General features: G+C 43.5%; 1 protein-coding gene across 1 annotated transcript; it reads right to left on the bottom strand.

Annotated features, from left to right (window-relative positions):
* Positions 1-53,305: 53,305 nt before the first annotated feature.
* Positions 53,306-264,858, bottom strand: LOC146822087 (fucolectin-like). Its single transcript, XM_085609961.1, has 4 exons — positions 264,798-264,858; positions 263,942-264,142; positions 138,927-139,230; positions 53,306-53,468 (listed from the first exon to the last, which is right to left on the bottom strand). Exons 1-4 carry the CDS (start codon positions 264,856-264,858, stop codon positions 53,306-53,308), a joined length of 729 nt encoding a protein of 242 aa, XP_085466087.1.
* Positions 264,859-288,358: the final 23,500 nt, after the last annotated feature.

Below are 288,358 nucleotides of genomic sequence, written 5' to 3'. Positions count from 1 at the left end.
GATTCACTAGAGAAGAACATTTCCAAAACTGCTGGATTAGAAAAAAAATCTATATGTTTGCATGAACTGTAGAGTATTTTTAAGGAGAAATTTGGATGTTGAAAAATGTTTAGTAAATGGAGCTATGGGAAGAGTTGTGGGTTTTATTAATTATCAGAAAAAAGATGGAATTGAATGTTTAAAAATAAAATTTGATCAGATAGAAGAAGTTATAGACATTTGTCGTTGTACAGTTCGTTTCATGCTTGTGAAAGACTTATATGTACGTAGGAAACAGTTTCCGTTTTCTCTAGCATATGCTGTAACTATTCACAAGTCTCAAGGATTGACTGTAGATTGTGCATTTGTAAACATTGGTTCAACTGTGTTCAAAGAAGGTATGGCTTATGTAGCTTTGTCACGAGTGAAAACATTATCTGGTTTATTCATGATAGACTTTGATGATTCAAAAGTTAGTGCTGATACAAACTGTGTAAAGGAGTATAATAGATTAAGAAGAACCTATGCTCCTCATTTAGGTCAGTATCCTGTGTTGGAGAAACGTGTAGTTTCTCGAAAAAGGAGAATTGAGAATATCTGTATTGAGGATGTAGAGAGGAGGAAAAAAAGAGGAGTGATGTAATTGCAAGCAAAAAGAAAAAGGAAAATGTTGAAGAGGTTGTAGGTTGTCATTTTGAAAATAGCTCTGGTGTCAACTGCTACGCTAATGTAGCGCTGAATGTTGCATTTTATCTGGAAAGTTTGCAAGAGCAGATAATAGTAAATCAGAGAAAAAGATTCTGTTCTGAGTTGAGTCTCCTTTTTCAAAAGCTGAGTAATGATACAACTCAAATAGAAAGTGCTACTGAAATTAGAAAACTTTTAGATGTATGTTCAGGACGAACACAGTTTTCTCAAAATGTACAGCAAGACGCACAGGAATTCTTGATGTATTTTCTTCAGGTACTGGAAGAAGAAGGGGTACAAATTGAAAATATGTTTGGTGTCTCTTATAAATGGGAACATAGTTGTGAAAACTGTTTCAATACATGTGGCTCTAATGTTGATTCTGAAAGGTTTATTTATTTAACATTGCCAGACAGTAAAACAGTCACTTTTGCTAAATTAGTTAAAGATGCTAATCATAGCATGGAATGCGGTGAGTGTAAATCTGACATGTTTTCAACGTTAATTTTAAAGGAATACGGACAGTATGTAATTTTAATGATGCAACGATGTAGAGCTGATGGTTCAAAATTGGATACTTTAATAAAGAAGTTTATAGGACAGCAATTATCAATTTCAGGAAAAACTTTTGTAACAGTTGCAATAATTTTCCATGAAGGACCTACTGTAACTTCTGGACATTACACAGTTTTTCTTAAATGTGAAAATGGCTGGACACTGTGTAATAATTCCCAATTGATTTTCAAGCAACGTTTGCCTTTTGATTTAGCAAATTCCTATCTAATCTTCCTGAAACCTAAATTTTAGAGAGACTTGGCAAGATCTGTACAAAACAATTTTACCATTTTATTGGATTACCATTGGAATTTTCAAATATAAAGATTTTTCAAATTACCATTTGGCCTAAAGGAAAGGTAACCAATTGTATTGTGGACTTATTTAATTCCTAATAAATCTTTCAGAAACCAAAAATTTGGAGAGAATCGGTAACATCTGTACAATTTAAATTTTGGAATTTTATTGGATTACCATTGGAAATTTATTCAAAAAAGATTTTTAAAATTACCATTTGGCCATAAGGAAAGGTAACCAATTGTATTGTGGACTTATTTAATTATTAATTAATCTTTCGGAAACCAAAATTTTAGAGAGAATCGGCAACATCTGTACAATTTAAATTTTGGAATTTTATTAGATTACCATTGGAAATGTAATCAAAAAACAATTTTAAAATTACCATTTGGCCTAAAGGAAATGTAACCAGATGTATTGTGGAGTTATTTGAGATATATTATTTATGTGATTATGCTTCTGTTACAAAATTGTCAGACGGTATTTTAAAGAAATAGTTATTGTTATTAGATGATATTTTTTTAGAATATTTTGCATTTCTATAATGTTATGTGTAAGTAAAAAGAGATTCTGGGCTTTTTTAAAACAATCTTTGAGATTGTTATTTTTTTTTTGCCCGCTGTTAAGTGATGAATGCAATTGCTTTCACGATTTATAGTGAGATGCAATATATTCTGAAAACAGCAAAAAAATGGCAAAAAATTGTTTTTGGAAAATATGTAAATACGTGTACTGTATTATATAATGATTTATTAAATATTAATACTTTTCTCTTTTTTTTCAGATTGTGAAAGAAAATTTTCGAAAAAAACAACCATTTTTACAAGTAATTTCAATTAAATTTTAATTGAAAATTAAATTGTTGGGTGGGTCAGGTAAGTCAGAAATTAGATGGTCCCTTTCTTCCACTTCTCCTCAAACATATTTTCAGTATTTAGTTATTAATCCCTCAAGGACCTTGTAATGTGGTAATTGTTTGTTAGTGTTTTAAAAAAAAAAAAAAAAATACGCTTACGCGTACGGTAAAAAAAAAAAAAAAAGTTTTTAAGAAAATTTTTTAAAAAGTTGAGAGGTAAGGTTGGCTCTTAAAAGAGCCGTTGTGTTCATGCAGGGACAGAGGAAAGGAAGAATGGGAACATTAGCTGGTAGGACAAATGTGCTGGTCTATTTTGTTGTTAATGAGGGGAAGACTGGTCTCCCTATGAACAATTAGACCATGGCAAAATGAACACCGCATTGTAACCCTCGCAAACCGATGGTTTGTTTCCACAGGACCAGAAAAAGGTGAATCTGCCCCCACAGATGAAGGGCTCAGCTGAGCTTCCGAAGATGGACTCGGCTGAGCTGCTGTGGATGTGCTTGCTCGACTTACTGAAGGGTTTCCTCTAGTATGTCGTGCATGTGTCCTAGGGTGTACATCCTCAAGGTGTCGTAACATAGTGTGATTCCCGAAGGAATACTTCTTGTTAGGATTACCTCTTGAAAGTACACGCTGGCACAGCTTACAAGTCGGCTGATAGCCAGAAACCGGTCCTAGGATGCTTGATTCCGGTCCAGGGAAGACATGGCTTGGCAGTTCGGGCTGGACTGTTCCCATGAGGCACAGGGTCAAGACTGATTTGCATATGGCCATGTCTAAACTGGGGTGGCGTAGTGGGCAAAAGAACGATGGATTTATCCCAGATCTCTTGACTGGGGGAGAATGTCTGCATTGTCAGCATTCCGTCCATCATTTGTTTGTTGTAACGCCTTTCGCCCTAAGTGGGATGGGTATTCCCAGACGTGGGACCCGTGCTCACTACGCCACTGGAGTCAAGCTATCCTGGCTGATGACGGCTGATAGCCAGAAACCGGTCCTAGGATGCTTGATTCCGGTCCAGGGAAGACATGGCTTGGCAGTTCGGGCTGGACTGTTCCCATGAGGCACAGGGTCAAGACTGATTTGCATATGGCCATGTCTAAACTGGGGTGGCGTAGTGGGCAAAAGAACGATGGATTTAACCCAGATCTCTTGACTGGGGGAGAATGTCTGCATTGTCAGCATTCCGTCCATCATTTGTTTGTTGTAACGCTTTTCGCCCTAAGTGGGATGGGTATTCCCAGACGTGGGACCCGTGCTCACTACGCCACTGGAGTCAAGCTATCCTGGCTGATGACGGCTGATAGCCAGAAACCGGTCCTAGGATGCTTGATTCCGGTCCAGGGAAGACATGGCTTGGCAGTTCGGGCTGGACTGTTCCCATGAGGCGAAACGGTCAAGACTGATTTGCATATGGCCATGTCTAAACTGGGGTGGCGTAGTGGGCAAAAGAACGATGGATTTAACCCAGATCTCTTGACTGGGGGAGAATGTCTGCATTGTCAGCATTCCGTCCATCATTTGTTTGTTGTAACGCTTTTCGCCCTAAGTGGGATGGGTATTCCCAGACGTGGGACCCGTGCTCACTACGCCACTGGAGTCAAGCTATCCTGGCTGATGACGGCTGAAAGCCAGAAACCGGTCCTAGGATGCTTGATTCCGGTCCAGGGAAGACATGGCTTGGCAGTTCGGGCTGGACTGTTCCCATGAGGCACAGGGTCAAGACTGATTTGCATATGGCCATGTCTAAACTGGGGTGGCGTAGTGGGCAAAAGAACGATGGATTTAACCCAGATCTCTTGACTGGGGGAGAATGTCTGCATTGTCAGCATTCCGTCCATCATTTGTTTGTTGTAACGCTTTTCGCCCTAAGTGGGATGGGTATTCCCAGACGTGGGACCCGTGCTCACTACGCCACTGGAGTCAAGCTATCCTGGCTGATGACGGCTGATAGCCAGAAACCGGTCCTAGGATGCTTGATTCCGGTCCAGGGAAGACATGGCTTGGCAGTTCGGGCTGGACTGTTCCCATGAGGCACAGGGTCAAGACTGATTTGCATATGGCCATGTCTAAACTGGGGTGGCGTAGTGGGCAAAAGAACGATGGATTTAACCCAGATCTCTTGACTGGGGGAGAATGTCTGCATTGTCAGCATTCCGTCCATCATTTGTTTGTTGTAACGCTTTTCGCCCTAAGTGGGATGGGTATTCCCAGACGTGGGACCCGTGCTCACTACGCCACTGGAGTCAAGCTATCCTGGCTGATGACGGCTGATAGCCAGAAACCGGTCCTAGGATGCTTGATTCCGGTCCAGGGAAGACATGGCTTGGCAGTTCGAGCTGGACTGTTCCCATGAGGCACAGGGTCAAGACTGATTTGCATATGGCCATGTCTAAACTGGGGTGGCGTAGTGGGCAAAAGAACGATGGATTTAACCCAGATCTCATGACTGGGCAAGAATGTCTGCATTGTCAGCATTCCGTCCATCATTTGTTTGTTGTAACGCTTTTCGCCCTAAGTGGGATGGGTATTCCCAGACATGGGACCCGTGCTCACTACGCCACTGGAGTCAAGCTATCCTGGCTGATGACGGCTGATAGCCAGAAACCGGTCCTAGGATGCTTGATTCCGGTCCAGGGAAGACATGGCTTGGCAGTTCGGGCTGGACTGTTCCCATGAGGCACAGGGTCAAGACTGATTTGCATATGGCCATGTCTAAACTGGGGTGGAGTAGTGGGCAAAAGAACGATGGATTTAACCCAGGTCTCTTGACTGGGGGAGAATGTCTGAATTGTCAGCATTCCGTCCATCATTTGTTTGTTGTAACGCTTTTCGCCCTAAGTGGGATGGGTATTCCCAGACGTGGGACCCGTGCTCACTACGCCACTGGAGTCAAGCTATCCTGGCTGATAACGGCTGATAGCCAGAAACCGGTCCTAGGATGCTTGATTCCGGTCCAGGGAAGACATGGCTTGGCAGTTCGGGCTGGACTGTTCCCATGAGGCACAGGGTCAAGACTGATTTGCATATGGCCATGTCTAAACTGGGGTGGCGTAGTGGGCAAAAGAACGATGGATTTAACCCAGATCTCTTGACTGGGGGAGAATGTCTGCATTGTCAGCATTCCGTCCATCATTTGTTTGTTGTAGCGCTTTTCGCCCTAAGTGGGATGGGTATTCCCAGACGTGGGACCCGTGCTCACTACGCCACTGGAGTCAAGCTATCCTGGCTGATGACGGCTGATAGCCAGAAACCGGTCCTAGGATGCTTGATTCCGGTCCAGGGAAGACATGGCTTGGCAGTTCGGGCTGGACTGTTCCCATGAGGCACAGGGTCAAGACTGATTTGCATATGGCCATGTCTAAACTGGGGTGGCGTAGTGGGCAAAAGAACGATGGATTTAACCCAGATCTCTTGACTGGGGGAGAATGTCTGCATTGTCAGCATTCCGTCCATCATTTGTTTGTTGTAACACTTTTCGCCCTAAGTGGGATGGGTATTCCCAGACGTGGGACCCGTGCTCACTACGCCACTGGAGTCAAGCTATCCTGGCTGATGACGGCTGATAGCCAGAAGCCGGTCCTAGGATGCTTGATTCCGGTCCAGGGAAGACATGGCTTGGCAGTTCGGGCTGGACTGTTCCCATGAGGCACAGGGTCAAGACTGATTTGCATATGGCCATGTCTAAACTGGGGTGGCGTAGTGGGCAAAAGAACGATGGATTTAACCCAGATCTCTTGACTGGGGGAGAATGTCTGCATTGTCAGCATTCCGTCCATCATTTGTTTGTTGTAACGCTTTTCGCCCTAAGTGGGATGGGTATTCCCAGACGTGGGACCCATGCTCACTACGCCACTGGAGTCAAGCTATCCTGGCTGATGACGGCTGATAGCCAGAAACCGGTCCTAGGATGCTTGATTCCGGTTCAGGGAAGACATGGCTTGGCAGTTCGGGCTGGACTGTTCCCATGAGGCACAGGGTCAAGACTGATTTGCATTTGGCCATGTCTAAACTGGGGTGGCGTAGTGGGCAAAAGAACGATGGATTTAACCCAGATCTCTTGACTGGGGGAGAATGTCTGCATTGTCAGCATTCCGTCCATCATTTGTTTGTTGTAACACTTTTCGCCCTAAGTGGGATGGGTATTCCCATACGTGGGACCCGTGCTCACTACGCCACTGGAATCAAGCTATCCTGGCTGATGACGGCTGATAGCCAGAAACCGGTCCTAGGATGCTTGATTCCGGTCCAGGGAAGACATGGCTTGGCAGTTCGGGCTGGACTGTTCCCATGAGGCACAGGGTCAAGACTGATTTGCATATGGCCATGTCTAAACTGGGGTGGCGTAGTGGGCAAAAGAACGATGGATTTAACCCAGATCTCTTGACTGGGGGAGAATGTCTGCATTGTCAGCATTCCGTCCATCATTTGTTTGTTGTAACGCTTTTCGCCCTAAGTGGGATGGGTATTCCCAGACGTGGGACCCGTGCTCACTACGCCACTGGAGTCAAGCTATCCTGGCTGTTGACGGCTGATAGCCAGAAACCGGTCCTAGGATGCTTGATTCCGGTCCAGGGAAGACATGGCTTGGCAGTTCGGGCTGGACTGTTCCCATGAGGCACAGGGTCAAGACTGATTTGCATATGGCCATGTCTAAACTGCGGTGGCGTAGTGGGAAAAAGAACGATGGATTTAACCCAGATCTCTTGACTGGGGGAGAATGTCTGCATTGTCAGCATTCCGTCCATCATTTGTTTGTTGTAACGCTTTTCGCCCTAAGTGGGATGGGTATTCCCAGACATGGGACCCGTGCTCACTACGCCACTGGAGTCAAGCTATCCTGGCTGATGACGGCTGATAGCCAGAAACCGGTCCTAGGATGCTTGATTCCGGTCCAGGGAAGACATGGCTTGGCAGTTTGGGCTGGACTGTTCCCATGAGGCACAGGGTCAAGACTGATTTGCATATGGCCATGTTTAAACTGGGGTGGCGTAGTGGGCAAAAGAACGATGGATTTAACCCAGATCTCTTGACTGGGGGAGAATGTCTGCATTGTCAGCATTCCGTCCATCATTTGTTTGTTGTAACAGCTTGCAAGTCACCAAAGCAGCATTGACTATTTTCTCGCCCTCAGGAAAAGTAAAATACTCCCATATAAAAGAGCTCTTCTGTTTCCTCTTTCTCTGCCTGATGGTGGTGCTGCTAGCCTCACTCTCAGCAGAAGAGTGCTGGTCTGCCATCGTATCCCAAAGACAACTCAGCTCCTTCTCCTAAGGGATCACAAGCAGAAATGAGGGGAATGGGTGTGGTGTAGGAGAGTTCTAGAACTGAAACTACTTTGAACCAATCACAAGTTTTGTTTCATGATCACATGACCCACCGTGCGTGTACGTTACGCTTACGGAGCGCTTACGGAGCGCTTACGGAGCGCTTACGGTAAAAGTACGCATGCACGTAAAAAAGACACGCGCTCGCGCGCATGCGCATAACAGGCACGCCCCAACACTTCCGCGTAACGTGCGCGTGTAGCGTACACGCTTACGCGCCCCATACGCAGTACGCACGGCTACGTAAATTGCATAACCATACGCAAAAAGAGTAGAAATATTACGAACATTATGCAAACCGTACGCTTACCGTAAGCTTACCATACGCGCACTTTAAAAAATAAATAAATTAATTAAAAAAAAGGAAAAAAAGAATCTCTATGTTATACTAATATATCTTACCTGTTTGTTAAAAAAAAAATGAGAAAAAATAATATATTGCAGAATTTTTTTAAATTAAGCATAGTGTTTTAAGAGAATATAAAGTAAAAAAAAAAAAAAAGCTTGCAAATAAAAAAACAAAAAACAGGTTTAATATAAGAATTTGTATTAAAAAAATCATACAAAATCAATGAAAAAACCATGGGAATCACACATGTTATAGGTAAGAATTAGCATTTAAAAAACCATACAAATTCACTGAAAAAACGATGGGTTTCACACACGTTATAGTTAGGAATTAGCATTTAAAAAACCTTGCAAATTCACTGAAAAAACCATAGGTTTCACACACGTTATAGTTAGGAATTAGCATTTAAAAAACCTTGCAAATTCAGTGAAAAAACCATAGGTTTCACACACGTTATAGTTAGCGGACATTTCACTCATAAATAACCAATGAAATTCCCCCGTTATAGTTAGTTAAGCTAACTATAACTCGCGCACCCGCAATCCACTGCTGATGACGTAACATATTGCATCACTCATGAAATGGTCAGTGACATCACTCATGACATCACTGATGACATCTCAAATGACATCACTGATGACATCATCCTTGTGACAGAGTGGTAGACCTCCTCTCACCCTAATATAACCTTTGATACAAACATTCAAAAATAGAGACTGAAATTTTCAAAACAATGGACATACCAATACCAGTTACAACAACCTCTTCAGTAATTCTAAGATCCACATACACATCCACTCATTCACCAACAGTCCTATACAGTCACTCATACATGTACTCACTCATCATATGTACTCATACACCTATACATCCTGTTACACATTGCACTCATCCATAGAGTTACTCACACACATAGTCACTCATGCTAATAAAGAATCAAACATCCATTTACTTGCATATTCACGTATACACACACCTCCACACGTACTTCTACAGAAACTTACACATACTTACTCTTTTAAATAATCACTAATAAAAACACATACTTATTCATACAGGAACTGTTTCAATCTCTCACTCTCACACATACTCACTTATATACACCAATAGTCAAATATACTTCTTTAAAACATATTTAGTAACTCATATAGACACTATTGAGACAGACATTCACTCACTAACACACCCATACACACACTCATCCAACCATACAGTCATGCACACATGCTGTCTTCAACACATACAACCAGAAAGTCAATCATTCATGCACCTATGCACTACGTAATACCCCCACCGAACCATGCAGACACTCAGACTGATACTCAAAAAACAACCTAAAATCCAATATAAACACCCATGTAGCTACTCACCAACCCATGCAGACACTTATACAAAAAGTGAGAGACTGATACAGATAATTACATATTTAAACATTACTCACTAAGCCATGTACTCACTAAGATACACTTAATCAGTCAGTTACACAATCAATTTTTCAAAAACAAATCATCCTTTTAGACACTTATATACCCATTTATTCTTCCATCGACCTTGAGATATACATATATAAAACATATTTAATTTTCAGAAAAACACACATTCACTGGATGATGTCATCAGTGATGTCATTTGAGATGCCATCAGTGATGTCATGAGTGATGTCACTGACCATGTCATGAGTGATGTAATATGTTACGTCATCAGCAGTGGATTGCGGGTGCGCGAGTTATAGTTAGCTTAACTAACTATAACGGGGGAATTTCATTGGTTTTTTATGAGTGAAATGTCCGCTAACTATAACGTGTGTGAAACCTATGGTTTTTTCACTGAATTTGCAAGGTTTTTTAAATGCTAATTCCTAACTATAACGTGTGTGAAACCTATGGTTTTTTCAGTGAATATATATATATATATATATATATATATATATATATATATATATATATATTGAAGACGTCCATTAAAACGCAGGCATTACATCGTAATGCCTTTACAACACAAGTCGTTACAACGACGCATTGTTACATTGCATGCCATTACAACGCCAATCGCAAACTTGCTGTAGGTGGCAGAAGATGTTGGATTTGTTGGATTTTCAATCAACCACCTTCTCTACAGTTCTACACACTGGAGTTGGAATAGTAAATTATACTATTCCAAACTCCAGCGCCCGCCCCAATTAACCATCAGTTGAGGCACATTATAGGTATTGGTCCAACATGAATTTCATACATCAAAAAAGTTAAAGTGAATTTTAAAGTCCACAAACAGATCAAAGAATTTCATTAATTCTCATTTGTTTATTTTTCTTTTCTTGTATTGTCTAAATTTCATTACAACACATAACAGCCGACACGTGTTTCGTCCATCCGGACTTTTTCAAGGCTGTAACAAATGGATACAAATATACAATATTACAAATCACATAGAAATATTAACTATAAAAAATGTAATGTTTAAAAACACTGTATTGGTTTAAAAAGTCCTCTTCCACAAAGACAAATTTACAAACATTTGTGTTGTATCAATTCCTTTTATATTGACACTCATGAGGGGCTAGTGTCAATAGATAAGTAAGAAAAAACCATATATATGCAGCCGGTGAAGAAAGTTTTCGCATTAGAGTATAGAGCGCCACCACCAGAAGAACCATCCCGATCCTATTGGAGTATGGGACACATTGTAGAATAGAAGTAAATTAGTATGCGCTCATAGAGTCATAGCGAGAAACTAACCTCATTGGAAAACAGAGTCTCTCCCCATATATATTGAATCAAAAAAATAGGACCACTTCTTGTTCTCATAGGTCAGTCCTAGCGTTAAAGAGGTCAGTGTTCCATGTGTTTCTTTTCTTTATATGGATTGCGAGACTTCTTTAAACGGAACATGTGTTCTTTGGTATACAGGTGTATCAGTACCTTAGCGCTACGACGTTTTCCTGGCCGTGGTAAATTGACCACGAGCGTGGGGACTTTTCGAGTCACAAGAAAGAAAAGAAACACATGGAACACTGACCTCTTTAACACTAGGACTGACCTATGAGAACAAGAAGTGCCCACTTTACGCAGTTAGTGGCGTGCACGCACGGTGGGCACGCGGTGCCCACGTTACGCTTGATGGGCCATGTACGCACGATGCGCTTCGCGCACCGTGCGCACATGGAGGACATATTATGCGCTTCGTGGTGAAAGGTGAGCTTTGACATATTATTTTATATATTAATGTTATTTGCCATGCACTAGTGGTGCCCTTCGGGCCCCATTTGAACACGGGGTAAGGGAGATTGAGGATAATTTTTTTTCCAAAATAATTTTTACCGTACGCGTACGGTAAGCGTAATCGGCGAGTTTTCGCAAAAAATTAAAAATGAATTTTTGGCCTTGGGGGTTCTTGGGGGACACATTCACCATGGCTAGGTGGTTAGGACTTGTCTAACCGCTCTCTTTACATGTTTTTTCCCTTTGTTTTTACTCCTCCCCCTCAGAGTGCGAGATAGAAAATGGCGGCCGCCGCTTCCTGGTTTCGAACGATTCGAATGTTTACTAAGATCTAACAGCCAATCAGAATCGCGCTCGCGCACGGCACCGTACGCGTACGGTAAGCTTACCGTAAGCGCACGGTAAGCGCACCGTAAGCTGGCTCAGATATATATATTGATTTAAAGGCTATTTTCTCAGGAACTACTGAACAGATTTACAGAAGACCTACAAAAGGCACTTCCTTGACCTGAGGACTACCTCTCTGCCAAATTTCAAGTAACTCTGTTCAGCCGTTCGGGCTGTAGCTGTGTCTAAAGGTCCTATGGAAAAATGCATGGGAAAAACGCGTTTTGGGACCCCCCTTTTTTCTCAGCCCCCGCTTGATAAATCCCCCCGAGACTTTCAGGTTAGGAGCGGAGAGTAGCGCCCCACCTATTTTGAAAATTTCGCGAGGATTCGGCGACCGGCGCCAAAGTTATTTAAAATAGAATGTTGCGGATTTCCTATGGAAACGTGGTCCTAACTATAACTATCTACTGACGACCGCCAGTATATAATATGCAGAGGGCATTGCTTTGACATATATATATATATATATATATATATATATATATATATATATATATATATATATATATATATATATATATATATATATATATATATATATTACCTACTGGCGGTCGTCAGTAGGTAGTTATAGTTAGGTCCACGTTTCCATAGGAAATCCGCAACATTCTATTTTGAATAACTTTGGCGCCGGTCGACGAATCCTTGCGAATTTTTCAAAATAGGTGGGGCGCTACGCTCCGCTCCTTCCCTGAAAGTCTCAGGGGGATTCGTCAAGCGGGGGCTGAGATAAAAGGGGGGTCCCAAAACGCGTTTTTCCCATGCATTTTTCCATAGGACCTTTAGACAGGGCTACAGCCCGAACGGCTGAACAGAATTACTTGAAATTTGGCAGAGAGGTAGTCCTCAGGTCAAGGAAGTGCCTTTTGTAGGTTTGTTGTAAATCTGTTCAGTAGATTCAGAGAAAATAGCCTTTAAATCAATATATATATCTGAGCCAGCTTACGGTACGCTTACCGTACGCGTACGGTGGCGTGCGCGAGCGCAATTCTGATTGGCTCTTAGATCTTAGTAAACATTCGAATCGGCCGAAACCAGGAAGCGGCGGCCGCCATTTCGTGTGTTTCACTCAGAAAAAAAAGAGTGATAACAAGAAAAGGGGGCAAGGAGGAGAGTTACAGACCCCCTAACATTTGTGAGGGGGTCAAAGAAGGACAGAAAAGTACAAAGAAAACATTTATTGATTTTAAAAAAAATCACGGGGTACGCGTACGGTAAGCGTACGGTAAAAAAAAATAAAAGAAATGAAATGCAGATTTAAGGGTTTAGATATTAGGGGGCTCTAAAAAGAGCCGTTGTGTTTATGAAGTTATTTTTTAGTGGTACCTACAAGTAAGTACCGATGAAGAGTCTAAGGTTCAAGAGGAGGACTCTGTTCCCTTCATCATTGAAGTGCACACCATCTCCTCTATAAATGTCTTGCATGTCGTAACGCAAGTTGTTGTGGTAAATGGATCCCATACCATAGTCACGGAGGAAAGCAGAAACAGATTTGTTGACGTGCTTTCTTGCTTTGTCAATCTGTGGACAGAAAAGATTGGACCAGTTCCATTTTTGCCTTTGGCATATGTTAGAAAACACAAAGGCAGTTTTAGGGAAAAGTGAAAACAGTTGTGCAAAGGTGTCCTTCATAAGCATTTCCAGACCTACCCCAGTCAAAGTGCCTAGGTCATTGCCACCGCAATGCACTATTATGAGGTCAGGGTGTTGGTTTTGCATGAAGGATTTCACCAATGGCATCAATTGGTGCCACTTTAACCCTCTCTGACCAATCCATTTAATGTCTACATTTGGCAAAGCAAGGTCTCTCACCATACCTGTTTTCTCTGCGTACTTTTCACTCCAGAAGACATAGCTGTGCCCTACAATCCACACTGTGAACATCTTTCAAGGAGATCGGGGTGCACTCAGGAGGTGTATTTCAGTAGAATGGTAAAAAGAAATGAAAGACAGTTTGGAAATGGAGGCATACATATTTTTTTTCATAAAAAAAAGAACTGATTGGCTGTTTCATACCATTCTAGAATAAAAACTAGGCTGTAAGTGTAAATTTATAGAAGCATGTTTTGTATTGGTACAGAAAAATGTGTTACCAAAGAACAGTACTATGGATTTGCTGTTAGGTTTGAAAAGTCAAGCACTCTTGCTCTGTGGAATTGAAACATTGTTTGGCGAACTTCTGACCTAACTCCACACAGCAGTGTTCCATGAGCTGTTGCTATGGTAGCAGGCAGAAGTCAAGTTGGGGGAAGGGTACTAGGCAGAAGTCAAGTTGGGGGAAGGGTACTTTTGGAAAAGGGTTGGTTTTCAACCAATAGAAATGTGTGATTACATTTGAAAAAAAGGGGGAAGCACTGAGATTTGAAATTAACATGTATAAGTGTGGAAAAGAGAGGGAAAGTTTGCCATTATCTGGTTCTGCTGAGAGGAGAGAGGTGTAAAGAACAGAGATCCTGGCTCTGATAATCTGCTGTTTGAGTGCCACATTTCTTTCACAACTAACTAATTTTAAAGGTGAGTTAAGAGTTTGAGAGGGGATGTATATGGTAAATTAAGAAATGAATAATAGAAATGGATTTCCTTTTGTTGAAGTTGTGTTTATTATTTTCTGTTTTGGGAGAAATTTAAATGTGAGGAACATGTAAAAAATTATGGACTATGTTTTCACGATAAATTAAGGTGTACTGGTATAAAAAAAGAATAGTTTAAGGGTTTGAGGTTGGACTCAGTAATGCAAATACATTCAGCATCACTAAGGCTGGTTGCCCTTGCTGGAGTGTAGGCAGTCACCCAGGTTACAAATGGTACTGGTGTGAAAAAGCAGTTTGGACATGTGCTTTTTTAAAAATCTGAAAAGTGGATTCATAATGTGTCAGTCTGTAAAAGTGATTATCACTTGCCAAAAAAAAGAGTAGTAAGTGTGCTTTCAAATTGGCAAAGAAATTACGTTTTGTGACTAATGTGAAAACATGACTCTGTGTGCAAAGAGAAATTACAGGCAGAGATTTATTGCGTATTGCTATAGTGATTTCACAGTTGCATTAGATGGAAAGGGGGAGCAATTTTTTGGTGCAGAAGCAGACTCTTAGCACACACCCAGCTGGTTACCATGTGGAATCATGCACAGTATTCACAAGCGAGTGGGGTTTGAGGTTTTAGTCAGTAATGCAAATACATTCAGCATCACTAAGGCTGGTTGCCCTTGCTGGAGTGTAGGCAGTCACCCAGGTTACAAATGGTACTGGTGTGAAAAAGCAGTTTGGACATGTGCTTTTTTAAAAATCTGAAAAGTGGATTCATAATGTGTCAGTCTGTAAAAGTGATTATCACTTGCCAAAAAAAAGAGTAGTAAGTGTGCTTTCAAATTGGCAAAGAAATTACGTTTTGTGACTAATGTGAAAACATGACTCTGTGTGCAAAGAGAAATTACAGGCAGAGATTTATTGCGTATTGCTATAGTGATTTCACAGTTGCATTAGATGGAAAGGGGGAGCAATTTTTTGGTGCAGAAGCAGACTCTTAGCACACACCCAGCTGGTTACCATGTGGAATCATGCACAGTATTCACAAGCGAGTGGGGTTTGAGGTTTTAGTCAGTAATGCAAATACATTCAGCATCACTAAGGCTGGTTGCCCTTGCTGGAGTGTAGGCAGTCACCCAGGTTACAAATGGTACTGGTGTGAAAAAGCAGTTTGGACATGTGCTTTTTTAAAAATCTGAAAAGTGGATTCATAATGTGTCAGTCTGTAAAAGTGATTATCACTTGCCAAAAAAAAGAGTAGTAAGTGTGCTTTCAAATTGGCAAAGAAATTACGTTTTGTGACTAATGTGAAAACATGAGTCTGTGTGCAAAGAGAAATTACAGGCAGAGATTTATTGCGTATTGCTATGGTGATTTCACAGTTGCATTAGATGGAAAGGGGGAGCAATTTTTTGGTGCAGAAGCAGACTCTTAGCACACACCCAGCTGCTTAGAATGTGGAATCATGCACAGTATTCACAAGCGAGTGGGGTTTGAGGTTTCAGTCAGTAATGCAAATACATTCAGCATCACTAAGGCTGGTTGCCCTTGCTGGAGTGTAGGCAGTCACCCAGGTTACAAATGGTACTGGTGTGAAAAAGCAGTTTGGACATGTGCTTTTTTAAGAATCTGAAAAGTGGATTCATAATGTGTCAGTCTGTAAAAGTGATTATCACTTGCCAAAAAAAAGAGTAGTAAGTGTGCTTTCAAATTGGCAAAGAAATTTCGTTTTGTGACTAATGTGAAAACATGACTCTGTGTGCAAAGAGAAATTACAGGCAGAGATTTATTGCGTATAGCTCTGGTGATTTCACAGTTGCATTAGAAGGAAAGGGGGAGCCATTTTTTGGTGCAGAAGCAGACTCTTAGCACACACCCAGCTGGTTACCATGTGGAATCATGCACAGTATTCACAAGCGAGTGGGGTTTGAGGTTTCAGTCAGTAATGCAAATACATTCAGCATCACTAAGGCTGGTTGCCCCTGCTGGAGTGTAGGCAGTCACCCAGGTTACAAATGGTACTGGTGTGAAAAAGCAGTTTGGACATGTGCTTTTTTAAGAATCTGAAAAGTGGATTCATAATGTGTCAGTCTGTAAAAGTGATTATCACTTGCCAAAAAAAAGAGTAGTCAGTGTGCTTTCAAATTGGCAAAGAAATTTCGTTTTGTGACTAATGTGAAAACATGACTCTGTGTGCAAAGAGAAATTACAGGCAGAGATGTATTGCGTATTGCTCTGGTGATTTCACAGTTGCATTAGAAGGAAAGGGGGAGCCATTTTTTGGTGCAGAAGCAGACTCTTAGCACACACCCAGCTGGTTACCATGTGGAATCATGCACAGTATTCACAAGCGAGTGGGGTTTGAGGTTTCAGTCAGTAATGCAAATACATTCAGCATCACTAAGGCTGGTTGCCCCTGCTGGAGTGTAGGCAGTCACCCAGGTTACAAATGGTACTGGTGTGAAAAAGCAGTTTGGACATGTGCTTTTTTAAGAATCTGAAAAGTGGATTCATTATGTGTCAGACTGTAAAAGTGATTATCACTTGCCAAAAAAAAGAGTAGTAAGTGTGCTTTCAAATTGGCAAAGAAATTTCGTTTTGTGACTAATGTGAAAACATGACTCTGTGTGCAAAGAGAAATTACAGGCAGAGATTTATTGCGTATTGCTCTGGTGATTTCACAGTTGCATTAGAAGGAAAGGGGGAGCCATTTTTTGGTGCAGAAGCAGACTCTTAGCACACACCCAGCTGGTTACCATGTGGAATCATGCACAGTATTCACAAGCGAGTGGGGTTTGAGGTTTCAGTCAGTAATGCAAATACATTCAGCATCACTAAGGCTGGTTGCCCCTGCTGGAGTGTAGGCAGTCACCCAGGTTACAAATGGTACTGGTGTGAAAAAGCAGTTTGGACATGTGCTTTTTTAAGAATCTGAAAAGTGGATTCATAATGTGTCAGTCTGTAAAAGTGATTATCACTTGCCAAAAAAAAGAGTAGTAAGTGTGCTCTCAAATTGGCAAAGAAATTTCGTTTTGTGACTAATGTGAAAACATGACTCTGTGTGCAAAGAGAAATTACAGGCAGAGATTTATTGCGTATTGCTCTGGTGATTTCACAGTTGCATTAGAAGGAAAGGGGGAGCCATTTTTTGGTGCAGAAGCAGACTCTTAGCACACACCCAGCTGGTTACCATGTGGAATCATGCACAGTATTCACAAGCGAGTGGGGTTTGAGCTTTCAGTCAGTAATGCAAATACATTCAGCATCACTAAGGCTGGTTGCCCTTGCTGGAGTGTAGGCAGTCACCCAGGTTACAAATGGTACTGGTGTGAAAAAGCAGTTTGGACATGTGCTTTTTTAAAAATCTGAAAAGTGGATTCATAATGTGTCAGTCTGTAAAAGTGATTATCACTTGCCAAAAAAAAGAGTAGTAAGTGTGCTTTCAAATTGGCAAAGAAATTTCGTTTTGTGACTAATGTGAAAACATGACTCTGTGTGCAAAGAGAAATTACAGGCAGAGATTTATTGCGTATTGCTCTGGTGATTTCACAGTTGCATTAGAAGGAAAGGGGGAGCCATTTTTTGGTGCAGAAGCAGACTCTTAGCACACACCCAGCTGGTTACCATGTGGAATCATGCACAGTATTCACAAGCGAGTGGGGTTTGAGGTTTTAGTCAGTAATGCAAATACATTCAGTATCACTAAGGCTGGTTGCCCTTGCTGGAGTGTAGGCAGTCACCCAGGTTACAAATGGTGCTGGTCTGAAAAAGCAGTTTGGACATGTGCTTTTTAAAAAATCTGAAAAGTGGATTTATAATGTGTCAGTCTGTAAAAGTGATTATCACTTGCCAAAAAAAAGAGTAGTAAGTGTGCTTTCAAATTGGCAAAGAAATTTCGTTTTGTGACTAATGTGAAAACAAATGTAGTAATATATTTAAATAAAAAAAAGGAATTTTTTTTTAGTTTTTTTCAGGTATTGCTGAAGAGCAGTGAACAAAATTTAAGATGCCTACAAAATCCAGACTAAAGAAAGACCACAAAAAAAAACTATATTTGAAGACAACTGGAGGACCTAAGTTAGTTGAAGATGCTCATGTTGGGAAAAAGAGAAAATCTTCTGGTAAGCAGACAAAAAATTTTCTAAAAAACATATTCAAAAAAAGGAAAAATGTACAAAATGTCTGTACTGGAAAGAATGTTTTCAATAGAAAAGGGCAGGAAAAAATTGAGAATTTAGTTAATGCAAATATACCTTCTGCAACTGAAAAGATTAACTTAAACAGAAAAACAGCGTTTAAAGAGATACGTAGAAAAATGTTTCAGAGAAGAGTTATGTCCAATTTGATAAAGGATGTGAAGAAATATAAGCAAAAGGCTAAGTTTTATAAGAGAAAAAAAGAAATTGAAGCCATTGCAGCAAAGGCATTAGAATTAAAAAGGAATCTATTCATTTTAATTTTGAATAGGATGCGTACATTAGACAAAATGGTTAATGTATTGAAATCACATAGCAAAAGGAAAAGAGTAGTGAACGGAACATACTTTTCTAAAGTGTTTTTAGGAAAATGGATGCATAGTTCAAGTAGTGAACCTTTTTTTAATGAAGAGAGTTATTTTCAAAGTAATAGTTTGCTGCATGCAGTTGACACCAGAGGTCGTGCTTACGAAGTGAAAAATGGTTGCATAATGGAGAAGGAGATAATGGTTCCAAGAGATGAGGTACAAGTGATGGCGGATGAGGCTATGGGGAGACGTCCTAAAGTCCCAGTGTACACTTGGAATTGTAGTAGTATTTGCACTGTGCGTCAGGAATCTATTGATACATTTCGTGAGTTTCTAAGAGAATATAGTAAAAAAAGTGTAAAACAGAAGATTAAGGTGCTTCAAAGTCTGGATCCATGCAGAGTGAGAGAGAATACTGGTTTGCAGGGTCATTCTCTGGCTTGTCTATCTAGAAAAGTGTGTAATAGTGTTTTCCATCATTTTAGAATGCTGGCTGTTCATCATACTGAAATGAGAAAGTTTGTGAGACGGTTGTATTTTGCTAAAAGTCCAGCAACAAAGTTAGATGAATTGAATAGGGCTCTGTTCCGTGGAACGGTATCAGATGTAGAGAAGGTTGTTGATGAAATTCAGTTTTGTTACTTTGGTCCTGAACAAAACAGTGCAGAGAAGGACACAGTAAATGAGGAAGAAGTGGAAGAGAATGTAGAACCCTCTGTAAGTAAGGCATTTAATGATCACATAACAAAATTTGCAATAATCTCTAATGAAAGAGCAAATATTACTTGTATTTGTTGCCGCAGAACTCATTATAGAAAACAAACTAGGAATGTTGATCTCTACAGAAAGAGTGAAAATGAAGATAATTATAAGTAGAAGGATTTTGCCACATATATATTTCTTGAAAATTGTTTTGAATTGGGTGAAGATCAGCGTATTTGTAAATACTGTTACAATAAGTTAGAGGAAAATAGAATGCCGACCAGAGCTGTACATAATAATTTAGAATTGGATGCTATTCCTGCAGAACTTTCTGAATTAAATACATATGAGTCTATACTCATTCAATGTGTTCATCCGTTCCAGACCATAGTACGTATGGAGCCCAAAACTGGAAAATTACCTCCTTCAGATTTACTGAGAGGTTTAAAAGGTAGAGTGGTGTATTTGCCCTTGGATTTGGAAAAAAATATGGAAACTATTGATGCGGATACTTTGGAAACTGAACCATTAATTATTCTGGTTAATGGTGTACCTACAAAGAATAAGAAGATTTGGCAGGAGCTGGTAGATGTATGGAAAGTACAAAGAGCAAATTTGTATTTGAAAAGGAATAACAAATGGTATGAATCAATTTATATAGAAGAAGAAGAAGAAGAAGATTTACAAGAAGACACAGAAACACCAACTGGACAAATTGAAAAAGTGGACAAGTCAAAGGAAGAAGAAATTTATGAACATTTTAGCATACATCCTCTTCATTCAAAAGAAGTTATGGGAGACAATATTGATCTATTTCAGATAAAGAAAGCAAAAGGAACTCCCGTGAGTGTATGGGAGGAGAGCTTGGAAGCTCGATGTTTTCCCCAGCTGTTTCCTAAAGGAAAAGGAGGACGATACGATGAACGTCCAGAACAGATTCCAGCTTCTGAGTATCGGACTACAAGACTATATGCTGAAGATCCCAGATTTCGACAAAGTATTCCTTATTTGTTCCATCTTTTATTTGAAAGCGACTTGTCTGCACTATCTTATGCAGTAAATCACATTTTAAAAAGTGGAGTACATTTACAAAATGTGTCTGCTAAGGATTTTATGGAGAAAGTGCAGCACCGAGATGATCATTTGGAAACACAACTGATCAATCTGATGGCTTGTCAGCGTGGGACAAATGAATATTGGTACCGACGCCATGGTGAATTAAAATGCATGTTACGGAATTTAGGAACACCAACATGGTTCGTTACCCTAAGCTGTGCCGAGTACGCTTGGGATGATTTACTGGATTTTCTACGAGAGGCAAATTCAAACATTAAAAACATCGAATACAAGACAGCAGGAGAACTGTGCTCATTGGATCCGGTTAATGTTTGCAGATATTTCAATCATAGATTTGAGGCTATGATGTCCTTCATCTGCAATAAAAAAAATCCACCCCTTGGAGAAGTGGTGGATTTCTTTTGGAGAAAAGAGTACCAGGCAAGAGGTGCTCCTCATATTCATATGCTGTTGTGGATCAAGGATGCCCCAAAGTTTGGAACAGATGCTGATGAAGCAGTGTTATCTTACATTGAAGAATATGCAACATGTGCTATACCAAAAAGCACAGAAGAGAAAAAGTTAAAGGAGCAAGTTTTACGTTTCCAAAGTCATCGGTGTGGAAAATACTGTCGACGGAAATACAAGAGCAAAGATAAATACTACACTAAATGTCGATTTGGATTTCCTAGACCTGTTCTTTCAATTGGAAGAGTAAACAGTTTTATGTCATCTGTGAGACATACTATCACAAGAAAATCACCTAAGAATACCTACAACCTTAAAAGAAAAGAAGAATCAAAAAATATAAATGATTACAACCCAGTCATTTTATCCATGTGGAACGCTAACATGGATATACAGTATGTAGCTGACAATTCCATTGCTGTTGCTCGGTATGTCACATCTTACATTACTAAATCAGAAAAAACAGAATTGAAGGAAATGTGGGAAGAGATTTCTCACGAGAAAACTGTCAGTAAGAAGCTCTACAGTTTCAGTTTGAAGATGTTATCGCATCGAGAAATTGGATCCTACGAATGTTCAGATAGGTTATCTTCTGCAAGTCTCTACTCGAAATCAAGAAGAATAATTTGGGCAAGTTTAGGCCTTGCAGCAATGAGAAATCGGGTACTAAAATCTGTTGGAGAAATTGAATATTTGGCCGAGAATGACCCAGAAAGTACAGATATTTTGAAATCAAACATGTTGGACACATATTATCCCAAGAGAAGTCATCATCTGGAGAACATGTGTCTCTATGAAGTGCTGCAGAACTACATTTATTCACGGAAAGCCGCAGAAGACATCAACAATGGAAAATATAAAGTCATTGGTGAGGAAGGATGTTTGGTGAAGCAAACAAAAGGAAGTTTGATAAATCACAGGAAGCTGAGTTGCGACACTACTGACAAAAAGGAATTTTACTACTTGGCTCTTTTACAGCTATTTAAACCATGGCGTACAGAGGACGAACTACTGGGAGAATTCCAGAGTTATGAAGATTCCTTCAATGCTAGCAAAGACAGCATACAATGCAGTACATTCTCAACTTATCTGCAAATGTTAAATGAAGAAATTGAACAGGAAACTACAATTGCAGCAGAAATAGCTAGAGACAGTTCTCAGGACAGCCAAAGTTCAGGAACACTCAGTCAAGATCCCCTAGGACAACCAATCGTTGAAAATGAAGCATCAATAGCCATGAATGAAGTGGAAACGGCTATGAATCAAGCTCAAGAAGAATTTATAGACTTACAAAATTTGGAAAGACAACTGAACGAAGAGCAGCAACAAATTTATGAAGAGATCAGAAACAAAATTGATCACGGATTTCTACATGGAAAAAAAGAGTGCTCATGCACATCATTTCATCCAATCAGGATGTATGTAAGCGGACAAGCTGGAACTGGAAAAAGTTTCCTAATAAAAGTCATCAGAAGCTACCTACAGCAAAAAACAGATTCTACTTTGTCTTGTGTGGTTACTGCTCCAACTGGGTTAGCAGCATATAACATAAAAGGAATCACTTTACATCGTTTGCTAATGTTACCAGTGGAGCATGAGAACAAAATACAATACAACAAGCTAACTGGAGAAGCATCCTTGGAAGTTTCAAGAGTATTGAAGAAGATGCAAGTTCTCATTATTGATGAGGTGAGCATGGTATCAAACTTAATGCTTGCCTTTGTGCATTTAAGAATGCAGCAAATTCTGAAGACAGACTATGACGTGTTATTTGGAGGAAAACACGTCATAGTTTTTGGAGATCTTTTGCAACTTACTCCAGTTAAAGGACAACCAGTGTTTAATACTGTGACACATGAAGACACGAAGAAGTCATTGGGAAGCATCGGTAATACAAATATTTGGTCCTTCTTTGAGTACAAGGAACTTACTACTAATATGAGGCAAGCAAACGATGAAGAATATGGAAGTATTCTGAAAGATATCAGGATTGGACTACTGACTGAAGCTGGCAAAAAAGCATTACAGAGTCGGCTGCTACATAATTTATTTCCAAAGGAAGAAATAGTTGCAGAGAAGATATACAAGAACATTGCAGAAAACAAAAGTGTCATCTGCTTAATGCCAACTCTACGTGAATGCTCAATATTCAATGAGGAGCTTTTGAAATTGGAAAAGGAAGATATCAGGAAATTGGAAGCAGTGGACAAAATTGAGGATGGAAGAATTACTATCACATTAACAGGCACACTGAAAAATAAATTGGATTCACTAGAGAAGAACATTTCCAAAACAGCTGGATTAGAAAAAAATCTATATGTTTGCATGAACTGTAGAGTATTTTTAAGGAGAAATTTGGATGTTGAAAAAGGTTTAGTTAATGGAGCTATGGGAAGAGTTGTGGGTTTTATTAATTATCAGAAAATAGATGGAATTGAATGTTTAAAAATAAAATTTGATCAGATAGAAGAAGTTAAAGACATTTGTCGTTGTTCAGTTCGTTTCATGCTTGTGAAAGACTTGTATGTACGTAGGAAGCAGTTTCCGTTTTCGCTAGCATATGCTGTAACTATTCACAAGTCTCAAGGATTGACTGTAGATTGTGCATTTGTGAACATTGGTTCAACTGTGTTCAAAGAAGGTATGGAATATGTTGCTTTGTCACGAGTGAAAACATTATCAGGTTTATTCATGATAGACTTTGATGATTCAAAAGTTAGTGCTGATACAAATTGTGTAAAGGAGTATAATAGATTAAGAAGAAGCTATGCTCCTCATTTAGGTCAGTATCCTGTGTTGGAGAAACGTGTAGTTTCTCGTAAAAGGAGAAATGAGAATATCTGTAATGAAGATGTAGAGAGGAGGAAAAAAAAGAGGAGTGATGTAATTGCAAGCAAAAAGAATAAGGAAAATGAAGAACAGGTTGTAGGATGTCATTTTGAAAATAGCTCTGGTGTCAACTGCTACGCTAATGTAGTGCTGAATGTTGCATTTTATCTGGAAAGTTTGCAAGAGCAGATAATAGTAAATCAGGGAAAAAGATTGTGTTCTGTGCTGAGTCTCCTTTTTCAAAAGCTGAGTAATGATAAAACTCAAATAGAAAGTGCTACTGAAATTAGAAAACTTTTAGATGTATGTTCAGGACGAACACAGTTTTCTCAAAATGTACAGCAAGACACACAGGAATTCTTGATGTATTTTCTTCAGGTACTGGAAGAAGAAGGAGTTCCCATTGAAAATGTTTTTGGTCTCTCTTATAAATGGGAACATAGTTGTGAAAACTGTTATAATATATGTGGCTCTAATGTTGATAATGAAAGGTTTATTTATTTAACATTGCCAGAGAGTAAAACAGTCACTTTTGCTAAATTAGTTAAAGATGCTAATCATAGCATGCAATGCGGTGAGTGTAAATCTGACATGTTTTCAACGTTAATTTTAAAGGAATACGGACAGTATGTAATTTTAATGATGCAACGATGTAGAGCTGATGGTTCAAAATTGGATACTTTAATAAAGAAGTTTACAGGACAGCAATTATCAATTTCAGGAAAAACTTTTGTAACAGTTGCAATAATTTTCCATGATGGACCTACTGTAGCTTCTGGTCATTACACAGTTTATCTTAAATGTGAAAAAGGCTGGACACTGTGTAATGATTCCCAATTGATTTTTAAGCAACGTTTGCCTTTTGATTCAGCAAATTCCTATCTAATCTTCCTGAAACCTAAATTTTAGAGAGACTTGGCAACATCTGGACAAAACAATTTTACCATTTTATTGGATTACCATTTGGAATTTACAAATAAAAAGATTTAACAAATTATCATTTGGCCTAATGGAAAGGTAACCAATTGTAATGTGGAATTTTTCCATTTTTTAAGGAAACTTTGGAAAACCAAAAATTTAGAAAAAAACGGTAACATCTGCGCAATTTAAATTTTGGAATGTTATTGGATTGCCTTTGGAAATTTTTTCAAAAAAGATTTTTAAAATTACTATTTGGCCATGAGGAAAAGTAAACAATTCTATTGTGGACTTATTTAATTATTAATTAATCTTTCGGAAACCAAAATGTTACAGAGAATCGGTGAGATCTGTACAATTTAAACTTTAGAATTTTATTGGATTACCATTGGAAATTTAATCAAAAAAGAATTTTAAAATTACTATTTGGCCTAAAGGAAATGGAACCAGATGTATTGTGGAGTTATTTGAGATATATTATTGTGATTATACTTCTGAAACAAAAATATCAGACGGTATTTTAAAGAAATAAGTATTGATATTAGATGATATTTTTGTAGAATATTATGCATTTCTATAATGTTAAGTTTAAGTAAAAAGAGATTCTGGGCTTTTTTAATACAATCTTTGAGATTGTTATTTTTTTTTTGCCCGCTGTTAAATGATGAATGCAATTGCTTTCACAATTTATAGTGAAATGCAATATATTCTGAAAACAGCAAAAATAAGGCAAAAATATTTTTTGATAAATATGTAAATATGTGTACTGTATTATAAAATGTTTTAAAAAATATTAATACTTTTTTCTTTTTTTTCAGATTGATATAGAAAATTTTCGAAAACTAGAACCATTTTTAAAGCAATTTTTAAAAAAAATAAATGAATAAATATTTTTTTGAGTGGGTATGGTAAGTCAATAATATCATGGTTCCTTTTTTTCTACTTCTCTACAATCACATTTTCAGTTTTTAATTGTATTCTCTCAAGGACCTTGTAATGTGATAATTGATTTTTAGTGTTTTTAAAAAAAAAAAAAAAAATTACGCGTACCGTACGCGTACGGTAAAAAAAAAAATAAAAAGAGTTTTAAAAAACATATATAAAAAAAAGATGAAAGATAAGGTTGGCTCTTAAAAGAGCCGTTGTGTTCATGCAGGGACAGAGGAAAGAAAGATTGGGAATATTAGACGGTACGACAAGTGTGCTGATCTATTTTATTGTTCACTAGGGAAATACTGGTCTCCATATAAGTAATTAGATCATGACAACAGGCGCACCGTACTTCAACCCTCGCAAACGGAGGGTTAATTTCCAGAGGACCAGAAAAAGGAGATGCTCCCCCCACAGATGAAGGGCTCACCTGACCTGCAGAAGAAGGACTCGGCCCTGCAGATGATGGTCCAGGCTGAGCTGCTGTGGATGTGCGTGGTTGATTTACTGAAGGGTTACCTCCAGTAAGTCGAGCATGTGTCCTTCTGTGTACATCCTTAAGGTGTCTCATCATGGTATGATTCCCAAAGGAATACTTCCTGTCAGGATTCCTTCTTGAAAGTACACGCTTACACAGCTTACAAGTCACTAAGGGTGCATTTACCTTTTGCTGGCCTTCTGGAAAAGTAAAATACTCCCATACATAAGAGGTCTTTTGTTTCCTCGCTCTCTGCCTCAAGGTAGTGCTGCTAGCCTCACTCTCAGAAGAGCTCTGCTGTTCTGCCATCGTATCACAAAGACAACCCAGCTCCTTCTCCTAAGGGATCACAAGCAGAAATGAGGGGAATGGGTGTGGTGTAGGAGAGTTCTAGAACTGAAAGTAGTTTCAACCAATCAAAAGTTGTGTTTCATGATCACATGACCTACCGTACGCTTACGGTACGCTTACGGTACGCTTACGGCAAAAGTACGCATGCTCGTAAAAAAGACACGCTCACGCGCCCATGCGCACAACAGGCACGCCCCTCCACTTCCGCGTAACGTGCGCGTGCAGCGTACGCGTTACGCGCTATGCGCGCGTGACGTACATCTACGCAAATTGCGTAAATGAACGCAAACAGCGTAGAAAACTAGCGTAATTACGGCGCGACGTGCGCTTACGGTACGCACACGGTAAAAAAAAAAAAAAAAATGTATTGCTAATACATTTTACCTGTTTATTTAAAAAAAATTGTAAAATAAAAACATATTGTAGAATTTTTAAAATTTAACCATAGTCTTTAAAAAAGGATAGACAATTAAAATAAAAATATGTAAAAAAAAAAAGAAGAAAAAAAAAAAAAAACCATTTAAAAAACCTTGCAAATTCACTGAAAAAACCATGGGTTTCACTCATGTTATAGTTAGGAATTAGCATTTAAAAAACCTTGCAAATTCACTGAAAAAACCATGGGTTTCACACACGTTATAGTTAGGAATTAGCATTTAAAAAACCTTAGAAATTCAATGAAAAAACCAAAGGTTTCACACATGTTATAGTTAGCTGGACATTTCACTCGTAAAAAACCAATGAAATTCCCCCATTATAGTTAGTTCAGCTAACTATAACTCGCGCGCCCGCAATGCACTACTGATGACGTCACATATTACATCACTCATGACATGGTCACTGACATCACTCATGACATCACTGATGACATCTCAAATGACATCACTGATGACATTTGAGATGTCATCAGTGATGTCATGAGTGATGTCAGTGACCATGTCATGAGTGATGTAATATGTGATGTCATCAGTAGTGCATTGCGGGCGCACGAGTTATAGTTAGCTGAACTAACTATAATGGGGGAATTTCATTGGTTTTTTACGAGTGAAATGTCCAGCTAACTATAACATGTGTGAAACCTTTGGTTTTTTCATTGAATTTCTAAGGTTTTTTAAATGCTAATTCCTAACTATAACGTGTGTGAAACCCATGGTTTTTTCAGTGAATATATATATATATATATATATATATATATATATATATTCACTGAAAAAACCATAGGTTTCAGGGGTGTTATAGTTAGCTGGACTTTTCACTTGTACAAAACCATTGAAATTCCCCCGTTATAGTTCGTTCAGCTAACTATAACTCGCGCGCCCGCAATGCACTGCTGATGACATCACATATTACATCACTCATGACATGGTCAGTGACATCACTCATGACATCACTGATGACATCTCAAATGACATCACTGATGACATCACTGATGACATCATCCAGTGAATGTGTGTTTTTCTGAAAATTAAATATGTTTTATATATGTATATCTCAAGGTCGATGGAAGAATAAATGGGTATATAAGTGTCTAAATGGATGATTTGTTTTTGAAAAATTGATTGTGTAACTGACTGATTAAGTGTATCATAGTGAATACATGGCTTAGTGAGTAATGTTTAAATATGTAAATATCTGTATCAGTCTCTCACTTTGTGTATAAGTGGCTGCATGGGTTGGTGAGTAGCTACATGGGTGTCTATATAGGTTATTAGTTGGTTTTTTGAGTATCAGTCTGAGTGTCTGCATGGTTCGGTGGGGGGTATTACGTAGTGCATAGGTGCATGAATGAGTGACTCACTGTTTGTATGTGTTGAACACAGCATGTGTGCAGGACTGTATGGGTGGATGAGTGTGTGTATGGGTGTGTTAGTGAGTGAATGACTGTCTCAATAGTGTCTTTATGAGTAACTACATATGTTTTAAACTAGTATATGTGACTATTGGTGTATATATGTGAGTATATGTGAGAGTGAGAGATTGAAAGAGTTCCTGTATGAATAAGTATGTGTTTCTATAAGTGATTGTTTAAAAGACTAAGTATGTGTAAGTTTCCGTAGAAGTAAGTATGGTGATGTGTGTATAACTGTATATGCAAGTAAATGTATGTTTGATTCTTCATTAGCATGAGTGACTATGTGTGTGAGTAACTCTATGGATGAGTGGCATTGTGTAACAGGATGTATAGGTGTATGAGTACATATGATGAGTGAGTACATGTATGAGTGACTGTATAGGACTGTTGGTGAATGAGTGGATGTGTATGTGGATCTTAGAATTACTGAAGAGGTTGTTGTAACTGGTATTGGTATGTCCATTGTTTTGAAAATTTTAGTCTCTATTTTTGAATGTGTGTATCAAAGGTTATATTAGGGTGAGAGGAGGTCTGCCACTCTATCACAAGGATGATGTCATCAGTGATGTCATCAGAGATGTCATCAGTGATGTCATGAGTGATGTCACTGACCATGTCATGAGTGATGTAATAAGTGACGTCATCAGCAGTGCATTGCGGGGGCGCGAGTTATAGTTAGCTGAACGAACTATAACGGGGGAATTTCAATGGTTTTGTACAAGTGAAAAGTCCAGCTAACTATAACACCCCTGAAACCTATGGTTTTTTCAGTGAATTTCTGAGGTTTTTTAAATGCTAATTCCTAACTATAACGTGCCTGAAACCTATGGTTTTTTCTGTGAATTTCAAAGGTTTTTTAAATGCTAATTTCTAACTATGCCTACAGAGATAGGACATGTGAAGAAAGAAGAAAAAATGCACAGAAAGAAACAAAAGAAGTGCAGAAAGAAGCAACAGAAGTCCTCAAATACGAAGATAAGTGCAGGAAGAAGGATAACGTGCAGAAAGAACAAAAAGAAGAGCAGAAAGAAGCCTTGTTGCAAAATCATCCTGTACCCTCAACTTTTTCAGACGGATACTGGTGGTAACTGAGTCTGACTAACCAGTCCTAGAGCCAGTGCTATGTTAAAAGACACTTAGAATACAGTGAAAACACCTACATACACTAGGGAACATTATGCGTTGGGGTCCCCCTGTGATTAGCATGACCTCCTCTGTAAGCCCCTAGTGTATAATAGGGCATGGGGATTAAAACTACCTCTTAAAACAGGCCACAGGGCGTTTTTGCACACGTTAACTCAGGCCCCGTCCCCTCCCTTCACCACTGTGTAAACACGCCCTGTGTCCATTTTTAGTTGGGAGATTAAGTTCATTTGAATCCTGAGGGTCCCTAGGGTCCAACTAGCCCACTAGGTACCTCCAGTAAGTGCCACAGAGCTGCGTTGCAGAGAGGTGTAAAAAGTGGCACGGCCTGGACCACCTCTCTGCAATGCAGCTCAGTGGCGCTTACTGGAAGCACTTGGTGGGCTAGTTAGCCCCCAGGGGCCCTCAGTATTGAAGGGAAATTATATCCCCAATTTAAAACGTGCCATAGTGCGTGTTTGCACACGTCACCTCAGGCCCCGTCCCCTCCCTTCACCACTGTGTAAACGCGCCCTGTGGCTGTTCTAAGTTGAGAGATTAAGTCCCCCTGAATCCTAAGGGTCCCTAGGGTCAAACTAGACCACTAGGTACCTCCAGTAAGCGCCACAGAGCTGCGTTGCAGAGAGGTGTAAAAAGGGGCTTGGCCTCAGAACACCTGGCTGCAGCGCAGCTCCCTGGCGCATACTGGAGATGCCTGTTGGGGGCGCGTTTGCAGAGTGCTGCACGGAGGGGGCATGGCCTCCGGCACGATGCCAGTCTTTTATTTATTTTAGTTTTTTAAGAAGGGGGGCTGTTTGGTTCCCCTTCTTATTCTAATTTATTGGCCCTGATGACCCCATCCCCCAGGGCCAGTCTCCTAATTATATTATTTTGACCCCAATCCCCAGGGCCGGCCACTGTTTTTTATTATTTTTAAAAAATATATATTTATAGACACACCTAGGACATGCTGGACAAACCGTACGTACCTATCACCATGACGATTTGCGTGATATTCATTAAAAGGCGACTATGCATGCAATGAATCCACGTGGAATGTATTTACACCACTAGTGAAGCTCTGACATGTCTGATGCCCTACCGTGCCTAATCCTGGTAGACACCCTTGTCGTTTATTTATACAAACATGGGTAGCTATTGACGGGCACATTTAATACACATGCACACCAAGCCATTCAAAGGGGATTCGACAAAAATTCGACCAAAACTATGCAAGAAACCCCCCTCACGGTTAATAAAACACACATCCACTGCCGGATGCGTAATACTTTTTATTTTACTCTCTGGAAAGGGGACGAACATCACTTGAGAGTCACAGCATGCTCCTGACAGAGCCCAATGCTGTGTTACACCCACCATTGCCTGCCGAGTGCCACACACCTCTGTGTTGTATTCCACTAGCTAGTGCATATGCTATGACACTCTCTAGCCCATGTGCACTGTAACACCACCCCGTGAATATGTCATGCCACACTTGTCTTCGCACGGGTTATATTGCCCCATCTAACGTGCCTTTCTCGATGCCTATGTTATAACGCACAGTGCTATGCCATACATATTACAATCTGGGATCCATATCTTTGTCACAGTGCATATGCAACGTTACACTCCCCAGCACATATTTTATATTACAACTTTAGAGACTAGTTAGGTTACACAACACTGCCCTGTGCATATTACACTCCAAGGCGCATATTGCATAGCACGCGCTAGTGCCTGTGCTATCTCGCGCTCTCCAATGAATCTGTCATTGCGCACAATGTATTGCATATTATATTTCACGCCCGGTTCATCTTATATCACACTTTTTGGTGCATAGTTTATACCATACACTATATCTAGTTTTCATTTTCAATCGTGCTCTCAGGACTATGTTCTATATAACACTGTGTTCACCTACCCTTTTCACGGGCATTACATTTTGCGATAGGGGGTGGAGGGTCAGGGGGTGTTTCTGCCAAGTGAGCCCGGAGTCACAGTCACAAACGTCCTCTTCTTCCTGAATAAAAGTGAGATTATGCTGCATACTTGTTCATATTTTAAGTAGTTCGCACAGACACAATGTTTTAAAAACAATAAAGTTCCTAATACCCGCCTTCTCTGAACAGTTAGCTTGCTGCCCCATCCCCTTCCTCCCTATCCTCTGTTGTGTGAATCCATGGACTAGCCTCCTCCCTCCTGCCATGCATGGTCTGATGTGCTGCCACTGCCCTCAATTTAGTATGATGTACCAGTCCACTCCTCCTGCCCTCCATTGCCCAATTCTATGCCCCATCATTGACCTCCTGCTTAAACTCTGTGCTTAGCTTGCTGCCCCTATTCTCCTTCCCCCTGCCCTCCGATGTCTTTGTGCATGCCCCTGCTCCATCCTTTTTGCCCACCATGTCCCATGGACCTGCCACTCCTATCTACTCTGAGTGTTCTGTTGAGCTGCCACTCCCCTCCCACCTGCCTAGCATTGTCAGATGACTGTAACCTGTCCCTGCCACCTCCACCCTGCCTGTCCACATGCCATGCCCCTATCCTCTTCCTCCTGTCCTACATGGTCCATTGTACTGCCACACCCTTCTGCCCTCCCTGGTCTGTTGTGCTGCAACTGCTCCTCCTGCCTGCCCCGTGTGGTCTGTTGTGAGGTCCCTTCCCCTGAACTTTCTTGTCTGTGCACAGGTCCTGACCCTCCCTTCTATCCTCCATCGTCCTTTGTGCATGCCCCTCCACCCTCCTTCTTGCCCATCATAGCCATTGTGCTGCCACTAACCCTCCCACTTGCCATGCATGGTCTTCTGTGCTGCCATGGCCCCTCCCACCTTCCCTGTGTGGTCAGTTAGCTGCCCCTGACCCCCTCCCACCTTCCCTCCATGGTCTGTGTGTATGCCATCACAGTCTCACTGTTGCTCTTCATGGTGTGTCTTGCTTCTAGTGCCCATCCTGCCTGACCTCCATGGCTATCTTGCTGCTCCTGCCCTGCCCCCTTGCCCCCAGCCCTACTCCCTCCCTCCTGGCTTGTCTGTTCCATTGTAATGCCCCTGATCCGTCCCTCCTGCCTTTTATGGTCTGTTATGCTGCAGCTTTCTCTCCTGTCTGTCCATTATGGTCAGATAGCTACCATTGCCTCTTGCCCCTCTGTTCTCTGTTGTCCATGTGCATGGTCCTGTCCCCTCCCTCTTGCTTTCTATGGATTGTTGTGCTGCACTCCCGTCCTGCATGCCCTGTGTGGTGTATTGTGCTGCTGCAAACCCTGATGCCTGCCCTGCAGGGTCAGTTTGGTGCACCTCTCCATGTCCCTCCTGTCCTCTGTTATCCAAGTCCATGTCCCTATCCCATTTCCTTCCATGATCCAATGTACCATACTTGCGAACATTTTGAACTTGGTAAGAGGGAGATTTTGAAAAAAAACTGGGGTATTGATTTTCCCCTTTGAGTTACATTGAAAAAGAGGATATTGTAGACAGGAGACAGATCAAATAAAGCCCATTTGAGCTTAAAAACATTGGACGTTTCCTGGCTGAATCGGGTCTGTTGGCATGTATGGTTGTACTACCATTGCCTCTTCCTTCTGCCCACAATGGTCTATTACATTGCCACAGCCTTGAAGGAGGGTAGATTTTGTATCACAGGGGGCCCCTGGCCCGTTCTGTCCACACCTGAAGTATGAGACCCTTGGCCTTGCCCTGCCAGCTGCATTTGTAGGCCGTATTAAATTGACCAGCGGGTCCTGTGTTGCTATATAATTATCCTGAGACATCCTTACCACTCAGCCAGCATAAAACCCCTGTGTAGGCCCTTCTGTTCAATATGTAGGCCTCTTTGTTAAATTGACCATAGCTCTGCAATTTTAGTGTATAGCAGTCTGAAGGCAGGTCTGCGAGGCCTTCTGATCCAAACTAGTAGCCCCCACCCTACCCGAGTGCTCCGTGCTCGGTATCAAAGTTCAACATCCCCCTGAAGCTGTCGACATACAGTAGGCTGCATCCTGGACTGGTACTTGCTTCCTGGGCAGGTTTCCCGCTTTTAAGGAAGTGGCAACCGCAGAGCGTCAAGTTAGGAGAACTGAGGAGATTTTATACATGAATATATTGAATTCCCGTACAATACCCATTATTTTCTGCTTGCTCTATGGAACTTACAATAAGCGATTGGCCTGAGAGACTGACCTTTTCACCCAGTCCATTGTCAGCATTAAGTGGGTAAATGACGAAATGTCTGGTAAAATCTGCAGACGAAGCTTTTGGGTAGCATACGTAGGTAGATGTAGCGTGCAAAGGAGCCCACAAAATGATATTAAAAGGGAGCACCCACAGATATCGACGGACTACCTCGCCGTCTGTATGTAGGTTAACAGGCAGTGCAGGTTTTCCCCAAGAGCTGGGAGCTCTTGTCTTCCTTTGCTTAAAATGTCTTGCTCTGCTTTGCTTGAAGTATCTTATTCTATTTTACCTATATGAAATGTCATGTTATGTTTAACCATTGTTCTCTTTAGTTTTGCATTTAAAAGATTTTGTATTGTAATTGCAGGAATGCTTGCTCTAAGAGTAAACGTGAGTGTTCCTAGGTAACATTTTCCTTGGTGTAACTTGTTTCTCATGATGCATTTATAGATGTGTTTTCTCTCTCTCTCTGTCAGTACATTAATTGAGATACAGAGAATATTATGACAGCTGTATGATTATCTGGATTCTGTATTTTGTACTTTATGTCTCTATTCTGCGGTTTCTTTGAAGTTGCATCTTCTCATTAAACTGCCATTGTATTCTGCCTCCAATTCCATGTCTCATATGTCTGTTTTCTTCATTTTTGGAGCAAGCGTTCCTAGGCACCCCGGCTCAAATTAAGGTGCCCCTTTTGTCCCTGATTCACTCTCCTGCTCAGTTCTGTGGTGGCTCCCGGGGATCTGGGGACCGCCCCTAGCTTCCTTGACCCGTAATAGATCTTCCCTCCAACAGCCTCTCTTGCAAGTCCTGTATTGTTGGTTTGTTGCCCCTGCCCCCCTTTCCACTGCCCTCCATAGTCTGTTGTGCTTCCTCGGCCCTTCCTGCCTGCTCAGTGTGGTTAAATTGTTGCCTTTGCACCCTCCTACCTGCCTTCAATTTTCAGAGTCCGTGCCCCTGGCCTCTGCCTCTCAACAGTATCCTAATGAACAACTAGATTGCTAACATTCTATATTTATTACAAAAGTGTGGAACGCCTGACATCATCTTGATGTAATCAAAACTGTAATACCTAGAGCATTTCCTTTAGAAATTACATATATGAGAGGGTCTTATTGGCATCAAAATTATGGTTAGTGCTCTAAAAGACTAAAATAAGGACATATTTTCTGAGTTTTCAAATAGCGACAAAGCACTTTTAAATTATTTGTTATCTTTATGTTTTTTTATCCAGTTGACCACTTGATTAAATGTTGCACTTAGGGGAGAGGATGTGGTGTTACTTCCAGAACTGCAGACTTTGCAACTGGGGAACCAGGTTGAAGTTTTTGCTTCAGCTCGACATTCTGTGATTCTGGTCAAATCACTTAGTCTCCCCATGTCTACAACCAAAATGAATTTGTTCTTGTGTGATGTAACCAATGCTCATGTAAAGCACTCCAATACCTGACAAGTCTGCACTATATAACACTGCAAAAACACAAAATAATAAGTGTTTTGCACACTTCTGTCATTGGGCTATATTTGGGCTACATCTGGGTGATTTTGGGCTACATTTGGGCTCTTTTGTCTCCGGTGGCCATCTTGGGAGATTTATTTGTTATGAAGTTTCCTAATTTCCTCATGTACTGCAGTCTCCTCAGTAGGAAATGCTTTCAGTTTTTTACTTTGATTCCATCATGAAGGTATTCAGATATGTCACACATTTGCCATAAATTCTGAATGTTAGCACTCTAGTTGCTCATTAGATCACTGTAGTAAAACTACTGCACCATGGAAGTCTGCTCCTGGTATTAAAAGTGCATGTTTCAGTCTGCATGTCAGAATTTTTTAATGAAATAGAAGAGGATTTGAGAAGTCACTCAAAATGCGCCCTCATTTTCTTTCTTCAGCATTAATCATAATTTCTAAGGCAAAATGAACCTCCTCATTGTGTTCCTTTTTAAATTAAATGTTTTAAGTGTTACCAGTTTATTCCAATCAAGATGGCTTCAGGTGTGCCATACTTTTGTCATAATGAAGACAGTAAGCGCTCTAGTTGTTTTTAAGAACATTCTGGGACATTCTGTCATTGGGCTATACTTGGGCTACATCTGGGTGATATTTGGGCTACATTTGGGCTCTTTTGTCTCTGGTGGCCATCTTGGGAGACTTATTTGTTATGAAGTTTCCTAATTTCCTCATTTACTGCAGTCTCCTCAGTAGGAAATACTTTCAGTTTTTTACTTTGATTCCATCAAGAAGGCATTCAGATGTGTCACACATTTGCCATAAATTCAGAATGTTAGCACTCTTTTTGCTCATTAGATCACTGTAGTAAAGCTACTGCTCACCAGGGAAAACTGCTGCTGGTATTGAAAGTGCATGTCAGAATTTTTTAATGAAATAGAAGAGGATTTGAGAAGTCACTCAAAATGTGCCCTAATTTTTCTTTCTGCAGCACTAATCATACTTTTTATGGAAAAATGAACCCCCTCATTTTGTTCCTTTTTAAATTAAATGTTTTAAGAGTTACCACTTTAATCCAAGCAAGATGGCTTCAGGTGTGCCATACGTTTATCATAAGTAGGACTGTTAGCGCTCTAGTAGTTCTTTGGAACACTCTGGGAAGCTGCAGTAGAACACAAAGGAATCAACTGACAGTCTCTGCCCTTGTTGGATGTACATGTTTTACTGAGAATGTCAGACTTCATTCTCACATGACTGAGAAAGATAATGTGAATTTACAGAAAATAAGCTCTCAGTTTAGCCTAGAGATCGCCTTCCAAACCTCTGTGGTAAAAGCATGAGAAAATATTTTTTTCTCAATCATGATATCCCAGCAGAAGGCTTTTTCACATGGTGAAATCACCTTAGAACATACCACAATTCCTAAAATGAGTATGGTACCATCAACAAATGATTTATAATGTAACTAAAGTCTTAAAACCTTCTATTAACTGCAATGCTTTTTAATGAGGTGCTATCATGTATATTGGTCCCAAGATGGCTGCCAACACTTCTTGGATGAAGTGCTGACAGCCAATCAGATCTCAGGATGAGATGTGTGGTTAGGCTCCGCCCACATATATATATGCTTTTAAATGCTATTTTCTCAGGAAATACTGAACAGATTTACACCAGACCTGCAAAAGGCACTTCCTTGACCTTATGGCTACCTCTCTGCCAAATTTCAAGTAATTCTGTTCAGCCGTTCGGGCTGTAGCTGTGTCTAAAGGTCCTATGGAAAAATGCATGGGGAAAACGCGTTTTGGGACCCCCCTTTTTTCTCGGCCCCTGCTTGACGAATCCCCCCGAGACTTTCAGGGTAGGAGCGGAGCGTAGCGCCCCACCTATTTTGAAAATTTCGCGAGGATTCGTCGACCGGCGCCAAAGTTATTCCAAATAGAATGTTGCGGATTTCCTATGGAAACAGGGTCCTAACTATAACTACCTACTGGCGACCGCCAGTAGGTAATGTATATATATATATATATATATATATATATATATATATATATATTTATATTAAACAAAGTTTGCCCCAAAAGAGGATGACCCTCGGAGAACTTGCCTCTTTAAAAGTGAAGACTGCAGCATTCTAATTGGTTGTGAACACTCTAAACCAGGAACTGTTGGCAGCCATCTTGTACCTCGGTAGAAGCGAGGCACAAGGTGGCAGTAAAATGAAGGCGGAAAACAAGAAGAGGGGGCAGTGTTGAAACACCCCGACGCTGTAGGTCTGCATAGGGGGTCGTACAAGGAATTTCCAGGGCTAAAAAAAGATTTTTTGTTTTAAAATGCCGTGATGCGCACAGGGTGCGCGGATCCAGTCGCGAAAATGAAAAAAATGAAGCACGGGCGCCCGCGCTTCATTTAAATAAAGCCCCCGGGTGGTCCAGGTTCCGGGGGCAGAAAGGCAAAAAGTGGGGGGGCACAATCCCCCCACACTGCCCCGGGGATCGACACCCCCCAGGCATTGATTTTTAAGTTGGGGGGCATCCAAGCCCCCCCTCAAACCCCGGAGACTGCCAACCCCTGGGGCTTTTATTTAAATATTTTCGGGGGCACACGGCTCTCCTGCTGCTCTGGGGACCGCCACCCCCCTGGGCATTTATTTTTAAGATAGGGGGGCATCCATGCCCCCCCTCAAGTCCCGGGGACCACCACCCCTGGGGCTTTTATTTAAATATTTTCAGGGGGCCTCACGGCCCCCCCGCTGCCCCGGGGACCGCCACCCCCCAGGGCTTTGTAATTGTTGGGAAGGGGACCGCGCGGCCCTCCTCCTGGAGCCCTCGATGGCCCTGGGGACCACCACCCCCTAGGGCCGGCTCCTGCAGTGCCCCGGGGGGCCAACCCCCGGGACACTGCTGTTTGCCATGGGAGGGTGGGAGCCTCGCGGCTCCCGCTCTCCCATAGCAAACTCTGCTTTGGTATTTGGAAGAGAGAGCAAGAAACCTGCTCTCTCTTCCAAATACCAAAGCTGAATTGCTTTTCCACACGGGGATCTGCATGTCAGCAGCTTCCCATGTGGAAAAGCAATGTCGGCTCCCGAAGGACGCGGGGAGCGATGGGACCGTGGGGGCTTTGGGGCTCCCCCCACGGTCCCCATGATTGTTTATAGGCCCCGGGGGATGGGGTCCCCAGGGAGAATAGAAATTAGTGGTACGGGGCAATTTGTTTTTATGGAAAAATTTGGAGTCGCGACTCCAGCGTGGTGCTCATCGGGGCCCCCTGGTGTGAACGCGCTGGGTGCGCGACTCCCAGCGCGGGCCCCTGGTGTGAACGCGCTGGGTGGGCGACTCCCAGCACGGCCTCCTGGTGTAAACGCGCTGGGTGCGCGACTCCAAAAAACCATAAACACACTCACTCACCCAAACAACTGTTTCCACATGCACTCTTTTTTTTTGCAAAAACAATTTTTATTGCATAATTCAAGTACAATAGCCATCTGCAATGACCAGCATATCATTGGTCTTCTCCTAGTAATATACTCCAGTGCATAGTACAGTGCAGACCACTTCCAACTATCAACGCTTTGCCCCCCAACACTCCCCAAACACAAATATTCCCTCCCCCCACCCGCATGTCAGTGTGCCATAGTTGTAGGTACCGTGAGAAGTCCATCTCGTGATTGGCCGTGGGAGCCGCCGCGAGCCACTCTCCACCCCCATGATCAGGCGCCAAGCAGCAAGGAGAAGAGGAGCCCTCCCGCCCCCACGTGTGACCCGTCAGTAGCCTTTCCACCGCTACTCTGCTGCATGCTGCTCCTGTGCGTCAATGCCCTCCTCTACTTCTGCGCCCCACCCTCGGAGGTCCACCACTAATGCTTCCCATGCATGTGCCATGGCTAATGCTTTTTCATCATTTCCCCGCAGCGCTAGCTGCAGCCTGAGTGTACTCTCGCTACCCGCCCATTTTGTGAAGGTAGTTCTCCACCTCTCAAAGCTGGGGCCAGTTCTCGATTTCCAGTGCAGGGTAATTTCTCTTTTAGCCATCACCAGCCCTAGGTCGCAAAACTTGCTCGTGACTTTCGTACGCGGAGTGTGGGGGAACCACAGCAGCAGACAAACTCCCATTTCCACCCCCAATTCCCGCCCCGTTACGTGGGTCAAGCAATCAATGACCTCCCCCCAATAACCGCAGAGAACGCCACAGGACCAACACATGTGCTTAAAGTCGGCCCCCTCCTCCCCACAGCGAGGGCACTGCGGAGCGGGACCCCCAAAATATTGAAATAATTTAGCTGGCGTCAAATAAGCCCTATGCAAGATAAAGTACTGCACCAATTGAAACCTGGCATTACGTGTGCTCTTCCAGGCCCGTCTCTGTAACCTGGGCCACGTCAAGTCCGGAATGGGCTTCCCGATGTCCAATTCCCATTTATCCTTCAGCGCACTCAAAGGGGCTAGGTGTTCCATCGCCATTCTCTGATAGAGGCATGTAACGGCCTTGACCGTGCCCGCCGCCATGACCACATACTGACAGCCGGCAGCCGTCCACGGTTCAGAGAGTCCCGTGTTCCAGTGCTTTTGTAGGGCTGCCACCAGGGCTGCGTGGAGTAGATAGTCTCCCCTCGGGATCCTGAAGGAATCCTGCAGTCCCTGGAATGGCTGGAGCGCTCCATTGAGGTACAGGTCCCCCACCATCTGTATCCCTAGGTCTTCCCACTGAGCCAGCCCCGACCAGTCCCCTCCGTGGGGGAGGGCCGTGCACATGCCCAATGGGATCTCCGGGGCGTAGGGGTGAACAGTGCCGACCCTCCGCAAGCTGCGGTTCCAACACAACCGGAGCGTTCGCTCCTCAAGCGTCAGTTGCGACAACTCTAGTCGCTGCTGGAAGACAATAAAAGAAAGGACATGCCGCGGGATCACCCTGCCCTGCGGGTCTTCGGGACCTCTAAACTCCCTTGCCACCGCCTGCGTTAGCCATTGCAGCTGGCCCACCAAATAATACCACTCGAAGTCGGGCACAGCAAGCCCTCCCTCTGCTCTGGGCCGTCGTAGCGTGGCCAGCGCCACCCGCCGCCTGCCAGATCCCCAGATAAAACCCGTGATCATGGCTGTGAGCCTGCGGAAGAACGACACCGGCACCCAAATAGGGAGCGTACGGAAAAAATACAACAATCGCGGGAGCGCCACCATCTTTAGTAGCGCTACCCTCCCAGCTACCGAAAGAGGCAGGGTGCTCCAGAATCTAATACTGCCCGCTAGACCTCTAATCGCCCTCCCAACATTCCCCTCCAACAGATCTTGCTGGGTGCGGTAGATATGCACTCCCAGGTACGGCAGACAGCGAGCTTCACAGCGGATAGCCCCGAGGGCGGGGGGGTCTCCTCCCACTGTGTAACAGGGTATACACAAGTCTTGCCCCAGTTGACCTTCAAGCCCGACAAGTGACCGAAGTCCCTCAGTAACGCCTTGGCACCCTGTAAGGCCCCCTCCGCGTCAGCCAGGAAAAGCAGTAGATAGTCTGCATAGAGGGAAATATAATGGGTTTCCCCCCGCAGTAACAGCCCAGCATATGCGCGTCCCAGTCGGGCATGGGCCGCCAGGGGCTCAACCGCCAGGGCGAACAGCAAAGGTGATAACGAGCATCCCTGCCTCGTACCCCTTCTCACCGGGTAGGAGGCCGATATCGTAGTCCCCGTTCACACCCTGGCCACCGAGTTAGCGCACCTCGTCCAGCGCACGAACCCATCCCCCAAGCCGAACTCCTGCAAGACCCTAAACAGGTAAGGCCACTCCACGCTATCGAAGGCTTTCTCCATGTCAACTGACAACGTCAGAGCGGCCGGGTAATCTAGACAATCTACTTCCATAACCCGCAATAGTCTCCGGATACACGTCGACGTGTTCCGTCGGGGGATGAACCCAGCCTGATCAGGGTGTATCAAGGAGGGCATATGTGCCAACAAGCACGTGGCCAGGATTTTGCTCAGGATCTTATAGTCCACGGTGAGCATGGAGAGTGGGCGATACGCTGTCCTGGCATTCGGGTCCCCTCCCTTCTTCAGGAGCGGTATAATCAGGGCCTAGTTTCCACATGCACTCTTAAACTCATGCACCAAGTCAATCAACCACTCACACATCTTTGCACAAAGTCACACACCCCCACCCAACCACACACACATTCAGTCTCCCATACAAAATACTCAGCCAACTAATCAATAACTAATATAGACACTCATGTAGCTAGTGACCAAATGATGCAGCAGGTTACACAACAACAGACAGAGTGATACAGACATTCACACAGTTTAGTCACTAACCCATGTATTTAGTGAGACACTTTTAATTACTCACTTAAACAGTCAATCACACAGCTACTAAATCCTCCATCCAGACACTTAAATATCCACTCATTCTTCAATGCAGATTGCTATATATATAATACATATTTAAATATCAAACAAAACAACATTCACCGGATGATGTCATCAGTGATGTCATCAGTGATGTCATTTGAGATGTCATCAGTGATGTCATCAGTGATGTCCCTGACCATGTCATGAATGACGTAATATGTGACATCATCAGCAGTGCATTGTGGGCGCGCGAGTAATAGTTAGCAGAACTAACTATAACGGAGGAATTTCCATGGTTTTGTACGAGTGAAATGTCCAGCTGACTATAACACCCCTGAAACCTATGGTTTTTTCAGTGAATATATATATAGATATAGGTATATATCAGTAGATATATATATATATATAGATATAGACATTTGCTCTTAATATATATATATATATATATATATATATATATATATATATATATATATATATATATATATATATATATATAGAGAGAGAGAGAGAGACAGAGGGGAGGGAGTGAGCTAGAGAGTGCTGCCCTTCCATACCTAAACTATGCAACACAAATTAAAATTGGAGTCCATTTAGTGCAAGCCAAGCTTGACTGGGACGTTAGTTTCACTTGTTTTTGGAACTCACTTAGTTACTGCCACTTTATAAAAAGGCCCTTCATCATCTGTTTCTTTATACAATCTACAGCCTCAGACACATTTTTTTCACGTTTGACTTGATTGCAAACTGGAAAACATGCACATTTTAGGATTCATTATTTTAATTGTTTTCTTAAAGGATCAACCCATAACATCCCCAAATACCATCTGGCCAGCGAGGAAAGAGTTAACAGGTCCCCTAAATGCAACCCTTTCTTTCATATGCCCCACTCACTCTAGAGCAGACAAGGAACAGGCATGCGGGTATTCACAGCCATGATATTTGAAGAACAAGTGCCTCTTTCCTTGGGTGCACCATCAGATCACAGGACTGCAGTTGCTGAGAGCTGAACGTTTTCACGAGTCATTTATGTAATATCGTAAGAAATCAGTGGCACAATATTTTCTTCAGATCACCTCCTAAGAGGTTTAGGAAGAGTGCACCAGCCGTGTCCTATAAATTAAGCTTAGAGAGGATCCCAGAGGCAAAATGTACAGTCTCCCTAGTCTGTGTTAGTCAGTTTTCCAGAAAAGGCTAAAAGAATCTAAATTGCTGTCAGGATGCCCAGGGACATGTGTTTGCTCAGCTCTCATTTTGGAAAAAAGTATGAGGGATATGTCTCCATCATGTAGGATGTGGACCTGAAATATACCACTGACAGCCTGTTAAACTCCATTACAATATCTACCTAATTTAAGGCAATGCCACTGGATGTGGTCCAGAATGTTGCTGCAATAATATAATTCCAAGAATGTAGGGGCATATTATCAAGCACGGCGTTAAAATTATCGCCGCTTTAGCGGCAGAAAACTGCCACTAAAGCGGCGATAATGGGCTTGATAATATGCCACTGAGAATTCCCATAGAAGCCCATGTTGACACCAGAACATGGGCTTCTATGGGAATTCTCAAGGGCATATTATCAAGCCCATTATCGCCGCTTTAGCGGCAGTTTTCTGCCGCTAAAGCGGCCATAATTTTAACACAGTTTCTTGATAATATGCCCCGTAGATTTTCCTTGGTATGATACCAATATAATAGCATTTTTCTCCCTATCCTTAATATTGTAACTAACTGTTCTAGCTTTCCCACAGACTCTTTCACAATCCTCTTCTGTAATTTCCCTGTTGAGCACTTTCTCCCAAAAAATCTGTCCAGGAGTTTTTTCTAAAGAAGCTGCTGTAAGACTTATTATGCAGAGCGGGGATATGATCTTTTTATCCTCCCTCAGCTTATGAACCAAATATTGTCACATTTGCAAATAGCAATCCCGTTGAGTTTTAGGGAGACTACATTTCTGCTTAACATCGTCAAATGATTTCATTTTCCCACCAGAAACAAAGGAGCCCACCATGAGGAATTGGGATACCCTCCATACCATTAACACCTGATGTCAACTCTGAGTTGTCAAACATTGGGTGAATGAGGAGTAGAATGAAATAATTCCTTTCTTGGGTATAGTTTTTCTCAAAGATCCAGTGTTACCCTTGTAACTAGGAGGAGTATCACTCTTAGTGCATCCTACTTAGCCACCATTACAGTGTTAAGGGGGATGTTCCCATAATTAGTAATTAGTAATAAATACATTTAGTGATTAATAAAACACCATTAGTACATTTTCTCAATATTTCCAAATTCAATTCAGTTGAGTCATCTTGAAATAGCATCTTATGTTTGGTAAAGCAAAGCTTTCCCATCCTTTGTTCACCAGAAGATCAAAGTGGCTGCTAGTAACACTGAGATTCTTGCTAACCCAGAAAAAGTGGGTAGTTGCAAATTTGAGTTGTTTCAGCAGCTTTGGAGAATTGGGCACTTAAAGCACTCTGATGAGCATGCCATCTTCACTACAATGACCCTGCCCATCCATGAAATCTGCTTCATGTGACACGCCTGCATATCTTTCTTTAGCTCCTCCAAATGTCTGATCATTTAGATACAATTGTTTGAGCAGTGGAGGGTGCTATACATATACCTTAGTAGGCGATGGCTTTATGAGCTCAGAAAGTTGAGAAAAGTGTCTGTAAGTAATACCTCTGCTACAGAGATAAATTGAGGATCATCAGCTCAGGTTTAGAGATATTGATCTTGAAACCAGACACTGCTTGTTAGTGTTGTAACTCCTCCAGCAAGCCTGGCAGGGAGATGAGTGGGTTGAATAGTGTTACCAAGGTATCATCTGCAGACATTTTGTAACTGAGATATGACAATCTCAATTTGAACACCATTAATCTGGTACAAAAACAATTAGATAAAGATTTAAGTGTGAGAGGAAGAAGAGGTGGAGAGGTTGCAGTACTGTCTCAAACCTCTTTGGCTAGGAGACATTGAGCTTGTTAACTCTTTGAAAATGATGTGTGTATCAGTGGTTTGGTATCTAGCATGGAACCATTTGTTACATCGTGACAAACAAAAAAGTGATGGAAGAAGTACTTGAATTAGTCTAACAAGGCTGTATTCCAGCCAATTATTTTTCACCCACTTCACTCTCTAAACAGAGACCTCCAAATTCAAATTAGCGCTGGTCCTGTGGGAGGAGGAACAGTCCAACCCAAGCTGCTGGATAGGGTCACCTTCAGATAGAAACACAAGCAAACCAAGACTGGTGATATAATGAGGGCTGTATCCCAGGGCGCAACCAGCGAGGATATATGCCCTGTTTACCCTGTTGGACACCTTTTCAGCATCCAGTGACAGTAACAAGATCGTTTTGTGCATTCTCTAGACATTCTTTGCAATGGTGTAGGAAATCCCTCACCTAAGCACCCAAAGCGAGGGCTAACACCAGGCCCAATGGGCTTATGAACTGGTTCTCATGTCAGTTAATTAGTTGTTTGTGAGACTTCTATAGCTGCAGTCCTGCAGACAAAGTGATCATAAATAATAATGTTAGACAATTCCATGATAGAGGGGTGTGGGAGTTAGATTGAAATGCACATCAAAGGAGAAAGAGAAATTATGAAATGATTAAAACATAGAGAAATGGTCAAATAGAACAAATTAGCATTATAAAGGTAAGAAGGACAGAGTAAGGATGGGAAACAAAAGATAGGTGGATAGAAGGAGAAGGAAGAATGATAGGAGAAAAGAAGGGTGAAAGGAAGAAAGGCATGAGAAAGGAAATAAGGAAGAAATCGTGAAAGGTGGGATGGGGTGAAAGAATGAGTGGGAGAAAGGATGGATGGATAGATGGAAGGTTGAAAGGGTGTATCAAAGAGTGAAAGGTACAATAGGTTAAAGAGTGAATAGATAGAATGAAGATGGGCAGATGGGGCACAGTGAAAGTAGGGTTGGGTGAAAGAATAGCTGGATGGATACATGGATATAGTCATGGTTACATGTGTGAATAGATACATGTATATATAAAAGGATGGATGGAAATGGGAAGGGATTGACAGAGGAATGGATGAGTAAATAGAAGAGTGAATGGATGGTTGGATGGATGGAAGGAAGTAGGATGAAAGGGCAAAGAACTCTGTTAAGGTGGGTTGAGTTTGCTCACTTCACATGCTTGTTGTGATTAGAAGTTTTTGAGTGTAGGATATTTTAATGTTCTGCCTACTCTTTTGGTTCTTTATCATGGATAATATATTTCTTGATGTTGTCCCCTCAGTGATGCCTGAGTATAAATCCCAAAAAGTCAATATACAATATATCTGGCTCCTACAGTCTTTGTCGAAGACTCACTATTCCTGTGAATAATTTGGCATCTAGGTTCAATAAGGAAAAAGGACTGTAGGATCCACAAACAGTTGGGTCCTTATCTGGCTTTGATATTACAATTACTGTCACATTCAGTATGGAGCCGACAGAGACTTGGAATTATCCAAAGTAGTTTAACAGCCTAGCCAGTCAAGGGGCTAGTGGCCTGCAGAATATTTTGTAGGATGCCACCTTATTGCCATCAGGACAAAGTGCTTGTTAGACATGGTAACTTTTAGAGTGTTATTCCTGTCTTTTTGCTTTTTGAGCTCCAGTTTTTGATGGTATGCTGAACTTCATTTTTGCTAGTTTAGAATCTCTGCACACTTTCTCACTGCTATTCACTGCTAAGGTGCAAGTGCTCCTATTGTAAATTGTGTTACTATTGGTTTTCCATGATTGGCATATTTGATTTACTGGTAAATCCCAAGTAAAGTGCACTGCTTGTGCCCAGGGCCTGCTACTAGTGGCCCTTCAACACTGCTTGTGCCACCCACACAAGTGGCCTTTCAATGGTGTCTCAGACCCGTCACTTCAGTGTATCTTGCGTGCAGTTCTGACTGCCATGCCAACTTGGCAAGTGCACCCACTTGCGAGGCCTAACCCTTCCCTTGTCTTAAATGTAAGTCACCCCTAAGGTAGGCCCTGTGGGCAGGGTTCAGTGAATGTGAAAGTTTGGACACATGCAGGTGTGCTTTACATGTCCTGATAGTGAAATACAGCCAATTTTATTTCACTATTGAAAGGCTGTTTTTCCTATAGGCGATCATTGGAGCTGCCTTGTAACTTTCATTTGGGAAAAGATAGAGAAATTGAGTTTAGGTTCCCTGAGCTCAGTATTTTATAACACATCTTTTAGTGTAGTTGATTTTTAAATTGTATGTTTGAAAATGCCACTTTTAGAAAGTAGTCATTTTCTTGCTTAACGATCCTGTGTGCCTCTGCCTGCTTGTGGATTCACCGTCTGGGTTTAGACTGACAGGGGCTGTTTGTGCATCCCCTTCAGACACTCAAACAAAGGGAATTGAAGTGTGCCCTGCATATGCTGATGAGCCATTCTGAGCTAGAGTGGTGGGAGGAGTTGTCACTGACACCTAAATAAATAGGCTGTGGATGCTCTGCACAATTGTGTCTCTACCCCCTGTAGTGTGGCTGGACCAAGGAGAACAGAACTGGTTGTGCTGAGCCAGGAGTCTTTCTGAACAAAGACTTCAAGGGGAAAAAGGGTTATAAGTATTAGACATGAAACCCCAGAACGTTAGAACTATTTTGGACCAAGGGACCTGCCAAGAAGAAGACCTAGAATATCTGCCAGTAGGACTACTGCCCTTTTGCTGTGTGTTGCTTTGTTGGGTTGGTCGGCATGCTGCTGCTTCTGTCTTGGGCAGTGAAAGGACTGGACTAAACATTCTGCAACTTATTGAATGAGTTTCTCCAAGGGCTTCAAGTGGAGCTTGCCTCCTGTTGGAAGTCTCAGGAATATCAAAGACTGCAAGTTCATCTTCCAACAGCACTGGGAACTGTGCGTATTGTGCTGCAACACAAGAAAAACCACTATGACACCAGCTCCGTGACCTGAAGGCACCACAGAGAGCCTCGCCCCTCTACCCTGGTCTCCCCGCCTGATGATGTCATGGAACTGCTGCTTACAGCTTGACCAGTGCGCATCCCACTCTGCATCGCCTCGCTTCACATCATCCCCTGGCCTCACCACCACCGCTCCACGCAGACATCGACGCTGCTGCCTGCACCATGGCCTGTGGAACCGCTCCTGGGGTACACAAAGCATCGCCCCATCCAACACTGCAGCCTTGGTCCCCTGACATTGGCGCCATCGACTCCAGCATGGTCAACCATCGCCACTGCTTTCACTGCGACCTGTGGGCACTGCACGAAGCATGGCAACCTCGGATCTACCAATAACAGCTCTTCAGCAACAACAACAACACTGCCTTCACCTTGACCTGTCTAAGCCCAGGCAGGTAACTACGCTCTTCCAGGATAGTTTTTGTAGCTTTGCCTACTCTGTGTTCCGTTGTGAACGTGGAGTTTAGGCAAAACTACGACTCCGTGGCAGAGCGTAGTTAGCCGGCTCCTCCACCCCCCCAAAGTAAATATAAAGAAATGAAAAAGGCACTTACCTGCCGTGGCTGCCTCCTCCTCACCATGGCCGCTCTTCTTGAACCTCCACGCCGTCTTTAGTGTAATCCCCTTACCCTGACTAGAAGGAAGGGTCCCTATTTGGACAGGGTACAAACCTGCCAACGAGAAACCCCCATTTCAAACAGAGCTTTATCTAGCTTTAATCACTGTATGGACCCCGTCACCTCCTCCATTGAATTTAAAGCTTCTAATGCCTTGGCCTTACCAATTTTGAGTTTGAAACCCAGATTGAACCCCAAAAATCCATCTCTTATGTCAGCAGCCACTGGCCCGTCTTCCTAAAGTTTTGATAGAATATTTGGAAGAATTCAACAAAGTTTTTGTCCTCCCTTGCACTGCACTGCTAGAAGCCTAGCCACTCCATAGCCAGATCTCGCATATGTTTTTTCTCCAGAGCATGGTGCACTTTGCCTTTCACTTAGGCCCTAAGTACCACAAACCTTTGCCATATTTTTTTCAACAGTGTCCGTGTGTGCTTTACTTCACCATTGCCAATTGCTCTTCTAGTTGGGATCTAATATCTAGCAGCTTTTTAGTATGCCACCACATACTTAAATGAACCTCTCAATGAATACCCAAATTGTAGCATGACGAAAGCACTCCTATGCTTCATTAGGGCCATACATGGATGGTAATGTATGTACAGTAGAGTTAACAGTAATCTCTAGGCTCAGATATCGGCTTGCTGTTTTGAACATTATCTTTTTTATGACTCGTTGCAAATTTCCAGAGAATAATGAGGCAACTTTTGCCTTCTTTGAATGCCTGAGGAGAAGTGCTTTTGTGGAAGCTATTTTGATTTTAGTTTAGGCTATTCGCCTATGATTAGGTGTGTCTCATGTAAACAGCAGATGTCCTCTTCCATTTCCTTTAAAAGATTAATCACAACAAAGTCTTTTAGCTAAAGCATTCAGACTTAAGCTCTTAAGCATCATATGAGTAGGCATCTAGAGTCACCCCTAAAAGTTGGCCAGTGTTGTAGGTTTGGATGTCTCACAGCAACTATACTGGGTAATTCTTCTTTCCACAGACAGCGCATGATGTGTGACCCCTCCAGGTAATGCATCCTTCACCTCCCTAATTCTAATATTAAAAGTAAAACTGAACCAAGAAAACCTGGAAAAGAACTCTAACTTCTTTCCGTTTTTTTGCAAACCTAACAGCATTGATGACATACATGTTCAATTTCACACAAACTAAACTGCCTGCCAGGTTGTGATCGATGGTAAGGAATGAGGTTGTTCTGAGGAGAGAAGCAAGCGATCCAGAAGTAATAGAAAACTAAAGTGTGAGTTGGGATTTTCCTTGTCGACACGAGCATTCAGATTATCAGACACTTTCAGACACTTTTTAGACAATCTGTCTAATTGTTACTTTCCTCTTTTAGGCCTGCACCATTCGTTGCAGCTCTATGTCTAAGACATCAACTGAGCTCTCTCAAAGAAACTTCATTTAGACATCAGTATTACCTTAAATTCAAGTTAATTGAAAAAATGAGTGTAGCAGGTGCCTTGACACTGGGACAGGACCCAAGGTTGTTTGTCTCCCAGTGCACCCCAGTTATGGTTATCTATTTCTACCCAACGATAATGGCCCATTTTCATTGCTCACATTAGGTTCCATGGCACCTTTGATACACAACTGATTTCAATCATGGGACATTCACTGATATTTTTCAATTCATCCCAATTCATCCTATACTGTGAACACTGTGTTTACACAGAATGTTGTTTCTGCTCGGTCTAAAGAGAAGGACATTCTCTAACAGCTATTTCCAGTGGGCTGCCTAACTTTCTGTCGCAAATACAGTAAACCACAGTATATTTTAAACAGCTTAAATGTTGGTGCTCTAAAGTATATGTTTTCAAACTGATGCGATTAAACCTTCCGTTCAACTCAGCACAAGCCTAGGAGAGAAGAGCGCGGCCTGAACAACACAAAGGGTTCCTTCTAGGCTACTTTAATAAGCAATCACGCAGGTGTGAACACATGCAAATTCGTGGTCACTTCCCAGTCCGCAGGTCAAGGACTAAACACAGAGGCCTGCACTGCGTGATTAAAGGGACATCTCACCCATCCCCCAGCGCCTTGAAACTCATTCTGCTGTAGTTAAATAACCTCTTTAAACGAATCCGGGAAAGTTGCGAGCAAGAGTCAGTTGACTCTTTCCAAAGGCTGTCAAATCGCAGCCGTACTTTTAAACGATCAATGGGCTAACTGAAAACCTGCCTCAAAAGCGCTTTTAAGGAAAATGATGCCTACACAAATTATTTTTACAAATTTCGGTTTTCGTAGAAATCTATAAATCAATGGATAAATATAATTTGCATATGCATTGTTAGTGGAAAGCTTAACAAAGGTCACAAGTAAAAAAGCAAAGTTTTTCTGTAGATTGCGAGATAATTTAACCCACATAGCATTGTCATTTTCAATCTATTCAAACCCAAAGAACTGCAAAATGAGCACAACATATTTCTCTGTAACTTGCTGCTGGTACTGGAATCCTAAGCTAGAGTTATGTTGATTATCAGAGTTTCATTTATCCAATAACAGGCGCTGCCCTAGCCTTGTTTGCTTCCCGAGGCAGTCCTGTATTTCCAATCGCAAAAGCTACACTACAAATTCGAGAATGTAAACAATAAAGCTAGGATTTCATATGCTACTTTTTAACAGCCCAGCATTTATACACCATGGGCCTCATTTATGAAAAGTGACGCATCACTGCGTGAAAACAGTGATGCGTCACTTTTCACTGCGCCTTCCCTGCGACTCCAATGATGCATCATATTTACAGTATGACGCATCATGTCGCAAGTAGTCACAGATACGTCAGTATTTCTGACGTATCTGTAGGCGCAAAAGTGACGTATTGCTGGAGTGTGTCACAAAAGTGACGCAACTCCAGCAATGTGTTCTTTCACATGGGGAAAGCCCCATGTGAAAGGGCCTGCGTCAGTCTTACACCTGCTGTGAGGCAGGCGTAAGATATTGACGCATTTGCACCCTAGAAGTGGCGCAGTGAAATCTCGTAGATTTCACTGCGTCACTTCTACGATGCTTACTTGCGTGGGAACGCCCACCCTGCATACATTATACCTGATGCAGGTATAATGTAGCGCAGGGGTTTACAAAGTGACGCATCTAGGTAGATGCGTCACTTTGTAAATATGGCGCATCATGGCGCATGTTTTACGTCACTGGTGCGTCACAAAAAGTGACGCACCGGTGGCGCAAAAGTGACGCAGGGGCTCATAAATGAGCCCCATATACTCCTTATTTAAGAAATGTAAGCAGGAGAGCCTTGCTATATACAACTCAGTTCCACACACAGGCCAATAATTAAAAATATTTAAAGTCAAACACTTAACAGAGAAAATTCAAATCACCGAAAAAGTGCAGGCACATCCAGCACAGTTCAAATTAGAGACTGTGGGGCAGATTTATGTTCCCTGGTGCATCCCTGCAAATCAGCATGGATGCGCCAGGGAAGATGCGTCATGCAAGTTTGCCCTTGCGCACTGCAGATGCGCCGCATTTACAATGCGGTGCATCGTGGCGCAAGGACAAGCAGATACGTGACGCATCTGCCGGCGTAAGGTTGGCGCAGTGCTGAATTTGCGTCGCAAGCGCGACGCAACTCCAGCACTGTTCCAACCTACCCTATCCCTAACATGGTGAGTCAAGCCTTACGCCTGCTTCAAGCAGGCGCAGGGTTTTGACGCATCAGCGTTAGGAAAGTGACCACTGAGTCACTTTTCAGGGGCGTTCCTGCGACGGAACGCCCCCCCCTGTGTCGAAACGCTCACTTGAAACCTAACGCAGGTTTCACGTGGCGCAGGGCTTTACACCGTGACGCATCTCCATAGATGCGTCACGATGTAAATGGGGCGCAACGTGGCGCAGGGTTTACGCCGCCGCTGCGTCACAAAAGTGACGCAACGGCGGCGTAAAAGGGGCGCAAGTCCCTCATAAATCTGCCCCTGTTTTTTTTTTATATTTACAGATTTGAGATGAGTCTTTGTAGTTTTCTAGGGATGCACTCAATTGTTCCCACAAATGGCTTGCAGTCGATTTTTTTAAATAATTCCAAGTCGCAGGTGAATGTGTTGAAATGCCGCTTCTCACAGGACGAAAATAGAAGATACTTTCTCCATTGCTGGAAAGGGGAGAACATTTCACTTGCTAAGGGAAGAGCTTCCTATGAAACATCCTCTTCCCCCATCCTGTTGATGTGCGAGGTGAGGGCTCCTATTGTCAGGCCAGTGGCTGAGGAAGAGGTGCGAATGGGTGCTCTCCCAGGCACCTCTGAATCACAAAGGGCCCAGACCGAAGCTGACACTCCCACCAGTCGCTTTCATTCCCTTTTACGAGTTAGTACAAAAAACGAACAAATCAGTTTATGGTGTATCACAGTGTAGTGCACCATCATTATTTAATTGCAGGAGAGGATCAAACAGCAATAGCAAAGTATTCTAGGACTCAAAGCAGACCCAAATTGCTTAAAGCAATGTTTATAAAACCACTAACAATGTTCAGATACAAAAAGTTTAAATTCAATAGATCCATGTAAATAAAGTTTCATTTTAATGAGTAGAGAAAAGGTTAATTTGCATTAAAAACATTTGCACAAACCCACAGTATGCATCTTTTCCTTTGAAATGCCTGTCCTTTCTGCTGCTAGTGTGTGTTTCTGGTGAGCAAAGTGTGTTTAAAATGCAAAGTGTGTTTAAGGCTGCAGTACCGTGTCCTGTCTTCAGGGGCAGAGCTGAGCAAAAATATAAACACACTTGATGAAATCCAAGTCCCCACAAGGCAGTTTTTTAAAAAGTTGTAAAATTTGACACAGATGTCCCTGAAGTAATTTTTTTTCATTTACAAGACATTGCCTTGTGGGGACCTGGGTTCAGGTCCCCACAGTGCAATCAAGTCCCCACAGCGTGAGTCTGTTATCACACTCAAGTCCCCACAAGGATAGTAACACAAACCCACACACGCACACGCACACACACACACACACACACACTACAGAACAAATAACTTTAATGTCTCAACTTACTATTGATACCATCCTACAAGTCACTGAAATAGGATGTGTTATGTTGTGTCAGTTTTATAACAATTGCCTTTACAGTTTGTGGTCACATTACAGAATAAGTCTAACAGTATGAAAAACCATTTACAGTGACATGTTTATTGAACTAAACTGAAAGAAACATTTGAAAATATTTTTAACGAAATCAACAAAGATAAATCCAGAAATTCGAAGTGAAGAGGAAGCATTTAGTTGTGGTAATTTGAATTAGCAGTTCAGCTACAACAATTACAGAAGCAATGATGTGTATTCAATACATTGATTCAGTAGCGGTCCAATACTCAATTAGATTTGTAAATATATTGCATACAGATAATAATAGGGTCTTGATTAAATGTTCCTATTAGGCAGGATTTAGTGATTGTTGTCTTCCAAAGACCTGCACTTCACAAAGCGTGAGGTACTCCTTTCTGCCTCGTATAATGACGCTCACATAGCGACCGACCATTCCTCGGCAGTTGAATCTCTGGGTAGTGCCGGCTGCGATACTGGAAATGGTGGCGCACCTGGGGAAGCAATAAACAGACAAAGATGGAAGAACTCATTAAAGTTTGGAGCAATCTGCACTAATGCGCTCTATTTATGTGTCAATTATTCAAGGACATTCCAAGTAAGTATTGACAAAAACAAGACGTTTGGCTCTTGAATTGGTCATGCACAGCAGGGCCGGACACGGGAACCCAAAGCAGCCCTGGCAAATTTTGTCAGACCAACCCCCGTACGGTGCACAGTGAGTGCAGCGAGCGAGCCTGACCAATACAACAATGGTTTGGGGGGATTCGCCCCTCAAGAAATCCGGGCTAAAATGGCAGTCTACAACATCTACAACACAAGTGTTCATTATATATTCCATTGTATTTGCCTTTAAAGCATAGTAAATGATGACCTTACAGTGCACCAGGATACAACAATCTTTACTGGAGCATTTCAATGACTTCTTCAGCATCACCCTCCAACAGAGCCTCTCATGTCAATGAATAATACTCGTGTAAATCAGTGTATGGAAAATATTTCAAAGACAAAGTGTAAAGATGAGGTCCAGTAGCCATGATGTATTTCAAGTAGATTTATTTAGTCTTAGTTACAGGTTATTAAGAACATGTGGAGGAGCCCCACCAGGAGCAGCCTGCCTGCTGCTCCGCCCATACTCCAACTGTCATACTTCACCTCACAGGCACCCAAACATTCCATTCAGTATCACCACACCAACATTCCACGCAGCACATTCACACTTACTGAGCAGCTATGGAGAAAGTAATAGGATAATTACATATACAGGATACTACATATCCTCCTCTCTTATATAACACAAAAATGAAACTGCAAACCTGAATAAGGTTTGAACAAGAAGAACCATAAAAAGAGAAATTATGCTAAAGTACAGAAATGCAAGAAGAAATAAAGCCCAAGCGTGAAAAAGCCAAGATATATATACAATGAAAAAACACAGCAAGCATTGAAAAAAAATGTAAAGAAGATACACAGGGAAAATATACAAGAGAAAATGAAGTAGATGCACTGGATATAAGTACAAGAAAAGATGAAGAAGATGCATAGAAACACATACAGGAAACACATTAAGAAAATATTGACACTGAGAAGATGACTAGATAGATATACAAGTCAGTATATCACACATCCTCCCCCTCTATAAATTCCATAAAATATAGCATATAATATGGCAGAAAAAACAACATGTTAGCTGAATGACAAAATCACACCTATAAATATCACCAACCACACCCACTGGCCAGACAGGCATGAAAGGAGGCGCGACACAGCACGACATGAACTAGCCTTATGAAATGCTTGGTGGACACATGGATAACATAAATGTAATAGGTGACTAAAACCCATACAGCTGCTCCTCACCAAAGGGCAGCAAAACGAACGTGTAGTACAAGGTGACTTATACACTGTCAAACACAACGTGCAACACAGGATGACTTACACACTGTCAAAGAAAATGTATAGCACATGGTGGCTTACACACTGTCAAACAAAACGTGTAGCACATGGTGACTTACACACCGTCAAAGAAAACGTGTAGCACACATGACTCACACACCGTTAAAGATAATGTGGAGCACAGGGTGACTTACACACTGTCCAATCATCCCTCATGTAAGAGTATGAAAGCTAATATGTAGACATGGGACTAGTATCAATCTAGACACCCCTAACAGTTCAGTGACTAAATATCGAGGGACAAAATATCGATTACACAAAAAATCGACACCAAAATATAGAAGGACAGAATATCGACTCCCTATCTACAAACAGGTAAGTAATAAAATATCGATTCCAAAATATAGACTGTCAAAATATAGTTAGCTAAAATATCGAATTTTTTAAATGTATTAAAAATAATATAAAATTAATTAAATATTAAAAACAATTAAATGAAATATACATAATATAATATAAAAAAGCTTAAAATGTAAACATAATATAAGTAATTTAAAAAAGTCGAGATTTTGTTGGATACTGAGAGCGTAAAAATTACTATTCCCACTCCAGTGAGTGCAACAGTAGGGAAAGCGTTGGATAGCGTAGGGGTAAAAATTACTATTCCCACTCCAGTGAGTGCAACAGTAGGGAAAACGTTGGATAGCGTAGGGGGAAAAATTCCTATTCCAACTCCAAACAGTGCAACAGTAGGGAAAGTGTTGGATAGCGTAGAGGTAAAAATTACTAGTCCCACTCCAGAGAGTGCAACAGTAGGGAAAGCGTTGGATAGCGGGAGGGTAACAATTACTATTCCCACTCCAGAGAGTGCAACACTAGGGAAAGTATTGGATAGCGGGAGGGTAACAATTACTATTCCCACTGCAGAGAGTGCAACAGCAGGGAAAGGGTTGGATAGCGTAGGGGTAAAAATGACTATTCCCACTCCAGAGAGTGCAACAGTAGGGAAAGTGTTGGATAGCGGGAGGGTAACAATTACTATTCCCACTCCAGAGAGTGCAACAGTAGGGAAAGCATTGGATAGCGTAGGGGTAATAAATACTATTCCCACTCCAGTGAGTGCAACAGTAGGGAAAGCGTTGGATAGCGTAGGGGTACAAATTACTATTCCCACTCCAAAGAGTGCAACAGTATGGAAAGCGTTGGATAGCGGGAGGATAAAATTAACTATTCCCACTCCAGAGAGTGCAACAGTAGGGAAAGCGTTGGATAGCGCAAATGGAAAAATTACTATTCCCACTCCAGTGAGTGCAACAGTAGGGAGAGCGTTGGATAGCGTAGGGGTAAAAATTACTATTCCCACTCAAGTGAGTGCAACAGTAGGGAAAACGTTGGATAGCGTAGGAGTAAAAATTTCTATTCCCACTCCAAAGAGTGCAACAGTAGGGAAAGCATTGGATAGCAGGAGGGTAAAAATTACTATTCCCACTCCAGTGAGTGCAACAGTAGGGAAAACGTTGGATAGCGTAGGGGTAAAAATTCCTATTCCAACTCCAAACAGTGCAACAGTAGGGAAAGCGTTGGATAGCGTAGAGGTAAAAATTACTAGTCCCACTCCAGAGAGTGCAAAAGTAGGGAAAGTAATGATTTAAATTTAAAATAAGATTACATTAATTATCAATACCAATAAAAAGTTAATTAAAAATAATTACCAATTAATAACAATTAATTACCATTTAAAAATATTAATTATCAATTGATAAAAATGTATTACCAATTAATAATAATTAATGACCAATTACAAATTAATTATCAATTATCAATACACATAAATAAATAAAAAAATATTTACTTTATTACAATTAATTTACTTCCCACCCAATTCCCCTATAAACCCAAAACCCACTCCCAATAATAAAAAATACAATTAACATTATTATCAATTAATCAATTAATAAAAATAATTTTGCAAATAATACAAATTATTTAGCAATTCATACAAATTATTTACCCATTAATACAAATTATTTACCAATTATCAATTAATTATCAATACACATAAATAAAAAATAATTATTTACTTTATTACAATTAATTTACTTCCCACCCAATTCCCCTACAAACCCACAACCCGCTCCTAATAATAACAAATACAATTAACATAATTATCAATTAATCAATTAATATAAATTAATTACCAATTAATAATTAATTATCAATTAATTAATTATCAAAACATATAAATATAAGTAACATTTAATTAACCATAATTAAATTACTTCCCACCCTATTCCCCTATAAACCCACAACCCGCAACGGAATTAAATTACGCAATAATTAAATTACATAACATTCATTTGTTGAAATAAATTAAACATACATTACAAAAATAATACATCATTTTAACACATATACTACCATACATAACACAAAAAAAAATTCGATATTATGGTAATCTATATTTTAAAAATCGATATTATGGTATTCTAGATTTTTAAAGTCTATATTTTGGTAATCGATATTTTGTACTCCAATTTCGATATTCTGACCTATCTATATTTTGATAATTCGAGATTTTGTCCACTCTATATTTTAACTTCGATATTCTGGGCAGTCGAAATTTTGGAATCGATATTTTGAGTGTTTACCTCCCCTGACGTAAGGGTCCGTAATGTAAAATGTAATAATGTAAACGTCAGCGACTTACACCCACTTAGCAATCCCTCACGTTCAGGCATGAAAGGAAAAGTAAAAAACATGGGCGAGAACACACCCATAGAGCAATAAACTTGGACACAGCAGAAAACAAAGCATAGAGAATTGTTCTGTGTGTGAAAACATTGTGCAATGTCCTGAACAGCCAAGCATAAAGAAAAAAAAACATTTAAAATTTGTCTGAAAGACGTCTCCACCACACCACATGCATATCAATAAATCAAACACACAAACAATCAACATACTGAACAAGCAGGATGGGAGAAAAGTACTTGTCCAAAGGTGTAGGAAAGACGAGTAACTTCAACCAGAATGATCCGGAAAGCTTCTCATCGGTAGATGGAGACAAATACCTCCCTATGCTTTTAATCTGCTGTAGAAGCAGATTCCCAGTGACACTTGGATTAGGTGAAGACTGAGAAGAAAGTGAAAAACCATAAAACGCTTTCTCATAGCTGGAAGCAGGATCTACGGATGTAGATCCATTGTCCATAAGTACTGAGATAGAAACAATTTCTTTGCTGGTCCACAGTACTCTGGAGGATTGGAACAGCAAAAGTCAGTATATGTAACTGGCGCACCAAACCTATGCAACATTTTGGCTTGGCGAACATGCTGGACAGAACACAAAGCGCAAATGGATAACGCACAACCTCGAACTAGGCAGCTAGCAGCAAATCTAAGATGGATGAACATAAAAGAAAATGAGACAATCGCGGGTTACCAGCAGTGGCCTTGAGTCTTTTTATGAAGAATTTCTTCATAAAAGCTGGTCGCAACGTCCCTACAACACCGAATGAACCATCCTTGTTCCCTTCGATATGGTACTGGCAGGCAAATTGGTGATAAGTGTAGCCCCGGGTCTTGTGTGCTGGCTGCACAGCGAAGATGGCCGGAGGGTGCCAAATGGCTGGATGCATGTGTGTGCGCCAAACGGCTCTCTGCAGCACATGCTGAAGGGGCGAGAGGGAGACACGGCTACTCGTTACGCAACGCCATGGCTCGTGCTCATGGCGACAGCGAAAAGTTGTGTAGACAAAAAAGACCCCTCCTCACCACGGAAAAGTTGAAGCCTCGTGCACAAAGGTAACAGTTTCTTTTTTAAATCTTTTTTCTTAAAGTTCGCTTCAGGCCAGGCAATAACACATTACACCAAAGACAATAAAAACACATGTGGCCACATCTGCTTACTGGCTCCGTCACAAACCCAAGGCACAAGCAATGACCATGCAGCCTGTAAGACATGGGTCTGTCTCTAGATCGTTGCCCAAAATGGAACGATGAAGTCCAATAGCCAAGATGTATTTCAAGTAGATGTATTCAGTCTTAGTTACAGGTTATTAGGAACAAGTAGAGGAGCCCCACCAGGAGCAACCTGCCTGCTGCTCAGCCCACACTGCAACTGTCACACTTCACCTCACAGGCACCCAAACATTCCATTCAGCATCACCACACCAACATTCCACGCAGCACATTCACACTGACTGAGCAGCTAGGGAGAAAGTAACAGGATAATTACATATACAGGACACTACACAAAGGCAAAAGCAAAGTGTAGGATTCACATGTCCTCCATACTGGTGGGCATTCTTTAAAAGTGGGTCACTGCCAGCATATTACTTCCTCAGACCACTACGCCACTGGCACTGGATCACAGATCCCTGGCCGTTGCAGCGGTCCTGTGGCAGTCCAACCACACAAATCATAAGAAAGCGGGTGGACTGCCAGTCTGGCGGTCTAGTTCAACCTAAGGATGATGTATGGGTCAAACATCTACAATATAGTGATACTTATATTCTCCTTCAGCCATGAAAATCACACAAAGCAGAAACATTATCCAACAGCTCACTAATAGAATGGACAAACTCTCCATCCCACTTGCAATGTAATTTTAATGTCTTTAGGACCCCGAGCAAGACATATTTTGGGGGGACCTGTATGGAACAAATTTGAATTTGATTGCCATTTCTTGAAAATTCATGTCCTCCATGCTAAATTGCCCACTTTGACAATGCTTCAAAACATCTCTGCTCCCTACACCTGTAACAAGACACCCTTGTCTGCTGTATCCAGCTCAGTACCAGCTTTTCACCATGTCACTGGAGAGAAATAATCCACTATCCAGAACCAAAAATATGTAATATACATGTGGGTGGGGGCGAACATAACTCCGTCACGCAGAGCCTAGTTAATTTCTTTTGCCACTGTTTGAAAATACTTGGAGCTGCAATATTTCGAAAGGGGCGTTAAGGGGTATCAGCAGCCAACATGATGTCCGTTCGGAGGCAGGTCTTTGATCACGAACCTTGGAAGCTGTACGGCGGAGCTTTTTGGCGGTGATTGCGGGGTCCTGACAGTTTGGGAGCATTTGTGAACGGAGCCGGGACTGCGAGTACCAGCGGCCCCTCTGCTGACACACATTGGCCGCAGCTGTTGACTCTTCCCGGCCCCTCCCTCCATCGCCTCAGCCCTACATAGCGCCTCACGGCCCCCGCTTCGCAGGTGCCGTTCGGAGGCAGGTCTTTGATCACGAACCTTGGAAGCTGCACGGCGGAGCCTTTTGGCGGTGATTGCGGGGTCCTGACAGTTTGGGAGCATTTGTGAATGGAGCCGGGACTGCGAGTACCAGCGGCCCCTCTGCTGACACACATTGGCCGCAGCTGTTGACTCTTCCCGGCCCCTCCCTCCATCGCCTCAGCCCTACATAGCGCCTCACGGCCCCCGCTTCGCAGGTGCCGTTCGGAGGCAGGTCTTTGATCACGAACCTTGGAAGCTGCACGGCGGAGCCTTTTGGCGGTGATTGCGGGGTCCTGACAGTTTGGGAGCTTTTGTGAACGGAGCCGGGACTGCGAGTACCAGCGGCCTCTCTGCTGACACACATTGGCCGCAGCTGTTGACTCTTCCCGGCCCCTCCCCCCTTTTCTCCACTATAACTGATTTCACAGTCACGCGTACGCGGGACGCGTCCGGGGCGTGTCCCGGGCGAAGCCCGGGCCAAGGGCGGGCCCGTTTAATCCCGTTCAAGCACGGTCAAGACCGGACCGGGCCACCCCTCTGTCATCCCAAATACCCCTTGCCGTACTGGTATCGAGGAGGATTGTAAGTATTGTTATTTTTGTTGCTTGACTAACGTAGTATGGCTGCATCATCAACCAGAAGCAGGACTGCACTAACAGGAACACTGGACAATTTCATTACAAGAGCAAGCTCCGTAATTGATCAGGGGATAATACTAATGGAAAGGAGAGTCTCCCAAGATCTAGCTTTGGCAAAAAGATCCTCCTTGGGTCATATTGCCAATGCTTGCACTCCGGATGCTCTTAGGAGAGAAATGTCAGACAATCGCCCCTCATGCATGGATAATGTACCTTGTAGCATAGATCCACCGCAGCCTCTCTCATCTGAGCAAGCTCTAGACTCTACTCTAGCTTCAACAATGCTAAGCTCACCTGAGAGATTAAGTCTCCCCCAGCTGCGAGGAAGACGTGAGGGAGCGATGCCAAAAAGAAAAATGATTACGGCCCCGAGGGCGGGGGGCAAAAAAGCGAAATTTGCTAAAGGTGATACGGGTAGCCAGATGACAACTAATTCAACCACAACAGCTCCACCCGTAGCTGCTTTAGTTCATGCCCCACCTATACCCTCAGAAACTGGGGTAGTAACTTCTATCAGCAGTGAAACTCCACTAGAGATACATGACACCCCAGTGGAGATAAATACCACTGTAACTGCTCTTTTTAATGCTATTATCAATCCCCTGGAATTGAGATTGTCTCGTATCGAGCAACAGCTTTTGCGGATGGAACAGGTGGCGCTGGATATACAGAGCAAGCTAAAGGTAGACACATCTAATCCATGTCCTGCTCCAGCCGAAAATGGGCGTTCTCAGTCTGACCTAGCTTTAACTTATAACACCACGCCTGTTCCTCCAATAATACCAATAGCAACAAGTCCAACTACTATGCTAACTACACCATTGCGGAGGGGGGATGCCAATGTAGATGAAGGGAAGGGTGGTCAGATGGAGAGCAAGGGTCATCCCCCCAAGGAACGTACCATAGATTTGCCACCTGAATGTAGCCCTTATGTGGCAATTTTGGTTGGAGTCCCTGAGCTTCCAAATTCAACCATAGAACCATACCCTTCTCTCAAAAACAAAGTAATAGATTGGCTTAATAAAAATCGACCACTTCCCCTCCGTATTACTAGTGAAATCCTCATGGTACGTAGAGTATCGTGGGTGGGACATGGCCCTAAAACTAGCAGGGGTGATTGTATCTTAGTAAATTTTAAAGATCCCCGAACTGCTGAATATATCTGCAATTGGAGGTACCAGGAACAGGGAGCATTGATCCAAACTTACCCGTTGTCTCACTTTTACCCACCGACTCGTTGGAATGCTATGGAGAATGGCTGGACATTAGTACAACACAGAGGAGGAGTTAGGTCATTAAGGTCTCCATATGACCATCCGCCAGCACCCCCCAAAATATCAATTCAAAACAGATATAGCTGTTTGGACCAAGTGGATTGACTTGGTCGGGTAATGGGTGATGCCCAAATTCAGAACAATAGCAAAAGTTGGGCTGTCGGTGAGGCTGAGTGCCCGTCAAGAATAGATGGGACATTAACTACTGTTACAGAGAACCACACCCTCACCGCCGAACTCCCCCTTGAACTTCAAGAGGTTATATCTGATGCCAGGCGCCCAGAAGCGCAAGAGGTCATAGAGCCGCACCTATGCGAAAGCACCGCTACAAACAGGAGTGACTGCAACTCCAGGGCAACCACGAACATTGAATCCCTGGTAATCGCGTCCTGGAATGTTGCGGGCCTACATAGCAAAATAGCGAGTGGTGACTGGGGCACGTTTATTGATGGAATGGACATATGTCTATTCCAGGAGACATGGGCGAGAACAGAGGAAAGGAGAATGGGATTTGCGGGTTTTCATATACCTGCACGATGGGGGGGCAAGGGACGACCATCTGGGGGCCTTACCATATGGGTGGCAACTCATCTGGGTTGCACAGCCGAGTCTGTTAGTACTCACTCGGACAATATACAGTGTGTAATCCTGAAATGGCCTAATAGTTTTAAGCTGGCTTCTGTGAATGTCTACTCGAGACCTGTCAGTCTGGCTAGTGAGTCTACTACGGTCGACGAACTATCAAATTTTCTGTATTCCATCCCTACGGATGTGTTCCTACTAGTAGCAGGAGACTTTAACTGTCACTATGAACCCTTACCGGGGATGGATCATGGTGCACTCGCAACTGAGGATGATTACTGGTCCATTCCGCAAATTCAATCTCCACACACTAGGTCTTGGTCCCCTCTAGCGGTCCAAATAACGGCCCTTACACTAAGTCACTCAATTAGGGCTTGTAACGGACGCACCTATTCAGATACACCTTCTAGGTGCACATACAATAAAAAGGGCCACGAATCACGTTTAGACTACATCATGGTTCGGACACAGTTGTGGTCAAAGGTTATCGACCTCGAGGTCATTGTAAGGGATGACAGTGATCATAATCTGTGGAGGCTGGAGCTGGCTTCTCCGGTCACACAACCGAAGGATTTAGGACCCGGAGATGCTCGAGCAGATAGGTTAGTCTTAACGAATGACCGACGCAGGGTCAAGTGGGATAAGGTGGCGGCATCTTCTGAGGACCTGGCAAGATTGTATAATTCAATCTTGCCGTGTTTCATTGAACTAGATGTTTTAATATCCCAACAACCTCCTCCTGATTTCAATATCAACTTGCAGGCCCTGCATACGAACCTTGTTAGTACCTTGTCTGATGTGTTTAATCCAGTAGTAACCAAGAGAAAGAATAGGATTCCTCTCTCATCCTGGTTTAATGATGCTTGTCGCCTGGCAAAAAAAGAGTTGATTCGGGCTGTAAAACATGGCAATGACAAGATCCTTATTGCCGCCAAGAGAACACACTATAAAGCTATGTTGAAGCTGGCCAAACAGGATTGGGACTATGCAAAATGGACCGATCTGTCTTACGCTTTAGAACAGAAAGATGCCCGCAAATTTTGGTCTATAATCAACACAGGAAGCGGGGATCCCAAACCGGCAACTGAACCTAATATAGAGGCTAGCATTTGGGAAGACCACTTTAGAGCCCTGTACGCTATTGAAGTTGATATGGATTCCTATCCGGTCATACCAGCATCGAATGATCCCTATGATTTTATAGAGTTTTCACTTGAGGAAGTTGTTAATGCCATCTCGAAAATTCCATCCAGTAAGGCCCCAGGGCTAGACAAACTGCCGGGAGACCTCTTTAAACATCAAATGGAGATCTGGGGACCATATCTATGCATTTTATTTAATGCAATCTTGAGAGGAATGAATGTGCCCTGCACCTGGTTGGGTGCAGAAATCGTTCCCATTTTCAAGAAGGGTTCCCCTCTGCTACCGGCAAATTATAGGCCCATTAGCCTCATAAATGTCCCGCAAAAATTTTTTGCGCGGCTCATCCTTGAACGACTTGAGGACTGGATGGAGGAGCACGCTATACTGAGCCAATACCAAGCGGGGTTTAGGAGGAACACCTCTACCATGGATCAAATCTTTCGCCTGTTATTACTATTCTGGAAAACAGCAAAGATTGAGGGTGGCAGCCTCTACATGGTATTCGTGGACCTCCGCTCCGCTTTTGATCTAGTACCCCGAGGGAAACTTTGGGGTGTGTTGGCCAGTCTGGGGGTGCCACTACTAATCCTGGCAATACTGATCAAGTTGCATGAGGGCAATTTTGCCCAGGTGCGTCATGGGAAGAATGGGGCTTTAACTTCTAAGTTCCCCATTGGCAGAGGGGTGAGACAGGGGTGCGTTCTAGCACCTACCCTGTTCTGCCTATATGTTAATGGTGTGATTTCCCATCTTAATAGTGCCCTTAATAATGACGCCCCAATTTTGGCAGGTAGCAGGGTGCCAGCAATTATGTTTGCGGATGACACTCTGCTACTTTCCAAATCACCAATGGGAATCCAGCGTGTGCTCGACAGTTTCGAGGACTTTTGTAGAGGCCGTGGCCTGGAAATCAATGTGAATAAAACAAAGTATATGGTTTTTAATCCCTCACCTTCCACACGGCCGAACCCAAAATTAGATTCATCAAATTTGGAAAGGGTAAAAACCTTTGATTATCTAGGAGTAACTGAGCGAAAATCTTTCATGGGCTCCACAAATAGCCAAAGCGCAGCTGAAATTAGCTCAGTATGCTGGGGGCATCCTTAGGTTTTCTAATATGTCCACTTATAAACCTATTAAACCCCCGCTTGAAGTATACAAGAGCCAGGCCAGGGCAGCAATCTTATATGGAGCGGAACTTTGGGGGAATTTACCAGGGTCGGAACTCCTTAAAATTGAAAACAAGTTCATCAGACAGCTACTATCACTTCCACAGAGTACCCCGTTGCATCCTTTAAGGATGGATCTGGATCTGAGGTCGATGGATGATGAACTAGCTCTGAAGCCCCTTAGGTACTGGCACAGGTTGTGGACTACGCCGGAACTATTGCATTATAGACTAGAGCTGAAGGAAATTCTGGCTAGCAACTGTGTACTAAAAATCCCTTGGTTTGTGTTTATAAAATCCCAGTGTATCAAACTTGGGCTAGGTGATATGTGGTATGAACCAGAAACAAGCTGCAAGGTGATCTCACGGAAGATGCTCACTAAGATCTACGTGGCTGAGCAACTAAACAGAGTGCAGACTGCCCCTAATAATGGAGTTTTAACTAAATCTTTTTTAAGTGTCAAGGATTTTTATCAATTTGAGAATTTTATGGATATTATCTATCCTATACCATCAAGAAAACTATATTTGCAATGGAGATACGGCACATTACCCCTGAGAGCTTTCACCAGCAGTTGGGCACCAACCTCTATTGAGGCCTGCCCTGGCTGTAGCTGTGATAAAGAGGATGAGCTCCATGTATTATTTTTTTGCCCTGCATACTCAAAAGCTAGGAAGCATTCGATAGTGCCTATCTGCAAAAACATGGGTTTTCGGCAATGTAGCCATGCTTTTAGAATTTTTAAAACAGACACATCTGAATGTATAGTTTTTGCAGTCTCTAAATTTCTTTTAGCAATGTGGAATAGAAGAAGGGGACTGTCCATCAATTAATGTATTGTTATGACTTATTTTATTCTGTGTCAGATCTGTCTGTGTATATATTTATTTTTTGTACTTTTTAAGGCAAACCGCCGAAATAAAGATATCTTGATGATGATGATGACATGTGTTAGATTCATTCGAAAAATCTCAGAGCTTATACCTGAGAACTTCTCCTCTTGCAGGATGTCTTCTTCCTCCCCTCCAACAAGCAAAAAAGCAAATGGGTACCCATGCACATTCAAGACATTCAAGGTACAAAGAAAATTGATCTGTCAGTGACTAACCTTCTGATGCACTGACCTGTTGTCCTTATTATATTCAGAAATATACTCTCAAACTTGGAATGCCAGGTGTACATGAATTTGCCCATGTTTCCTCCTGATCTTTCTTGGCGCCATGTTCAAATCATTGCCTTCAGTGACACTTGCCCGAAAAAGGCACTTTGCTTTGGATGCTGCTTGACATAAAGAGGGGCCTCAAGATAACCAAGCGCTGGCAACATCAATCAGTTGGTCTTGAATAGTCAGTTATAAGCCATTGACTTTGCCAATGTTTGGAATAGCAGAGACAATTGGACACAACTATACACAATGGGATATATATGCTAGCGCTCACAATTATTTGTAGAGTGCAAACCTATCTCAAGTGCAATGATAAACACGGAACAAGGGGCTTGCCCCTGGGAAGTTGAAAAGCTGAGAGAAAGTAGAGTACAGATTATCAGGTGAGAGATAGTGCTCCTTGAATATGTGGGCCTTCTGTTTGTTTCCTAAGTGTTGGTGCTGATCAGATGTCAGTAGGAATTCTGTTCTAGATCCTGGGAACGTGAAAGTCTTCTGGCTTTTGCCTTCTTGCAATGTTTGGCTCCTCGTCTAGTTTTGACTCCCTAAAATGGCTAATATTTATTCCAGATAGGCTGGGGTTTTGTTGTTGGGGGCCTTATGAGTGATACAGCTGGCCTTGAAGATTATTCAGGCTGTATGGGTTATCCATATTTTAATGTAGGGGTGATGTGGTCAAATCATTTCAAGCCTTTGATGAGCCATTTTTGTCAAGTGTAGGTCTTCTGATAATGACTTGTGGAACCTTTCAGTTCAGATATAGACTTTTGCTTCTGGTGGCAAGTTCTGGCTCTAGAATTAAACTGAGCTCCGGGCTTTACCACAAAGGCAAGATTCCAGTGAAGGGAAAAAAGACTTAAACCACAAGAAATATTTTCTAAGATCAGGCAAATTGCCGTGGATGAGTGACCACTGAAGTAATGGATCAGGATGAGACACATGCAAGCAGCAACATGAAATACCCACAGAAACCACTCAGCAAAATGTTGCCACACATTGGTGTTCCATCCAGGCTTCTTTATATATTAAAAAGACAGGAAAGAATGGAAATTCCTTCTGCAATGATACCTAGGGCTAAGAAAAGGAAGGAAAACAAAACTAGGCCTTTAGCACAACATGGACAATCAGGGCTGGAATGGAGACACTGGAATATGAATAAGAATCACGTGAGTCCACTGTGCTACAAAGATATAGTGTGCCGCATGACTCAAGGAACCCAACACAAAACATAACATAGAGGTCACTCATAGAGGAGCAGCACCAATTCAAAACTGTCAGCGATGTGTGGCACAGAACCCACCACAACACCAGCAAAGGTAGGACATTTTCACGACAATGTGATTGCATGTAGGATACATTTCAGTGGTGTTAAGGTGGATTGAGGAGACCACAGAGCAGGGTGTTGCCTCCATCTGGAGAGGAGAGAACTAATGCTTTTTCAGTTGTTCTGAAGTCATCATCTGGGAGAAAGATCTTCATTTTCTCTCAAAGGGAGAGTTGGAAACAAGCTGTTCAGTAATGATTGGTCAAAGTCTCTTTGTCAATGTCCCTGTGATAACACCTGCGATTAGAGTACCATGCATACAGTGTTATTTTGTAAATTTTACCAGGCCATGAGAAAGAGATTGTTATTACCTTGCTTACGTAAGCATAAGTTGGCACAATTTCACCCAGCTTATCTGTTTTTACAGTCATTGTCTACCCCGCTGCTTTGCTGTATTATGTCTTTAAAAGCACATTAAAATTCCATGATCATAAAGTTCATAATTGTTAGGCACAAATGCCACTCTCAGGACTGTTAGAATGAAAGTGACACATACATGCCAATAGACCCGATTCAGGCAGGAGACCCCCGATTCTTTAAGCCAAAAATGGCTTAATTTTGGCAGTCTCCCACCTGAAATTGCCTCTTCTTCAATGAAAGTAAATGGGGGAACTGCATTTTCCTGATTATTTTTTTTAATCTCCCACTTTCCCCTTCTTATATGTTGGCATGTGTGTTGTATGGTGACAATACATTGTTTCATTCCTATTGCAAACCATCACAAATGTCATTGCTTCAACATTTCACCCAAAAAATATTCAACATTTTATGTGCAGTACATGGTCTTCCACCAGCACTAGTTATATAATAGGGTTAAAATCGGGGGCAACATCACACCATATGAGCAAAGTCAGCCTCTAAGTGTACACATCTAGGGCAGGGGTGGGGGTCACCCCCATAAACCACTTGAATTCTGTGTGGTATCATGTATGTCATATGTACATAATTGAACTGGAGGTATTTCAACCTTGTGGTCCTGGAGATTTTTTGGGGGAGGCAAATATCCTCTGCCACTCGGGGTCTGTTAGCTCTCAATGTAAGATTCACTTCCATCTATTCTGCAAAGTTGTTAAGGGGCCACGGACCATACCCGAGAAAGATCAGTAAAACCAAGTTGCCAGATATCTAGTTGTGCCCATCGAGAGCAATAACTGCAGGACAGCATGCATTATAGGTTCCTCCCGGTCTCCGTACCACACGTTCCGAAACGCCCGAGTCTATGCCTCATATGTAAGGAACTGGCCCGATGGCAAATTATAGCATTCCATCAAGTCATCAGGTGGAAGCACAGCTCCCTGTTAATAGCAGTCCCCAATTGTAACCAACCCAGCTTCTGTCCAGGCTGATAATTGCCCAGCAGTAAAATAGGGAAGTCGATCACCATGAGGGAGCCCTACAAAAGGCAGGGCCGGCACATATATTGGTGTTCCCGTGGTTTTTAGGACCCATTTTCGCCAGCATTTCAGCACCGTCGACAACAGTACACATGCGTTTTGGACAGCTGTTGATGGGAAAAGCAGTTTAGCCAGTAGAGTTTCCATGTGTGACGACTGCCCAGTTATGCCCAGCTCCCCTTTGTTAGCCCTTTCCAACCACAGAGTAATCCACTGAAGCTGGGACTCCGGGAAATAAAGTTCGAAGTCCAGTCCACATTAGCCCTCTTCTTCGGGAGGCCACCGAAGGATAACCAGTGATAGACACGCTATGCCAGCTCCCATCCCATATCTTGTCTCGTAACAAGGTGTCCAGTTGTTTGAACCATGAGGTCGGCTCTCCTACCGGCAAGTTTGCAAAGAAATATAGTAGTCTGGGGAGAATAACCATTTTAGAGACTGATACCCGGGTCATGAGGGGAAGCTTAAGCAAGCACCAGAAGGGAACACAAGATCTCAGTGAATGGAGACCCCTCCTCCAAATACCATCTCGGAAGTCCTCCAATGTGTGAAATATTTGTATCCCCAGATATCTAAAACGGGTGGGTGACCACATCAGATCTGGAGGAAGACTCGGTGGTCTGCTCGTCCTGGGTGAAACAGGAAATATGTGAGTCTTGGCTTTATTGACCCAGAGGCCGAACACCACTTTAAAATCCTGCAGGAGCTCTAAGGCTCTGGTAACACCAGATGTTCCTTCCCTCAGGTAAAGGAGTATGTCTGGATGGGTACCAAGGGCAGTGTCTAGGGTATGTAATCTGTCCTCCAGAATCCAGAGTTCCTTATGCAATACAGTGGCCCCGTATCACGACCTTAATGACCTCCCATTCTATTATACTCAAGGATGCGGAACACTGGTTATTAAGGAAGTAGTCTGAGATTGCCTCCGCCAAGGAATTATCATAACATGCATCCTCCAGAAAGGCCAGGTTGAGCCGCAATGTAGGGGCAGTTGTACGATTGTCCATCAGTGGAAACCCCAATAAAACAGGGCTGTGGTTGGATAAAGTGTGTCCTAGATATTCAGATTGGACAATGTTTTGGGTAAGTCTTTAAGAGCACACAAAACGATCTGGCCGAGTGTGTAGGCTATGGACATGTGAGAAATATGAGAAGTCACGTTCTTTCTCTAGTTGTGTCCTCCAGATATCCACCAACCCCAGTGTCTTACCCAGTCTCACAGTCCCCTCACCAGCTTACCCGTAATTCTCCCCATTAGCGGAGGACTCAAGCAATCAAGTTGTTAATCTAGTACACAATTAAGTCACCCACCAGCAGTAAACTATCAGGTGGAAGGCCAGCTATGTGGGTGGATAAGGAGTGAAAGATGGTAATCTGGTCTTGTTCGAGGCATAGATGCTCCCCAATGTAATTTCTTTTCCAAACAGTCTGCCCTCCAGTAGAACATATCTGCCTTCCCTGTCTACAAGTGAGTGGGTTAGCTCAAACGGTGTCCCAGCCCTTATCCATATCAAAGTCCATCTAGCGTATGCCGAATAGGAAGTGGCATAAAGCTGGCCCCACCCTCTACGTTTCAATTGATCTTTCTCATCCCAAATAAGTGCTTCTCCTGGAGCGTGGGCACCTTTACTCCCCTCCGTCTGAGATACCTATGGATGTCATGTCTCTTGGAGGCTGATCCCATCTCCCTGATATTCCATGACATAAATGTCACTGCCTGTCGGGGTTAGCCATGTGAAATCACTGAGTACAATACCCTCAGTCTTCCCCTAAGTCCCTCCCTCCCATACCCTCAATCTTCTCCTGGGTCCCACCCTCCCCAACCCCCTAGCCCCATAACAGGTTGTGCGGTCATTGTGTTCACAAAAAGAATAAGGAAAAAAGGAAAGACATGAACAATCCCCAAAAGTAACTCCCCAATCCAACGGCAGCTCAGCAACGGCTGACTGTCCAAAGTGGTTAATATGAAAATACTCTTAGTGAATATCTCCCCCAGTCAGTCTATAAGGGCCTCTCCGTGAGGGGCAGGTCAAGAGGGGCGTACCAAGAACGTGTCATACTGGCCCAACCCATTTTTGGCAAACCAAAGTTCTCCCGCCTAACAATCTGTACCACACACAATGTGGTGTATACAAGGACCAGGAGAGGGTTTATGTCTTAGACCAAAACCCTCTCCCTCTCCTCCCCTCCCTCTCACCCAATCACCTCCCATCTTTGCATCAGCAGAGCTACTCATAGTAAAGCATATCAAATTAGGTCATCTGCTGTCTCGGGCATTACCACTGGAAGTCCAGTCTCATCTCCATGTGAGGACATTGAATCAAACCTCACTGATTTATGTTCAGAGGAGTAATCCACTCCTGAGTTCATCTTATGCATTGACCTTATCTCCGCCACTGCCTACAGCACTGCCGCTAATTCCATTTAAGTCTGTGAGTGAGATGAGCCGTTCCTGGAGACACCCTATACAGCCCTGCGTGGGCACCTGCACACCCTTTGTCTGGGCACCAATGATCTCCAGCGTGGCCTCAGGAGGGCAGTTTCTACGTTGCATGCCTCAAGCAATGTCCAGGCTGACTCCGGGTCCTCACAAATATATGTAGAGCCATCATCACCTATCCAGAGCCTGGAAGGGAACATCAGGGAATACTGTATATCATTGTCCCGGAGAGCCTTCTTAACCTCCAAGAAAGGCCCCTCTGGCCTGCACCACTGTCTTGTAATCCAGGAATACGGAAACCCCACCACTGTCCAGAGCAAAGAGCCCCCCGAATGAGCCCTCTGCAGTATGATATCTCAGTTACGATAATACAACCACCTGCCCACTACAGGTCTGGGGGGCCTGCCTGGGGCTAGCGGTTGAGACGGGACCCAGTGGGCCCGCTCTAGTGCGAAAAAGGAAATCAGCAGGTCAAGGGTTACTTCTGTTCATAGCAAGTCCTCCAGATAAGCCACTATTTCGCCCTTTTCGACTCCCTACTGGAGCCCAAACACTCTAATGTTGTTGCACCTGTTGCGTCCTTCTTCATCTTTGGCAAGTTGTTGTTCAATAAGCTGAACCCTGTCTCTCAATTTGGACATTTGGCTTATTAGTTTGTGCATTCAGGTTTGAGTTCTCTAATCGTGGTCTCAACACCTTTGAGTCGATTTGCCAATTTATAGTGTTCTGTCCGCAATAGGCCAAGGCCCACGGACACTGTACCTATGTCCTGTTGTAGGGTTTCTGTCCTGTTGTAGGGAGGACTGGTTATGGCTGATAGGATCTTGTCCAGTTGGAGTCATATGGGATCTGTTAGAATGGGGAACCTCTGGTTGGCACAGGTAGGTACTTGTGACAAGCAGTGGTCCCTTCTTCTATTCAGGGCGAGAGAGTTACCCCTTCAGAACAACCCCTGCTCACCCTATAGGTAGTGTGGCGCGAGCAGTCAGGGCTAAACTTCAGGGCGCTAGTCAGTTAAGCATTTATAATCACACACAGTAAACCACGATGATCCCCCACAAACGGACACCAGGCGTAAGTTGTATCAAAAATACGGATGCTTTATATAAAAGATTCTTTGTTACGCAGGTATGTACAAGACCATCAATAACGGTTGCGAAATGGAAGCCACAAGATGATAATTAGGCACTGTTCTTGTCTTTGGTAACTTATTCGATCACGAGCGCTTCACAGGGCTCGGTTGAGTCGGTCCAGTCACGATGATGCGCAGGGCACCCGGGATACCGTGATACGGGGAAATCAGAACGTTGCGGACCCCGAGTCCGATAGAGAGTTCACTGTACCTGGGAACGTGCGATGTGCTTGGACGAGTCTTCAGGGGAGTTGCAGGTTCTGCACCTCGTGGGTCTTCCGGATCAAGAATTCAGCGGGCGGCTCTCGGTAGACAGGTGCGGCCCAGGGCCTCCGACACGGACTGTGCGGGAGGTCACTGCGGAGGGCGGCACGGTCAGACTCAGGCTGGGAGGTGAAGCGGGGCGGCCGGATACGTTACGACGTACGGGCGGCCGTCCGAGGCTGGATTTCACTTCCCACTTAGAAATCCGGCGGGAGGGCGAGAGGGCACCAGGCACGCTCCAGTGGCAGGCAGGTGACAGGGAAGCGGGGCGGCCAGCCTCGATGGGTCCAGAGCGACTCAGGTAGAGCGGGGCTCTCGGCGAGGGGAGGCGGCCAGGCTTCTGGGTGTCACGGCCCTAGGAGGGGTGGCAAGGTGCGCAGAGCACTCCGGCGGGAGAAAGCACACGGCTCGAGTTCTCAGACGAGCGGAGACACGGTGAACCCACTGGTCCTGGGGTTCAGTTCAGGGGGCAAGCTCTTCTTCTAAGCCCTTGGAGATAGTTTGAAGAACAAAGTGCAAAAGTCTCTTTCAGTCTTTTTCCTCTCCTTCCTCAGCAAGGCACCTACTGCAGGCCAATCCCTCAGGTCAGGGAAAGTTACTCCTCCTTCAGCTTCTTCCAGGTCCTTCTAGTCGGGCAGAGTTCCTTCGTGGTTCAATCTGGATCTGATTTCTTAGGAGCCAGGCTCCTACTTTTATACAGTGATTCTTTTGTTCTTTAGCGCCAGGGGGCCTGGGCCTGGCTCAGTCCAGTTTTGGAGCACTCTGTTGTGGTGACTCGGCTTGTTCCTTTCAGCAGCAGGGCAGAGACATCAGCCGCTCCACAGGGGGCGGCGCCGGCTTTGTGGTGGTAGAGCACAGGTCTATTCAAGAGTCAGGGTGCACTCCTCCCACCCATCCTGGTGTAATCTCTCTACCCACCACCTGGCAGCCAACCTGTCTCCTGGAATCCCCCAGCCCTGCTCCTGTACTGTTACTAGGCAGAACACACACACACAGCAGAGGCGGACTGAGATGGTCAGGCACGCAAAGGCTAACTTTCTAAAAGTAGCATTTGCAAACCCAGGATATTAAAATAACCTTTACTAAAAGATGTATTTTATTATCCCGAGTTCAGGCATACTAAATATGACGTTCTACCATGCTCTCTGAGTCTACTGGGGTCACAGCGTGTAGCGATCCCAGCAGCCCATTCTGGCCTATGGAGAGCAGGTAGCCTTCAATAGTGAAAAACGAAAATGGCTGTAATTCACTATTAAGACATGCCACACACATCAGGGCATGTCCTACCTTATGCCTACAATGCACCCTGCGCTTAGGCCTACCAGAGGGGTGACTAACATGTAGTTAAGGGAAGGTTTAGGGACTGGCAAGTGGGGACACTTGCTCAGTCAGCGCGACGGTACCAGACCGCGCGCAGGTTCTGCAGTGGCAGACCCTAGACACATTTTTACCCCGCTGCTTTGGTGGGTGGCCCAACCAGTGCTGCAAGCCCACTAGCAGCATTTGGATATACAAGCCCTTGGCACCCCTGGTGCACTCTACTAGGGACTGATAGTAAACCAAATAAACCAAACGTGGAAGTCAATTCACATAATACATTTTACCATAGGGAGCACTTGCACTGTGGCACTGGATGGCAGTGGCACAGTGCCCTGAGCAGCTAACACCAACACAAAAACACCTTGAGGCACAGACAAAAATGGAAGGGTGACCCACGCCAATGGTGCCAGGTCTAACACGTGTCCCCTCCAGCTGAAAGGTGGGGAGAACTACCCTACCCCAGGGAGTTCTGCATCACTAAGGCGGAAAAACCTGGACAGACCGTCAGCATTGGCGTGATCTGTGCCAGGGCGATGCTCCACCGTAAAGTCCATACCCTGTAGGGAGATGGACCACCTCAACAGTTTTGGGTTCTCACCCCTCATTTGCATCAACCATCTGAGGGGCCTGTGGTCGGTCTGAACCCGGAAGTGAGACCCAAACAAGTAGGGTCTTAGCTTCTTCAGCGCCCAGACCACAGCAAATGCTTCTCGCTCTATCGCACTCCACCTTTGTTCCCGGGGAAGTAGCCTCCTGCTAATAAAGGCTACGGGTTGGTCAAAGCCCTCCTCAGTGATCTGTGAGAGAACAGCCCCTACACCATGCTCTGATGCATCCGTCTGCACCAGGAACTCTTTGGAGAAGTCAGGAGCCAAGAGCACGGGCGCCGTGCACATGGCAGTTTTCAGGGTGTCGAAGGCTTTCTGACAGGTGTCAGTCCATATCACTTTCCTGGGCTGCTTCTTCGAAGTCAGCTCTGTCAAGGGGGCAACGATGCTGCCATACCCCTTGACAAACCTCCTGTAGTACCCTGTGAGTCCTAAAAAGGCCCTCACCTCCGTCTGGGTCTTTGGGGGCTCCCAAGCCAGGATGGTTTCAACCTTGGGTTGGAGGGGCGCCACCTGGCCGCTCCCCACTTGGTGTCCCAAGTACACCACTGAACCCTGCCCGATCTGACACTTGCTTGCCTTGATCGTGAGGCCTGCCTTGCGCAGCGCCATCAACACTTCCCAGAGATGTTGCAGGTGTTCTTCCCATGTGCCGCTGAACACTGCGATGTCATCCAGGTAGGCGGCGCTGAACTCGGTCAGCCCAGCCAACACCTGGTTGACCAACCTCTGGAAGGTGGCAGGGGCATTCTTCATCCCAAAGGGCATCACCCGGAACTGGTAATGCCCATCTGGTGTAGAGAATGCGGACCTCTCTTTGGCCCCATCAGTTAAGGCGATCTGCCAGTACCCAGACGTTAAGTCAAACGTGCTGAGGTACCGGGCAGCCCCCAACCGATCGATGAGCTCATCAGCTCTGGGGATGGGGTGCGCGTCAGTCTTCGTGACTGAGTTGAGTCCTCGGTAGTCCACACAGAACCGGAGTTCGGGCGTGGCACCCGGCGCTGCAGCCTTTGGGACCAAGACCACTGGGCTGGCCCAAGGACTGCTGGAGGACTCAACCACCCCTAGGGCAAGCATCTTCGAGACCTCCTCTTTGATGCAGGCTCTGACCCTGTCAGTTACCCGGTAGGCCTTGTGCTTCACAGGTAAGCTGTCTCCTGTATCTACATCATGGACGCACCAATTTGTGATACCAGGAACCAGGGAGAACAGGTCAGGGAACTGCCCCAGCAGCTGGCGACAGTCACCCTGTTGCTCAGGGGTCAGGGTGGGTGAGAGGTTAACTCCATCCACTGACCCGTCCCGCTCTGAGGCTACCAAGAGGTCAGGAAGAGGCTCGGACTCCTCTTCCATCCCATCATCGGTGGCCAAGAGCATGCCCACTTCGGACCTCTCCAAGTGGGGCTTCAGTCGATTGACATGTAGGACCCTTAAGGGGTTCCTAGGAGACCGCAAGTTCACCAAGTAGGTGACAGAACTCTTGCGCTCCACAATCTCAAAGGGTCCCGTCCACTTGTCCTGGAGTGCACAAGGCTCCACAGGGGCCAGGACCCACACTTTTTGGCCAGGTTGAAGCTCAACCAGAGTGGCATTCTGGTCGTACCACCGCTTCATTTCCTCCTGGCTGGCTTCCAGGTTTGCCTCAGCAAGTTGCCTGAAACGCCTAGTCTGGTTCCGGAAAGCCAGCATGTAACTGTATACATTCGGGGGAGGTTTCCTGGGAGATTGCTCTCAGCCTTCCTTGACCAGACTAAGAGGTCCTCGTACTGGGTGGCCATACAAAAGCTCAAAGGGACTGAACCCTAGAGACTTTTGTGGCACCTCGCGGTACGCAAAGAGAAGGCATGGTAAGAGGACGTCCCACTTACGCCTCATGGGTTCTTCGAGACCCATAATCATGCCCTTCAGGGTTCGGTTGAAGCGCTCAACCAACCCGTTTCCTTGGGGATGGTAAGGTGTGGTGAACTTGTAGGTTACACCACACTCTTGCCAAAGGGACTTCATATATTTCGATATGAAGTTGGTCCCCCTGTCAGACACCACCTCTAGAGGGAATCCTACTCGTGAGAAAATTCCCATCAGTGCCCGTCCCACCACGGGGGCCGTCACTGTCCTCAGAGGGATGGCTTCAGGGTACCGGGTGGCATGGTCCACCAAGACCAGGATAAACCTGTTGCCCATGGCTGTCTTGGGGTCCAGTGGCCCCACAATGTCAATCCCCACCCGCTGGAATGGGGTACTGACCACAGGGAAAGGTTGGAGTGGAGCTCTCAGCTTCCTTCCACTCTTGCCACTTGCCTGGCAAGTCTGGCATGTCCTGCAGTGAGTGTCAGAACTCCTGCGCATTTGGGGCCAATAAAAGTGGGTGACAAGCCTTTCAAAGGTCTTGTCCTGCCCCAAATGTCCTGCTAACGGTACGTCGTGAGCCAGCCCCAGTAGGAAGGCTCTGAACTACTGGGGTACCACCAGCGCACGGGCTGACCCAGGTTCAGCAACCTTAGGCTCTGAGTATAGGAGGTCGTTCTCCCAGTAGATCAAGTGAGTTCCGGACTGATCACCATTGGCCTGGGCTGCAGCCTGCTGCCGCATACCCTCTAGAGAGGGGCACTCTTTCTGCTCCCGGCAGAATTCCTCCCTGGTGGGGCCTCCTTCTTGCTGCCAATGGGTCAGCTCAGGCAGGTCCCCCAGTTCGGCTATCTGTTCCCCGGTAGGCTCCAGGGCATCCCCCTCAAGGTCTGCTTCCTCCTGGGCCGTGGGAACTTCAGGAGCCGGATTCCCGTGCCTCCCTTGCCCTCTCTCTAAGGCCGGTTCCTGGGCCTCTCCCTCAGGCTCCAGGGTTCCTTCAACACCCCTACCGGCTGCCATCGACCGGGTGGTCACGCACGCCCAATCAGGCAAGCCCACCATCCGTAGGTGAGTTGTCTTCTCCACCTTTTCCCAAGGGGAGCTCTCCAAATCGTTACCTAGGAGACAATCAACAGGCATGGCCTCTCTCACAGCCACTTGCAGAGTACCAGAGACCCCCCCCACTCAAAGGGAACCTGAGCCATTGGACACTGACTCTCTGTGTTGTCGGCGTTGACAACACGGCAGAATGCGTGCGGGACAACCTGCTCTTGAGACACCAGGTGTTGCTTGACAGCAGTCACACTGGCTCCTGTATCTCTAAGAGCCCCCACCCTCTTGCCATTTATGGTCACCCACTGCCCATACTTTTGAGTATTGGGGGGCAGTTGGGCCTCAGCGACCATCTCACTGTCTCCTAATGAGACTAGGGTCATCTGTACGGGATCCCCCGCCCCTTGGACATCTATCTCCCTCCCCAAGGCTACACTATTCACCGGCTTGGGGGGTGGAGCACCAGAGGGTGCTGGTTTACCATACAGGGGGCACTTGGGATCCACGGAAATGTGCCCCAGGTTGTTACACTTGTAACATCTGAGGGGCCCTCTTTGAACAGGGTTACCTGTCGGGGCCCCGGTCTGCTTCGGGGGTGGGGGTGGCTGAGAACCTTTCCCTTGGTTCCCTTGGGAATTACTTTGGGGCCCTCGGTAGAACTCCCTCTGTTTACCCTTGTCCCCCCCACTCTTCTGCTGGGGACCCTGAACACCCTTGGCGGGGCCTCCCATGGGACCCTTGTGGACCCTGGTGCTGATCCAGCGGTCTGCCTCCTCAGCAAGCTTCCTCGGGTTGGACAGCTTGCTATCGATCAGGTGCTGGCGTAGCTCAGGAAAACAATTATCCGACAAGTGCTCCCATGCAATTAAATCAAACAGCCCTTGGTAATCATTCACTTTGCTACCCTTCACCCAACCATCCAGCGCTCTGCAAAAAAAGGTCACATATTCTACATAAGTGGTACCAGGTTTCTTGGTGCAATCCCTAAACCTCTGCCTGTACAATTCAGGAGTTAACCCATACCTGGTCATAAGAGCCTCCTTCATGTGTGGATAGGATGTGTGGACATCAGAGGGGAGGTCTAGCAGTGTGTCCCGCCCCTCACTCAGGAACCTTCCCCACAACCCCGCTCCCCAATCCTTCTCAGGGACCCGGTGGGAGGACATGGCTACTTCATAGGCCCTGAACCACTGCCCAATATCATCCTGCTTATAATATTCTTTGACTACATCTTTAGGAATGTGCACCCTTGACTCTGTTGAATTGCTGCCACCAGAGGGTGAGTTGTCTAAACTCCTGGCCTTGAGATCCAACTCCCTCATTTTTACCTCATGCTCCATGGCCAGTTTTTGCCTTTCCATCTCCATTCGCAGTTTTGCCATCTCCACCTCGTGTGCTCGGGCAGCACTCCTGTCGGCCATCTCCTCGGGCGACAGGCCTCTGCTAGGCTCAAAAACACCTTCTGGGGGTATCCCCTCCGGTGCATTCTCTGGGAACTTCGATTCGTACCAGGCTCTCAGCGCTTTTACGTACTGATCCTTGTTGCCAAGTCCACTCTGCTTGATTCTGTACTTGGAGAGATATCCTTTCAGGACATCATTGGTGCACTTCATCAGTGCCTCGGGCTCCCAATCGATGTCATCCACTCCAGAGAATACAGAGGGCGCTCCGCCTCCGTTGACTGAGCTAGGCATGGTTTCTTAAGGTGGAGATTCTTCTTTAGCAACAACTGTCAATCAATCTGTGGCTGCGTTATAGGTCTGCTCTACGTGGTGATCAATAATTCACTGTATGTAAATCATAAATGCAGATCCGAGATCCCACCGCTGCCACCAATGTTAGAATGGGGAACCTCTGGTTGGCACAGGTAGGTACTTGTGACAAGCAGTGGTCCCTTCTTCTATTCAGGGCGAGAGAGTTACCCCTTCAGAACAACCCCTGCTCACCCTATAGGTAGTGTGGCGCGAGCAGTCAGGGCTAAACTTCAGGGCGCTAGTCAGTTAAGCATTTATGATCACACACAGTAAACCACGATGATCCCCCACAAACGGACACCAGGCGTAAGTTGTATCAAAAATACGGATGCTTTATATAAAAGATTCTTTGTTACGCAGGTATGTACAAGACCATCAATAACGGTTGCGAAATGGAAGCCACAAGATGATAATTAGGCACTGTTCTTGTCTTTGGTAACTTATTCGATCACGAGCGCTTCACAGGGCTCGGTTGAGTCGGTCCAGTCACGATGATGCGCAGGGCACCCGGGATACCTTGATACGGGGAAATCAGAACGTTGCGGACCCCGAGTCCGATAGAGAGTTCACTGTACCTGGGAACGTGCGATGTGCTTGGACGAGTCTTCAGGGGAGATGCAGGTTCTGCACCTCGTGGGTCTTCCGGATCAAGAATTCAGCGGGCGGCTCTCGGTAGACAGGTGCGGCCCAGGGCCTCCGACACGGACTGTGCGGGAGGTCACTGCGGAGGGCGGCACAGTCAGACTCAGGCTGGGAGGTGAAGCGGGGCGGCCGGATACGTTACGACGTACGGGCGGCCGTCCGAGGCTGGATTTCACTTCCCACTTAGAAATCCGGCGGGAGGGCGAGAGGGCACCAGGCACGCTCCAGTGGCAGGCAGGTGACAGGGAAGCGGGGCGGCCAGCCTCGATGGGTCCAGAGCGACTCAGGTAGAGCGGGGCTCTCGGCGAGGGGAGGCGGCCAGGCTTCTGGGTGTCACGGCCCTAGGAGGGGTGGCAAGGTGCGCAGAGCACTCCGGCGGGAGAAAGCACACGGCTCGAGTTCTCAGACGAGCGGAGACACGGTGAACCCACTGGTCCTGGGGTTCAGTTCAGGGGGCAAGCTCTTCTTCCAAGCCCTTGGAGATAGTTTGAAGAACAAAGTGCAAAAGTCTCTTTCAGTCTTTTTCCTCTCCTTCCTCAGCAAGGCACCTACTGCAGGCCAATCCCTCAGGTCAGGGAAAGTTACTCCTCCTTCAGCTTCTTCCAGGTCCTTCTAGTCGGGCAGAGTTCCTTCGTGGTTCAATCTGGATCTGATTTCTTAGGAGCCAGGCTCCTACTTTTATACAGTGATTTTTTTGTTCTTTAGCGCCAGGGGGCCTGGGCCTGGCTCAGTCCAGTTTTGGAGCACTCTGTTGTGGTGACTCGGCTTGTTCCTTTCAGCAGCAGGGCAGAGACATCAGCCGCTCCACAGGGGGCGGCGCCGGCTTTGTGGTGGTAGAGCACAGGTCTATTCAAGAGTCAGGGTGCACTCCTCCCACCCATCCTGGTGTAATCTCTCTACCCACCACCTGGCAGCCAACCTGTCTCCTGGAATCCCCTAGCCCTGCTCCTGTACTGTTACTAGGCAGAACACACACACACAGCAGAGGCGGACTGAGATGGTCAGGCACGCAAAGGCTAACTTTCTAAAAGTAGCATTTGCAAACCCAGGATATTAAAATAACCTTTACTAAAAGATGTATTTTATTATCCCGAGTTCAGGCATACTAAATATGACGTTCTACCATGCTCTCTGAGTCTACTGGGGTCACAGCGTGTAGCGATCCCAGCAGCCCATTCTGGCCTATGGAGAGCAGGTAGCCTTCAATAGTGAAAAACGAAAATGGCTGTAATTCACTATTAAGACATGCCACACACATCAGGGCATGTCCTACCTTATGCCTACAATGCACCCTGCGCTTAGGCCTACCAGAGGGGTGACTAACATGTAGTTAAGGGAAGGTTTAGGGACTGACAAGTGGGGACACTTGCTCAGTCAGCGCGACGGTACCAGACCGCGCGCAGGTTCTGCAGTGGCAGACCCTAGACACATTTTTACCCCGCTGCTTTGGTGGGTGGCCCAACCAGTGCTGCAAGCCCACTAGCAGCATTTGGATATACAAGCCCTTGGCACCCCTGGTGCACTCTACTAGGGACTGATAGTAAACCAAATAAACCAAACGTGGAAGTCAATTCACATAATACATTTTACCATAGGGAGCACTTGCACTGTGGCACTGGATGGCAGTGGCACAGTGCCCTGAGCAGCTAACACCAACACAAAAACACCTTGAGGCACAGACAAAAATGGAAGGGTGACCCACGCCAATGGTGCCAGGTCTAACAGGATCCACAGGAGGAACAGCATCACCATCCTCAGTTACAGCATCATGAGAGAGGCCCTGGGTCTTGAGTTGGGCCCCCACGTGTTTGGTTCTGGTTTTCCCCATCTGTCGAAGGTTAGATGGCTATCCCGAAAGTTCTGTGCAAGCTAGTGGGGCACGGGAAAGTTTCCACCGCAACACCAGGGGCAGAATGGTGTTCCAGTCTTGCCGGTCTCTTAGGGGGCAACAGAGTGGTTTCACAGGACACACATTTAGCATGGGGTATCACAAAGCAGAGAGGTCCAAAGAGTATACACCAGCTGAGGGTGAAACAACACCCCCCCCCAGCGCAGGTGTGGTGTGGCATGCATGGTTCATTCACTCAAGAAGTGTTCCTGTGATGTAGGTGAGGGCACCAGGAGGGTACACTAGCAAGTGAGCGCGGGTACCTACTCACTGTATGCACCCAAGTCCTCAGCAGAGCTGGAAATATCTCTCGCCAACACCTACTGCGCCCATGCGATGCAGTTGCCCCAGGCTTTATGCTGCAGGTGTCACTCTTTCACTGTTGCTCTGAAAGACCTCCAGGGCTCCCCCCCTTTCAGTGCCACTTCGTAGAGCAGTCAGCTCCCTCCAGGGCCCAAGGCCAAAGTGCTATGTGGAGGTCACAGTGTCTCCTCCCTTCACCATGTTTGCCCTTGCGGAGTCAGAAGGGTGTGTCACGACCCCCCCAAAGCAGGGTCCACATAGTCTTGCGCCTCCCATCCCAGGTTCTCAAGTGGACGCTGTAAGTCTGACCTCCAGGGTGCATCCAAACCTCAGGGGGGCAGAAGGCGTTGCATGTATGCCACTGCTTGAATAAGCCATTCAGCTCTGGGAGCAACTCACGCTCACTGGGGCTGTTCCACCACCATGCACTTCACTGGAGACACCCCTCAACCTGGGGCAACCAGTGTGCCTCTCCCAGTAGGGGCAGGCGGGCCTTGCCCCCCACAAAGGTTCCAGCCCCGCAATCACCAACCCAGGCTCTTTTCAACCACAGTACCCCAGGTCAGATGGCACCACTGCGTCCTGGCCGAGACCCGGCCCTGCTCCATACCGATCTCAGTGTGCCATCTCACAGGGCGTCACCGGCATCCCATCACCCTGCCAGGCCACCTTCCCTGTAAAAATCAATGACTGCTGTGGGCAGGTCCATCTTCACTCCCAGGCCTCTCCCTCGTGTATGCTGCCCAAGCACCAGTCCGGAATCCCGGGCTCAGGAAGATAGCTGATCTGGGCTGTCAGTGGCGCTTCACTGTCTGGCTTTGCCGCAGGCCCTCAGCAGTTTCTGCCCGTGGGGAACGAACGCGCTACGAGTCCCCCAAGGACTCACTTTACCACAAGCCCGTTTAGCGATAGGAGGACAGAGCCCCTCGGCAGTTGGCAAGATTAGGCTCCGCGGGTGCTCATCGAGGTCCAGGCACGCCAGGAGGGCCCACTGACAGGTCAGTGTAGCCGGGATACACGATTTTGGTTTTGCCTGGCACAGAACTTGTTCACAGAGTGTCCAATGTGGACCCCATCTTGGCCACGCCCCAACACCTAGTGTGATATTCTTAGCGTGTACCTTACTAACCCTGACTAGAGTCAGGGTCCCTACTTGGACAGGGTGCAGGCCCCAGGCAACTAGAGACCCTGTCTCTAACAGTGTGTATATTTCAATAGCACAAACTTAGGAGTGGGCGGAATTTGCGTAGTCACGCTACGCAAAGCTCCGCGAAACGGTAAAAAATCTCCGCGAGCAGGCAGAAATTCCATGAACACGCGGGATTGCTTGTTCGCGATGCTTTTTTCCTGTTCGCAAATGCTGTTTGCGTGCTCAGGGGGAAATATCATGCGAACACGCATTTTGAGAACGCAAACAAGCACAAAAGCCTGGGAAGACACGGACGCAAAATTTTGGGCAATTTCACGTTCTCCGCAGAACGCAAAATTACCCAGATTCCGCAAACTGCGCGAGTGGAACGGAATTTACCGCTCAGGCCTAAAAAAGATATCAGGTTATCAAAGGAGCGCTATACACAATAAAGGGATATATTCACAAGAACATGTGATAACTACCGCAAGAGTAGCATAACGTAACTTTCAATATCGCAGCCCATTGCAGGAAAATAACCCAGTGTCAACGTGGAATTCACAACAAGGCGGTAGCATGAGATAGTCACCAGATAACGCGTCAAATGTCAGCATCAAAATCAAGGCCAGAAAGCAAAAATGCGATACGTGAACTCGAAAATTCATGCGATGAAGCCAATCGTGGTACTAAAATCAGCGAAGACCAGCCACAGGCCTGCAAATTCCACGTGTCTGGCGGAACAATGCACTACGAAAACCACAGAAACAACACGCCAAAGCATGTTGCAAGATGGATGCACCCTGGCCCAGGGCAGAGGTCAGCTCGAACCCCACAACACCCACAGACCACCACCAAGGAGCAACGGGTCTGGGGTAGGCCAAGGAGAAACGGGAGAGGAAGATGGGGTGCAGACTGCAGGAAAACAAGACCAGCGTCACGGAGGTGACAGAACACTACCACCAACTGACCCACAAGCAGACCACCGTGAATGCATCCGGAGTGCCGAGGAGGTCAACGTAGGAGGCCAAGAGGCGCCGGCATTACATGACAACCTAAACCAGGTACAAACCCGCAGCCAACAGGAAGGCAGCAACGGCGACATGAGGTGGCAGTTCAGCGCCACCGAAGGAGCTGAACGAAACCCAGGCCACAGTCATCAGTGTGGAGATGGTGCAAGGAGTAGGGAGTACGGACACAGCTCGAGAGGACATGACACAATATCAACAGGGAGTGCAATGAACAGGGACTGGGGGGACGGGGGGAGTGAGCACAATGGCACACATGCACAACGAGGTGTACCACACAGCACACCCACGATCACCCATGTCCATGGCCCAGATCCCCTTGGCCCACTGCAGCACGCACACATAGCACAAACAGCACACCTACATCGACGACAACATGGTACAATGCGCATAGCCGACACTGCAGAAAGGAGGACACAACTGGCTCCGCACATGCACAGAAACAAGCCTACTACATCTGACAGAGCTGGAAACTGTGAAATGGAAATGTGCGCGTACGACCTCAGATCCGTCATGTAGTCCAAATGTACACTGTCCTGCAGAAAAATCTAGCACCTCACAAACAGTCACAACGTACATTGCCAAACAGTCTGCATGTAAACCAGAACAATGGGCCAACATACATGTCAACGCAATGTCAACATGCATCTCCCCTTCACATAATACAGGGGCACACAACACCTCCAGCAGAGCACGCAAGACAACACATCTGTGATGCCGGAGAGGACCACCACACCATCGACACCAACAACCTACAACGGCACATGGATATCCCACGCAACCCCCTTCCCCGGAGCAGGGCTGACAAACTACTCAGAGAACACAGCCCCTGCAACAGTCCACACAGTAGGAAGCACCCACCAGCACACCTGGCTTACAACACTTCATCCACCCACACATGGCACCCCAATGCCATGTGCCATCACGCCAAAAGGAGGTGGCCCAACAGGTGGGGGTTGTTGCCCAACCCATGCAAGGCGAGCTAGAAAACATACGTTTGTGTCTATCACCCTCAGGGCCCACCCACACCCCACACAGGAGACCCACACTGCCATTGAGACACATGTAGATGCGCATTCACAGTACAGATCCACACCCAGGGGTGCGCAAATAGCAGTCACACGTGGCATGGCGTACAATGGCCCTGGCCACTCCCCTTACCAATTGAGTGGGTGACTACAAAGCTACATGTCCAAGCTCCAACCCCTTGCCCGCGGTGACATGTCTGCATCCGATGTACACAGCACACTGTAATGTCCTAGGGCCCAGGGCCCTCATGCATACAACAAGACCACAGGGACACACGTAACGTCATGTTGAACTGGCTACGGGCACGTGGGCCCGTCCCCTTTATTGGCAGGGCCATATGTACAGTGACGCCTGTGCTGGATGTGTGTGGGGTGAGTGTAAGCCAGCATGCACGGAATGTCTGGTGCTGGCAACCACTTGAACATTAGACACCAGTGCAACGGAAACAGAAAACACATGCATAAAAGAGTAAACTGCTGAGCAACATGGAGGGAGCCGGAGAAAGTCCAGAGGACAGCCAACATGCAAACAGAAGTTTCCGTGAGTTGTAGTGCTCTGGGGATGGGACACTAGAGATCAGCACGCCCATGTGAAGAAAAAGTCTCCGATTGTGTCCCTCCGACAGATACCTGATGCAGATGCAGTGGAGTGTGTCATTCCTGCATCATCTTTCCCATCAACGTCTCAGAGCCCCCACACAGTTTGAGGTGACATAGGTGCACAACCTCTCCACAGCTCAAAACTCACTCAGTAACGGACAATGGCTTGCGGTGCACTGAGTCACTGGCACCTGGCACCTGGAGTGCTGAGCAGGGTATCAGGCCGATGATGGCATCCACGGCAGGTCTGAGCAGCTCTGTAAGTCTGTCAGGACCACCTTGTCGACCGTGGCAGATGGCTGTTGGAGGTGGTCCTTGCGGTGGTGGCGTGTGCCTCCTGCACTGATGCCACGTCCGGGCAGGTCAGGAATCGATTTGGTGTGTGAGCCCTGGTGGGACATTGTTGGGCCCAGAGGCTGCGTACAGCGCAGGGCCACAGAGAAATGGTGTTGATGACCCCAAGGCCAATGCTTCAGGGGCCATCCAATATCTCAGGAGAAGGGGTCCGAACCTGACTTGTACAGAGTTAGCTGTCCCAGACGCACAGGCACCCAGCCACAGGACGGTGACTTGCGGTGCAGTCTGATGGCCCATGCAACCTGAGCGGGTCATCATCAATGTCCGAGGTGTATGTTGCGCAGGGTTTTGGTGGACAGTGGAAGGTGTCCCTCAGGACATGACGCCGAAAGGTTGGAATTTATCCGGCAGCAGCAAATGGAGGAGTGAAATGCGACAGCATCGTTACCACCACCAATTAGGTATCAGCTACATGAGGATGAAAACTGCCCTCTAGTCCACAGGCTCAGACGCCACCAAAGTTCTACCAGAGAGTGTCCATGATTGTCGGGGAACAGACTTAGTGGCACCGGGGCTGACAGGGGATGCTGTCTGCGATGATGCCCGTACGCTGATATGAACTCAGCCATTGCAAAATGAAGAGTCTGTGACATACTGGACGGCAGTGTAGGCCGGAGGCAGTGGTCAGCAGTAGCCCACAGCCACTTGTCGTCGGCTAGAGTTAGTGACACACGGGCAGTTGTCGGTTGTGTTCGATCACCTCCGTAATGATGATCTTCTTCCCCACGGAATGAGTCACATCTTCCTCTTACTCCTCTCCGTGCGACCACTGGTGTGGACTCTGCCATTTGTGATTTGTGCCTAGGTGCTGGAGGTGGGACCTACTGGTCTGCAGGGAAGTCCTGGTCCATCATCCACGTGTAGCCTGCTGGCGTTGAACAGGGTTAGTGGCACCACGTGTCGCAGGCTGGTGGTGAACAGGGTTAGCGGCACCACGTGTTGCAGGCTGGCGTTGAACAGGGTTAGTGGCACCACGTGTCGTAGGCTGGCATTGCACAGGGTTAGTGGAACCACGTGTCTCAAGTAGCACATATGGAACTATGACTCACTGATTGAAGGGAGTCTGGTGCTGTTGCCGCTGGCCCAGATTTGGGGTCACTGCCATTCATGACTTAGGACACAGTTTCACATATGGGACAAACTGGGCAGAAGAGTAGGCCTGAGGCGGCAGTAGAATACGTCAATGAAAAAGGAGTAAAGTGGGCCGGTGTCATGGAGGCCGTCAGGGTCAGAGGAGGCTGCCATCGTCGCGGAACACGGGCCTGGAACTTGCGCCGGAACGTGGTGGGCCCTCCTTGACACATGCCGGTGTTGGCAGGTGACCAGTGAGGCCTGGCTGCGCAGGGGCGGGCCTGACGGGTTCGTGGTCTAGCGTGCCGGGGTTCGACAGGCGCACAGCGTCGCAGGCAACTCTGTGTGAGGCGCCGCCCTGGCAGAGACATTGGGCTTTACGGAAGAGGTCCACGCCCAGGGCTATGTGCTTTTTATTCACACCCCTATGCTGGCGTGGCGTACGCCGGGCCATCCCACTCCGGTCACGCTTAGGGGGGGCGTAACAGGCAAGATTTCTACAAGGTCCCCCACTGGTTGTGGTTACATGGTTGCGTCCACTGTCCACTACACTCCATACACCAGAGGTGCATGTCGCCACAGATATGGGTGTGTTCTGCATACTGCGGTCAGTCCAGCACATCTCCGCCACTCTTGGCATTGTGTGCTTTCCCAACATGGTACTACCGCATCCTTTACACATGCCTGGTTGCCACCTCTCCCCACATTTGGCTGTTGAGTGGCTGAGGTGCCATGCCATTGATGACTCATGTTCACGGCTTGGCCAGGTAACCATTGTGAGTCGTGTCTGATGGGTGGGCATGTTGTTGTGCATGTTGGTTGTGATTTTGTGACGTGTGCATTGCCAGAGTTGTGATTTGCATGGTTGTGGAGTTAAGGTGAGTGGTGTAAATGCACAGGAGGTTCAGCACTATGTACTATGGTTAGATCTCCAAGTACTTGGAGATCTAACCATAGTACATAGTGCTGAACCTCCTGTGCATTTATATGTGTTGTAGGACTTTGTCCCACATTATTGAGAGTAAAGAGGGTAGTACTCTCTGGTTTCGTGCACTATTTGAATTGTTTACGTTAACCACTAATATTTGTTTGGTGCGGTCCTAATCAGCCTCCACCCTCTCCCCTTGTATATATAAGGTGAGTGGTGTGTTCATTTGGAACTTGCCAAGGGGCTGTGCATTTTCCTTGTTGCCATCCTGGGTACGCTGGTTGATGATGGACGGTTGGAGGATGAAGGAATCATGCACACTGGCTGTGTATTTGAAGGCGACATTGTTGGAGGTTCCAGGGTGTTCTGTTGTTGCCTGCACAGTGGAGTGGGACGTGTGCTTTCTGTTGCGGTGATTGTGTGCTGTGTCACCAGGTGGCATAGTAGGACATGTGTGCTGTGGGTTGCCCCCAACACGTGCGTGCATTCTGCTAGGGAGTATGGTCCTTGCTTGGTCTCCAGCGTGACATGCGCATTGTGTTGGACGTATGGGGACTGGGGTACCAGGGTGATGGTGATGTCCAGGACAGGTGTGGGGGACTTGGATGTGGCTGGCTGTGAGACTCCTCTGATTCTGGTGGGTGTTGGTTGGGGGGTGCCAGGAACCAACAGGTGCAGCTGAGCCAGCAGTTTGGTGTGGCGTGGGATGTTGGTTGTCTGCTGTGTTGGTGCCATATACCTGTTAGGGGATGATGGTCAGGATGCGCAGGATGGTTGTCCCGTTCAGCCTGTGGTGGATGGTGACATTGTTAGATGTTGGGTCTGTGCGGCTGGTACGCTTCCGAGGGGTCTGCTGTCTTTGTCTGCGCTGTGTCTGTGGTGGTCCGGGGGGGTTCCGGGTGTGGGTTGTGGTCCTGGGTTGGTGTAGGTGGATGTTGTGTCCCTCTTGGGTGTCTGGGCCGTATGATGGGTGGCTCCATGGCATCTGTTGCCCTTCGGATGTGGCCCTGGGCTGGTCTCCCTTTTGTGGTGCTGGCTGCCGTCCGACTTTACACCAGGTCAGAGCAGGTGTAGAATTCCTGGTGCTAAAGCGGCTTATCATATGTTTTGTGTTTTTATCGCCGATCTGTCTGGTCGTTGAGAATGTTGAGGTGTGATGTTGTTGCGGCTTTTGGCACGGGAACGCCCACTCTGCATCTCATTGGCGATAGTTGCGGGGGTCCTCTGTGGCGATGTTTTTTGCGGCTGCTATCGCAGGTAAACTGGTGATATGGGCTGTTAGCACCAGCTTGTGAACGGGGGGGTAAATTTGTCACGACTTTGGCTGCGATAAAGTGCCGATAATTTGGTGATAGCTCCTTGTGAATATGCCCCAAAGAGTGGTTTGAGGTTGTGTAAAAATGTGACATATGGTGGATTGATTCCTGCTGAGGTTTCAATCAATCAGGGTCGGTAAAGCGCAACTACTCACCAGTTAGGGTCTCAAGGTATGGGTGGGGCAGGGGGGCGGCTACGTTGAGTGCTGGGGTCATCTGAAGAGCCAGGTGTTGAGGTCCTTCCTGAACTGGGACAGTGTGGGGGCTTGCCGTAAGTCTAGGGGGAGGTTGCTCCAGACCTTGGCTGCGAGGTAGAAGACGGACCCTCCTCCTGTTCTGGTCCTGTGGATGCATGTGAAGGAAGCCAGAGCAAGGTCGGCTGATCAGATGTGTCTTTTTGGTGTGTGGAAGGAGAGGAGATGTTGAGGTATACTGTTCCAGTGTTGTGAATGCCCTTGTATGCGTGGGTGAGGAGCTTGAAGGTATTCTTCTTTCGACTGGGAATCAGTGGAAATCATGGAGGTGTTGGGTGATGTGACTGCGACAGGGGATGTCGAGGATCAGTCTGGCTGCGCATTCTGGACATTCTGAAGCTTTCGAAGGAGTTTCTTGTTGAATCTGGCTTAGAGGGTGTTACCGTAGTCCAGTCTTCTGCTGCATGCCATTTGTTCTGGATTCAGAAGGGACCCATCCATGTTTCAATATGCTTACCGTTCTTTCAAAATTCATACTCCTAAAATGATGCAAAATAAATTCAATTGAATGTAATCAAATAAAAGTGGGCCATCTTCACTTTAGAAAAACGGCTCTAGGCTCTGACATTGGATCGAAATGCCCGTTTCATGTCATGATATTACAGATTAATGCAGTACGATCATGTAAGAAAGTGGAATTAGGTTACTGACATTCCGTAAGCACTTGAAATGTAAGGTAGCTGTTTGAAGAACATTTCCCTAAGGCTTTTTTTCTGTACAATATTGTATGCTCCCTGATATTTAGCCCAAACATATAGATTTTGCTGCCTGGTTTTACTGGTGATACAGAATCACTCAAATTGTGTCACAATTAAGGCAATAGAATGGCACACATGAGCACAATAACATAACAACTGAAGGGACACATACTACGTATATGAACACCATGTGTCAGCTATGCATTCTGTCATGGTTTTCATTAAAACAAATTCTACATGACTGGAGTTTGGAAAAATGAATTAGGAATTTGAAAGGCAATCATTTTCATTCTGCAGGTACGTTACATTTTTTTGTAATTTCATGCACCTCAAATTATGGATAGGGGCCTCAAAAATGGAAGTGACCTGACCCGTCAGTATTTTCAGGGGGCCTGCATGATAGCTTTGAAGGTATAATGTATTTAGGATGTATGTCTTTTATTTACTTATAACATAGATGATAATAGGTGCATTCCAACAGACTGCAGGCTCCAGTTTAATAATAATAATAATAATACTGCCATTTATTAAGCGCGAACAGCTACCTCCGAAGAGGTGTCCCGGCACTGTAGCAAAAGGTGAACAAAGAGTGAATAAATTAAGCTAGGTTAAAAAGCCAGGTTTTGACTGCCTTCCTGAATTGAGTTTCAGAGGATATCTGTCGTAAGGAGTTGGGGAGGGAATTCCACAATTAAGACACCCCAAACGCAAATGATCTGACACGCAGCCTGGATTTCTTCACTCGAGGGGTGCAGAGTAAATTGTGGGAGCAGGATCTCAGAACACGTGACCGCGTGTAAACACCCAACCTCTGTTTCAGATACGCAGGGCATGATCCGTAAAATGCCCGGAATGCGAGTGTCAGGGCCTTAAATTTGATTCTCTTGGCTACAGGTAGCCAGTGTAGGTCTCTAATATGCGGAGAGATGCGTTGCTGAAAAGGAACATGTTTGAATAATCTCGCTGCCGCATTTCGGACCATCTGGAGTTTCTTTACAAGGTAGGCCGGTAAGCCAGTGTAAAGGCCGTTAGCATAGTCCAGGCGGGCAGTTACTGTAGCTTGGATTACAGTCTTGCGGCAGCTCTCTGGCAGAAAATGAATGTTTTTCTGCAGGTTTCTCAGGCTACGAAAACAGGTAGCTGTGACCTGCTGAATTTGTGCCGAGAATGATAGGTCAACCTGCCATTTTACACCCAGATTTTGTGCCTGGCATGCAGGTGCAGGTGGCGGACCCATTTCCACAGGCCACCAGAGGGCGGCCGGCGGTGGCTGGGATTTGCCAAAAAACATCACTTCGGTTTTGTGGGCATTAAACTTAAGTTTATTGTTATTCATCCAGCCCGCAATGTCCTTTAAGCATCCTTTGAAGCACTTAAAAGAGTCTTCAGTCTGATCCTAAAATGGGAGGACCAGCTGGGTGTCGTTGGCGTAAGAAATCGCCTTCACTCCCCATTTGGCTATCAAAGTAAATAACGGGGCCAAGTATATGTTAAATAGGAGCGGGCTAAGGGCCGACCCTTGTGCCACCCCGCACCACAAAGGCTTGCGAGTGGACTGATGTGGTTGTAAGGCCTTTGAGAATGCTGATCGAGGAAGGACTTCAGCCAGGCCAAAGCGGAGCCAGTAACCCCTCTGGCTAGAAGGCGCTGAGTCAGTATAGCGTGGTCCACAGCATTGAATGCTGCAGAGAGATCCAGGAGCACAAGCATAGCTGAGGCTCCTGAGTCCAATGCCATTCTAACTGAATCAGCTCCAGTAATGCAGTCTCAGTACTGAACCCTGCACGAAAGCCGGATTGGGTATCGTGCAGGATATAGTTATTTTCAATGAAGTTGGTCAATTGCCGCTGCACTGCATTTTCTATCATTATTGCAGGGGCAGGTAACAGAGAAATAGGTCTGTAGTTGTTTAGTTCCCCCAAATCCAAATTTGGTTTCTTTTTTAGGGGAAGTAGAGTGGCATGCTTCCATAAATCAGGGAAAGTGCCGGAGGAAAGAGAGGCATTCCAGATTGTAGACAGCACATGGCGCGATAGTGCCATCCAGTATTACTGAATGATGTCATGATTCCAGAAAAATCAAATGTGTTAAATTATAATTACATTGCATCTTTAAACTGAAAGTTCGAAATATTTCTACTTTTGTTATATTGTTTTGAAAACAGAGACATTTTTAATGGCATTCACAGAAAGTGATTGCTCTTAAGGTTTGACAGAGAATTGAAAGTTTGTCTGTCGCATGGTTGCAAAAACAACCATCATTTTTCACATAGTAAAACAAAATAAGTAAACCAATCATTGCACACTGCAATGTGTGCCTTGAGCTAATAAGGCACCTGCTGCACTGGTGCTGCCTGATACAAGCCTCAGTCCACAGCCTAACTGACTGTACATTGTATTGTAAATGTGATATAGCGCCTACTGCCCCTATGTGGGTAGCAGGCTGCCCCATGAAGGGTGAGTGGTTGGAGGGCGGTTGTTTTTGTTTTGCTCTTGTGTGGTGAGAATTCTGTGTCATGTGTGGGGATCACCACAGTGCAGTGATCGTGATATGGCTTACAGTTCTTAGCAGTGTTATGGATGAAGACCTGGGAGGGATAGGTGCGCAGCTTATGGTTTTCAATAAAGATCTGCTGGGATAATATTATTTAATATCATTCTATATCTGATTGTCTCTGTGAGATGTGAAGAAGCATCATTTAACAACCATATGTAATAGGTCTTGCATTCACGCGAGTTTAAGCTATTGGCATTGTAAATGACAATGCCTTTTGTTAATGTTTTGGGTTTTAAAACATAAATTAAATGCATTGTCATTTACAATACTAATAGCTTAAACTCTCGCAAAAAAAGAGCCTTTATTGCAATAAAGGGCCTTCTTGGCCGCTTGTTGGATTGGAAATATCAGAGGAAGAAACTGGCCTGCGACGTCTTGAAAGTAGTGATAAATAATGCAGTGAAGAAGATGTGTAAGTGTTGTAAATCACACAGACACAAAGTGTGAAGTGAGAGTTACATATGATCCGAGCTCTAAATACTAACAAAGTTCTCCAACACCTTTCGCTCTGAGATTACACTGTCACGGCACAGGAGGAAGAGCGGGGGGCTACTTCCTGCCCTCTCTGTGATTTAAGTGTGCAGTGTGGCATTGCGGAATGTCATTGCTATCTTTGGCCTAATAAAAAACACTCCAGCTGTTGCAGGGCCCAGGCTTCACCTCCTGTTGCAGGGCTGGCTCTGCTTTATGGCAGGCATGGAGGGAGGGAGGGATGGTCTCGGCTTCAGCTCCGGCCTCATACAGTGCCCCTGGTATTACTAGTGAGCAAGAGGTGCTGAAGTGGTGATATTTGGTATTGGTGGTGGTGGTATTGATGATATTGGTGGTGGCATTGGTATTGGTGGTTCTGGTATTGGTGGTGGTGGTGGCATTGGTGGTGGTGGTATTGGTGGAGGTATTGGTGCTGGCAGTATTGGTATTGGAGGTGGTAGTATTGGTATTGGTGGTGGTGGTATTGGTATTGCTGGTGGTGATACTGGTATTGGTGGTGGTACTGGTATTGGTGGTGGTGGTGGTAGTATTGGTAGTGATGGTATTGGTGCTGGTGGTGTTGGTGCTGGTGGTATTAGTGGTGGTATTGGTGGTGGTATTGATAGTGGGGTATTGGTGGTGGTATTGGAGGCATTGGTGGTGGTGGTGGTGGTGGTGATATTGAAGGTGGTATTTATGGAGGTATTTGTAGGAGAGTAGGATCTGCTTCACATGGGTACCCCCACTTTTTGCTGGTGTTTCACTGTTTTTCGACCTTAGTCTGGCTGTGGCCCTGCTAATCAGGACCCCAGCCTAACTGCTTCCTCTCTAAAATGGTTTCCATGTACATTAGGTACAATTCTAATTGGTTATGGTGGTGGTATTGGTGGTGGTGGTGGTAGTGGTATTGGTGGTGGTGTTGATATTGGTTTTGGTGGTGGTATTGGTGGTGGCGGTGTTATTGGTGGTGGTGGTAGTATTGTGGCGGTGGTATTGGCGGTGGTATTCGTGGTATTGGTGCTGGTATTGGTGGTGGTGGTATTGGTGCTGGTGGTATTGGTATTGGTGGTGTTATTGGTATTGGTGGTGGTATTGCTACTAGCGGTGGTGGTATTGGTGGAGGTGGTATTGGTAGTGGTATTGGTGGTGGTGATGGTATTGGTAGTAGTGGTGGTATTGGTGGTGGTGGTGGTATTGGTGGTGGTGGTGATATTAGTGGTGGTAATGGTAGTGGTGGTATTGGTGCTGGTATTGGTGCTGGTGGTGGTTTTGTGATGATGGTATTGGTTATGATGGTGGTATTGGTATTTTTGGTTGTATTAGTATTGTGGTGTATTGGTATTTGTGGTGGTGGTATTGGCAGTATCAGTTGTGTTATTGGTGGTGATATTGGTGGTGGTGATGGTATTGGTAGTGGTGGTGGTATTGGTGGTGGTATTGGTGGTATTGGTGATGGTGTTTTGGTAATGGTGGTGGTGGTAGTGGTGGTGGTGGTATTGGATTTGGTGGTATTGGTGGTGGTGGTATTGATGGTGATGGTGATATTGGCAGTGGTGGTGGTATTGGTGGTGGTATTGGTGGTAGTGATGGTATCGGTAGTGAAGGTGGTATTGGTGGTGGTGGTGGTATTGGTGGTAATATTAGTGGTGGTGGTGGTGCTGGTAGTGGTGGGGGTGGTATTGGAGGGGGTATTGGTGGTATTGGTGCTGGTGGTGGTATTGGTGGTGGGGGTATTAGTTATGGTGGTGGTATTGGTATTTTAGTGGTATTGGTGATGGTATTGGTACTTGTGGTGGTGGTATTGGTGGTAGTAGCGGTATCGGTGGTGTTATTGGTGGTGGTATTGGTGGCGGTGATGGTAGTGATAGTGGTGGTGGTATTAGTGATGGTAGTGTTGGTAATGGTGGTGGTGGTAGTGGTGGTGGTATTGGTAGTGGTGGTATTGGTGGTGTTATTGGTGGTGATGGTGATATTGGTGGTGGTATTGGTGGTGGTGGTATTGGTCGTGGTTTTGGTGGTGATGTGGGTATTGGTGGTGGTGGTGGTATTGGTGGTAGTGGTATTGGTGGTATTGGTGGTTGTATTGGTGGTGGTGGTACTGGTAGTGGTTGTAGTGGTGGTGGTGGTATTGGTATTGGTGGTATTGGTGGTGGTATTGGTACTAGTGGTGGTGGTCTTGATGGAGGTGGTATTGGTGGTGGTATTCGTATTGGTGGTGTTGGTATTGGTGGTGGTATTTGTACTAGTGGTGGTGGAATTGGTGGAGGTGGTATTGGTGGTGGTGATGGTATTGGTAGTGGTGGTGGTATTGTTGGTGGTATTTCAGGTATTGGTGGTGGAATTGGTGGTGGTGGTATTAGTGGTGGTGGTATTGGTGGTGGCATTGGTGGTGATAATGGTATTGGTGGTGGTATTGGTACTAGTGGTGGTATTGGTGGAGGTGGTATCGGTGGTGGTATTAGTGGTGGTGATGGTATTGGTAGTGGAGGTGGTATTGATGGTATTGGTGGTCGTGGTGATATTAGTGGTGGTAGTGGTGGTAGTGGTGGTGGTGGTGGTGGTATTGGTGGTGGTATTGGTGCTGGTGGTGGTATTGGTGGTGGTGGTATTGGTTATGGTGGTTGTATTGGTATTTGTGGTGATATTGGTATTGGTGGTGGTACTGATACTTGTCGTGGTGGTATTGGTGGTGTTGACAGTATCGGCGGTGTTGTTGGTGGGGGTATTGGTGGTGGTTATGGTATTGGTAGTGGTATTGGTGGTATTGATGGCGGTGGTGTTGGTAATGATGATAGTGTTGGTGGTGGTATTGGTAGTGGTGGTATTGGTGGTGGTGGTATTGGTGGTTATGGTGAGATTGGTGGTGGTGGTGGTATTGGTGGTAGTGGTATTGGTGGTGGTATTGGTGATGGTGGTATTGATGGCAGTGGTACTGGTGGTGGTGGTATTGGTAGTTGTGGTTTTGGTGGTGGTGGTATTAGTTGTGTTGGTGGTATTGGTATTGGTGGTAGTGGTGGATGTCATATTTTTGGTGGTGGTAGTATTGGTGGTGTTGGTGGTATTGGTGGTGGTATTGGTGTGGGTCATATTGGTGGTGGAATTAATGGTACTGGTGGTGGTATTGGCAGTGATAGTGGTATTGGTGGTATTGGTGGCGGTGGTATTGGTTGTGGTATTGGTGGTGTTGGTACTGATGGTGTTGTTATTGGTGGTGGTGGTAGTGGTGGTGTTGGTGGTATTGGTGGTGGTGGTGTTGGTGGTATTGGTGGTGGTATTGCTGGTTGTATTGCTGGTGGGAGAGGTGGTGGTATTGATTGTGGTGGTGGTATTGGTGGTGGCGGGGCTGGTGTATTGGTGGTGGTATTGGTGGTGGTGGTATTGGTGGTGGTGGTTGTGGTAGTGTTTATGGTGGTGCTATTAGAGGTGGTGGTATTATTGATGGTAGTGGTGGTGATGGTGGTATTGGTGGTGGTCTCAGTGCTGCTGGTATTGGTGGTGGTGGTATTGTGGTGGTATTGGTGGTGGTATTGGTGGTAATATTGGTGTTGGTGGTGGTATTGGTGGTACTGGTATTGGTGATGGTGGTATTGATGGTGGTGGTGGTTTTGATGTCTGTGGTATTGGTGTTGGTTTTGGTGGTGCTGGTATTGGTGGTGGTGATATTAGTGGTGGTATTGCTGGTGGTATTGGTATTGGTGGTGGAGGTATTGGTGGTGTTGGTATTGGTGGTGGTTTTGGAGGTGGTGGTATTAGTGGCCATGGTGGTATTGTTGGTGGTGGTTTGTATTGGTATTGGAGTTGGTAGTGGTGTTGGTATTGGTGGTAGTGATATTGGTGGTGGTGCTATTGGTGGTGATGGTATTGGTGGTGGTGGTATTGGTGGAGGTAGAGGTAGTTGTATTGATGGTGGTGGTATTGTTGTTGGTGGTAGTATTGGTGGTGGTATTGGAGGTGGTATTTGCATTAGCAGTGGTATTGGTGGTGGTGGTGTTGGTGCTGGTATTGGTGATATTGGTATTGGTATTGGTGGTGGTATTTGTACTGGTGGTGGTGTTATTGGTGGTGGAGTTTTGGTGGTGGTGGTAGCATTGGTGGTGGTATTGGTGGTATTAGTGCTGGTGGTGGTATTGGTGCTGTTGGTATTGGTGGTGGGTGTGGTAGTGGTTATGGTCATGGTATTGGTGGTGGTGGTGGTATTATTGGTGGTAGTGGTGGTATTCAGATTGATGGTGGTGGTTATATTGGTGGGGATGGTGGTATTAGTGGTGGTCTTGGTGCTGGTGGTATTGGTGGTGGTGGTATTTGTGGTGGTATTGGTGGTGGTATTGGTGTTTTTGTGGTGGTAATATTGGTGTTAGTTGTGGTATTGGTGGTGGTGGTATTGGTATTGGTGGTGGTGGTATTGATGGTATTGGTGGTATTGCTGTCCGTGGTATTGGTGTTGGTATTGTTGGTGGTATTGGTGTTGCTGATATTAGTAGTGGTGGTGGTATTGGTATTGGTGGTGGAGGTATTGGTGGTATTGGTGGCGGTATTGGCATTGGTGGAGATATTTGTATTGGTGTTGGTATTGGTGGTGTTGGTATTGGTGGTGGTATTGATGGTGGTGGTATTAGTGGCCATAGTAGTATTGTTGGTGGTGGTTTGTATTGGTTTTGGTGTTGGTGGTGGTATTGGTGTTGGTGGAGGTATTGGTGGTGGTGATATTGATAGTGGGTGTGGTATTGGTGGTGGTGGTAGATGTGGTCCTATTGACGGTGGTGGTATTGGTGGTGGTGGTAGTATTAGTGGTGGTTTTGGTGGTGGTATTGAAAGGCGGTATTGGCGTTATCAGTGGTATTGGTGGTTGTGGTATTAGTGTTGGTATGGGTGGTATTGGTATTGGTGGTGGTATTGGTACTGGTGGTGGTGTTATTGGTGGTGGGGTTTTGGTGGTGGTGGTAGTATTGGTGGCAGTGGTATTGGTGGTGATGGTGGTATTGGTGGTGGTGATGGTATTGGTAGTGATGGTGGTATTTGTGTTGGTATTGGTGATGGTGGTGTTGGTAATGGTGGTGGTGGTAGTGGTGGTGGGAGTATTGGTGGTGGTGGTATTGGTGGTGATTGTGATATTGGAGGTGGTGGTGGTATTGGTGGTGGTGGTATTAGTGGTATTGGTGGTGGTATTGGCAGTGATATTGGTATTGTTGGTGCTGGTATTGGTGGTGATATTGGTGGTGGTGGTATTGGTTGTGGTATTGGTGGTGGTATTGGTGGTGGTATTGGTGGTGTTGGTATTTGTTGTAGTGGTGGTATTGGTGGTATTGGTGGTGTTGGTATTGGTGGTTTTGGTATTGGTGGTGGTGTTGGTGGTATTGGTGGTGGTATTGCAGTTATTGAAGGTTTTATTGCTGGTGGGGGAGGTGGTGGTATTGGTGGTGGTGGTGGTATTGGTGGTGGTGGTTGTGGTAGTGGTTATGGTGGTGGTATTGGTGGTGGTGGTATTATTGGTGGTAGTGGTGGTGGTGGTAGTTGTATTGGTGGTGGTCTTGGTGATATTGGTGGTGATGGTTGTATTGGTGGTGGTCTTGGTGGTATTGGTGGTGGTGGTGGTATTTGTGGTGGTATTGGTGGTGGTAATATTGGTGTTGGTGGTGGTATTGGTGGTATTGGTGGTGGTGGTATTGATGGTGTTGGTGGTATTGGTGGGGGTGGTATTATTGGTGGTAGTGGTGGTGGTGGTAGTTGTATTGGTGGTGGTCTTGGTGATATTGGTGGTGATGGTTGTATTGGTGGTAGTCTTGGTGGTATTGGTGGTGGTGGTGGTATTTGTGGTGGTATTGGTGGTGGTAATATTGGTGTTGGTGGTGGTATTGGTGGTATTGGTGGTGGTGGTATTGATGGTGGTAGTGGTATTGGTGGTGGTGGTGGGGATATTGGTGGTGATGGTGGTATTGGTGTCCATGGTATTGGTGTTGGTATTGGTGGTGATGGTATTGGTGGTGGTATTGGCATTGACGGTGGTATTGGTATTGGTGGTGTTGGTATTGGTATTGGTGGTGGTATTGGTGTTGGTGGTATTAATGGCTGTGGTGGTATTGTTGGTGGTGGTTTGTATTGGTATTGGTGGTGGTCGTGGTATTGGTGTAGGTAGAGTTATTGGTGGTGGTGATATTGCTAGTGGTGCTATTGGTGGCGATGGTATTGTTGGTGGTGGTATTGGTGGTGGTAGTGGTGGTCATATTGATGGTAGTGGTATTGGTGGTGGTGGTAGTATTGGTGGTTGTATTGGTGGTGGTATTGAAGGTGGTATTGGCGTTAGCAGTGGTATTAGTGGTGGTGGTATTGGTGTTGGTATTGGTGGTGATGTGGGTATTGGTGGTTGTGGTGGTATTGGTGGTGGTATTGGTGGTGGTGGTATTGGTCGTGGTATTGGTGGTGATGTGGGTATTGGTGGTGGTATTGGTGGTAGCGGTATTGGTGGGGGTGGTATTGGTGGTGGTGGTACTGGTATTGTGGTATTGGTGGTGGTATTGGTATTGGTAGTAGTATTGGTACTAGTGGTGGTGGTATTGGTGGAGGTGATATTGGTAGCGGTGCTATTGGTGGTGATGGTATTGATGGTGGTGGTATTGGTGGTGGTAGAGGTGGTCATATTGATGGTGGTGGTATTGGTGGTAGTAATGGTGGTGGTATTGGTGATGGTATTGAAGGCGGTATTGGCGTTAGCAGTGCTATTGGTGTTGGTGGTATTGGTATTGGTGGTGATGGTGATATTGGTGGTGGTGGTGGTATTGGTGGTGGTGGTATTGGTGGTGGTATTAGTGGAGGTGATATTGGTAGTGGTGCTATTGGTGGTGATGGTATTGATGGTGGTGGTATTGGTGGTGGTAGAGGTGGTCATATTGATGGTGGTGGTATTGGTGGTAGTAATGGTGGTGGTATTGGTGGTGGTATTGAAGGAGGTATTGGCGTTAGCAGTGCTATTGGTGTTGGTGGTATTGGTATTGGTGGTGATGGTGATATTGGTGGTGGTGGTGGTACTGGTATTGTGGTATTGGTGGTGGTATTGGTATTGGTATTGGTAGTAGTATTGGTACTAGTGGTGGTGGTATTGGTGGAGGTGATATTGGTAGTGGTGCTATTGGTGGTGATGGTATTGATGGTGGTGGTATTGGTGGTGGTAGAGGTGGTCATATTGGTGGTGGTATTGGTGGTAGTAATGGTGGTGGTATTGGTGGTGGTATTGAAGGCGGTATTGGCGTTAGCAGTGCTATTGGTGTTGGTGGTATTGGTATTGGTGGTGATGGTGATATTGGTGGTGGTGGTATTGGTGGTGGTATTGGTGGTGATGGTATTGGTGGTGGTATTGTTGTTGGTATTGGTACATCAAAGACAAAAAAATGAGAAAGTGTCGGAGGGATGAGAACAATTACAAAAATGGACGAGTTTTTACTTTTGCAAAAAAATACGATGAAGTGAGACCACGTCAGGGTGAAAACAATGTGGCAAAAAATCTACCTGCGGTTACAGCATCAACCAGTGAATCAGACCTTTCAAGTATTAGCAGTATCACAACTGAGCCAGAACGCACCGCCTCAGGTACTTCCCCAGACCCGACTACATCCTCTTTTTTAGAGGAGATGAACCGTTTTCGCAAGGGTTCATGAAACAATTTCAATCGGGATTCTACAAAAAGACAGGAAGGGGTGGGAGGCGCAACAGGCGGGAGGGAAGGAACGACCAACACCAGATCGGTGGCCCGCAATGCAAAGATTTGAGTCAAACTTCCCATATAGAGTTAAATATTGGAAGCATTGCGGCTGCTACTTCAAACTATGTGAATGTTGTAGATCTGTCAGATTATGAACTTACTAATCATGATGAAAGGGTACTCACCAAAGGCCTTAGTTTTTGCCCTACTGCTCTACCTGATTTTGTAAAGATACATGTTGATGTATACAAATTTGCAAGAAAGGCAAAACTAAAGAAATTCTATGAAGAAAATCCGACCCGACCCCTGTCTCATGCACCCATTGTGCCATCATGTAATAAGACAATTAGTGACATTTGTAACACCCACACACTGCTATCTTTGAATGCTAGCACTATCTCAATGTTTGATGTAATTGAGGAACTAGGAATAGATTCAAATCTAAACACAGACAGTGGTTTAAGGGACAAATCCACATTCTTTCCCTCTCTCCAATCTGACAATATGATTGATGTATTCCACAGAGCTGTAACAGAGGACCTACATTCCCTAGAGGATAGTTTGAGAAGGAATCATAGTCAATGCAATTACAATCTAACTAGACAGGAGCACTTAACTCTGACGACATTATCCACCAACTTCTATCTGGTTGTGAAAAAGGCAGACAAGGGTGGAAATATAGTCTTAATGAGAGACAATTACTATTTAGGAGAAACCAACAGACAGCTACATGATGTGCAAGCCTACATTAAACTGCCTGGAAACCCTCTTAAAAGAATTTCTACTTTGAAAGAATGCAAGCTCAGGGCCTGGCAGGAAGAGGGTCTCATCCCAGACAGGGAAGCAAGATATTTATATACCACATCACCTAGGGCACCTTGTATCCATGTGCTCCCAAAAATTCATAAATCTGATACATTCCCTCCCGGCCGACCAATAGTGTCGGGCATTGGATCACCTACTGAGCACTTATCGGAATATGTTGACATCTTTTTGCAGCCATTTGTGGTAAACCTTCCCTCCTATCTATCAACAAGCTATGGGTGTAGCAATGGGCTCCAAATTTTCCCCATCCATAGCTAATCTATATATGGGGAAATTTGAACATAAACATCTGTGGACCGATGGCCCCCCGAGCCTAACCACACACATTGTATACTGGGGCCGTTACATCGCTGATGTTTTCATCATCTGGACAGGTAGCAAATCGGAATTCTTGGCTCTGACAGAGTATCTTAACGATAACTCTTTTAACTTGAAATTTACTTCGAACTTCTGCCCGATAGAAATAGCATTCGTGGACACTATCATCTATACCAAAGACAACAAAATCATGTCAAAACTATACAGAAAGAAAACAGCATGTAACGCGGTGTTGCATGCAGATAGTGCGCGTCCCAAAAGTCAAATCAGGGCCATACCCATGGTGGAGATGACTCGCATTCGCCGCAACTGCAGTGAAGAAGAGGTATTTCTCAGTGAAATTAGTAACTTACAGGAACGTTTCAAATGCAAGGGTTATTCTCCAGAGATTTTAGATCAAGCCAAAAAACGTATATTGAAGACACCCAGACATACACTACCGAAGGATGTACACGGTAAAGACACAAACAAAATAGGCCTGATTACGGATTTTCATGTAGAAAGCCATGCTGTTTATAAGATCATTGCTAAACATCGGCATCTATTGACCCTAGATAAATCTTTAAGTCAGCATCTCACCAGTAAACCCAAGATAATACACAGAAGGAGCAAAACCCTAAGGGACATTCTGTGTACTAGCTATTTACCTTTGAGAACTAGTGGCGACACTTGGTTGCCAAAGAAACGAAAAGGTTTTTTTAAATGTGCCCATTGCAATATGTGCTCTCTTGCCCAGAATGGCATTAAGGAATTCAGTTACAATACACCCACGATACATCACATCAGGGAATTCATGAACTGTGACTCCAGATTCATAGTGTACTGCATCCAATGCCCTTGTAATTTAATTTACATTGGGAGCACAATACGAGCATTAAAAGAAAGGATACAAGAGCACATAAGGGCAATCCGGAATAACGACAACAGCTACCCAATGGCAGTACACTTCAACAGGGGACATCCAGACACATGTATAGCGAACATTAGATTTCATGGAATAACACAGGCCCACAATGACCCAAGGGGTGGGGACCGTACAGCTGCCCTCAGAAAACTAGAGGCTCAATGGATTATTTGCCTACGGGCGGTGGAACGAGGCCTGAATTTTGATAAAGAATTATATGTGTTTCTGAAAGACTAGTGGGAATTACATGTGTATCTGAAGGACTAATAGAACTCATAAACAGTAAATAATCTGTAACAATATTGCTATGAATGATGTAAAAGCCCAAATCTCACGATTTGTGAATTCTTTGAAATTTGTTAGAGGACATATTGAGAGAGGGCCAAAAATGATGTGAACTTGCCCGGTTGGGCTACTGTTTAGAGAACTATATATAAATCAATGCATGTAAAAATTACTTTGAAATGCTGAACGTATTTTAAATATGTCCGTGTTTTTAACATAGGACACAATATGAGACTATGGATTAATGTCCAATTTGGAATAGTAATTGATGAATGGGGCAATGCCTAACTTTGTCATGGAATGTGTTAACATTGAGAAGAAGAATTAGCTTGCTGCAAGTAGTAACCACATTCACCTTTGAAGATTGCACAAAATTTATAACACCACATGTCACTCTTTCTAGGTTTTTCTTTTGAAACCACGACAGTCTAGAGTCTAAATGGAGAATCTGCCCCGGTGTGGACATATCTTGAAGTATGTTAGGACCACACTCGAGTCTCTTCCACTAGGTTACAGTTCTTTTGAATAAGGTCAGAATCACCCCGACCAGAATATCATTTTAAACGAACTCCAGCCCAAGATGTCTGCCACGACATCTGAGATATTTCAATAGTCCCTCAAAAAATGGAAGGAGACGCCGGGAACGGCCTCTCGGACACATCTCTTCGGATTGCTCCGGATTTTCGGTTCGCCCGGCAGCATTCAAAGTAAGTGCCAATATGGATCATGGACTCATGCGTTTTCATTAAGTGTTTCTTTTTTGCACGGTAGCTAAACTTCGAGTTACCAAGTAAATTGACCTGAGTATGTTTGCTTCTTTTCTTTTCTTGTTTGGATGTGCTGCGTTCAGGAACATATCAGAGTTCCCCTCGTGTCACTTAAGGACCATTGCATGTGTAAGTACAGTGGAAACAGTGCAGATAAGAAAACTCACGTGGCTACCACTGTTTGGTAACTTACTGTAGCTTTCTGTTATTCTTTTCTTCTTTTAGAGGCATGGACTAGCCTTGATATTGGGTATGTTAAAATGCTCAGGCTATAGTAAGTACTCTCTCCATGCGAGAATGTGACGTTTAGTTCACCTTTAAACCGATATTTTTTAACAAAGTACGCAAGAAATGGGCACATTTTATAAACTGGTCATAAACAAACAAAATTCGTCATTTCATTATACCGCATCCATGCGCTATTTATAAACATGCTCTGTTTTCTTCAACAGAGTTGTTTTCCCACGCTCGATTACCGCGCGCCTAATATAGGATCTATCATATTCCTACCTCCAGAGACACCGAGAAAGCAGCACGCTGCCGCATCCGGAGGTACCAACTTGCACCTTTCTACGAGATTTAATGTATTTAAAAAACGATGTGTTTTGAGAAAATATGTCTAACACAAGAGTAATTTTAACCTACTGGGTAAAGGCAAATAAGACTCTATGTTTATCCCATTGCAATTGTACGGGGTATAAACATGTGCCACTCTTTCCTCAATAGAAAGTCAGGTTACACGTAATCACCGCGTCGAGTACATAGGACCTATCAAAATCCTATTGTTGGAGAGACTCAAAGAGCAGCACGCTGCCGTTTTTGCAGGCACCAAATAAATGACTTTTTCTGTGCCATAAGTATTATATGACTCAGGCCTAATTCTTGGGGATTGATGCTGCCACAGGAATTTAGAATATATAACACCAAATATATATATTTTTTTATTTTTTTTCTTGGACTGGAAATTTATAATAATTAATATGCAATTTTATTTGAGGTGCTCACTTTGATAGCACTGTGAAGTTCGCAGCGTAAAATGTCTGACCTTTAAATATTGTGAGAAATGCGTTTTTTTCTTCCGCTCCAGTATATCTAATAATGCTTTTTTAACTTTTGGGATCTATATTTAGGATCATCTAAAGAATTTATCTTCTTATCGAAATAATTTTGGAGAAATAATATATTATTCAGACAACCAAAATCTCCAAGAAAGGTAATAAAAAACTGCAAGAATAGTCTTTTTTCACTCATAAAATTGATCTTTAACCCCTTGTATGCGTGTTTATTTCTCCCGTTGTGCGGGAGAAATAAACGGCGTTCGTGATTACGACGGCTCCCAGCCGTCGTGCGCACACGCCCACCGTAATGCACGACGGCCGGGAGCCGTCGTGCGTACACAAGGGGTTAAGAAGAATAGTATATCAAACATCTGATTTTGATGTTTTTTACAGAATTGTATTTATCTGGCCTTGGGGGTACGACAGGTTGCTCTCGTCTGATCAGGAAGCAACATGTCTTTTAAAACAAGGTCATTTCACCGTCGTGGGTCATTTGTAAAAGTCAATATTAACGTCATGCTAAAACAATAAAAGCATGCATTGGAACATAATGTATCTCTCTGTAATTTTCTCCGTCTTCCGTATTCATTCTGGAAATCTTTACGACGCGACTAATATGTATGTTAATGACAAGACGAATAAGGTACTCATCAGCTGCCACTCTGTCAAATATTGGGGCGACACCTTTGGGTACTTACTTCACAAATCTCTCAAAATTCTGCAGCTCTACACCATTTTCTGGCCTGAAATCAGGCACTTTGGTTGGTCTACTAATATTAGGTTTGAAAAATGAAATCTAATACTTTTTGCTCTCAGCTTCTGCTGAACTTTATTCACGTTTCATTCACTTTTAAATTTCACCTTTCTAATGCCTGTTCACGTAACATCTTCTTGCACAATTTGTGTCAAAGAGAACATCACTGCTAGGCTCACCTTGTCACATATTATAGTATGCTTCACATACAACTCCCTATTAACAACAGGAAGGATAGAGGATAGAGCTAATGGGTTTCTATTCTTGACGATTCCTTTGAAGCCTTGAGGAAGTTACGTTTAGTAACGAAATACGTGTCGGCTGCCTGCATCAGTTCTTCGGGATCAAAGTGAAGAAGAACAAGCAACAATACTGCTTACACATTGTATTATGTTTTGTTGACAAGAATTGTATTGAGAGGAACTTTATCCAACGAGACATTAAATCATCAAATGAATGCAATATTCTGATGTTCTCTTTCTACATAAAGACCTAAGCAGTTCATTTCACAAATCAGTAGTCAGGACACTTTAAACAGGTCAGGACTGGGAATTTACTCCCTTAATAGCACATGCTGTTATGATACTAAATATTGGAGTGCTGGGGTACAAGTAGTTTTGAAAAATTCTTGACAACGAATTCCATTGGAATCTCCGTTGAGCCAACATCTGTGGCAGTGGGATGTTACTGTTACCTTGAGGGGCACCGACATTACACGAATAAGAAACTGTCCAGAAATAACTAGCATGAACTAAGACTTTTTGTAGGATTGGAGGTGCACCTGTCGAAACCACCACTACCTTTGCTGTAACATTCTATTTGTGTTGGTATTGGTGGTGGTGGTGTTGGTAATGGTGGTGGTGGTAGTGGTGGGGGTGGTATTGGTGGTGGTGGTATTGGTGGTGATTGTGATATTGGTGGTGGTGGTGGTATTGGTTCTGGTGATATTAGTGGTATTGGTGATGGTATTGGCAGTGATATTGGTATTGTTGGTGCTGGTATTGGTGGTGGTATTGGTGGTGGTGGTATTGGTTGTGGTATCGGTGGTGGTATTGGTGGTGGTGGTGGTATTGGTGGTGTTGGTATTTGTGGTAGTGGTGGTATTGGTGGTGTTGGTGGTATTGGTGGTGGTATTGGTGGTTTTGGTATTGTTGGTGGTGGTATTGCAGTTAATGCAGGTTGTATTGCTGGTGGGAGAGATGGTGGTATTGGTGGTGGTGGTGGTATTGGTGGTGGTTGTGGTAGTGGTTATGGTGGTGGTATCAGTGGTGGTGGTATTATTTGTGGTGGTGGTGGTATTGGTGGTGGTGATATTGGTGGTGATGGTGGTATTAGTGGTGGTCTTGGTGCTGGTGGTATTGGTGGTGGTGGTATTTGTGGTGGTATTGGTGGTGGTAATATTGGTGTTGGTGGTGGTAGTTTTGGTGGTAGTGGTATTGATGGTGCTGGTGGTATTGGTGTCCGTGGTATTGGTGTTGGTATTGGTGGTGATGGTATTGGTGGTGGTGATATTAGTGGTGGTACTGATATTGGTGGTGGAGGTATTGGTGGTATTGGTGGTGGTATTGGCATTGGCGGTGGTATTGGTATTGGTGGTGGTATTGGTGGTGTTGGTATTGGTATCGGGGGTGGTAATGGTGTTGGTGGTATTAGTGGCCGTGGTGGTATTGGTGGTGGTGGTTTGTATTGGTATTGGTGTTGGTGGTGGTATTGGTGTAGGCGGAGTTATTGGTGGTGATGGTATTGTTGGTGGTGGTATTGGTGGTGGTAGTGGTGGTCATATTGATGGTGGTGGTATTGGTGGTGGTGGGAGTATTGGTGGTTGTATTGGTGGTGGTATTGAAGGTGGTATTGGCATTAGCATTGGTATTGGTGGTGGTGGTATTGGTGTTGGTATTGGTGGTGATGTGGGTATTGGTGGTTGTGCTGGTATTGGTGGTGGTGGTATTGGTCATGGTATTGGTGGTGATGTGGGTATTGGTGGTGGTGGTATTGGTGGTAGTGGTATTGGTGGGGGTGGTATTGGTGGTGGTGGCACTCTTGGTGGTGGTATTGGTGGTGGTGGTACTGGTATTGGTGGTATTGGTATTGCTAATAGTATTGGTACTAGTGGTGGTGGTATTGGTGGTGGTGATATTGGTAGTGGTGCTATTGGTGGTGATGGTATTGATGGTGGTGGTATTGGTGGTGGTAGAGGTGGTCATATTGACGGTGGTGGTATTGGTGGCAGTAATGGTGGTGGTATTGGTGGTGGTATTGAAGGTGGTATTGGGGGTGATGGTGATATTGGTGGTGGTATTGGTCGTGGTATTGGTCGTGGTATTGGTGGTAATGGTATTGGTGGTGGTATTGGTGGTGGTAATGGTGTTGGTATTGGTATTGGTGTTGGTATTGGTGCTAGTTGTGGTGGTATTGGTGGAGGTGGTATTGGTGGTGGTGCTATTGGTGGTGGTATTGGTATTGGTGGTGGTGGTGGTATTGGTGGTAGTGGTATTGGTTGTATTGGTGGTGGTGGTTTTGGTGGTGGTGCTACTGGTGGTGGTGGTATTGGTGGTGTTGGTATTGGTATTGGTGGTGGTATTGGTATTGGTGGTGGTATTGGTGTTGGTATTGGTACTAGTAGTGGTGGTATTGGTGGAGGTGGTATTGGTGGTGGTGGTATTGGTATTGGTGGTGTTATTGGTGGTGGTATTGGTACTAGTGATGGTGGTATTGCTGGAGGTGGCATTGGTGGTGGTGATGGTATTGGTAGTGGTGGTGGTGGTATTGGTAGTGGTATTTGTGGTATTGGAGCTGGTATTGGTGGTGGTAGTATTAGTGGTGGTGGTATTGGTATTGGTGGTAGTATTGGTGCTGGTATTGGTATTAGTGGTGGTATTGGTACTAGTGGTGGTGGTATTGGTGGAGATGGTATTGGTGGAGGTGGTATTGGTGGTGGTGATGGTATTGGTAGTGGTGGTGGTATTGGTACTAGTGGTGGTGGTATTGGTGGAGATGGTATTGGTGGAGGTGGTATTGGTGGTGGTGGTGATCTTAGTGGTGGTAGTGGTGGTGGTAGTGGTGGTAGTGGTGGTGGTGGTATTGGTGGTGGTATTGGTGGCATTGGTGCTGGTTGTGGTATTGGTGCTGGTGGTATTGGTTATGGTGGTGGTATTGGTATTTGTGGTGGTAGTATTGGTGATGATGATGGTATTGGTGGTGTTATTGGTGGTGGTATTGGTGGAGGTGATGGTATTGGTAGTGGTGGTGGTATTGGTGGTATTGGTGGTATTGGTGGTGGTGGTGTTGGTAATGGTGGTGGTGTTGGTGGTGGTATTGGTAGTGGTGGTATTGGTGGTGGTGGTATTGATGGTGATATTGGTGGTGGTGGTGGTATTGGTGGTAGTGGTATTGGTGATGGTGGTATTGGTGGTAGTGGTACTGGTGGTGGTGGTATTGGTGGTGGTGGTATAGGTGGTGGCAGTATTAGTTAGTGTTGGTGGTGGTTTTGTTGGTGGTGGTTTGTGTTGGTATTAGTGTTGGTGGTGGTATTGGTGGTGGTGATATTGGTGGTGGTGGTATTGGTGGTGGTAGGGGTGGTGGTATTGATGGTGGTGGTATTTGTGGTGGTGGTAGTATTGGTGGTGGTATTGGAGGCGGTATTGGCATTAGCAGTGGTATTGGTGGTGGTGGTGTTGGTGCTGGTATTGGTGATATTGGTGTTGGTAGTATTAGTATTAGTGGTGGTATTGGTACTGGTGGTGGTGTTATTGGTGGTGGGGTTTTGGTGGTGGTGGTAGTATTGTTGGTGGTGGTATTGGTGGTGGTGGTGGTATTGGTGGTATTGGTGCTGGTGGTGGTATTGTTGGTCGTGGTATTGGTTATGGTGGTGGTATTGGTAATTGTGGTGGTGATATTGGTGGTGGTGGCAGTATTGGTGGTGTTATTGGTGGTGGTATTGGTGGCAGTGATGGTATTGGTACTGGTGGAGGTATTGGTGGTGGTATTGGTGGTGTTGGAAATGGTGGTGGTGGTGGTGGTATTGGTAGTGGTGGTATTGGTGGTGGTATTAGTGGTGATGGTGATATTGGTGGTGGTGGTGATATTGGTGGTGGTATTGGTGGTGGTGGTGGTATTGGTTGTGGTATTGGTGGTGATGTGGGTATTGGAGGTGGTATTGGTGGTGGTGGTACTGGTGGTGGTATTGGTGGTGGTGGTAGTTGTGTTGGCGGTATTGGAGGTATTGGTTTTGTGGGTAGTGGTGGTGGTCATATTTTTGGTGTTGGTGGTATTGGTGGTGTTGGTGGTATTGGTGGTGGTGGTATTGGTGTTAGTGGTATTGGTGGTGGTATTGGCAGTGATATTGGTATTGATGGTGCTGGTATTGGTGGTGGTATTGGAGGTGGTGGTATTGGCTGTGGTATTGGTTGTGGCATTGGTAGTGGTGGTAGTGGTGGTGTTGGTAGTGGTGGTAGTGGTGGTGGTGGTATTGGTGGTAGTATTGCTGGTTGTATTGCTGGTGGGGGAGGTGGTGGTATTGATGGTGGTAGTGGTATTGGTGGTGGTGGGGGTTTTATTGGTGGTGGTGTTGGTGGTTGTGGTAGTGGTTATGGTGGTGGTATTGGTGGTGGTGGTATTATTGGTGGTGGTGGTGGTAGTGAGATTGGTGGTGGTGGTTGTGTTGGTGGGAATGATGGTATTGGTGGTGGTCTTGGTACTGGTGGTATTGGTGGTGGTGCTGTTTGTGGAGGTATTGGTGGTGGTAATATTGTTGTTGGTGGTGGTATTGGTGGTTGTGGTATTTATGGCATTGATGGTGTTGCTGTCCGTGGTATTGGTGTTGGTATTGGTGCTGGTGGTATTGGTGGTGGTGATATTAGTAGTGGTGGTGGTATTGGTATTGGTGGTGGAGGCATTGGTGGTATTGGTGGCGGTATTGGGATTGGCGGTGGTATTGGTATTGGTGGTGGTATTGGTGGTGTTGGTATTGGTGGTGGTGGTATTAGTGGCCTTGGTAGTATTGTTGGTCGTGGTTTGTATTCGTTTTGGTGTTGGTGGTGGTATTGGTGTTGGTGGAGGTATTGGTGGGGGTGATATTGGTAGTGGTGGTATTGGTATTGGTATTGGTGGTGGTATTGGTACTGGTAGTGGTGTTATTGGTGGTGGGGTTTTGGTGGTGGTGGTAGTATTGGTGGTGGTGGTATTGGTGGTGGTATTTGTGGTGGTATTGGTGGTATTGGTGCTGGTGGCAGTATTGGTGGTGGTATTGGTTATGGTGGTGGTATTGGTATTTGTGGTGGTATTTGTACTTATGGTGGTGGTGGCAGTATTGTTGGTGTTATTGGTGGTGGTATTGGTGGTGGTGATGGTATTGGTAGTGGTGGTGGTATGTGTGGTGGTATTGGTGGTGGTGGTGTTGGTAATGGTGGTGGTGGTAGTGGTGGTGATTGTGATATTGGTGGTGGTGGTATTGGTGGTGGTGATATTGGTTGTGGTATTGGTGGTGATGTGAGAATTGGTGGTGATGGTATTGGGGGTACTGGTATTGGTGGTATTGGTGTTGGTGGTGGTGGTATTAGTTGTGTTGGTGGTATTGGTATTGGTGGTAGTGGTGGTGGTCATATTTTTGGTGGTGGTTTGGGTGTTATTGGTGGTCTTATTGGCAGTGATATTAGTATTGGTGGTGCTGGTATTGGTGGTGTTGGTATTGGTGGTGGTAAAGGTGGTGGTATTTCTGGTGGTGGAAGTGGTGGTATTGATGGTGGTGGTGGTATTGGTGGTGGTATTGGTGGTGGTGGTATTGGTGGTGGTGGTGGTATTAGTAATGGTGGTGGTGATATTGCTGGTGGTATTGGTGGTGATGGTGATATTGGTGGTGATGTTTTAGGTGGTGGTATTGGTGGTGGTGGTATTGGTCGTGATATTGGTGTTGATGGTGGTATTGGTGGTGGTGGTATTTTTGGTGGTGGTGTTGCTGGTATTGGTGGTGGTATTGACAGTGATATTGGTATTGGTGGTGCTGGCATTGGTGGTGGTATTGGTGGTGGTGGTATTGGTTGTGGTATTGGTGGTAGTATTGGTGGTCGTATTGGGGTGGTGGTATTGGTGGTGTTGGTATGGTGGTGGTGGTATTGGTGGTGTTGGAGGTATTGGTGGTGGTGGTATTGGTGTTGGTGTTGGTGGTGGTGGTATTGGTGGTGGTATTGATGGTTGTATCGCTGGTGGTGGAGGTGGTGGTATTGATGGTTGTGGTGGTATTTGTGGTGATATTGGTGGTGCTATTGGTGCTGGTGGTATTGGGGGTGGTGGTTGTGGTAGTGGTTCTGGTGGTATTATTGGTGGTGGTGGTGGTATTATTGGTGGTAGGGGTGGTGGTAGTGGTATTGGTGGTGGTGGTGATATTGGTCGTGATGGTGGTGGTAATATTGATGTTGGTGGTGGTATTGGTGTTCGTGGTATTAGTGTTGGTATTGGTGGTATTGGTGGTTATGATATTAGTGGTGGTATTGGTGGTGGTATTGGTAATGGAGGTATTGGTGGTATTGGGGTGGTATTGGCATTGGTGGTGGTAATGGTATTGATGGCGTTGGTATTGGTGGTGGTGGTATTAGTGGCGGTTTTGTTGGTGGTGGTTTGTGTTGGTATTGGTGTTGGTGGTGGTATTGGTGTTGGTGGAGGTATTGGTGGTGGTGATATTGGTGGTGGTGCTATTGGTGGTGAAGGTATTAGTGGTGGTGGTATTGGTGGTGATGTAGGTGGTCGTATTGATGGTGGTGGTATTTGTGGTAGTATTGGTGGTGGTATTGGAAGCGGTATTGGCATTAGCAGTGGTATTGGTGGTGGTGGTATTGGTGCTGGTGTTGGTGATATTAGTATTGATGGTATTGGTATTGGTGGAGGTATTGGTACTGGTGGTGGTGTTATTGGTGGTGGGGTGTTGGTGGTGGTGGTAGTATTGGGGCAGTGGTATTGGTGGTGGTGTTGGTGGTGGTATTGGTGGTGGTGGTGGTGGTATTGGTGGTGGTGGTATGGGTGGTGGTATTGGTATTTGTGATGGTATTGGTATTGGTGTTGGTGGTGGTATTGGTACTGGTGGTGGTGTTATTGGTGGTGGGGTGTTGGTGGTGGTGGTAGTATTGGGGCAGTGGTATTGGTGGTGGTGGTGGTGTTGGTGGTGGTATTGGTGTTGGTGGTATTGGTGGTGGTAGTATGGGTGGTGGTATTGGTATTTGTGATGGTATTGATGTTGGTATTAGTACTTGTGGTAGTGGTATTGGTGGTGGTGGCAGTATTGGTGGTGTTATTGGTGGTGGTATTGGTGGTGGTGATGGTATTGGTAGTGGTGATATTGGTGGTGGTAGTGGTATTGGTGGTGGTGGTATAGGTGGTGGTATTGCTGGTGGTGGAGGTGGTGGTATTGATGGTGCTGGTGGTAGTAGTGGTGATGGTGTTGGTAGTGGTGGTGGTGGTGGTATTGATGGTGGTGGTACTGGTAGTGGTGGTGGTGGGTATATTGGTGGTGGTGGTGATTTTGGTGGTGGTGTTTTCGGTGGTGGTATTGGTCATGGTATTGGTGTTGATGGTGGTATTAGTGGTGGTATTGGTGGTGGAGGTGGTGGTGGTATTGGTGGTGGTGGTATTTTTGGTGATGATATTTTTGGTATTGGTGGTGGTATTGGCAGTGATATTGGTATTGGTGGTGCTGGTATTGGTGGTGGTATTGATGGTGGTGATATTGGTGGTGGTATTGGTGGTGGTGGTATTGGTGGTGTTGGAATTGGTGGTGGTGGTATTGGTGGGGGTGGTATTGGTGGTGGTGGCATTGGTGGTAGTATTGCTGGTTGTATTGCTGGTGGTGGAGGTGGTGGTATTGATGGTGGTGGGGGTATTGGTGGTGGTGGTTGTGGAATTGGTGGGAGTGGTGGTGGTAGTGGTATTGGTGGTGGTGGTGATATTGGGGGTAATGGTGGTACTGGTGGTGGTCTCGGTGCTGGTGGTATTGGTGGTGGTGGTGGTATTTGTGATGGTAGTGGTGGTGGTAATATTGGTGGTATTGGTGGTGGTGGTATTGGTGTTCGTGGTATTGGTGTTGGTATTGGTGGTGATGGTATTGGTGGTGGTGATATTGGTGATGGAGGTATTGGTGGTATTGGGGGCTGTATTGGCATTGATGGTGGTATTGGTATGGATGTTGGTGGTATTGGTGGTGGAGGTATTAGTGGCTGTGGTGGTATTGTTGTTGGTGGTTTGTATTGGTATTGGGTGTTGATGGTGGTATTGGTGTTTGTGGAGATATTGGTGGTGGTGATATTGCTGGTGATGCTATTGGTGGTGATGGTATTAGTGGTGGTGGTATTGGTGGTGGTGGAGGTGGTCGTATGGATGGTGGTGCTGGTAGTATTGGTGGCGGTATTGGTGACTGTATCGGAATTAGCAATGGCATTGGTGGTGGTGGTATTGGTGTTGGTATTGGTGGTATTGGTGGTGGTGTTATTGGTAGTGGGGTTTTGGTGATGGTGGTAGTATTGGTGGCTGTGGTATTGGTGGCTGTGGTGGTATTGGTGGTATTGGTGCTGGTGGTATTAGTGGTATTGTTTATGGTGTTGGTATTGGTATTTGTGATGGTATTGGTATTGGTATTGGTGGTGGTATTGGTACTTGATATTGGTGGTGGGGATGGTATTGCTAGTGGTGGTGGTATTGGTGGTAGTATTGGTGGTGATGGTGTTGGTAATGGTGGTAGTGGTATTGGTGGTAGTATTGGTGGTGGTGGTGTTGGTAATGGTGGTGGTGGTAGTGGTGGTATTGGTGGTGGTGGTATTGGTAGTGGTGGTATTGGTTGTGGTGGTATTGGTGGTGATGGTGATACTAGTGGTGGTGGTGGTGGTATTGGTGGTGGTATTGGTGGTGATGTGGGTATTGGTGGTGGTATTGGTGGTAGTGGTTTAGGTGGTATTGGTGGTGGTGATATTGGTGGTGCTGGTGGTGGTGGTATTGCTGGTGGTATTGCTCATGGTGGAGGTGGTGGTATTGAATGTGGTGGTGGTATTGGTGGTGGTGGTATTGGTGGTGGTATGGGTGGTGTTGGTATTGGTAGTGGTATTGGTTATGGTGGTGGTGGTATTATTGGTGGTGGTGGTATTGGTGGTGGTGGTAGTCAATAAATCGATCATGTGTTTGTTAAGCACGGCAACTCACCGGTAAGGGTCTCAAGGTGCTGGGGAGGAGGGGAGGTGCAGGTTCCAGTCCATCAAGGAGGGGGTCTGTCGAAGTGTCAAGTTTTGAGGTTTCTCGTGAAGATGGAGAGTGATGTTGTCTGTTTGAGGTGGAGTGGTAGGGTGTTCCAGGCTCTGGCCGTGAGAAGGAAAAGGATGGGGCCTTCTAATCTGGTCTTTCTGGCACGGGGGACCACGGTGTAGGAGAGCTGAGCTGATCGTAGGGTCCTTTGGGTTGCGTGGAATTAGAGTTGGCTGTTAAGGTATGCTGGTCCGGTGTTGTTGTGGGCTTTGTGTGCATGGGTGAGGATCTTGAAGGTGATTCTAGTTGGTAATGGTGGTGGTGGTAGTGGTGGTAGTGGTATTGGTGGTTGTGGTGATATTGGTGGTGATGGTGGTATTGGTGGTGGTATTGGTAGTGGTGGTATTGTGGTGGTGATATTGGTGGTGGTATTGGTAGTGGTGGTATTGGTGGTGGTAATATTGGTGTTGGTGGTGGTATTGGTGGTGGTATTGATGGTGGTGGTGGTATTGGTGTTCATGGTATTGCTGGTGATGGTGGTATTGGTGGTGGTGGTATTGGTGGTGGTGATATTAGTGGTGGTAGTATTGGCGGTGGTAGTATTGGTGGCGTTATTGGCATTGGCGGTGGTATTGGTATTCGTGCTAGTATTGGTGGTGATGGTTGGTATTGGTATTGCTGGTGGTGATATTAGTGGTGGTGGTATTGGCGGTGGTGGTATTGGTGGCGGTATTGGCATTGGCGGTGGTCTTGGTATTCGTGGTAGTATTGGTGGTGGTGGTTGGTATTGGTATTGGTGGTGGTGGTATTGGTGTTGGTGGTGGTATTGTTGGTGGTGCTATTGGTGGTGGTGGTATTGGTGGTGGTGTACATGGTGGTATTGATGGTGGGGGTATCGGTGGTGGTATTGGTGGTGGTATTGGTGGCGGTATTGGTGGTGGTGGTGGTATGAGTGGTGGTGGTGGGAGTGGTGGTGGGAGTGTTGATGGTTGTGGTGGTATTGGTGGTGTTGGTATTGGTGGTGGTGGTGGTATTGGTGGTGGTGGAAGTGGTGGTATTGATGGTGGTGGTGATGGTGGTGGTGGTAGTATTGGTTGTGGTGGTGGTATTGGTGGTGGTGGTATTGGTGGTGGTGGTTTTGGTGGTGGTGGTATGGGTGGTGGGGATGGTGGTGGTGGTGGTGGTGGTGATGGTGGTGTATTGGCGGTGGTGGTATTGGCAGTGGTGGTGTTATTGGTGGTGATGGTATTGGTGGTGGTGGTATTGGTGGAGGTGGTAGTATTGATGGAGGTAGTGGTATTGGTGGTGGTGGTGGTGTTGTTAATAAAACACGCTTTTGAAAACAACCTGTCAGGTGGCTTTAGTACAGCTGACATGTAACGCAGATTTGCTGTTGTCAGCTTCAGCCCATTAGCACAGGATTATGTGCTACCTGGAATTCACATGACTTAATTTGCTAATCCTTTCTAAATCCATTTTAATTGGGGGTGGGGGGTTGAAACAGACATGAGATAATGCCTGGTTAAAGTGATTGAAAGCAGGCACCCGTGTTATGGGGGTGGGGGGTGCTGCTTAAAAAAACACAAGCGGTTTCAGCTGAAGCAGCGCATGTCCGGCCTGCAGTAAGAGAAACTCAATAAAGTGAATAGTGCTTACAGACTAAGTAATTGGTCCCGTGTAACAACCGAAGTTAAAAGGCCAGTCGCCATGGGAGGGTACAAATGAAGACAAGGCCGTACTAAGGAGGGACTATCAAGCCTATTGACGAATCTGAAGGCAACATTTACGAAAGACAATGACACAAGCCACTGAAAAATATGGGAGGAGAGTGGGCGCGGCTTCTCTCCCATACTCTACTACAGCAGTCTCACAGAGCGAGCAGTGCATGCATGCTGTCACCTTGGCTCAACCTAAAAATAGCTCGTTGGGACATGTAGTGGTGGTGGACTAAATTGAGATCCTCCGTTGGCTAGCGGCATGTGGTAGATCTCATTAGTTTTTCCATGCTAGTTCAGTTATTGATGGGTGGTTTATTTGCTGTGGACTGGAGCAGTGATCGATATCCAAACATGCCCGTAGCAGTTTTGTGTTATGTGAATGCAAGAGTGGCAAGCAGTAAAAGGGAATTATCACGCAGCCTGTGTGAACTACAGTTGACTGCCCAACTACTGAGCGTTATGTTATGATATTACTATTAGTGTGTATCATATATTGTATTTATATTGTAATTGCATTTATATAGCTCTTACTACACCATGGAAGGTGCTGTAGGGCTTTACTCTGGGCAGCATGCTATTCGGGATTTTAGGGTTATCAGGGTTTTTGGTTAGATTTGATTTCTGGGATAGGTCTTGTGCTCTTAAAGGAAGGCATGCCATGCTTTTACTCCAGTTGCTATATGGTATATAGAATTAATAGAAGTTAAATGTATATTCAGTGAGTAGGTGGGGTATGTGAATTGATGAATTGGTTGGCGGTTTTAATAGTTGAGCTACAGAAAATTAGGTACTGTTTGAATGCAGCAGTGTGACTTTTAAAGCAAAGGTTGTGTTCTTTGAAATGAGGCGTGGTTATTCTGCACAGATAAAATCATAGGGGTTTAGGGAAAACATACATGTGGCTTAGAGCATGCCGTGCTCAGAGAAAGGAGGTATGCAGAGGTTGGAAAGCAAATACACTTTTGCTTGAAAGAAAGGTGCATCGACAACCTGATTATGTACACCACTGAAATAGGAATGAAGTGTTTTAAATGTCTGTGCTAGAGATTGTCCTCCCCTTTACCTCTGAAAGTCAGGGCAGGATGAAGGAGAACAGGGTCTGTTTTAGTGAGCTGGTGTTAAGTAATGCTTCACAGGGCATGTAGCACTGAGACAACCTCCAACCTGGAGCGCCCATAACATAGGCATAATGAAGTGCAGAATGTTGCATCTGGCTGTCATTTAGCATTTCTGTAGCAACAATCAGACTCATAAAGCAAAGGACCTGCCCAGAGACTCTCCCTCCAGAACAAAAGAAACTGCACTTCCATCCACCAAAACTGCAGTGCTCAGGAAATTCAAATAGTCAGCAGCCCCTTTCTAATGGTTTGCGCAGCTGAGCTCAATCTGCCCCAGAACATCTCTGAAAAATCTGGGTCTTATTTATGAGAGCCTTACGCCTCTGGAGCATCACTTTTTTTGTTGATCCTGCGGCACAAGCCTCTCAATCATATCTGTGATGCGATGCAAAGCCACTCTGCTTATCTGCTTTGTCTTACTCCATATCGCATAGGTATGGAGTAAGACAAAGCAGTGCAAGTTGTTGCCTTGCCTTACTCTGTTTCAAGGAGGCATTCCATGGGCAATGCGGTGGATTTTCCCACATACCACCCATGGATTTTGACACTGCCCCAGATTTACTTATTCATGTAGATATGGAGCAGAACCCAAACCATATTTCTCCCCAGAGCAGCCGTAACGAGGAAAAATATTTACATTTATCTTAGTTTTTTCCTCTTTCCATGCGTGCTGCATTTTGCAGCACACATAGAAAGAGAAAAACACCTATCTGGATTGTTTTTGTGCAGGAATATGCCCTACAAGCACAAAAACAATCCTGCCTGCAACGAAGGAACCCTTGCACCATGGTGCAAGCGTGCCTACATTGGTGGTAGGCAGCAGATTGTGCACCAGAGCAGGTCAAAAGGACAAGAATGCCCAATATTTCATAAATACTGTGCATTCCTGCCATTTCACATTGGCGTAGAGCAGTGCAGCAAGAAGATTTGCGGCTCTCTCCTAGGACAATTCCTCATAAAAGAGACCCTCTAGCTTTCAAAGTGACCCCCAAATGCTATGCCAAAACCCAAAGGATATACCTAGCCAGGAAGGTAGGGAAGCTGATATTTCCATATGTCCCTCCCAGTGCAAATTCCCAAAATGAAAACAAAACCAGTACATTGCTTTACATGATGTGCATAGATTTGTGTTTAGTAAATACGCAAATTAGTACTATGATGGGGTAAATCTCTTTCACAAGTGGAAAAGCCATGTTTAACATAGAACAGTCTGGGTACCAGAATGAACACTTTGCTCCTTTCCATCTGTATTTTCAAGACTAAGCATTTGTCCAATTTTTGTTTTCATTCGTCGTCACTATGTAGGATTTTCTTTTTAATTAAACCAAAGGTGTTTTTTTGCCAAGAATTATAAAACCAAGTTATTAGATGTTGCAGTAAAATTTTTGGCCACCTAATGATTTGAAAGACTGCACTCTGGCCATTTTGTATTCATGGAATGTGTGCAGGTTGCGCATCTTTCGCATTCGCGAGCTGCATCGACGTCAGACTGACACCACAAACAGCACAAGAGAGGAAACTGTGTCAGGCAGCAGCCAAACTGAGTGGCCCTGCAATACCACCTTAGGGCGAGAACTCTGCAGACTATGGCAGATAAAACTGATCTGAACCCCAACCCTTATACCAAGCTGAGCTGCTCTAGTGACAACTAGGTAAATACCCATCTAATTGACTTAGTTAGAATGTGAGACTTCCACAAGCCGGCACAAAATGTCATACATACCGACTTCACACAAGCCCCAATCATCACAGGAACGTCACTTTTTGTGACGTTCTCGTGAAGATAGGGGCCTTGCCTTATTTACAAGGCAACATTGAGCCACTTAACATGCCTTAACGCTGCCTTGTACACAAGGCACCTTTTCATGCAATGCTGTTGTGTGAAAGGGGTGGGCAGTGGGTAACGCGGTGGACGTTCCATTTCAACACTCATTGATTTTGACGCTGCCCCCTATGTACAAGGGTGGCGTACATAGGAGGCAGCTCAAAAATTAAGACCAAGTAAAACCTGGTCCTAAGTTGGTGAAATGAGGAGAAATGCATTATTTCTGCTCGTTTTTGCTTTTTCCATGTGTGCTGCCTTGTGCAGCACGCATGGTAAAAGCAAAATGCTATGGATTGTTTATGTAGAGGAAGGTCCCCCTTGCAATGGCAGGTCTGAGTTACCTTTTTGGGCTACTGACGTGGGTGGAACAATCAGTGCTGCAGGCCTACTAGTAGCATTTGATTTACAGGCCCTGGCACACGCAGTGCACTTTACTCGGGACTAACAAGTAAATCAAATATCCAACCATGGAAACACCAATCCATAACACAATTTACCACAGGAGCACTTGCACTTTACCACTGATCAGCAGTGAGAAAGGTGCGCAGAAACACTACGCCAGCAAAAACAGAGTCAAAACCAGGAGGGCAGAAAGCAAAAACTCAGGGGAAACACGCCAAAAGATGCCAAGTCTAACAGTACTCCTACGATGCAACCCTAACTAGATGTACCTAAGTGTACCTAGCATGTATGTAGGTGTAAAGCCAAGAGTCCCCCTAGGCTGAAGCCAACCCCATTACTTGAAGTGAGAGACTGTGGGACCCCGTCTTGGTCCAGAGATGAACACCCCGCTAGGGATGTCAGACCACTCTATGCGGGAGTGTCTGCGTGCAGGAACCTCAGAGTCTAGCGTCAGTGTGTCAGCATGGAAGTCTTTTTCCTCTGCATGTCCCGGTATATATATACCCAAAAGGCACCCTCAACGGATTCTACATAGCTCTGTCATGTTGGCCGAGGATGACGGAAGGGATAACCCTTTTACATAGTTATTTTGCAGAAGATGGTAATCCTGCTGTGATTCTGAGAATCCTTATGCAAAATTAATGTGGCTATTTTTATGTGAAAGCCACACAACATTTATGCAGCCCTTAACTAGGGAAAAGGTCAATACCAAAAACCTGTTATGTAGTGTAATGGTACAGTAAATGTAGGTGAAGGGTTAGGCAACTACTTAAGCCTATATTGGGGTGCTCTATGAAACATAACACCCACTCCTCTTCCGACCCGACGACATACTAAAAAGGGAATGTCCTATTTAATCAAGCATTAAACATTGTGAAAGGGTGTTTTAAACATTTCTAAAATTTCCTAAACTCTCTAAAAAATAAACTCTATAAGTCCTTTAAAATGTGTTCATATAAATAGTCTGAGCCCCTGGGTACGCCTGAAAGCCATGGTGCCCAGTAGGAGTAAATAAGAGAGGTAAAGAAAATGTGTTTAAAATTCCACATTTTGGTTGTTTTGAATAAAGGCCACATTTTTCCCAGCACAAGGATAGCCAAATGTTTATGTGTCCTGTGTGGGAGACACAACATCACTGCTGCTTGCCTTCACAGATGACGGTCCCGGTAACACCTCGCAGATCAGGTAAATTGAGCACAGATGATCTTCCACAGTTCCATCAGCTGATTCTGGGGAAGCCAAAGCATGTGTGCCTGTAGCAGAGCCGGTATCCATTCCAACAGGAGCTAAAGCATCCCATGGTGGCTCCAAGAATACCAACATCAACATTGGGATATGCTGGAGTCACTGCAGTACGTGGGCCGTTAATGAGTCCAGCAATGCTTCTACATCAAGTGGCGCAATCAATGGAAGTGTAACACAGAGGTCCAACATGCATTCATAGCTGCAGAACAAGCAGCGGAGGACAGGCAAAACACGGTCAATCCAGACTGGTCAAAATGAAAGGAACCAAGACTGGCTTAGCTCCCGAAGTTGGAGTACCATGCGATCACGGTAACGTTTCTCCAAGAGCACTTTTTCCATTCGCTTGGTGACTGGGACATTCAATGCGTAGCAGAAAAAAAAATTAGGATACCCACTATTAGTAGCAGGATAAGCAGAAGCCCTCTAAAAATGCTTCCGAAGACGGAGTGCATGAATACTGGAGTCACTCAGAAGACTGCCTGAAAGATGCTTAACAGTCTAGAACCTATGGTCTTAAATAGGTGTACCATACCCTTCATATCAGACATGTTAATGATAAGTTGTACCATTTCTCTGAAATGGAAAGGGCAATTTGTTCATACCACTGCCTGTATCACAGCTGAGAAACGTGCAACCAGGAGATCAAAAGTCTCTCGAGCGGAGGTTAAGGGCACATCCTTCTGTAAAGCTATGGCTTTTATTCGGCTCAGAGTATCAAACCGTATAAAGGAAACATTCAATGAAGGCCATAAAGGCACCTCCCTGACTGTTTGAGTCAGTGGAAACAATGCTCGCATACAACATGTAACCCTGGAACTTACAGTGACAAGATATGTGAGGCCTTGAAGCATCCCACAACAAACTTGATCATTCAGCATTAAGTAACTCCCATTTGAGAGCAGCCTGAACACTGAATTAAGCACAGCTGCTGGAGAACCTTTCAAATAAGTTAGCTACTGAACCATTACAGGCCCCGTGAAACATGATATCCTGGCAAATTAGTGATCCACTAAAAGAATTCTCACTGTCTGTACCGCGGAGAAACACTCAGTGTCCCCGTTTCTGCATCTAAATCTATATGGTAATTCCCACAATTCATGGATGAAGTCCTTATCCATTGCTTCATATCTGCCAACCTGGTGGTGTTCCAGGCAATATTAAAACTGGAAAGTTGTTATTGGCAATGGTATATGGCCATGAATTAACCATTCTGTGGAGGGTGACTCTGCCACGTTGAAAGGTAATTGGTCTAGTTATTCAATGTGCAGAATTGTGTATTTCACATCCCTTTGTGCCATTGTTGTCAGCCTTTCCATTAAATGATATGCAGAGAAAAGAGACGTACAGTTGATATATCGCCAGGGCACATAACCAGAGCTCAATGATTGTAGCGTCCAGCTTACTAACATAATAGAACGTAACTGTGATAGTCCGTGTTGTAAGATGGACAGATCTTGTTCCAGTATATCTATAGCAGAAGATACAATGTTGCCTAGTGAATAAATACTGGATGTTAGTGTCGTCATACCATTGTCAACCAAAGCGAAAGCCTTTTCTAAATTAATTCTGTCAATTTCGCGTAATCTCTCTGCAGCTTCCTGTTGAGAGATTTTCCAAATGTAATTATAAACAGTGTACAAGAAGCGTTTCTGATGTGGCTTTTGGGGACCTAATAAAAAATCCCTCAAATCCACATCATCTGAGAGTAAGGACAATAGTTGTTTCAGCTGAAACAGTGTCTAGGTTTTTAGCCAATCTAAGCACAATTAGTCGAGCCTATGGATACTAAATCTGTCGGTGGTACACTTGAATCTTGACCGGCACCAATTTGTGTTGAAAGGTCAACCTAACCATCCCTTTCAATTGGGGTCTGTTGAATTGTAAGAAACGTTATGTATGATGCCGTTTAGTGTACTTGCATCCTTTTCTGTGTAGTTCTGTCACCCCTCCAAGTGTGAAGGTGAGGGAAAACGCAGTGTGTTTAGGTCCTTAATCTTGGCTAACCCAATACAGGAAGTCTCTTGCACAGTGTCGTTCAGGAAAATCATTTGTTGTATTATAAGGCATGCTCTAAATAGTGCCTCAGTTCCCTTAAACTGCCATTCCCTAGGTCCCCAGACTGATTTTATGTCCACAGTGTCCTTCCATAAATTGAAACCCTGTTCAGACAGTTGGGCAATAAGGGATGCAGAGTATATCTGTTTCTTATTTGTGAACATATTTTTATTTGCAGATGTAGGTGCAAGGTTATAATATTATGAGCAGGGACCTGATGTATTGAACCCAGAAAAATAAGCCAAATTTGTGCAAACGTATGTAAACTACCTCTCGTGGTGTTGGGCAATGTTCCCATTGGTGTTATGTGAAAACATGGTGTGATGTTCTATGCAGAAAGTGATAACCATAATGGTGGTAACAGTACATGGTATCAAAATCAGATAAGTTGTCAAACATTTCATTTTTCAAAAATGCTGCAGATGGTTCTGAATCAGACAACATATTATTAACAGTTTCAAAATCCCAATCGTCAGAATATATACTTGAGGTGATGATATCATTTAATGAACTTTTGAACACATGGAATTTTTAAAAGTTTAGTATATATCATATGAAACCATATCCCAAACTATTCCGTCAGGAACTGGAACTGCTGTAATGTTCACACAGGACAGGTCTCTCTGTTCACGATGAGATGATGTGTGAGGTTTCAATACCAAGTTCACTTGTGATACTGCAGAGCGTTCTGGCAGATATTGACCATTCACAAGTAAAGAAAAGACAGTCACTAAATCTAACCTGAATAGTTGGAACAGTATTCCAGTTATTATCCAGAGCTGTAGCCATGGTGTGACTAGGTATGTCTTTTTCAGAAAGATGTAAAAATCACAAAGTCGTTTCTTACAGGAAACTGGAGCTGGCGGTGACTCATGTTCACTTGGATCCAGAGAAAAGGTGTTGAAATCGATGAAGTAGCCAGATGCAGCTCGATCTATCTTTGGTAGCTCAGCAGGTATAGTTAAACTTGCAGATGTCTCTTATAGAGGCATATTTATGTAGATGTCGGTGCTAGGCCGAATTGATATTTGTGTTTCTTTTGAATCTTGTTGTGGTTCAAATTCAATAGGGACTAGTTCCATCGAATTGTTGGTAACCTCATACTGTGTAGAGTAGAATCTTCAAATGTTATCAGTCTTTCAGTCTGAACCTCCAGTATGGTAGCGAGATGAGATAAGCGGCTACCCAAGGGTCCACGTGGCTGGCTATTCAGGATCGGCCACAATCGAGGTCAGCTACCCACATTCTCGTCCCAAATAGGACTTCATAAGTGGTCTTACCTCCTAGGGAACCTCTTGGCTTGTTGTTCAGTACCCTCTGGACCCCATATAGGTGATTGACCCAACTACTACCCGAACCTAATACCCTTGCTGTTAAAGGTTGCTTCAAGTCCTGCTGTTTCCCCTCCACAACTGAATTTTCCTCAGATGGTACAGAGAGGTGTACTGCAATGCAACACGCAAACTTCCCATTGCTTCTTTGTAAGCCCTAGAGCTAAACGCGGGGCTACGGTCAGAATGTAATGTGCCAACTGCGTATATGTCCCTATGAAGACTCGCAAATCTTTTATAACAGTTCGAGCGTCAGCCGAGCGCTCAGGCCAAACCCACAGGAATCTAGAATATGAATGTACTGCAACCAAGATGTACTTGTAAGCCCCAGCAGTTTGTAAGGGGCCGCAGTCGTCCAAATAGACACAAGCAAGAGGTCTGTCTGAAATCAGTAGTGGTGTTTGAGCCGGACATGCTTCAGTGGAACCCTGCATCTCCTAGCAAATGTCGCACTTGAGAACAATGCTTTTGTCTGTTTAGTTAAACCTGGCCACCAATAGCGTTGTTTCAGTAATAAAGCAGTCACAGTAATTCCTGCATGTACAGAACCCAGACCCTCGTGAGCAGCTTGAATTAAGTCTAATTTGCGATCGATGTTTGGTATGACTCTATACCCCACTCCTGGAATTGAGCATACAGAATATTTTTTGCATCTAACTTGTAGGAGTACTTGATTGGATAGCCTTTTGGCAAGGCTTTGCTGTTTTTGGGTCAAGCGATGACAGCTACCATTGTGCTTCAGTCTATTCTTGTGCTAGAACGAGTGATTGCAGCTATGGCAGCAGTTGGTACTGCTAACTTTGCAGCTTCATCAGCCAATAAATTCCCTTTAACGTGAACACCATCACATTGATGATTCGGCATGTATATCACATGAGCTCTTAGCAAGTTTTTCTTCAACTCTGCCACTTGTTCCCAAAGTATCTGTAAGTGCTTTATAGTGCAATCTTTTGAGTCTTTGAACCCATTCTGACCCCAGTAATGAAGATATTCATTATAGGACTGGACATAAGAAAATGAGTCGCACACTATAAGTGTGGGGAATTGCCCATCCGTTTGTATCAGTGCCCGTAATGGGGCTTTTAATTCTGCCAGCTGTGCCGTGCAATCTCCTAGGGACTGTGTCTTCATACTGCTCGGATGAAACTTGCCATTCTGCATACGTCCTTTTACAATCGCACAAGTTGCGCTGTATTGCTGTTTACTTCCTATTGCAGGCTGGGCAGAACATTCAGTGTAAATACTGTATTCATACTGATCTAGAGGCATAATTTCACATTGGAGAGGATATTCTTGTTCGTATTGCAGGGATGCCTGTGTTTTCAGTGTAGAATCAAATTTGTAGTCTACATCTGTTGTAGTGAGAAAATTCGCCAACTTTATCCATCTTGGATGTAAAGCTTCAGCATTCGGAATGCTAGCCCTAGTACCAGCCTCTAAGGCCAGTACCAGAGTCACAACAATTATTCATTTCCCCTGAGCCAGTGCTTTTCCTCTCACTACAGCAGTCTGTACCGCTGTCAGAATTTTCTCTGTAGAAGCAAAACACATTTCAGCGTTCATGTATAAGTGTGCACAGTTTCTCCTTAATTGAAGGTCAGGTAAGTGTATCCTGATTGACCCACAATTACACGGATCACCAAACTTGAAGTGTTTACACGTGTGTGTAAGTGCTTGGAAGCTATCATGTCAGCTTGTAAGGAACGTAGGGTGTCCATGTGTTCCTGTGTCTAATTTCTTATTGAAAAATCAGGTCTGATGAAGTTGTAGAAAGGTTTTGCTTTTTCAGCATAATCAAAAATGTACGTTCGGCCAAAATTTAGGAATCCCAATATGGATTGTAAAGTTTTTGGAGGTTGGAGCAGAGTGCAATTTTCTAAAAAGTTAGCTGCAAGACTTTTTCCTTCACTTGATAACTGGTATCCTAAAAGTAGGACATTGAGGTAGACTATTTTCGTTTTTTAAAGTTGAATGTGTAGTGCTTTGAGGCGAACCCCAAAATTATGTTGCTCACCCTGGTCAAATGATGCTTCAAATCATCCTCTGTCAGATAAATATCATCTGCATAGGACAACACTTTTCCATCAAAATTTTGAAGTAACTCTGTTACCCTCGCTGAAAACAACCCAGGCTATTCTTATACTCTTGAAGAAGTCAACAGAATTGACACTGAGAGCAGAGGGCTGAGAATGCTGTCAAATATCTGCTCTCTGCTATTTTGGCAGAAAAGTCCATTTGAGATGTCTAGTATTGTTTTAAATTTTTTCCGCACAATTTTATTCACTAATGCGGCACTGTGTGCATTCTGTACTGCTAATGTCTTTTTGCAATTGTTCAGATGTCTGTAGTCTAAAACTAGAAGCTATGAATTGTCAGGCTTCCTTACGGGAAACAAAGGATTATTCATTGAAGAGGTGCAAGTTTCTATTACACCTTAGTATTCAAGCTGATCTAATATCTCCCCGACTTGTTTGTTTGCTTCTTGTTTAATAGGGTACTGTCTCTCTGGAGTTGGAGTCGTTTTAATTGGTGAGGTGACTCAGTATCCCACCCTACATGGTTGCGATATAATGCGATATAATGCTGGAGCACATGCTAACGCCCACTCCTGGGCGTATGTATGTTTTAAGTATATTGGAACAAGGTTGGAAAAGGCCGGTAAAATTACTCTTTCTCCCTTCAGGCACGCCATTACAATCTCAGGATGCCAATCATTTTCAGCCAAAAGGATGTCACAGTCATACGTAAGGTTCTCAAAAAGAGTCCTTTAATTTTTCTGGATTTGTCCCCTTCCATTTTGAGTGTTATTTCATATAACGGGTGTGGTACACGTACCCTGGTATCAGTTGTTTCCACCGTGATGTGTTCATTCAACGCCGCTGTCACCAGAAATTCCATCAGATTCGGGTAAGCTATTGTTTCTTCTGCTGTGCTGTCTAGCATCGTCAGAGTCCATTCCCCGTTCAGAAGTTGAGTCCTCAGAATTCTAGGCGTGTCTTACTTTAAGACCTGCTACTTTCTTCTTTTTGAATTGAGGTTTTGATTTTGGTTTATTGTATTTTTTTATATTATAGTCCGAAGCACACTGTGTGTCTCTGGACTTTGTCTGTTCTTCTTGTATGTTTTCTGACCGTCCTTCCCGCTCAGAGTTTTTTGATAAACCCTGAAAGGAACGAGAGGAACGTGTTAAAGTATCCTGATACCTGTCAGGTTTTTTTATGTTATCACGATTCCTAATGTTGTACCTCCTTTCGGAGGGCTCCTGTTGAGGAGACACACCCCTGGATTGTGACTTATTCTCTCCATTTTTTTATTTTTATTTTCCCATTTCTTCTTGGATGAATCAGTTGCTTGCTTGGTGTTGTCATTTTCAGGGCCACACATCAGTTGAGGTTTTGTTGCTCAAGCTCCAAAATTGTCTCAACCTAATTCGGCATATGTGTCTTCGATAATTTTAGGTAACTCACGCTCCTGTTGTAAAGGAGTGAAGTCCTTCAGGCGTTGGCATATTGCCACTGCTGCTGCCTCCCCTTTTATGTTTGCTAATATAATGGTTGATACCTGGGCAAAATTTCCTAACAATTCATCCTTAAGTTCAGAGCAAGTTCTGCTTCATACTCATTCTGTATCTGTCTTAACTTAATACATCTGGTATCACTGCTATTGAAGGGATACCATGAGTTCTGGTATAGATGGCAGCGGACTGTGTACCCCAAGAGGTACAATCCTCTATCTGGGGAGCTATCCCCATTGGCAAGCAGATTGTTAGCATGCTGTGTTTTTCTTGAGGGTTTGTGTGTGGAAACACTGTCCAACTGTGTGATTTTCTGAGCTATCCAGAATGGCATTTGGTCACATTTTTAAATATTTTTTTAAATTTGTAATTAAGTTTTATTGAGAACACAAAATAAGACAGATACCTAGCATTCTTGTAGTTTCAGGCACCAACCACAGTTATCTACATTGCGAGACAGTTCCAGCCGCCCATAATACAGCATGTCCATATAATCACTAAACAATACACAGCAAAAGACTTTACTTTACATTTCAGTGTTGACCCCACCTAGTACCTCAACTGAACCAGCAGTATCAACAGAGGACCTCGAAGTCGGATCCATTCACAATCCCACTCCGAGCCAGATTTCTTGCATTTCGCACAGCAGCATTATGCTACAGGGGAATTGGCACCATGTGAGTTGTTTGTTTTGGTAAGCAAATAAGTTTGGCAAAGCCCTCAGAAGTTTTTTGGTCTATTGCGTGGAGGTAATAACTCGCTAAAGTGTTCAGTTTGCGTGCTACCGTATGTCATATCGTGCATCCATCCCTTCAGGGTGGGATTCGGACCTTGGGACCAGCAGATCGCCACTCTCCGTCTAGCCACAAGGAGCCCCATGTCTACCAGACGCCTAATTTCCTTAGGCAAATGTTTGGAGTACCCCAGTAAAGCAAGCATAGGGTCCGGGTCAAGTGGAGAATCAATTATTTCGCCAAGTATTTTAAAAATCAAGTCCCAGAAGGCCACTATCCTAGGACATAGCCAGGCCAGGTAATAAAAAATCTGCCAGGTATGTTCCACAGCGTTCACATTCCGCCGAGTTACGTAATCCATATCTGCAAAGTCTCTCTGGAGTGTAATGTACCGTATTTAAAAATTTGAAGTGTATTAACCTATGACGCCCATTTAACGAGATACGCTTTGTATTCTCGCAGCAATACTTCCAAGTTTTATCGCCAATTGTTCGATTCAGGTCCGTCTGCCAGGCTAGGTGGGCCTTGGTGAAGTGGTTTGCTCCATAGCCCTGCGCTATTGTATAAATTCTGGAGCCAAAAAGCACAGATGATTTCGCTATGATCAAATATGTAAGTGGCGCAACCTCAGGTGGCTCTACTAATTCAGGACCCAGTAATTCTCTCAGTGAGTGTGTCACCCTGTGAAATTGAAATTGAGTCAGTGTAGTTATCGTTTGTCCCTCTAATCTCACATCTTGACATGATATCGCTTTGCCTTCATCGAACAACTCCCCTATTGTGTGAATATTGATAGCTGTCAGAGCACGAACCACTCCTTTATCCCTGCATGGGGATAACCAGTTACACCAGGCTATCGGTGTTGCGGGGAATAGAGTATAACACCAGCTGGTAGTTTCAAAAGGTGGTGCCAGGCGTGTGTCGTCGCATTAACGGTGTCAAGTATCCCTGTTCTACGATCATGCAGCCTAAACAGAAGCACCGAGAGTTCTGACGGGACAGCCACAACCTTCTCTATCCGGAATTGTGGGGCATCTGTAGGCCATATATCCAGTAATGGGTATGAGCACTCTGCGACATTCTATAGTAAAGGTCTAGATCCACGTGCTCCCAGTCCCCCCAGACTATATGGGAGTGTGAGTATCTCCCACTTGACTCTAGCATGCTTCCCTGCCCAAGCTAAACGCACCATCAGAGAAGTTAGTATCCGAAAAAAAGAACTCAGGAGGACGATAGGAATGTTAGTGAATAAGAATAGGAACCGTTTCACCATTTTCATAATAGAGATTCTGCCCACAAGGGATAGAGGTAGCTGTATCCACCTATCTACATCATCTTCAAGTTTGGATATTGCTGTCATTATGTACTTTGATACCCAAATACCTAAGTGGTTCTGTTGTCCAAATCAAGGCGTAGTCAGGAGTGAATTGGACTGTCTCTGCCGTAAGCGGAAAAATAAGCGATTTATTCCAATTCACCTTGAGGCCTGATCTAGTACCAAACAGGATAACTTTGCGTAGGACCGTCGACAGATTCTGTTTGGGGTTTCTGACATATAATAAAGTATCATCCACATACGTGGATATGATCAGATTGTATGTCGGAAATCGTATGCCCCTGTGACTATGATATTCTCGCATCACACAAGCGAGGGGTTCGGCAAATAGAGCATATAACAATTGTGACAGTGGGCACCCCTGTCTCGTGCCTCTGGTGATATAAATCGGGTCTGTAACCAAATCACCAATTTTAATTCTGGCTGTAGGGAAGTTGTAAAGCACACCCATCATTTGCAGAAAGACACTCCCAAGCCCCATTCTTGTCAAAACATGTTTCATAAATTTCCACTCCACCGAGTCAAATGCCTTCTCCATATCAAGGAAGACCGCCACAGCCTGAGTATTGTGTCGGGTATGCTGTATAGCCCTGAATACGGTTCTAAGGTTATAAGTGAGGTTCCTCCCTGTGACAAAGCCAGCTTGTTCCGGTGATATCAGCAGTGGCACCAGGGGGGACAACCTGGTCACTAAGACCTTAGAGTAAATTTTAGTGTCCACATTGAGGAGCGATAGCGGTCAGTAGGAGCTGCAGGCGGTCGGGGGCTTCTCGGGTTTTAAAATAGCTACTATTAGTGCATCCGGCATAGTAGGAGGCAGTTCGCCTGTTTCAATGATTTCCTCAAATAGAGATTGTAGGTGCGGACCAGTAGGTCTTTTAACTCTTTGTTAAATGAGACAGTAAGGCCATCTATCCGGGAGCGCTATTAGATTTCATTCCAGCAAGGGCTACAGTTATTTCATCTGTTGCTAGTGTGCGCATGAGATATTCCCTGTGCCCATTCAACAGCCAGGGCAATTTAATATGAGTAAGGTAATCCAATATAGCTTTGTCATCACACCCGTCTTCCGAGCTATAGAGGGATGCATAGTATTGTTTGAATCTATTAGCTATGTCAAGTGGATCAGTTAGGGGCTCACCCTCGGCACTATGTAGCGTTGACACATTAGATTTTTCCTGTCTGGTTTTGAGCAGGAAAGCTAGTACTGACCCCGGGCGGTCATCCTCCCCATATATGCGGGCTGTCGCATATTTGCCTAGGTGTCGCAGTCAGTGTCTGCCGTTGTGTTATACTCCTCCAAAGTGCGATGTAATTCCTGAGTGGTACCTTCGTCTGCCCCCTTTAATAATTGTTGCTCTATGTTGGCTAAGTCAGATTCAAGGTCCATGAGGCACTGTCGGATAGTGCGGAGGACACCAAAGTGCTTGGCCATGGCGATGCCCCGAATATACCCCTTGAAGGTCGACTGATCCAACATTGGTTTCAAAGACTGTCTCAATATTTTCAGCCAAGTCCGCCTTAAAGACGGGGTCTAAGAAGGAATACGGGGGGAATCTCCAAGTGAAGGGCGGTATCACTGTCTGTAGAGTGTCCAAGTCAATCTGTATTGGGGAATGGTCCGAGAGTGTGCGAGGAAGGACTGCACAATCACGGATCTGTGTAAACCAATCCTTCGAAATAAGCAAGTAGTCAATCCTAGTGTGAAGAATATGATAGGCTGAGTAGTGGGTGTAGCCCCCCGGGCCCTGTGAGCGCCACACATCACATAGATCTAATTGGGTAATGGCCGACTGTATGTACCGGGCAGAGGATGTAGGGTGTCTGGGCAGGCCTCCTGATCTATCTACAGTGGGGACTAGCACACAATTAAAATCACCTCCCCGGAGTAAAAGACCTGAACCATAATGGCGTATGTTGTCCAATAACTGTGTGAAAAAAGAAGGGTTATCGAAATTAGGGCCATAAGTGTTAATAATAATCAACCCAAACCCTTTCCCGCTCCAGTGCGAAATAGCAAAACGCCCCTCAGGGTCTGTCTCTAGTGCTTCCAAGCGAAGTACAGATCTGGGATTCACCCATGTCAGCACTCCTTGGGCATGCGAAGTAAACCCTGCCGCGTGCGTGGCACTCTGTAACCCCCAGGTTGTAAGAGGGCACTGTGCGGGGGCAGATGAGATTCCTGGAGGAGAGCCATGTCTATGCCGCGTCTAGTGAGGAAGTTTATCACTTTCTGCAGTTTCCTATGGTCATTAAGACCCCTGGCATTCCAGGTTAGGATTTTTAACTTACGAGTTTGTACAGGCATCTAGTCTATTATTGGAACTCGAGAATTAGGGCATAATGTCATCTCCATGTGGACTTGTGTGTCTTCGTGTTGTGCCCTACTGCCACAATGTGTGAAAACAATCCTAACAAGACACTGAAAAACATTCTGTTTTGGTCTCTGTAACACCCCCTCCCCCACCCACGGCATGCATCCCTCAACAGCGCACGCACGGTATATCATCCCCCCACCCAACACAAAATTAAAAACATAACAGCTCTAGACTCCCGTAGCATAGCACTATTTCCCAGAACGTGCTCTATTAGCTCCCCAAGTGTTCATTAAATTAACGAGAATACAAAAATCTTACAAACAGAACAAATCCCCAATAGTGAGCTACACTCGTAGGCCGAGGTTGCCAGCCCAGTAGATTAAAGAATCCAGCTAGATTTAATGAGCTCCCGTAGCCATCTGTTCACTTGCAGTTACGGTGCGTCTTGCAACAATAACACTGCATCAGCCCCATTCCACTCAGAACCCATCTGGGGTAGCTAAAGCACACGTGTTGTGCGCTTGTTCATTCTGCCTGTAATAACTGATTCTAGCGCACAGATCACCATAAACCGCCCACCCCTGCAAATCAAGATAATCGCCAGTACCGTAAACCCAGTCAATGTCATTTGACCCACTCGATCATTCTCACCGTCCCCCATGTTAGCTGTATCATGCGTGGCTCAATTCTTAGTCCTATTCATCAAGACAGCCTCCTGTCGCTCCTTCCAAGGTGCTCCGCCCCCATTCAGGCCGCCTGTCCATGGACCATTCTTTCAGGGCTTTTTGTAGCGTCTTGGGGTCCGTGAAGATTTGCGATTTACCCTAACGATTCACTCGGAGTCTTGTTCGGAGTCTTGCTCGGAGTCTTGCTGGGTATAACATGGCATAGTCCACGTTTTGGTCCCGTAGTTGTTTTTTCAATGGTGCAAATTGTCAGCGTGCCTCTTGCACGCGTGTCGTGAAATCCAGAAACAATGATTTTGCTTCTCTCGAGCCACCTTTAACGTCGATTCTCTGGCTCTGTAATTCAACAGTATGTTGATGTTGGGCCGCGGGGGCGCGCCAGGGACAGGGCACGGTCCCAGCGAGCGGTGTGCTCTCTCCACCACAATCATGGGGGAGAAAGTCTAGCTTCCCAGCAATGTTACCAGGAGTTTTTAGATGAAGACCTCCATGTTTCCGACCTGAGTCATCTCCGGCAGGCCCACGATGCGGAGATTGCTGCGTCGGGACCGAACTTCCAGGTCCTCTGTCTTGTCGTGCAGGGCTTGCAATGCCTTTCCCATTTGTTTCTGTTCCTAGTCGAGGTCTGTCTGAGTTTCCTCGACCTCCGTGACCCTGCGTTCAGCCAAATCAAGCCTCTCCACCTGTTTGTCCATCCTTTCCGTCATTCTGTCAATGCGGTAGGAAAATGATTCCAGTTTGTTTCCCAGGACCGAGAGACTGCTCTGTAAATTATTTTCCATAACTTCCAGTATGCCGCGAATACTAGCATCCGGCGTTGTTTGCGGCGTGTCGTGCGCATTTTCTCCTTTGTCGAGGTCGTCTTCTCGCCCTCTTGACTTTCGCTGGTCAAAGGTAAGCTTAGGCTGCGATTTGTCTACTCTACCCATTATGGTCAAACACTAGTAACCACAATAACTCCGTTTACATGGCCGGGTTAGGCAGGCTTTACCTCACAGTGGGCCGGCGATATGGGCGCTGCTGTACGTTATGGAGCACCAGCCTAGAAGCCTCAGCCTGGGATTACTGAGAGATGGCCCTGCAGCTCTCCATCAGCCCCACAAAGGGCAGCAGTCCCAGTGGCCCAAAAGAGCATACCCAACAATGCACAGATAGGAGAGTAGTAGGTGCTTGGGTGAAGTGTGCGATGCCTGATTTGGACTCAGGGCCTGCCTGGGGCTGTGCAAGGAAACAGGACTTAGGAGAGGGGCCTCACCGCCCGGGTCCCAGCAACTTCAGGTCTCCTCTCGGTGTGAGTCGGCAAGTAGCCCAGGTTCGCCCTCAACCATGGAGCTGCTATACAAGTTGTGCGCCGGGATCCTCGGTGTAGCCAATTGATCGCACTGGCTCCACTGCACACAGGTGCTGAGTGTCTGATGGTCCATAGCAGGGGACACCACTTCTCCCTTCCGGAAATCCTGGGATGCCGAGATGAGGCACTGTGCTGATATTACGCCACAGTGCTGGTGGGGCGCACAAAATGGCAGCATCCAGGGGCCCTGCACTATCTCCTTCACTACCACTGTTGTCCTGGGCTCACCGCCGAGGGCCAGCGCATCAAGCACCCGTAAGTGCAGGTAACAACCTCTGTGGTGGACAGGCCCACCACTGCGCCAGTCGCCAACACACGGCAGCAACAGGCACCGCGTAACGGGTGGCTCTGCCTCGATACCAGCCAGGAAGGGCAGCGTCACCCAAAAGCGTGTATGTCTATGCTGCGCCTCACCGTGCTGTCGTCGGTCGCAGGGGCACTAGGGGACGCCGTGCTTCAGCTACAATCTGCTGTGTGTGTGCAGGGAAGTCAGGCCGGCAGGCTGGTTGGCAGCACACGCATGCGTGTGCCTCCAGGCCTCCGCTTCCTCTTCACTCGAGAACGGGGATTGCGGCCTAGGACAGAAGCACAACCATCTTCCAACGTTGCAAAGCCCAGGAGCGGGCGTATAGATCCCCAAGCGGCACAGCAGGCACACAGTACCTTCCAGGGCTGACGAGTAGGGAAAGCAAGTCGTGGATGTCAGCACCACTGCCTGATTCTTGCAGGATCTTGTGACGGCTCCACAAAGCTATCGGGCTACACAGCCATCTTGGGCCCAGGCAAGCTCCGCCTCCGCATTTGGGTACATTTAGTGGGCATTTTACCCATACCTGCATTTAGCGTTTGTGGAGTTATTTTTGTTGTAGACTCCTGAATTTGTCCTGCTGGTATAGCCCTTGTAGGCTGAAGCGCGAGTGTTCTCATCACAAACTCTGTCAGGTTTCTGTAAAGTTGTATTACTTCTTTGTAAAGTGGACGTAAGTCTGCTATGGGCATTGTGTCAAGTCTGGGTGTGGTGTGTAAGCCTCTAGGACCGGCCAAGTCACTCCGTCTCTACTGAGTGGATCGAGTCTTACTTTATCTTTTGTGTGTGGGAGGGCACCTTCAAACCAGTTTATGTGCTCCTGGTAGGTGAGCGAAACTTTAATCTCCTCATATGAACAGTATTCATCTGATCTTCAACTTCAGTATAGAAGTGAAATGTGAGTGTGATTGCATCTGCTGGTGGCAATTTAACACATGGATAGAATACCACTGTTCTATATGACTCATGTGCGTCAATCACAAAAGTTACTGTCTCACCCCTAGATGTGACTCCGTAGTCTGCTAGTTTTAAGGTGTGGGCAGTTCTGACATTTTCTGAAATGTTTATTCCGCCTTCTTGTTCTCCTTCCTCTACTGGCATATCAAGATCTTTGTCAGCCATTGTTGAAAATGTTTCAAGGAGACTGAAGGTTTTATGCACAATTGGAACTATTTGTCCTTCAAGCTTGAATAAACCTACAGTCAAAAAATAGGATTTGTCTACTCAACTGTGACAGATTTTTCTCTTCCCACTCCAGACGTCTCTGGGTAAATGTGTGTAGGGATCTCTGAAAAAAGCACCACCGAACTACTCAGATTTGACCGTTAAATAAGAACCAAACCAACGTTCGCTGCACCATGTTGTGTAGTTCCTATAAACCTATATAGGAGCTGCGCATTTAGAAAACATAGATTGTGGGATTGGTGCCCAGACTGATTCCAGACTCGCCCACCGGGTATGTTCGCCTGTATACCAGCTAGCTTACAGTGCCACTGTAAACTCCTTTTACCAAGGAGAGAATAGTTTTTGGCAACTATCGAATATGTCCCATCAGGACAGGGTTTATAGACACGACGCATGTATTCACCTTGATTTTGACACTCGGTAATGACATGAGCTTTGTGCATGCTATTTCACTGTCACACCGTCACACCCATTGAGGTACATTACAATCACTAGGGATCGTGAAGTTCACTTTTCAGGAGCTCTAACGTGTGAAAGCAGAGCATGGACACGGTTGCCATGGTACGTTTCATTCTTTTGTTTGTTTTGTTTTGGTTTATTCCACCTGTATTACTAATCCGTAGTGAACCCATAGTTTACAAGTACGGTCTTATTTTTTTGCATGACTTACACCATGGTAACAGGCACAGAACACTTTGGGTCACTAAAACCTATTATTACAGTACTGCCACACTGTGACCTGTGTTTCCATTGCTTCTTCTTTAGATGTTGAATGTTCCCCTAATGAAGGGATTCGCTCAGCCCGAAATGCATTGGGATCAATGATCCATCAATAACTTAGGAGTTGAAGAAAATAATTCTCATCATCATAAGCAGAACTATGTAAATCAAACTTAGGACATCAGTACCATTGTAAAGAAGAATTTATGATGATATAATACATTCTAATCAATGAGAATGGACTAAATTGTTTCAATTGCGAACCAAGTTGGATTACTCCATTTTATTGGAAGCCTCGTGGTGCACTGAGGGTACGCCGCCCCTAGGGTGGTGCTTTAGCAAGCATTTCGACTAACGCTCACAGATCAGAGAGCGATGCGATCTCTGCACGCTTCACCCTGTCAAACTTATATGAACAGCTGAAGTGATTGGATTACTTCTTGGTGTGCATGAACCGCAGCCTGACATCTGGAGAGCTACAACCTGACTGGGATTTAGTGGACCGCACACATGCTTTTGTGTCCATGGAGCACATGTCCCACAATGTGTGTGCTCCCCCTTTACTGCTAGAAGCTGCGACCAGGCCGGAAAGCAACAGAATGGGAGACATTAATTCATCTCTGTGAATGCTTTACCCCTGTGAGCTACCACTTAAGACTCTGAAGTCTCTGCCCAGAAGGTTGCACTCAGCCCAACAATATGGTTTGTGGTAGAGACCAGAAAACCACTCGCAAGCAGTGAGAGCTGCGGTGGGCAATGTGACAGCTCGGGGACATGACGTTGCGCGGAGGCGAATGTGTAGACTCAAAGCCTTCTTACACTTAGCACAAGTAAATCGCACAGTAAGTCATTCTTTTCCAAAAGTATGTTTGGGCAGAAGTCGAACTTTCAAAGTATGAGTAAGTCCCCTAATTTACATAAAGTCTAAGAGCACACCAGTCATAAGTGCTAAATATGTTCAGCATACAACATGAATGGAGCTGCAGGTAGCAGTCCAGGTCATATCTAATGAGAGAGCATTCTTTTCCATGATGCCCACAATGGCCAGCTATTGGTGCCTTTGGCACTATCTGTGCCAGGACAACACAAATAAACTTACCATTGAGAAGCCCAAGGCAAGCGTCCTCTGTGTGCGCAATTGGCGACAAGAGTAAAAAACTTGCAGCAACAATGAGCTGATGAATGTTATGTGGGGAGGTGGGGCTTTATTTAGAAATGAGACTGACACCTGAGTAGAGTACCATAAGGAAGAGGAGGACAAAGTTAGGAGCATGTAGTGGTAAATAATTACGTATTGAAGGTAAGTAAAAATAAGGAATGACCAAAACATTCCTCAGATCACAGGGAAATTAAGAAAATGAGGAACTGGTGGCAGGAAATAACTAAAACAAACTGAAAGTAAAGTGAGGTACTGTCCTTATTTACAATAAGTAACATTTATTGTGACAAAGCAATAATTAAATTTAGCTCCTTAAAAGTAAAGTATAGCTCATAAACTTGTACTCACGCCCTGAAATATGTCTTACATACGTGATCAGAGTGGAAATCATGTCACAGGATTGCAGTTACTCTAATTTAATTTTCATAATATTCATTTAACTCATGTATTTGTGAAATTGAAAAACTTGCACTGTTCATTTCAAGATGGAGGATCCATTACTATGATCACAAGCAGTACTAGAATTTGTAAGCCTTGTAATACAGTAAATACTACAGCTGATCAGCAGAAACAAGCACGTGTCGTATGTAAACAGCAGCTAAAAGTGAACAAAGTTTTCACTGTACCTTGCATTATCATTTCCATATTTTGATAGGGAATCTCCTATGAGAATTTCTGCTCCATTCAGCCTTTTGGAATGATTATCTCTATTGGTGATAGAAATGGCATAGATTTTCTGTGATTTCAGTAAATCCACCCACCACCAGGGATTAGATTCATAATCTGTATGGGAGCAGGATCCGAGAAAAAAATTGGGTTCCGTATTTCCATCTATTGCATTGATTGAATGTGACAAATAACCATATATACTCCATATTCCAGCAAGAATACTTGACTGGGTTGATCGACCAGCCAGGGCCACATTCTCACCTAAAAGTAGACAAAACATGAGGTGAGTTCCAGCTATGGCTGATTCAATATGACAATCTTCATTCCTAAAACATATTTATACCAGTAAATAAATAGTATTTATATCTTAGAACAGTAAACAAGTTTCTGAAAATCAGTGAACCTATGTTAAAGATATATTGCTACCATAAATACAGGAAACAATCAACATTCAGGACATGGAGGAGATTGTAACAAAACATTTTGTTAGAGGACACATTAAAGGTATTTTATAATCATATTAAGTTATAACAATCCTATGTAGTCTAATATCCAGAATGCACCAACGTGAACATACTCAAAAAACATACTTGTTTGCCCCGCTTCAATGGCTTTGCACACCACACGTCACTTTTACCGACACTACCTCTAAGTTGTCTCAAGTAAAACCATGGGGCGTCCCATTCAAATTGGCCATGCTGGGGGATGCTTCATTAGCACAGGTACTCTACATGGACGTCACACCCTCAGCTGGGGCACATTAAGGCCGGATCCTGAGGGTTTCACCTCCACTTCCTCAGGGGTACAGTCCTACTTCCACCATTGAGCCATCCATCCCTTCTTCAGGTGGGACAACACAGCCAGTGTTCATTAAAAGGTAGGGGTGTCACTGCATCTTCCATAACTTTCTATGAGCTTCCTGTGCATCACAATGTATCCAGCTCTCTCAGCATGTTGAAACCCACATTGTAAACCAGGGACCTGTGCATTGTGCTCTTTTACTGCAGATGCCTGCAGGGAGCTTTGCTCAGACAGATGTGTGCTACAGAAATCTGTGAAATCTTTATTAGCCGTAAACCACTCTCGGCCTTCTTGCCAATACCCTTGGTCTATCCTTGTCTGCTATCAGTTGTAGGGGGATTTTACACTCCTGGAGGGTAGGGCCTACAACACCTCTCATTTGTCAAAACTGTTTCACTTCATAGAGTGTATGTTTCCTGTTGAGTATAGAGTAGTGTGTAAGGCAAAAGTTGAAATATAGAAACAATCCAGCAATGAAATCTTTAAGAAAACATTTTATTGTTCATTGCTAATGATCTCAGTTGTCATTCTGTTTTCAGATACACACACTATAATCCCAAATACTTCTTTTGTGATATATCCTGGTTTGATAGACTTATGTTTCCAATATAATTCAGGTATGGTTATTATGCAGTTTATTGTCAGCTTTTAAGGCTGATGCAGCCAGCACATGTTTCACCACTTTCATTTGGCCTGCAAGTCTGGGGTAATATAAGATGCAACCAATGGTAGGTAATTTTAAAGATTTTTAAAACTCAGCCAATGTTGATAAGCTATTCTTAAGTGACTGCACTGCACTCGTGATTAATCGTGAGTACGACTTGTTTTCCAGGTGCTAATTAATTATGTGCTGTTTGGTGATAAATAATACAGAAATTCATGATGTAATCACTTATATTATATCTTCTATTTATTTAAGCCTTAAGTGTGATAATTTTATATGAGTGAGCATGCACTGGCATTGGCTATTGTCAAGAGTTATAAGAATACATTCAACTAATTCTTTGTTTGGTTTCACTTGGTCAACGCTAGACCATCACATAATAATCATAGTCCTTGCTCAGGGTTGCACTAACATGGAGTAATCATTGGCGCATGTAGAACATGTCGCGATCCTCCACTAATCCCCATGTTTGCATCATCAGCCACATTCCATATGCAAACATATCAACAAACATTCCATACTTGCTAATTTTATGATTAAGCCAGTTTCTCACGTATTACTGCTGATGACACGACACACCTCATCATTTCTTCTCCAACAGGGATTTCATTATCTTCTTCCTCTTTATGCTATGCTATGCGGTATAGTGTTATGCCTTATGTCATCGCAGGAGGTCCCTCTAAAGCCACCAGAGTGGTGTAGTGCTTCAGAGTATTCTTAGATTGCCCTATAAAGTCAGTAGAAGAGTGTAGTACTTCAGTTTTTTACTAGAGGTCCCTCTGCAGTAGTTTAATTCAATACTATTGACTCCACTAAAGTCAGCTGAAATTGTGCTAGAGTACAGTTGTTACTGCAGGTCTCATGCAGGTTTCATCATATAGGTGATGATGTAGACAGACTTATTTTCCAGGTGAAAGCTGACAACATCTTTTTCATGAACTCTTCTTTTCACTATGCCTGCTGCAAGCAGCAAAAGATGGTGCAAGGGCATGAAAGTTGGATTCTCCTCTGTGAGGGCACATGTGCAGCTGGTAAATGCTGTGGTAGAACCAAGCATCAGCACATACCATGCAATGAATAACTGGTAAGCGTCCCCCCAGCCAATCACAATCCATTGCACAGTCTTTGAGGCCTAATAACCAATGATCAGTGAGAACTTCCCCAGCATGCTCAAACCAATCGAAATTAATCTTGCATACCTAGAAAATGTTTCCTCCCAATGGATTGGTTTTGAGCAAATTAGTTCTTAGTGGCTTGCTGGCGCATTTTCAGCAATTATGGGACAAAAGTCTGCTATTAATATAAGATCTTTGAATCAAGTTGCAATGAAGACTTTTTGTGGACATTTAGGCAGTTTGGTACCCATGTGAACAACACAAAGTGAAGCATAACAATAAACAGTATATGATCTTGAAGAATCATCTAAATTACTATGTAAACACTCTATAATACATTTTGGATCTTATATTCAATATAAGGTTTTCAGTTTTTTATGGTTATGTACTTTTGGTGCGCGAAATTTTTTTTGTTTTAAAATAAGACCTGATAAAAAATGATATGGCATTTACATGTATGTCAACATCATACTGTAAGTAGTCATTTCCCGACCGTCCTATTACAATGTGAGTGGTCAGACAGCCCCGCTGCAGCTGCCAAGGAACCACTGTTCGCTGGCGGAGTTGCGGCAGTCAGGAGGTTGCAAAATGCTTGACAGGAGTTTTCATTAGCTGAAGCAGCATTAAAACCACTTACCGTTGAATATCTGACGACACCAACTGCATAGAGGGTAATACTGCACCATGTCTTTTACCTCTGTTGCTCCTCTTTAATGTGGACCCTATGGCACTTGGTACATAGGAAATAAAACTAAAATTGATATTGATGTTAAGATTACCAGTGTGTGTAGCACTTTGTATCCTGAAATCCCGTCATGCGGTTCCTTTTTTTTAATAGAACTTGGATAAAGATGGTAAAACTTTCATGAAGACCATCTAGCATTAGGATGTAATTTTCCATCCAAGAAACACCCATTCCAACTGTCAGCATTAGGGTGGTCTTCCCCCATAGTTTTGCCTCTCCATTTTGCTGAAATTGTTTTTGTTGGCCTTAGGACTCTGTACACTTTACCACTGCTAGCCACTGCTAACGTGCTACTGCCCACTCTCCTAAAACATGGTTAAATTGGTTTATACCCAATTGGAATATTCAGATTGCTTGTGAGTCCCTTGAAGAGTGATATACCATATTCCCAGGGTCTATAATTTGAATGCTACCAGTGGGCCTGCAGCCCTTATTGTGCTATTCACTTAAGTAGTGCCTAAAAACGTGTCCCAGACCTGCCACTTTAGCCCAAATGCAGTTTTTAACTGCCATGTCAACTTAGTATTAAAACCCTTTTTCAAAGCCTTAAACTCCCCTTTTATTACATACCTCACCCCTAAGGTAGGCCCTTGGTTGCCCATAACCAGAGTGCTGTATAATTTAAAGGTTGGCCATGTACTTTTAAGTTTTATAGGTCCTGGTACTAAAACACTCCTAAATTCGTTTTTCACTATTGTGAGGCCTACCCCTCCTATAGTATAACATTTAGGATTCCTTATTACATTTATTAAGCCATACTTTCCAATTGGGTGCACATAGCTGCATTATATTTTGTGTTTTTGGAATTGTAATGAGCAACCCTATATAGGTCCTCATTACGATGATTCGGAAAGCCTCCGACTGCAGGTCGGAGGCTTTCTGAGCCTCATGGCAGTTTCAGTTTCGACTGTCGCATTATGAACAGGCGGCAAATAGTGACCCTGGTGGGTCTTTCAGCTGGATTCCGACAGGCGCTAGTCAGAGACCGGCACTTAATCCCAATGGACAGCGATTCCGCCGTAGGGATTTCGATGTCGGTTTCCAACACGCGTTCCATGTCGGGCTTTCCGACATGGAACGCATGTCAGAAAGTGACATTTGGGGCCCCTAGTTGTGGGCCCCCTTTACCCTGTGGTCTCCGGTTGGGGAATGAGGAGGCACATGCGCCCCCCTGTTGATCCCTGCACCATGTGACAGGCACCCTGAGGTGAACAGATTCTCTCATTTGTCTATGGGAGCTTATTCTTTGGCAGGTTTATGGCCGAAGCACTTACCCATTGTCACTACAGCAAAGATGGAGCTCAGGCAGGGGAGCCAGGAAATTCCATGCGCTTCAAAGCCACTGTCTAGATGCTTCTCCCACCTTCTAAAAGGAGGGTACCAGGGTATAAAAAGAGGATCTCAGATACCAACTCATCAGTACACTTTTGGACCTGTAGATACTCTTCCAGAAAGAGGGACTCCTCTGCTGCTGAAGGACTGCCACTCTGCTGGACTGCTGACCTGCTGCTGCCTTGCTAAATTTCTGCTTTCTGACCTGCTGCCCTCTTGCCTGGGAAAGAAGGACTGGACTTGCAACTTGAACCCAGGACTGCCAAAATGACTCAAAAGGGCTAGTTTTCTGACCTCCTAATCAGCGGCGGCCGGCACAGGAAAACGCTGTGGGGCGGGCGGGCGGGGTGGGGCATGGTGGGAAGGGGTGAAGTTGACAGATGACGGAATAAGTATAATTAAGCAAATAAATAATACCTATACGTAGTCTGTCGGCTTCCACCCTGCGGCGCCCTGCACCGCCCCACTGCGCTTACCTGTGCTGGTGGCCGCTGCTCCTAATCTGAGCCTCAGGGACACAAAAGTCTTCCTTCTGTTTGGACCCCCTCCTGTACCCAACATGAGTGAGTCTTGACCTTCCAAGTTGTGCCTCACCAGTCCTGGGCCCTTGGAAGAGGCGCTGAAAGTGACTAGATAGACAAACTATAAAAGTAGATACTTACATTTTTTGGTCTTAAAACTGCTCTTAGTACCATGAGGAGATTAGGTCAAACCTGTTTGCCTATCGACCCAGAGTGCATCGCTGATCGGATTGATTTCATGGTTTCTCCTGCTACGTTCTTCTCTGCAACTGCAATACCTTTTCAGTGGTCCTTCGCCAAAGCGGTATTCTGCCTTGTGGAACTGCGTTCAACTACTGCCCTCTGCTTTGCCCTGCTGGAGATTTTCAGCTGCCATTTCAGAGACTAGGGGCCTTCTTACGAGTACGGCGGTCCTGGGACAGCACTCATGGTGGTGGTCCAACTCCCACCACTCTGGTGGGTCTGCCCACTGCATTATGAGGGTGGCAGTGGGACCATCACAAGACAGCCACCTCTGCCAGGATCAAAGATCTCACTGTGGCACAGTCTCCAAATGGCCTGAATATGCTGGTGGTACCGATGCTGGCACCCCCAAGCATATAACGACCTGCATAACCCACGCCCTTATTATGGCGGGGACCTGTCATGAAAAGGGTAGTGGACATGCTGGTTAGGCGGCCCTAACCAGGCCCCTGGGGTGCGTGCCGGGGAGCATATGTTGTGCCTCCCTGGAATTGCACCCTTGGTCCTGTACGGTATGCACGTCATGGTGAATGCCACACCATGCAGGAAGGTGCTGCAGACTCTCTCACAGGAGAGGTATGCTTTTAAGGCCCTCCTATGAGCCTAACACAGCTGCCACTGTAAGACCGTTGCACCCCCTACACACCCTGAATTAAACTCCTGATCTGGCAGACGGGCTAATCACAGCCTCGGTGGTCTTTCTGGGACCACCACAGTAGCGGTCCCTAGGAAGACCGCCAAAGTTGTAATTAGGCACTGAGTCCGAACGTAGAATTCGTCACCGCGGCTTCAACCCAACGCTATCAGAAGACAACCATTTTCTCAGAAGTATTTCTAAGTCTGAAGGTAAGCACTTACAGGTCCAATCCACCTCCATGCTCCATCGTAGTAAGCCATATTTTTGTACTTTGACCTGTTCTTGTGAACTAGATATCAGCAGTTGGCTCTTTGATCTTCAGGTGCTAGTTTTCCCAAAAAATATTTTTGAAAATCATAACTCCAGTTCTACTGATTGGATTTGTGTTATTTTGGTGTCAAATAATGTATTGAAATTTACTCTATTTGTCTTAATTGATGTGAGAATTTTCTTGTTTTGTGTTTTCACTTTATGATGGTTTGTGTGCTGTTTAAATACTTTACACATTGCCCCTAAGTTAAGCATGACTGCTTTTTCTGCCAGGGTTACTCAGGGTTAAATACAGGTTAAATACAGGTTATTTAGTGATTTTCTCTGGTTCACCCTGCAAGGGATTGTGGCTGTTGCTTAACTAGGGCTTACACCACAGACAATCAACAACCCAATTTCTCATGTCCACTGACCAGTACAGGCGTGGGCTCATTTCCAAATTTGTTGTGTGGAAGGGTATTTGCATATGTTTGCTGTAACAAAGGCCACCTCATCCTTTACCACATTCATTATTCCTCTCATATACTTGTGTCTCCATGCGATTTCTGGGATTCAGGAACCCAATATATAAAAAACATAAAAATGGTAATAAAATATCAAGCGATATCCAGATTTATTCACAGACAGTGGTGGCCGGCACAGAAAAAAGCGGTGAGGCGGGGCAGGGCGCAGTGGGGGAAAGTTAACATACGACAGAATAGGGATTATTTATTTAATTATATCTATTGCGTTGTCTGTCGAAATTCACCCAGCCTGCCCCGCCCCCGCCTCACCTCCTCGCGTTTACTTGTGCCGGCCACCGCTGTTCACAGAAAAATGTTCCGCTGATACAGAATGATCCTTCAAAGGCTGCCATGCTCGCCACAGAGGGGTTAATCTAACTGTACATTGCACAAACACAAAAACCTACAAGACAGCTCTATCATATGTATGTGTTAAGTCAAAGCCATCCATGGGACGTATGCATTTATATCATATTTTTACAGTGTGGCCAAAAGGCTGTGGAGTGCTGAACATGGTCAAGGACAAGCTTCAAAACAACAAGTAATAGGATAGGAAGCTGGATTGTAGGCCATTAATGCACTGTGATGTACTTTAAAGAGGTGAATCTTATGGAATGCTCACTTATATGAATCCTGAACCTCATTTTAGCCAGAATGGCCCTCTAACTCTCTGAGTAATGAGGTACATATTCTTCTGTTTCCTTCTCAAACAGAAACAGGGACACATTCACACTCCCTTGCAGCACACCAGGAGAGCCTTCCTATCTGTGAAACAAAGCAATGTCGTGGTGTTCAAACATGTCAGGCAGTGTGAGGGTCTCACACTTTTATATCACAGTTGGGCTCAAGTAAGTGTCAGGAGTGCTATATTTACTAATATGAAGGAGGATTAGTAGACATCATGGTGGTACCTACACCCTACATATTCCACGTATTGCTGCTTAGGACCCCTCATCTCCAGGCTTAATCCGCCTCTACTTTGACTTCTTGATCTCTCTATCTCTTAGAGAGGTTCTGTTGACCACAGTGTGCCCTGCTGGAAGTACACCTACAATCTCTCTGGCAACAATGCATAGTAACAAAATCTTCCAAAATGTATACACTTCTCAAACTGTCTCTAAAAGGTTCTCACCCCTCACGGCTCTATAAGCACTGTCGCTCAGTACAGAGAGCCCAGGCAACCCTGGTAACATTATCGTGCCACCCTGATTTAAAGAGTTACAATGTCTGCTTTCCTTCCTTCCTTCCCCAATTACTGCTGCGCCTGCAAAAACACTCCACTCACTGAAAACATGACCACACTTGTCCTTTTGCACTCTAGTGAAAGAGATCCCTAAAACATTTTGTATGAATGCAGATATACAAATAAACACTGAATACAGTCTATATTCTGTGGTTCCTTGAAAGTTGCAATCATGCTGTCTCTGGAACACACTTCTATTAACCAGATGATGTAACTTTCTTTTTCAGATATTAGGCTGAATTACACAAAAGGCTTATTTGTGGACAGAATGTGTGTTTCTGGGACTCATATTTATAGGAAAGGTGACTTCAGTTTAGGGGTAAGGAAATCGGAATTATTGGTAGGTCTGATTGACTTGGTGATTGACCAGATATGCTAGTTGAAAAGCTTAGCTATAGAGTTTGATTGAGAAGGTCTCCACCGAATAGGTGGGGCATGTAGTGGAAACTGTGAGCATACTTGTGTTAGGTGCCGTGTTCAGGTATTATCCTGCCATTGTTTGAAACTTAGATTCTCTCTCAAACCTATTTTTAGATTCAGAGTACATACTAACTGTGAGAAAGTGCCCTCTTAATGCATCGTAGCCCCACTTTTTGCTGATGTGCTTTGACTGAGTGTGCCCTGGGCGCTTGCCAATCAGGTACCCAGGGCCTATGTTCTTTCCCTAAAACTGCATTGAAAACAAAACCCAATTGGTATTTCTGACCACAGGTCAGTCCCTGGTAAATGGTACCACATGTACCCAGGGCACTGTGACCAGAGAAGACCCCTAAGGGGTGCCACACTTATTGTGCCACCCTTAGAGCCCCTAGTACCACTACACTCACACACTGCCTTTGCAGGCTGGTGTTTTGGTGCAGAACAAAGTGAAGAGTCGACATTGCACACCTCCCTGTGTGCCATGCCTACAACACACTGCCTGGGCCTAGATCAGTCACCCTTCTAGATGGGTGCACTATACCAGTTGTGAGGGGACAGGTGCATGAGCCCTGTACCCCTATAGTGTCTAAGTCCATTCTTAGACATTGTAAGTGCAATGGTGCCATTATGAGTATATGGTGGTGGGAGTTTGTCATTGGGATGAGGTGCCAAGCCTCCTCCCCCAGGATGAGCAGGGTCCACGAAGGGGAAGCTTCAACGGCGCCTTTGTGAGCTTCCCCAGGCCACTTGCTGCTTTCAGCAACTGGTCCCCACTGGTTTTGACCCCCACTTTGGGCAGTAGGACCTGTGGGAAAAACAAGTGAGAAAGAGAGGTGTGCCCTCCTCTGCCAACTTCACCCCTCAGGTGGGGGAGGCAAGGTGAAGCACAACTCTCAGTCCCCGCCATCTTGCAACCAGGGAAAGGCTTATGCCCCCCCCTCCCACTGCAGGGTGGCATAATAGGGGTGTACCTACCCAAGGGAAGGGATCCATTGGTCCCAACCTTTTACCTACCTGTAATGCCCCTAAATCTAGTATTTAGGGGCACCCCTGAACCTTGCTTCCTCAGACAAGTACTTGCAAGAAGAAAAGAAGAAGTAGGACCGAACAGCCATGCCGAAGCTAACAAGAGGAGGCTGCCCACTGACTTAGCCCTCGTCCTACCGGCCTGTCCCCACCTCAAACCTGCTCCAGCGAAATCCTGGTGTGTCCTGCAGCCAACATCTTTGACAAACCCGTAGGACCTGCCTGCCTTCAACCCCAAAGACTCTGTCTCCCTTGAACACCGGATTTGTTCAAACAGCAGACTCCAGTTCCGCAAGGATCCGCGGGTCTGCACCACTCTGCACCCGACGCCCACGGCCCGAGTTCGAGTGGCCCAACACCAAGAGGAGGTTCCCCCGGCGATCCTGACCCGAGATCCGGCGATCCCTGACCTGCCTCAAGCCTCCATCCGACGCCTGCAGCCTCAAACCGGAAAGTCTCCACAACCGCGACCAGAAGCTGGTAAGAAGATCCGACCCAAAAAGGCACCCCTGCGCCCGATGCCCCACAGCCTTGGATGGCCCTACCGACAGTACCTAACCAACCCCCAAGATCCCAACTTACCTCTCCAAGTGATGGTCGCACCCAGAAGACCTTCGTCCCCGAGCCTGCAGTGCTTTTGCAAACCGGAGACTCCCCATTGAAAGCTACAGGGCTTCTGATGCCAAAACATCACTCTGCACCCGGCCTCCCTAGCACCACTGAGGGTGCATCTTTTGTGCTGGCCTAAGCCCCCATTTACCCTGACTTAAAGTCCAGGAGCTTCGCTCCCACAAACCTCATGCCTGCTCGTCAGCAGCCACCGACCGGAGGCCTCCTATCCCCCTTTGGCTTCAGCGCTCTGCAACCATCCGCCCTAGTGCCGCTGAGGGTGTAACAAGAATGCATCCTTGACACTGGGGGACCCTTGAGTCTAACCCCAGAACACCAACTCCCATAACAAAGTATTAACCTTTAAACATATAACACTATTTTCCTCCATAGGATAACATTACATTGACTGTTTTTCTATGAAAAGTTTGGAGTTGGAAACCCGAAAGAAATTCTTTAACATTGTACAAACTAACAAAAACGCTTTTACTTACCTGTTTACAGGAAATGTCCCAGTGTAGTATCCAGGTATACTACACTGTCTAAGAAAAGTAATCTGAAAGTAATGTACTAAACATTTTACTAAAAAGCTCATCCAAAGTATATGTACTGTATTTACAAAGCATTGCATTTCTCAATAACAATACTGTAAGTCAAAACAAAGTGCATATACAATTACAATCCATAATGTATTGCAACTGTATATTTACTGCAAAGTATTTATCCCTTACCTGTGTCAGGCTTGATTGGTTCTAGGAAATACATTACATAAAGGAATTCAACAAATGCTTAACACTGTCCTCTGATAAAGCCTTACTGCTCGACCACACTACCACAAATTGAGAGTGAGGTGCTAGCTACTTTACCTCTGCCTACCTTTTGGGTTCCACTGGACTCTGTGCACACTATACCTCACTTTGGTATAGTATATACAGAGCCAGTTTCCTACACTCAGTGCTTAAGCAATGTTTGCATCAAACTCATTGTATCAACTTGGCCCAGCCACCCTCCCTACTGTCTTGTTCTGGTTTTGCTTCGGTGACCTGTGAAGTAAAGTCATAGCTGGTTTGTACATCCTAGCACTTTACTGATGTAGCTGTTGGAAAACTACTGGGAAGTAGCAGAGAGGAATGCATCCAATTAGAATTGACTGGCGAAGACGGGTAGGCCTCAGACTCAATAGGGAAGAATCAGTGGAGCTGAGGAGTGAGACTGTTTCATGCCCTGGCCCACGGTGCGCTAGTCCTTGTGAAGCACAAGCAACATCCTGTTAACTTGCTATCTAACAGCAGTAGGAGGGAGGTGAAGGTAGGTGTTAGATCCTAGGTGAAGGACCTTGCACCAAATCAGGTGGTAGTTGGGGACCAATAGTTTGTAGGACTCATCTTTCTCTTTCTGAATGTTTCTCCACCTCCAACAAGGAATAATGATTTGCTAGCATTTTTCTCAAATGTGTACAAGGGGCCCCTGGGAAAGTGAACTTTCACTTTAGCGCACTTCTGTGTATTTCTCTTTTTCAACCTTCAACATATTATTCAATATTGTTAGATACACAGGGTTTGACTTAACAGAAAATGGGCAATACAACTCAAAGTTGAGCCAAACAATGGCCCCCAAAATACTTCTTGCGGGGGTCCCGTAAAATCCATAGGAAGACACTGTCTACCTGGTGTTTCACAAAAATATTGAGTTTTCAATATTGTGATACCTAAACATTATTTCAAAAATATCATTAGGACACAAATATTGTGTTACCTGAATATCGTTCTCAAGAAAATCTTTTTTGTGGTAAATAATATTGTTTTAAATTATATTGTATTATTTAATATTGTTTTTAGAATCTTTTTCTGAATAATTTAATATATATTTGTTAAAATATGAATTATAGGTGTTAGTATTGTTAGTATAATTGTTATTAATGTTTTTAAATACAGTTTGTAAATTAAAATGTTTAATGTATTCATTAAGTTCGTAAGTTATTGATGTAGCTGTGGGCTGTTGGGTTTGTAGGCTAATAAGTTGGGAAATAAATTAAATACAAATTAATGTAATTTATTGTTGTTTTGTATTATAGGATAAATATTGTATTGATTAATAATCATACAGATTATTTTATACTATTTTAATATTATTATTCAACTTTCCAATTAGTTGTTAATAATATTTTTCATATCAGGTTGTTGGGTATCGAGAGGAATTGAGTGAGAAGTTGATTAAATTGAAAATGATTATATAGTGATGGTAATTTTTTATTGTTAATTTATTATTAATTATGTAACTTTTTTAATTGTTTGTTTCTTTTATTTGTTTTTAGGGTGTAACCAAATGTTAATATTTTTGTAAGTAATTTATTTTTTAGTGGCAGCTATTTGATTTTTTCGGTGCATAGGGTCAAAAGTTGTTGAGGTTATAGAAATGTTTAACTGTTAATTGAATGTGATTGATTAATTGATAAATGTTCATGTATATTTATTGGTGGACATATTATGCACGCAATGTGTTTTTAAAATAAATTATTTAATTATTTATTATGTTTCTGATTAAATTTACTTCGGTTAATTAGACAAAACACTTAGTGGCCTTTATTATTTAAGTTTTTTAGAGCGCTTACTGTTTGTTTTTTGTAGGTAGGGAAGTAATTATTATTTAAATTATAATTTGTTTTTAAAATTTTAGTTTATCATGTATTTTCCAAATTTTAAACTATGTAATAGGTCATTTTTATTGATAGTATGATTAATTTTTGCTGATATTTACATGTTTTGTATCAAATTATTAGGAGGTGGAACCCTTTTATGGTCCCTCAAAAGTCCAATATTGCTTGGACTGAAGTGTGAATAGTAAATCTCAAACCTCAAGAGACAAACGCTTTCCCTACTGTTACATGGATTGGAGTGGGAAAAGTAAATCTAACCCCTTCGGATTCCAACATTTTCCTACTATTGCGTAACTGGAGTAGGAATAGTAAATCTAACCACTCCGGTGTCCAGCATTTTCCCAACTGTTCAGTAGACTGGAGTGGGAACTGTAACTCTAACCCCATTGGAGTCCCACACTTTCCCTATGGTTGCTTAGACTGGAGTGATAATAGTAAATCTAATCCCTCCTAAGCCAACCCTACTGTTTATTAGGAAGGATAGGATTAGCAAATTAGGCCCTTGCAAAGTATATACTTTATTTAATGTTTGTTAAACAGTATTTATTGTAATTATTTTTGTATTGGTATGTAATATTGTAAGTTTTTATTGTTCTGATAATTTATGTAAGTTTTTATTGTTCTGATAATTTATGTTTTGTCTTTATGTATATATTCACTGAAAAAAACAAAGGTTACATGGGTGTATAGGCTCACATTTCACTCGCACAAAACCATTGAAATTAGGCAGTTACAGTTACCTGAGCTAACTATGCCTTACATCCCCACAATGCACTGATTATGACATCACATATTACATCACTGACAATAGGGTCAGTGACATCACTCATGACAACTCAAATTACTTCACTCATGACATCATTCATGACATCATCCAGTGAGTGTTTTGTAAATGTTTGAGTGTTAAAAATATATACCAAGTTAATACAAAAGTTCAAATAGTATACTTTGTATACTACTAATGAGTGATACTATTTCTAACATATATTATGTGTGTGACTGTGTGTGAGTGGGTGTCCCGGTACCTCTAAAGGTATGTGGCTGGGTGTGTGACTGCCTGTATGGATGCCTAAGTAGGTGTGTGAGTAGCTGTGTGGGTGAGTGATTAGATGTGTGAATGGCAATATTGGTGAGTGAGTAGGTGTGTCAGTGACTGTATAGGTGAATGAGTGGTTTACTGAATAGCTGTGTGAGTGAGTGACTGGCTCAGTAGGTGGCTGTATGGGTAAGTGGTTGTTTGAGTGGGTGTTTGGTTAAGTAAGTTGGTGTGTGAATGGCTGTATTGTAGAGTAAGTATCTATGAATGGATGTATGGGTGAGTGAGCAGATGTGTGAGTGTTTGTATGGATATATGAACGGGTTTGTAAGTGGTTGTGTGGGTATGTGAGTGGGAGAGTGCTTGTATGGATGAATGAGTGGCTGTGTTGAGAGACTGTACAGGTGAATAAGTAGGTGTGTGAGTAGCTGTATGAGTAAGCGTGTGGCTCTGTAAATGGCTGTATAAGTAAGTGACTGGTTGAATGAGTAGCTATATGGGTGAGTGAGTGTGTGTGTGTGTGGCTCTATGGATGAGTGAGGAGGTGTGTGAGTACTTGTATGGGTCTGTGAACGGGTATGTGAGTGGTGTGTGGGTGTATGAGTTGGTGTTTGAGAGGTTGTAAAGGGGTGAGAGTGGCTGTGTGAGTGCTTCTGTGGATGATATCATCAATGATGTCATTAGTGATATCATTTTAGATGTCATCAGTGATGTCACTGACCATGTCATGACTGATGTAATATGTGAGGTCATTATTATTATTATTATTACATTTGTATGGCGCACAGCTACCCAGATGTCTCCCGGTGCCTGGGGGGAATGCAAGACAAGAGGCATGGGCAAACAGGAGTATTCACAGGTTTTACTGGTTAAAAAGCCATGTTTTCAGATCTTTGCGAAAGTTGAGGTACTGCCTTTCATGACGTAGGTGCATAGGAAGGGAGTTCCAGAGGGAGGGAGCTAAAAAAGGCAAAAGAGCGTCCTCTCATTCTGGCTCGTTTGATTCTGGGCACCTGAAATTTTAACTGAGTCGAGGATCGAATTGAGCGTGAAGGATGATAATGTTGGACCAAGGCACTAAGATAGTGGGGAGCTGAGCCCATGTTTATTCTATGCATATAGCAGAGGGCTTTGAATTTGGCGCGATTGTCAATTCTCAGCTAGTGAAGTTCATGGAGAGCACCAGAGGTGGGGGCCATTCTAGGAAGTTGGCAGAGCAGTCTAACAGTGGAATTCTGGACCACCTGAAGTCTGCGGAGCACTTCCTTGCCGGCACCCAGATAGAGCATGTTACCGTAGTCCAGTCTGGATACCACCAAGTCCTGGACGACAGTTTTTTGAGTGGCAGCGGGAAGCATCCACAGGATTTTCCGAAGCCACTTTAGAATGGCAAAGCAAGTTGAAGCAACTTTAATCACTTGCTGCTTCATTTTCAGTTGATCGTCAATAATGACGCCAAGGTTGCGCGCCGATGGGAGGGGAAGATCACCCATCTGTGGAGGCCAATATTGGGGGCCCCAAAGAGATGTTTTGTTCCCAAAGATGAGGAGTTTGGTTTTTCCTCCATTTAGCTTAAGTTTATTAGCGTGCATTCAGTCGGCTATCTTTAATAACCCTGGTTGAAGAGAGGGTGACTTTAAAGTTTCCTTGGAGGAAAGCGAGAAGATAAGCTGGGTGTTATCAGTGTAGGAGTAAATAGTTAGGCCTGCTTGCTCTGCTATCATAGCCAACGGGCTGACATATATGTTAAAAAGCAATGGGCTGAGAATGGAGCCCTGGGGGACTCCATACGAAGACACCTGAGTCCGGGAATGAGCCGTAGAAGAGAAGACCTGAAAGGTCATGTTTGATAGAAAGCTGGCCAGCCACATGAGTGCCTTACCGCCGATGCCCTTAGTATCGAGAATCTTTAGGAGTGAGGAGTGGGAAACGGTATCACATGCTGCACTTAAATCCAGTAGGATAAGTGCTACCGTCTCTCCTTTGTCGACTGATTTACGAATATTCTCGGTAACACCCAGTAATGTTGATTCTGTGGAAAAGCCGGCTCTAAAGCCCGATTGAGAAGGATGTAAGATATTTTGAGCCTCAACAAACTTGGACAATTGGAGGTTGATGTAATTTCCAAGATCTTGGTGAAGACGGGAAGCAGGGAAATAGGGCAGAAATTAGAAAGAATCTCAGGTTCGGAGTTGGCTTTTTTTAATAGAGGGAGGACCATCGCATGTTTCCAGGCTGCAGGAACCCTAGCTTCCTGGAGTGATGTGTTAAAGAGCTCCACGATAGAGGAGAGTACAGGGAAGTCTAGTTTTTGAAGCACAGTAGGGGGATCGGGTCCTGAGGGGAGCCAGACTTAATGCTCGTAAGAATGTTATGGAAGGAGAGAATGTCCAGGGGAGACCATTCGTTCAGGAAACTGTTGCTACTGACTTGGGCTACTTCCTGAGAGGTACAAGGCGATGTAGAATTAGGTTGAAGTTTTAGAGTGGTAGGGGTGTGTTTGTGAAATTCGGAGTAGATTTTATCAATTTTATCCACAAAAAATGTCGCCAAATCATTGCGTTGTTTAGAGTTAAGACCCGGAGGCTCGGGTTGACATAAGCAGTGCCTTGTGGGGGCATAAGTTATAGTTATATCAGGTAACTACAACTGCTGAACAATTGATTTTTTCAGGGAATTTCTATGTGTTTTTAAAGCAAAGTAATTTTAATTACTATACGTTAATCCAACCACCACCTCGCACGGCCTTTGGCCATGAGTGACGGTGGTTGGCCTCAGTGTCAGGTTGGCTGCAGGTCCTGCGGCCAACCCAATATAGCCACCCAAACTTGTGCCACTTGCAGCCTTCGGCCATGCATGGCAGGGTTTGGCTGCAGGGACTGGCCTGCAGCCAGGTCTTGCAGCCAACCCCGTATAACCACCCAAACCCACACCGTGCATGCCCTTCAGCTGTATTCAGTGCAGGAGTTAGCCACAGTGCTTGCGGCCAGACCCTGCGGTCCACCCTATTTAAGCTCCAAACCCCACTCCACTCATGGCCAAAGGGGTTTGGAGCTTAAAGAGGGCAACATAATATATATATATATATATATATATATATATATATATTCACTGAAAAAAACATAGGTTTCAGGGGTGTTATAGTTAACTGGACATTTCCCTCGTACAAAACCCTAGAAATTCCCCTGTTATAGTTAGTTCAGCTAACTATAACTCGCGCCCCCGCAATGCACTGCTGATGACGTCACATATTACATCACTCATGACATGGTCAGTGACATCACTGACCATGTCATGAGTGACAGCTAACTATAACTTGCGGGGGCGCAAGTTATAGTTAGCTGAATTAACTATAACAGGAGAATTTCTAGGGTTTTGAACGAGGGAAATGTCCAGCTAACTATAACACCCCTGAAACCTATGTTTTTTTCAGTGAATTTCTAAGGTTTTTTAAATGGCAATTCCTAACTATAACGCCCCTGAAACCTTTGGTTTTTCAATGAATTTCAAAGGTTTTTTAAATGCCAATCCATAACTATAACGTGCTTGAAACCTATGGGTTTTTCAGTGAATTTCAAAGGTTTTTTAAATGCTAATTCCTATCTATAACTTATCTCTGAAGATATCATGTTTAATGATTTTGATTGGATTTGTATATTTTTCAAATTCAGTGTGTCAATTTTATTAATTAAATTTTTTTAAAATACTTTTTCATCACCATTTTTTTAACTTATTTTTTCAATAAATTCTTTTAAAAATTAAAAAATATTATTTGAACTTAATGGGTTTTTCAAACATATTTTTTGATATTTTTCAAAATATTTTTTTAACTATATGTGCAAAACTTTATTTTATATATTTTTTTCAATGTTTTTGGATCCGCGCACCCTATGCGCACCGTTCTCGATCCCTACGCGATAGCATCCGCGCATGGTATGTGTCGGGTACGTGTTTAGTACGCGATCGCAATGCGACCGGTACGCGACTCCCAGCCTATACGCGACACGTTCGATGTACGTAACGCGACGTTTACGCGCTTCCACGATGCGTCATCTGCGTGTATGGCGCGATAGGTGTCGCGGATCCCGCGAAGTATTTAACATTTAAAAAAACATATAAATGTATTTCATGTGAATATTAATTGAAGACAAACTCTAAACTAGTCTTAAAAGTAATATATTTTTACATCTAATCCTATATTTCTTTTTAATTCAATTTTGCGGATGCGCGCTGGGTGCGTGGTGCGTAAGCGCAGGGTGCGCGGATCCCATGTGACCTGCAAAAAAAGAGATTTGATTGGTTCATTGCACTTCCTGTTCTAACTATTGAAAGACCCCACCCATTTCAATCATTCTTCTTTGACCTTCTTTAGAGCACCATCTCTTTGGAGAGAAGAAGATTTTTTAGACTAAGTTTACACTTAGCTCTAACTTTTTTCAACCAAAAATGGCTTCAGGGCAACAGGCATCACCTGCATCACCTCATACTTCTGAGGATGAATTTTTGCCGGAGGCACCACCCAAAAAACGTTTTTCTTCAGTGGTGTGGAAATGTTTTACTTTTCCCGAGGGGCAGAATAAGACCAATGCCACCTTGGTCACGTGCAAGATTTGCAAAAGAGTCCTGTCGCGAGGGGATCCTAACAAAAAATACTCTTGCGGCACGGCAAGTATGATGAAGCACATGAGGACCCTTCATCCGAACAATCTTGCACGAGAAGAGTGCCGACGTATGAGAAACACTCCTGCTCCTGCGCCATCCACCTCATCGCAGCCGAGCACATCAAGAGTGCATCCATCAGCCCAAACCTTGGACATCTATCCTCAATTTAAATTTGTAAAAGTGCTCTGCACTAAGTGCAATGCGACTTTGTGCTATGGTGAGCAGTCGATCGATCTGATCTGCCGCCGCCAAGAAAGTCACATTTGCTAGTTTGGTTTCTCCTGTTTTGTTTTTTGCAGAAAAACCCCCAAAATTTAAAAATTGTTCAGAAAACCCAAAAAAAATTCTAAAAGAAGAAAGAAGAAAAAAAAAGTTCTTGTAAGAACTAACTTTCCTGGTTTAAAAAAAGAGCTAAATTTCTTTGTTAGTGTTAGTCTAGATGAATGTATGTGTAGTACGTAATTGACTGAATGAATGCATTAGTAACGTATGGTGAATGTATAAGTGCAGAAGTATGAGGAAGTGCTGCAGCATCACACAGTAACCTCTTTAACTGCAGTGTGCTGTAGTACTTCCGAAGCACAGGGATGCAACATATGTACATAAATATGTTGCAAATCTATGCTTCTGTCTGCACGGCTGCTTAAACTGCAGCCATGTGGTGACACAGGCACCCTTGCACCATAGTGCATGGATATCTGTGTCATATGCTGTTTGTTTTTCTGCAGGAAGACACACCTTCCTGCACAAAAACAATGAGAAAATGCATTTTTCTCCTTCAATGTATGCTGAACATTTCAGCATGCATTGAAGATATAAAAATGTGGAGAAATGAAAACAATTCTCCTTGTTGTGCTTTCCTACACCAATTTTAGAATGGTGCACCATTCACACACATATCGAGATTTATGATTTCTGATAAATCTAGAAATGTGTCTTGTTCTATGAGTATTCAGTGCAACAACACTTATAGAACACCCTTTCAAAACAAAGTGGTCTGCATGATGAGGTTGTATTTACATGGAGTATAAAAAGTGCACAGAGTGCCTTTTCCTCTCTTTGTAAATATGAAAGAGTATCTTACACAATAACTATGTTACAACAAGTGACATATTTCCCTTTTTAAAATTCCTTGCGAATGATTAAAGGTAAGCACAGAGTTTTGTCTGCAAAGATGTTCAAAGAAGAATGATAGAAATAATTGTGGTCCTTCAATAGCTAAAATAGGAAATATTATGAACCCCTCAAATCTCTTTTTTTGCAGGTCACATGATATCTGATTATGGTCAGATTTCAAAACTACATAGGTATAAACAGAGTGTTTTTAGAAACATGTTTCCACTTTGTAGCACTTGCAGATCCTCCTCATTCTGCATTTTGAGACTTACTTAAACTTACCTTCACAGTAATAGGAATTAAAAATGGTACACATTTTTTTCACATTTTCATTCCAATCTAAATTCTTAAAAATTGCTTATTTTAAAATTTGGATCTGTGAAAGAAAAGGAAAAAAAATTATAACATTTTTTACAACACAGCATAATTTCCACAAAGTAATTTTTTTGCCTTTTTTGCTGTTCTCAGAATATATTATATTTGACTAAAAATAGTGATTCAATCGTACTCATCACTTAACAGCGGGCAAAAAAAAAACAATCACAAAGATTGTTAAAAAAACAACAACATGCTATTCTCAACAAAATACCACAAGATACAAATCACAGATATATAAAATGCTTAGAGCTAACAAAATTTTATAAGTTTGAATTTGAATTTGAATTTTGAATGGGGATTTGTAAAGCGCGTAGCTACCCTAGGGCGTCCCAGCGCTGAATTGACCTATAGTTCCAGAGGGGGGCTAAAAGAAGTGGAAGATTATGAGAAGAGCCAAGTTTTTAGTTGCCTACGAAAGGCCAAAAGATTGTATTCTCTCCGAATGGAAAGTGGGAGAGCGTTCCACAGTTTTGGGGCGTTGTAGGAAAACAAGCGTGAGGGGATCCTAACAAAAAAGACTCGAGCGGCACAGCAAGTATGATGAAACACCGAAGGACCCTTCATCCAAACAATCTTGCACGAGAAGAGTGCAAACAGATGAGAAACACTCCTGTTCTGTACCTATAAAAAAGAATCACAAATAAATGTATATTAATAACTTTCAAATTTATACTATTCCATTACTGTACAAACACATTTTATATAAATACTGACTAAGAAACTATAGCCCTGAACCACAAGTGTGACGATGGTTAAAACACTACGTGCATAGTGCATACTACTTTGAAGCAGTTCATGCCCTAAAGCCTACCTCACTAAAACACTACATGCTAACTGACTAAATGATTACAGTACTATAAGGAGACACACTGGGTGAGTGACAGGGTGTTTGCTAGAAGTGTATGAATACTAACTAGGGAATTGAAGGTGTGAAAGACAAGTGTATAGTATGTTAGAAGACTGCATGCATACTGCATAGACATTTGAAACAATCTATGTGATAATGTATGGTTCACAACATGAGGACTTGGAAACTGACTAAATCATCAGACTACTACTAGGTTAGTGCCTGGGTAAAACTTTTACATTTTCAGTTCTGGCACAGTGAATAGAATAGTACATGGTACTGCACTTTAGTGTCAAACCCTGACTCATTTTAACAATGCATAAGCAAAGAATAGCTTCTAAAGCTACTAAAACTTGACAACATGACCGATTTTAAAACAGTTATCTGTCATCAAATACACTATGTTACCAAATGCTTCTCTCACAATCCTTACCCAAATGCACACAGACTCACAGTCTGATTTTAGACAAGCAACACTATCCCTAGCAGTTTACCAAAACTCATTCACTAGTCTAGAAGAGTTAATGGTACTGCACACAATCTACATATTTCAGGACTGCACTTTTGTGTCAAAGCCTAACTCATTTAATCAATGCATAAGCAAAGACTGGCTTCTAATCCTACTAAAACTTGACAACATGACAGGTTTTAAAACAGTTATCTGTCAGCAAATACATGATGTTACCTAATGCTTCTCTCACAGTGATCCCAAATACACACTAACTCACAGTGTGATTCTAGACAAGCACCACTATCCCTAGCAGTTTACCAAAACTCATTCACTACAGTGCAAGTGGTAAGGGAACTACACATATTCTACATATTTCAGGACTGCACTTTTCTGTCAAAGCCTGACTCATTTAATCAAAGCAAAAGCCATAACTGTCTTCTAATGCTACTAAAACTTCACAACATGACAGGTTAAAACAGTTATCTGTCAGCAAATACACGATGTTACCAAATGCTTCTCTCACAGTGGTTCCCAAATGCACACAGACTCACAGTGTGATTCTAGACAACAACCACTATCCCTAGGAGTTTACCAAAACGTATTCACTACTATGGAAGTGGTAAGGGAACTACACACAATCTACATATTCAGGACTGCACTTTTCTGTCAAAGCCTGACTCATTTAATCAAAGCCTAAGCCATAACTGTCTTCTAATGCTACTAAAACTTCACAACATGACAGGTTAAAACAGTTATCTGTCAGCAAATACACGATGTTACCAAATGCTTCTCTCACTGTGATTCCCAAATGCACACAGACTCACAGTGTGATTCTAGACAACAACCACTATCCCTAGGAGTTTACCAAAACGTATTCACTACTATGGAAGTGGTAAGGGAACTGCACACAATCTACATATTTCAGGACTGCACTTTTCTGTCAAAGCCTGACTCATTTAATCAAAGCATAAGCCATAACTGTCTTCTAATGCTACTAAAACTTCACAACATGACAGGTTAAAACAGTTATCTGTCAGCAAATACACGATGTTACCAAATGCTTCTCTCACAGTGGTTCCCAAATACACACAGACTCACAGTGTTATTCTAGACAAGCACCACTATCCCTAGGAGTTTACCAAAACTCATTCACTACAGTGCAAGTGGTAAGGGAACTGCACACAATCTACATATTTCAGTACTGCACTTTAGTGTCAAAGCAAGAATCATTTTATCAATGCATAACCAAAGACTGGCTTCTAATGCTACTAAAACTTGACAACATGACAGGTTTTAAAAGAGTTATCCGCTAAAAAATACACGATGTTACCAAATGTTTCTCTCACAGTGGTTCTAAAATGCACACAGACTCACAGTGTGATTCTAGACAACAACCACTATACCTAGGACTTTACCAAAAATCATTCACTACTGTGGAACTGATAAGGTAACTGCGCACAATCTACATATTTCAGGACTGCACTTTTCTGTCAAAGCCTGACTCATTTAATCAAAGCATAAGCCATAACTGTCTTCTAATGCTACCAAAACTTCACAACATGACAGGTTAAAACAGTTATCTGTCAGCAAATACACGATGTTACCAAATGCTTCTCTCACAGTGGTTCCCAAATACACACAGACTCACAGTGTGATTCTAGACAAGCACCACTATCCCTATGAGTTTACCAAAACTCATTCACTACAGTGCAAGTGGTAAGGGAACTGCACACAATCTACATATTTCCAGTACTGCACTTTAGTGTCATAGCAAGAATCATTTTATCAATGCATAACCAAAGACTGGCTTCTAATGCTACTAAAACTTGACAACATGACAGGTTTTAAAAGAGTTATCCGCTAAAAAATACACGATGTTACCAAATGTTTCTCTCACAGTGGTTCTAAAATGCACACAGACTCACAGTGTGATTCTAGACAACAACCACTATACCTAGGACTTTACCAAAAATCATTCACTACTGTGGAACTGATAAGGGAACTGCACACAATCTACATATTTCAGGACTGCACTTTTCTGTCAAAGCCTGACTCATTTAATAAAAGCATAAGCAAAAACTGGCTTTTAATTCTACTAAAACTTGACAACATGACAGGTTTTAAAAAAGTTATCTGTCAGCAAATACACGATGTTACCAAATGCTTCTCTCACAGTGGTTCCCAAATACACACAGACTCACAGTGTGATTCTAGACAAGCACCACTATCCCTAGGAGTTTACCAAAACTCATTCACTACAGTGCAAGTGGTAAGGGAACTGCACACAATCTACATATTTCAGTACTGCACTTTAGTGTCAAAGCAAGAATCATTTTATTAATGCATAACCAAAGACTGGCTTCTAATGCTACTAAAACTTGACAACATGACAGGTTTTAAAAGAGTTATCCGCTAAAAAATACACGATGTTACCAAATGTTTCTCTCACAGTGGTTCTAAAATGCACACAGACTCACAGTGTGATTCTAGACAACAACCACTATACCTAGGACTTTACCAAAAATCATTCACTACTGTGGAACTGATAAGGGAACTGCACACAATCTACATATTTCAGGACTGCACTTTTCTGTCAAAGCCTGACTCATTTAATAAAAGCATAAGCAAAAACTGGCTTCTAATTCTACTAAAACCTGACAACATGACAGGTTTTAAAAAAGTTATCTGTCAGAAAATACACGATGTTACCAAATGCTTCTCTCACAGTGGTTCCCAAATACACACAGACTCACAGTGTGATTCTAGACAAGCACCACTATCCCTAGGAGTTTACCAAAACTCATTCACTACAGTGCAAGTGGTAAGGGAACTGCACACAATCTACATATTTCAGTACTGCACTTTAGTGTCAATGCAAGAATAATTTTATCAATGCATAACCAAAGACTGGCTTCTAATGCTACTAAAACGTGACAACATGACAGGTTTTAAAAGAGTTATCCGCTACAAAATACACAATGTTACCAAATGTTTCTCTCACAGTGGTTCTAAAATGCACACAGACTCCCAGTGTGATTCTAGACAACAACCACTATACCTAGGACTTTACCAAAAATCATTCACTACTGTGGAACTGATAAGGGAACTGCACACAATCTACATATTTCAGGACTGCATTTTTCTGTCAAAGCCTGACTCATTTAATAAAAGCATAAGCAAAAACTGGCTTTTAATTCTACTAAAACTTGACAACATGACAGGTTTTAAAAAAGTTATCTGTCAGCAAATACACGATGTTACCAAATGCTTCTCTCACAGTGGTTCCCAAATACACACAGACTCACAGTGTGATTCTAGACAAGCACCACTATCCCTAGGAGTTTACCAAAACTCATTCACTACAGTGCAAGTGGTAAGGGAACTGCACACAATCTACATATTTCAGTACTGCACTTTAGTGTCAAAGCAAGAATCATTTTATCAATGCATAACCAAAGACTGGCTTCTAATGCTACTAAAACTTGACAACATGACAGGTTTTAAAAGAGTTATCCGCTAAAAAATACACGATGTTACCAAATGTTTCTCTCACAGTGGTTCTAAAATGCACACAGACTCACAGTGTGATTCTAGACAACAACCACTATACCTAGGACTTTACCAAAAATCATTCACTACTGTGGAACTGATAAGGTAACTGCGCACAATCTACATATTTCAGGACTGCACTTTTCTGTCAAAGCCTGACTCATTTAATCAAAGCATAAGCCACAACTGTCTTCTAATGCTACCAAAACTTCACAACATGACAGGTTGAAACAGTTATCTGTCAGCAAATACACGATGTTACCAAATGCTTCTCTCACAGTGGTTCCCAAATACACACAGACTCACAGTGTGATTCTAGACAAGCACCACTATCCCTATGAGTTTACCAAAACTCATTCACTACAGTGCAAGTGGTAAGGGAACTGCACACAATCTACATATTTCCAGTACTGCACTTTAGTGTCAAAGCAAGAATCATTTTATCAATGCATAACCAAAGACTGGCTTCTAATGCTACTAAAACTTGACAACATGACAGGTTTTAAAAGAGTTATCCGCTAAAAAATACACGATGTTACCAAATGTTTCTCTCACAGTGGTTCTAAAATGCACACAGACTCACAGTGTGATTCTAGACAACAACCACTATACCTAGGACTTTACCAAAAATCATTCACTACTGTGGAACTGATAAGGGAACTGCACACAATCTACATATTTCAGGACTGCACTTTTCTGTCAAAGCCTGACTCATTTAATAAAAGCATAAGCAAAATTGGCTTTTAATTCTACTAAAACTTGACAACATGACAGGTTTTAAAAAAGTTATCTGTCAGCAAATACACGATGTTACCAAATGCTTCTCTCACAGTGGTTCCCAAATACACACAGACTCACAGTGTGATTCTAGACAAGCACCACTATCCCTAGGAGTTTACCAAAACTCATTCACTACAGTGCAAGTGGTAAGGGAACTGCACACAATCTACATATTTCAGTACTGCACTTTAGTGTCAAAGCAAGAATCATTTTATTAATGCATAACCAAAGACTGGCTTCTAATGCTACTAAAACTTGACAACATGACAGGTTTTAAAAGAGTTATCCGCTAAAAAATACACGATGTTACCAAATGTTTCTCTCACAGTGGTTCTAAAATGCACACAGACTCACAGTGTGATTCTAGACAACAACCACTATACCTAGGACTTTACCAAAAATCATTCACTACTGTGGAACTGATAAGGGAACTGCACACAATCTACAAATTTCAGGACTGCACTTTTCTGTCAAAGCCTGACTCATTTAATAAAAGCATAAGCAAAAACTGGCTTCTAATTCTACTAAAACCTGACAACATGACAGGTTTTAAAAAAGTTATCTGTCAGAAAATACACGATGTTACCAAATGCTTCTCTCACAGTGGTTCCCAAATACACACAGACTCACAGTGTGATTCTAGACAAGCACCACTATCCCTAGGAGTTTACCAAAACTCATTCACTACAGTGCAAGTGGTAAGGGAACTGCACACAATCTACATATTTCAGTACTGCACTTTAGTGTCAATGCAAGAATAATTTTATCAATGCATAACCAAAGACTGGCTTCTAATGCTACTAAAACTTGACAACATGACAGGTTTTAAAAGAGTTATCCGCTACAAAATACACAATGTTACCAAATGTTTCTCTCACAGTGGTTCTAAAATGCACACAGACTCCCAGTGTGATTCTAGACAACAACCACTATACCTAGGACTTTACCAAAAATCATTCACTACTGTGGAACTGATAAGGGAACTGCACACAATCTACATATTTCAGGACTGCATTTTTCTGTCAAAGCCTGACTCATTTAATAAAAGCATAAGCAAAAACTGGCTTTTAATTCTACTAAAACTTGACAACATGACAGGTTTTAAAAAAGTTATCTGTCAGCAAATACACGATGTTACCAAATGCTTCTCTCACAGTGGTTCCCAAATACACACAGACTCACAGTGTGATTCTAGACAAGCACCACTATCCCTAGGAGTTTACCAAAACTCATTCACTACAGTGCAAGTGGTAAGGGAATTGCACACAATCTACATATTTCAGTACTGCACTTTAGTGTCAAAGCAAGAATCATTTTATCAATGCATAACCAAAGACTGGCTTCTAATGCTACTAAAACTTGACAACATGACAGGTTTTAAAAGAGTTATCCGCTAAAAAATACACGATGTTACCAAATGTTTCTCTCACAGTGGTTCTAAAATGCACACAGACTCACAGTGTGATTCTAGACAACAACCACTATACCTAGGACTTTACCAAAAATCATTCACTACTGTGGAACTGATAAGGGAACTGCACACAATCTACATATTTCAGGACTGCACTTTTCTGTCAAAGCCTGACTCATTTAATAAAAGCATAAGCAAAAACTGGCTTCTAATTCTACTAAAACCTGACAACATGACAGGTTTTAAAAAAGTTATCTGTCAGAAAATACACGATGTTACCAAATGCTTCTCTCACAGTGGTTCCCAAATACACACAGACTCACAGTGTGATTCTAGACAAGCACCACTATCCCTAGGAGTTTACCAAAACTCATTCACTACAGTGCAAGTGGTAAGGGAACTGCACACAATCTACATATTTCAGTACTGCACTTTAGTGTCAATGCAAGAATCATTTTATCAATGCATAACCAAAGACTGGCTTCTAATGCTACTAAAACTTGACAACATGACAGGTTTTAAAAGAGTTATCCGCTACAAAATACACGATGTTACCAAATGTTTCTCTCACAGTGGTTCTAAAATGCACACAGACTCACAGTGTGATTCTAGACAACAACCACTATACCTAGGACTTTACCAAAAATCATTCACTACTGTGGAACTGATAAGGGAACTGCACACAATCTACATATTTCAGGACTGCACTTTTCTGTCAAAGCCTGACTCATTTAATCAAAGCATAAGCAATAACTGTCTTCTAATGCTACCAAAACTTCACAACATGACAGGTTAAAACAGTTATCTGTCAGCAAATACACGATGTTACCAAATGCTTCTCTCACAGTGGTTCCCAAATACACACAGACTCACAGTGTGATTCTAGACAAGCACCACTATCCCTATGAGTTTACCAAAACTCATTCACTACAGTGCAAGTGGTAAGGGAACTGCACACAATCTACATATTTCAAGTACTGCACTTTAGTGTCAAAGCAAGAATCATTTTATCAATGCATAACCAAAGACTGGCTTCTAATGCTACTAAAACTTGACAACATGACAGGTTTTAAAAGAGTTATCCGCTACAAAATACACGATGTTACCAAATGTTTCTCTCACAGTGGTTCTAAAATGCACACAGACTCACAGTGTGATTCTAGCCAACAACCACTAAACCTAGGACTTTACCAAAAATCATTCACTACTGTGGAACTGATAAGGGAACTGCACACAATCTACATATTTCAGGACTGCACTTTTCTGTCAAAGCCTGACTCATTTAATAAAAGCATAAGCAAAAACTGGCTTTTAACCTCTTCAGCGCTGCGCGGATTCCCGCGCGGTGCTGAAAGTTCTGAGCGCGGGCGGGGCCATGATGGAACGGTTCCGTCATAAGCACAGCCCAACCGACGTGCATGACGGAACCGTTCCGTCATCGGCGTCGAAGAGGTTAATTCTACTAAAACTTGACAACATGACAGGTTTTAAAAAAGTTATCTGTCAGAAAATACACGATGTTACCAAATGCTTCTCTCACAGTGATCCCAAATACACACTAACTCACAGGGTGATTCTAGACAAGCACCACTATCCCTAGGAGTTTACCAAAACTCATTCACTACATTGTAAGTGGTAAGGGAACTGCACACAATCTACATATTTCAGGACTGCACTTTTCTGTCAAAGCCTGACTCATTTAATCAAAGCATAAGCAAAAACTGCCTTCTAATGCTACTAAAACTTGACAACAAGACAGGTTTTAAAACATTTATCTGTCAGCAAATACACAATGTTACCAAATTCTTCTCTCACAGTGGTTCCCAAATGCACACATACTCACTGTGTGATTCTAGACAAACAACACTATCCCTTGCACTATACCAAAACACATTTCTTCATCTAGAAGAACTACTACATTTTAGTATAGAAACATAACATAACTCATTTCACAAATTCATAAACAATGACTGGTTTCTAATTCTACCAAAATATAAAATTTGCACAGTTATCTGTCTGCAAACACATGAAAAACACAAATGCTTATCACAGAATGGTTTCTACATGCACACACACTGTCGATAAGATTGTAGAGAAAAAAAAGTACTCCCTACACTTTAGCAGGAGAAAAACATTAGTCTGATTAAAATCAAAATAGTCTACATACATCCCCTCACAATTAAATAACTCATCTTTCAAGTTGTTTTGTAGATTAAGAAGTATATCAGTCACTCACCATATTTTCTTTTACAGAATCTCTGCACTGCGCACCTCTCAGCAAAAACAAAGAATGGAAAAGTTTCCCTTTCATTTTCCACACATATACATGTAAACATCAAATCACAATCCTTCACACATAAACTCAAAAGCAAACACACATTTCTATTGGTTAAACATTTCAACCTTTTCCAACTGAAATACATTTCAACCCTTCCCCCAATCTGCCTTCTGCCTGTTACCATAGAAAGAGGTCATGGAACACTGCACTGAGCACACAGGTCAGAAGTTCAGCACACAATGTTGCTAAACAAGAGAGGAAGTGTGCTTGACTTTTCAACATATCAGCTTATCATATATAATGCTCCTTACAATCTGTTTTTGTTAACCAATAACAATCATACCTTTAAAAAACAGAAATATACACCCTACCTTTCAGTGTACAAAGTAGTCATACAACCAATGATTTCTTGTCTTTTCCCCCCAAAAAATTCTGTGGATCCGCGCACCCAACGCGATAGGATGCGCGCACCTTGCGCGCATATCGCCGGTTTTTTTTTTCAAAGGGGGCCCCAGGGGGTCCTTCTGGGACCCCCTAAGCACCTCTAGAGGGTCAGAGTATTTCTACTCTACCCCTTTATATGTTTTACACACTTTTTCCCTTGCTTCTTCAGCCTCGCTTCTACCGAGGCAGAAAATGGCCGCCAACAGTTCCTGGTTTCGAATGTAGACAGACACTCGACAGCCAATTAGCATTCAGCGCGCGATCGGGAGGGTGCGTGCTCGGTTCAGGGAGGGTGCGCTTACGGTGCGGGTAGGGTCCGCAGATCCTCCCCGACCATAGATATTTATGTACATTTAACTCTAATTTTCTCAGGAACTACTGAACGGATTCACACCATTTATGCAAAAGGCACGAGTCTGAACTGAGGACTACCTCTTTGCCAAATTTGGTGTCATTCCGTTCAGCGGTTCGGGCTATAGCTGCGACAACAGATCCTATGGGAAATTGCATGGGGAAAATGTGTTTTGGGACCCCCCTTTTTTCTCGGCCCCCGCTTGACGAATCACCACAAAACTTTCAGGGTAGGAGCGAAGCGGAGCTGGCCAAAAGTTTGGAAAATTTCACGAGTATTCGTCAACCGGCGCCACACTTATTGGGAATAGAATGTTGCGGATTTCCTATGGATAATAGGTCCTAACTATAACTACCTACTGGCGACCGCCAGTAGGTAATATATATATATATATATATTACCTACTGGCGGTCGCCAGTAGGTAGTTATAGTTAGGACCTATTTTCCATAGGAAATCCGCAACATTCTATTCCCAATAAGTCTGGCTCCGGTTGACGAAAGTAGGTAATATATATTATCTACTGGCGGTCGCCAGTAGATAGTTATAGTTAGGACCACGTTTCCATAGGAAATCCGCAACATTCTATTTGGAATAACTTTGGCGCCGGTCGACGAATCCTCGCGAAATTTTTAAAATAGGTGGGGCGCTATGCTCCGCTCCTACCCTGAAAGTCTCGGGGGGATTCGTCAAGCGGGGGCTGAGAAAAAAGGGGGGTCCCAAAACGCGTTTTTCCCATGCATTTTTCCATAGGACCTTTAGACACAGCTACAGCCCGAACGGCTGAACAGAGTTCCTTGAAATTTGGCAGAGAGGTAGTCTACAGGTCAAGGAAGTGCCTTTTGTAGGTTTGGTGTAAATCTGTTCAGTAGATTCTGAGAAAATAGCCTTTAAATCAATATATATATCTGAGCCAGCTTACGGTGCGCTTACGGTGCGCTTACCGTATGCGTACGGTGACGTGCGCGAGCGCGATTCTGATTGGCTGTTAGATCTTAGTAAACATTCGAATCGGTCGAAACCAGGAAGCGGCGGCCGCCATTTTCTCTCTCGCACACTTAAGTGGAGAGGAAAAACAAAGGCAAAAAACATGTAAAGGGACTGTTTAGACAGCTCCTTACCACCCAGCCCTGATCAATGGGTCCCCACAGTTCCACCAAGATCAAAAATTTCATTTTTTTATTTTTATGAAAAATCGCCGATTACGCTTACCGTACGCGTACGGTAAAAAAAAAAAAAACTACAAAAAAAAATATCCACACTCTCACCACCCCGTGTGCAAATGGTGCCCGCAGGGCACCATACGTGCATGGCCCAATAAATATGTTGCAAATGTAAAAGCTTACATTTCACAGCGAAGCGCATAATATGTCCTGCATGTGCGTACATGGCACATCCACGGCACTAACTGCGTAAAGTGGGCGCGCGGTGCACGGAACGAACTGCGTTAAGTGTGCGCCACCCCATGTGCAAATGGCGCCCGAACGGCACCATTTGTGCATGGCTTATCATTGTTGTAGAAAATGTAAAAGCTTACCTTTCACAGTGAAGCGCATAATATGTCCTCCATGTGCGCATGGTGCGCGAAGCGCATCGTGAGTACATGGCCCATCCACGGCACTAACTGCGTAAAGTGGGCGCGCGGTGCGCGAAGCGCACCGCGTGCTCACTGTGCGCGCACCGTGCGCGCACGGAACAAACTGCGTTAAGTGGGCGCGCACGCCACGAATGGCGTAAAGTAACTTAGCATTTAAAAAACCGTACAAATTCACTGAAAAAACCATAGGTTTCACACACGTTATAGTTAGGAATTAGCATTTAAAAAACCTTAGAAATTCAATGAAAAAACCAAAGGTTTCACACATGTTATAGTTAGCTGGACATTTCACTCGTAAAAAACCAATGAAATTCCCCCGTTATAGTTAGTGCAGGCAACTATAACTCACGTGACCGCAATCCTCTGCTGATGACATATGTGTCTTTATGAAAAAAAAATATTTGTAATATATGTATAGCTAAAATTTAATGGAAGAAGACATGGGCAAATAAGTGTCTAAATACAGTATTAGCATCAGCAGAGGATTGCGGTCACGTGAGTTATAGTTGCCTGCACTAACTATAACGGGGGAATTTCATTGGTTTTTTACGAGTGAAATGTCCAGCTAACTATAACATGTGTGAAACCTTTGGTTTTTTCATTGAATTTCTAAGGTTTTTTAAATGCTAATTCCTAACTATAACGTGTGTGAAACCTATGTTTTTTTCAGTGAATATATATATATATGTCCAGCTAACTATAACATGTGTGAAACCTATGGTTTTTTCAGTGAATTTGCAAGGTTTTTTAAATGCTAATTCCTAACTATAACGTGTGTGAAACCTATGGTTTTTTCAGTGAATTTGTACAGTTTTTTAAATGCTAAGTTACTTTACGCCATTCGTGGCGTGCGCGCCCACTTAACGCAGTTCGTTCCGTGCGCGCACGGTGCGCTTCGCGCACCGTGCGCACATGGAGGACATATTATGCGCTTCGTTGTGAAAGGAAATCTTTTACATTTTCTTAGTTCATTTCAAATTCATAGGCCATGCCCAAATGGTGCCCTTAGGGCTCCATTTGCACACGGGGTGGAGAGAGTGTGGATAATTTTTTTTTTTAAATAAATTTTACCGGACGCGTACGGTAAGCGTAATCTGCGATTTTTCGAAAAAAATTAAAATTGATTTTTTGGTCTTGGAGGTTCTTTGAGGACACCATCATCAAGGCTAGGTGGTTAGTAGCTGTCTAAACAGCCCCTTTACATGTTTTTTGTCTTTGTTATTCGTCCACCCCTCTGAGTGCGAGAGAGAAAATGGCGGACGCAGCTTCCGGGTTTCGACCGATTCGAATGTTCACTAAGATCTAACAGCCAATCAGAATCGCGCTCGCGCACGGCACCGTACGCGTACGGTAAGCTTACGGTAAGCGCACGGAGCGCTGCCACAGATATATATATTGATTTAAATGCAATTTTCTCAGGATCTACTGAACAGATTTACACCAAACCTACAAAAGGCACTTCCTTGACCTGTAGACTACCTGTCTGCCAAATTTCAAGTAAGTCTGTTCAGCCGTTCGGGCTGTAGCTGTGTCTAAAGGTCCTATGGAAAAATGCATGGGAAAAATGCGTTTTGGGACCCCCCTTTTTTCTCAGCCCCCGCTTGACGAATCCCCCCGAGACTTTCAGGGTAGGAGCGGAGCGTAGCACCCCACCTATTTTGAAAATTTCGCGAGGATTCGTTGACCGGCGCCAAAGTTATTCCAAATAGAATGTTGCGGTTTTCCTATGAAAAGAGGGTCCTAACTATAACTATCTACTGGCGACCGCCAGTAGATAATATATATATATATATATATATATATATATATATATATATATATATATATATATATATATATATATATATATATATATATATATATATTGTAATCAATGTGCCTTGCGCATAGGAGTTTTATACATAAGAGCAATGGTATACAGGAATTAATACACAATTTATTTTTGAAAAGAGCACATTTTAATTACTCTCTCTCTAGTTAATCAATCTAACAGAAATGAATCAAAACATTTTTAGCCATCTACATGAGACGTGACGTCTAATCAGGCGAGAAATAACAAAACATCTATACAAAATTATGTACTAAATTACAAAATGGAAACTTAACAACCAACACCTTGTACACATACGTTAACCCCACAAGTATATTCCACTAGTGTCCTCCCACTTATTCAGGGCGGACTACTCGGAGGTAGTCAAGGCAGTATACTGGAAATCTATCCATCAATGTAGACCCTCTCAGAATACTGTCGCATTGTGTGCAATCATAACTTCATATTTGCAACTCCTCCTTCAAGAAAATGTGTCGCTGGGGGTCGCATAACTAGTTAGCATTGAGGAGTCTCGTTCGTTATCGGAATTAACCAGACAAATCGCTCCACCAACTAAGAACGGCCATGCACCACCACCCACAGAATCGAGAAAGAGCTATCAATCTGTCAATCCTTTCCGTGTGCGCATAGGAGGTCACTCGACATCGCCTTAGTAAAATGCAGCCTGCTTACTCAGTCCATCTTTCATAACTTCATGCCGACGCGTTTCAGGATATTAAATCCCTTCTTCATGGGCAGCAGGCAAGTAATGAATAGCGCACCACGTTTCACTTTCCTTGATTTTATTCATCTGTTGGTATGCAGGCCCCCAGTGGGCGTAGACGGTTGCCTTGTGTGACATTGAGTCCCGTGGTGCGATAAAAATACATCCTTTGGTAAGGTCATTTTGAGGAGATTAGCTGCTTCTTGCTGAGAGAATCTGCTCCACAGTCGATCATGTTCGCTTACTACACAAAAGAGCACCGGAAGTCACTGACATAGACTAAAGCCGAAGTAGCAAGCACAAAATCTTGCACGAGCTTGCGGGCACCTAGAAAGTCTTGTGGGTGGTCGGGAGCCCTGGCAAGTCTTGTTGTATTCCCCACATTCGCGAAACAAAGTCACAAGTACGGCAACAGAATAAAAAACTCTGCTACGTTGCAAAGTGCAGAGTTTTTTGGTAACTCTGTGTTCTGCGCAGAACGCAGCATTGCCGAATTCCGCAAACTCCGCAACCGGAGTTTACCACCCAGGCCTAGTCATGAGTGATGTAATATGTAAGGATATAAGCAGTGCATTGCGGGGGGTTAAGTTATAGTTAGCTCAGGTAACTATTACTGCTGAATTTCTATAGTTGTGTATGAGTGAAATCTGAGCCTAACTATAACTTCCCTGTAACCTTTGGCTATTTAAGTGACTTTCTAAGGTTTTTTAAATTCTAAGGTTAATTTTGTAACTGTAATGTCCATGTAACCTTTGGTTATTTCAGTGAGTTTCTAAGGTTTTTTAAATTCTAAGGTTAATTTTGTAACTATAATGTCCCTGTAACCTTTGGCTATTTCAGTGAATTTCTAGGGTTTTTTAAATTCTGTTTCCTAACTATAATATCCCTGTAACCTTTGGTTTTGTCAGTGACCTATTACATGTTTTTAATGTTTTTTCATAACTGTAACCTTTAACCTTTGAGATTGGGTGTTTGAGTGTCTCAGTGGGTATGTGAGTGAGAGTGAGTGTCTCACTGAGTCTGTGGGTGAGTGCACAAGTGCCTGAGTGGGTCTGCTTGTTTTTTGCCTTATTCTGTTCACTTTTGACCTTTATTTTTCCTCCTTCTGCTAGGCCTGGGCAGAGCTTTTGGAATTTCATCCTACAGAATTCCACAAAGTTATCAAAAAACTCAGCCAAGTTCCGTGAGCAGGCAAACTATTGCTCTGCTACCCCTTATTAATTCCCCTTGAATGCTGAGAGTAGTTAGGGGCCACGAAACCCCCATTGTTGCCATCAGTCAGTCCCCACAGTGGAATTGCTTAGACCTCGTCGAGGCTCTTCCTCCTTTCTCAACCACTCTGCAAATGTGCCTCCTGGCACACAACTGGTTGGGGGATGAAGTCTGTCAATGTGAGACCTTTACTCAGAAGAATACAGACTCTCCAGGAGTAGTGATAATGGCAGTTTTATTAAATATCACAGCAACAGAGACAGGGAGCACTAAACATACAGATCTCTGTCTGTGAGAGCAACCCTTTCATCTGTTTCCCTGCAGGCTTCACAGCGGGACCGCTTTACAGCTATTATTGGCTGCAGTAGGGGGGCCTCCTTCTGTGGGTTGGTGGCGGTCCCTGGTCCATATATGGCCCATGAGGGGGGGCCACATGGCCCCCCCTCCCAGTTTTAATTACATTTTAGGCCTTCGGGAAAGTGGTGGTCCCCGGGGGGGGGAAGACTAAAGCACTCCATTGTTTTTAATTCAGCCTTTGGGACATGGTCCCAGGGGTTTGAAGGCCCTGAAGGAGGGGAGTCCATACGGCGTCCCTCCAACTTGAATAAAAAGTCTTAAGGAGGTGCTGGTTCCCGGGGCTAAAAAGAGCCCAGGATGAGGGTCTGTGTTGTCTCCATACATTATATTAAAAAATACCGGGGAGATGGTGGTCCTGGGGCTTACAAGAGCCTCAGGAGGAGGCCCGTGCACTCCCCTCCTTTTAATAATCCAACATACCCCCAGGACCTGGTCCACTGGGGGCTATATAGTACATAAGCACAGTTGACTGTGCTTCTCTTAAAATATTTTAAGTGTGAGCCATGGATTCAGCGTGACTCCTGCATAAAAATAAAAAAATATTTTAAAAATGCTTTTTTCCCCCAGGAGGGGCCCCCCTCAACGAGGCCTAGGGGGTCAGGTTATGCCTACCCTCCCCCCTTCTCTTTTTTTTAAAGCTTTTTCCCAGGGACTCTGTCAGCCAAGTCCCGAAATGACTGCCTACACTTTGTGTTTGAAGTGTTGGCAGCCAATCACATTTCATCATGGGGACTGTTGGATCCTCGGAGGATCCGTGTTCCTATATATCCTTATTTAAATTTCTGATATTATCTTCAAAACGACTAAATGGATTTACACCAAATATCAAAAAGTGTGCTTTCTAGACCAAGAGCTAACTTTCTGCCAAATTTGGTGTAATTCCGTCCAGCAGTTCAGTCTGTAGTCTCAACTAAAATCTCTATGGGAATAAATATGGGACACTGTTGAGTGAAGGAGCCAACGGAGGTTGGTAAATATAATTTATTATGTATAAATTAAGAATGAAGCCCACACGCAGGTGGAACAAGTTCAATCAAAAGTCAGGGGTGAAATGACGAACATTCCAAAGCGTCCAACACTCCGCAGCGCGGGCCCGTCCTTGCCCGTCTGTGCCTGTGTGAGGCTGGGCTGGGCCCTCCCCCATGGATTTGTTGCAGATTGCCCTCCTGCCTAATCTACTCGTAAGACGAACTGAAGGTCTGACCAAGGTAACGCCGGGAGCAAGGACTATTGGCGCTGGGGCGCGTGAATAAATATCTGTATCACTGCAACCAGTGCGCTTGAGGCTAAGTAAGCAGGCAGCCCTAAGCGAGCCCAAAGTAATTAGTAAGAACTACCTAGCATGGGCAAAAGAAAAGCTATGATAAGCGACCCACTGGAGGGGAAGGACCTTAAAAAGCCTAAAAAACAGACGCTTCTAACGTACCTGACAGGGGCAATGGGGGCAATAGGGAAACAAATTACGGCAGTTGAACAATCCCTAGCGGCCGGGTCACTGATAGTTGGTGAATCTGATGAACAAATTAATCCTATTCAAGACTCTGAAAAAAATGTGGACCATTCTAACGGAACACCTGTGAACGGCTGTATCCAACAGCCATTAGGTGATATTATTGTACACAGTTCTTCAAATGATGCCACCTCTCCTCAAACGAAAAGGAAAAAAAAGATAGCTAGGAAACAGACAGGCAAGTCTGGAAGGGGAACGGGAGATCCAGGAAAACTAACAGCAAACAGGGATAGTACTGTGCGGAAAACTATTCACGATAAGCGTTTTGGTTCAGCTATTCACCACACGCCATTAACACCCGACACAATAGAGAACAAGCCAGAGCAGACTAATAAGGGGGATGGTCTAGATAGCCTTGTTACACTTATAAAAAACTTAGATTCTCATGTAAGAGGAACACTTGAGAATATTGGCGAAAGATTACATCGGGTAGAGTCACAGCTGGCAAAACTCTCAGTCAACAAAGATATTGTGGCCACTACATTTTCAAGTTCCCAACACAAAAATAGCAAAGCGAGTGACAATAGGCATATAGGAAGACACCAGCAGCAAATGGATAGGCCTGGAGTTCCTCTAGGTAATCCAAATAGCAACTACCCTAGTATATCTACTGCTATACAGAAGGTTCCATCAAAAAATACTAACAACATAAATGCAGATAAAAATAGTCCACATGCCCTGCCGTTACCCGACACATACTCGCCGATTTCTTCTCACTTGGATCTTCCACCAGCTTGCACTCCTTTCACAGTCATCCTGGCAAATGTACCACAGCTAGGGCCGCACGACCAGGAGACGTGCGAATCTCTTAGAAACAAGTCATTGCACTGGCTAGGGAACAGAGTGGGAGCTACTCGGACCCTGTTTGAAGAATTTAAGATGGTACGCAGGGTAGGATGGGTAGGAAAAGCCAGGAAACCCTTTATAGGCGATTGCCTGGTTCTTACTTTTCGCTCGCCTTGGCTAGTTGAAAGGATTTTAGGGAACGTGGCCAGTAATAAGATCGAAACTGGGATCAATATTCTCCCCTTGGGCATTTTCTATCGCCCACCCAATCAGATAGTGAAATTAGACCACCCCCAGAGCATGTCTAGCTCAATATATACTGTCCCACTACACAATCGTTTTAGTGCGTTCTCATCACCTGAGGAATTGGACTGACTACACAAAAAAGGCGACATTCGACTCAGAGGTTCCACTAGGAATTCAAGGCGACAGCCTGCATAGACAGAGCCCAAATAAAATAACTCATTCTGAAGAACCTAGCCAAATACTAAATAGTGATGAAATTTCAAATGCCATTTCAAATGATCCAGAGATAATGGAATTAGAACCCCAGTCACCCCTGTTACCTCGGAATAACGAGGGGCAGGTAAATATCACTTTTTGGAATATAGCGAGCCTATCTTCTAAACTCCATAACGACCTCTTCCTAGATTTTATTAGTAAAACTGACATTCTTTGTCTCCAAGAGCCTTGGACTCAAAAGGAAATTCATATCGATGGATTTAAAACATATCATACCTCAGCCAGTCAATCTAATTCTGGGTGACCAAAGGGAGGTTTATGCATCTATGTCTCAAACTTGGTGGTAATAAAAAAAATCAAGTTTGAAATATCTGATCCCTACTTTCAAATTTTAACATTATCAAAGGATAGTAAAGATTCCCTAACGATCGTGAACTTTTATAATAATATTGCCAAGAAAACTGAGGAAGATAAAATGAACCAATTAAGACATGCCTTGCACAATATCCAGACCCATAGTTCCGGAAATACACAGATTGTTTGGGGTGGAGATTTTAATGCCAACTTATGCCCTCAAAATAACAACCAGTTATGTGGCCTGAGAGATGAGGAAAACCGTAACTTAACTCATTTCTCACATAATATTTTTGGTAGTGCACTGAATGAGAATATTTTTCTGTTGGACCTGGCCTTTGCAAATGAATTAGTAACACCCCCTATCCCTTTTTCACAAACGTTCAACGGGAGAGGCCTGAGTTCCATCATAGATTTTATCCTGGTCTCAAATCTTCTTGGTAGTAGTATAACGCAATTTAAAAAGCATAAGATAGCCATAAGCGACCATTTTCCACAATCAGTAACAATTACAAGTAAAAAATTTAAACATCATAAAAACAAGATTAAAAATCTCAATCACATTTGCACTAATTTGGCCATTGATAGAATAAATGGTTACTCATTGAAATGGGAAATGATAGACCCTGATTTAATAACACATTTAGTGGTGGGTAAGGCCCTGGACCCAATAATGACATGCCTTAATGTAAACTCTTCTCATGCGTTGGTCCTAGATAGCTTCCAAAATATCACGGCAATAATAAAAAATAGTTTGAAAGTAGAGACAAAAAGGGGGGATCGAAAGAAAACTAGGTGGTTCGATACCAACTGCACAAAAGCCCATTGTGCATTCAAAAAAGCTATTCACAATACTGAAACGGACAAATATGCCATTCAACAAGCCAGGAAATTATATAACCAGGCAATAAAATTAAGAAAAAGGGTACTAAAAAACTCCCTGTGGGAAGATCTGCACAGGGCTAGTATCCAAAAAGACAGCAAGGCATTTTGGAAAGCAGTCAGATCTCCTCTTCTCTCCCCTGAAAATACTCCATCACTGGAAGTAACGATCGATGAACATCAATGGGTGAGCCACTTTACTAAAATCTTTGGCTATCCTAAGGCGATCACAACCAGGAATGGCTTAATATCCTCTCTTCCTGTAGACAGTGTGATCTATCCAGTTGAGGTATCTTTAACTTTAAAAGAAGTGATATCAGCATTAAATGAAAGTAAAGGTCGAAAAGCCCCAGGACCCGACGGGGTCCCCGTCGACATCTATAAGCATAATATTGACTTATGGGCTCCACTATTAACCTGCGTTCTCAACGCAACTTCTTCGTTAGGCCTAATTAAAAGTTGGACCGAGTCTATCGTGGTCCCCATTTATAAAAAAGGCAATAGACAGGATCCTTCCTGTTACAGACCAATCTCTCTATTAGATTCATTGGGTAAAGTAGCAGGAAGGATACTCCTGTCGCGGTTACAAACTTGGGCGAAAGAAAAGAACGTATTATGAGATCTTCAGTTCGGCTTCAGGGAAGGCCTGAGTACAATAGACCAGGGATTTAACCTGGCCATTCTGATGGGCAAATACACGAAGGCGCGAGGGGGAAACTTCACTTGGCATCCGTAGACCTCTCCGCGGCCTTCGGCTGTGTTTCACATAAGAAACTATGGAATATACTGAAAGAAATGGAGTTAGACCCACCCCTAATTAACTTATTCCTAAATGGGAGTAAACTGGCTAATACCTCCACCTACCCATATCTGGGAATACTAATAGATGATAAGGGTACATGGGGCCAAGCAATTAATTCAAGAAAACTCCTTTTTATGAGAGCCACTTCAGCTCTTGTCAATTTCTCGCAAGAATTAGGTAAAAGAACATCCCCAGAATTAATAAAGATCTATAACGCTAAGTGCACGAGTGTAGCAATGTATGGGGCAGGGATTTGGGGCCATCGCAATGTTTCTGTGACACAAAAAGTAGTTAGATATTTATTAGCTGTGCCAGATTCCACTTCTACATATGTCTGCCACGCTGAGTTAGGAGTCCCCTATATAACGGATATTATAAAAATCCAGCCAGTGACCCTGTGGCATCATATCTGGAAGTCACAAAGCAACAAATTTAACCAGGCGGTGCTGCAGGATGCACTGAAGCTGGATTACTCCTTTGACATAGAATGGATTAGATATGTAAGGGACTTCGTGACAGACATAGGAAAACCTGAATACTTTTTTAACCCAGCTTCAATCTCAGGTGTTTCAGGTAAAGAATTTAAGAAATTATGTTTGCACCACATGGAGGGGCTGAGATTTGCAAGCGAAGCATCAAAACCCACTGTCCTCTCAAATCTTATGCTAACTTCCTCCCTCGGCATGCAACCGTACCTACAAAACACCATAAAGGGTTACGATAGATTCGTCCTCACTCGATTCAGGTTGAACATTTTTCACAGGTTGGTTACCTTTCCATCGGTTAACGATTGGTCCAAGAATTTATCTAACTGCCCATGTGATGACACATCCCAACAATCAACAATTCATGTCATCCTGTTTTGCAAATTTTATAATGATCTGAGGAAAAGGTGGATAGTCCCAATTTTAAAAATATGGGGCATCCAACAATGTCGCCCTGCCTTTATGGCCCTCTAATGTCTTGAAAATGAATGTACAATCTTAAATGTTATCCCTTTTCTAAAGAATCTTATTAAATGTCGAAATAACCTAGACTTAGACCACACTGATAATTAACGATAGAGTGCCTTTTTAATGTCATTTATTGAAAATTTATGTACGAATATCAACGTTTTGTATGTTAAATAGTATTAGGATCACAGAGCTTAAAATCAAATAATATATTGTATATTACTCCCTGATAATGTATCCTGAAACACGGAAACTAAACCTACGAGATATGTTTTAGTGAACGAGTAAATCTTTTATGGTTCTTCTATTTCCTACTTAATTTCATTATAAAAATCATCAAACAATTTATATGACTCTAAGACGGATATCATTAAAACATAAGGTACCCTACGTTGACCTGGGAACATCCCCCAATGCATCTTAATTTTGCTGATGGGGGCTCTTTTTTCCGTCTTTTAGAGCAATAAAATATATAATCTATGACCATGCAAAGGAAAATTTCTTTATTTATTTAAAGGTTTTGTAGATGATAACAAACCGACTATCTTCCTTCTTATGATTGCGATTTTGCACATATTTTTATTGAATTGGTCATATTGAACATTTTTAATTCATATCTCTTTTTTAACTCATGCGTTTTTGCACAGAACAAATGTTTAAATGTTTAAATGCTGGGGGTCTATTTATGACTATCCAAAGAAAAATGATAACAAACCGATCACTTTTCCCTTTAAGACTGCGATTTTGCACATATTTTTTTGTATTGGTCATACTGGTCATTTTCAAATTGTATCCCCTTTTTAACTCATGTGTTCTTGTACTATACAAATGTTTACATGTAAAATTGTTTATGCTTTTATGGTTTGTAAACTATCTTACCGAATAAAGCTTTTTCTGATATTGGTTAACAAAAACAGATTGTAAGGAACATTATATATGATAAGCTGATATGTTGAAAAGTCAAGCACACTTCCTGTCTTGTGTAGGAACATTGTGTGCTGAACTTGTGACCTGTGAGCTCAGTGCAGTGTTCCATTGCCTGTTTCTATGGTAACAGGCAGAAGGCAGATTGGGGGAAGGGTTGAAATGTATATCAGTTGGAAAGGGTTGAAATGTTTAACCAATAGAAATGTGTGTTTGCTTTTGAGTTTATGTGCGAAGGATTGTGATTTGATGTTTACATGTATATGTGTGGAAAATGAAAGGGAAACTATTTCATTCTTTGCTTTTGCTGAGAGATGCACAGTGCAGAGATTCTGTAAAAGAAAATATGGTGAGTGATTGATATACTTCTTAATCTACAAAATAACTTGAAAGATGAGTTATTTAATTGTGAGGGGATGTATGTAGACTATTTTGATTTTAATCAGACTAATGTATTTTTCCTGCTAAAGTGTAGGGAGTACTTTTTTATCTACAATGTGTGTGCATGTAGAAACCATTCTGTGATAAGAATTTGTGTTTTTCATGTGTTAGTAAACAGATAACTGTGCAGTTTTTATATTTTGGTAGAATTAGAAACCAGTCATTGTTTATGAATTTGTGAAATTAGTTATGTTATGTTTCTATACTAAAATGTAGTACTACTTCTAGATGAAGAAATGTGTTTTGGTATAGTGCAAGGGATAGTGTTGTTTGTCTAGAATCACACAGTGAGTCTGTGTGCATTTGGGAACCACTGTGAGAGAAGCATTTGGCATCGTGTATTTGCTGACAGATAACTGTTTTAACTTGTCATGTTGTGAAGTTTTAGTAGCATTAGAAGACAGTTATGGCTTATGATTTGATTAAATGAGTCAGGCTTTGACAGAAAAGTGCAGTCCTGAAATATGTAGATTGTGTGCAGTTCCCTTACCAGTTGCACTGTAGTGAATGAGTTTTGGTAAACTCCTAGGGATAGTGGTGCATGTCTAGAATCACAGTGAGAGTTAGTGTGTATTTGGGATCAGTGTGAGAGAAGCATTTGGTGATATCATTTATTTGCTTACAGATAACTTTTTTAAAACCTGTCATGTTGTGAAGTTTTAGTAGCATTAGAATCCAGTCTTTGCTTATGCGTTGATTACATGAGTCATGCTTTGACACTGATGTGCTATACTTAAATATGTAGATTGTGTTCAGTACCATTAACTCTTCCAGACTAGTGAATGAGTTTTGGTAAACTCCTAGGATAGTGTTGATTGTCTAAAATCACACTGTGAGTCTGTGTGCATTTGGGTAAGGATTGTGAGAGAAGCATTTGGTAACATTGTGTATTTGCTGACAGATAAATGTTTTAATACCAGTCAGGTTGTCAAGTTTTAGTAGCATTAGAAGACAGTTATGGCTTATGCTTTCATTAAATGAGTCAGGCATTGACAGTAAATTGCAGTCGTGAAATATGTAGATTGTGTGCAGTTCCCTTACCACTTGCACTGTAGTGAATGAGTTTTGGTAAACTCATAGGGATAGTGGTGCTTGTCTAGAATCACACTGTGAGTTAGTGTGTATTTGGGATCAGTGTGAGAGAATCATTTGGTAACATCATGTATTTGCTGACAGATAACTGTTTTAAAATCTGTCATGTTGTGAAGTTTTAGTAGCATTAGAATCCAGTCTTTGCTTATATGTTGATTAAATGAGTCATGCTTTGACACTGATGTGCTGTACTTAAATATGTAGATTGTGTGCAGTCCCCTTACCCCTTCCACAGTAGTGAATGAGTTTTGGTAAAGTCCTAGGATAGTGTTGATTGTCTAAAATCACACTGTGAGTCTGTGTGCATTTGGGTAAGGATTGTGAGTGAAGCATTTGGTAACATCGTGTATTTACTGACAGATAACTGTTTTAAAACCTGACATGTTGTCAAGTTTTAGTAGCATTAGAAGCCAGTCTTTGCTTATGCGTTGATTAAATTAGTCAGGCATTGACATTAAAGTGTAGTCGTGAAATATGTAGATTGTGTGCAGTTCCTTTACCACTTCCACTGTAGTGAATGAGTTTTGGTAAACTCCTAGGGATAGTGTTGTTTGTCTAGAATCACACTGTGAGTCTGTGTGCATTTGGGAACCACTGTGAGAGAAGTGTTTGGTAACATTGTGTATTTGCTGACAGATAAGTGTTGTAAAACATGTCATGTTGTCAAGTTTTAGTAGCATTAGAAGACAGTTATGGCTTATGCTTTCATTATATGAGTCAGGCATTGACAGTAAATTGCAGTTGTGAAATATGTAGATTGTGTGCAGTTCCCTTACCACTTGCACTGTAGTGAATGAGTTTTGGTAAACTCATAGGGATAGTGGTGCTTGTCTAGAATCACACTGTGAGTTAGTGTGTATTTGGGATCACTGTGAGAGAAGCATTTGGTAACATCATGTATTTGCTGACAGATAACTGTTTTAAAACCTGTCATGTTGTGAAGTTATAGTAGGATTAGAATCCAGTCGCGTTGATTAAATGAGTCATGCCTTGACACTGATGTGGTGTACTTAAATATGTAGATTGTGTGCAGTACCATTAATTCTTCCAGAGTAGTGAATGAGTTTTGGTAAAACACTAGGATAGTGTTGCTTGTCTAAAATCACACTGTGAGTCTGTGTGCATTTGGGTAAGGATTGTGAGAGAAGCATTTGGTAACATCGTGTATTTGCTGACATATACCTGTTTTAAAACTGGTCATGTTGTGAAGTTTTAGTAGCATTAGAAGCCAGTCTTTGCTTATGCTTTCATTATATGAGTCAGGCTTTGACATAAAAGTGCAGTCCTGAAATATGAAGATTGTGTGCAGTTCGCTTACCACTTCCACAGTAGTGAATGATTTTTGGTAAACTCCTAGGTATAGTGGTTGTTGTCTAGAATTACACTGTGAGTCTGTGTGCATTTGAGAACCACTGTGAGAGAAGCATTTGGTAACATTGTGTATTTGCTGACAGATAACTAATTTAAAACCTCTCATGTTGTCAAGTTTTAGCAGCATTAGAAGCTAGTCTTTGCTTATGCATTGATAAAATGAGTCAGGGTTTGAAACTAAGGTGCAGTACCATGTACGATTCTGTTCACTGTGGCAGAACTGAACATTTAAAAGTTTTACCTAAGCACTGTCCTAGAAGTAGTCTGATTATTTAGTCAGTTTTCAAGTACCAAATAGACTGCTTCAAATGTCTATGCAGTATGCATGTAGTGTTCTAACATACTATACACTTGTCTTTTACACCTTCAATTCCCTAGTCAGTATCCTTATACTTCCAGGAAACATCCTGTCACTTCCTTTGCAGTCCTCTAGAGACCCATTCAACAGCATGTACTAATCCATTCTCTGTGCCAAAACCCAAACACTTATAAATTCACCAAGACACTCTCTTTCCAGTACTCTCATGATTCAGTAACTGCCAGGTCTTGGCACTTGGACTTCTTCAAACCCCGATCCACTATGCATGCAGTCCTCTAAGCACCTAAACATTTGTCTTTCACACCTTCAATTCCCCAGTCAGTATCCGTTCACTTCCAGCAAACACCCTGTCACTCCATTTGCACTCCTCTAGTGACCCATTCAGCATCATGTACTAATCCGTTCACTGCGCCAAACCTTAATAAATTCACCCAGGCACTCTCCTTGCAGTACTCTAATCATTCAGTCAGTACCCAAGTACTCATCCAGTGACCCAGGCCTTAGTATATGGACTGCTTCAAACCCTTAGCCACTATGCATGCAGTCCTCTAACCACCTACACAATTGTCTTTCTCACCTTCAATTCCCTAGTCAGTATCCATACACTTCCAGGAAATACCCTGTCACTCCCTTTGCAGTCCTCTAGTGACCCATTCAGCACCATGTACTAATCCATTCACTGTGCTAAAACCCAAACATTTATAAATTCACCAAGATACTATATTTGCAGTACTCTAATCATTCAGTCAGTGCCTTCAGTATTCATACACTGATCCAGGCCTTAGCACATGGACTGCTTCAAACCCCTATGCACTATGCATGCAGTCTTCTAACCACCTAGACACTTGTCTTTCACACTTTCAATTTCCTAGTCAGTATCCATACAGTCCAGCACTTGTGACTGCCTTTGCACTCCTCTAGTGACCCACTCAGTACCAAGTACTAATCCATTCCCTGTGCGAAAAGCCTAGCACTTATAAATTCACCTAGGCACTCTCCTTGCTGAACTCTAATCATTCAGTCAGTACCCAAGTAGTCATGCAGTGAGCCAGGCCTTAGCACATGGACTGCTTTAAATGCCTATGCAGTATGGATGCAGTCCTCTAATCACCTACACAGTTGTGTTTCACACCTTCAATTCCCTAGTTAGTATTCATACTCTTCAAGCAAACACCCTCTCACTCACCCAGTGTGTCTCCTTATAGTACTGCAATCATTTAGTCAGTTAGCATGTAGTCTTTTAGTGAGGTAGGCTTTAGGGCAAAAACTGCTTCAAAGTAGTATGCACTATGCATGTAGTGTTTTAACGAGCGTCACACTTGTGGTTCAGGGCTTTAGTTTCTTAGTCAGTTTTTATATAAAATGTGTTTGTACAGTAATGGAATAGTATAAATTTGAAAGTTATTAATATACATTTATTTGTGATTCTTTTTTACAGATACTGAACAGGAGTGTTTCTCATCTGTTTGCACTCTTCTCGTGCAAGATTGTTTGGATGAAGGGTCCTTAGGTGTTTCATCATACTTGCTGTGCCGCACGAGTATTTTTTGTTAGGATCCCCTCGTAACAGAACTCTTTGGCAAATCTTGCGAATGAAGAAGGTGGCATTGGTCTTTGTTTGCCCCTTAGAAAAAGTTAAAAATGTCTTCACCACTGAAGAAAAACGTTGTGGGCGTGGTGCCTTCTGGAAAAAATATTCCTCAGTTTCGGTAAATATTTTAAAGCGGCAACATTTACAGTTTTTGTAAGTTAAACTTATAAAATTTTGTTAGCTGTATACATTTTATATATCTGTGATTTGCTTCTTGTGGTATTTTGTTGAGAATACCATGTTGTTGTTTTTTTAACAATCTTTCTGATTTTCCAGGTCTGTTGTCGACATCCGTGGTTCCCACAGGAGTGTTCCGCCTTGTTGTTTTGTATTATTGTTGTTACATTTTGTTTATTAGTTTATTGTTTATATTTATGTTAATAAAAAAATAAAGTTTGAAAATAGTTTATCGTTTATATATTTATTATTCTAAAAAATAAAGTTTGAAAAAAAAATTAATAATGTTTTTGGTTGTTTTCTTAACTGCTGTGTGACTCTTTCTTGTTCTTATTACTGTTATTTGATGGAGTCCACCATGGTGTTAAATTTTGGGGCACTTATCGCTGGAATACTGGTGATATCTGCAGTTTGCACCAACTTCTGAATAGTGTGTTAGATTTATCTCAACTTTACTTCCGTTAAAGTGCTGATAATGAAATGGAGATTAGCCGTTCCCGTGCAAAAAGACACGAGGTGCACCTTTGCGATTTATTCTAAATACTAAAATCCTGTATTGTATTGCACTGAGGTATTGGCTGCACTTACAGTGTACACACAAAATCTATTAAGAAATCTCATTGTATTTATATTGATTGGGAATAGTGCATCAGGTGCTGGATCTTGACGAGATACACTGCTCAGTTCGTATATTGTTGTGCACACGAAAAAAATCACATCACAACTTTCACACCAATTGCAATGCAAAACAAATTCTGGCGATAAGACACGTTAGCACCAGGGATTTTACACCTGCTTTCTGCTGGTGTTAGGCAGGACAACTACCTGCACCATGAAAGGGAACACAGCCAAGAGCCACACCAGAACACCCACAGGCGCCATAGAGTCAATGAACATGATACAGGGATACCCATGAGGGCCAGAAGACTCATCTCAACAACTCCAGGACCGCCAATGCCCCCCAAACCCACATCTTAGTAAGTGTGTCCCTGTGGTCATTGTCTTAACATGATAGGCACGAGCCCTGCAACATCAGAGTGTGCTGTCACCTCAGCGTTGGCAGTGAGCCTGGATATGTAGCTACGTACGCATCCTCCTGCATGCACAACTGGCGTGTGCTGGTCTGTCGTTCACAGGTCAGTGCAGGGGTGTGCCTATCCGGCAAGGGGAACGGGGTGTCTCGGACATGTCCGTGTACAGGAAGTGCAGTAAGTGTGTCTCTGTGTTCTGGTGTGGCCTGTTACAAGAGCCGCAGCAGTCGATGTTGTAAAGTGGCATGCACCACATCCAAACGGCACTGTGATGCTGTAGTTGGAATGTAGCAAGACATGCGCAAATAGGCATTACAATGGCGTGCCGTACGAGTGCACGAGATACAACAGCTCACCGTACAAATGTGTGGGGGCTCGTGGGAGGGAGGAGCAGCCGTTTGGCAACATAACACACAGTGAACTCGACCATGTGCAACATGCTGGGCATCTCATCCATGATGACCACGGTCGCAGACATCCCACAACACCAACGACTGGCCTTTGTACACATCCTGTATGAATGCAGCGTGGTTTTCACTTCTATGCTCGTTCAGTGGTGTGATGTTGGCAGGTTGTGTGACTTGTGCTCCTTGTTGGTGTGTTTCATTTTGGCCATTGTTAGTCTATATGTGTGTTGTACTTAATTGTGCATGTGTGCCATTCTGCCCATCTCCCCCCCTCCCCCCACTCCCTGCTTCTTCCTCTTCCTAGTGCTGTTGTGTCTATAATTTTCTTGCTGCACACAAATACATGTAAAGAATAAATTAGAATAGTTCCTTGATTCTTTTAGGTTTCAAAACTTCTCTATTGGCTTCTTTTTAATTTTCCATATGAACCGTTCTTTTTAATATTCAACAACTCATAGAAGTCAGAAGTGCAACGTATTCTATCAACACACTTTCTATAACATTCTACAATACGTGCAGGTTAAAAGTTCATCAATTTTTTAAAACTTTACGATTTTTTTTGTAACATTTTCTTAAACATTTAACGACACGTGCAGGTTAAAAGTTGACGATTGTTTTAAGTTCAAACAGTGCCTTCCAAATGCAAGTAGCAGGTGTGGTTGAGCTGAGCAAATTTTATCCTATGATATGTACTCCACGTTGAAACTGCTTTTTCTTAACCAATCACAAAGATGCTTTTCCACAAAACTAATGTGCACCCTACTTTTAAAAAAGAATGCTTTTCATGATATCTTCAGAGATAAGTTATAGATAGGAATTAGCATTTAAAAAACCTTTGAAATTCACTGAAGAAACCATAGGTTTCATGCACGTTATAGTTAGGAATTGGCATTTAAAAAACCTTTGAAATTCACTGAAAAAAACAAAGGTTTCAGGGGCGTTATAGTTAGGAATTGGCATTTAAAAAACCTTAGAAATTCACTGAAAAAACCATAGGTTTCAGGGGTGTTATAGTTAGCTGGACATTTCCCTTGTACAAAACCCTAGAAATTCCCCTGTTATAGTTAGTTCAGCTAACTATAACTCGCGCCCCCGCAATGCACTGCTGATGACCTCACATATTACATCACTCATGACATGGTCAGTGATGTCATGAGTGATGTCACTGACCATGTCATGAGTGATGTAATATGTGACGTCATCAGTAGTGCATTGCGGGCGCGCGAGTTATAGTTAGCTGAACTAATTTCAATGGTTTTGTACGAGTGAAAAGTCCGGCTAACTATAACGCCCCTGAAACCTATGGTTTTTTCAGTGAATTTCTAAGGTTTTTTTAAATGCTAATTACTAACTATAACGTGCCTGAAACCTATCGTTTTTTCAGTGAATTTCAAAGGATTTTTAAATGCTAATTTCTAACTATGCCTACAGAGATAGGACATGTGAAGAAAAAAGAAAAAACGCACAGAAAGAAAAAAAAAATGCAGAAAGAAGCAGCAGAAGTCCTCAAAGACGAAGAAAAGTGTAGGAAGAAGGATAACGCGCAGAAAGAACAAACAGAAGAGCAGAAAGAAGCCTTGTTGCAAAATCATCCTGTACCCTCAACTTTTTCAGATGGATACTGGTGGTAAGTGAGTCTGACTAACCAGTCCTTTACCACTTCCACTGTAGTGAATGAGTTTTGGTAAACTCCTAGGGATAGTGTTGTTTGTCTAGAATCACACTGTGAGTCTGTGTGCATTTGGGAACCACTGTGAGAGAAGTGTTTGGTAACATTGTGTATTTGCTGACAGATAAGTGTTGTAAAACATGTCATGTTGTCAAGTTTTAGTAGCATTAGAAGACAGTTATGGCTTATGCTTTCATTATATGAGTCAGGCATTGACAGTAAATTGCAGTTGTGAAATATGTAGATTGTGTGCAGTTCCCTTACCACTTGCACTGTAGTGAATGAGTTTTGGTAAACTCATAGGGATAGTGGTGCTTGTCTAGAATCACACTGTGAGTTAGTGTGTATTTGGGATCACTGTGAGAGAAGCATTTGGTAACATCATGTATTTGCTGACAGATAACTGTTTTAAAACCTGTCATGTTGTGAAGTTATAGTAGGATTAGAATCCAGTCGCGTTGATTAAATGAGTCATGCCTTGACACTGATGTGGTGTACTTAAATATGTAGATTGTGTGCAGTACCATTAATTCTTCCAGAGTAGTGAATGAGTTTTGGTAAAACACTAGGATAGTGTTGCTTGTCTAAAATCACACTGTGAGTCTGTGTGCATTTGGGTAAGGATTGTGAGAGAAGCATTTGGTAACATCGTGTATTTGCTGACATATACCTGTTTTAAAACCGGTCATGTTGTGAAGTTTTAGTAGCATTAGAAGCCAGTCTTTGCTTATGCTTTCATTATATGAGTCAGGCTTTGACATAAAAGTGCAGTCCTGAAATATGAAGATTGTGTGCAGTTCGCTTACCACTTCCACAGTAGTGAATGATTTTTGGTAAACTCCTAGGTATAGTGGTTGTTGTCTAGAATTACACTGTGAGTCTGTGTGCATTTGAGAACCACTGTGAGAGAAGCATTTGGTAACATTGTGTATTTGCTGACAGATAACTAATTTAAAACCTCTCATGTTGTCAAGTTTTAGCAGCATTAGAAGCTAGTCTTTGCTTATGCATTGATAAAATGAGTCAGGGTTTGAAACTAAGGTGCAGTACCATGTACGATTCTGTTCACTGTGGCAGAACTGAACATTTAAAAGTTTTACCTAAGCACTATCCTAGAAGTAGTCTGATTATTTAGTCAGTTTTCAAGTACCAAATAGACTGCTTCAAATGTCTATGCAGTATGCATGTAGTGTTCTAACATACTATACACTTGTCTTTTACACCTTCAATTCCCTAGTCAGTATCCTTATACTTCCAGGAAACATCCTGTCACTTCCTTTGCAGTCCTCTAGAGACCCATTCAACAGCAGGTACTAATCCATTCTCTGTGCCAAAACCCACACACTTAGAAATTCACCAAGACACTCTCTTTCCAGTACTCTCATGATTCAGTAACTGCCAGGTCTTGGCACTTGGACTTCTTCAAACCCCTATCCACTATGCATGCAGTCCTCTAAGCACCTACACACTTGTCTTTCACACCTTCAATTCCCCAGTCAGTATCCGTTCACTTCCAGCAAACACCCTGTCACTCCATTTGCACTCCTCTAGTGACCCATTCAGCATCATGTACTAATCCATTCACTGCGCCAAACCTTAATAAATTCACCCAGGCACTCTCCTTGCAGTACTCTAATCATTCAGTCAGTACCCAAGTACTCATCCAGTGACCCAGGCCTTAGTATATGGACTGCTTCAAACCCTTAGCCACTATGCATGCAGTCCTCTAACCACCTACACAATTGTCTTTCTCACCTTCAATTCCCTAGTCAGTATCCATACACTTCCAGGAAATACCCTGTCACTCCCTTTGCAGTCCTCTAGTGACCCATTCAGCACCATGTACTAATCCATTCACTGTGCTAAAACCCAAACATTTATAAATTCACCAAGATACTATATTTGCAGTACTCTAATCATTCAGTCAGTGCCTTCAGTATTCATACACTGATCCAGGCCTTAGCACATGGACTGCTTCAAACCCCTATGCACTATGCATGCAGTCTTCTAACCACCTAGACACTTGTCTTTCACACTTTCAATTTCCTAGTCAGTATCCATACAGTCCAGCACTTGTGACTGCCTTTGCACTCCTCTAGTGACCCACTCAGTACCAAGTACTAATCCATTCCCTGTGCGAAAAGCCTAGCACTTATAAATTCACCTAGGCACTCTCCTTGCTGAACTCTAATCATTCAGTCAGTACCCAAGTAGTCATGCAGTGAGCCAGGCCTTAGCACATGGACTGCTTTAAATGCCTATGCAGTATGGATGCAGTCCTCTAATCACCTACACAGTTGTGTTTCACACCTTCAATTCCCTAGTTAGTATTCATACTCTTCAAGCAAACACCCTGTCACTCACCCAGTGTGTCTCCTTATAGTACTGTAATCATTTAGTCAGTTAGCATGTAGTCTTTTAGTGAGGTAGGCTTTAGGGCAAAAACTGCTTCAAAGTAGTATGCACTATGCATGTAGTGTTTTAACGAGCGTCACACTTGTGGTTCAGGGCTTTAGTTTCTTAGTCAGTTTTTATATAAAATGTGTTTGTACAGTAATGGAATAGTATAAATTTGAAAGTTACTAATATACATTTATTTGTGATTCTTTTTTACAGATACAGAACAGGAGTGTTTCTCATCTGTTTGCACTCTTCTCGTGCAAGATTGTTTGGATGAAGGGTCCTTAGGTGTTTCATCATACTTGCTTTGCCGCACGAGTATTTTTTGTTAGGATCCCCTCGTAACAGAACTCTTTGGCAAATCTTGCGAATGAAGAAGGTGGCATTGGTCTTTGTTTGCCCCTTAGAAAAAGTTAAAAATGTCTTCACCACTGAAGAAAAACGTTGTGGGCGTGGTGCCTTCTGGAAAAAATATTCCTCAGTTTCGGTAAATATTTTAAAGCGGCAACATTTACAGTTTTTGTAAGTTAAACTTATAAAATTTTGTTAGCTGTATACATTTTATATATCTGTGATTTGCTTCTTGTGGTATTTTGTTGAGAATACCATGTTGTTGTTTTTTTAACAATCTTTCTGATTTTCCAGGTCTGTTGTCGACATCCGTGGTTCCCACAGGAGTGTTCCGCCTTGTTGTTTTGTATTATTGTTGTTACATTTTGTTTATTAGTTTATTGTTTATATTTATGTTAATAAAAAAGTAAAGTTTGAAAATAGTTTATCGTTTATATATTTATTATTCTAAAAAATAAAGTTTGAAAAAAAAATTAATAATGTTTTTGGTTGTTTTCTTAACTGCTGTGTGACTCTTTCTTGTTCTTATTACTGTTATTTGATGGAGTCCACCATGGTGTTAAATTTTGGGGCACTTATCGCTGGAATACTGGTGATATCTGCAGTTTGCACCAACTTCTGAATAGTGTGTTAGATTTATCTCAACTTTACTTCCGTTAAAGTGCTGATAATGAAATGGAGAGTAGCCGTTCCCGTGCAAAAAGACACGAGGTGCACCTTTGCGATTTATTCTAAATACTAAAATCCTGTATTGTATTGCACTGAGGTATTGGCTGCACTTACAGTGTACACACAAAATCTATTAAGAAATCTCATTGTATTTATATTGATTGGGAATAGTGCATCAGGTGCTGGATCTTGACGAGATACACTGCTCAGTTCGTATATTGTTGTGCACACGAAAAAAATCACATCACAACTTTCACACCAATTGCAATGCAAAACAAATTCTGGCGATAAGACACGTTAGCACCAGGGATTTTACACCTGCTTTCTGCTGGTGTTAGGCAGGACAACTACCTACACCATGAAAGGGAACACAGCCAAGAGCCACACCAGAACACCCACAGGCGCCATAGAGTCAATGAACATGATACAGGGATACCCATGAGGGCCAGAAGACTCATCTCAACAACTCCAGGACCGCCAATGCCCCCCAAACCCACATCTTAGTAAGTGTGTCCCTGTGGTCATTGTCTTAACATGATAGGCACGAGCCCTGCAACATCAGAGTGTGCTGTCACCTCAGCGTTGGCAGTGAGCCTGGATATGTAGCTACGTACGCATCCTCCTGCATGCACAACTGGCGTGTGCTGGTCTGTCGTTCACAGGTCAGTGCAGGGGTGTGCCTATCCGGCAAGGGGAACGGGGTGTCTCGGACATGTCCGTGTACAGGAAGTGCGGTAAGTGTGTCTCTGTGTTCTGGTGTGGCCTGTTACAAGAGCCGCAGCAGTCGATGTTGTAAAGTGGCATGCACCACATCCAAACGGCACTGTGATGCTGTAGTTGGAATGTAGCAAGACATGCGCAAATAGGCATTACAATGGCGTGCCGTACGAGTGCACGAGATACAACAGCTCACCGTACAAATGTGTGGGGGCTCGTGGGAGGGAGGAGCAGCCGTTTGGCAACATAACACACAGTGAACTCGACCATGTGCAACATGCTGGGCATCTCATCCATGATGACCACGGTCGCAGACATCCCACAACACCAACGACTGGCCTTTGTACACATCCTGTATGAATGCAGCGTGGTTTTCACTTCTATGCTCGTTCAGTGGTGTGATGTTGGCAGGTTGTGTGACTTGTGCTCCTTGTTGGTGTGTTTCATTTTGGCCATTGTTAGTCTATATGTGTGTTGTACTTAATTGTGCATGTGTGCCATTCTGCCCATCTCCCCCCCTCCCCCCACTCCCTGCTTCTTCCTCTTCCTAGTGCTGTTGTGTCTATAATTTTCTTGCTGCACACAAATACATGTAAAGAATAAATTAGAATAGTTCCTTGATTCTTTTAGGTTTCAAAACTTCTCTATTGGCTTCTTTTTAATTTTCCATATGAACCGTTCTTTTTAATATTCAACAACTCATAGAAGTCAGAAGTGCAACGTATTCTATCAACACACTTTCTATAACATTCTACAATACGTGCAGGTTAAAAGTTCATCAATTTTTTAAAACTTTACAATTTTTTTTGTAGCATTTTCTTAAACATTTAACGACACGTGCAGGTTAAAAGTTGACGATTGTTTTAAGTTCAAACAGTGCCTTCCAAATGCAAGTAGCAGGTGTGGTTGAGCTGAGCAAATTTTATCCTATGATATGTACTCCACGTTGAAACTGCTTTTTCTTAACCAATCACAAAGATGCTTTTCCACAAAACTAATGTGCACCCTACTTTTAAAAAAGAATGCTTTTCATGATATCTTCAGAGATAAGTTATAGATAGGAATTAGCATTTAAAAAACCTTTGAAATTCACTGAAGAAACCATAGGTTTCATGCACGTTATAGTTAGGAATTGGCATTTAAAAAACCTTTGAAATTCACTGAAAAAAACAAAGGTTTCAGGGGCGTTATAGTTAGGAATTGGCATTTAAAAAACCTTAGAAATTCACTGAAAAAACCATAGGTTTCAGGGGTGTTATAGTTAGCTGGACATTTCCCTTGTACAAAACCCTAGAAATTCCCCTGTTATAGTTAGTTCAGCTAACTATAACTCGCGCCCCCGCAATGCACTGCTGATGACGTCACATATTACATCACTCATGACATGGTCAGTGATGTCATGAGTGATGTCACTGACCATGTCATGAGTGATGTAATATGTGACGTCATCAGTAGTGCATTGCGGGCGCGCGAGTTATAGTTAGCTGAACTAATTTCAATGGTTTTGTACGAGTGAAAAGTCCAGCTAACTATAACGCCCCTGAAACCTATGTTTTTTTCAGTGAATTTCTAAGGTTTTTTTAAATGCTAATTACTAACTATAACGTGCCTGAAACCTATCGTTTTTTCAGTGAATTTCAAAGGATTTTTAAATGCTAATTTCTAACTATGCCTACAGAGATAGGACATGTGAAGAAAAAAGGAAAAAACGCACAGAAAGAAAAAAAAAATGCAGAAAGAAGCAGCAGAAGTCCTCAAAGACGAAGAAAAGTGTAGGAAGAAGGATAACGCGCAGAAAGAACAAACAGAAGAGCAGAAAGAAGCCTGTTGCAAAATCATCCTGTACCCTCAACTTTTTCAGATGGATACTGGTGGTAAGTGAGTCTGACTAACCAGTCCTAGAGCCAGTGCTATGTTAAAAGACACTCAGAATACAGTGAAAACACCTACATACACTAGGGAACACTATGCGTTGGGGTCCACCTGTGATTAGCATGACCTCCTCTGTAAGCTCCTAGTATATAATAGGGCAGGGGATTAAAACTACCTCTTAAAACACGCCACGGGGCGTGTTTGCACACGTCACCTCAGGCCCCGTCCCCTCCCTTCCCCATTGTGTAAACACACCCTGTGGCCGTTTTAAGTTGGGAGATTAAGTCCCCTTGAATCCTGAGGGTCCCTAGGGTCCAACTAGCCCACTAGATACGTCCAGTAAGCGCAACAGAGCTGCGTTGCAGAGAGGTGTAAAAAGTGGCACGGCCTGGACCACCTCTCTGCAACGCAGCTCAGTGGCGCTTACTGGAAGCACCTGGTGGGCTAGTTAGCCCCCAGGGGCCCTCAGGATTGAAGATAAATTATTTCCCCAATTTAAAACGCGCCATAGGGCGTGTTTGCACACGTCACCTCAGGCCCCGCCCCCTCCCTTCCCCAGTGTGTAAACACGCCCTGTGGCCGCTTTTTAAGTTGGGAGATTAAGTCCCCTTGAATCCTGAGGGTCCAAAGGGGCAAAATAGCCCACTAGGTACGTCCAGGAAGCGCAATTGCAGAGAGGTGTAAAAAGGGGCACGGCCTGCACCACCTCTCTGTAACGCAGAGCAGTGGCGCTTACTGGAAGCACCTGGTGGGCTAGTTGGCCCCCAGGGTCCCTCAGGATTGAAAGGGAATTATTTCCCCAACTTAAAATGCGCCACAGGGCGTGTTTGCACACGTCACCTCAGGCTCCGTCCCCTCCCTTCACCACTGTGTAAACATGCCCTGTGGCCGTTCTAAGTTGAGAGATTAAGTCACCTTGAATCCTAAGGGTCCCTAGGGTCAAACTAGCCCACTAGGTACCTCCAGTATGCGCCACAGAGCTGCGTTGCATAGAGGTGTAAAAAGGGGCGTGGCCTCAGAACATCTGTCTGCAACGCAGCTCCCTGGCGCATACTGGAGATACCTGTTGGGCTAGTTGGCCCTCAGGGACCCTCAGTATTGAAGGGGAATTAATTCACCAACTTACAACTAGCCAGGGGGCACGTATGCAGAGTGCTGCAAGGAGGGGGCGTGGCCTCCAGCGCAATGCCGGTCTTTAATTTATTTAAAGACCGGCATCTGTGTGGCCCCCCTTCTTTTTCTAATTTATTGGCCATGGGGACCCCATCCCCCAGGGCCTGCACCCTAATTATATTTTGTTGAAAAAAATTAATTTGGCCCTCCTAAGGCCTTAATCGGCCCCGGGGACCCCAACCCCCGGGTCATGGCCTTTTTTTTTTTAATTCTTTAGGAGCGGGGGTGCGTTGCCCCCTCCTCAGGCCACTTATGGCCCCGGGGACCCCATCCCCCGGGGCCGGCCTTTGTTTTTTATTATTTTAAAAAAATATATATTTATAAAAACACCTAGGACATGCTGGACAAACCGTATGTACCTATCACCATGACGATTTGCGTGATATTTATTAAAAGGCGACTATGTATACAATGAATCCACGTGGAAGGTATTTACACTGCTAGTGAAGCTCTGACGTGTCTGACGCCCTACCGTGCCTAATCCCAGCGCCCCCGCTGGTGGGTACTCTCCAAGTAGACACCCTTGTCGTTTATTTATACAAACATGGGTAGCTATTGACGGCACATTTAATACACACGCACACAAAGCCATTCAAAGGGGATTCAACAAAAGAAACCCCCCTCACGGTTAATAAAACACACATCCACCGCCGGATGTGTAATACTTTTTATGTTACTCTCTGGAAAGGAGACGAACCTCACTTGAGAGTCACAGCGTGCTCCTGGCTGAGCCCAATGCTGTGTTACACCCACCAGTGCCACACATCTCTGTGTTGTATTCCACCAGCTAGTGCGTATGCTATGACACTCTCTCGCCCATGTGCACTGTAACACCACCCCGTGAATATGTCATGCCACACTTGCCTTCGCACGGGTTATATTGCCCCATCTAACATGCCTTCCTCGATGCCTATGTTATAACGCACAGCGCTATGCCATACATATTACAATCTGGGATCCATATCTTTGTCACAGTGCATATGCAACGTTACACTCCCCAGCACATATTTTATATTACAACTTTAGAGACCACTTAGATTACACAACACTGCCCGGTGCATATTACACTCCAAGGCGCATATCGCATAGCACGCGCTAGTGTCTGTGCTATCTCACGCTCTCCAATGAATCTGTCATTGGCCACAATGTATTGCATATTATATTATATTATATATTATATTATACTATATTTCACGCCCCGGCTCATCTTATATCACACTTTTTGGTGCACAGTTTATACCTTATACTATATCTAGTTTTCATTTTCAATCGTGCTCTCAGGACTATGTTCTATATAACACTGCGTCCACCTACCCTTTTCACGGGCATTACATTTTGTGATGGGGTGGGGGGTCAGGGGGTGTTTCTGCCAAGTGAGACCGGAGTCACAGTCACAAACGTCCTCTTCTTCCTGAATAAAAGTGAGATTATGCTGCATACTTGTTCATATTTTAAGTAGTTCACACAGACACACATTTTAAAAACAATAAAGTTCCTAATACCCACCTTCTCTGAACAGTTAGCTTGCTGCCCCATCCACCTCCTCCCTATCCTCTGTTGTCTGAATCCATGGACTAGCCTCCTCCCTCCTGCCATGCATGGTCTGATGTGCTGCTACTGCCCTCCATTTAGCATGATGTACCAGTCCACTCCTCCTGCCCTCCATTGCCCATTTATATGGCCCATCATTGACCTCCTGCTTAGCCTCTGTGCTTAGCTTGCTGCCCCTATTCTCCTTCCCCCTGCCCTCCGATGTCTTTGTGCATGCCCCTGCTCCATCCTTTTTGCCCACCATGTTCCATGGACCTGCCACTCCCATCTACTCTGAGTGTTCCGTTGAGCTGCCACTCCCCTCCCACCTGCCTAGCATTGTCAGATGACTGTAACCTGTCCCTGCCACCTCCACCCTGCCTGTCCACATGCCATGCCCCTATCCACTTCCTCCTGTCCTCCATGGTCCATTTTACTGCCACACCCTTCTGCCCTCCCTGGTCTGTTGTGCTGCAACTGCTCCTCCTGCCTGCCCCGCGCGGTCTGTTGTGAGGCCCCTTCCCCTGAGCTCTCTTGTCTGTGCCCAGGTCCTGACCCTCTCTTCTATCCTCCATGGTCCTTTGTGCATGCCCCTGCACCCTCCTTCTTGCCTATCATAGCCATTGTGCTGCCACTAACCCGCCCGCTTGCCATGCATGGTCTTTTGTGCTGCCATGGCCCCTCTCACCTTCCCTGTGTGGTCAGCTAGCTGCCCCTGACCCCCTCCCACCTTCCCTCCATGGTCTGTGTGTATGTCTCACTGTTGCTCTCCATGGTGTGTCTTGTTTCTAGTGCCCATCCTGCCTGACCTCCATGGTCATCTTACTGCTCCTGCCCTGCCCCCTTGCCCCCAGCCCTCTGTTTCCATGTGCAGACCCCTATTCCCTCCCTCCTGGCTTGTCTGTTCCATTGTAATGCCCCTGATCCGTCCCTCCCGCCCTTTATGGTCTGTTATGCTGCAGCTTTCTCTCCTGTCTGTCCATTATGGTCAGCTAGCTACCATTGCCTCTTTCCCCTCTGTTCTCTGTTTTCCATGTGCATGGTCCTGTCCCCTCCCTATTGCTTTCTATGGATTGTTGTGCTGCACTCCCGTCCCGCATGCCCTGTGTGGTGTATTGTGCTGCTGCAAACTCTGATGCCTGCCCTGTAGGGTCAGTTTGGTGCACCTCTCCATGTCCCTCCTGTCCTCTGTTATCCGAGTCCATGTCCCTACCCCAATTCCTCCTGCCTACCATGATCCAATGTACCATACTTGCGAACATTTTGAACTTGGTAAGAGGGAGATTTTGAAAAGAAACTGGGGTATTGATTTTCCCCTTTGAGTTACATTGAAAAAGAGGAGATTGTAGACAGGAGACAGATCAAATAAAGCCCATTTGAGCTTAAAAACATTGGACGTTTCCTGGCTGAAACGGGTCTGTTGGCATGTATGGTTGTAGTACCACTGCCTCTTCCTTCTGCCCACCATGGTCTATTATATTGCCACAGCCTCTCCTGCCAGTCCTGTATTGTTGGTTTGTTGCCCCTGCCCCCCTTTCCACTGCCCTCCACAGTCTGTTGTGCTGTCACTGCCCTTCCTGCCTGCCCAGTGTGGTCAAATTGTTGCCTCTGCACTCTCCTACCTGCCTTCAATTTTCAGAACAGTGCCCCTGGCCTCTGCCTCTCAACAGTATCCCAATGAAGAACTAGATTGCTAACATTCTATATTTATTACAAAAGTGTGGAACGCCTGACGTCATCTTGATGTAATCAAAACTGTAATCCCTAGAGCATTTCCTTTAGAAATTACATATATGAGAGGGTCTTATTTGCATCAAAATTATGGTTAGTGCTCTAAAAAACTAAAATGAGGACATATTTTCTGAGTTTTCAAATAGCGACAAAGAACTTTTAAATTATTTGTAATCTTTATGTTTTTTTATCCAGTTGACCACTTGATTAAATGTTGCACCTAGGGGAGAGGATGTGGTGTTACTTCCAGAGCTGCAGACTTTGCAACTGGGGAACCAGGTTGGAGTTTCTGCTTCAGCTCAACATTCTGTGATTCTGGTCAAATCACTTAGTCTCCCCATGTCTACAACCAAAATGAATTTGTTCTTGTGTGATGAAACCAATGCTCATGTAAAGTACTCAAATACCTGACAAGTCTTCACTATATAAAACTGCAAATACACAAAAAATAAGTATTTTGCACTCTTCTGTCATTGGGCTACATGTGGGCTACATCTGGGTGATCTCTGTGCTGCATTTGGGCTCTTTTGTCTCGGGTGGCCATCTTGGGAGATTTATTTGTTATGAAGTTTCCTAATTTCCTCATTTACTGCAGTCTCCTCAGTAGGAAATGCTTTCAGTTTTTTACTTTGATTCCATCAAGAAGGTATTCAGATATGTCACACATTTGCCATAAATTCTGAATGTTAGCACTCTAGTTGCTCATTAGATCACTGTAGTAAAGCTACTGCTCACCACGGAAGTCTGCTGCTGGTATTAAAAGTGCATGTTTCAGTCTGCATGTCAGAATTTTTTAATGAAATAGAAGAGGATTTGAGAAGTCACTCAAAATGTGCCCTCATTTTCTTTCTTCAGCATTAATCATAATTTCTATGGCAAAATGAACCCCCTCATTGTGTTCCTTTTTAAATTAAATGTTTTAAGTGTTACCAGTTTATTCCAATCAAGATGGCTTCAGGTGTGCCATACTTTTGTCATAATGAAGACAGTAAGCGCTCTAGTTGTTTTTAAGAACATTCTGGGACATTCTGTCATTGGGCTATACTTGGGCTACATCTGGGTGATATTTGGGCTACATTTGGGCTCTTTTGTCTCTGGTGGCCATCTTGGGAGACTTATTTGTTATGAAGTTTCCTAATTTCCTCATTTACTGCAGTCTCCTCAGTAGGGAATACTTTCAGTTTTTTACTTTGATTCCATCAAGAAGGCATTCAGATGTGTCACACATTTGCCATAAATTCAGAATGTTAGCACTCTTTTTGCTCATTAGATCACTGTAGTAAAGCTACTGCTCACCAGGGAAAACTGCTGCTGGTATTGAACGTGCATGTTTCAGTCTGCATGTCAGAATTTTTTAATGAAAAGAAGAGGATTTGAGAAGTCACTCAAAATGTGCCCTCATTTTCTTTCTTCAGCATTAATCATAATTTCTATGGCAAAATGAACCCCCTCATTGTGTTCCTTTTTAAATTAAATGTTTTAAGTGTTACCAGTTTATTCCAATCAAGATGGCTTCAGGTGTGCCATACTTTTGTCATAATGAAGACAGTAAGCGCTCTAGTTGTTTTTAAGAATACTCTGGGACATTCTGTCATTGGGCTATACTTGGGCTACATCTGGGTGATATTTGGGCTACATTTGGGCTGTTTTGTCTCTGGTGGCCATCTTGGAAAATGTATTTGTTATGAAGTTTCCTAATTTCCTCATTTACTGCAGTCTCCTCAGTAGGAAATACTTTCAGTTTTTTATTTTGGTTCCATCAAGAAGGCATTCAGATGTGTCACACATTTGCCATAAATTCAGAATGTTAGCACTCTAGTTGCTTATTAGATCACTGTAGTAAAGCTACTGCTCACCAGGGAAGTCTGCTGCTGGTATTGAAAGTGCATGTTTCAGTCTGCATGTCAGAATTTTTTTATGAAATAGAGGAGGATTTGAGAAGTCACTCAAAATGTGCCCTAATTTTTCTTTCTGCAGCACTAATCATACTTTCTATGGCAAAATGAACTCCGTCATTTTGTTCCTTTTTAAATTAAATGTTTTAAGAGTTACCACTTTATTCCAATCAAGATGGTTTCAGGTGTGCAATACGTTTGTCAGAAGTAGGACTGTTAGCGCTCTAGTTGTTCTTTAGAACACTCTGGGAAGCTGCAGTAGAACACAAAGGAATCAACTGACAGTCTCTGCCCTTGTTGGATGTACATGTTTTACTGAGAAAGTCAGACTTCATTCTCACATGAGTGAGAAAGATAATGTGAATTTACAGAAAATATGCCCTCAGTTTAGCTTATAGATCACCTTCCAAACCTCTGTGGGAAAAGCATGAGAAAATTGTTTTCTCTCAAACATGATTCATGATATCGCAGCAGAAGGCTTTTTCACATGGTAAAATCACCTTAGAACACACCACAATTCCTAAAATGAGTATGGTACCATCAACAAATGATTTATAAAATACCTAAAGTCTTAAAACCTTCTATTAACTGCAATGCTTTTTAATGAGGTGCTATCATGTATATTGGTCCCAAGATGGCTGCCAACACTTCTTGGATGAAGTACTGACAGCCAATCAGATCTCGCGATGAGATGTGTGGTTAGGCTCCGCCCAGATATGTCTATCTTTTTAACTCTAATTTTCTCAGGAACTACTGAACGGATTTACACCATTTAAGCAAAAGGCACGAGTCTGAACTGAGGACTACCTCTTTGCCAAATTTGGTGTAATTCCATTCAGCAGTTCAGGCTGTAGCTGCGTCAACAGGTCCTATGGGAAAATGCATGGGGAAAATGCGTTTTGGGACCCCCCTTTTTGCTCGGCCCCTGCTTGACAAATCACCGTGAAATTTTCAGGATAGGAGCGGACCGGAGCTGGCCAAAAGTTTGGAAAATTTCGCGAAGATTCGTCAATCGGCACCAACGTTATTCCAAATAGAATGTTGCGGATTTCCTATGGAAAATATGTCCTAACTATAACTACCTACTGGCGACTGCCAGTAGGTAATATGTATATATATGTATATTACCTACTGGCGGTCGCCATTAGGTAGTTATAGTTAGGACCACGTTTCCATAGGAAATCCGCAACATTCTATTTTGAATAACTTTGGCGCCGGTCGACGAATCCTCGCAAATTTTTCAAAATAGGTGGGGCGCTACGCTCCGCTATTACCCTGAAAGTCTCGGGGGGATTCGTCAAGCGGGGGCTGAGATAAAAGGGGGGTCCCAAAACGCGTTTTTCCCATAGGACTTTTAGACACAGCTACAGCCCGAACGGCTGAACAGAATTACTTGAAATTTGGCAGAGAGGTAGCCATAAGGTCAAGGAAGTGCCTTTTGCAGGTCTGGTGTAAATCTGTTCAGTATTTCCGGAGAAAATAGCATTTAAAAGCATATATATATCTATATGCGCGCAGGGTGCGCGCACCGTGCGAGCACCGTGCGAGCACCCTAACGTGCGCGAGCGTAATTCTGATTGGTGGTTACATGTTAGTCAACGTTCGAATCGGTCGAAATCAGGAAGTGTCGGCCGCCATTTTGTTTGTTTTCAGTGCGAGAGTGAAAAAGGAAGGTGGCGAACGTGAAAAGGGGGCAGGGTAGAGAGTTCCTGACCCCCTAGCCTTTGTCAGGGGGTCCCTGAAGGACCCCGAAGGCAAAAAAAAATTATTATTTTTTTTGTAAATCGCGGGGGTGCGCGCACCCTGAAAAACACAAAAAAAAAAAAAAATTTTACAAAAAAAAAAAAAAAATTCGCAGGGTGAAAACCAAAAAAAAAAAATAATAAGTTTTTAATACGTAGTTTATTGTAAAATAAATATATAAAAAAAAATAATACATAAATAAATTAGCATTTAAAAAACCGTACAAATTCACTGAAAAAACCATAGGTTTCACACACGTTATAGTTAGGAATTAGCATTTAAAAAACCTTGCAAATTCACTTAAAAAACCATAGGTTTCACACATGTTACAGTTAGCTGGACATTTCACTCATAAAAAACCAATGAAATTCCCCCGTTATAGTTACTGCAGGCAACTATAACTCACGCGACCGTAATCCTCTGCTGATGCTAATACTGTATTTAGACACTTATTTACCCATATCTTCTTCCATTAATCTTTAGCTATACATATATTACAAATATTTATTTTTCAGAAAGACACATATGTCATCAGTGATGTAATATCTGACGTCATCAGCAGAGGATTGCGGTCGCGTGAGTTATAGTTGCCTGCAGTAACTATAACGGGGGAATTTCATTGGTTTTTTATGAGTGAAATGTCCAGCTAACTATAACATGTGTGAAACCTATGGTTTTTTAAGTGAATATATATATATATTCACTGAAAAAACCATAGGTTTCACACATGTTATAGTTAGCTGGACATTTCACTCGTGAAAAACCAATGAAATTCCCCCGTTATAGTTAGTTCAGCTAACTATAACTCGCGCACCCGCAATCCACTGCTGATGACGTCACATATTACATCACTCATGACATGGTCAGTGACATCACTGATGACATCACTGATGACATCTCAAATGACATCACTGATGACATCACTGATGACATCATCCAGTGAATGTGTGTTTTTCTGAAAATTACATATGTTTTATATATGTATATCTCAAGGTCGATGGAAGAATAAATGGGTATATAAGTGTCTAAATGGATTATTTTTTTTTGAAAGATGTATTGTGTAACTGACTGATTAAGTGTATCATAGTGAATACATGGCTTAGTGAGTAATGTTTAAATATGTAAATATCTGTATCAGTCTCTCACTTTGTGTATAAGTGGCTGCATGGGTTGGTGAGTAGGTACATGGGTGTCTATATAGGTTATTAGTTGGAATTTTGAGTATCAGTCTGAGTGTCTGCATGGTTCGGTGGGGGGTATTACGTAGTGCATAGGTGCATGAATGAGTGACTCATTGTATGTGTTGAAGACAGCATGTGGGCAGGACTATATGGGTGGATGAGTATGTGTAAGGGTGTGTTAGTGAGTGAATTACTTTCTCAATAGTGTCTTTATGAGTAACTACTTATGTTTTAAACTAGTATATGTGACTATTGGTGTATATAAGTGAGTATATGTGAGAGTGAGGGATTGAAAGAGTTCCTGCATGAATAAGTATGTGTTTCTATAAGTGATTGTTTAAAAGACTAAGTATGTGTAAGTTTCCGTAGAAGTAAGTGTGGTGGTGTGTGTATAAGTGTATATGCAAGTAAATGTATGTTTGATTCTTTATTAGCATGAGTGACTATGTGTATGAGTAACTCTGTGGATGAGTGGCATTGTGTAACAGGATGTATAGGTGTATGAGTACATATGAGTGAGTACATGTATGAGTGACTGTACAGGACTGTTGGTGAATGAGTGGATGTGTATGTGGATCTTAGAATTACTGAAGAGATTGTTGTAACTGGTATTGGTATGTCCAATATTTTGTAAATTTTAGTCTCTATTTTTGAATGTTTGTATCAATTGTTATATTAGGGTGAGAGGAGGTCTGCCACTCTATCACAAGGATGATGTCATCAGTGATGTCATCAGTGATGTCATTTGAGATGTCATCAGTGATGTCATGAGTGATGTCACTGACCATGTCATGAGTGATGTAATATGTGACGTCATCAGCTGTGGATTGCGGGTGCGCGAGTTATAGTTAGCTGAACTAACTATAACGGGGGAATTTCATTGGTTTTTCACGAGTGAAATGTCCAGTTAACTATAACATGTGTGAAACCTATGGTTTTTTCAGTGAATTTGCAAGGTTTTTTAAATGCTAATTCCTAACTATACCGTTTGTGAAACCTTTGGTTTTTTCAGTGAATTTGTACGGTTTTTTAAATGCTAATTTTTGTTTTATTTAATTATTAAAAAATATTTTTAATAAAAATAAAATTCCTATGTATTCATTTATATATTTTTTTATGAATACCGTCGTATGTTATTTACCTACGCAAATATACGTTATAGTGCGCGCTGGGAGCGCGCACCCAGTACGTATGCGTTCGTACGTACGCATGCGTGCGTGCGTCCTACGCGCTCCACGCGGTTTACTTCCGCATACGCTAAAATTACGCGCAATAACGATCGCGTATACGCATGTTCAACGTATGCGCGCTAGGTACGCGCATATGACGTATGCATATGCGCTCCTACGCGTTCGCGCATACGTAATCACGAGGTGCGCGCTCGGAGTTTGCGCAATGCGCGCACCTCGGGTTTATGCATAATAAAACAGCACTTCTTATTGGTTATCATTACTTTCAGTTTCTAATTGTTTCAACACCACACCCAATCCCCTCATGGCAAGTCATGTGATCAAGAATCATTACTTTTGATTGGTTAGAAGTACTTTCAGTTCCAGATTCTTCCCAAACCACACCTACTCCCCTCATTATTAGTTCTGATTGCTTTGGAGAAGGAGCTATTCTGTTGTTGAGAGACAATGGCTGAACAGCAACCATCTTCAGACAGTGACCAGGACACTCTTGAGAGGCAGAGGAACAGGAAGCAGAAAGACAGCTTTATATGGCAGTTTTTCACTTTTCCTGAGGGACTAAAGAAGGTAAATGCACCTAAAGTGACTTGTGTACTTTGTCAAAAAGTCTTGTCACGTGGGAATCCTAATAAGAAGTATTCTTTTAGCATTCACACTATGTTGAGGCATGTTGACAAAATGCATCCAGTGACTTTTCGTCGAGCTTCTGGAGCAAACACTCCACCTGCTCTACCGACGACATCTGCAGCAGCTCAGCCGAGCACATCTTCGGCAGCTCAGCCGAGCACTTCTTCTGCAGTGGTGCCTTTGCCTTCTTCCACACCTCTTTTTGGACCACCTTGTTTGGCTAGGTTGTCCACACGCTGCACTGATTGCGGTAAACTTATTTCTGTGGGTGAGACCAGTCTTGATCTCATTCAGAGAAAATTTGATGCCCATGAGTGCAGTAGGCCATAGATGTTTTTTCTTTTTTTTAGTTTTTCTCTTCCTGTTTCCCTCCATTAACTCAAGGGCTCTTTTAAGAGCCACTTATAAACTAAACCCCAAAAATTATTTTTTGAGAGATTTTTTTTTTATTTATTTTTTAGGTGCGCGCACCCTGCGCGCACCCAAGGGTTTTTTTTTTAAATTTTATTTTTTTTTTAAAAAAAATTTAATGTTCATAAAGAGGTGAAGAAATGGAAGCATGAAAAGGGAGGATTGAGTAATACTAATATTTTTCACTTATTTTTTTTAAAAAATAAAAGTTTTCTAAAAAAAAATGTTCAAGTATTTTGCAAGGGAACAGAATTTTTTTACATTTTTTTCTTCCAGTTCTGCAAAAAAAGAAAAATTGTATTAATATTCAATCATACATTACAAAAAGCATTACATGTTTTTACATATTTTACTAAGCAATTTTTTGCCCTTTTTTTGCTGTTTTCAGAATTTTTTATTTTTCACTTAAAATAGTGAAAACAATTGTATTCATCATTTAACAGCGGGCAAAAAAAAAACAATCTGAAAGATTGCTTAAAAAAAGCCCCAAATCTTCACTAAAATATACCTTGTTAGAAATATTACATATATATTACAACTACTTCTCTAGATGAATAAAACATTTCTAGACAAACCGTCTTTAAACCTTGTCGCAAAAGCACACATGCCAAAATAATTTCTGTCAAAGGAGTCCACAATTGTTTTTATTACTTTTCCTTTAGGCCAAATAGTAATTTCAAAATCCTTTTTAAGTGATATCTTCAATTTTAATCCTTTAAAATTACAAAAAATGCTTCCTTCAGATGCAGTTTTTAGTTTTCAAAATTTAGGTTTTAAAAAAATTAAGTAAGAATTGGGTAAATCATAAGGCAAATGTTGCTTGAAAATTAATTGGGAATCATTACACAGTGTCCAGCCTTTTCCACATTTAAGATAAACTGTGTAATGTCCAGAAGTTACAGTAGGTCCTTCATGAAAAATTATTGCAACTGTAACAAAAGTTTTTCCAGAAATTGATAATGGCTGTCCTGTAAACTTCTTTATTAAAGTGTCCAAATTTGAACCATCAGTTCTACAACGTTGCATCATTAAAATTACATACTGACCATATTTCTGTAAAAATAATGTTGAAAACATGTCTGATTTACATTCAGAACATTCCATGTTGTGATTGGCATCTTTAACTAATTTACTAAAAGTCACTGATTTACTTTGTGGTAATGGTAAAAATATGAACCTTTCTGAATCAACATTACTACTACATGTGTTCTTACAGTTTTCACAGCAATGTTCCCACTTGTAAGAGACACCAAATAAGTTTTCTACTTCTACTCCTTCATCTTCTAGTACACTCAAAATATATATTAAGAATTCCTGAGCATCTTGCTGGACATTTTCTTTAAACTGTGTTGAACCAGAACATACATCTAAAAGATTTCTAACATCAGTAGCACTTTCTATTTCAGTTTTATCAGTACTCAGCTTCCCAAAAAGGAGACTCAGCAGAGAACACAATCTTTTTCCATGATTTACTATTATCTGTTCTAGCAACTTTTCAAGATAAAATACAACATTCAGCACTACATTTGCATAGCAGTTGACACCAGAGCTATTTTCAAAATGGCAACCAACAACCTCTTCAACACTGTCCTTTTTCTTTTTCCTTGCTATCACATCACTGTCCTTTTTTTTTTGTTCTGTTCATCCACATTACAAATATTCTCAAATCTCCTTTTCCGAGAAACAACATGTTTTTCAATCACAGGATACTGACCTAAATGAGGAGCATAGGTTCTTCTTAATCTATTATACTCCTTTACACAGTTTGTATCAGCACTAACTTTTGAGTCATCAAAGTCTATCATAAATAAACCAGATAATGTTTTTACTCGTGACAGAGCAACATATGCCATACCTTCTTTGAACACAGTAGAACCAATGTTTACAAAAGCACTATCTACAGTCAATCCTTGAGACTTGTGAATAGTTACAGCATATGCTAGAGAAAATGGAAACTGCTTTCTACGCACATATAAGTCTTTCACAAGCATGAAACGAACTGAACAACGACAAATGTCTTTAACTTCTTCTATCTGATCAAATTTTATTTTTAAACATTCAATTCCTTCTTTTTTCTGATAATTAATAAAACCCACAACTCTTCCCATAGCTCCATTCACTAAACCTTTTTCTACATCCAAATTTCTCCTTAAAATCACTCGACAATTCATGCAAACATATAGATTTTTTTCTAATCCAGCTGTTTTGGAAATATTCTTCTCTAGTGAATCCAATTTATTTTTCAGTTTGCCTGTTAATGTAAAAGTAATTCTTTCATGCTGAATTTTGTCCTCTGCTTCCATTTTCTTAATCTGTTCGTTTTCCAATTTCAAAAGTTCCTCATTGAATATTGAGCACTCACGTAGTGTTGGCATTAAGCAGATTACAGTATTTTTTTCTGCAATGTTCTGGTATATTTTCTCTGCAACTATTTCTTCATTTGGAAATAAGTTATGTAGCAACCGACTCTGTAATGCTTTTTTACCAACTTCTGTGAGTAGTCCAATTCTGATATCTTTCAGAATACTTGCATAATCTTCGTCGTTTGCTTGTCTCATATTGGTAGTGAGTTCTTTGTACTCAAAGAACGACCAAATATTCGCATTACCAATGCTTCCTAATGACTTCTTCGTGTCTTCATGTGTCACAGTATTAAACACTGGTTGTCCTTTAACTGGAGTGAGCTGCAGAAGATCCCCAAAAACTATGACGTGTTTACCTCCAAATAACACGTCATAGTCTCTCTTAAGTATTTGTTGCATTCTTAAATGCACAAAGGCAAGCATTAAATTTGAAACCATGCTCACCTCATCAATAATGAGAACTTGCATCTTCTTCAACACTCTTGAAACTTCGAGGCATGCTTCTCCAGTTAGTTTGTGGTATTCTATTTTGTTCTCATGCTCCACTGGTAACATTAGCAAGCGATGTAAGGTAATTCCTTTTATGTTATAGGCTGCTAACCCAGTTGGAGCAGTTACCACACAAGGCAAATTTGAAGCTGTTTTTTGCTGTAGGTAGCTTCTGATGACTTTTATTAAGAAACTTTTACCAGTTCCAGCTTGTCCACTCACATACATCCTGATTGGTTCAAATGATGTGCATGAGCACTCTTTCTTTTCATGTAGTAATCCATGATCAATTTTTTTGATGACTTCTTCATAAATTTCTTTTTGTTCTTCATTCAGTTGTTCTTCCAGATTTAGTAAGTCAATTGAATCTTCCTGTGCTTGATTCATAGCTGTTTCTACTTCAGTCATGGCTACTGCAGCTTCATTTTCTATGATCGGTTGTCCTAGGGGATCTTGACTAAGTGTTCCTGAACTTTGGCTGTCTTGAGAACTGTCTCTAGCTACTTCAGCTGCAATTTTTGCTTCCTGTTCATTTTCTTCATTTAACATTTGGACATAAGTTGTGAAAGCACTGCATTCTATGCTGTCTTTGCTAGCATTAAAAGAATCTTCATAGTTTTGAAATTCTCCCAGTAGTTCGTCCTCTGAACGCCATGGTTTAAACAGCTGTAAAAGAGCCAAGTAGTAAAATTCCTTTTTGTCAGTAGTTTCGCAACTGAGCTTCCTGCGATTTATCAAACTTCCTTTTGTTTGCTTCACCAAACATCCTTCCTCACCAATGACTTTATATATTCCATTGTTGATGTCTTCTGTGGCTTTCCGTGAATAAATGTAGTTCTGCAGCACTTCATAGAGACACATGTTCTCAAGATGATGACTTCTCTTTGGGTAATATGTGTCCAACATGTTTGATTTCAAAATATCTGTACTTTCTGGGTCATTCTCGGCCAGATATTCAATTTCTCCAACAGATTTCAGTACCCGATTTCTCATTCCTGCAAGGCCTAAGCTTACCCAAATTATTCTTCTGGATTTCGAGTAAAGACTTGCAAATGATAACCTATCTGAACATTCGTAGGATCCAATTTCTCGATGCGATAACATCTTTAAACTGAAACTGTACAGCTTCTTACTGACAGTTTTCTCGTGAGAAATCTCTTCCCACATTTCCTTCAATTCTGTTTTCTCAGATTTAGTGATGTAAGATGTCACATACCGAGCAACAGCAATAGAATTGTCTGCCACATACTGAATATCCATGTTAGCATTCCACATGGATAAAATCACTGGGTTGAAGTCATTTATAAATTTTGACTCTTCATTTCTTTTTAGGTTGTAGGTATTTTGGGGAGATTTTCTGTTTATAGTATGTCGCACAGCTGACATAAAACTGTTGACTCTTCCTTTTGAAAGAACAGGTCTAGGAAATCCAAATCGACACTTTGTGTAGAATTTATCTTTGGTCTTGTACTTCCGTCGACAGTATTTTCCACACCGATGACTATGGAAACGTAAAACTTGTTCTTTTAACTTTGTCACTTCTGTGCTTTTAGGTATAGCACATGTTGTATATTCTTCAATGAAAGATAACACTGCTTCATCAGTATCTGTTCCAAACTTTGGGGCATTCTTGATCCACAACAGCATATGAATATGAGGAGCACCTCTTGCCTGGTACTCTTTTCTCCAAAAGAAATCCACTACTTCTCCAAGAGGTGGATTTTTTTTATTGCAGATAAAGGACATCATAGCCTCAAATCTATGATTGAAATATCTGCAAACATTAACTGGATCCAAAGAGCACAGTTCTCCAGCTGTCTTGTATTCAATGTTTTTAATGTTTTAATTTGCCTCTCTTAGAAAATCCAGTAAATCATCCCAAGCATACTCGGCACAGCTTAGGGTAAGGAACCATGTTGGAGTTCCTAAATTCCGTAACATGCATTTTAATTCACCATGGCGTCGGTACCAATATTCATTTGTCCCACGCTGACAAGCCATCAGATTGATCAGTTGTGTTTCCAAATGTTCATCTCGGTGCTGCACTTTCTCCATAAAATCCTTAGCAGACACATTTTGTAAATGTACTCCACTTTTTAAAATGTGATTTACTGCATATGATAATGCAGACAAGTCGCTTTCAAATAAAAGATGGAACAAATAAGGAATACTTTGACGAAATCTTGGATCTTCTGCATATAGTCTTGTAGTCCGATACTCAGAAGCTGGAATCTGTTCTGGACGTTCATCGTATCGTCCTCCTTTTCCTGTAGGAAACAGCTGGGGAAAACATCGAGCTTCCAAGCTCTCCTCCCATACACTCACGGGATTTCCTTTTGCTTTCTTCATCTGAAACAGATCAATAGTGTCTCCCATAACTTCTTTTGAATGAAGAGGATGTATGCTAAAATGTTCATAAATTTCTTCTTCCTCTGACTTGTCCACTTTTTCAATTTGACCAGTTGGTGTTTCTGTGTCTTCTTGTAAATCTTCTTCTTCTTCGTCTATATAAATTGATTCATACCATTTATTATTTTTTTTCAAATACAAATTTGCTCTTTGTACTTTTCGTACATCCACCAGCTCTTGCCAAATCTTCTTATTCTTTGTAGGTACACCATTAACCAGAATTACTAATGGTTCAGTTTCCAAAGTATCTGCATCAATAGTTTCCATATTTTTTTTCAAATCCAAGGGCAAATACACCACTCTTCCTTTTAAACCTCTCAGTAAATCAGAAGGAGGTAATTTACCAGTTTTGGGCTCCATACGTACTATGGTCTGGAACGGATGAACACATTGAATGAGTATAGACTCATATGTATTTAATTCAGAAAGTTCGGCAGGAATAGCATCCAATTCTAAATTATTATGTACAGCTCTGGTCGGCATTCTATTTTCTTCTAACTTATTATAACAGTATTTACAAATACGCTGATCTTCACCCAATTCAAAACAATTTTCAAGAAATATATATGTTGCAAAATACTTCCACTTATAATTATCTTCATTTTCACTTTTTTTATACAGATCAACACTCCTTGTTTGAATTTTATAATGACTTCTGCGGCAACAAATACAAGTAATATTTGGTCTTTCATTAGAGCTGATAGTAAATTTTGTCATTTCATCCTCAAAATTTTTAGTAATAATGAGTTCTACATTCTGTTCCTCATTTTCCTCATTTACTGTGTCCTTTTCTGCACTTTCTTGTTCTGGACCAAAGTAACAAAACTGAATCTCATCAGTTACCTTCACTACATCTGATACAGATCCACGGAACAGAGCATTATTCAACTCATTCAACTTTACTGCTGGACTTTTAGCAAAATACAATGTTCTCACAAACTTTCTCATTCCAGTATGATGAACAGCCAGCATCCTAAAATGATGAAAAACACTTTTACACACTTTTCTAGATAGACAAGCCAGAGAATGTCCTTGCAAACCAGTATTTTCTCTCACTCTGCATGGATCTAGTGTTTGAAGCACCTTCATCTTCTGTTTTACACTCTTTTTACTATATTCTCTTAGAAAGTCACGTAATTTATCAATAGATTCCTGACGCACAGTACAAATACTACTACAGTTCCAAGTGTACACTGGGGCTTTTGGACGTCTCCCCATAGCCTCAGCAGCCATTACTTCTTCCTCATTTCTAGGGACCATTTTCTCTTTTTGCATCACACAACCATCCTTAACTTCATATGCTCTACTATTAGTGTCAACTGCATGCAACAAACTATTACTTTGAAGATAACTCTCTTCATTAAAAAATGGTTCAGTACTTGAACTGTGTTTCCATTCTCCCAAGAACACTTTACAAAAGTTACTTTTTTTCACTTCTCTTTTCCTTTTGCTTTGTGACTTCATTGCATTCACTAATTTTTCTAATCTACGCATCCTATTCAAAATTAGAATAAAAAGTTTTCTTTTTATTTCCAAAGCCTTACTTACAATATTTTCTATAAAAAAAATTTTCTTAATAAATTTAGATTTCTTCTTATATTTTTTCACATCCTTTAGCAAATTTAACATCACTCTTCTCTGAAACATTTTTCGACTAATGTTTTTAAAATCTAATTTTCGTGTTAAATCTGTTTGACATACTTCTGATTGTACATTAGCTTTTTTTTTTGCTGATGACTGTGTTGTGGCTTTGTACATAAAACTCTCTTTGTTTTACAGTTATTTCTGCCATTTTTTGTTTTTTGAAAATCTTTTTTAAGAAATCTCTGCTCTGCTTACCAGTAGACTTTTTCTTTTTGCCATCACCAGCTTCTCCTGCTATTTTTTTTCCCCAGTTTTGTCCAGATATACTTGTTGTTGCTTTTCTTTCCTTTTTCTTGTCCTTAAAGGCATTTTTTTTTCACTGTTGCTCAGCAATACCTGCAAGGAACTAAAAAAAAATCCTTTTTGTAATTATAATTCATTTAACTATTTTTTTTTACATTTCATTTATTTCAAATGTTTTTCCATTTCTTTCATTTGTGATTTACTAATTTGTGCACAGTACTAACCACCACAGTTGAAAAAAAACAAGCTGCCCCTTTCCTGCAAGTGCATTTTTTAACAGAACAACTGCAACACAAATTATATCTGTGGCCACAATTTCTGTGCACACATAGCCTCATGATGTGCTTCTAAGCAGAAAACAGAATTTGATTTCCAAATTCAAAGCACATTTACTACTCTGGTAGATCAAGTGATAATTGCTGTTACAGCCTTACACATTTTACCTGGAAAATCACAGAGGCAGAAAAGAGCACATTTCCTAACAGCTACTTCATACCATAAGTATCTGCAACCTGGCTGAGTGTTTAGAGTAGAGCAAAGAAAAAGAGGCCTTGGTGACGTTGAATGTGTTTGCATTACACACAGACCTGAGTAGTACGCATGGGAGTGTTGGAGAAGCTGCTGCGTGTGTCCCAAGAGTGTGTTTCTGCAGACTATGGATTGTCAGCTGCAAGAGACATAAGCAAGGAGATTTCCAGAACTGCATAAAGACTACAGGGATGTACGTAACAGTGCATGTGTGCTAAGGGATAATTTGTGTAAACACAACAGGCTGCCCCTTTCCAAGAACTGCATTTCTTACTGAACAACATCTTCACAAATTACATCTCTGCCCACAATTCCTGTGTGCACACAGACTCATGCCATCTTTTTACGCACATAACACAGGCTGCCCCTTTCCTGGGACTGCATTTCTTACTGAACAACATCTTCACAAATTAAATCTCTGCACACAATTCCTGTGCGCACACAGACTCATGCTATCATTTTAAGCACATAACACAGGTTACCCCTTTCCAGGGACTGCATTTCTTACTGAACAACATCTTCACAAATTAAATATCTGCCCACAATTCCTGTGTGCACACAGACTCATTCCATCTTTTTACGCACATAACACAGGCTGCCCCTTTTCTGGGACTGCATTTCTTACTGAACAACATCTTCACAAATTAAATCTCTGCCCACAATTCCTGTGTGCACACAGACTCATGCCATCTTTTTACGCACATAACACAGGCTGCCCCTTTTCTGGGACTGCATTTCTTACTGAACAACATCTTCACAAATTAAATCTCTGCCCACAATTCCTGTGTGCACACAGACTCATGTCATCATTTTAAGCACATAATACAGGCTACCCCTTTCCAGGGACTGCATTTCTTACTGAACAACATCTTCACAAATTAAATCTCAGACAACAATTCCTATATACACACAGACTCATGCTGTGTTGGTAGGCACAAAACACAGGCTGCCCCTTTCCTGGGTTATCAATTCTAACAGAACTAATGCTTTTTTCAAATGTGCTGCCATTTTCCTCTCTTTTCTTTCAAAGTGATTTCTGCTAAATGCTAACCATCACAATTAAAAAGAAGCTGTCCTTTTCTTTCAACTGCAAGTCTTACTTTTCAACAGCAACACAAATTAAATCTCTGTCAACAATTCTTCTCTGCACACAGACTCATGGTTTGATGGTAGGCACAAAACAGTATTCCTCATTGTTACCAGTACACATTAACTTATGGTGAAAACATACTCCATAATATTTTACATATTCAAACCAGTTAAATATCTCGCAAAACAGAAAATGTAAATCACAACTTTAAACAAATAATCATAATTCTTTTATTTATATCAAAATTAACCACAAACACCCCCTCTCAAACTCATAACTCACCTTTAAAATTAGTTAGTTGTGATAGAAATGTGGCAGTCACACAGCAGTTTATCAGACCAGAATCTCTGAGCTGAACACCTCTCTCCTCTCAGCAGAACCAGTTAATGGCACAGTTTCCCTCTCTTTTTTCACACATATACATGTTAATTTCAAATCTCAGTGCTTCCCACATTTTTTCAAATGAAATCACACATTTCTATTGGTTGAAAACTTCAAACCCTTTCCAAATGTACCCTTCCCCCAACTTGACTTCTGCCTGCTACCATAGCAACAGGTCATGGAACACAGGTGTGAGCAGAGAGGTCAGAAGTTCAACAGACAATGTTTCATTTCCAAAGAGCAAGAGTGCTTGACTTTTCAAACCTAACAGCAAATCCAAACTAATGTTCTTTGTTCACACATTTTTCTGAACCAATACAATACATGCTTTTTAAAATTTAAACATACAGCCTAGTTTTTAGTGTAGAATGGTTTGAAACAGCCAATGAGTTCTTTTTATAAAAAAAAGTATGTGTGCCCCCATTTTTCAACTGTCTTTCATTTCTTTTTGCCTTTCTACTGAAAGACACCTCCTGAGTGCATCCAGATCTCCTTTGAAGATGTTCACAGTGTGGATTGTAGGTCACAGCTATGTCTTCTGGAGTGAAAAATTTGCAGAAAAAAGAGGTATGGTGAGAGACCTTGCTTTGCCAAATGTAGACATTAAATGGATTGGTCAGAGAGGGTTAAAGTGGCACCAATTAATGCCTTTGGTGAAAACCTTTCTACATCTCCCAGAGCCTAACCTTATTATTGTGCACTGTGGTGGAAATGACCTAGGCACTTTAACTGGGGTAGGTCTGGAAATGCTTATTAAGGACACCTTTGTGCAATTGATGTCACTTTTTCCACAAACTGCCTTCGTATATTCTAACATATGCCAAAGGCAAAAGTGGAACTGGTCCAACCAATTTTGTCCGCAGATTGACAAAGCAAGGAAGCACGTCAACAAATCTATTTCTGCTTTCCTCAGAGACTATGGTATGGGTTCTATATACCACAACAACTTGCGTTACAACATGCAAGACATTTATAGAGGAGACGGTGTACACTTCACTGATGAAGGCAACAGAGTCTTCCTCTTGAACTTTAGACTCTGCATCGGTACTTACTTGTAGGTACCAAAAAACAAACAATAAACACAAGGGCTCTTTTTAGAGCCACCTTATATCTAAACACTTAAATGAGATTTTTTATTATTTTTTTTAAAAAGTTTTTTTTCGGGTGCGCGGCGATATTTTTTTTCCAAATATAAATCTTTTTTTTTGCCCTACAAGGTCCTACTGTGACCCCCTTACAATGCCTAGTGGGTCAATATCTCCCCACTCTGCCCCCTTTTCAAGTTCTCCCCCTATGTTTATCACCCCCTCTTTATGCGAGAGACAAAATGGCGGCCGCCGCTTCCTGATTTCCACCGATTCGAATGTTTACTGACATCTAACAACCAATCAGAAGTGCGCTCGCGCACGGCAAGGTGCGCGCACAGTACTTGCTTAGTGCGCGCACGCTGCGCGCTTACAGATATATATATTGATTTAAATGCTAATTTCTCAGGAAATACTGAACAGATTTACACCAAACCTGAAAAAGGCACTTCATGGACCTTATGGCTACCTCTCTGCCAAATTTCTCATAATTCTGTTCAGCCGTTCGGGCTGTAGCTGCGACTAAAGTCCCTATGGAAAAATACATGGGGAAAACGCGTTTTGGGACCCCCCTTTTTTCTCGGCCCCCGCTTGACGAATCACCCCGAGACTTTCAGGGTAGGAGCTGAGCGGAGCGCCCCATTAGTTTTGAAAATTTCGCGAGGATTCGTCAACCGGCGCCAAAGTTATTCAAAATAGAATTTTGAGATTTCCTATGGAAACACGGTCCTAACTATAACTACCTACTGGCGACTGCCAGTAGGTAATATATATATATATATATATATATATATATATAAATATATATATATATATATATATATATTATCTACTGGCGGTTGCCAGTAGATAGTTATAGTTAGGACCGTGTTTCCATAGGAAATCCGCAACATTCTATTTGGAATAACTTTGGCGCCGATTGACGAATCCTCGCGAAATTCTCAAAATAGGTGGGGCGCTCCGCTCCGCTCCTTCCCTGATAGTCTCGGGGGGATTCGTCAAGCGGGGGCTGAGAAAAAGGGGGGGTCCCAAAACGCGTTTTCCCCATGCATTTTTCCATAGGACCTTTAGTCCGAGCTACAGCCCGAACGGCTGAACAAAATTACTTGAAATTTGGCAGAGAGGTAGCACTCAGGTCAGGGATGTGCCTTTTGAATGTCTCGTGTAAATCTGTTCAGTATTTCCTGAGAAAATAGCATTTAAATCAATATATATATCTATAGGCGCACTCCGTGCGCGTACCGTAAGCTTACCGTACGCGTACGTTCCGGCCGCGAGCTTAATTCTGATTGGTTGTTAGATCTTAGTAAATATTCGAATCGTTCGAAACCAGGAAGTGTCGCCTGCCATTTTGTCTCTCGCAGTCTGAGGGGGTGAAAAACAAAGGTGGAGAACGTGAAAAGGGGGCAAGGTGGACAGTTCCTGACCCCCTAGCCTTTGTCAGGGGGTCCCAGAAGGACCCCCAAGGGCAAAAATGAATTTAAATTTTTTTCTGAAAAATCGCGGAATGCGCGTAGCGTACGCGCACGGCGTAAACGGAAAAATTCTGTGAACTTCGCGTAACGATTCCGCGACTACGCGTACCGTAAGCGCACGGCAAATTTTTTTTTTCAAAAAGGAGAGATTAAAAAAAAATAAAACAAATTGTGAGGTAAGGTTGGCTATTAAAAGAGCCGTTGTGTTAATACAGGGATAGAGGAAAGAAAGAATGGGAATATTATGAACGTCTACAAACGTGCTGGTCTATCTTATTGTTAATAAGGGAAACACTGGTCTCCCCAAAAACAATAAGACCACAACACGTTGTACACCTCATTGCAACCCTCCGAAATCGAGGGTTAATGTCCAGAGGAGCTGAAGAAGGTGATGCTCCCACCTCAGAGGAAGGGCTCAGCTGAGCTGCCGATGATGTACTCGGCTGAGCTTCTGAGGTTGGGCTCCGGTGACTTACTGAAGAGTTTTCTTCAGTATGTCGAGCAAAGGTCCTGGGATGTTTATCCCTAAGGTGTCTCATCATAGAGTGATTTCCAAAGGAATACTTCTTCCTTGGATTTCCTCTAGATAAAACACGGTCACAAAGTTTGCAAGTGACCAATGGAGCATTGACCTTTTTCTGCCCCTCTGGAAAAGTAAAATACTCCCACACAAAAGAATCCTTTTGTTTCCTCCTCTGTCTGATGATGGTGCTGCTAGGCTCACTCTCAGAAGAGGACTGCTGCTCTGCCATTGTATCTCAATGTCAATTCAGCTCCTTCTCCTAGGGCATCTCAAGCAGTAATGAGGGGAATGGGTGTGGTGTTGAAGTTTCTGGAACTGAAAGTAGTTTCAACGCGTAGCGTCAGCTTGCCGTACGCGCAAGGCAAAAAATCCATTAAAAAAAAAAAAGTTTCAAGGGTTGTAGAAGATAATAACTGTGATGTACAACTGTGTGTAAACATTAATTTTTAAAAAATTAACCATTCCATAATGCAGGATATAGTACATATATTATTTTATACATAGGTTGGATATTATTTTTTAACAAAAATATAAAAAAAAAATTGGCATTTAAAAAACCTTTGAAATTCACTGAAAAAACCATAGATTTCACACACGTTATAGTTAGGAATTAGCATTTAAAAAACCTTGCAAATTCACTGAAAAAACCATAGGTTTCACACATGTTATTGTTAGCAGGACATTTCACTCGTGAAAAACCAATGAAATTCCCCCATTATAGTTAGTGCAGGCAACTATAACTCACGCGACCGCAATCCTCTGCTGATGACGTCAGATATTACATCACTGATGACATATGTGTCTTTCTGAAAAAAAAATATTTGTAATATATGTATAGCTAAAAATTAATGGAAGAAGATATGGGTAAATAAGTGTCTAAATACAGTGATGTAATATCTGACATCATCAGCAGAGGATTGCGGTCGCGTGAGTTATAGTTGCCTGCACTAACTATAACGGGGGAATTTCATTGGTTTTTCACGAGTGAAATGTCCTGCTAACTATAACATGTGTGAAACCTATGGTTTTTTCAGTGAATATATATATATATATTCACACAACAGGATTGCCCAGATTTGAGACCGCACTCCACAGTTGGTAAGTATCCCACTTTATTTTTCAAAGGCATCCAACTTGACATCCCCTTGTAGCGTCCACGGCCTTAGGCGTTTCGAATCCTTTGCGATTCTCTTCAGAGGCCCGTGTCAGCAGCTACATTTGAAACACCTACAATCTCCCACTCAAGTTTTATTTATTGGCTTAGCTTCTGATGCGCCTCCTTAATGGAACAACGTCATTTTTTACACTGAGTATTCTGGGAGATGTAGTTCTTTAAGTTTTTTATTATTATTGTTTCACAACCCTCCAGTGGGTATGTCTGCTGGCACCCACTATGGGACAATGTTTTTAGCCCTCCATTAGGCTTTCGGATGGCACTTTGGATGCCTGCATTTCATGAACCTTCTGTGCTAGTGTCAAAGTGAGGTTTTTCACTTCTCGGGTCCTTTGATTATCGGCGGTGCGTCATCTCACGCGTACGGGAGCCGCCGCGATTGTATTCACACAACAGGATTGCCCATATTTGAGACTGCACTCCACAGTTGGTAAGTATCCCACTTTATTTTTCAAAGGCATCCAACTTGACATCCCCTTGTAGCGTCCCCGGCCTTACGCATTTCGAATCCTTTGCGATTCTCTTCAGAGGCCCGTGTCAGCAGCTACATTTCAAACACCTACATTCTCCCATTCGAGCTTAATTTATTGGCTTGGCTTCTGGTGCGCCTCCTTAATGGAACAACTTCATTTTTTACACTGAGTATTCTGGGAGATGTAGTTCTTTAAGTTTTTTATTATTATTGTTTCACAACCCTCCAGTGGGTATGTCTGCTGACATGTTCATGGCACCATGTTTTTAGCCCTCCATTAGGCTTCCGGATGGCACTTTGGATGCCTGCGTTTTATGAACCTTCTGCGCCTGTGTCAAAGTGAAGTTTTTCACTCCTCGGGTCCTTTCATTATGGGCGGTGCATTGTCTCATGCAGCCTGGAGCTGCAGCGAATATATTCACACAACACGATTGCCCAGATTCGAGACCGCACTCCACAGTTGGTAAGTATCCCACTTTATTTTTCAAAGGCATCCAACTTGAAATTCCCTTGTAGCATCCCTAGCCTTACGCGTTTCGAATCCTTTGCGATTCTCTTCAGAGGCCCGTGTCAGCAGCTACATTTCAAACACCTACAATCTCCCACTCAAGCTTTATTTATTGGCTTAGCTTCTGGTGCGCCTCCTTAATGGAACAACGTAATTTTTACACTGAGTACTCTGGGAGATGTAGTTCTTTAAGTTTTTTATTATTATTGTTTCACAACCCTCCAGTGGGTATGTCTGCTGGCACGCACTATGGGACAATGTTTCAGAAAACAATGGTTCTTATGTGGCCAAATAATGGTCCAAAAAAGGGGGTGCAGTATCAAAATTAGGGACTATGTGCTGAAGTCCAGATTGATAATGAACATCTCAGGGAGCAATAAATAGTGTGAGCAGGGACAAGCGAGTCAAAATAATGTTTGTTATTTAATTTATGAAAATATGCAAGAAATAGTTCAGGTGCTCACATAGAAAAGTGACAACAGAGCCAAGATGGCGTCCACATGTTGGACGTGTGATTGAGGAGCCCCCGTTTGTTTTCCTCCACCCAAGATAATTTACAGTCGATAGCCCGAGAAAACGGTGTAAAAGATTGCATGTCTTCGGGAGAATATTAAGCACGGGAGACCGGTAAAACATGCTCACTGGAGTGCATGCCTGGACTTAACTGGGGATTTTGGAGTGGAAGGCAGCTGGAGCGGCATTGGCACACGGCAGAATGGCAGGGGCTGGAGGCAGTGAGGAGTCTGAAGCGTAGAAACGGGGGGCTTGAAACCTCTTGCGGTAACCGGCGGCAATGGTGTGCTGGAGGCAGTGAGGAGTCTGAAGCGGAGAAATGGGGGGCTTGAAAGCTCTTGTGGTAACCGGCAGCGTTTGTGTTCTTGAACGGCTCTGAACTGCAGGAGGCAGGCTGAGACGTCTATGCATGTGGGCAGAAGTGGCTGTGAGGAGACTGTAAGCACTGCCTATGTTCTTGGTCTGAAGACTGTAAAAATTGGAGGACTTGAAAGGAAAGGAAGGCATTAAAAAATAGAAAGGGGCCCTGCAGCAGCGAGGTTAAAAATGGCAAGGAGGGGGCAATACTGGTTTCCAACTAAGAGATATTTGTGGCGGGGAAAAACACTGTAACACATTGTGTGCTACTCTGAGCTAGTATGCCTCCAAAATGGCCTGTGGCGGAAAAAGTAAAGTTATTCCTGAAGCTGTAAGTAGGGCGGCACTTGTTGGGCGTACTGCTAAGGGTGTGCTGGAGGCAGCTAACGAGCCTATGGAGGAATATTTGCAAGGGGCTGAACAAGGGCTAATGAGTAATAAAGTCCCCCAAATATTTCTGGCAGGAAACAGAAGGAAACAGCCAGCTCCACAGATTCTGCACATCCCGCATGCACTTCAGGATGTAACACAGCAAGAGGAACGTAGAGGTATTAGTAATAGCGATAAAGGTGTAGAACTGGGGAAACAGCTGGAAAAAGAGGGGCAGAAAGGGGTTCTACTGCAACGAGAGGTCGCAGATGCTGCCTTCGGTTTGGGAGAATATGCAGTAGCCACAAGGTAACTTCAAGAGGAGAACAGGACATTGGAATTGGAGTCTGGGCTAAGTGCTGAAGCTACTAGCAGGGAGAGTGATTCAGAGGAGAATTGTTTTTCTCTATCAGATCCTTCTGACCTGTTGGATGAATAGGACGGCGAATTTGGCCCCAAATTAGGTTCTTTGGAGGGGTCTGTAATGAGCATAGTTAGTGATTTTAACAATACGAATTTGGAAGATGAAAATTTAGACATAACTATGGTGCACAAGCAAAGGACAAATAAGGAGAAGGGGGAATGGTCGGAAGCAACTAATAATCTGGAGTGGGACATTTCCTCCTCAGTTGAAATGACCCCTGAAGTTATTAAGGATTCTAAAATTGATGAGGGTGGGCTTGCAGACAAATTAGACCACAAGATATCCCTGGATCATATACTGGAGACTTGCACGGAGAATGCAAAAACCCACACGGCAATGAATTTACTGACAGGATGAATGAGACAGAGGCAAGAATTTCTACACTGGAAGATGAAATGGTGGCGCAGAAGGCGGTTACAGAAGATATAAGACTATACAGAGATGATATACAATTAGCTTGTGGACTTAGAGAACAGACTGCGTAGGAATAATCTTAGAATTTTAGGGGTGCCCAAGGGAATTGAGGGGCAGGATGTCTGCATGTTTGTGGTAGAGTTGTTTAGAGAGGCTTTTCCTGAGCTGACTGGGTGGAATTGGGCTAATAAAGTACAGCGGGCACACGGGTTCCCATTTAAGCAGCGAGTTGTGAAAGCTGGCGAACCAAATCTAAGATCGTGGGCGATTTTGATTTGCTTGAATAATTTTTGGGCACGTCAGGCAATTAATGATCTTACATGCCCCGATAGGAAAAGAGCAGGGAAGGGCACACAATTTTTTCGTGAAACCTGATTATTGCTATCAAACAGTTGAGGAAAGGTGGCAGCTACGTCAGTTAATCACCCCATTCCAGGGAAAGGGGGCACAAGCTTTTCTGTTAAGTCCTGCCACGCTTAAAGTAATATTCAAAGGTCAAATGTGCTTATTCACCTCAGAGGTGCAGGCCAAAGAGTATTTGCTGTCTATTTAAGGGGGCCTTTGGCAATATAATAAGCTCTTCCTGTTTAATTTCTTTTTTCTTTGGATTTGAACGAAGGGAACTAATGGTATATGGACATAGTTGGGGTAGTAAAAATGTAGGTATCTTGGGTTATGGACTAGGTCTATGTCTCTATTTGATTTAACAAATGATTGACTTGATTTGTCCTTGTATTATAGTCAGGACAAAGGAGGAAGAGTGGGGGAACACTGAGCTCCAAATCGCTTTCAATCACAAGGACCATCCACCCTATTGCCTGTGTATTGGGGAGAGGGTAGAGGGGTTCAACTGGGGCACGTGGGGGGTGCTGAGTGATAGGGGTGGGGTGGGTCATGAGGGTGGATTGGAGGTAAGAGGGGGTACAAATTAAATCCATGAGGATAAAAGGATGACATTTTTGGGAGATACTAATTATGATGTATATGATGCATATGTTGAATATATTAGTTGGTTACCGTGTAAAGCATGGCAGATAAAATATGGGAATATGGACTACGTTATTATCACTACAGGCAACTGTTGTTGAACTGTTATCCCCTATGGGTATACAGTTCAATCAAGAAGCCAGATGTCCTTATCACACGGCCTCTAGGTATCTTGTCTATTCTTGTTCTCACTTAGTCGGGTGGAATATCAAAGATATTGAAGAAAACGCCTCACTCACTAATAGTGACATGCTTCATCATAGGCGTTTTCTCCACACCCAGATAAGGTGGTACTATCTGGGCGGACTCAACCAAAGATGTTTTTGGGAGTTCTTATATAAGATAATAACTGGTTCAGCAGGGAACCAGATTTTGTGATATATTAAAAATACCTACAGGTATACCTCATTCAACTATTTTATTATTGGGGTACCGACGGCAGGCGGTGTGTCGAGTAGGTACACAAGCGGGGGCTGATCCTTGACGAATGTGTGACTACAGGACGCTACCGGGACACACGAGACCTGCATGATGCTAATAAGCATCTACCAGTAGAAAATCTACTGGATATTGAGTTCAAGAGTCCAGGTGAATGCAATAGGCCTCATGATTGGTATGCATGTAGTAAATGTGTAAACACAAGGCAGGGGCCTTAAAATAAGGAACAGAAAAACAAAAGCCCTGACGAAGGCCCCAGACCCGAAAGGGCTAGCAACGTGGGCCGAAACATGTTGGCACTATAACCGCGGGTACATTTGAAATAATTATTTTCAAAAGAACCCCAGTACACGATTTTAATGATACCACAAGTACACCAATAATAAAATAGTTGAATGTGGTATACCTGTAGGTATTTTTAATATATCACAACATCTGGTTCCCTGCTTAACCAGTTATTATCTTATATAAGAACTCCCAAAAACATCTTTGGTTGAGTCCGCCCAGATAGTACCACCTTATCTGGGTGTGGAGAAAGCGCCTATGATGAAGCATGTCACTATTAGTGAGTGAGGCGTTTTCTTCAATATCTTTGATATTCCACCGGACTAAGTGAGAACAAGAATAGACAAGATACCTAGAGGCCGTGTGATAAGGACATCTGGATTCTTGATAGAACTGTATACCCATAGGGGATAACAGTTCAACAACAGTTGCCTGTAGTGATAATAAAGTTTTCTTGGGAGAGTGCAACTGGATTGCCTTTTCTCTCACTCTCTTTCTGTGAAAAAAAATATGGACTACGTGTCTGCTCATTTAATGTCTGTGGACTGAATAATAATAGTAAAAGACAGCAGGTTGCAGCTGATCTGCGGTTAATGAAACCGGATATACTATGTATACAGGAAACACATGTACCCTGGGCTAGACGAATGGTGATGAAAGAATTGGGATTTAGTCTTGTAGTGGCATCCCAGCAATCTGCTATGAATAGGGGTGTTGCTCTAATGGCTAGATTTGGACTAGGGGTGACTGGGAAGATTAAGGCTGATAATTGTGGGAGATGGGCTATAGCAGAATATGTAATAAATGGAAAGAAGGTTGTCATATGCACAGTTTATGGGTCAAATCTGGATGAAGCAGAAGTATTAGGAGAATTGAATGTTGAGTTAGCAATGGGGGACACTCCATTGATTCTATGTGGGGATTTTAATATAAATGTGGAAGGGCAGAAATGGGATCCTAAGAAGAAGAAATATGCAGAGCAGAAACCTAAGGTGTTTAAAAAGTTGCAGCAGCTTATTTTAGATCATGGGCTTGTGGATGTGTGGCCAACTCTAAATGGTGAAGATCCGGGGTACACTTTTTATTCGCACCCTCACCATAGGCTAGTAAGATTGGACTATGTCTTTATGTCAAGATGTTACTTGGTTGTGGCAAAAATACAGAGTTGGCCCTGGATCACGGCGGATCACGGCCCACTGTTATCAGATTTCGATGTAGGTGCTCAAAGGAGGGTGAGTAGACCCTTTACGTTTAATAGGAAGCTTTTGTTGGATAGTCTCTTTATCGACCACATAAAAGTCTGGTGTTCACAATTTTTAGAAATTAATAGAGGATCAGCCTCAACAGCTATGATATGGGATGCATTGAAAGCTGGATTGTTAGGAGAGATCATTAGTTATGGTTGGGGGATGAGGAAGCAACAGCAGGATTTGATGTGGGTACTCTTGGATGACTTAAGAAAGGCGGAACAGGAACTTATTCAGGAAATAAGGAAGAGGGATATAGCTAAGGGAGTACAAACTAAGATTGCTTGCTGCAAGGCTAAAATTAATCATGTGTGGAGCAAATAGATTGCTTCCCAGTATAAGACTTATACAGAAGAAAGATATTGAATTTGGTGAAGCCAAAGGGCGATGTTTGGCACAGAGACTACATGTTAAATACTCTTCACAGAAAATAAATGCATTGAAGGACTCGGCGGGGAATATGGTAGAGAATATGGAGGGCATATTGGGAGTTTTTATGTATTTTATAAAGAGCTAAGAGGAGGAAAGCAGCGAGCAAGCTATTCAGGACTATCTGCAAAAAGTTGACTTAGTTAAACTAGGTCAAGAGGAGCAGAAAGCACTTGACACCATGCTAACAATGGAAGAGCTGGAGGAGGCAGTGGGATCATTGGCCCGAGGGAAAGCAGCAGGGCCAGACAAATTACCACTTGAGATATATCAAATGTTATTTCAAAAATTAAAGAAGGATATGTTAACTTTCATGCAAGATGCATGGATTGGGAAGTCACCGCCCTCATGGGATGAGGCCAACATAGTAGTATTTAAAAAAAAAAAGATAAACCACCAGAGTTACCAGGGTCTTACAGGCCCATATCTCTGTTAAATTCGGATGGCAAGATATATGCCAAAATATTAGCAACAAGGTTGGCAAGGGTGATCACCCCATTGGTGTCTATACATCAGCATGGGTTTATAAGTGCCCGGAGAACCGTCAACCATATAATTAGAGTAGTCACCTTGATAGATTATGCGCAGGTACATTGAGCTAAGTTAGGATTGATATTTCTTGACGCTGAGAAGGCGTTTGACTGTGTGTCCTGGCCTTTCTTGTATGGAGTCTTCTATAAAATGGGGTTTGGCCCACGATATATTCAAGCTATTCAAACTATGTACACTCAACCAAGAGCGAGAATATATGTAATGGGTAAGGAATCTGATCCGGTGTCTATAACAAGGGGAACTAGGCAGGGATGTCTATGTTCCCCGTTATTATTTGCATTATGTACTAATCCGTTCTTATGTATGTTGGTAAGTAGAAATAAGATTATTTCTATGACTTGTGGACAATATTCAGTTCGAGTATTAGCTTATGCCGATGATATTGCGGTGGGGACATCGGATCCACGGCAAACGGTTGAGGAGATAGAAAGCCTTGCCGAAGGATTTGGGGAAGTGTCTGGATATATATTAAACTGGGCAAAACTCAGATAGTGTCTACAGAGAGGGAGTATCCTGGGGACCCTAGGGTAGTAGTAGAGGCTACATATTTGGGTATTAAAATTAAAATGGATTTGCAACAGTTAATAGAAGTGAATTGGAGGAATATAGTTGTTGGTATTCAGCAACTGTAAGATCGACTTGAGTGTCTGCATTTGACATTGGTATGAAGATGCAATGATCTTAAGATGTGTGTACTGCATAAACCTATGTATTATTTTAGGGCAGTGCCCTTAGAGTTAACTCGCTTGCAACTCCAAAAAATGCAAGCTATTGGGGATAGGTTTCTGCGGGGACAAAGGAAAGCTAGGAGGGCTTTAAAATAAATTATGCTGCCAAAGGATCGTGGGGGGTGGGCTGTTCCTAATTTTGCCTTTTATTATTATGTCTGTCTCCTTCAAAATATGAGGGCTATGTTAACAGGGGAGGATGTGGGCGTAGTACCAGAAGCACCATCAATTTATCAGCTGTGGCGGTAATTGTGGCATTCAAAGTTTGGAAGCTGCTTAGAAAAAGAATTGGCTTAAGAGGGATTTGTTACTATACTCCTATAAATTCTACTTTAATTTTGCCGCCTATTTTTGGGGATTTTAGAATGGAGAGATGGCGAGTAAATGGGATTAGACATCAAGGTGATTTTTTTAGAAGGAAGGAGTTGCCTCTTTTCAAAAGCTGTCAGACAGATTTGGACAGCATAAGAATGAGTTTTTTAAGTATCTGCAAATTCGTGATTATTTTTTAAACAAAAGGGGCTGAAGGGGATGAAAATCTGCCCCTTGTTGATGCCGTCAAGAGGGGAGCTAAAGTAGGAGTATTGTATCAAATGTTGATTGATACACAGCAAGATGATATTGAGATGCAAGATAGGAATTGGGGCGCCCGGCTACATCAAGATGGAGTGTATGTGCGTGACTCATTAGATGTTGTGGGGAAAATACTGCTCCCAGCTAATCCAAGAGCACAACACTTTAATACATTATTTAATTTGTATCACACACCATTGGAGATGATGAAATGAGGAGGCACAAATGATGGCAGATGTTTTCGATGTGCAACAGAGAAGGCAGACATTACACATATATTTTTATGGGGTGTGTGCAGTTAAATTTATGGAAGAGTTATATTGAACATTTTTTAACAGAGGTTACAGGGGTTAATGTACAGATAATGATGCACATAATGTTTACAGGAATATGGGAATACCTTAAAGTTGGGAAAAGGTGTCATCCATTTAGATAGGAAGCTCCCTATTTTGAAATGTGGTGGGCTAAATTCTATACCATTTTTAATTTTGAGTATAGTCTATATTCTTTGAAATCAATGAAAAAATGAAAATTGCGTATTCAGATATGGGGGCCAATGATAGAACATATGAAATAAGTAGGCTCTGTGAGGGATATATCATGTACGCTTATGTCTGTTTTTTTATTTTGTACTATTTACTGTGTTATTGATGTATGCACACGGAATGGCGTATTGATAGTTTATGTATTTATGTATATGATTTTGATTGTATTGCTCATGGATTGAATAAAAATAAGTTTAAAAAAAAGAAAAGTGACAACAAGCCCGATGTATATATTTTAAAGTCCCCCCCACTTATCACATCGCATTGACAACACATAGAAGAACTCCTCATGAATAAATTATACAAAGAGTATGGAGTTCTTGTTCTAGGGGTTCAACGGCGTTTCAATCTCAGCTGTTTGAGATCATCTTCAGGACATAGAAAATGTGTGCGAGCTGAAGCTATAAGAGATGTTACATATGTTAAAAGAGGGTCCCTGGATAATCATTTCTATTATTTAAATTAACTCTTACTTAAAAATTGTGAATTGGTGCTCACATGTGAACAATTATTCGAGGTGGAGCCTCCTAATGTTCAATGCAGGAAAAAATGACTTCCATTCATAGTCTAAATAGTATTACCTCAGTGAAACATAGTTGTCTGAGAAAGGACATTTAAGAGAGAAAGACTCAAATTTAGCATTTGAAAAAACCTCAATTGATAAGGTACTGCCATAATAGGTCAGAATTATGCGTTTAGACACAGTGGATTACGTCACTGGCTATACCCAAGGTAGCAAGAACAAGTTTTAAGGTGTTGAAGTCATACACATGAAACAGTAGAAGCGCAAGTAAATAGTGACAGAAAGAAGCACAGAAAAAGGAAATAAGCGGAGAGCATGGAACTTACTCAAAACTGGTCATTGCTGGAGAGAAAGTAGCAAAATTTGAATCAGATGACCGAAAGGGGCGCGAATTCTGATACTTGAAGAGAGGAGCGTAGAATTGCTCCAACTGTGACTGGCGTCCGCCAGTGAATAGCGCTTACTAAGGGACAAGGACCAATTGTTTAGGACTTAGTGAGGATAATAGGTAGGAAAAAGTTATTGACTAGTGTGAGAAAGTGGCTCTGTATATACTGTTCCCAAATAGGTACAGGGTGTACAGAGTCCACAGTCCCCAGAGGTTTGGCAGAGGCTAAAGTTAGATATAACCTTACTCTCTAAAGTGGTAGCTTGGTCGAGCAGTAAGGCAGTATCAGAGGACAGTGTAAAGTATTTGTTGCACACACTCAGTCAGCAAATGGTCTCACACACTCAATAACTGAACTCTAGGCCAATGGTTTACATATAAAAAATATATGCTTGTTTTATTTTAGAACCAACAATAGGTATTAAAATATACTTTCTCAGAGTGAGAAGCTTTATATAAATACTTTTACAATATGCAATTGACTTTTGTAGAACGTTACAAGTGGTTGCAATAGGCAACACAATTTTAAACACAAATATGCATTGAGTTCAATGGAAGTTTCAAGTTATTTGCAACAGATTACTTTTAGTATTACTTTTGGATTTCCAGGACTGGATCCTAGATTCAGTCCTGGGTCAGTACTTGGAATCAAGTGATAAAAGTCGACTTAATTACTGTGATGATTTTTAGACAATAGTTTGCTATTTTAAAATTTGACACTTCGAAAATATTTCATAGAAAACAGTCAATGATTCCCTATGGCAGAAAATGCTAGTTGCAGGTATAGTATTTTCTTGTTACTTTTGTAATCCAGTACTGGGTGCCTAGACTCAGTACTGGGACCTTTATCCAAAACAGGTAAGCAATTACGTTTTCAAAAATTATACGATTTTTAAAGAATATTTAAAGTTTGCAGAAATTGACACTTTTAGAAGAAATTTCACAGAAAAACAGTCAATGATTTCCTATGGGAGAAAATTGGGTTACTGATAAGTACAGTTGTAAGTATTTTTCAGGGTCAGTGCTGGGCACCAAGATCCAGCACTGGGAGCTCACCTAATAGCAGGTGAGTATTTTCATTTTCGTTACTCGGCTGATTTTTGGTGAATATTTTAAGTTTTGAAAAGTCCACACTTAGAAGAAATTTCAGGAAAAGCCAGTCAATGTTACCCTATGGAGAAAATTGAGTTATCGGTTTAAAGGTAAGTACTCGACTGGCAGAGTTAAGGTTCTGGGCATAGACTCAGGGGTCTCTCAGGGTCAGGTAGGTACAGTTGGTTCACCCTCAGCAGCACAAGGGCGGCCGGGTGCAGAGAGAGTTAGGCCCAATGTTATCCTATGAGAGGTAGGGGGGCCTTGGTTGGTGGCTGCTGACTAGCAGGCCACGCGGCTGTGGGAGCTGGGCTCCTGGTCACTTACTCAGGGCAAGTGGGGAAGTAGATAGGTGTAGAGGTTGCACTGCCAGGGCCACTCGGGCGGCTGGGTGCAGGGTGCTTTTGAGCCTTCCGGCACTCAATTGGTTTCAATGGGAAAGCTCCGGTTTAGAAAAAGACTGCAAGCTCGGGACGAAGATTCTTCAGGTGCCACTACCACTTCGAGAGGTAAGTTGGGTAGTTGGAGGATAGGTAGGTACCCTGGGATTGGGCGCAGGGGGACGCGGGGCGCCGGGTGCAGGGGTGCCTTTTGGTGTAGAGAAATCTTACCCTCTGTTGATCGCGGTTGGGGGTGCACCTGGTTCTGAGGCTGCAGGCTTCTTCAGGAGTGTCGAGGGAGGTCCTTGGGTGCTGGACTCGGGGTCACAGTCGCCGTGGGATCATCCTCGTGGTCTTTGTTCACTCCGGCACAGGCCAGGCTTGGCGGGTGCAGAGTGTGAAGGGTTCGCGTTTCCAGGCTGATGCCAGGGATTAGAATAGGTTTTGAGTAGAGCCTCTACTCATGGGAGTGCCAGGGGCTTAGAGTCAAAAGGTAGCCAGGTTCTCCGGGGTTTGTGAGGTTGCTGGCCACAAGAGATGCTGGTTTGGAGCAGAAGCAGGTTCGAGGGTCGACAGGCCGGTAGGGCTGGGGCCAAAGCAGTTGGTGTCTTCTTCTTCTTAGCAGCTGCAGGGCAGGTCTTCTTTCTTCTAGCACTTCTTCAGATTTTGGAAACTGGAATCTGGGGAAGGAAGGTTCAGGGTGCCCCTAAATACTAGATTTAGGGGTGTTACAGGTAGGTTAGGGGCAGGGACCAATGGGTCCCTGTCCTGGGGTGGGTGCACCCCCTATCCTGCCTCTCTCCTGTGGGAGGGGGGCAGTAGCCTAATCCTGATTGGGCAGGGCTTCCCATCTTCAAGATGGCGGGAGCCCGGAGATGTGCTTCACCTCGCCTCCCCCACCTGAGGGGTGGGGTTGGCAGGCTGGCACATCCCCTGTCCTTATTTGGGGTTTCCGGGCAAGCTTCCCACCAGAGTGGGGTGTTGCAGTGGCCTGGGAATGCTCACAGAGGCAGCATGCCTTTTGAGCTTCCCCCTGCCCATCCTGGGGGAGGAGATTTAGCACCTCGCCCAGGATGTGCATTGTTGCAGACCCAGGAGAGCAGGGGCTCTCCTACCCAGGGGTCCAGCAACATGTCTGCTGTGTGGCAGCCTAGGCAGCCTCAGAACAGACGTGCATTGTAGGTTAGGTTTCAGGGGGCCTCTCTAAGATGCCCTCTGTGGTGCTTGGTACATTAAATCCCACACTGGCATCAGTGTGGGTTTAATGTGCTGAGAAGTTTGATACCAAACTTCTCAGTCTTCAGTGCTGCCATTATGGTGCTGTGGAGTTCGTGTTTGACAAGCTCCCAGCACCATGTACTCTTAAATGACAGCACTGCACTTATAGGGCCCAGGAATGGACCTGGGTACTGTAGGGGCACAGGGCTCCTGCCTCTGTGCCCACACCACTGGCATAGGGCACCCAGCTAGAGGGGTGGCTGATGTATGCCAGGGCAGTGTAGGTTGAGGGCATGTTTTGTCTTGTACCCAGACACTCAGCCTGCCAGGGCAGTGTGTGTGTGTTAGGGTACAGGGCCTCTAAGGGTGGCACAATTAGTGCTGCGGCCCTTAGAGGCCTTCCTTGGTCACAAGGCCCTGGGTACCTAGGGTACCACTTACCAGGGGCTGACATGTGGCCAGGGTTTGCCAATTTGGTTTTGAGGTTTTTGTTTAGGGAAGGAACATAGGCCCTGGGCACCTGATTGGCAGGAGTCCAGGGCACACTCTGTCAAAGTACATTCAGCAATTCAGCAAAAAGTGGGGGCATACCATGCAAGAAAGATGGCACTTTCTCACAACTAGTAAGGCACTCACGGGAATAGGATGGCGTATATGGAACAATTACTTAGGACAGCGTGAGGGGGAACCACTTAGCCCGGCGTCATCCAATCCTAACAGGGCTGGAATTGTAATGTAGTGCAGTGTGTGAAGTTAGGAATCTTTCGGATGCCAATTATATGTGTAAAATAATTGAAGTTAAGCAATTGTGACTGGGAGTGGGCGCTCTATAATCCAGAGGAAGCACAGTGCGGCAAGAGTATCACTTACTTGCTGAACAGGACCGCATTAGTCAGCCTGACATCCAAGAGCGAAGCTGCCGATCCAGCTTCTCCGGAGGCAGTGCTGAATGTGAGAGGCTGAGACAGTGTGTGTTCAGTCAGTTATGACACGCAGCCAGTGAGAGCGTGCAGCAGCTCAATTAGCCTCAGGGTGTGTCTAATTAGCTACGGCTGGGACAAGCAAGTGACTGCATGGTGTTAACCCTTTCTAAGCCTTACAGAGTAAGGGAATTAAAAAGGGGGTGAAAAAGGCTGCCCAACATGTATGAATCAAGGAGAAGACAATGAAATAGAATATAAAAGAAGAAAAAAGCTTAACTGATAATATTTTGACACCGACAATAATGTATTTAAAAAAGATGCAGAAGGTTCAGTACTTGTGAATTAGACAATTTGTAAAAGCAATTGATTTGAGAAACGGTACAATAAAGTTTGTATGGAACAAAATGCGGACCATGTGCTCAGTGTCCTAAGACTGGTGAGTGTGGCCAGTAGTTATAGGAAGCCATTCCCTTCGTCCATTGAATTTAGTCCATGTTCAATGGTGCGGCACTGAAAAAAACACTTGCACTCCAGTCTGTTTAGAGTCTGTTGTTGGCTGCCGCCTCTGCAATTGGAGTGTAGGCTTTCAATCACCTGCCACGTATAATCCAGTTTAGAATGTCCTTTTTCCAGAAAATGTTCAACCAGTGGTGCTGTGGTAATCTTGCAGCGGATCCTGCTCCTATGTTGTGAAATCCTGGTTTTTATCTTCTGAGTTGTTTGTCCTATGTATAGCTGTTTGCATGGACATTCAATACAATAAATCACATTTTGCTAATTACAGTTAGAAAAAGACTTTAAGGTGTGTTTCACCCCTCAATGTTCAAACACTTTGGTTTTCACAGTAGACTCACTTCCTATGTAGTTACTACATCTGAAGTGACCTTGTAAAGGTGTCAGGTTGAAGTAGGAATGGAGTGAGTTGTCCTTACATGTAGGTTTGTGAGCCCTGACCAAGTGATTATTAATATTGCGTCCTCTTTGGAAGAGAACAGGGGGGCTCCTGTCGTCAAGTCCAAGGGTGCTAGGACTGACTAGTGTTTCTAAATCATTTTTGGCAGTTTATTGCTCACAGGGCAGTATATGGTAGCACATATGATTTTAGAAAGAGATGTCTTTTCTTTGGGTTGGAGCAGGTATTCCTGGTGCGAGTACCATGCCCATTTCAGTTAGCGTCTGACTAAGCGTCTGAGATACCCTCTGTCAGTCAGTTTTTTACAAAGCATCTCTGCTTCTCGGAAGAAGTCCTCTTTGAATTTACAATTACTCCGTATTCTGAGGAATTGTCCGTATAGTAGGCCGTCTCTGAGAGCCCTTGGTGCGAGCTATTCTACTGGAGAAGTGTGTTACATTCAGTTGGTTTCCTGAATAGTGCCATATATAGTTCTCCATTACTGCTTTTTATGGGGACATCTAGATAGTCAATTTCAGTGTTAATATGGCTGTATGTAAATCTCAGGTCAGGCTCACTATTGTTTGGCCATGAACAAAAATCATGCAACTAATTGCTGTCACCCAACCAAATCATGAAGACATCATCTATATATCTCTATATATGTTATCCACAAACAGAATCGCCAAATTGGGGGCAAAAACAGCCCCCATCGATGTACCTTTGCATGTTTATCTTAGAACAAAAAATAGTTTCTAGTTAAGGCTATTTCAAGTAGTGAGATAATGAAATTGGTAGCGACTTGGTGTGGGACTTGTCGTTGGTTGAGGTGATTTTTGACAGCCTCGATACCCTTGTCCTGGGAGATGTTAGTGTACAGTGACTTAATGTCTAGAGTGACAAGGAGTTCAGTTAGGGGGTCAAAAGATTCCGATTCAATCAAATTTATGAGATGCATGGTATCCTTCACGTATGTGGTGGTATCCTGCGCCAGGTCCCTGATGAAGTAATCAATATATCTGCCCAAGGGTTCTAAGATAGAATAGGTCTTCCTGGAGGTGTTTCAAAATGTGTATGTATTTTTGGTAGTGTATATAGGACTGGGATGCTTGGAGCCTTGTTGTTAAGGTATAATAATTCATTCTTAATGATAAAGCCCTCTTCTATACTCTTTTTGGGACATTGAGGATGAGATCACTAATTTCTTGTAGGGGACTTCGCATTAATTGCTCATAGTGTGTAGTTTTATTGAGTTGGCGGTAAATCTCATTATCATAGGCTGTTTTATCTTGTATGATTATCCCCCACCCTTGTCACAGGGCTTTATGACAATTTCATCAAGGTATTTTAATCTATTAGGAGTGTGTTTCTCTTCCAAACTAATGTAAAGAGTGAACTTGTATTCTGTTTGTATTTTGTCTAAGTCTTTGAGGTCTAGGTGTTCAAATGTAAGGATTTCTGGGGGCATGGAGCCACTCGGGGGATTGAATGTGGACTTAGGATGTAGTCCGGTAATGTCTGTTTTAGCAGGTGGTTTCTTGTTCTGAAAAAAATGCATTCAGTCTCACCTTTCTGAAAAACTGAAAGATTTCAGTCTGTATAAGGAACAAGTTAGGTTTTTCCGTTATTACATAGGACAAACCTCCGCTCAGTAGAGCAATGTTTGTAGATGCCAACTGGTGCTTAGACAAGTTAAAGATAGGCATTTGGGCCATATTGGGTGTGGGTGGCACACTAGTATTGGTACCCTCATTGATAGAACTTTCGTCTCGTCTGACATTCCCCTGGTGGGGAATTGTACCTGGTTTTTCCTCTGCCCCTGGGTCTCTCTCCGCCAAACGGTTGACCTCTCCCTAAAGAATGAGAGTTGTGGGTTGAGGTGCTGGGGCCTGTGCTGGGGTCAGAGTTGTCAGAGTCCACTGAGGAATCCGAAAATGTTACAGGCTATTTCTAAATCTCCCCCAGGTCCCTGCAGGGTTTCTCTGTTGTTCCTGGGTAGTTGTGGTAAAAAAGTCTTCCTGGAGGTAGGGGTAAGTTCTCTCCTTATTGTAGTTTTTTATATCTTTAGACACTTTGGTGGACTTTTTATGGTTCTCTTTGGAAGTCCAGTATTGTGCGCTATAGTTTCTCTAGGACTGATTTAGTGTCTTCTAGGCTATCTAGTTCTAGGATTGCTTTTTTGAGTTCAAGAATTTCCTTCAATTTGTTTTTACTGTGTTCCAGTGCGGTATCAATACCTAGCACCATCTAGTGGCATAGTACCAATGTGTGAGAAGACATTTTAAATTTTTTTATCCTGGAGAAAGATGGCTGGGATATTGCGTACCTGTAGACCTACTGGGATGATATCTGCTTTTAGATATTCAGTGAGAATAAACGCATGTTTGTATGGGTGTTAGTAGTGGGAGCTGGGGTATGAAAAAGAGAGGGACCGCTAAGTATTTTGGCAATATATTCCTCAGTGTATGACGGGGATAACAGATGCCGACATTATGTGTATATCTTTCCACAATGAATTTGAGGTTAATATAATAACCTTGCAAATGAAAGAGTGTACATAGATAGTCATTTGGAAAATAGTTAATATAACCATTTGTGAGTGGAAACCCTTGCAGTGTAGCCACTGCGTGTAGCATGTACCAAGAAAAACATGAGGTAAGAAAAACAAGAGAACCTCTAGGACATGGCCGTTTGCTATGGGAAGGCGGGAGCACTGCTCCCGCCTTTCCATAGCGAACAGTGTGCTTCACTTTGAGCAGACTTTGCATTTTACACACAGTGAGCTCCTTATTAGCATCTCCCTGGGTGTAAAAAGCAATGCTGGCTCTCGAAGGAGGCAGGAGTCGACCGGGACTGCGGGGGTCCTTTCAGGCTCCCCCCGTGGTCCCCAATGAGATGGCCAATTCGCAGGGGACCATCCTCAGGAAGGGTGCCGGGCGGTCCGATTCCTTTAAAAAATATATAATTATATAAAATGGGATAGTTCTCGGCGAATGGAGTGCCTAGAACTGAAAACAGTCCAGGGAATGGGGGGCCATGTGCCCCTTACTTTAATTAAACAAAATAAAATGAAAGACTGGGCCCTGGGGAAATCGTCTCACTCCCGTTTTTCAGATAAAAAAATAAAAAACAGTCAGGCCTTGAGGGTTGGGGTCCCCGGGGCCCAAAATGGTTTAGGGAAGGGAGGCCACACAGCCTACTTTCCTTACAACTACCAAAAATGTAAAAAACAAAAGCGGGCAAATCTCTGAGGCCCCACCCCCTTCTTCCACTACTCTGCAAACATGCCTGGTGCGCTCCTAGTTGGAGGATAAAGTCCCCTTGGCTGCTGAGGGTCCTTAGGGGGCAAGGGACCTCCTGTTACCTCCAGTTAGCCCCACACAGTGGGATTGCTGAGAGGTGGTCGGAGGCCTAACCCCCTTTCTCCACTACTCTGCAAACATACCTCTGAGTGCACTGCTGGTGGTGGAATGAGGCTCTCTTGCCTCCTGAGGGCCTCAGGACTAAAGTGGACTTCATCCCCCAAGCAGCAGTGTGCCAGGAGGTGCGTTTGCAGAGTGGTGGAGAAAGGGGGAATGGCTTCTGATAACCTCTCAGCAGTCCCTTTGGCTCTTGAGGGTCCTTGGGGCCATCTACCACTCCTGTTACCTCCAGTAAGTCTCACATAGCGGGATTGGTAAGAGGTGTTCAGAGGACTCACCCCTTTCTCCACTACTATGCAAACGCAGTTCCTGTTGTTCTACTGATTGGGAGGATGAAGTCCACTTTACTCCTGAGGGACCTTGAGGGTCAAAAAGCCCTCCTGGTATTTCCGGTAAGTCCTGCACAGCGGGATTTCTGAGAACTGGTTGGAGGTCCAGCCCCTTTTCTCTACCACGGTGCAAACGCGATTGCTAGTTCAAAAAACATAGAAATTCGCTGAAAAAAACAAAGGTTACAGGTAAGTTATAATTAGGAATGAGAATTCAAAAAACCTTAGCAATACACTGAAAAAACCCAAAGGTTTCAGGGATGTTATAGTTAGGAAATAGAATTTAAAAAAATCCTTAGAAGTCACAGAAGAAAACAAATGTTACAGGGATATTATATCTCTATATATATATATATATATATATATACCACTGCAAAGCAAAGCGCAATCACCTTACCCGGCAGAGTTCCATGGCGGGGTTGCGGGTCTCATTCAATACACCAAAACGCTGTGAAATGCTTAGAGTTGTTGCCGAGTCTGAAATAAATACCGCTTTTTGCAAAACTTGAGTCCACGGCATGCTGTCATTTGATAATGAGAACAGCGTTTTGGTATATATATGTATATAAATATATATATTCACTGCTCCAAGACCACCTTTGCCCTTGCACTCTCGAACGGGCACCTTGTAACGTGGGGTTGAGCCCGCGATCAAAATCTCTGCTCTGTCTCCTTCCACAAAGGAATTGGCACTCACGGGGGAAAGTTCATAATTTTAATGAAACTTGTGCAAACAAACGCGTTTCGGCTGTCGTCTTCCTCAATGTTCCAGGCCCGCCGGAAACAGTCACAATTTAACGTCATTGCATGTGTGAAATTCATCAACATTAAGGACGGCATGACAGGTATGTTTGATACACAACCATCGCAATCTTGGCGTGCTTAACCTCCTCTTATAAGACATAATCCGTTGCAATATGCTGTATAACCGTAGAAACAGATGAGATTCTGTCTTGTATGGGCCAATGTAACAGCAGATTCAAGACAGTCACATAATTCATTGATTCAATAGAGGCGAACACTTTCGTATAAAAATTCATTTAATAACAATATATTTTCCAAGATGGGCTAAAATCATCACACGGTTTGCTTGCAGAAGTTCTAGACAGTAATATCAAGAATATTAATCAGTGTAAGTATTAAAGTGCGCAGTGTTTAGCCTTGAATAGAATACTTACAATAGATTATTTCATTTTGGGAACGTCAATTTTGGACATTCAGCCTTAATACGGCCCTGAATGGGCTTTTCTAACTACATCCCCTTCATCTCTCCAGTGCCAATGTTCCTATGGGTCCTATTTGAAAGTTCAAAATGCTCAGTGCTTAAAGGGACTGAATCCTTACTTTGTGCATATCTTCTACTGTATTAACAAGAGTCTAATTCATATAGGGGGCCTACATGCCTCCAAAAACAACCTTGTTCATAAGACCTTTAGGATATATTCAAATTCTAACTATTCATCATTTGATTCATGCAGTCAATGTAAGCGGTGTATCGATAGTTCTTCCCCATTGTTCATACCCAGTGGGGCCTTCGTTTATAGCTCAGTAATATATCTCATAACCAACCTCCTAAGCTTCAAAACCCTGTCTCCTCCTCATACTTTCAAAGTTACATGATCTACACAGTAATAAGAGATCTCTGTCACTATTATGCATCAGTTCGTAGTGCCTTGCCACTGGGTATGTTGCATCTTTGTTTACTATAGCCCTGAGGTGTTCCATAATGCGTATTTTAGTGGGATGGATAGTGCTTCCAATGTATCACAACCCACATGGACATGTCAAACAACAAACTTTGTAGGTTGTGTTACAGTTCATAAACTTAGCTATGGGATTAGGTTTTCTCAGTCCTGGGATGTTATAGAATAGAACAATAGTGCTGTTAGCACTAGCCTTATATTTGCTGCAAGGGAAAAAACCTTGCAGTTATTTGAAGGTTGAACTCGTTCCCTCTTTGGCATAGTAGCTTTGTACTGGGTAGCCCTTCAGAGACCTAGTTTTTCTAAACTTTACCAGAGGGGTAGGAGGTGTGTCAGATCCTATAACTGGATCCATTTTCAAGGTCTGCCAGTTTTTTAAGTAGAATTTTCCTTAATTCATTTACGTTCTCTGAGAAGGTAGTAATTATCCTAAACATGCCTGTCTCCTCTGTTACCTTAGATTTTTCTTTTAATGATTATTTTCTGAACATTACTTAAACCTGGTTCAAAGCTCTATCTAGTACCGATCTACTGTACCTACTGTACCCATGTGCACTGAATCTAGCAATGCTCTTCTGGGCTACATTGTTAAATTGTGACCGTTTCCAGCACGCCTGTGAACATTGAAGAAGATGACAGCCGAAATGTGTTTGTTTGCACAAGTTTCATTAAAATGAGGAACATACCCCCTTGAGTGCCAATTCCTCTGTGGGAGGAGATGGAGCATATGCATATTATATATTATATATATCTATATATATGGTGTGCATTACTCCTGTTGCATGAGAAATAAAGGATTGATAGCAAGATACCCGAATCAGTGTGCAACTCGATTGAGGTTACAAGACGTAACACATCGACTAAGATGGAACAGCAGGGTCCTGCCATATGATTATAGTGTGAGTTATAATTAGTATTGTCTGGTTTGTGAGCTGAAAATAGCGTGTTATGAGGCCTGCTACTTATAATAATGTGAAGGTGGTGGATAAATTGTAAACTTCATACCCTAAGCCGTAGCAAGCAGCTATGTCCTGGAGGTGGGCACCTCGCGACATAGCATTTGCTGGCCCTGGATGGTGGTAGTCCCCAAGGCGTCTATGGCTCCAGAATGGGGGGGCCACATGGCCCCCTCCTTTCTAATTTGTAGGGCCTGCCCCAGGGAGGTGGAGGTCCCCAGGGCCAGGATCGGCCCTTCCCAAATTGTTAAAAAGAAGATGGCCCCAGGGAAGTGGTGGTCCCCAGGGGCGGGGGGGGTCTCTGAGACCCCAAAATAACAATTTATCAGTCCAGAGGAGCTGGTGGTCCCTGGGGCACCGGGGTGGTCTAAGAGCCCCCCTCCACTTTCTTTTCGGCATGTGGCCCTGGGGATTGAGGCAATCCCTGGGGTCCAGGGGGTCCGAGATGACCCCCATTTTTAAATAAATAACCCCCAAGGAGTTGGTGGTCCCTGGGGTAATAATAAGGCCCAGGAGGGGGCCTGTGCGCCCTCCTTTTTTATGCAATTGCCCCCTGGACCTGGCCCACCCGGGAGCTGATTATTAACGAAGCAGGGGAGCCTGCATTTGTCTTTTTTTAATTTGCCCACAGAGGCCTAGGGCGGTCAGGGAAATTAGCATGGGTAAAACTCGTTATGGGACCCTCACTTGTTTTTGGCCCCCACTTGACTGATTACCCTAAAACTTTCAAGACAGGAACTGAAGTGAGTGGCAAAATCTTTTTTAACATTTTGTAAGGATTCATTAAACAACACCAAAGTTATTGCCAAATGAAAAAAACACTTTTCTTATGGAAACTGCAACTACCTACTGGATGAAGGTATTCTCTCATGGTCAACTCTTTCATAAGAATACAAAGTTAAACTGCAGCACCTCCTAATGCTTCATTAGCTTGTTCAGGCCATCGGCTCCCCGTGTATGTGGGTAGTAATGCTGCCTGACAGGAAAACCAGCAGAAAACACAGTATGTTAACTACATTTGATGGCTTTATTTTCCCATGCATTTCCTAGTGGGAAGGAGACCGATTTTTGCGACTGGGTTGCCTGCAACCAGGGAAAATTAGCAAGAACAAGCATGCCCTCTAGGCTTCCCAAGGAGTCTGAAAAAGCCTTATGTAAGTACCAGTCGTGCACAATACAGAACAATGTTTAGAAATGAGAGACCGATGGGAATCTTGGGCCAGATATATTAAAAACATATTTTAAAAAACTGGTTTCAATGTGCAAACTGTATTTTTGAAACAGGTGAATAATTTTAAGAACCGATTTCAGTACTAATAGATCGGTTTGTAAAATTCATGAAATCAGAGTAGGTCACCATTCAACCAAATTCTTTAATATTCATGAAGTAGGCTTTGAATTTCAATCATTCCAAATGGTTGCCATCACAAGATTGGCGGCCCACTGGGGTCAGCACATTGACCTTAAAGGAAACAGTACTGTGTTGAAAAAGTTTCACTGAGAGTTGGCATTGCTCTTGTGCATCACATTCTACGCTGCCCTGAGATGTTGTTTAAGATTCACAAAATGGGGAAGGGGCACCGAGGGGCCTTCTTCGGTTTTGTGAATGTTTCACAAACCAAAATTGGTGGTCCGTAACTTTTTGATCATTTATGAACAGATTTCTGGTCACAAACAATTGATACAATGCACATTCACTATTTTGGAAGGGAAGCCCAAAACACACCCTGTTCAATAACTGAGTTAGTATCCTTTCACAAACCAATTTTAGGAGTCACTAAAATTTTACTGACTCATAAAATGGAGTTCGTACATGGGCAGAAATGCTTTTACAGTTGCAAATGCTGAATTGAGTGTTTGTGAATGCAAAAACTTTTATACATCTGTCCCCTTTGGAGATGTCCCTTGCGTTAACCACACAGTTAAAAAAATATATACTTTTAATATCACGTAAATATTAATTAAGGCCAAAAAATATACTGACCGAGATTTGTGGGCTACCATTTGTAACTGGAGAAGTGCAGGAACAGGAGATGGTAGGTCTTTCGACAGTGATTATGAAATATGTTTTGTTATAGAGGGAAACTTTGTTCTATTTAGGCATAGTTTGAAGTTTTTGAGACACTGTGGGCAAAGAAAAGTGATCATAATCCATGCAAGTCAATCCTTTGTGGCTTCCTTTGGGTCTGTAATGTTAAAAAATGTCTGGTGCTGGTCGGATTCCCTGGAAGTCAGTTGACCAATGGGCCAAATACTCCAGACACACATCATGGCAAAGATTCTTCGAAACTTGGGGGCTGACTCACAGAACTAACTTAAGACTTAATCCTCAACTTACTACTTTTGGTATTCACAGAAGGCATTTAGTAGTAGTAAAGTTAGGATTTTGTCTTAAGTTTGACTTAAGACAACCTTAAGACAAACTTAAGACAGACTTAAGACAGACTTAAGACAAAATCCTAACTTAAGTCTGTCTTACGTCTGTCTTAAGGCTGTCTTAAGTGTGTCTTAAGTCTGTCTTAAGTTTGTCTTAAGTCTGTCTTAAGTCTGTCATAAGTCTGTCTTAAGTCAAACTTAAGACAAAATCCTAACTTTACTACTACTAAATGCCTTCTGTGAGTACCAAAAGTAGTAAGTTTAGGATTTTGTCTTAAGTTAGTTCTGTGAATTGGGCCCTTGGTCGTCACAAAGTACCTTGTCGTGGTCACAGTGTCGGCATTCAAATGTGACTGTACCATTTTTATTTAGCGAAGTTTTGAAACACCGATGTTACGAAGGCTTTTGCTGTTGCTTCTCCGCATGTAAATATGATGAAACCTTGCTTATCACTTTGGTGTGCAGTGTATTATATGTAAAACAAAACTAAGCTGTGAAGTTCAACCAAACCATATCTCCCTGGCTTACCTTGGGACTTTAGTTTCAAAACTCCACTGGGTTAGCCTAACACTGAAGCCATCCCACATTTCACATTGCGGTGAAATCCCCTCTTCTCAAATTGATTTGATCTATTCCTCTCTTGTACAATATGCTGTTTCAACATGCAGAGAGATTAGAAGAATATTCCAGTATTTCGTGGCAGCCGTGGAGAATGCTGTTCTTGTTTTGGAATTTGCCACTTGAATATGCACACAAAAAGGTGAAAAGAATTTTGGTAGGCAGCACAATGCTCCATTATAATGTATTTAAACAATATCTGAGGACAGGCATAATATGTTCCCATTTATTCAGACCAGTGACTAGCCTTGCAGTGGCATTTTGCAATAGTTGTAGCCAGCAGGCTACTTTCTCCTTAGTATTCATGTATATCTCATTGCCATGGTCTAGTGCAACTGGACAAGGGATTAATAAATTGGGGCCAGATGTATGAAGGCATCGTGCATTGGCAAAAAATCTGATTTGCAAATGGGCCTGTTTGCATCCACTAAAAAAGGCCTTTTGGTATTTAACAAATTCAAATTGTGATTCCTTAACACATAACCATATTGCAATATGAGTTTGCATCTAAATACCAAATCATTTTTGGATGGGCATGTTTAGGGCTTCCTTTTCAAATACTGATTTAAACTGGGATATATTAATATTTTGCGACTGAAATCCTGTCACCTAACACTAACAGAGTGCACAAAGTAGAGGCAACCCAACCACTAATGGGATGGAGTCCTGAATTGACCCATCCCCTTGGTGAGTGTTGATAAAAACATCATGTTAGTTAAAATTTAAACATTTTCATTCTTTTAAACTCATCCACTTTTTCTGTCTGGAAAACGGGTGGCAGTTAAAAAAAAAGATTGCATTTTTTAAAAGCAATCACAGACTGTGATGGCTGTGAATCATAGTGGACCGGAATTTGTGACCTACCTCAATAATATTTATGAAGTATGTAAAATTGCGACCCACTACGATTCAGTATTTTGACCTAGTAATTCATTGGTTGGTTTGCAAAATACCACATTGGTCGCAAAAAAAGTCATTGCAAGTTGCAACCAGTACTTTGCGACTAGTGCTTCATACACCTGGCACAGGATCTCTTAGAAAGAGTTAAACGAACCAATGTGATGAAAATCTCTGTTTTTTGGTTTCTTTGGGGGTACCCCTTAACCCCCTTAGTCCGCTGTCATATTTAGTCTTCCCCTCTCATAGTTCCCCTATCAGTTTCCTTCCTGCCTCTGTGCCGCTCCAACTCCATCTTTTCACCTTCAATCAACTTACCCAACTCACTTGGACCACCCACATCCACTATTGCCACCCTGTACAACGAGAAACTAATCAACTTTCATTCTTACAGTTTCTATAATATTAGGAATTTTTAGAATTTGGTTCTTTTTGCAGTCCTTGGTCTCTACACTGGAGCCATTACACCTTTTTCACTGAATCGGGCTATTTTCATAGAAAAGGTATTTCATTATTTTGATGTTTCTCCAGCATGACGTTTTGATGGTCTGCTTTTGTTAGCCAAAACGATCTCTATTTTGGGAAATTCCTAAAAATTATGAAATTCTTTATAAATAAGATCCACTCTTGAACGCAGATTGTAGGACATCATTTCAAATAGCAACGCTTTATGTGGGACCTTCTTTTATTTTTTTTTATTTTTCAGTGTCAATAATGATTGGTGGGTACATAGTAAAAAAACACTATAGGAATGAACTCACTTGTTGGATTCGCGTGTCTAAAAGTTTTGGCCAAAGGATGAAAGCTCTACATCAGTGGTTCCTAACCTGTGGTCAGGGGACCCTTCAGGGTCTGCAAAGCCTACTCAAGTGATCCATGACTGCTTGGAAAAATTAAATATATAACAGATTAATAAACTAAATATAAATAGAGAAACAAATGTGCGATTACAATGTTTTGTAAATCTGAAGGAATTTGAAATTGGTGGTGAAAAATTAAGTTAGTAACCTCAGAATGAGTTGTGGGAGCCGTTCACAAGCATAAAACAAAATATAGTTGGGGCAATGCGGGGCCTCCACTGAATTTAGAAAATCTCTAATCTCCCTACTAAAATTAAAATGCTGATTGTGTTTGTATATTTGTTTATGAATTGTTAGAAATTGACTCTCTAGTTGGTAGAGGTTGCACCCTGTCCAAGTCGCAAACCCAATCCTAGTCAGGTTTAGCTAGATTCACACTAGAAGATAACCTCTGCTCACCCTCTGATAGCTTGGCAAAGAGTAGTCAGACTTATCTAAAAAAGCAATGTGTAAAAGGTATTTGTGCAACACACACCCACAGTATACCAATGAAAAAAACACAAAATACTCCACCAAGGTTTATAAAAATAGTTAATATTTTTATGAGTAAATCAACACCAAAAAACAAAAATCCAATCAGTAGAACCAACGTTATGATTTTTTTTTAAATAAACCAAAAATAGTGCTTAGAAGTCAATAGCGATAAAAGGTTACTTGAGGTTGCACTGGACTGGTATAAATCCAAAGTTCAGACTGCAAATGTGTGCAGGCCGGATACAGGTCTCTGGTAGGTCTGGCTGACAAAGTATCATGGATGGAGCAAAGCATCAACAGTGAGAGCTCGATGCGTTGGTTCCAAGTCACAGATGTTTCATTTGTGGGGCTCACAGATTGATCCTGCATTGTCATTGAACCCCTTTGTGATGTAGGCGATGCGTTGCTCTTGAGACTCATTGTCAGCTTCCATGTCATCGTCGAACCCCATTACGATGAAGGCAATGTGTTGTCATCGAGCCTCGCAGTTGGGCTTCACATCGTCTTCGGACAGCATAGAGATGTTGTTGACAGTGTACTGAGTCAAAGGAGATGCGTCGGTTCCAATTGGCATAGAGGTGACAACGTGTCGGTTTTAGAGCAAAACAGCTATTGAACCCACTTCTGCGGCCAAGGACTGGATGGGTACCTCAGGCAAGGGAGGACTCACAGATGACAGGTCCAGCAGCAGGGTAGCAGAAAGTACTTGATGTCTCTAAGACCTCAGAACAGGGAGCAAGCCAGAAAACCGTTAGAGTCACTCTTGGTTCAAGTGAGATGGGTCCAGTACTTATTCTCAGCAGGGCAGAGATCAGCAGGTAGCAGGGTAGCTCAGCAAAGAAGAGAAGCAGTTTGTTCAGAACAGTCAGTCAAGCAGAGAGGCATTCCTTGTAGCACGGCTGTCTCCTGGCAGAGTTCATCACAGGTCCAGTCTTATACTGTCTTGGTAGTGTCAGAGTCCCAGTACTTATACCCAACTGTGCCTTTGAAGTGGGGGAGACTTCAAAGCAGGTCCTTGAAGTGTACTGGTTCCCTTTCATCCCAGCCTGTCTGCCAGGCTATCTCTGGGGGTAATCAGCCCTTTGTATGGGACACAGGGCACTGCCTATTCAGATGTAAGTGTCAGCTCCCTCTCCATCGTCCTGCCCAGGAAGACTATCAGAATGTCGCTGAATGCAGATGCATTCTCTACCACACCCACCTGTCCTGTGTCCTGTGTTTATGGCTGTCTACAGAGAATGTACAAAGTATGGCTGTCACCCACCCCAGACGTGTACTGAAGATAGGCTGCAAGGCACACAGAGCAGTACTAGTGGAAAAATGTCCACTTTCTAAATGTGTCATTTCTAAAACAGTAATGTTAAATGTAACTTTACCATTAAAGTGGATTTATTATTACCATTCCAAACATAAGAAACATGATGCAGCTACTCCCTTCTACTCAGGAATTAAAGCTTTCAAGTGTTTTAAGGAATTTCCAAATGCTGGCTTATAAGAGGAGTAGGCCCACATTAGTGAAAAATGAATTTAGCTGTTTGTTACTACCTGGACATGTAAAACTTTAAACTAAAGTAAATTTCATACCTTTTACTTACACAGCACCCTACCCTTGTGGCTACCTAGGGCATATCTTAGGAGTGACTTTTGTGTAATAAAAGGGGTCTTTAAGGCTCATGGTTTTAAATGTCAAGTCAAAGTGGTAGTGCACTGCACACACAAGCCTTAAAATTGTAGGGCTGAGACAGGTGGGAAAGTCTACTTATGTGAGTGTCAAAACAAGTGCTACAGGCCCACTAGTAGCCTTTAGATTAGAGGCTCTGGGTATATGATATACCACGTTACAAGGGCAATTTAAGTAAACTAAATATGCCAATCATTTATACACCAATGTCACCATGTTTAGGGGAGAGGCACATGCAGTTTAACAGTGGTTAGCATTGGTTAAGTGTTCAGAGGCTTAAGGCCAACAAAACAAAATACTGCAAAAAGTGGAGGTATGCAGGCAAATGTTTGTGGGAAGACCATCCTAAGGATGACAGGTCTAACAAGAACTACTCATATTCGATCATTTGTGTAGTTGTTTGATGAATGCTTGTTTCTGTCTTTTTTGTGTATTGTTTTGCGGTTCAAACCATTAAAAATGCTTAGGCTGGGGTCCCTGCCTTCCATAATAACTTGCAAGGGGTCCCCGGATTCCATAATGATTAAGTTGTTGTCCCCGAGTTCCAGTAATGATTAAGTGGGGATCCACAGAATTAAAACAGTTTGAGAACCACTGCACTACATCTCTGACTCATAAACATCAGGGGAATGTTGCAGTATATTGCTTCCAATGATCGTTCGGCAGTACCAAAAAGGACTGATGTCATCTTGTTTCCTAACACTGCTTTAGCAATTTATATATAGAAAACAAACGAGCCGTTGTTGAATTTGGAATCGTATCTAGTTTTCTGAAATGCATAGCTTTCTCATCAATGGATTTCTCACCTATGTACCCACTCACTGGAATGAAGAAAATAATTTATTTTTCCCCCTCAAGCTTTTAGAAAACTGTGGTATTAGTGATTTTAAGACAGCAACCATTTTGCTGCATTCCTTTATTTGGAAAAAAAATCATGCTTTGATTTTCTATATTTTTTTCCTCAGAAAAATTGATGTTATCCATACTTTATTCCATACTTAAAATGTGAGACTTTCAGCAGGTTTATTGACATGTAGGAAAAGAAGAACCTAACATGAGAAAAACAGGAGGATTCTTAATCTACTTGATCAGGCAAAAACTGTGAAAGAACAGTAATGAAATGTAGATCAATGCAAGAAAACTACAGGGCATATGTATCAAAGAGTTGTGTTGCTCTTGAGCCACACAATAGGGTGCAAGGGTAACACAACTATTGTGTTAGATTTAGGAAGCCACCTTGCATACTCTGAGTGGTTTGATAAATCTGAATTAACGCCAGGCAGGGCTGTTTTGTGTTACTCTACCCCAGGGAGGCATTTCATAGGTGAGGGTGGGTGTTCCCATGCATCCACCCAAGGATTTTGGTGCAATTCCAGTTTTAACATTGCTGGTAGGCCTGGGAAATCTCCAAAATCCTACGCCTTCACAGGTGAGACATAATGAGGAGAAATATCTTTATTTCTCCTTGTTTTTCCCTCCTTCTATGTTTACTGCATTCTGCAGCACACATAGAAATGGGTCCAGAGGGACTGTATCTACAAAAACACTTTAGGGCCTTGACCTGGTTAACAAGCATTGGGAATGCATCGGTTTCGCCAATGTAATGAAAAAAAAAGCAATTTTTATCAATCACCGTCTGGGACGAAGGAAAGAGCTACCTAACAAGTATTGGGAGTGGAAAGGATGTGGTGTAGCGACCAGAGCTGCTGACTCAAGAGCTGGTTCGAGCCTTGGCAACGCAACATTCTGTAATTCTGTGCAAATCAATTAATCTCTCCCGGTGATAAGGTGAGCTGTATAAATCTCCTGCAAGATGAAAAAGCGGGAGACAGCCAAATTAAAGCCTTTTTTGGTTACAGGCTGATATTGGCTCTATATTGATTCCTGACCATGCCCCAGTAGTTTTAGATTTAGAGTTACTCCCTATTGCTGTGACCAATAAAAGGTGGCGTTTCAATACTTCTTTATTAATTGACCAGACTTTTACCTCTTCTTTCGAAGCTTTCATAACTGAATTCTTTAACCGCAACATGTCTTCTGTTCTCTCCTTTCCTGTTGTGTGGGATTCTTTTAAAGCTACAGGTAGCGACTTTATCATAACCTATGTTGCTAAAAAGTAAATATATAATTCCCAAAAAACGCTTGATATTCTTAAAAATATCAAACTATTAGAGTCACTCTATACTAACACTAATTCTAAAACTGATCTTAATAACCTGACTGTGGAAAAATTCAAATACAATAAGTTATCTACAGAAAACGCTAACTCTTACCTTCTTATAGGTAGTGCTCGCTATTATGGGGGCCAGAACAAAGCAGGCAAAAGAGCCCCAAACAGCGTTTTCATTTTAATGGTGGAGGTGGCCCTTTCTTTAGGCGGGGCTCGTCTAAAGAAAGGGGCGTGTCCTTTATTAACATGCAAGCATGGCATGGGGTGCTTGGAAACAACAAAAATAAGAAAGTGAATGAAGAGCAAAATAAAAAAAATAAAAAATGGTCATACTTGGCACCGCAAATAAACCATAAACGCGGCCGCCACTGTGGCGTGCTGAGCCAGTAAAAAAAATGCAAGCGTTAGGAGAGAGCGTGTCCAGAGCAGGCAGGTGAAAACAATTTAAACAAAACAGTGCTCGGAGGCTGTACATAAAGCCTCCCGGATAACAACACGTTACAGGGCCAGTCCTTAAGGGAGGTTACAAGCTGAGACAAGGCGGTACTAAGGAGGGACTACTAAGGCTAGCGACCAATGAAGAGAGTTTACAAAGGAAAATTACACAAGACAATGAAAAATATGGATGGCGAGTCGGCGGAGCTTCAAATCCATACCTGGATACAGCATGCATTGCAGAGCAGCACATGCGCTGCCTAATCTTGACCTAAAAATGTCATGCAGGCGGCGACGTCGTCAAGTGAATGATTACAAATATCATGGAAGGAATTCAAGGGGTTGCTACTGGCACAGGAGGGCTACACCCCTCTGGATGAATCCCAGTATCTGAGTTGACTAAGTTGAGGGCTTCAGCTACCTTTGAATAGGGGGCTCCTTGCCCTCTTCTAAAATCAATTCTGGGAATTCCATATGTGTAAAAAAAACTGATCTTTTTACTTCAGTGGAGTAACAGTCCAGCATTTCAAAGGGCAATGACTTCAGACATTCCGCTACTATTTGCTTACTTTTCCTCAAGGGAGAAATGTAATATTTTAAGCAAAGCATGTAACACAATAAAGTGCATTGGAATATTAAATGTAAAACAATGTACCAACTGGAGCAACGAGGCTAATTGAAAAAATTATCACATCAATATTAACTAAACATGAAACTACTGCATTCTTCAAAATGATAATATAAGTTGCACCCTGGTGTTCTTTGACAACACATACCCCACTGTGAAGATCCCAGGTCCAAAATATTAAATAATACATGAGAGGCAAATAAGTCTGCTCCATATAATAATAAAGAATGTATTATTCTATCCCCAAGATGGAACGTTTTCTGTCATTGTCTCCAGGTTGTTCCTTTAAAATCTCATGGCTGTTGCTTATTTTTCAGGATTGTCTCCTAGGTCAGTGCAGTATGGCATCAGAGCATAGAAAACAACGGGTTATGCCAAGGACAAATTACGGTGCCCGGCACAATTTACACAAATTGCCCCCAGTTTGAGACAATCTGGCTCCACACAGTAAACAGGATACACAGCATTTCCTGCAACACAACACTGTTCATTCAAGTGCGATCTCTGCTGAAGTGAAGATTTCCCCACCTTGAAAAAAAAACACTTTAATCACACATTCCTCACTGCGGTGTAGGTAAGATAAGTGAGGCGGTGACTCAAAAAATAAATTTCTGATGCAGCTGTTATTTTGTGCGAACTAAACAGGGGGGTGAAAATGTCCAAAGGGACTAAATGAATCACCTTTCTGTTTATTTTTTCCCCGTTCTCCAATTCTGTAAATAGTTGTTCTAGTTCTATCAAAGAAGGTATTACCTCATGTAGTGTTACTGTGCACGTTTAATTGAAAGTTTATGCTTATTAAAATCAGCTATTCCAAAGCATAAAAATGAATATTGCTTCGTTTCACATTAAAATTACACACGCCGCTAGCTGTCAACATTGCTAACATACAAGAGAAGCAACTCTTTAAAAAAGTTTAAAACACATTTTTTTTTACGAAGTAAAACAGACTTCTCAGAACAGTGACTTCACTCTGCATTCAGAAGACATGGAGCCTGAGGAGAATGGGAGCTTGGGGGGCAGCCGAGCACAGCGAGGTCTGCCCCCCGGGCAGATTGGGAGGGGGGAGGGGGGGAGGGGGGGAGTGACCGGAGCAGCCATTTTGAAGGATTTGGGCTACATTTGGGGATAGCCCAAATGTAGCCCAATTTTGGAATTTGTAGCCCAATTGGGTTTATAACGAAGTGTCGCGCTATCCCAGCCACCATTTTAGGTTTGGTGACATGGTGGCTGGGAGCGCTTGTCCTGGGCAGTTTTTGTCAGGCCTAATGGAGTTTTGGTATATTGGTAGGCGTGGAGTATTTTAGATAGCTGGCGGGGATTATCGAGTGCTTGAAGCACTGCGGCTGCTCAGCGAGGCTGGGCGTATGGATCTGGTGATCCCCGAGGCGACGAGGGCCCCGCACCCGGTGAGGCGGGCGTCAGCTGGGGTGGAGGCCGCCGTCGCGGCTTGCTCCTCCCCCCGGAAAGCCGGGATGTCAAAGGTGAGTGCTGGGGGCCATGCGTATGCCAGGAGCGCGGCCCCTGGTGGTGGCGGGGTGTCGGGCGTGGTTAGTGGGAGCACGGGGGTGGGGGCATGGGATAGCGTGGAGCGACATGGCGAGCGGGCCCGGAGGGGGAGCGCGTCTGGTGTTTCCCCACGAAGCGGGCGATTCGTTGGGGGCCGCTCGGATGCTAGGGGAGCGGCCCCGGCATCGGTGGTGGGGGAATTGTTGTCCGGTGGGGGCCTTGGGCAGGACTGTGGAGCGGGCCCTGCAACTTCGGGGGCAGGCATGCAGAGAGGCAGCGCGGTGCGGCTGAGCACAGCTTCATGTGCCGCGGAGAGGCGGGGAGGAGGCGGAAAGTACACGGAGGCGAGGAAGGCGGCGGGACTGAGGGCCCGGAGGGGGAGCGTGTCGCGTGGCTCCCCTCCGAGGTCACAAGCAGAGAGGGGTCGCTCATATACGAGGAGAGCGGCCCCTAGGGGAGGGCAGAAAGCGTCTGGGCAGCAGGGAGGGCAGGTGGAGTTCGGTTGGTGGGGGTAGAGGGGGGGAAGATGCCTGAGGCCTTTATGGGCAGGGCACAGCCGTTTGGGGAGTGTGGTGGGGTAAAGGCAGGCAGAGAGGAGGAAGGGGGCAGGATAGGCCAGGGGGATAGGGGGTTTACATCAGGGCAGGGGGGGTGGGGGGATGTCGCCTCTATTGATTGAGTCGGAGGGGAGCGAGCGGGATTGGTCCGGCCTGGATATATTTGAGTCCTGGTCAGAGGGGGTGTCTGGGGTGCCTGGGATAGGGGTAGAGCGGGAGGGGGCCCGGGGATACGGTTCGGCAGGGGGACAAGGGGTTGGTTTCACGGGGGCTCCGGGACGGTGGCGCCGATCTTTCGGGAGGGGGCTGGGGAAGGGGGGTTGGTGTGGAGTGAGGGGGAGGATGGGGAGGACGAGGAGGAGGAGGTGGCGGATCTGAGTGTAGTGGGGCGGGCGTGGGTAGCAAGTACGATAGGGGCAGGTAAGCGGGGATGGGATGGTAATCGGAAGAGAGGTGGGCCCAGCACACCAGACCATTCCTTTTTGTTGCAGGCGGTGGACCGACAACCTGACCGTCGCGGGGTGCCAGACTTGGTAGGGCTGGGAGCGGCCCGGAGGCACCAAGGAGAAGGGAGGGTGGAGCCTTGGGCGGCGTGCCCAGTACCGGCGGGGGATCCCGGCGTGGTCGGCACAAGTAGGCCCGGAACGGGCTCGCGGCCCCAACACCCACGGGGTGGCAGCGCCCCGGGGGACAACGGAGACGGAGCGTCACTGAAGAGGATGTTGGTGTTTTGCGTAGGGTTCAGTCGGCACCTCCGGCAGGGAGAGCTGTGGGTGCAAGGCAGGAGGAGCTTGATTATGAGGAGGATAGTATGGAGGAGGGTGAGGTGCGTGATGTGGAGGAGGACAGGGCGGGAGGACGGAGTAATGTTGTGTCCAGTGTTTTTCAGGTGTCACGACGCCAGGCGAGGCCCACGGGTCGGACATCTAGGTGGGAGACCGGCTCGGCCCCTCGGACAGGACACAGGGTGGAGCGACGCACGGAGTCCTTGGCGCCAGGTAAACAGTCTTTGCTCGGGTGCCCAGTGATGGTATCCGTGGGAGTTGGGGATCTGACAGAGAGGGGGGGATTGGGGGGAGGTTGCGCAAGGGTGCGTATGTGGTGGATGTGGCGGTTGGCACGGAGGACGCAGGTAAGGGAGGGGAGCCTGGGAAAAGCGGCGTGGCGAGTTTGACGGACACGAAGGGGACTGTGGAGACGCAGACGGGAGACGGGGAGAAAAAATTAGAAAGCAAAGAAGTTAAGATAAAACGTCTGCCGTATATGGGGGTAACTAAGCCCTTAGGCGCACATTTGATGCTGGCTACAAAGGAGCGGATTTGGAAGGGGGAGTATGTAGAAATGCTAAAGCTCCTTCACAGGGAAGTGCGGGCGAAGGAGGGCTCCAAAGAAGAGGAATTTGAATTGGCTAAGCGGCCTAAGGTGCCATTGACAATTGAAAACTGGACGGCGGCTTTCCTTATATATGCTAGTGTGTATTGCGAGAAATTCCCTGAGAGGTCCATGGCCATGTTTAAATACATGGACTTCATAAGGAAGGCACAAATTACAGGGGGTGGATATGCCTGGGCCCAGTATGATGAGGAGTTCCGGGCGCGCATGGCGTGGGACCCGGAGGCGAAGTGGGGTGAGCTGGATACAGATTTGTGGCAGCATACGATGGGACTAGCGGGGTGTGGGAAAACTATATTCACGGCCAGCAGGCTCCCGCTCATGTATCGGCCCTTTTGGGGAGGCCCCACCCACAGGGGGGTGGGGGGAGCAGGCAGGGGACAAGCAGGTGAAAAAGGGGCTTGCTGGGATTATAATAAAGGACTGTGCACAAGGGAGTACTGTCGTTTCAAGCATGAATGCTCTGGATGCGGGAAACGGCATGCATTGGTCAACTGTTGGGAGGCCCAGGGTCAGTCGCAGGGAGGTCAGCAGTGGCAGTCGGGAGCCTTTAAGGCGGGCGGTCAGCAGCAGCAGTCAGGAGGGGGCGGGGGGCTAAGGGGCCTGGGCCAAAGGGCTCGTACTCCGGTTAACGTGGGAAACTTGCTGGCGGCCTTGCGGGAGTATCCGGAGAGAGAGGCGGCGGAGCGGTTACGTTTGGGGTTTCTTGAGGGGTTCAGACTGGGGTATGAGGGTCCGCGGTTGAGGCACTGGGCAGACAATCTGAAATCGGCTCGGGAGCACTCGGAGGTAGTGCAAGACAAACTTGACAAAGAGGTACGGGAGGGCCGCATGGCGAGCCCCTTTCAGGAATGGCCGTTGCCAAATTTAATTGTGTCACCCATTGGAGTGGTGCCTAAAAAGGAACAAGGGCAGTTTCGCCTGATCCAACATTTGTCCTGGCCGGAAGGAGGGTCGGTCAATGATTTTATTGATGAGCAAGCGGCCACTGTATCTTACTCATCTGTTGACATTTCCATGTCACTGGTGGTGACCGCGGGCGCAACAGCGCAGATGGCAAAGTGCGACATAAAGTCAGCTTTCCGGCTGCTTCCAGTTCACCCTGATGATTGGGATCTGTTAGGCATACAATTCGGTGGTCAATGGTACGTGGACAAAGCATTGCCGATGGGCTGTTCTATGTCTTGCGCACTTTTTGAATCGTTCAGCACGTTCCTACAATGGCTGTTTACGGAACGGATGGGTCACCAAGGAGTTACGCACTACCTGGATGACTTCTTTTTTGTGGGCACCTCAGGCTCCACGGACTGCCAGAAGGATCTGGACAGCTTCAATGAGATCATGAGGGAACTAGGGGTGCTGTTGGCACCGGAGAAAACGATGGGTCCTAACACGGCCCTTACGTTTTTGGGAATTGAGTTGGATTCAGAGTTGATGGAGGCACGCCTTCCTGCGGACAAAAAGCAGCAAATGTTGGGGCTGCTGGCAACCATTTTGGCAAAACCAAAAGTTACGGTTAGAGTCATACAGGTCCTGCTGGGCCATCTCAACTTCGCCTGTAGGGTGGTCAGAGTAGGGAGGACGTTCTGTAGGCGACTGGGATGAGCGCTGGCTGGACAGCGGCCACCACATCATCATGTACGTTTGTTAGCCGGGGTGAGGGAAGACTTGAGGATGTGGCAGTTCTTCTTGCACCAGTTCAATGGGATACCTCTGGTGAGGGAGGCGGACATGGTGTGGGATGTACAGATTTTCTCAGATGCAGCAGGGAGCACGGGTTTTGGTCTGTACTGGCAGGGGAGGTGGTGTGCCGAGCCCTGGCAAACGGACTGGTTGGATGGGGGCAGGAGCATTGCTTTTCTGGAATTTTTTCCCCTGGTGGTGGCCGTCACGCTTTGGGGGTCCTGTTGGCCCACAAGAAGGTGAGCTTCAGGATCGACAACATGGCAGTGGTGCATGTGGTCAATCGACAGTCTGCAAGGGATGAGCAGGTTCTGAAGTTGTTGAGGGTTTTCGTGTTGGGGTGCTTGAAGCATGATATTGCCTTTCGCGTAGTGCATGTGCCAGGTGTGGACAATGACATTGCGGATGCTTTGTCTCGTTCGCAGTGGGGGAGATTCCGTGGGCTCGCCAAGGACGCGGATGTGACCCCGACCGGCATGCCGCAACAGCTGTGGTACGTAGGCAACACCGGATGTTGCAACTGGTTTTAGGCTCATTGGCACAGTCCACGAGGTCAGCATATGGGGCGGCATGGGAAGAGTTTTTGCGTTCAGGGGCAAGGCAGCGGGCCTCCAGGTTGGCTAGACAGGAGGATGTCATACAGTTTATCTTGGACTTGGTGGAGAAAGGGCTTACGAAAGTCACGATTGGGGGCAAGCTGGCGGGCATCGCTTTCGTCGGGAAGTTGTTGTGGGGATACGCCCCCTCCGTGGGTGAACTAGGGGCCCGGATTTTGGAAGGCTGGGCCGGGAACCCTTGTCGTGGGAACTGTTGGAAGGGGTCCTCGGGGTGTTGCCGGGGGTGTGTTTTGATGATGGGGAAGCTAGCCTTTTTTCTACACTCATGTCCTGGATGTTTTTCGTGGCCTTTCGGGTGTCAGAGTTGTTGGGGTCCAAAGGGGAGCGGGGTTTGTCTTGGGGGGAGGTCTCTTTCAGTGCGGAGGCGGTCAATATATGGCTTCGGAAAGCGAAAACTGATCAGAAAAGCAAAGGCAAATGGGTAGCTTTGAAAAGGGGGCGCCCGTCACCAGTGTGTCCGTTTTGGTGGGGCATGCGTTGGAAGGCCTTGTCAGGGGAGTTGGGAGGGCTGGTCTTTGTACATGGAGATGGGAGGTGCTTCAAGGCTTCACAGCTGTTGGCAGTGCTCAGGAAGGCGTTGGGTAGACTGGAGATCGACGGGAAGGGGTTTGGCACGCATTCCTTTCGGATTGGGGCAGCGTCAGAGGCCCATGCTACGGGTTGGGGGTGAGGGGACATTATGAAGCTGGGTAGGTGGTCATCGGATTGCTATCAGCGTTATGTGCGCAGCGAGGTTGGGGAAGGGGTTTAATAAAAAAAACAGAAAAAACTAAAGGAGGAAGGGTTGTCTGGGGTTGTGTCTTGTCTCTCATTCTTGTTTCTCTTTTCAGGTTCAGTTTTGGGTCCCCTCGCTAGGGAGATGTCCATCTGGATTGTGGGACATTCCTTCGTGAAACGGGCACAGGTCCAGGCCCGCTCGAGTTACTTTGGAGACTGTTTGGGTTTCAATAAAGACTTATTTTCAGTGGCTTGGCGAGGTCGGGGAGATATGCGATGGATGGAATTGTTATCGGTGCTGAACGGGCTCATGGTGAATGGTAGGTGCCCGGATGTGTTGGTGCTACATTTGGGGGAAAACTACATGGTCAGGGAGACTGGTTTGGCGTTGATGCGGGCTATGAAGAGGGACTTGTCGGTGGTCAAAGCCCAGTGGTCAGGGTGTTCCATAGTATGGACAGAGTTTCTCCCCCAGAGAGTTTGGAGGGGGGCGGTTAACCTGGGGGCAGTGGATAAAGCCAGGAGAAAGTTGAATACTGAAATGGTGAGGTTTTGTCGGCACTTAGGGATTGGTAGGATCGCGCATTGGGAAATTCGGTACGACACGCAGGATTTTTTCAGGGATGATGGGGTACACTTGTCTCGGCTCGGCATGGACCTGTATCTGTTGGAGTTGCGGGAGGTTTTAGCGCGTTTGTTAGGAGTTTACCGTCGATAAAAAAAAAATGATTCAAAAGCGGTACGGGGAGGGGGGGGGTGGTTGACAGTTGGCCGGGATTGGCTGGAATTTGTTGTTATATGTTTGGGAGTTTGTGGTGCAGTAACAGGGAAAGGGTAACCAGGTAGGATAAGTTTAGATTAGAGGTTGGTTAGTTACAGTAGCACAAAGTTAGGTAGGGATTACGGTCAGGGGAGTTTAGGATTTGGAAAGGCTAGATTGTGTAGGATTGGGTTATATTATGGTTATGGAATGTTATGTTGTATTTTGTGGGATGTGGGAAATGATGTGGGGATCGTAGGGGTGGGGGGAGGAACAAGGGGTCAGGAATTTCCTGTATAGTGAGGTATTTAGTTTTGTAAGGCAGTGGCCAAGGGATGAAATTGTGATATGCACCTGTTTCAATAAAGCGGCCTTTTTCACACACAATAAACTGGTCTAGTGTCGGCTTGCCCCCCCCTCCCCCTTATCTCCCAATGGGAGCTTGGGGGGCAGCCAAGCACAGCGAGGTCTGCCCCCCGGGCAGATTGGGAGGGGGGAGGGGGGGAGTGGCCGGAGCTGCCGTTTTGAAGGATTTGGGCTACATTTGGGTATAGCCCAAATGTAGCCCAATTTTGGAATTTGTAGCCCAATTGGGTTTATAACGAAGTTTCGCGCTATCCCAGCCACCATTATAGGTTTGGTGACCTGGTGGCTGGGAGCGTTTGTCCTGGGCAGTTTTTGTCCCCGCCCGCCCTCCCCAGTTTTTAAGGGTTCAAGGGTCTTTTTTGTTGGCGGTTTAGCCTTTTGGCGTGGGGAGTTTTTTGCAGGCGGCTTTTGTTGGAACAGGTACATAGGGGCAAATTAGTGTATTGTCGCTTGGAACAGGTGCAGGCGGGGTGGTTGACAGTTGGCCGGGATTGGCTGGAGTTTGTTGTTATATGTTTGGGAGTTTGTGGTGCAGGAACAGGGAAAGGGTAACCAGGTAGGATAAGTTTAGATTAGAGCTTGGTTAGTTACAGTAGCACAAAGGCAGGTAGGGATTACGGTCAGGGGAGTTTAGGATTTGGAAAGGCTAGATTGTGTAGGATTGGGTTATATTATGGTTATGGAATGTTATGTTGTATTTTGTGGGATGGGGGAAATGATGTGGGGATCGTAGGGGTGGGGGGAGGAACAAGGGGTCAGGAATTTCCTGTATAGTGAGGTATTTAGTTTTGTAAGGCAGTGGCCAAGGGATGAAATTGTGATATGCACCTGTTTCAATAAAGCGGCCTTTTTCACACACAATAAACTGGTCTAGTGTCGGCTTGCCCCCCCCTCCCCCTTATCTCCCAAATGAAACCTATGTGTCAATTTGTTTCTTTCCCGGTGTGTATTGAGCTCCACAGACTACTGCGTTGATCTGCTAGGCGAGGAAATGCTGTGCAGGGCTCGGAGAGATGCCGGCGCTGCTCCGGAGGTGTGATCACCAGTCAGCGAGGGGGCATGGAGGGGCCGATGCTGGCAGGGCTGGGGAAGATGCCGGCACTGTTCCGGAGGTGTGATCACCAGCAGTTTCTCAGCGAGGGGGCATGGATGGGCCCATGACGGCTGGGTTCGTGAATGGGGCGCTGGCAGCACCTTCATTGCAGCAGCGATGGCGCATGGCACAGGAGCAGCCCCAACGCCCGGCCTGCACCACGACCCCCGAACACTTGCGAAGTCAGTCTGGTGGGTAGTGTCTGTCGCCCGGGCTTTCAGCGCTGAGCCGCAGCATGACTATCACTCAGCATAGCCTGTCTGTAGCTCTGTGACAGCCTGCCTACGGCTGGTGTGAGCTGGTGCCTGCTGCAGGGCTGCGCAGATAGCTGTTACCCTACTTAGCGACACATACTGTAAAGAGTGCTTTGGGTCACAGGAGTACCACATGTTTAATGACGGCAGGGAGGACGAGGAGCTGATGCTTCCGGGACCTGGACAAATCCAGCATGGAAAGGAGGGAAGAGGGTGGGGTGAAAATACCGCAGCTGCTGCACGCAAACATTTAAAAGAGCAGGCACTTCAAAAATGTGAAGTATGTGCCATTAATTATATTAAACGGTGGACGCATACAAACGCAAATATAATTAAATGAATATAAAAATACAACGTAGTGTGTATAAGCATGCATCATGAGGAGCGCCCTGCTGGTTGTGTATAATTAACAGCGTGGCGCTCCTGACGAGCACCATGCTAATTATGTATGCAAGTGAGCATGCTGGGCTGCAAAAATCCTAAAAAAAAGTTCCCCAAAGACACAATTAAAACAGGAAAGCGGACGAAAACTGTGGTTAGGCTGTGCTGCTTCCGGATAAAACGGAAGTGACTTATCGAATGCACAGCCAACCATAAGCCTGTTAAGAAGAGCAATTCCACAGTTAACAAATGGCAAGCAGCAAGAGAAAGTACCAGAGAGTTTCACCCCTGATAATGATTACTTGAAGTCTCTGAGAGACAGTGCATGCGCACTGCCAAGCCGTGAGAACTAAAAAGGAGGGACAAGAGGAATGACTGACAAATAGCAACAGAGGATTTTTAAAGGACACTCAAACACAGCAAATGAGAAGCAGTGGGTGAACTTTACCCCCAGAAGAAATTACAATAGTTCCCGAAAGCTTGACCTAAAAAAGGACCCTCAATTTTGTAGAAGTGCTAGCAATGTGCCACAAAGCTGTTAACCTTGTGAATTAATAATGAGGGTGAAATCCAGTGTTTCAGAGCATAATCCCATTAGGTGAATGTGGATTGAACACTTTCAATCAATCAGGGAATTGTGAAGGGCAGCTACTCACCCGTGAGGGTCTCAAGGCGCTGGGGGGGCAGCTCCGTTGAGGGCTGGGGTCATTCGAAGAGCCAGGTCTTGAGGTCCTTCCTGAACAGAACAGAGTAGGCACTTGCCAGAGGTGGAGGGGAGGTAGTTCCAGGCCTTGGTTGCGAGGTAGGAGAGGGACTTCCCCCCATTCTGGTCTTATAGATGCGTGGGATGGTGGCCAGAGAGAGGTCAGCTGATCGGAGGTGCCTCTTGGGTGCGTGGAAGGAGAGGCGGTTGTTTAGGAATGCTGGTCCGATGTTGTGGAGGGCCTTTAATGCTTGAGTAAGCAGCATGACATTTATTCTTCTTTTGATGGGGAGACAGTAGAGATCGTGGTGGTGTTGGGTAATGTGGTTTTGTCTGGGCATGTCTAGGATCAGTCTGGCTGCAGCGTTCTGGACGGTATGGAGTTTAAGGAGGAGTTTCTTGTTGATTCAAGCATAGAGGGAATTGCTGTACTCTCATCTGCTACTGATGAGGGCATGTGTGACTGTTTTTCTGGATTCGGGTGGGATCCATCTGAACATTTTTGTGAGTATGCTGAGGGTGTTGAAGTAGGCCCAGGATACGGCATTGATCTGGTGGTTTATCATGAGTGATGAGTCTAATATGATGCAGAGGTTCCGTGCGTGGTGGGGGGCCACCAGGTGTCGTTCCAATCGGAGGGGGTGGAGCCAAGGATGATTTCTGTTTTCTCAGAGTTGAGCTTCAGGCAGCTCCTCTTCATCCATGTGGCGACAGCTTTCATCCCTTCTTGGAAGCTGTGCCTGGTGATGTTGGGTTCTTTGGTGAGGGAGAAGATGAGCTGGGTATTGTCGGCAAAGGAGACAATGTTGCTCCCGTGGTTTCTGACGATGGTTGCGAGTGGGTGCCATGTAGATGTTGAAGTGGGTGGGGCTGAGGGAGGATCCCTGGGGCACTTCACATCTGGTCTCTGTAGGTTCTGAGAGGTAGGGCGGGGGGGTCTGACTCGCTGACCTCTGCCTATGAGAAATTAGCATACCCAGTCCTAGCCTTTCCCGTGGAAACCAGCATTGTGGAGTCTGGTGACTAGTGTGCGGTAGGAGAGACGGTGTTGAAGGCAGCCGAGTGGTCCAGGAGGATGAGGGGTGCTGTTTAGCCTTGGACAAGGAGCGAGTGGATGTCGTCGGTGGCAGCGAGTAGGGCGGTCTTGGTGCTGTGGTTGCTGTGGAATCTGGATTGGGAGATGTCAAGCATGATGCTGGCTTTGGTGAAGTTTGCTAACTGGGTGATGAAGGCCTTTTCGATGACCTTGGCTGCGAATGGAAGCAGGGAGATGGGCCTGAAGTTCTTGAGGTCTGTTGGATCTGTGGAGGGTTTCTTCAGGAGGGGGTTGACTTTGGTGTGTTGCCAATCGTCAGGGAATGTGGCGGCTTCGAGGGAGCAGTTGCTCATCCGGTGTAATTCCAATGCAATGTCCAGGGCGGCTCTGTGAAAGATGTGGGGTGGACAGGGGTCTGAGGGGGCTCTGGAGTGGATGCTCGTTATGGTCTTTAGGGTGTCTTCTGTTGTGAAGACACCCTAGGAATGTTGGGTGGCATTGCTGGGGGTGGGATCTGGTGCAGTGCAGAGTTCTTGGTTGTTGAAGTTGCTGTAGATCATCTTAATCTTGAGGTAAAAAAGGTGCTGAGTCTGTTGCAGAGGTTTTGGGAGGGTGGGTTGTCTGTTGTTTCACTGTTGGGTTTGGCGAATTCCTTGATGATGGAGAATAGTTCTTTGGTGTTTTTTCAAGTCTTTGGAAGGAGTGCTTGGATTCTTAGAGTGCAGGGGTGAACCAGATTGCTATCTAGATGAGTCTCCTGTGGCTTTCTTGATGGGGGAAAGTGTGTCGGCACATTTCGTGATCCAGCGGTGAAGGTTGTGTGCCGCTGTGTTAGCGTCCAGCGTCGTTGGTGGTGAAGTGTTGATGAAGGCAGAGGTGAGCAGGTCTTTGGTGCTAATGCATCAGTTTCTCCAATGTAATGAATAATAAGCTTTCCAAAGGAATGAGCTCAAGTGGAGGGGATGTAGCGCAGCCGCAAGAGCTGCTGACTCAAGATCTGGGTATCTCGGTTTGAGTCTCGGTGGTGCAATATACTGTGATTCTGAGCAAATCACTTAATCTCTCCCGGTGATAAGGTGGCTTATGTAAATCTGCTGCAAGACCAAAAACCAGAAAGAAGCAAAACTTAATGAAAAATAGCTCCACCAAAGTGGATGTTAACAGAATTTCAGCTACAGGAAACTGATAAGAGAAGCAGACGAGGAGCAAGCATAGGTAAATGCAGGAAAATATGCTACAGCCAATAGAAATGGAGGAAAAGTAAGTGGCAAGCACAGGAACCAATGAAAAGCGAGGAAAGAATAGGAGCGGAATGTAAACCCATTTTAAGTTTATATTAAAAACAATTGATTTCACAAGCACAGCGCAAGTACTCTGCAGGCAAAACCTAAAAATTTGAAATAGAACAGGTGCTTAAGCCCAAGGCTCTAGAACTTTGGTTAAAGGGGAGGAGTGCAGAATAAAGAAGCCTAGAACCTCCTTGTATCTTTTCATGTAAAGACAATGGAAATTTTTCAATCCAGTATTTATTTTTGTTGTGCGCACCCTAAGACACATTGATAGAGATGGGACGAATTTCAATCGAGGTGGTAATTCTATGATCCATGAAGAAAACAATACTGTAGGTGAAAATGCATTATGCTTACCTCTCTCATAGCATTCAATCCATAGGCTATCACGGTCGTAGTTGCTAGTGGTGGCGCACCACAATGTAGAATTATCTAGATTGGCGCAATTTCTGTAGGTTACTCCTTTGTAGATGAATGGAAACACACAATCTGGATTGATAGTTGGAACTGAAACATACAGATCGAAAAAGTAGATGAGTCGAGATGCAATGAAGATATCTTAGCATGCTGATTCCTGGCAACCTCCCTAGTGTCCTAACTTAGAGCTGACCTCAACCTCTTTATGGTAACCCACAATACACATTGTCAGCCAGTATACTGAAGCTGTGCCTTACATATCAGACAGCAGTGTAGTAATTAGTCATGACATAGTGTAATTTTGAAGTATGGGCCCAAACCATGCCCACGTAGGACTTGCGCACAAAGCATTTCCACTTGATAGTGTATGGTGCAGGGGGTATTCATCAGAGAAATCTGTTGAGAGTTTTATAATAGCATTTTCAAAATAGATTTCTGCAAACATTTAGGCCATGATTATAAGCTGGGAGGTGAAGTATGATCCCTGTGGGAATGGTGTGCACCTGGAATATCGTAATCAGAATATTAATGGAACTGAATATTGAGGACAAGTTATCACAATTGAAATATCAACAGGTAAGGAATTATAGACTTTGTATACCTAACTCTATATATATAGCGGAAGAGATTGACAGCGTCTGGAGGCGTTTTACCAAAATAAAAGGATTTTTTCCTGAAACACTGTGGAGTGCGTTTCTATGAAGGGGCAACCTGTGGTTTGATGTATACGCGGCAGCCCTTGCCGCGAGAGACGCACCACCCCGTGATGGCGGGGGCCGTGGGGCCCGGTATTTACCTGGTCTCAGTATCGGGACAATGTTTGCGGATTTATAATGCCTCTGGGTGCTGAGGCCCATGGAGGGCCTTTGAACTTAAACCGCCAGCATTAATTAACATGCGCCCATACAGGGTTTGAAACATGGGCACACTTCAAGATCCAGAATCCTTTGCTCATCTGAGGGCGTGGTATTTGCATAAAGGAGGTGTGCCTAGAGACGCATAACTGTTCGTCGAGCCTCTGAGGAAGAAGCATCCAGTCTTTGAAACGCGTCAGGCCATATCGACGGTACAGCGGAAGAGATTGACAGCGTCTGGAGGCGTTTTACCAAAATAAAAGGATTTTTTCCTGAAACACTGTGGAGTGCGTTTCTATGAAGGGGCAACCTGTGGTTTGATGTATACGCGGCAGCCCTTGCCGCGAGAGACGCACCACCCCGTGATGGCGGGGGCCGTGGGGGCCGGTATTTACCTGGTCTCAGTATCGGGACAATGTTTGCGGATTTATAATGCCTCTGGGTGCTGAGGCCCATGGAGGGCCTTTGAACTTAAACCGCCAGCATTAATTAACATGCGCCCATACAGGGTTTGAAACATGGGCACACTTCAAGATCCAGAATCCTTTGCTCATCTGAGGGCGTGGTATTTGCATAAAGGAGGTGTGCCTAGAGACGCATAACTGTTCGTCGAGCCTCTGAGGAAGAAGCATCCAAAATAAAAGGATTTTTTCCTGAAACACTGTGGAGTGCGTTTCTATGAAGGGGCAACCTGTGGTTTGATATATATATATATATAGATATATTCACTTAAAAAACTATAGGTTTCACACATGTTATAGTTAGCTGGACATTTCCCTCGTTAAAAACCAATGAAATTCCCCCTTTATAGTTAGTGCAGGCAACTATAACTCACGCGACCGCAATCCTCTGCTGATGACGTCAGATATTACATCACTGTATTTAGACACCTATTTACCCATGTCTTCTTCCATTAATCTTTAGCTATACATATATTACAAATATTTATTTTTCAGAAAGACACATATTTAATCAGTGATGTAATATCTGATGTCATCAGCAGAGGATTGCGGTCGCGTGAGTTATAGTTGCCTGCACTAACTATAACGGGGGAATTTCATTGTTTTTTTACGAGGGAAATGTCCAGCTAACTATAACATGTGTGAAACCTATGGTTTTTTAAGTGAATTTGCAAGGTTTTTTAAATACTAATTCCTAACTATAACGTGTGTGAAACCTATGGTTTTTTAAGTGAATTTGTACGGTTTTTTAAATGCTAAGTTATGTATTTATTAATATATTTTTTTTTCAGATTCTTCACCGTGCGCGCACCGTGCGCTTCGCGCACCGTGCGCACGCTGTGGGCGCTCGGTGCACTTCGCGCACAAAGCACCCACGATGCGTTGTCCGTGCCGTGCGCGCACAGTGCGCGCACCCTGCGCTTTTTCGAAAAAAAAAAATGTTTTTTTCATCCTTGAGGGTCCTTCAGTGACCCCCTGACAAAGGCTAGGGGGTCAGGAACTGGCCACCCTGCCCCCTTTTCACATTCTCCACCTTTGTTTTTCACTGCCTCAGACTGCGAGAGACAAAATGGCGGCCAACACTTCCTGATTTCGACCGATTGGAATGTTTACTGTCATGTAACCACCAATCAGAATTACGCTCACGCACGTCAGCGTGCGCGTACGGTATGCTTACCGTACGCGCACGGTGCGCGCCTATAGATATATATGTACTTTTAACTGAAATTTTCTCAGGAACTACTGAACAGATTGACTCCAGATATTCAAAAGGCACATCCCTGACCTGAGGACTTTCTCTTTGCCATATTTCAAATAATTCTGTTCAGCCGTTCGGGCTGTACCTTGGACTAAAGGTCCCTATGGAAAAATGGATGGGGGAAAATGCGTTTTGGAACCCCCCTTTTTTCTCGGCCCCCGCTTGACTAATCACCCCGAGACTTTCAGGGTAGGAGCGGAGCGGAGCGCCCCACCTATTTTGAAAAATTCGTGAGGATTCGTCAACCGGCGCCAAAGTTATTCAAAATAGAATTTTCAGATTTCCTATTGAAACACGGTCCTAACTATAACTATCTACTGGCGACCGCCAGTGGATAATATATATATATATATATATATATATATATATATATATATATATATATATATATATATATATATATATATATATATATATATATATATATATATTTACTTGTAGGCACCAAAAAAAAACACTCAATAAACACAACGGCTCTTTTTAGAGCCAACCAACATTTAAACATTTATTTTTGATTTTTAATTCTTTTTTTTATTTTTTTACCGCCATACGCTTACTGTACGCGCACGGTACGCTTACCCCGTAATTTTTTGAAAAAAAATTAAAATGTATTTTTCACACTTCTGAATCTTCTTGGACCCCCTGACAAAGGCTAGGGGGTCTCACACTCTCTACCTTTCCCCCTTTTCACGTTCTCCACCTTTGTTTTTTAGTGTGAGACACACAAAATGGCGGCCGACACTTCCTGATTTCGACCGAGTGGAATGTTTACTGTCATGTAACCACCAATCAGAATTACGCTCGCGCACGGCATCGTGCGCGTACGGTAAGCTTACGGTGCGCGTACGGAGCACGCTTCTAGATATATATATACTTTTAACTGTAATTTTCTCAGCAACTACTGAACAGATTGACTCCAGACGCCAGTAGGTAGTTATAGTTAGGACCTATTTTTCATAGGAAATCCGCAACATTCTATTTGGGATAACGTTGGCGCCGATTGACGAATCTTCGCGAAATTTTCCAAACTTTTGGCCAGCTCCGGTCCGCTCCTATCCTGACAATTTCACGGTGATTCGTCAAGCGGGGGCCAAGAAAAAGGGGGTCCCAAAACGCGTTTTCCCCATGCATTTTCCCATAGGACCTGTTGACGCAGCTACAGCCGGACCTGCTGAATGGAATTACACCAAATTTGGCAAAGAGATAGTCCTCAGTTCAGACACAAGCCTTTTGCTTAAATGGTGTAAATCCGTTAAGTAGTTCCTGAGAAAATTAGAGTTAAAAAGATAGATATATCTGGGTGGAGCCTAACCACACATCTCATCGTGAGATCTGATTGGCTGTCAGTACTTCATCCAAGAAGTGTTGACAGCCATCTTGGGACCAATATACATGATAGCACCTCATTAAAAAGCATTGCAGTTAATAGAAGGTTTTAAGACTTTAGTTACATTATAAATCATTTGTTTATGGTACCATACTCATTTTAGGAATTGTGGTGTGTTCTAAGGTGATTTTACCATGTGAAAAAGCCTTCTGCTGTGATATCATGAATCATGTTTGAGAGAAAACTATTTTCTCATGCTTTTCCCACAGAGGTTTGGAAGGTGATCTATAAGCTAAACTGAGAGCGTATTTTCTGTAAATTCACATTATCGTTCTCAGTCATGTGAGAATGAAGTCTGACATTCTCAGTAAAACATGTACATCCAACAAGGGCAGAAACTGTCAGTTGATTCCTTTGTGTTCTACTGTAGCTTCCCAGAGTGTTCTAAAGAACAACTAGAGCGCTAACAGCCCTACTTATGACAAACGTATGGCACACCTGAATCCATCTTGATTGGAATAAAGTGGTAACACTTAAAACATTTAATTTACAAAGGAACAAAATGAGGGGGTTCATTTTGCCATAGAAATTATGATTAGTGCTGCAGAAAGAAAAATTAGGGCACATTTTGACTTCTCAAATCCTCTTCTATTTCATAAAAAAATTCTGACATGCAGACTGAAACATGCACTTTGAATACCAGCAGCAGACTTCCCTGGTGAGCAGTAGCTTTACTACAGTGATCTAATGAGCAACTAGAGTGCTAACATTCAGAATTTATGGCAAATGTGTGACACATCTGAATGCCTTCTTGATGGAACCAAAATAAAAAACTGAAAGTATTTCCTACTGAGGAGACTGCAGTAAATGAGGAAATTAGGAAACTTCATAACAAATACATTTTCCAAGATGGCCACCAGAGACAAAAGAGCCCAAATGTAGCCCAAATATCACCCAGATGTAGCCCAAGTATAGCCCAATGACAGAATGTCCCAGAGTGTTCTTAAGAACAACTAGAGCGCTTACTGTCTTACTTATGACAAAAGTATGGCACACCTGAAGCCATCTTGATTGGAATAAACTGGTAATACTTAAAACATTTCATTTAAAAAGGAACACACAGAGGGGGTTCACTTTGCCATAGAAATTATGATTAGTGCTGAAGAAAGAAAAATTAGGGCACATTTTGAGTGACTTCTCAAATCCTCTTCTATTTCATTAAAAAATTCTGATATGCACACAGAAACATGCACTTTTAATACCAGCAGCAGACTTCCGTGGTGAGCAGTAGCTTTACTACAGTGATCTAATGAGCAACTAGAGTGCTAACATTCAGAATTTATGGCAAATGTGTGACATATCTGAATACCTTCTTGATGGAATCAAAGTAAAATACTGAAAGCATTTCCTACTGAGGAGACTGCAGTGAATGAGGAAATTAGGAAACTTCAGAACAAATAAATCTCCCAAGATGGCCACCAGAGACAAAAGAGCCCAAATGCAGCACAAATATCACCCCGATGTAGCCCACATGTAGCCCAATGACAGAAGTGTGCAAAACACTTATTTTTTGTGTAGTTGCAGTTTTATATAGTGCAGACTTGTCAGGTATTGGAGTGATTTACATGAGCATTGGTTACATCACACAATATCAAATTAATTTTGGTTGTAGACATGGGGAGATTAAGTGATTTGACCAGAATCACAGAATGTTGAGCTGAAGCAGAAACTCCAACCTGGTTCCCCAGTTGCAAAGTCTGCAGCTCTGGAAGCAACACCACATCGTCTCCCCTAGGTGCAACATTTAATCAAGTGGTCAACTGGATAAAATAACAAAAAGATTACAAATAATTTAAAAGTTCTTTGTCGCTATTTGAAAACTCAGAAAATATGTCCTCATTTTAGTTTTTTAGAGCACTAACCATAATTTTGATGCAAATAAGACCCTCTCATATATGTAATTTCTAAAGGAAAAGCTCTAGGTATTACAGTTTTGATTACATCAAGATGACGTCAGGCGTTCCACACTTTTGTAATAAATATAGAATGTTAGCAATCTAGTTGTTCATTGGGATACTGTTGAGAGGCAGAGGCCAGGGGCACGGACTCTGAAAATTGAAGGCAGGTAGGAGAGTGCAGAGGCAACAATTTGACCACACTGGGCAGGCAGGAAAGGCAGTGGCAGCACAACAGACTATGGTGGGCAGTGGAAAGGGAAGCAGGGGCAACAAACCAACAATACAGGACTGGCAAGAGAGGCTGTGGCATTATAATAGACCATTGTGGGCAGAAGAAAGAGGCAGTGGTAGTACAACCATACATGCCAACAGACCCGTTTCAGCCAGGAAACGTCCAATGTTTTTAAGCTCAAATGGGCTTTATTTGATCTGTCTCCTGTCTACAATCTCCTCTTTTTCAATGTAACTCAAAGGGGAAAATCAATACGCCATTTTTTTTTCAAAATCTCCCTCTTACCAAGTTCAAAATTTTCGCAAGTATGGTACATTGGCTCATGGTAGGCAGGAGGAATTGGGGTAGAGACATGGACTCGGATAACAGAGGACAGGAGGGACATGGAGAGGTGCACCAAACTGACCCTACAGGGCAGGTATCAGGGTTTGCAGCAGCACAATACACCACACAGGGCATGCGGGACGGGAGTGCAGCACAACAATCCATAGAAAGCAATAGAGAGGGGAAAGGACCATGCACATGGACAATAGAGGGGAAAGAGGCAATGGTAGCTAGCTGACCATAATGGACAGACAGGAGAGAAAGCTGCAGCATAACAGACCATAAAGGGCAGGAGGGACGGATCAGGGGCATTACAATGGAAGAGACAAGCCAGGAGGGAGGGAATAGGGGTCTGCACATGGAAACAGAGGGCTGGGGGCAAGGGGGCAGGGCAGGAGCAGCAAGATGACCATGGAGGTCAGGCAGGATGGGCACTAGAAACAAGACACACCATGGAGAGCAACAATGAGACTATGATGGCATACACACAGACCATGTAGGGAAGGTGGGAGGGGGTCAGGGGCAGCTAGCTGACCACACAGGGAAGGTAAGAGGGGCCATGGCAGCACAGAAGACCATGCATGGCAAGCGGGAGGGTTAGTGGCAGCACAATGGCTATGATGGGCAAGAAGGAGGGTGCAGGGGCATGCACAAAGGACCATGGAGGATAGAAGGGAGGGTCAGGACCTGGGCACAGACAAGAGAGTTCAGGGGAAGGGGCCTCACAACTGACCGCGCGGAGCAGGCAGGAGGAGCAGTTGCAGCACAACAGACTAGGGAGGGCAGAAGGGTGTGGCAGTAAAATGGACCATGGAGGACAGGAGGAAGGGGATAGGAGTGTCACAGCATACGCACTAGCTGGTGGAATACAACACAGAGGTGTGTGGCACTCGGCGGGCACTGGTGGGTGTAACACAGCATTGGGCTCAGCCAGGAGCACGCTGTGACTCTCAAGTGAGGTTCGTCTCCTTTCCAGAGAGTAAAATAAAAAGTATTACACATCCGGCGGTGTATCCAGGTATATCCAGTATGCACCAGAGAGCTGCGTTGCAGACAGGTGTTCTGAGGCTACGCCCCTTTTTACACCTCTATGCAACGCAGCTCTGTGGTACTTACTGGAGGTACCTAGTGGGCTAGTTTGACCCTAGGGACCCTTAGGATTCAAGGGAACTTAATCTCTCAACTTAGAACAGCCACAGGGCGTGTTTACACAGTGGTGAAGGGAGGGGACGCGGCCTGAGGTGATGTGTGCAAACACGCCCTGTGGCGCGTTTTAAGTTGGGGAAATAATTCCCTTTCAATCCTGAGGGACCCTGGGGGCCAATTAGCCCACCAGGTGCTTCCAGTAAGCGCCACTGCTCTGCGTTGCAGAGAGGTGGTGCAGGCCGTGCCCCTTTTTACACCTCTCTGCAATGGCACTTACTGGACGTACCTAGTGGGCTATTTTGCCCCTAGGGACCCTTAGGATTCAAGGGAACTTAATCTCTCAACTTAGAACAGCCACAGGGCGTGTTTACACAGTGGTGAAGGGAGGGGACGGGGCCTGAGTTAACGTGTGCAAACAAGCCCTGTGGCGCGTTTTAAGTTGGGGAAATAATTCCCCTTCAATCCTGAGGGACCATGGGGGCCAACTAGCCCACCAGGTGCTTCCAGTAAGCGCCACTGCGCTGCGTTGCAGAGAGGTGGTCTAGGCTGTGCCTCTTTTTACATCTCTCTGCAACGCAGCTCTGTGACGCTTACTGGAGGTACCTAGTGGTCTAGTTGGACCCTAAGGACCCTCAGGATTCAAGGGGACTTAATCTCACAACTTAAAACGGCCACAGGGCGTGTTTACACAGTGGGGAAGGGATGGGGCGGGGCTTGAGGTGACGTGTGCAAACGCCCTGTGGCGCGTTTTAAGAGGTAGTTTTAATCCCCTGCCCTATTATATACTAGGGGCTTACAGAGGAGGTCATGCTAATCACAGGGGGACCCCAACGCATAGTGTTTCCTAGTGTATGTAGGTGTTTTCACTGTATTCTGAGTGTCTTTTAACATAGCACTGGCTCTAGGACTGGTTAGTCAGACACAGTTACCACCAGTATCCATCTGTAAAAGTTGAGGGTACAGGATGATTTTGCAATAAGGCTTCTTTCTGCTCTTCTGTTTGTTCTTTCTGCACGTTATCCTTCTTCCTGCACTTTTCTTCGTATTTGAGGACTTCTGTTGCTTCTTTCTGTATTTCTTTTTTTTCTTTCTGAGCGTTTTTTCTTCTTTCTTCACATGTCCTATCTCTGTAGGCATAGTTAGAAATTAGCATTTAAAAAACCTTTGAAATTCACTGAAAAAAACATAGGTTTCAGGCACTTTATAGTTAGGAATTAGCATTTAAAAAACCTTAGAAATTCACTGAAAAAACCATAGGTTTCAGGGGAGTTATATTTAGCTGAACTAACTATAACGGGGGAATTTCAATGGATTTGTATGAGTGAAAAGTCCAGCTAACTATAACGCCCCTGAAACCTATGGTTTTTTCAGTGAATTTCTAAGTTTTTTAAATGCTAATTCCTAACTATAACGTGCCTGAAACCTATGGTTTTTTCAGTGAATATATATATATATCTTCAATTCAAGGTACGCTAAGGTGGAGTTAGGAATAGTAAATCTATTTTTCCCCATATTCACTTACCTGTTTTACCTGTTGATATTTTGTCGCTCTGTATTCTGTCCGCGATATTCTGGTAGGTCGATATTCTCCAAGTTAATATTCAGTAGTACAACCTTTAGTAACCGGAGGTTGCACAGAGATCAAAATACCTTTTCTGACATACTTAGAAGTCATGGCCTTAGAGTGCTACTGAACATTGAACATATGAAGATGTTCAGGAAAGTTCTGTATTTTAACTTTTTGTACAATCAAAGATACAATAAAGTGATCACTCACTGTGAACTATTGATAGTTTATTGCTCATCTTTTACTAGACACTACAATTGTTTTATTATGAAAATACCAAAGGTCACTCATAGCTCCTCTGAAATACTCAGTTTGCTGAGGTCTCTGTATCAGATAATAAATACCAAGAGTCACTATAAAAGGTGTGCTGGCTAATAACCAAACTTACTCAGAGCTCTGTAACACTTTGAACGACTCACTCTAAGCTGTTTGTTAATCTGATATAATATCAGAGTAGTGACCCTCAGAATTCACTGGTGCACTTAGAATTATGCATCTGATAATACTCAAAGCCAATGAAAGATATTTATATCAGTAATACACACTGAGAGCTCTGCCCCACAAAATGCACCTGATCACTCAAAGTCCCAGTCCATCATTATTTTTCACACTACGCCATCTCACTTTGGACCCAGCTATGTGCAAACCAGACTTGACCCTTTTCCAATGGTCCAAAAGTTCCTGGGTTGCTTTTGCTCTGGTGCAGGGAGCACCTGGCTTGACAGTTTGAGCTGTACTGCTCCCACTGGAGCATTGCCAAGAATAATTTACATATAGCTGGGTCCAAACTGAGGTGGCATGGGGCGCAAAATAAGGATGGATTGGGATGCAGCCTGAGTAATTACCAGTGGCTGAGATTAATTCAAGCATTCCATCCATCACTTTTGTATACTTTTTTGTTTTGCCCTAAGTGGGATGGTTATGCCCAACATCTGTCCTGTGCATACTGTGTCACTGGAACCAATCTATACTTGGCTGATGAACCCATTACAAAGGCAAAAACTGTCTTTGGTGACTTGTGTTTTGGTTTAGAGAGGATCTGGTTTGGCAGTTTGGGCTGGACTGTTCCCATTGGAGCAGGATCAAGATTGATTTACATATAGCTTGGTCTAAACTGAGACGGCATGGGTGCCAAATAAGGATGGATTGGTATGCAGCCTGAGTAATTTCCAGTAGCTGAGATAAATTCAAGCATTCCACTAATCACTTTTATATGTAAGGGATCAGACGTGGGTCCTGAGTGCACTGTGTAACTGGAAGCAAGCAATACCTGCATGATGAGCCCATTACAAGGGCAAAACCGGTAATGGATTGCTGGTTTTCTGGTTCAAGGAGGGCCTGGCAGTTTGGATAGACTGTTCCCATTGGAGCAGGCTTAAGACTGATTTGCATATAGCTGGGTCTGAATAAAAGTGGCAACGTGTGCAAAATAAGGAGGGATTCGAAAACAGCACTAGCAATTACCAGTGGCAGAGAATAATTTAAGCACTGACTTTGTGTGTACTTTTTGTACATTACCAGCTTTAGGGCTGTGTGGCTGGTGCCACCCCACCTGTTGCCAAGCTCAGGTGGTTGTATATTTTAAAATAACTTATAGGATTAAAAGCACCTGCCAACGTTCCTTGTGTCTAGCAATTTTCAAGCAACAATACAACTGTCAAGATAACTTTAGTGATTAAGGTGCCTGCTGAAGAGAGATGGGAACTTTGTCTAAAGCACTTTTGACTCATAATAAAGTAGCATCGAGGATTAATATGCCTACTGCAAACAAGGTGTACCATGAAGATCACAGAATTATATTTTATGTAGATAGCGCAGTCACTGCTTTTGTCACAGAGATCCTTTGTAGGTAAAGCCAAATCAGACCACTGAATTATGTTTTAAATCCTGAGTATTGGTCTTCTCCAGGTCAAGCACACGTAACATATACATCCTACCAGTATGGACAATACAAGTTTCCTGCACCTTGTAGCCCTTGGATCACTGACATATTATTGATTCCAAAAATATTGATTTTCAGAAATATTGTAAATGTATTATTGTGATCAGCAATATAACATCCCTATACTTTATTAAACATACACAAAAATTGTTTACCAAAATATTGTTGTTAAAAATATGTATTTTTAATAATGTCGTAAATACAAGTTTCGTTCACAAAAATATTGTTACATTTGAAAAAACATATAACATGTTGAAATAGCACAATAGCGATATCATCGATATTGCAAATATACATACATTATATAACAAACAATAAAACAATTATTTAACATAAATTCATAATGAGTTAAATAAAAATATATAAATGTAACATTACAAAAATAAAAGTTAAAAACACAGCAAGAATATACACTTAAACATATTATATACTTATAAAAATAACATTTACCATAAAATCATAATAAAGTAAATAAACATATATGCTAATTTAACAACAATATAAAAAAAAGAAATGTTTAAAATTCAGTACAAAATATACATTTAAATATATCATTTAATTATAAAAAAACAAATGTTTAACAAGCAATGTAAAAATATACACGTTAATTTTAAAAATACTGATAATTACAACTATTAAAACATTTAAAGAAATCTAAATTTACATACATAATATATATACAAACTAATAGAAACAAAACATGTTTTATTATTTGTAACATTTATAAACAAAATCCTATTTTATTAAAATTAAATAACAAATTGTGTTGGGTACCTTTATGTATATTTGGAGAAAATAAATGATGTATATCAAATATAGAAATCAACTACAACATAAAGCATTTTAGGAAAACTGTTCAACAGTACAGGGCTAAAATGTACTATTCCCACTACAGTCTAACATACTTTGGTAAAGTGTTGCAGAATGAAGAAGTGACCTTTACTATACCCACTCAAATCTACAGCAATTAGTGGAAAGTGCTGGACACTAAAGGGGGGACATATACTATTCCCATTCCAATCTAAGCAACTTTGGAGAAAATGTAAAACACAAAAGGGGTGACTTTCACTAATCCCATTGCAATCAAAATTACTTTGAGGAAAGCTTTGGACAACAAAGGGGTGACATCTAATAATAGTTCTAATTCAAGCTAAACCCTTTTGGGGATATTCTTGGGCACTAAAGGGTGACATTTCTATTTAAAATCCATTTTGGAGTGAGCACTGGACACTAAAAAGGTGCTATCAATCATTCACACTCCAATCTAAACCACTTTGGGGATATTGTTTGACACTAAAGAGTGACACTTACTATTCCAACTCCAATATAAACCATTTTGGAGTACATGCTGGGTACTAAAAATGTGTACTCCACCTTTCCCACAACAAATTAACCTACTTTGAGGGACGATTTAGCCACTAAAGGGGTGAGATTTAATATTACCACTCCAATCAAACTCACTTTCAGTGAAGGTTTAGACACCAAATGTGTGAAAATTACTATTCCCACTCCAATTTATACCACTTTGGGAAAGTTTGGACACTAAAGAGCTGACATTTACTATTTACACTTAAATATAAAACACATTGGTGGAAGTGTTGGTGTGAGTAATTGGGTTGTTATTTGAAGGGGGAATTACCCCTGTTCATTCAAACAACAGTCACAGTCCCTGTCAGGGTGAACCACAAACTTCACTAAATTAACAGATGCTTAACCCTCTGGTCGATTTGCACAAAAGTATTCAGATTTAACTTAGATACAATGTGTTAAGGATTTATGCGGCACCTAGAAAGTAATAAAGTGAAAACGGAACACAAGAAAAATCCCACACCAATTTTGGAAAATAGAGTAAAATCTTATAAATTATTTCAAACCGAAATAACAAAAATCCAGCCAGTAGAACCGGAGTTATGATTGTTTTCTTTTTAGTAAAATCTAGCACCTAGATCATCAAAGTGCCAACCACAGACAGCTAGTTCAACAAGACTGGGTCAAAGTAAAAAAATGTGGTCAAACATGATGGAGCGCAGGTCGCTAAAAGACGTTGATTGGACCCAATCGGTGCTTTCCTTTGGACTTAGAAGGAAAAGTTAATGATGGCACAAAGGAAAGCTGCAGACAGAGGTCAGAATCAGTTGTTAGTTGAGAATACAGGTCCCGTGCAGGGTGGTTATCAGCAGGAACTCCCTATGATGCAATGTTTTAATGGTTTACATCAGCAAGGATTTCACCTGCGAGGAGGGAACGAGGTGTCCCGATTGATCCAAAAACTGGTGTTGTTGTGCCAACTTTAAAGAGAACTATTCTCCTGCCATGTATGCGGTAGTTTGGGTGACTGGAAGCGCAAGTGTTGGTTTAATATTGGTAATATGGTTAATGGAAGTCAGGTACAGAATGATGGATTTGTGCAGTCTTAAGGAAATGACATGGTTCAGACACAGCAGGTACATAGAGAAAGAGTTCAAATCCAAATGTAGCCCAAGCCCAGCTGATGCAAGTTCAACAAGCCCCTATGCTACAAAGAAATGCAAATGCTCCAAGATACAATGCAAATCATGTTCCCAATGTAAATACAAAATCCTTTGTGAATCATGGCATGTCCCAACAATATAACATGATCCAAGCAGATGGTTTCAGCTTGGACCTGTCGCGATGACAGGGCCCAAGAGGGGAGGAGGATTGTGTACTTGGTGCAACCTTAGAGGTAGACCAGAGTAGTCTATTTGTGGCTTGTGAGATAAATAGGAATCTTGTCTCTTTCCTTGCCGGCACTGGAGCTACCCGCTCTACTGTTAGAACAGCAGAGGTTCCTAACCAACCCATCTTGGGACAAAGAATCTGAGTAGCAGGAGTTGCAAATAAACAATCAACCAGCCCAATGTCAAAAGTAATACCTGTCAAAATAGGGTCTTTTGAGGATTCAAGTCCTGTGAATTTGCTTGGACGAGACATTTAATGGAAGCTAAGTTGTTCCATTTATTGTACCCTACATGGCTTCGAATTTCATACTCATGATGAGGACATTGTTGTTATACTTGCTAGACAGAGATCAGAAATTGGAATGTACCCATTATTGACTAAAGATGATTTGCCCCAGGAACTGAGAGACACAGTGTTGCCTGAATGACAGTTATGGTCCCAACATGGATTTATGATCTCTTCGGGGTCACCAATCCGTAATAGTTAGATTGTTAAGAAATTACTCCAGGTTCTGCAGTTACCTGCTCAGATTGAGATTGTTAAGTGTGCTGCTCATAGACAAGACACAAATTATGTGACTGTGGGCAACAGATATGTAGGCAAGACTGCCCGGAATTGTGCATTAAATCCATGCACTTTTAATGGGGAATATGGCAATGAAGGTTCAGATATCACAAGTTGCAATTTGTTGTTGTCTGCTGTTGATACTTTGGGAGTACATTAAGAGGTTTCAGGAAGAATTACCAGAAGCAGAACAGCAAGGTTTGACCAGACCAGGATTTACCCAGAGAAGCTAGGATGACATTTGGGTTTCAGGAGATGGAAAACCTGTTTTGACAGACAGTTTGTTACCACCCATGACAAGACACTACCATGGCTCCACACATGTAGGGAGAGATGCAATGGCACGCCTCTTTAGGCAGACCTGGTTTAATCCCAGATTCAGACTGATGGCTGAGAGTTTGTGTCACAGATGTTAGTGTTCCAGCAACAAAATGAAGGAAGGAAAACCCCAGCAACAATGAGTCACATAGGGAGATCAGGAGGTGTCTTCAACAGGATGCAAATGTATTTTATTGAGACGCCTGACTGCAATGGGTTGAGATATGTCCTAGTGATTGTTTGCTTCTTTTCATGGTGGGTGGAAGCTTACCAGACTAGGAGGCACAGTAGCTAATTGTTGAGGAAGTTAACACTGCATTTTGGCTACCCCTCTTCTTTTGAGTCAGACCGAGAACTCATTTTGGCAGTGAAGTCCTGAAGATGCTATGTGCAGCATTACAAGTTGAGCAGAGACTACATTGCAGTTACTGTGCGGGGGCTTCCGAAATTGTGGAGGAAGTCAATGGCACTTTGAAATGCAGATTTACTAAAGTGTGTGCTTCAACATCCCTGAAGTGGCCTGATGTGTTACTTCTTGTGTTGATGAGTCTGCGCAGTACACCAGACAGTTGGACAGGATTGTCACCCCATGAAATCATCATGGGGAGGGCAATGAGACAGTCAGCTGTGCCTGAAAATGCTCTTGTGAGCATCACAGATGCCATGATTCTTGATTACGTCAAAGAACTGACTGATGTGGTGCATTCTGTGTCCCACCAGGTTGGAGAGGCTCCAGCTTCACGTCAACAGGAGCAGTGCCATGACCCCAGTCGTGGCGACTGGGTTATGGTGATGAAGCATGAGCGCAAGTCATACTTGGAGTCTCAGTCGTGTGGGCCATACCAGGTAATACTGGTTACCACAACTGCTATGAAGTGTGGAGGTCTACCCAACTAGGAACACGCTTCTCATACTCGCAGAGTCCCATGACCCCTTGATGATATACCAGCACCTGTTCCTGATGTGCCAGTGGTTACAGTGAGACAGAGGTAGCAGGTTAGTCAAGGTGTTGGGAATCGGCAAGTAGCTGGGACAGCACTTGTTCGGCCTGAGGGGAATCTGAGAGAGTCAACAGTTGTCAATACAGAAGGATCCCATCCAGTAGCGCTGACTGCGCCAGATTCAGACCCTGGCAAATGGCCTAGTGCAATAGTAACGCAAGTTATACCTGGAGGTCGGTGGCCGGGAAGACAGAAAAGAGGGAGATGCTGCTTAACTGAAGTGCATGTACCATGCACTATTCCAGAGGTTGCTGACACAACTGTCTGAGTGACAATGATGAAGATGAGCCTACAGTATGGCGATCAAAAAGAGCATGAGTACTCAGTCAAATGTACTCCTGACCTGAATAGACTGGCAGCCAATGACTGGGAGAGAGCATTTTTCAGTTTTTGCTATACCAATACGCATCCACCTGAACCTCCTTGAATTGAACTTTGTGGCTAAACTGAGATTTGAAATTGCATTGCCACTAAATAGACTGACTTACTTGTTGTGGAAGTGATCATTAGTGAATTTGAATTGCACATTTAATAGAGAGTGAACTTTAAAGCTTTACCCAAACTACAAATAAGAGTAGCAAGGCCCAAGTTGGGAAAGGAGTGTAAGGTTGTCCCTTAGAAGAACACGGAGTAGGTCTAAGTAAGTCTCACGAAGATCATTGTACATATTTTTGTTGAAAGACACATGTGATTTTTGCTTTCCTTTGTTAGCTACACAAGTATAAACTAACTGAAAGAGCTGTGCTGCAAATCTTCTAGCTTAACGGTCTGTCACTAAAAAACTCATGGAGCCTGATGCAAGTTCCCCTAGGCACAAACGTATATGTGCAGGAGGATTTGCTGTTGCAATGATAGTCTTAATTGGTTTACTAATACTTCTAAACCTACCCCATCACCCATATCTAGAAGAACCTAGATCCACACATGCCCCTAAAGCCCTAATCCCTACTGGTAATAGCTTGCTTTCATTAGATGAGAAGGACTTATACACAGATGCTTCGAAAGGGGAATTACTAATTGAATGTATATACAAAACTGCTTTATGAATATGTTGACACTGTAGAAGCTAGGGGTTGCTACGTCTGTATGCAATTGCCTGCATCAGTTGCAGAGGGGATTACATATAATCATCTCCCCTTGACGTTTGGAGTTACCTGTAGTTTATTGCAGAGATTACTGCATGGTAAAGGTAATTTCGAATACTATTACTCGAACCATGACCTAATTATTTCAGCAGTTCCTGTACTGAAGCACTTGGACCTACCACTGAATGTTAAAAATGCTGAGATAACTGGACATTTCTTTAGACCGAGTTTGACCCAGGACACTGCCTCTGCACATAGGTACAATTGAACTTGTTCCTTGACAGAGGTAGAAAATGAATGTATTGATTCAGTAGAAGATAGAAGGAGAGACCTTCTAGCTAAACCTACAAATCATTCAAAGGTACCACCATGGGCTAAAGAGAAAAGTGAACAAATAATAGGGGAAAAGATGGCTGCATTAACTTTAGATTGGCAACACAAGAGAAGAGGATGCATTTTTAATAGGAAATCCACAACTGACACACATTTCGTAGTGACTGAGGAGTGTGACCATATATTTGAGGTTTGAGGAAATTGGAGTTTATACCTAGATAAAGGAGATCCTGTGTTCTCTTAGAGATTACTACATTTGTGGGAAACATGCATTTTAAGAGTTTGCCCATGAGATGGTATATTACATGTTTTATTGACCATGTGGGACAAATTGATTCGACAAAAGTGCTGCATGGTAGAACAAGAGAGGTGCTTGTGAAATTGTGGGAGACTTTTTTAGTGCTCTGATACCATCTGTTTGAGTGATACTTAACTTATACAAGATTCAAAAGCTTTCTACTGTAGTTGACAAATTGTCATCTGAGTACAGCTGGAAGATTCTTTGTTATAAACATCGAAATGGTTGCCATCAGATCAATGGTTTTGTAGAATCGACTTGCTTTAGACAACCTTCCTGCAAAGGAGGGCGGAGTCTGTCAGATGTTGAAAGTGCAACAATGGCACTTACATTATAGATGAGAGTCCTGACCTGAAGAAATAGATTAGCAACATCACTGACCTATAGAAAGACTTGAAATTATTAAGAGCAACAGGTTATTGGAAAGCAAAAGGGAATGGTTTTTATGCTATAGGCAGATTGTTTGGAAGCTTAGTGAATGGAAATGTTGGAAGCATCTTGAAATCCATAGTGATAGTTGCTCTTTGTGGATTGTTACTGGTTTTAATATTAAAAGAGTACAAATGTGCACAGGTGAAATGGGGAATGAAGAGAAAGAGAGCAGATATGGAACAGGAGGACAGACAGATTAAATAATATGATGACAAAAGGTCTGGAGGAACCCAGAAGAAAGATGATGAAGACAACTAAACTGTAACTTGTCCATCTGATAAGACATTGATGTGATGGCTTCATTCACCATCAGAGGGGTGATTAGTGCAGTGCAAAGTTGTCCATTCTTCATCATCACAGAATACACACAAAAATTATCTATGACACATAAAATAAATGTGCACTTAGCACATGTGTCTTACAAGATTTTTCAATACATGAAACTGTCACCTTTGATACCTACATTGAAGAATGCATTTACAGTAGACATTATGAAAATATATTCATAATATGTGTCTAATCCTGCTAATAAATGAATTTTTTATTGTTGTAGTAATGTGGTAAACCACTTCCTCAAGTAGCTATGTATCCCATATAAACAACTTAACATTTCTCACTTGATTCATGTTTAATAAAGTGATTGACATTAACAGTGTAAGAAAATACCCGAAGTGCCCACCTGGATAACACCCTGGGACGGTCTTCCGTGTGGGACTCGTGCTTTTGCCAATCAACGTGGGAGGGGCCGTGACAGACTACGAGACCCATTCCCCTCTCATGTATCTTTGCAGAGAGACGCTGACGTGACCCCGGAAGTAGGCGGGGGTCACACCGGAAGGAGTAGTCACCACCCAATGAAAAGGGCCGGCGTCATAGAGGAGGAGGGTACGAGGACGGAGCCGGAAGAGGGAGAGAGACCCGCAAGCGAGGACGGAGACAACGAGGACGCGCCGAGAGAAAGCTGGAAGACCGAAGACGCCCTAGAAGACGAAGACGGGGAACCGGACGACCGCTGGTGCGAGGAGGGGTGGTGTCCACCGGAGGATGCGGGAGAGCGGCCGCAACTCAGGAGAGTTGCGGCAGGAGCGGTGAGTGAAACGAAACCAGGGGACTCAGGGAAGGTTTCAAGGGAGGCGGGCGGTGAGCTGGGAGACGGGCACGGGTAGTGGGGTGTATATCGTTAAAAACGCCTAGGTATAGACTAAGCACTCCAATGAGCACATTCCCTGCATAAGCGGCAGAACTTTACCGGCTGTACTGGGCTAGTGGCCTGTATTTTGTTTAGCATACCTCCCCTCACGATAGCATTAACCCTCATCATCCTTATCATGCTTTAGTTTTTTTTTTTTATTATTCCCGTTTGGTTTTGAAGTGTGCCTTCTTTATTAAACGCACATCTTTTACATAGCAAGAGCTAGATTGAGCGTGACTCCTAAACGGCTTTACTTTCCTGACACGCTTCAGTTAAAACAATAGTGGTTCTCCCCAGAGAAAACCCCACATAAGTAAAATAAAAACCATCATCCTAGTTCCTGAAACACTTCCCGGTGTGGTGACAAGTATTTTACTCTAAAATCTGTAGAACAATAAACTGACGGCTTTTCCTCTCTTATGAGCCTCCGGGAAGAACACCCTTGCATTGAAGAGAAGGAGCCTGGAACATCCTCTGCAACCCTGGCCAGTCCAGTCCATGTCTGAGAGGAACACGAAGAAACACCAACCCAACAATCCTCTAGTTCTACATTTTCTAATAAAGCTCGTCCTTTTGGAACCTATATTAGGCCTCCTCGCCTGTTTATCAGACCCGCCCTCCCACAAACAGTTTATGAGTTTAAGGATACATGTTACATATGTACTTTCAAATGTAGTTCTCAACCATACTTATTGTTGATAAATTTAGTGACTCATGGTATGTCATTTACAATATATATACTAAATGGCTTATTTACAAGCCCATTGCGCTGCTGGTGCATCACTTTTTTTTTACATACTGGAGGCGCAGAGTGCAGACCCATATTTACGAGAGCACGCAAGGTAAATTTGCATAGCTTTTGATGGCCTACTATATATGGAGTAAGACAAAGCAACATAAGTCGATGTGTTGCCTTCCTCTGCATCAAAGAGCTGTTCAATGGGCGTTGTGGTGGGTGTTCCCACAAAACACTCATGGATTTTGAAGCATTCCCTGATTTACAAGGACTTGTGGGCCTGGGAATGCGCCAAAAGCCTACGCCTCCGCAGAGGAGGCATAACAAGGAGAAATACATTTATTTTTCTCCTAGTTATTTCCTCTTACTATGTGTGCTTCATTCTGTGGCTCACGTAGAAGGAGGGAAATGCCTCCATTGATTTTTTTGTGCAGGAAGGTGGCCCTTCCCAAACAAAATAAATCAGTCTAAGACCATCCAACATATATTGTTTGGCCAATGTCCCTCAGTCAAATAATGTGTGCTATTTTGGTATCGATTTTCTTGCAACGTATGCTTCTACAGTGTTCCATAATTCTCCCTCTGATCAGTCTTGTGGTCATACCTATGTATCATTAATTGCAAGGGCATGTCACTATGTAGAAGCGTTTTGGGATTTACAGTTGGTTTGTGTTTTCTGTATCCAAGTGCAAGTGGTTTCCGGTCTGATCTCTTTGGTAGTTTCAGTGAAGGTACAGACTGCACATATTCTGCAGGGGAAGTGAACGCTCATGAGGGTAGATTCCATAATGACCGTTCTTCAGTTCCCATGGGTTTACGTGGTCTGGTCTGCACAAACATGTCTTTGAAGCTGTGCAAAGCAAATAACAGGCTGCCTGTCCGTAATATCACCCAATGTTTTCTGTTAATGTTCTGTACTTTGTTAGACTCAGGTGTAAAAGTGGTAACACAATTCAGTACATTCATGTGCAACTTGCGCTGGAAGAGAAGCAGTACCAGCACAAGCACACATTATTTGACCGAGGGACATTCAGCTAACAATATAAGTTGGATGGTTATGGAAGCACACGTTGGTGTTGATGAACAAACACACCTTGTCCAAGTGGGAGCGCACTGGATATTCTCTCTATCTACCCACATGAATGATTTGAACGACAACATCTCATGGAGTGAAATGGACAACTGAGTTTGTCCCTTCCACTTCACCTTCCACGTTTGCCAAATGGCTCTCCGCACTATAGATTTATCCCACTGTAGGACTGTATCCCCTCATGTCCTGGCCGCCTACGGCCATTCATACCAGAGACATTGTCACTGTTTATATACATCTGGCCATCCACAACAGAGACTGAGCATTTGACCAGACATCAACACACTTGGCTTACCATTTCTTTGGCATATTGACCATACCTCTTAGACCTCTTGGCATTCACAAACTTTCAATATTAGGAGACACATTGACAGCTGTCACCACTGACCCACTAGCTCACTGTTAGCATTCCATAATGGCACTCATGTGATTCTCTGTGCATCTTCTCATTATGACCGGCATTCAACATACCCCATGTGACAATCTACATTGCTTTGCCACCACATGTATCTTTGATCTACTAACTCCACTTCAAGATGGCGGCCATTTATCCATGGCAATTAGACATGGGGCAACAGTATTTAACGCTGACCACCCACTAGTTCTTCTACTTATGAAGAAGCAGAGTCTGGGTAGGACGGCCCGTGGACACTGCGCTACTACTCTGTCAGTACTGATCTGCAATTTTTCTCAACAGGTCTCCCAATCCCAGCCTTCTCGAGCACCCTTATGATGAGATGCCTCCTTTGCAGTATAGCCTCAATTTTGTCTCCCAGCACACAAATTAGTGTTAGCTCTGCTCTCACTCGAGGAGGCATTACCGCCACCTAAAATGGGTAAGTTAATCCATTTTTGACACAGTGTCTGATATCTATGTTATGTGGTTACCTAAAAGTTTGCCACATGTGTATTTATGGTGTTTTTAAATGTTCTGTTTGTCCTGTGCAGTGCTAATTGCACCTTTATCAACAGTGGCGTGTTTTGTGCATGCCGCACCTTCTCTATATCATGTATTTTGCTAACTTTGTTAAGCAGGTTGCTTGATTTACGGTTTTACTCTCTGTTACAATTTGGTTTTAGAACCCTTACTTTAAGGTATCTACCTATGTCAATCCGGTTTACTTGTGATTGGTAATCTCTTGGAATTACAGAACTCTATATTCCAATAATCATGTAGATTAGGGAACATTTGTCCATATGAATTGCCACAAGATCATTAGTGGTTATAATTGCAAGAAACATATCGACTCATCGAGCTATCACAGATGATTCTCTCTTTTGATAGCCACCACAGTTTTAATTAGGCATGTGTACTTGTGCATTAAGTTCTTTTGGGGACTACTTAGTTTATTTCAACATGCACTTTCACACAAACACACACAGTATCTGCACCAATTTATACAACCAGCCCCACACCCACAGAACACATGCAGCATAAAAAGAAAAGATCTCTGGCAAAGAGCCCCTGCAGGTGCCAGCAGGCATTGCAGCGCTGGCCTGACGTTCAGCATGCACTATGATGAAGCATGACACCCTTCTGGGTGCATGAGGGCTCTTGCTCCTGAGGAATCGGGCAGCTCGGTTCATGAGCGACCTCGTATTCTTTATCTTTCTACCAAAGGGAACTACATACCCTTTGTTGTGACATTTGATCTATTATTATTATTATTATTATTATAATTATTATTATTATTCCAAAACATGTAATGCACGCAGCTACCCCAAGGGCATTCCCAGCGCAGAGTGGAGGTAGGGAACAGAGAGGGAGAAATCTGAGAACAAGATAAAACAGCTAGGTCATTGTACCCTTGTAGAACGCGAGAAGCGATGTTGAGTCTCTCAGAGAAGCAGGCCGGGAATTCCATAGTGTCGGTCCTAGGTAGGAGAAAGAACCACCTTCCATGTGGGCTAATCGGGTTTTAGAAACCATGAACTGAATCTGTCGAGCGGATCGCAAGGGATGGGAGGGATGGAATAGATGGACTAAATCCATAAGGTATTTATGGGCAGATTTAGATTTGACCCTGAACATAACGCACAGTGCTTTGAACTTGATACGTGTCAACACAGTCAAGCAGTGTAGGTCACGAAGAATGCCAATGACCGAGGTGAACGTGGGTAGGTGGTAGAGAAGCCTGGCAGCTGCTATCTGTACAAGTTGCAGTCTATCGATGGTGGAATTGTCAGCTTCCAGATACAGAACTTTACTGTAATCCAGTCTAGAACTCACAAGAGCTTGGATCACCGTCCTCTGTGCTAGAAGAGCAATCAGCCATAGGATCTACTTTAACCACTTCCAGACTGCAAAGCAGGTGGACGTCACCTTGGCCACTTGTTGTTTCATGGATAGTGACTCACCCACAATGAACCCCAGGTTCTTAGCACTAGTAGCAATCATGAGAAGAGCTCCCAGTTCGGTGGCCCACTGCTGTGGCCCCCAGAGATCAGACCTTTGCCTAGGATCATAACTTCAGTTTTGTCACTGTTGAGTTTGAGCAGATTATTCTGCATCCAGAGGGAAACCTTGCTCAGGCCCAAACTGAGGACTGGGGGCTCATGTCCATGCGACCAAGAAAGGGAGAACATAATCTGGGTATCATCGGCACAGGAGAAGAGAGACCGTCCCGCATTTTCGACCACCTCAGCTAAAATGTTTATATATATGTATTTATATATTGAATAGCCGAGGGCTCAGCACAGAGCCCTGGTAAACTCCACAGGACAAGGTGTGAGAGTTTGATCTGGAAGGTTTGGTCCTTGAGAAAGGAGCAAAACTATTCCAAGGCTGTTCTGTCCAGACCCAATGTCGGCAGTTCCCCCAGGAGAATATGGTGGGTCACCGTGTTGAAGGCAGCACTAACATCTAACAGGATGAGTGCCACAGTTTCACCCTCATCCAAGCATTGCCTTAACATTTCTGTGACCCCCAAAACTGTGTATTCAGGAGAAAAGCTAGCTCTAAACCCAGATTGAGAAGGAGGAAGAAAAATATGGGTTTCCATAAAGGAGGACAGTTGGCAATTAACGTGCATCTCTAGAATGTTTTAGAGAATGGGGAGCAGAGAGATGGGACAGAAGTTAGAGGGGTTGGAAGGATCCAAGTTCGCTTTTTTTAGGAGGGGGAGGACCATTGCATGTTTCCATCTTTGGGGGACTATCCCTTCCTTCAGAGAGGCATTAAAGAGATCCATTACCATTGATAGTATGGAGGGATCCAGCTGGCCCAATAAATGGGGAGGGGGAGCCTGATTTGGTGGAGTGAAGGATGCGGTCGAAGGAAGTGGTGTCAAAGAGGGCCCAGGTATCCATTTTAAGTGGGGTTTGCTAACGCTGTGTGTGGTATTAGATGCATAAGTGAGCCTATGGTTCTTTCTGATAATAGGTGAGTCAGCTTCATCCAACAGCACATCCTGTGAGCATTTTCTCAGCAGCTGAGAGTGTATGTTAACAACTTTGTCAATAAAAAAAGAGAGCGAGTTCCTCACATTGGCTGTGGGAGAGGGCTAGAGAGGTCGCCGATTTCCCAGGGCCAGCTAGTT

This window comes from Triturus cristatus, chromosome 6, assembly GCF_964204655.1.
Source record: "Triturus cristatus chromosome 6, aTriCri1.1, whole genome shotgun sequence".
Lineage (NCBI taxonomy): Eukaryota > Metazoa > Chordata > Amphibia > Caudata > Salamandridae > Triturus > Triturus cristatus.
Note: the sequence above shows the minus strand (reverse complement) of the source record. Positions and strands in the feature narration are given on the sequence as shown.

Coding starts and splice junctions, on each gene's coding strand:
- LOC146822087 (XM_085609961.1), bottom strand. CDS start 264,858: ATGGGCCTCAGCACCCAGAGGCATTATAAATCCGCAAACATTGTCCCG. Junction 264,143..264,797: donor TGTCCCGATACTGAGACCAG/GTAAATACCGGG, acceptor CAGCATGCTAAG/ATATCTTCATTGCATCTCGA. Junction 53,469..138,926: donor TATGGAAATGATAATGCAAG/GTACAGTGAAAA, acceptor TTGCTTCCCCAG/GTGCGCCACCATTTCCAGTA.